At 36.2% G+C, this 288,358-nt stretch overlaps 14 protein-coding genes and 2 long non-coding RNA genes across 27 annotated transcripts; 9 read left to right on the top strand and 7 right to left on the bottom strand.

The window, feature by feature from the left end:
* The first annotated feature begins 943 nt into the window (after positions 1–943).
* On the top strand, positions 944–6,747 carry LOC105830879. The gene is made up of 3 exons (XM_012670539.3): positions 944–2,050; positions 2,357–2,802; positions 4,768–6,747. Exons 1-3 carry the CDS (start codon positions 1,855–1,857, stop codon positions 4,930–4,932), a joined length of 807 nt encoding a protein of 268 aa, XP_012525993.1. The 5' UTR covers positions 944–1,854; the 3' UTR covers positions 4,933–6,747.
* A 151-nt stretch (positions 6,748–6,898) lies between these two features.
* LOC105840553 (ras-related protein Rab-8A) lies at positions 6,899–13,566 on the top strand. The gene is made up of 5 exons (XM_012687511.3): positions 6,899–8,225; positions 9,265–9,325; positions 9,800–9,938; positions 10,659–10,862; positions 11,285–13,566. The coding sequence occupies exons 1-5, from the start codon at positions 8,102–8,104 to the stop codon at positions 11,381–11,383; spliced, it is 627 nt and encodes a 208-aa protein (XP_012542965.1). The 5' UTR covers positions 6,899–8,101; the 3' UTR covers positions 11,384–13,566.
* A 6,026-nt stretch (positions 13,567–19,592) lies between these two features.
* Positions 19,593–30,279, top strand: LOC105827843 (SH3 domain-containing kinase-binding protein 1). 4 transcript variants are annotated; one of them, XM_012666012.3, is made up of 9 exons: positions 19,593–19,698; positions 23,769–23,968; positions 24,057–24,470; positions 24,577–24,802; positions 24,888–25,276; positions 25,646–25,747; positions 25,853–25,947; positions 26,034–26,223; positions 26,324–30,279. In XM_012666012.3, the coding sequence occupies exons 2-9, from the start codon at positions 23,810–23,812 to the stop codon at positions 26,429–26,431; spliced, it is 1,683 nt and encodes a 560-aa protein (XP_012521466.1). In that variant the 5' UTR covers positions 19,593–19,698; positions 23,769–23,809; the 3' UTR covers positions 26,432–30,279. The 4 variants fall into 4 exon arrangements, with proteins under 4 accessions (XP_012521466.1, XP_012521470.1, XP_012521469.1 ...); XM_012666015.3 differs by lacking the exon at positions 19,593–19,698 and adding an exon at positions 22,935–23,573; XM_012666016.3 differs by lacking the exon at positions 19,593–19,698 and having other exon boundaries at positions 22,932–23,968; positions 24,906–25,276.
* Positions 20,655–22,212, top strand: LOC118647281. Its single transcript, XM_036291864.1, has 2 exons — positions 20,655–21,696; positions 22,117–22,212. Exons 1-2 carry the CDS (start codon positions 21,113–21,115, stop codon positions 22,145–22,147), a joined length of 615 nt encoding a protein of 204 aa, XP_036147757.1. The 5' UTR covers positions 20,655–21,112; the 3' UTR covers positions 22,148–22,212.
* An 802-nt stretch (positions 30,280–31,081) lies between the features above and the next one.
* Positions 31,082–33,465, bottom strand: LOC105827845 (C-type lectin domain family 4 member E). 2 transcript variants are annotated; one of them, XM_036291863.1, is made up of 5 exons: positions 32,920–33,465; positions 32,355–32,845; positions 32,017–32,133; positions 31,510–31,746; positions 31,082–31,389 (listed from the first exon to the last, which is right to left on the bottom strand). In XM_036291863.1, exons 2-5 carry the CDS (start codon positions 32,596–32,598, stop codon positions 31,172–31,174), a joined length of 816 nt encoding a protein of 271 aa, XP_036147756.1. In that variant the 5' UTR covers positions 32,599–32,845; positions 32,920–33,465; the 3' UTR covers positions 31,082–31,171. The 2 variants fall into 2 exon arrangements, with proteins under 2 accessions (XP_036147756.1, XP_012521472.2); XM_012666018.3 differs by having other exon boundaries at positions 32,355–33,465.
* Positions 33,466–33,812: 347 nt separating this feature from the next.
* On the bottom strand, positions 33,813–34,830 carry LOC105827846 (CDGSH iron-sulfur domain-containing protein 3, mitochondrial). The gene is made up of 2 exons (XM_012666019.3): positions 34,543–34,830; positions 33,813–34,320 (listed from the first exon to the last, which is right to left on the bottom strand). The coding sequence occupies exons 1-2, from the start codon at positions 34,600–34,602 to the stop codon at positions 33,967–33,969; spliced, it is 414 nt and encodes a 137-aa protein (XP_012521473.2). The 5' UTR covers positions 34,603–34,830; the 3' UTR covers positions 33,813–33,966.
* Positions 34,831–42,396: 7,566 nt separating this feature from the next.
* On the top strand, positions 42,397–46,838 carry LOC105836561. Its single transcript, XR_004964647.1, has 3 exons — positions 42,397–42,483; positions 43,065–43,578; positions 43,698–46,838. It is a non-coding gene; the product is annotated as a pre-mRNA-processing-splicing factor 8 (long non-coding RNA).
* Positions 46,839–50,188: 3,350 nt separating this feature from the next.
* Positions 50,189–73,862, top strand: LOC105834431 (DDB1- and CUL4-associated factor 8). 3 transcript variants are annotated; one of them, XM_036292132.1, is made up of 10 exons: positions 50,189–52,329; positions 55,855–56,069; positions 56,208–56,351; positions 56,475–56,695; positions 57,318–57,489; positions 57,614–57,776; positions 58,133–58,257; positions 58,352–58,471; positions 73,213–73,254; positions 73,536–73,862. In XM_036292132.1, the coding sequence occupies exons 2-10, from the start codon at positions 55,863–55,865 to the stop codon at positions 73,608–73,610; spliced, it is 1,269 nt and encodes a 422-aa protein (XP_036148025.1). In that variant the 5' UTR covers positions 50,189–52,329; positions 55,855–55,862; the 3' UTR covers positions 73,611–73,862. The 3 variants fall into 3 exon arrangements, with proteins under 3 accessions (XP_036148025.1, XP_036148027.1, XP_036148026.1); XM_036292133.1 differs by lacking the exons at positions 73,213–73,254; positions 73,536–73,862 and adding an exon at positions 60,029–60,471 and having other exon boundaries at positions 50,190–52,329; XM_036292134.1 differs by lacking the exons at positions 58,352–58,471; positions 73,213–73,254; positions 73,536–73,862 and adding an exon at positions 60,029–60,473.
* Positions 66,783–67,438, top strand: LOC105841065 (alpha/beta-gliadin A-II). 2 transcript variants are annotated; one of them, XM_028189576.2, is made up of 3 exons: positions 66,783–66,878; positions 66,954–67,231; positions 67,304–67,438. In XM_028189576.2, exons 1-3 carry the CDS (start codon positions 66,856–66,858, stop codon positions 67,417–67,419), a joined length of 417 nt encoding a protein of 138 aa, XP_028045377.1. In that variant the 5' UTR covers positions 66,783–66,855; the 3' UTR covers positions 67,420–67,438. The 2 variants fall into 2 exon arrangements, with proteins under 2 accessions (XP_028045377.1, XP_028045376.1); XM_028189575.2 differs by having other exon boundaries at positions 66,841–66,878; positions 66,942–67,231.
* A 13,445-nt stretch (positions 73,863–87,307) lies between the features above and the next one.
* LOC105839881 (serine proteinase stubble) lies at positions 87,308–112,857 on the top strand. Of its 2 annotated transcripts, XM_036292347.1 has the most exons (10): positions 87,308–90,918; positions 99,054–99,538; positions 102,406–102,450; positions 104,089–104,340; positions 107,043–107,131; positions 107,217–107,302; positions 109,808–109,945; positions 110,069–110,205; positions 111,923–112,080; positions 112,194–112,857. In XM_036292347.1, exons 2-10 carry the CDS (start codon positions 99,061–99,063, stop codon positions 112,350–112,352), a joined length of 1,542 nt encoding a protein of 513 aa, XP_036148240.1. In that variant the 5' UTR covers positions 87,308–90,918; positions 99,054–99,060; the 3' UTR covers positions 112,353–112,857. The 2 variants fall into 2 exon arrangements, with proteins under 2 accessions (XP_036148240.1, XP_028050459.1); XM_028194658.2 differs by lacking the exons at positions 87,308–90,918; positions 104,089–104,340 and having other exon boundaries at positions 98,638–99,538.
* Positions 112,858–113,111: 254 nt separating this feature from the next.
* LOC105839882 (probable cation-transporting ATPase 13A3) lies at positions 113,112–130,640 on the bottom strand. Of its 2 annotated transcripts, none has more exons than XM_012686495.3 (11): positions 130,027–130,640; positions 122,431–122,515; positions 122,109–122,336; positions 121,906–122,030; positions 120,100–120,256; positions 119,787–119,991; positions 119,363–119,701; positions 118,313–119,270; positions 116,705–117,224; positions 116,436–116,617; positions 113,112–116,315 (listed from the first exon to the last, which is right to left on the bottom strand). In XM_012686495.3, exons 1-11 carry the CDS (start codon positions 130,046–130,048, stop codon positions 114,898–114,900), a joined length of 4,239 nt encoding a protein of 1,412 aa, XP_012541949.1. In that variant the 5' UTR covers positions 130,049–130,640; the 3' UTR covers positions 113,112–114,897. The 2 variants fall into 2 exon arrangements, with proteins under 2 accessions (XP_012541949.1, XP_012541948.1); XM_012686494.3 differs by lacking the exon at positions 130,027–130,640 and adding an exon at positions 123,105–123,262.
* Positions 130,641–131,005: 365 nt separating this feature from the next.
* Positions 131,006–148,338, bottom strand: LOC105839885 (cyclin-dependent kinase 8). Of its 2 annotated transcripts, XM_036292349.1 has the most exons (4): positions 147,988–148,338; positions 136,924–137,012; positions 136,571–136,795; positions 132,346–132,978 (listed from the first exon to the last, which is right to left on the bottom strand). In XM_036292349.1, exons 2-4 carry the CDS (start codon positions 137,005–137,007, stop codon positions 132,346–132,348), a joined length of 942 nt encoding a protein of 313 aa, XP_036148242.1. In that variant the 5' UTR covers positions 137,008–137,012; positions 147,988–148,338. The 2 variants fall into 2 exon arrangements, with proteins under 2 accessions (XP_028050458.2, XP_036148242.1); XM_028194657.2 differs by lacking the exon at positions 147,988–148,338 and having other exon boundaries at positions 131,006–132,978; positions 136,924–137,007.
* Positions 148,339–149,178: 840 nt separating this feature from the next.
* LOC105831859 (hyaluronidase) lies at positions 149,179–155,001 on the bottom strand. Its single transcript, XM_012672298.3, has 5 exons — positions 151,718–155,001; positions 150,792–151,003; positions 150,180–150,606; positions 149,553–149,757; positions 149,179–149,474 (listed from the first exon to the last, which is right to left on the bottom strand). Exons 1-5 carry the CDS (start codon positions 151,780–151,782, stop codon positions 149,310–149,312), a joined length of 1,074 nt encoding a protein of 357 aa, XP_012527752.2. The 5' UTR covers positions 151,783–155,001; the 3' UTR covers positions 149,179–149,309.
* Positions 155,002–156,478: 1,477 nt separating this feature from the next.
* On the bottom strand, positions 156,479–161,243 carry LOC105831858 (glycylpeptide N-tetradecanoyltransferase 1). The gene is made up of 7 exons (XM_012672297.3): positions 161,088–161,243; positions 158,815–159,047; positions 158,393–158,720; positions 158,153–158,323; positions 157,665–157,845; positions 157,324–157,587; positions 156,479–157,243 (listed from the first exon to the last, which is right to left on the bottom strand). The coding sequence occupies exons 1-7, from the start codon at positions 161,162–161,164 to the stop codon at positions 157,085–157,087; spliced, it is 1,413 nt and encodes a 470-aa protein (XP_012527751.1). The 5' UTR covers positions 161,165–161,243; the 3' UTR covers positions 156,479–157,084.
* An 8,592-nt stretch (positions 161,244–169,835) lies between these two features.
* LOC118647437 lies at positions 169,836–211,847 on the top strand. Its single transcript, XR_004964712.1, has 3 exons — positions 169,836–170,909; positions 209,657–209,763; positions 210,062–211,847. It is a non-coding gene; the product is annotated as an uncharacterized LOC118647437 (long non-coding RNA).
* Positions 172,554–200,511, bottom strand: LOC105831857. Of its 2 annotated transcripts, none has more exons than XM_036292350.1 (6): positions 179,237–179,310; positions 178,825–178,986; positions 178,086–178,126; positions 176,065–176,163; positions 173,121–173,195; positions 172,554–172,910 (listed from the first exon to the last, which is right to left on the bottom strand). In XM_036292350.1, exons 2-6 carry the CDS (start codon positions 178,973–178,975, stop codon positions 172,704–172,706), a joined length of 573 nt encoding a protein of 190 aa, XP_036148243.1. In that variant the 5' UTR covers positions 178,976–178,986; positions 179,237–179,310; the 3' UTR covers positions 172,554–172,703. The 2 variants fall into 2 exon arrangements, with proteins under 2 accessions (XP_036148243.1, XP_012527749.1); XM_012672295.3 differs by lacking the exon at positions 179,237–179,310 and adding an exon at positions 199,313–200,511 and having other exon boundaries at positions 172,559–172,910.
* Positions 211,848–288,358: the final 76,511 nt, after the last annotated feature.

Below are 288,358 nucleotides of genomic sequence, written 5' to 3'. Positions count from 1 at the left end.
CTTACGCGGCCCAAGCTCGAGCCAGCTCGAGCTTTTCTTTCCTCTTTGTATTATTTATGAAGACTAGGGACGGGATTCATAGACCGATCTTAAGCTCAAGCATTGTCTTAAGTCTAGCTTCGAGCCGACTTGAGACTTACTTAACCAATGAAATAACAGCATTGACGTCTCAAGATCGTGCTTAAGCTGGAACTTGAATTAGATTCGACTATGAATTCCGGCCTAGAACCAGGAGACCGATCTCCGTGATTTTGACGTTTTGAGTAAGGCGAAAATCTGTTAGAAATGTAGTACCAAATGGTGGCGCTGACGATGCTGATACACCGGGATTACACCGGAATATTGGTATAAGAAAACTGGGATAAGTACTCTAAAATGTAAAATTGCTAAGATTTTTATTATAAATTTGTATTTATTGTCAAATATTTGAGTTCTTACAATTATTCGTCGTTATATTTTATATTTTTCCGGTAAATCATTGTCGCCAGCACTATCATTTGGTACTACATTTCTAACAGATTTTTGCCTCACTTTTGGAGGCAAAATCAGGCTTAGTTCGGTCTCCTGGTTCTAGTCTTCGGGTGCTTTCCATTTAGTAACACAAGTCGACACAAGCATCGTTCTATCTTTTTTTTATGTTCAATGAGTAACAAAGATAGAATGACACTTGTGTCGACTTGTGTCATTAAATGGAAAGCACCCTTCATAAGCTTCTCGATCACTTTGGCCAGTATTCATAGTCGGATCTTATATTTAAGATCATCTTAAGTACTGTCTTAAGATGCCATCAGCCAATCACAGAGCTGTATTAGCATCTTAAGATATTGCTTGAGACGATCTTGAAATAAGATTCGACTATGAATACCAGCCTTTGAGTATATATATATATATACTCAAAGGCTTCTCACTCTGGTATAGCTGTCGCTTCGTGCACATAGCACGAAACGCAACCAAAAAATTATGGACATAGCACGGAACACAACCGAGAAATTGTGGACATTGCCTGAAAAAATGGACATTCGCTAGGTAGTTCATGTCCAATTTCTCAGGAGGCGTTTTATAGCTGAGGATCACCGGGATCACCCAAAAGCGGGCCGTAACACCTCTCACTCTCATCTCTCATCTTGCATGCACGTGAAATCGTCGGATTCGTTGACATGTGAACTCAAAACGAAGTTATCCGCTCGGGGAGCACCGTCAGCTTCTGTGCAGCCTGCTACGACCTAAATAAACATATTTTCGCCATGACGTAATAGCTAAAAAATCCGGACGAGGAATCTTCAATGCCAATTTGTACCGTGTGATATTCACGACAACGATGCGCATTGTGTGAAATAAACACGTGTGTTGCAATAAACGTTGAACAGTTTTTTTATTTTCATTTTTATTTATTAACCCGCTGTTTTATAGTCGAGGACTCGTTACATATAGAGAGTTAAGCTATTACTTTATGTTGTGGAATTCGTTTATTTGTTTCACTGTACATTAATTTTGAAATAAAAAAAAACATCCAGAAATGTCAAGACGCAGGAGTTTTCGTGAGATGCACAGACAGTTTACAATAGATTTTGTTTATTTAAAGTGAAGACGATAATGGCATTTCTAAAATAAAAGTCAGATTTATTTATAAAATAATAAACTATAGCTAAATATTTCCACGAATATGTTTTTACGTTATTTTTGGTTATGTAAGCAAAGTGACCACAAGTGCCAATGCACAACGCTAGGTATCATTTTTATCTACGATATGATAACAGCATATGTGATAAAGGAAATCTTTCCAATTTATGAAATGCAAAAAAATTCCAAATTGCCAAAATCTGTTTACTCGTAATACATCACAAATCGGAACAAATGGGTCTACTAAAGATGCTGAAGCGTGTTCTGTGCAAAAACATCGCAACAAGCGGCGCGAGATTTGTGGGCATCATAGGACCCTTAACAATTCCACCGTTACAGATTGTAACTTTATATTACTTCTGGCAGGATTATGCAAGGGTTGTGGATAAACGGTACTGCTCCTGCTCGTGCTGGGACACTGTCTTTAAAGGTAAAAAGATTAACAAAGTTTTACAAACATCTCTATAGGAAAAGAAGCTTTGCTGAAGTACCTACACTAAGATATAGACACAGATTTGAAAGTAATTTTGTTGGATTATCAAAATATGTAAAACACTGAAGCTTTTTACTCACCATGCTTGAACATTTTTCATAATTATTTTGCTACCTAACAAAATTAATTTTATATCTGTATCTAGCTATATTTTTAGATACTTTGGTAAAATCAGTTTTCATGTTTAAATGCTGCTAATTGACAATTGCATATCTAGCCATATAAATTGAAATCTTTTTACAGGCTCTTATGAATCTGGTATAGCTCCCTACAAACACATGTATTTTAATGCCACTACAAACATGTTGAAAATATGGATGCTTATTGTCGTTGGCGTGATTGTGTTTTACGAGACAATGAAGTACCTGGCAAGGTTGGCATTCAAGCAGAGACTCAGACAGTCCATGATGCTCCTCTTCTCTACTGCTCTGTTCTCGCATTATTACGCGTGGTGGGTCTACATTAATTACTTGAATGATGACTTTTACTCCCAGTGGTATCATCAGTTGTTCTTTACCATCACTGAGCTGATATCCACTGCCTGGGTAGTCCACCTCGCGGACAAGAAGAATCCTATAACTCACAAAAAAGCTTTTGGCATTGCTGCGATAGCTCTTCTGCATATCGTGGCTGGCGGGTGGGATCAGTTCTTTGCGAATGTTGTTAGAGGAGAGGGTCGAGCACACCAGGTAAGAATTCAAGCTGAGAAAAGTTATTGATCTAAATTTTACAACTTGATTAAACTTCTTTAATTCAAGTATTTATGTATTTAAATCAAATGTACACAAAGACAATTTTTTTCTTGGAATTTACCCTCAAGATTATAGTAATTGTGGAACAACATGGAGTTTGAAAAATTTTACTACGTTAGTAAAATTTAGTAAAGTAATTGGTATAATGGACCAATTTTAGCCTCTACAGTAACAAGTAAAATTGGTGTACTTTTTTGTAGTTTTTGAGCTACTAAATCTATTTCTGATTTTTAAAAAATTTTAATTCATCGAAAAAGTAATAAAATAAATATTTTCGACAAATGTGAAAGATATTGCTCATTCGTTCTGCAGTACATTTTAATACTAAATAATAATTTTTCTGTGAATTTAACGTTTTTAACTCATATGAATCGTGCAGCAACACTTCTCAGTCCTGAAACACAGTTGCTAGCTAGATATTGATGCTCAAAGGCATCTACAAGATCCTTTTACCCTCCTCCCCAAAAAACTAAATAATTTATTGCAAAAAATAATATCTTAGTCAGGAGTATTATTTTGAGTACCAATATCTGGCTAGTAATTGCGTTTCAAAACTGACAAAAATGTGCGCGCAATTATGAGTTAGAAATATTAAATATATAAATTGACAGGAAAATTATTATTTTGCACTAAGACCCGTTGCAGATGAACAGGCAATATTATCTTTATTAGAAAAGTATTAAAACACATCAGCATATAAAACTATTAAACATATAAGAAGATAAGGTAAAGATGATATGTTAAAGAAAGAATAAAATTATAGTAACATAAGTAATATTAAAAATGGATTGATATGTGAATAAGACAAATTAATAAATGAAGACCTTATTTAATCTTGCAGATCTTAATGTAAAAAGAAATTTATTATGCAAATCTTACAATTTTTATACTATATATAAAGTATTAAAATAAAATATAAAATACTTTAGGGAAAAAGTCCTTAAAAGAAATAATGAATGCTCTTGCCGTAGTTGAAATTTAAAATAGTTTTCATCAATTTAATATCTTTCAATTTCTACATTATTAATAGCTTTTAAAAATTTTTTATCATGCAGAACATGAACTTATTAGAGATGAGAACACTAACATATTTTACTAATAAAAAATAATATGTTCATAAAACTCAATAATAATAATTTATGAATAATTTATGAAAACTACATGTTTAATAGTATTATATCGTCTCAAGACTTTGCGTTCAAAACATCTCAAAGTTGTTTTATTCCTTTTTGAATAGCCTTACACTAATTTTAATATGTTTCCAATAAACTAAAATTTGCTTAAATTAAAAAATTGAAAAATAATTTTTTAATGTAAATTTTTTTTTAATTTACAATCTAAACTAATAGTAATGCATATACTTCTATTATTAAAAAGATTTTCAAATTTATAAAAGCAATAATATGAATTCTTATAACGAAAACTATTAATCAATAAAACAGACCTGTCTCTCCAGTATCTTTTTAAAAACTATAAAAAATAATTTTAATTGCCACTTGAGAGAAAGAGAGAGAGAGAGAGAGACAGAGAGCAAAAAGTAAAATTATTTTTCTCGTTCTTTTAGTAAAATTTAATCCTAAACTTTTATATTATATTATAATAATATTATAATCTATTTATATATCATGAAAAAATATATTTATAAATAATAAAAATTTTTATAATTTAATGAAGTTATACTTATTTTTTACTAAAAATATAATAAAATTCTTTAAAGTCTGTGTTGTCCATGATTACCATGATTTTAAAAAGATAAATTCTAAGAGAAAATTCTCCATGCACAAATACTTCTTAAAGAAATACAATTAAATTGAAAAATTAAATCAGTTTAATGACCTTTTTGGTAATGCATGAATAACAGTGAAAAAAACATTTTGTAACTTGTTTTTAATTTGCACGAAGGTCATACGTGATCTGGGTTTCATGATACCGGATGTTCTCCACCTCGTCGTTCCATTATTACTAATTAAATGGGAGAGTATTTACAATATCCATCTGCCTAACTCGTTAGTGTATATGTCAAGCATCGTGATGATTGGATTATGCATTTGGTCATTTTTATTGTAACATTACATCATGGAAAGCAACATATTGTACAGAATGGGCGATTCGATTCTATTCTTCCTTGGACGAGAAGAGCCTTCGTTAATTTAATTCTTCCTAAAAGCGGAAAAAATCCGCGATGCAAAAAATTCGGTCTAACACCAACGCCAAACGTTTATTAGTTCTTGTGACAGATCGATTATTACCGCGGAAACATGATATGAATTTTCATATCGTATAAGATGTCCCGTGATGGCACTACCGTTAACAAATGTGTTCATTTTCGAACATAATTCGACTGAACTTGAGTTGTATATATACTTCAGATAGCCTACATATTTTTTTTAGGTTTTAAGCTACCGTCCTTTATTACGTACTTTATTATTTATGTAAACTAAAATCTATTATTTATGAAAGATTATATTTTTATTGTATTTATAATTTTATATCATGATGTGAGATTTAAATTTCAAATCTTTATACAAGACTTACTAAGGATAGAAATTGTATTAACTTGAAGACTTTGTTAATGTTAAAACTTGAACCTTCGGCACATTTTTCATGCCTGATTGCATACAAGGCGTCTTGCTACGTATCCTCATTGGCTTACGATTGGTGACATAATCATCCGAGCCAATCAGGATACATATTAAGATGCCTCGTATGCGATCTAGCATGAAAAATCGTATCGTGTGCCGAAGGCTTTAATTAGGACATGTTATATAGACTGCGAACGATAGCATCTACAGTATTACTCTAAGTAAATTAAGTATTACATTAATTAAGAACATATCATGTAGATAGCCTACATAAAATGTTATCGCGACAGGTAAGATTGTACAACTTACAGGCAATGCTAACCAAAAATAGTATCCTAACTTCTTATACAGGTTACAATGCTTAAAGTGCCTACACATAATATATTATTTATATGATTATTGTTAACTAAGGCGATAAGCAATTGCGAACAAAAACAATTTTCATATATTTTAATGTCAAACAAAGAGATTGTTATTTCGAAAATACTAATTTAAGAATACAAAGAAAATTCTCAAACACGTTAATAATAACATCGATTTGCTAGTTTTTAATGTTGTATACAAGACACTAAAACGTTGATCTCTTACTTCTAATCTGGTAATTGGAAGTTCATTTATTTCAACTAATGAAACATCTGATGGTTAACATTTGCAATATTATCTGTGCAACAGAGGTACATATCCTGGTAGATAATGTAGCCTCATTAACGAAACATACATCACCAAAGTATCAAAACTAATTTTATCATTGTTATATATCTCTATACATATATTTATTGTAGGATATATACGTTGCGGTAAAGCCATTTTCAAAAAGTACTTGAGTAGTTACAAGCATCATTATCTGATTCTTAGGGATTCCCTGGTGAAAAAAATTTACATAATATTTCACATTATTCCAAGAACTTTTCATATTTCAGGTTTCTGAAAAAATACCTTAAACTTTTTTTCAGATTTTGTAAGTTTTCTTGGAAAAAATTGTAAACGTAATAGAAATTCTGAAAAATTCTAAAACAAATTTTCACCGGGGATATATTATAAACATAATTGTAGCAATTCTTGAGAAAAGGAAATAGATATTTCATCACGTAAACAAACTAGCGTATTGCGATATGTAGAGTAAATAGAGCGGTCAAACGTTCATAAATTTTCGAATTTAATTCTTATAATATTTTGTTATCAAACGGAGCGAAGTAATAGGTACGCATATTGTCGATACGATTATACATAGTCTGACGATTTCAGTCAGAAAGCTGTCTTGATTGGTAATGCAATTGAAATAAAACGGCCTAATTTCCAATAATTGCTTAATCATTCTCGATATCCCTATTACATCTCTATACACGCAGATCCTTCATGCGGATCGTCGAATCTTCGCGTCAGCGGATCGAATTATTCCGCAAGACGCGCAAAGTTTTATTATACTATTTACTTTTTATTATATCCCATTTTACTGTGCTTATTACATAATATGTGTGAGGAAGAGACTCGGGCGAGAATAAGAGAGAAAAATAGAAAACGTCTTGCATTCTCTAGTATGTCGCATGTATTATAAGTACATGCGGCCGTAGTGTTGCATATTGCTCCCGGTAGACACCGTCGTCGTTCCGTCAATCGGCCTTATCCTCGACACGCAGCAGACACTCGCGTGTCTGTTACATCCACAGACTTCTATAATATACTAGACTGCTAGGCTCGTTATATATTCTCCATTTAGTGTGTACCCGAAAAGTATGTACAAATAGGAGCTCATAGGCGGCAGACTGAATTACCGATTGGAATGTGGCTAATATTTTATAGTCCTACGACTATGGATTACTAGAGGAGTGAGTGAGATGTATGATACAATATATACATATATTATGTGATTATGAGAGCGTTCTCCTTGGACGCTTATGCGTACTTATGCGTTAAACGTATCATTCTTTTGCTCTTGTAATATAAAAGAAAAAGATAAAATGACAATAACCAAGGTATGTGATAAAAGGCTGCCCAAATATATATAAGAAAGCGGTATACATTTCTTTTCGTTTAAGTATTAAAACTAGAGGACAAATAATATAACCTCATTTTAAGAGCATTTTTGTATAAAATAACCTAATATTAATGATATTTATTAGTATTATTAAGTATCATTTTTTAAATATATATATATATATATATAAACATTTTAAAAATGTCAACAAATTACTCGTAGCAACTATATGTGACATTTATTGGCATATATATATATATGTACATATACATTCCACTTGACGAACAATGTACAACATACATAGTAGATGACACATTCCGATCGGTTATTCAGTCATGTACAACATGTACATGATATACTGGTACGCCTAGGGAATCAAGGTTAGCAGTCTAGTATATTATAGAAGTCTGTGGTTACATCACATACACATCTCCGCGGTATACGCTAGCTCTTTTAGCATCTAAAAGCCGCGCATGAGCGACGAAAAGTCAAAGACTATTGTGAGGACACCTTCAACCCTGTGTCGTACATGAGGGTCTAAAGCGCAAGCCTCGAATCGATCTTCCACCCCCGCAGCACCCCTCCTCCCCCGGGAGGCGTCCGCGAAGAACAACCCCCGGCCGACGACTCTGTTGTCGACCCAACAACAGTTCAAAACCGCCCGAGACCCACGACAAACATGGCGTTGGATTTCGCAGCCACGTACAAGGTCCTGGTGCTGGGCGACTCGAACGTCGGCAAGACTTGTATCGTGCATCGCTACTGCGACGAACGGTACTACGACACTTACATCTCGACGATAGGTGAGGAGACACGCGTATGCGTACGATCGTAATGAAAATATAACGCCGGGTTTCCCCCGTTTCACCCGCGTCGGTGAGTCATTTCAGCGACTTGTTGTTGGTTGATCGTTGACGTGACGTGTCTTGGCGCCAGTTGCGACTGGTTTACGACAGCTCATCTTCCCTGGTGACAATAAAGTCACGCGTCTTAATTTTACTTTAGATATACCACGAACGCTATATCTGCAGTTGACACAGGTAGTCGTTAATTAATTCTCGATTGTTATCGGGTCATGTCTTTGTCTTGAATAAAGATTTCTTACGTACTGTGTATCGGAAAGAAAGTAATTTTCAGCTCGATTTATTTTTATAACACGGTTTTAATTTTATAACGTGCGTTTAATTAACGCATTATCCTCATTTTCTCTGTTTCCTGTAAAATAATGAGAAACAAAACCGACTTTGTACCTTAAATTCAATATTGTTTATACATTAGTCGAAAATAAATAATGTAACAATCTATTCGCTAAATTTAGTTAAATGTGAATCGATGGCGAATGTGACTTACTTACATATTCCATAAAATGTACATTGAGTCAGCATCGATCAGCTGATTATCCGGTTGTTTCCGTCTCGACTTGGAAATTTAATTTAAATTTCCATAGCGAATTATTTGTTGCAATGTCCTAACAAATTGTAATCTTGTAATTATAAAAAATGCTTTAAAGTTGTATGCTCTCCTTATACATGAAATTATTCTATAGTCGTGTCTGTTCCGCGTTTGTTCCGCGTTTTCCATTACAACATGTAATTCAGTTCCCATATACGCAAGGTTTTAATCATCCTATGCACGCGAGGAATGTATGAAATTCTGGTATATAAACTGTTGCAATGGCCATCTAATTAATGATAGTTATCTAATTGTTTTATGCTACAAACATAATTGAAATATATCTCGAGTTTTGATTTTCTTTGAACATTGGAATTTTTTCAAATGTCTAAATATCCCAACAATATTTGCACGCGATGAAAGATGTAAAAGACGGATGTGTCTGCACAGGTATTGATTTCAAACAGAAGATCATTAACTTGGACGGAACGCCGATTAAATTGCAAATCTGGTAAGTATTAATTAGTCCTCTCTGCCGCGAGTTCTTACATTTAAAGAAGAAATATTTAAAGATGTGAGAATGTTTTGTTTCCTTGTTTTTTAAATACTAAAAAATGTTTTATTTTAAACAATGCTTTAGGCTTAAAACTGAATATTAAAACTAAAATTTTTAACAGTTGTAAACGTTGTTTTAAATCTAAACATTTAAAACTAAAACATTTTTAAATAGATATTTAAGAAATATTAAATAAAACATTTAATATTTTAAAAATTGAATATTTCATTTTTATTGTAATTGTTTTTATTGGAAATCCTCAAGTAACATTTGAAAATCAAATAAAGAACCCAGAGTTTTTTTTTTAGAAGGCTTTATTTTTAATTTTCTCGAGTTTTCGCAATCTGCTTGTAAAGTGACAAGTGTCGTGTATATAAACGAGATAAGAAAAATGGCAGAAAAGATTTGTAAATGCATCTTCTTTAAAAGGGATACCGCCGGCCAGGAAAGATTTCGAACTTTAACGACGGCATACTATCGTGGTGCCATGGGAATCCTTTTGATGTACGACGTTACTAGTTTGGAGAGTTTCAACCATCTGTCGTATTGGCTACGAAATATCCAAGAAGTAAGATTAAAACCGATTTTAAAAATAGAACATTGCGAACGAAAATAAACCTGCGCTTTTTTACTTTCAAAGTGACCGCGTTTAAAAAACGGACCTTAAAAAGCCCAGAAAAAATGGAATTTAAAGTACTATGAGATCGCTTGAATAAAATCACGACTCAAAAACTTCAAATGAAAAAAGTGTGAGAAACGTTGATAAAGATTGATAAAGTTTGAGGATTATACAAGTTACACGTACAGCGGCCAATTAAGCGCGTTAAGTCTAGAGTTTAATGAATTAAGGGGATGTGGCGTGTCGGAATTACCGACAGTGCAGGTTCTAATTTTTTTCAGAATCCGTTGTACAAAATTAAAAATTCTTTTACACATTTAAATTACACATAAAGATAAATATCAGGATATTCAACTTAAGCTTAAGAAATTAAAGGAAAAAAAAGTAAAAGAAACAAAAGAAATTAAAGAATTACTGACATATTATTTATAATGTTAGGACTTTTTATTCCATATATTTAGCCAATTTGAAAAAAATTTGAACCATAGTGTATAATATATCGATAATTCTGTCACAGTAGCCTTTTTTTTTAAGCTACTAGATTCATAAAGAAATTTATTTCACGAGGGAAGGTTTCCGTGATCGATTCGTAGTCATCTGCATGCAACAGAATTGTCGTATTCGAGATTTGCGATTCATAATCATGCTATTCTATCATTTACATCACAGAACGCGTCACCGGACGTGGTAAAAGTTTTGGCGGCGAATAAATGCGACGCGACCGCGCAGCGCGCAGTGGAGGCCGAGAGAGGTCAAAAGATCGCCGAAAATTTCGATATGCCTTTCTTCGAGGTGTCATGCAAGGAAAATATCAACATCGAGGAGGCCTTCCTCACTTTAGCCAGAAGAATACGGGAACAACGGGGCCGCCGGGTAAGACTCGTTTGCGTTAATCTCTACTTGTTTCTGCTACGGAATCGTCTCCCTAATATTTTCGTGCGATTAAAAAGCCACACCTTTAAATTGCATATTGGATAAAGAAAGTTAACCGTTTCTACTTTTTTAAATGATATCCTACTTCTTGCAAAAGGGAGGATTCTAAAAATTCTAAAATTCCCTATGCTTGGTAAATTCTTTGGTTCTTCATCGCTTTCTTTATTTCCATAATTTAGTCTTCTTTTAGCGCAAAAGAAAACTGAAATTGCTCTTGGCACTTCTAGCGTTAAACTTTTCGTCAAGTTTCCATAACGATAGGAATTTTAAAGAGAAACGCTTTTTCCTTCCGCTCTCATTCTTTGACTATAAACTCAACGGAACCGAATCTTCTCAAACGCGATGAACAATTGCCATTGCAGGCTAGCCTGTTTGAAGCTTCCGAGAGAGAAGGCGCGGACAGTATAATTAAGGCGCAGTCACCGTCTCAGCAAGGTGATGCTTGGAGATGCAGCTGTTAGTTCGGTGGATGGACCATCGGAGTAGGATCTATCCTATCGATTGGAAGTTTCGACGTCAGTCGAGAATTAAATCCAGGATTCGCCCAAAGGATATCGTCTGTTCATCACGCACGAGGAGAGGAGAGAGTTTCGACCGTTTCTACACCTGTAGTACATACGCAACGCGATCGCGAGTCAATCGTCGAACGGAGAACGATGCCTGAACGACGACGCTAGGTGTTCACGTATCACCCGGCGAGGATGGCCCGGGCAAGTATTCACGATACCACCACACCATCCGCAATAATTGCAACGGATATATTATCTCATGAATCCTGCACTCTATTACGCGCGAGCCTGAGTGACGACAGCGTAACGCGATGACGAAAGCGTGAGAAAACGAATACGCCAATCCCAAATTGTCGTCGCAGCCACAATAAACACCATAGGAAAGGTTTTGTCGGCGAGGAGCTATCGCTCTGAATAAAACACACGCACACGCACACATTCCCAGTGAGAAATAGTACATCGAATAGACATCATTTCGACGTCGAATTGATGTCGAATTCATTATCGTTTCTCGCTGGGATTACGATTAGAGGCCCGAGCTATGCTCGAGGTTGTCGCAAGTTTTTATCTATGATACGCGATTACACGTCGTATATGTCTATTTATAAACGTGACACGGCTCGCGTTTTTTTTTTTTGGCGCGCGCGAATGTAGAGACTTCGACAGAACTCTCTCGCTACGAGGTAATCGGAATGCCTGAGAACGCATCATCGAGAGACGCGTCGACAATTGATCTGATTAATCGTAGTAGGCCGGTTTTCACGAACGTCGGTTAGCTCTTCCGAGTATCCGATCGTCTTTATTCCGCGCGAGTTTGTAAATCCAAAGGTTTTTAACGAATTAGCTGGGAGGGAGAGAGAGAGAGGGAGAGAGAGAGAGAGAGAGAGAGAGAGAGAGAGAGAGAGAGAGAGAGAGAGAGAAGACTACAACTGACAGAGAAAGAGAAAGTTATGTGACAAAGATTTCGACGAGAGGCTCGCAAGATGCGTATTGGCTGCGAGCAATTTTCGGAGAATTTCGCGTTAACAATTCGTGTTAGACTTTCGCGGATCAGATACATTCATTGCGGTATATCATAAGCAGTTTAAGAGTTTAATTAGATTCGCTTGGTAAGGCCTAACTAAAAGGAAACATCCTCTCGATCTGCTATTAAGGTGACACACTTTCGCAGTAATCGACGTATTTACTATTCTAGTATGTCTATACAAGGAAGACATCATTAAGCGCATTGTGATTACCGTCTAAGAAACGATACTACTATGTAAGATTTGCGATTAGTACCGATGTCTCTCAACGACGAGGACCCGGGTTCTTCCTTTAACGAAGAGCCTGCGCGATTACTCGTCGAGATATATTTGATGCACAGATGCCAAAGTTTGCGTAAAACTATTCTCCTTTGATATCGAGTATTCGAACCAAACACCGACAACCAGATTACGAAGAATAGCATTCATTTTACTATCAAAGCGCGAAGAATTTTCTAATAAATACGTGACTTCGGAATTTAAAGGAATTTAACAAATTGGACGTAGTTAGCATAAATTCAATCTTGATTTAATTTTATAGCTACAAAAATGTTTCATGCTGAAAATAGCTGATAAACTGAATGTAAGAGGGACGATTGGTGAAAGAAATACTCAATAGTCTGGAGTAAAAAGTTCCGCTTAACCAAATATACCGAGGAGATCGCAATTTATTGCACCGCCGCACGCGAGATTTTCTTTAAAAGACGTAATATTGACTGTTTTCTATATACAACACTCATGTCGAACAAAAACTTTCCTTCTGCCTCGGCAGAGTAGTGTAGCGTAAGACTAAAGTAAATTTGTTTCTAAGGAAAGAATAACTGATATTCATGTGTTCATAAAAAAAAAGATATTCTCAGAGTCTGAAGTGAAGTTTCGAAATGAGGCCGAATCGATACGGCTGGCGCTTGACATCTGTATATCAAACCTTTTATATATCGGTGCACACACGTGATAATCCACGCTTAATTAATGCGCTTTGATAATCGTGATGAAACATTTTCGATGATTCCTGTTATATTCGACGAACGGAACATTTTCGTGGTAATGCGAAAAGCACATTCTACTGCAGAATGTCATAGCACCAATTTCGCATTGAAAAAAAAAAAATAGAGCACTTAACAGTCGCATGAAAAAGAAAGGATAATACTGTCCTTGCATTTTTCACGGGCCATATTTGCGGTTAGAGGAAAATTTAATAGCCGCAAGAGATTATGGCAGCTGCCATGTAACGCATTACGATATATACACATTTTAACATAGCGTAGCGTAAATAATTTGATTAATCTTAAAATTTGATAATTAAAGAAGATTAAAAACTTATATCATTTAATTAATCTTTCGGCAATCTGCTTGTTGTCCAATCTAAATTTTTGTACTATTTTAGCTTTAAAAAGAATTGCAAAAAATTCAGAATTACTTTTTAATACTTCTACTACATTACTGAACGGTTGTTTAACTCAAATATTAAACCTCGGTTTTTATATCGACATTTCAGTCAATACATTTATCTGGATGGCAAATTTATTGGTTGCGCCATAATATGAGATTGGAAAATAAATTGGATTAGAGAATTTGCATAAAATATAATAATTTCAAAGTATATTATGTATATACAAAGACATATAAATTATAAATTACGTGTAACGATTTTAACGCGCAACAAGAAAGTTTATTATAAAAATTGTATTCCTTGAGATTTGATTAAACTTTCAATTTTATTAAATTAGTTTCACGTTACGCAAAATATATCTTTCCTATTGTGTTTAAGGGTGTATCGGACATACAATCTTAGACAAAAGTGCATGAAATTTGAAATACTTAAATATCTACTAACGCATAGTAAATCTAGATGTAAGAAACTTGAACGATAGTTGGAGTCTTATTTTTACTCTTACAAAGGTATTTTTCACGTATTTGCGATTTTTTTCACTTATGAGTTTAAACTTTTGAACAGTGAAAATGCACAATTATCTCAAGTTATATTTTATTTCTTTAAAACGGTGTAGTGAAGACAATTGAAACTTGGCAGATATTTTCATCTATTCATATACTAGATGTACAAAAAAATTCAAAACACTGGTACTATATCTTCTATATTTTTTAGCTGTTTCATCCGTCAAGATCGTCTTTTTCCATAAGATAGAAAAGGATACCATGTAAAATCAGTGAAAATTAAAATAGTTATAATTCAGCAACCGTTTAGTGGATGCGTTTTTAATTTTTTGCAGTACATTAGGGAAACTAAAAGAACAATTTCACAAATTTTTAGCAACTTTGTACCATTTTGAACTTCAGTCCGATACATCCTTAAATAAGAATTATTCGTATTTACTATATCGGTAATCACATTACAATTAACAAAATGTATAATTAACGGCCTTTTCGTAAAACCATTTTCACTTTGTTTGTATTTCTTGTTTACGCTGGCAGAAACATAAAAGCCTTTATTGTGCCTGTCAATGATAAGAAAGAAAATAAAGAAAGGGAAAGATAAATAAGAGATACGTTGCGCGAGATATCGTAACGCTTTGTGATCGATCCGAAGGAAACAATGTAGAAAGTAATGCGATGACGATCGGTGCCCGATTGAAACTGCAATTGCAATCTTGCGCTTTATTTAAATATTAATCTCCGAGGGCATTGCACCCTTGGGATTATGCGAGAGAGAATCGATAGATACTCGCGACATTGTTTTCTCGTTCATAAGTATATATATGTATGTATACATCTTTAAAAACTACCGAGTATGTCTCTCTCGTCTTCTAGCGAATCGCGAAACGATTTTCATCGCTACGACCTTTTTATTTATATACACAACAATCGCAATTTTCCGCTTCAAGCTGCATTTACGTGCAGTTCGGACTGCATTGCGAGCGGCAATCCCGTAAGCTCTCGTACGATTTCTTAACGGTGCGACAGCGAGGGCGTCCGCGAAACATTACGAAGAGAAGCATGATTCGCGCTTTTTCGCATGCTTGCACGCATGATTGCAGGCCGCATCGCGCGAGAGACACAAGTCCCGAGTCCGAAGAGCGCATGCACTCCTTACACTCCTCAGACGGGAAGCGCACTATATTCGTCGCGATCGATCAACATCGTAGCGACGATGCCGACGAAACGAGATCACCTCGCGAATCGCGCACGTTAACGTGATCGTCACGGCACCGTGTTTGTTTGTTTGTTTGTTTGTTTCCTCCCCCCCTCCCCCCTGCCACAATTCTAAACCTAAATAGTTTTACGACATAGGCTTTGTACCATTTTTGTGCAAGATGATATTATATATACATATACATATATGTATTATATATAATATATACATACACACATATGTACACGATACGATGGTATATACTTGTTGCTTTTATATATTTATAAATCGCGGCGTATTTGTATAAAAAAAAAAAGAAGAAGAAACACCATGGAACACGATTGTTTCGCCCACTAAGTAACCTACATGTGCCCTTTAATTAGCAATCAAGATTTCCCAAACTTAAAATGCGGACGTGGGGCTGAACCCTTTCGATGTACTTTTTCTTAAAATCTAATCGAAACAACGAAACTAATGTATACTTCCGCCCGTTAACAAGATTTCGTTTAAATCTTTTGCTTTCAAATGACTGACTGTCGCAATTTTCTCCAAATTAATGATGCAAAATGGGGTAGACCGAGGCGAATTGGATTGAAATAAAGATTGAGAGCATATTCTGGTTGAAAGTGTTATTTTAGCGCGCAAAATACGTACATACTTCGCCTCTCCCACCTCGTACCTAAAACCTGAAACCGTATATCAATCAATCGATTCTCTTGATTCGATTTGCTCTGTGATCCGATTTGCCTTGATCAACCCTATAATTAGTAATCGTTTTTTAATTTGATGATAAAAATTTGGATCCGAGGACCAGTGTATATATCTCACAAGTTTGGGAAACCTTGGAAGATTAGATGCGATTAGAGAAATCAGGATGTCAAATGTGCTCTATTCTCAACACTTTTTTAGATACGCGTGTGGTTTGCCTGTTGTTAATTTCCGTTCCGCGGATTGTTTGTAACGCCTGAGTGAAGCACCTGCAAAACTTGACGTCATTCTCTTTTCAAATGTGAATTTCTTTAATCAAGAAAAGACAGCGCGAAGAGGTAAAAAGTAATGTAATAGAGACTTTTTCCACGAATATTCGTCATAAATACGGCGACGTAAAATCGGCATTCGATAGAATTTTTATTTGAAGTGCGAATGCTTGTTTCTCGCAAGAAATGCGAAGAAAAACAATAATTTTAAAGAAAAAGAAAAGGAATCAATTTGACAACGCGGCGTCGCTCATGGTGTACGGTAGAGTCATTTGTACGAATTTCTTTTGCGAAGGGACGCTGGACCGTTTGCTTTGATCAAAGCGCTAAATCTCTCGTCCGAAGCTGGTATTCGGTTGGAGAGGAGAGCTTTCTCTCGGAGAATTTTTTTATATTGGTTAGTTGGAGCCTGCCACGCATCATGTACACGCAAGTGCAGCGCTGTAACTAGCGTTTTTTTCACATATCACAAATTCAAAAATGTTTATTTTATCAATCGTTCCGCAATCTTGTTCTTGAGATTTCGTGAAAAATATGCGCAACGGAATTTCGGAATGAAACATCCCTTCATCTTGTACTTGTAAAGATCTTCGTAGCATCAGATTCGTAAAATTATGAAGATTCCACAGTTTCGTGTGTTGTTTAAACTCTAGGTAAGATTACACGAAATCTCTCAAATATCTTCAATACCATTTTGCTAGTTACGGCTCTGCAAATTCATAGCTCTTGATTTTCAACGACTTTTGCAATTTTAAACGATACGATGAAAGTTTAGGTATCAACTGTGTTTTTATGACGAATCTTGTAAAGATATAAAGAGATGAGATAGAATGACTGATCGGGCGAATAGTTTCGACTGTCAATTTTCTTCAGTTGATTGCGCCAAATCAAATCAATGTTCTCCGACAAAAATTTGTTTAAAACATCTCGTTTCGATGCTCAAAGTTAATTAAGAGTTTGACTTTGTTTTACGCGATACAATTGTCATTCTTTTGTAAAAGAAGAAGCCCGATCGTCGAAGAGATAAATGCGGGGATGTTAAACGTACGATATAACGATAGCTTTTACGTTTTTGTTCGTCCTTTTATCACCTCATCCCCAAAAATGGTCATCATGTTATTACATAATTTAATTCAATCTTTGCCATCGATTATCTAAATGTATAAGTATATAAGAGAAGTTTTTAAGTTTGTAGAGAAATAACTTGTTCAACTCGATGTCTGAATCAATAATAAATAAAAATACATACTTTTTACCTATGACACATTGCGTCTTCTTTTTATCGGAATAAGAGATAATTACCTTCACGGTAATCTGTCGAAGTATTAAAAGAAAAAACCCAAATTTTAATAATCAATCAACTATCAAATTAAAATTTTAAATGGAAAAAATTAAAAAAAAAAGACAGGTTTAAAAGAAAAATAACTTTTTTGATAGCAATTTTGAAATTTAATTATTAATAAAAATGTTTTAAATAAAAAATTAAAAATTGCTTGACGGTCGGTAAAAAATCTTATTGCAAAAAAAATTTTTATGTGATTTCGAGGGAAACGATTCTGCATTTCTAAAGAAAGTGAAAATGTGAAAAGTGAACAGCACTGTCTTTACTGATCGATGTATACTTTTAGAATTAACGATATACCCGATCAAAAATTTTTCATGTAAAAATATATAAAAATCTGTAGAATTATGTATCAAAAATGTTCATGCAAAATTTTATATTGTATATTTTTATATAATTTTACATAATTTTATATACTTTTATATAATTTTGATATAATTCTATAAATTTACACATACTTTTACATGAAACATTTTTTATTGAGAAAAAATTATTCACATGTAATTATATATAATTAAATATAATTATGTATAATTATATGTAATTATATATAATTGTAAATAAGCAATTTTTTTCCTGGCAAAAATTTTTTTATACAAGAGTACGTATAAATCTATAAAATTATATTAAAATTATATAAAAATATGTAAAATTAAATAAAAATATACAATGTAAAATTTTACATGGACATTTTTGATACATAATTCTACAGATTTTTACATACTTTTACATGAAAAATTTTTGATCGGGTACACCAATCACTGTTGCTCACTTTTCACATTTTTACTCATTCAGAAATACAGAATCGATCCCGAGATAAACGTATCTAAAGTTTAAAGAAAGAAACATTATGTAAATAACTTTTTTTCTATCAATTTACATTTATTCAGCAATTTCAGTTCCACATTATAGATTATAGATCTTTAAGTCTCTAATAAATATGTGTGCGAGTTTTTATTTCAACGTTATCATCGATTCTTTATCTTTGATCAAGATGTGATTCTCTGAACATATATACACGTTTATTGTTCACAACTTTGTTATTTTTGTGACTTTTACATTAATTCTTTTTGTCTTGTAACCTTAAAACAGTACAGAATAATTTTCAATAATAAACAAAATGGTTTTTTGAAAATTAAAAACACACGTAGTCCTTCCATGTTTAAAAATTTTAACAAGAAATCATATAAACAATAGAATTTTTTTCACACACACACACACACACACACACACACACACACACAATGTGCAGTATATTTAATCATAAATATTTTATTAACCGACACAAAAAATTTTTTTGAAGACTAAAAGTTCTAACATACTTAATTTTTATGTTAGCGAGTTCACATATCATATAGTTATAATACGACAAAATACGAAAGTCCTCTTTTGTCGTTTTAATTGCAAATCTATTAAATTTGTGACATGATAAATCAATTTAAAATCCGAATTGTATACAACACCCTAAAAAATTATAAGAAATAATTAACCTCATTCTGGTATTAAAAAAAAACATTTCTTTGACATGCGGATTACTCATACTCGACAAAAATAAAGAGGAAAGTGAGGCTTAATCGTAACGCAACGGTTCTTTTCAAAGTGCGTGACCCGAGTTTTTTAAACGAATTGCTGAAATGTACGTACACCTCCGGCATTCGCCGCGCGTCGTCGCCAATACGTGATAGTCTTCGGCGATAAGACGCGCTGCGATTATCGGCGTGAATCAGCGCATTGAAAATGGAGGACGACACGGCACCGTTTTCCAGCTGAGCGCTCGCGCTGAATCGCACGCACCAGGAAGCCGGAAAGAAGCGCGGGATCCTCGTTGACAGGTAGGTGTAGGTAGATACGCACAGCGTCTCCTCTGTTCCTCGAAGAACGGAGCTCGCGCCCGACGGAGCGCCGCGAGTTAATCGACGTTGGGATTCAGCGGATTGTCACGTTCGCAAATTGCGCGATTCCGTCCGCGATACGCGCGGGACGCAGACCGGCAGTCGCGTGTCACGTCATTCGACGTTCAAGATCGCAATTGTGCCGTGACGATGAGGATTAAACGATGAGAGACCGGGATCGATAACGAGAAGACAGATGCCCGATTCATCGAAAAATTTCTATACTCTACGTATAAGGGAAAAAAATCTTTCTTTGAGAATAAAGGTAATGTATTATCTTCGGTCAATATCCCTCTTGTCAATAGACGTTTAACGTCTTTCCTTGCCACGTGGGTCGTCGATACGCCATGCTTTCCTGCTGTTTGATATTTTAGCTGTAAAAAGAAAAATGGTATAATTAAATAAAAGAAAATTTAAATAAAATAATTTAACATTCACGCGTGGATGTATAATTGTGATGTGCGATGCAATATTGCTACATTGGTTGCAGAAGAAGCAGTTTTGCAACTCTTGTAAAATTCTTTTATGGATTGATTTATACGTTTAGATCTGACAAGAACTACAAGGGCAAAAAGCAATTGTGTTAAAGAATTTTACAACAGTTGCAAAGCTGCTTTTTCTCTTGAGCGTACACGGAGAGAATTTTCTCTTAAAATTTACCCTCAAAATCTGGTATCTGTGGGATGATGTGTGATCCCGAGAAATTTTATTATACTTTTTAGTAAATTTACTATACTTTCAGTAAATTTTACTAAAAGTATAGTAATTTTTACTATACTTTTAATAAATTTTACTAAAAAGTATAGTTAATAAAATTTCTCGAGTTCACACATTATCCCACAATTACCAAATTTTGAAGGTAAATTTTAAGAGAAAATTCTCTCCGTGTAACCATTATGTTTTCTTTCTCAAAATAATAATTCTTTTAACTATGGTATTTTATTTAAGAATGTTTAGACTATACAACATTGGTTAAAAGTTATCGCAATTAAAAATTACAATTAAGCTTAAGAGGTCATTCCAGTTTGATAACTTCAAAGAAGTAAATTTTTTTATTACTATTTTCGAAAGTATATGTATTTGAGAATATATTCCCAAAGTTTTATGGAGGACTTTCGATTATTTTCCTACTTTACAGCACTTTCAAGCACGTAACCCTCAGAGCGACGCTCCCCTCTAAGAATGCGACAGGTGCTACAACACCGAGTATACTTGCTTCTATTATTGAATGTATTAGTGTTAGGGTCTCCTTCTTAGTACATGTGCATACCGACGCTAAAAGGTCAGTCTTGCCTGAATTTCGGAGCGAGACGAGTGCACGCTGCTTTTCATTTTCAAAGTTTTTGACGCGAAAATGGATAAAAAATTTACAAAACAGCTTCATTACGGTCCAATAAAGCGAAAATTTCACGGGAACCAACATATTGTTGAAAAAGGAACAGATTTTGCGAGCAGTTCAGTAGCAAAGCTTCGAAATGATGGTGACGATAGTTTTGACGCGCACTGTGATCCATCGATAAGTTATTGTATAATTCAGTTTACTTTGATTTTTAATACTTTACAAACATTATTAAAATGTAAAACGTGCAACGGAGATGTTTCTTTTTTAAAATATGGACAACGATTCAAATTGTGTATAAAATGTTTATGTGATGAAAAGTATATTGATTCTTGTCCTATGATCGGCTATGAAATAAATCGTCGTTTTGTGTTTGCTATGAGATTGATTGGAGTTGGTATACACGGTATTAATTTATTTTGTGGAATGATGGATTTATGCAAAACGTACAACGAGCAGCGCATACGCACAGCGAGTCCCGCAGCTCTACAGCTTCTAAAGAGGCCAGAACAGCCCAGCGGAAGATCAGAGATTCTGAGAACTTGTTTGAAGAAGCCGAAGGCCTTTTGTATGGTGCAGGCATTGCCGATTAAAGCTGAGTAAGTTTTTTTTGCACAATTTTTTATTACCGAAAACTTTAAACGCTTTTTTCTCGAAACCACATTTTGTAATGTGGCGGGATAAAAATCTCAAAAACTATTTAACTGATCACTCTGAAATTTTAATAGCTTATTCTATACATTTGTAATAGTTATCGCCCGAACTAGAATTAGGCAAAAATTATTAATTTTATCATACTCTAAATATTAAAAATATTTTTTTAAAGCGATTTTTCGTTTGTCTCTCGAAAAATAACCGCTAATTTTGTATACATGAAGGCTACGAGAGTTTACGTCACATATACACTATAGATTTTCAGTACTGCCAGTGAATATCGGAACGCAGCCGAAATCAATTGATTGAATCGGGCGATAGCCATTGTCACACTAATTAAGAATTTTTTTGATTTTTTGTTTCAGATCCAAAGTAGAAATATTTGTCCCGCCATGAAGAAACTGTAATTTTGAGGTGCTATTTTCAATTATATATAAATACATAAAAATATATGTTTTATTAAAAAAATTTTATTATAAAGTTGAAAAATTAATTCAAAAAACAAAAAATCATTTAAATATCTGCAATGTTTCTTGAGAAAAAAATTTATAAAAATCGCCTTTCTTTAAGCTGTCAAAGTGGAATGACCCCTTAAAACAAATCTAAATTTTTTACAGATATTAAATTTAATAACAGAATAATCTAAGAAATTTATATACTTTTTATATTTTTTTTTAACTCACATAACAAAAATGCTGTGGGTTCAGAGAGGTCAGGTTGGAATTTATTGTTACCAGAAATTTTTGGGGAAGACAAAAAATATATTTTAGGAAAATTTTTTGAACAGGAAAATATTAAGATATATATATGGTATTCTTATTCCCTCCAAAAAAAACCCTCATGATAATAACAATTAATGCAAAATTCAAATTTTAAAATCCGCTATTCTGTGTGATGGATAAACTACTCGAAACGTATTAAAAGCCATTCCAGTGATCCTCCGGAAATTGCATCTTTCAAATGACGGATCTGTTTCGATTCTGGCGGAATAATAGTGCAGGGCTGCAGAATCGTGATACGTGCGCAGACTACAACCGCCGATCACGATGCAGCTTCTCGAGGATCTCGGGGCACGTGCGCGTCATGACTCACACATTACGACGAGCGACGCGGCGCGTCTATTCAAATAAGCGCGTCGCGTCGAGAGAGAGATGAATCACGCAGGCAGATGAGCGGCGCGAGTGCCTAGAGTCTCGAGAGAGACTCGGGCGAAAGAGTTCAGCTGCTCCGCCATATTTTTCCACGTTTAAATGTGCTCCGAAACTAATGCGGGCGACGCGAAGCTAATACCGCGTTAAAATTTTCGCCGATGACAAGTTCAAGATTGACCACCCGGGACCTCCAGGATTGAGAAGCGAATTTTCTCGAATCGGTAAAAATCAATTGCTCCGCAACGCGCGTCGCCCGTCGCGCCGTTCGACCGTACGGCATGGCGGCGGACCGTACGAACGTCCGGTGTCCGATAGCCTGAGCCTCTAGAGCAGGTGGCATGCGCGCACCGCCTTGCCCGGAGATCGCGCGGAGCTGCTGCTGGCCGAGGGAGAGAGCCGAGTAGTCTCCGGAGCGTAAGATGGCCGCGGTGACAGATACGACGGGGAGCGCTGTCAACTCCGCCCGGGAGCCTAAAGCCTAAAATTTCCGTGTCACGCGGCCGAGGCCCTTTCCGCGCCGCGTAAAACTGTCGCGCCGCGGATCGCCGCGTTGTGTCGGGGCCCGCGTGTTTACGATGCGCGAGTACGCGAGTACTGCACCACTGCGGACCGTCCGTCAGACGGAAACGCACCCAGGCAGCCTGAGAACGCACGTCACCTCGTCGTAACCCGTACGTATATTATACGCGCGTCACGTGAAACACGTTCGTCTCCTCGCGCGATCGCGTTTCTCTACTCTCTTCGCGAAAACCCTCAACGTTCCACGCGTCGGTCGATCGTACCGAGGCGTGTCGTCATCGCTGAGATAATCAAACGATCGAACTCTGCCGCCTCCACCGTCGCATTGTAAGGCCGCTTTTTCGCAGGGATAACTCTCGTCTCCGACCTCTCGAGACTGCTCTCGATCATGGAGGCGATAGTGGAGTATAACTATGTGGCGCAAGAGGATGACGAACTGACGCTGAAGAAGGGTGACATCATCACCGGGATCAAGATGATGCTCGGTGGATGGTGGGAAGGTACCCTAAGGGACAAGCGTGGCATGTTTCCAGACAACTTTGTTAAGGTATTGTGCATCGAATCGCGCGTTTCCCTCGTGACTTGTCATCTTTATTACATTCATAGATTCTCACATAGAAATGTTTCGAGTGCAGGTGTTGGATCCTTCCTCGGCTGCTAGTGGAAATAACGGCAGCGAGACCATAAGCAGCACGAAATCCGACGAGGGTATTACCTTAAGGAACGGCTCTAGTAGACGGTTCTGCAAAGTCCTATTCAGTTATGATCCTTGCAACGAGGACGAGTTGACTTTGGTACCGCAAGACTCTATAGAGTTCTTGGGGGAGGTGGAGGAAGGATGGTGGAGGGGTCGCCTCAGAGGTAGGGTTGGTGTGTTTCCCTCAAACTTTGTTGCTCCCCCTGCTCCCGAGGAACAAGAGAGGCACAAGGAGAAAGAAAAAATGGAAATGTGTAGGGTACTCTTCCCCTATGAGGCTGCTAATGAGGATGAGCTCACTCTGGTTGAGGGAGACATAATCATCCTTTTGTCAAAGGATGCACCAGACAAGGTTAATAATCCATCTGATTATATTAATGAACTAATAAACAAAATAATGGCTATAAATATATGATTGCTATGTTACCAACATATATGATAATTAATAATTTGTACAGGGCTGGTGGAAAGGAGAACTAAAGGGGCAAGTGGGTTTATTTCCTGACAATTTCGTCGAGGTGATTAATGTGAAAAACGAATCCCAGGAACAAGAATCCCCCTGGCATGAAACAATATCACTAAGTGCAAAGTCAAGTACTAGACATTCCCATCAAATAAAAAAGGTGGAGAAAGCGCACGTTAGAAGAAGTCTGGATACCAGGAATGTACATTCGAATATATCAGGTAAAATATGATTTTGTGTCACAGGATGATATTTCTGTTTTGTGTGAATGCATTGTGTGAGGCACAACTTCTTGTATTTCGCCAGATCATTTCCCCGCTATAGATACCACCAAGAAGGGCCTATCTACATTGTCATCCACCTCAACGTCGTCGTCGTCGTTGACAGCCGGAAGCGGAAGCGGCGATAAGAAGGTGGCCGGTGGCCACTCGATTATATCAAGCCTAAAACGTCTCGTCAGCGACGTAGGAAATAATAACGGTATCAGCGGTACGACGAGCAGTGCCGCCTCGGAGTGTCGCGAGGAACTGGACGGCGTGGAACGAGGGGAGGGCATGCCACTTTCACACTTGACGGCCTCTCGCGCGAAAGCACCTCGGCGACGTCTGCCTTCGTCGCAACATCTACGTCACCACGCCGCTGGATCTGGCATAAGCGCACCCACGACCCTACCAGCAGTTCCCAACACCTCTCTGGTACTGTGACTCGAAAAAAAGAATTAGCATCACATTTATTCAATTACAAATAACGCCTTTGCGACGAATAAAGTAAGTAGTGCAGCGCAAAACTGTTGCGAAATTGGAAAATTTTGTTAAAAAATTTTTATTAGTCTTGACTTCTTCAGAGGTGACTGATTTGATTCATACTTTGCCTCAATGGCACTGAAGTCTATTGGCAAACACAAAGTTTGAAAACGTCAAGTCGTTTTTGAGAAATCTTGTGTACGAACGGACGGTCAGATCAACACTATGAAATTATCAAGTCTACTATGCACTACTTAATAAAATATTCAATAAAAGTATTAATTAAAAAATTTATTAATTACAAAATTATATAATTTGTAGGATGATAATCTGTCCAATGGACGCACCGATACTACATTGGAACAGATACCTGACGAAGAGACGGACGGCCTTGCGGCAAAAGCGAGGAGAAAAGTGCCATGGGTAAAGCGCCACATTCTTAGAAATAAAATTAAAAAAAAAAACAAGGATTATAAGATCACATTTATTAATCTTATCATTATTGATACCATTATTGATCTCCTGCAGGTCGAGGAATTAAAGATGAATCAGATGGAGAGGAGAAAAACTGCGACGGTAGATCGAGTCGACAAAGTGGAGATAAAAAAGGAACGAAATTTCCGGTAAGCTTTGACTCTTTAATGACTTTCAAAATCCATCATCATGTATTCCGCTAATACGCGAATGTAATGAGAACATCGTTCATTAGATTAATGCCAGTGATGGCACAAGGAAACGCTACGGATTCTGTTATCAAACCGGATCCCGATAACGATGATAGCAAGCAAAAAGATAAAAGTCCGAGAGCCGAAACGAGCCCCTACGCCGATCACAGTCCCAGTGCATCCAGCCAACCGGCCTACGTCCCTTACACTCTCTACAGCAAATTATTGGAAAGGGTAAATATGAAAATAATCCATACGCTATCAAGTTTTCATTTCATGTAGGTCGCATGTGCACGCGAGGACACGCGATATTAATTTAAATTGCTTCAACAAGGTCGCCGCGTTAGAAGAGAAACAGACGGTATTGCAGACGACAATAGAACAGCTCTCCGAACAACTGGTACCTCTTCTCGCAAACGCGTCGACTAACAACAAAGTATAATACGTATTGGCGTTAAGAGAGGAAAATCAATAGTATATTTATCTCTGCCCATACTACTGCGTTGTTTTCTCATTATAACAATAATGAGAAAGAAAGAACTAATACTGCTGCTAGAATAAACGTTTACTGCTATTACTGTTGTTACATATATATATGCACATACGTATATATATATCTATATCTATATTTATTCATTTAGTAGTATTCATTTATTATTTGCTCCGTCGATGCAGTATTTATATGATCCGGTTAAAAACATAACATTCCACACGACATTCTTCTACGCCTGTAAAGGATTTCCCTTTCACTTGGTTTCCGACAATTTAACAGATCTCATTGTGACTGCCGGTGTTTGTCACTCTCTTTCTTTCGATAAGTGTGGCCGATTTACGTATGCCGAGACATTCGCACGACTCTATAACTTTTATTTGAAACTTACATAACACATACATATCAGAATTACGAGAGACGCAATTCTTCAATGTATATTTGCACATATTTTGGATTGTCATGACAAAACTTTCTCGTTATCAGAATGTGTAGCATGAAAAATCTTGCGACATAAAGAGTTCCAAAAAGAGGAAAGAAAGAAAGGAAGAAAATAGCGCAAGTGTCCTTCCAGATGGGTGCCTGTGCTTTTCTTGTACCAATTTGCATTTTATTCATTGTTTTATGTTACTTATTTACGTATATATTTTAATAGAATTTACGAAAGATCGCTAATTAACTTAATTTTATTGTAAGAATATGAAGGAGGTAGCAGAAGTACTTAACAATTCGTATATTGTGATAGGACGTAAGAATTATGTGATTTTTTTATCCAACGAACGTAGCTGCCTCGCGATAAACTGTGTGTGATGATTTGCTATAGATTTCTTCAGTAATCTGAGTGCCAATGTAAGCATTTTGTTTATTGCATATCCATAATGCCTCATTCAACGTAATAATAAATAAACGATCGTTGATTTTTCACGAGTAATATCACCAAACTGCGGACAAATACGATTCGTACAAGTCAATAATTCGACGCGTTCGTCGAGCCATTTATTTTCACCCGCTTGTCGAAGCATATTCCGTTCCTGACCGGAATGTCTTTGAAACGGTGCTAATAACGCGATATGTGATATATCGTAGCGTCACGTGATTATACTATACATATAGGAATGAGGCACAGCGAGAGAGAAACATGAATAATGAAACTTTTGTTCAGTCCTAAATGTGAAAGTATCGTAAGAGGACGATAAAGCTAAGAATGCATTGTAGGCCGCTTTGAACGACGGATTAGCAGCTTTATTCGATAAAATCGTGAATCGTGTTGAATGTAAAAGAAAGTTTTTATTTTTTTATAAAAATAAAATTTTAAGTAAAACCTAATGAAAAGATTATAGATATATGAGAGGAAATACGAGACGCTATTTAGTTTTTTATATCAGTATTCCATAAAATATATTTAATACTTTAACAATAGAACTGAAAGCTATTTCCTCTAATCAGGTTGATATAAAAGAGATTTTATTTTTATGCAGATATGCATTAAATAATATGTATATATACATATTTTAGTCTCTCTCGTCTCCATTAATTTTTAGCAACCAATAGTTCTGTACTGTAAAACCTAGCAGGTTTAAAGAGCAGTATAATTATCGTATTTAATTGATAATCGAATGTGTATATGTTGGTCGAGTTATCAATATAATGCACACAGTTAAAGTGCACAATTAAAATTGGTGCATAAAACGAAATATATTTTGGGACGGCTCAATCATTTAATAATGTCTCGCAAATATACTTTAACTGCATACGTCATTTATAAATAAATTTTACATAAAGAAATATTTATGTAATTTAAGTAAAATATCTTTCTTCAAATTAATTTCACTAATAATAATATATATTTATATAATAATATATAATTGTTATTAATAGTGTATAGAGAAAAAATTACAGTGCGAGAAAAAAAATTCCATTTCAAACGTAAGTTTTCATTTTACGTGTAATCCGTCCCCCGAAAATCAGAAAAATATACAATTTTATAAATTGATTTGATTATCATAAGGCTATAATATTCGAATGTATGCACTTTACATTCGTATAATTAAATTTGTATATTGAATAATTTACACATAATTTTCCTTCTTTCCCAGAGAAGATATTACCTCATAATTGATCTACACCGTTCATTATTTCAAATTATACTTTTATCGACACACATATGCTATTTCGAAAATATATTGCAAGGTATCGCAAGAATAGTTCCACGAAGTTGGAACGAGTTGTAATTAACGAAACAACAATTTTAATGACGGAGGTATCTCTTTAAATTTTTGTGGAGTATCGTAAATAAATTTTGAGGAGCTTCTTTTTGCAATTCCGTATGATATTTTATTAATTAATTTTATTAATTTACGTAATGTGTATGTAATGTCTTTAATATATAAAATAATGTAATTTATTTTAATACGAACTCAAGGGCAACTATTTCAATCGGCATCTAACACTGACCATGCTTACAAAAGAAAGCTCAAGATAAACGAGACCACGTTCAGATTTCGTACATTGCCGTAATCACGTCTTTTTATACTTTTATATTTCGCTGCAGATTAGGTCGTTTGTTCAACAAACAGGACAATTTTTACATGAATATATGTTCATCCACGTCGTATAAAAAAACTTCGGTTTACAAATGCGACACCATTATTGCACCTTCTTGCAAGTGTAACGCGTGACAATAATAGTTTTTAAGCGAGTTCGAAAGACTCTTTACTGGTTTTTTTCCACAGTTACGTTTAAAGTAATCACTTTTATAATCAAGATCAATGGGAACTCGATTAAAATATGTATTTAATTGCATTTTATGTCTTTTGGAGATACTTTTTAGAACAAAAAGTTGCTTATCAATTAGTCATAGTTTTGCACTCCTACAGGTAGCATCGTCTTCCCTCCTAATAATCTCTTGCGATCCAATCATTACAAACACAATCACTCGATACTTTAATCTTAACGTGACCACTTTAACAAACAATATACTATAAATGCGTTAACTAGATTAGGCCTCTGTACTTACGAATTTATGACGCCTTTCTATTCGCCACCAAACTTCCAGAATTTGTTCGAAACGAGTGTTTCCAGAACCATTAAAAAAAATGTTAAACTGTAAATATAATGATGTTGAGTATTAATTCTGCAAGTGCAATGAAAAGATGCGAGAACCCATCGTAACGAAATCTTTATTCTAAAGGTATCGCGTCCCAAATATTGTCCTAACGCCACAGTGGATCGACAAATTATAATCAATCGTGTATTAATCGCGATTTAATCATTTCTCACACGCTTTCCATCACTATGTACGGCGCTACGGCGAATAAATGTCGCCCCACGAGGTTGTAAGACTAATGTAATAGCAGACTTATTTCCGATTGTTGTTGTTCGACATCAAATCGAGATCATTTTTATATCACGCTATAGCGAGCTACACTCGATAAATATCCTGTCGAAAAGCGTCGAACGGATGCGGCAGCGTACGACTATCTGGCTGCATAGTTGCTAAGTTCCCTGTAGAAAGCATGCTCTAGAATATAAGGAGACTGGAGTTAATGACTCAAGCGAAACGATTTTTAATGTCATTAACGGTAGGCCTATAATGTACATATACATGTGTAAGCGCAGCGTGATCGAGTGAGAATTATACATATAAATATATATTTTCCCCTCCTTTGTCAACTGTGTCCAACCGTGCATACGTCGGATAACAATCGTACCTGTAAATAAAGCCATCGAAGAATAAGTCCACTCTACGTACGCAATGCTAAAGTCCTGTAATTCTACATTAAATCTCTATACATATTTAATCTGCCTGCATTTTGACTTTATTCTGTAAATGGAGAATGGAACATAAAAATGGAACAAAGATGATTATTGATGAAAATTTTTCTTAGACTTTTTTATATAAATTTCTTCAAAATATTTACATAAACTTAAAATTGTAAAATTTTTGTATAATTTTATAACCTTTAGAGAATTTCTCAAATTTTTACTTTTATTTATTTTATATGATTAGAATTTTTTTTGTGTGTATGTAAATTTTGAAACATTCTAAGATTTCTGAGATTTATTTTACAATTTTCAAAGAAAATTATTTGAAAAAATTTCAAGTATCTTATTAAAAAGAAATCTTTATAAATTTAAAATATAATTTCCTTTTTTATCTTAGAGATCAGAGAACTATCAGAATTTTGATCACCAGAGTTATTGTATGTGGAAATTAAAGATGATAATACTTGGGTGCCTAAGCTATAACTAATTACTAATTCTGTATAATACAATAAAAGTTACGTAATATAATAAGAGTTGTTTACGTTTCTTCAATGATCGTAGAGAATCGAAAGAAAAACGTAATTTTTAAAATAAAACTGCTCAATATGTGGATAACACAAATAACTACCCCTTTACACACAAATAAAATACTCTTTGCAATGATGCGGATATAAGTTAAGTGCGGTAAAAAACCTATGTAATTATAAAAACTTCGATAAACAATTTTTTTATGTTAACCTTTGATTCTTTTACAGTCAACTGATTTGATTCATACTTTGCTTCGATGGAGCTAAGGTCTTTACTAAGTATATTAAACCGTGAAGAATTAAAAAATTATTGATTTGCGTTCATAAGTTTTCATTCTGTTTATGTATATGTACAATTGTGACCTTTTGCGTAATTGCATTTAATACAATTGGAATTGTATTACGTACGACGATGACTTCCATAATGACGTCGCTTTGACGATTCTTGAAACAACGGTGATATTTCGCAGATAAACGGCAGCGATACATGGCAGGGCATCACTTTCCAGAAAGGCGGCGAGCTTTTGGCAGACGGATTTACAAGGGCGACACAGCCCCTCGAATGCGACGGCTCTCCTTCACCCCATGCTCGATAGTCGAAGCAAGACAAAGATTCGCCTAAATATCGAAAAACATAATTTTTTTGAGTTAAAAAAAAACTCAGAAACGTAAAAATTTTTTGATGTGCGACTCGAAGGATGCAAACAAGACAAACCGTAAACGGTGGTTGCAAATTACCGAATTCGTTCCTCCAAATTCTCTCTTTGCTTTCGCTGCTGAGACCTACGAATCTGGAAATATTCTGCGACACGAATTTGCCGAGCCCTTCCATGCGCTCCTCGCTTATCACATGCGCGAGCGACGAGTTTCGCTTCTGGCAAAATTTTCGTGCCTCCGTATAGTTCAGGCCCTCGGACGAGAACAAAAATATCCCCGCTTTAGGGACACACTCCACCGTAGTATTTGTAGTATTCGCTGAAAATAATCTTTATTAACACATCGAAAAAGCTTGGTTTTCAAATTCGCGAAACGAGTGCCTGGTGCGTTTAATATTAGGGCAGTTACTTTTAACAATTTTAAATATTTAGAGCTTCGAAAAAATTTGTTTCGAATCTTTAAACTTTGAAGCTTTGATTTTAACTTTGAAGCTTCAAAAGTAACCCAATTTAATGTTTTATGTGCTAATGTACAAGTGCCAAGTGGGTTTTCATGCGCTGATTTTGATGCTAGTAGCATCGCAATTACCGGGCGGAGATAAAACGGGATACATGCTGTAATATCTGCAATTTGCCTCCGGCACGAGGGTAGTCATATTGTAATCCTCGGGGCATTGAAGAGCTTGACATGAATTTTCTTGTCCACCTACGCGCCAGTGAAGAAACATACCATAAGAACACACACTGGGGAAATTACACGAAACATGCGCTAAATTAATTACGCTAATTGAACTGACTAATAATTACACCACAATTTTACAGCACGGTTGCGCTTCGCATTACATCTCGCTATAATTAAGAAGCGATCTATCAAAAATTATTACAAATTACACGTCGCAATTACATTTTAATCTGCTGTTCACATACCGGTGCGGTTTCTCGCGGAGATAAAATTGAAGGCGAGAGCTCTCTTCAACGCGGCGAATTTCTTGCACTCGTCCAAGCTGGGAACCACCTTCCGCGATATAATCGGTTGACTTGAACGCGATTTGGTTTTTATTAAATCGTATTGCGGCAACTCATGGCGACTAATTAGACAACAGCGATCGCATATAGCCAAGTACACTGCGAATAAAACGAAAAAGAATAATATTAAATTAAAATTTAGCATTTCATATATTTTTTTTAATTATACGAGAAGATATATTCAAGAGCACTATAGACGCACCGCGCGACTTATGTAGTACGCGTTTTGCTTTTTGTTTCCAGTTATGGAAACGCAAATGTTACGTATTTCCGACTTCGGAAGTATACATCAATCGGACAATATAATTGTGCGGGAGCATGGAAATTGCACGTACACAGTGAAAGACGAAACATAAATGATATCTTGATTTAACCTTAATGTTCTAATAATCCTGTGAAAAGGAATTCTTACAATATTTATTTTTCATATTTCAAATTTATAACAACTTCTAAACAATATACATACCTTATACTTTTCAAAATTTTATTTCAGATGTTATAAAATAAAAAATCTTAAAATATTATTAGATTACATTTCTGCAATACAAAAGCAATACAAGTCAAAAATAGTCCTTATTCAAAAGAGTAAAAATAAAATTGTATATTTTAAAGTTTATAGCTTAACATTAAACATAAATTTAAGTAACAGAATTAATCCCAAACTACTTGTTTCAAAATCTTTAAACAATATTTATGTAAATTTTAATTTTAATATTATAGGGCTGTATGATAGAACTGTAAAAAATATCTTTTTAATTTGTGCCGTTTTCCTACCTTTTCTTAATTTGAAATCAATTTCTTGTTAAAATAATTAAAAGCTAATGTATTTACACAATTCGAAGAAATATAAAATTCAAAATTGCAAGAATGTAATATAAAAAACTTCTAAAAAAAGGTATAGATTTTCTCAGCATTTTCAAAATGTTTTAATTTGTATAAACAATTTTAGAATTTTTCTAAGTTATAAAATTACTTAAAAAGTGTAAAACAAATCTAAAATTTATATAAAATTTTTTTAAATTATGTAAAGGGGATTTTAAGACCAATTTTTGCAAAAATTGCTTTTTTAAGTTTACATAATATATAGTTTTCATCAGTATATACATATATGTATTCATAAGTATATATATTTTCACGTATCGATTTATATTCTCTTATTAGTTTTATTATATAAAAGTTTCAAAACAAATCTGAAATTTATATAACAATCATATATAAATTTTGTAAATTATGCAAAGAATTTTAAGGAAAATATTTACTAATTCTTTAATTAACTTATATAGACATATTTATTATTTAATCAGTTTCATCAATCACGTATTAATTTTCTGAGAAATAGAGAGAATAAAAATACAATTATTTTTATTAATATTATGTCTGAGATATTTTTATTAATATGTATACTATATACACCACTTTAGAAATATACAAAAGGCGTGACACATAAAGCAATTATAATTTTTACTTTGAATTTATGATGCTCTATCAACAATGCAGTGTTTCATGTTCTCTTCTATACTCTTTTCTCTTGTATATCCGGCCTCTTGTGTGTGCCGTCGCAGAAGGGTCGGTTCGATGTTTGTTTACAGTTGCACAGCCAATAATCCTTAGTCTCCGTAACAACAAATCGTATAGGTTTGAGCTTTATCTTGAGGAAAATGTCCCTGTGCGTGCCATCGCAGAATGGCTGGTTCTTGCTCCGTCCACAGAGGCACCATGAATAATTTTTGCCAGCCTCAAGACGTATTCTGAACGGTTTCTTATCGTATATCACCCCGGTTCCAGTTTGTTTATTGGCACTGTATGTATCCTTCAGTGAATTCACAGGTATCGGTGGGCCGTCTGTTTCTGTGGAAAAGCGAGAAACCTGAAAAAATGTAGAAAAACATCGAGCTAAGATAGATTTTTTACATTACTTTCTCTAGAAAAAACTAAGAGAACTGGATTAGTAAGCAATCAATTTTAATAACGAGGTTATCATAATTTTACAATGTTATTATTTCATATATCGAAAAGAGTTAGTTTTCAGAGGTTAGGTAGAAATGAGGTTAGATGCGAACTAAAGCAGAAGTTCATATCGACGACATACATTTTTGTGACAGAGCACGCTCAAATTAGCGAGCCGCGGAAATCGATTTAGTACGCTCATTCCGTTGAATCACGTTAATTACGTTCGAGCAGACAATAAGTCACGCGACAAATCGAGAGTAGCAACTAGCGATAATCACACCACTACATGACTACAGTAAAGATACATGTCCATAGTGTATATTATCGTATATAGGCCGGTATTCATAGTCGATTCTTATATTTAAGATCATCTTAAGTACAGTCTTAAGATGCCATCAACCAATCACAGAGCCGTATTAGCATCTTAAGACATTACTTGAGACGATCTTAAAATAAGATTCGACTATGAATACCGACCATAGATTCAGCTTCAGCGATAAACGAGTCACGTGATTTTATATATCGCTAATTTTTAATATTGCTCGTATAAATAATTAAGCATGCAGCGATACATTTTTGAAGATTATAAAAAAAACAGAAAGAGTAGAAAGGAAAGGAAAGTCAAATTCTATTGAGGTCGATAATATAATCCCAATTTCATATGAAAAACGAAAAAAAATTAAAAAATTACAGTTTAGTTATCGACTCCTGCGGTCGACTCGTGACTCCCCACACGACATGTAATATTTCTGAAACATTATTGCAATATTCCATTTGAAATATTACTCTTTTCAACAATAATATAATTGCTAAAATATTTCCCCACCATTTCTGCAACATTTCTGAAATGTTTCAATGTCCGCGATCGTTTCAATTGCAATATTGCTGATAGATTTCAGCAATATATCAGCAATATTATTAAATATTTCTGAAAGGTATCTATGTAATATTTTGAAAATATTTCAGGTACATTTCATCCAAGAAATTGTACGTACATTTCAGAAATATTGCGATTTATATAATCAATGTTACTGTGTATTAGACATACCCGTAGGAAAAAGTTATACAAAAATTACTGCACAAAAAATTGCATATTTTTGTGCATGAATTTCTGCAGCTTTTACAGATTTTTGTACAAAGTTTTCGCTTTCAGAATTTTTCTGCAGAATATTTTGCAAAATTTTATGTAATTTTTTCTAAAGGCAAAAAACTTCAGAAAACATTACATAAAATTCTGCAAAATACTCTGCAGAAAAATTTTGAAGGCGAAAACTGTACAAAAATCTGTAAAAACTGCAGAAATTCATGCACAAAAATATGCAATTTTTTGTGCAGTAATTTTTGTATAATTTTTTCTTACGGGTATGTTTATCTATAAGAGCCAAATTACTAAAATTACCTGACGATAAAAAAGCGGATTCTGTTGTAGTTTATCCTATTCTTCATACTATAATTAATCACATATAAGATTTATCTTTTATAAATAAAACTTATATTTTTTATATTAAATATAAAATACAATAAAATATATATATTATAAAATATATATTTTTACAGTTTTATTCTGTATTTCAGCAACATTTTAATTTCATCATTTTTTACTAAATATGAAGAACCATATATGTTTTTATATTAATTTTATATGGTTAAAAAACGATAAAAGAATGATATGTATTTTTATACAACTTGAAGCAATTATGTACATACGTGTGTGCGTGTGTGTGTGTATGCGTGCGTGCGTATGTGCGTGCGTGCGTGTGTGCGTGCAATTCAATTTTTTATTACCTACGCAATCTTACAAAAATATTTCAAATGCAATATTGCGGTTAACATGTTGCAGAAATATTATTCTTGCATTGTTAATGTGATATTACTTTTATTATGTTTTGGAAATATTCTTGAAATATTGCATCTAAAACATTTTTTTGTAATATTGCAGAAACATACAAATATAAAATCAAATCTTTTCTTTTCTTTCTGAAAGATTTCAGAAATATAGCACATGCAATATTACAAAAAATATAAAACCGAACATTTCAAAAATATTTCACATGCAAGTTACAATTAAAATGTTGATGAAATATTTCTGTACCATTTCCGACCATTATAATATTTCAGTAATATTACATGCCGTGTGGGTCGTGAAAACCATTGGCTACGTTCAGAAAACAACAGTTAAGTAATTTGCTAATATAATTAGTCTAAATTTTGCACTGACCGCTCACTGAGCTGCTATTCCGTAACCATTTACCGACAACTATAATATATCGATGTCGTTGAGTGTCTTTGCGCACGTATTTTGTTGCGTATCATTCGTGCTATCACGCAATGGGTGCGTTCAACAAAACAAATTTGAGGCGTCTGGAAACTTTGCTGACACATTCTGTCTTTGTTATTTACTGAAATTGAACAAAGATAGAGTGAGATAAGAGAGTACCCTGATGAAAATGTAAAATCGGAGCGTAAGTCGAATATAAAGAAAGAGTAATAAAAGCGTTAACAAACCTTCTACGAAGCGTAAATTGAAACAATGAAATGTAAAAGCAGCGTTAACGCTTCTTTTACATTTCATTGTTTTAATTTACGTTTCGTAGAAGGTTTGTTAACGCTTCTATTACTCTCCCTTTACATTTGACTTACGCTCTTACTCTCCCTTGACATTCGACTTACGCTCCGATTTTACATTTTCACCTGGATTTTAACGTAGCTTGTATTAAAATATGATTTAGTACATATATACGTTTATTCTTAAAAAATATAAATTAGTATTACGTTCATTCTGAAAAAAAGTATATTACTCTAATCAGATGCAGACCATGGATATATCTACATTTTGTATACAAATATTAGAATTTCAATTATATAAATTATAATGTATTTGTGTACCACCCACGCGCACGCATATTATAATACATACTGTATAATTATACACTTATAGCATTTTAGGAAAATCATGTTTGTATGATAATTAATAGCATTTTTTTACAACAAATGTTTCTAATAATTTGTTATAACTAATAGCCAATTTATGCCTCTGACAGTAAATAAAAAATAGTCTATTATAATCAGCTCTAACACTTTTCTCGTAAATAGCCAGCTCACGATAAACGTCTCTGGCATTTTTTAAAAACTAGTTGGCTAACAATTTATGCTTCTGGCAACAAATTAAAAATTAGCTAACTCATGACAATTGCATCTAGCATTTTTCATGCAAATAGTCAGCTCACGATTTATGCTTCTGGCATTTTTTAAAAACTAGCTAACTCACGATTTATGCCTCTGATAATTTTTAAAAACTAACCAGTTCACAATCTCTGACATTTTTTAAAACTAGTCAGCTCACGATAAACGTCTCTGACATTTTCTTACTAGTAACCAGGGGCTCTATTCTTGAAGAGTCATTCGCGAGAGAAACGTATGCGCAAATACCCGCTCTAACAGAAAAGTTGCAAGTTTATTAATTAAAAGCTTTACGATAGCCAATAAATTTCCAACTTTTCTATAAAAACAGAATACGTTTCTTTTGCAAATAAATTCAAGAATCAAGCCCCAGCTCACGATGAACGCTTCTAGCACTACTACTACTACTATTACTACCACTATTATTTAAAAAAAAATAAAGAATAACAAATTTTACATGTAATTTCGTTGCAATAATCTTATATGCTTATTCCTTTTTACGAATACAAAATATACAGATTAGAAAAATAACGTGCAGCTACAAAATTTACAATTAAAACAAAATTACAGTTGCAAACTTACAAGTCTGTAACTCCCAACTCAGCGCGCAAAAGTGGTGAGTCGCGGCAAATGCACTTAGTTTTTAGCTCTCCGCCTGTCGTTGCTGTTTCGATAGAGTGAGTCAGAGAATAAACAAAATAGATAATGACAAAAGTATAGGCGTTTCGTCTATCTCTTTTTGTTTATTCTCTATCTCTATTGAAACGGTGCGCGGCGGAGAGATAAAAGTGCTCGAGCCCGAGCGCGCGCACGCATCACACACACACACACACACACACGCGCGCGCGCGCGCGCGCGCTCAGCTACATTTGGCATACAAAACGACAGTGTCATTCCGTTTTCTTCTCCTCTACCCTTCAGTTTCGACTTCGTGGCGATCGCGGCATTTAAATGTTTTTTAGCGTAAGTTTATCGCGCGGACACTACTGCGGCGAACACTACTTGCACAGTCTTTTGCATAACGTATAACATAAATGAATAAGAAATTTGATTGGTTAAATGCACTTTGCTTATGGACCAATCAATTTGCTTATGTACATACGTTATGCGTTATGCAAAAGTGCGTTATGCAAAAGTGTGTGAGAGGGCCTTAAGTCGTCGATCGATGATAGTACTGGGGCTCGATTCTTGAATTCATTCGCAAGAGAAACGTATTCGCAAATTCTGTTCTTACAGAAAAGTTGAAAATTTATTGGCTATCGTATGGCTTTCAACCAATAAACTTGCAACTTTTCTGTTAGAGCGGATATTTGCGCATACGTTTTCTTGCGAATAAATTCAAGAATCGAGCCCCTGGGTCTGTTCGCGTCACATGCCCCGACCTGTGATGCGATTTCAAGCCCGGGGCCCGGGCACGCTTACGCACATATCGCACTCCCCCTATCCGTGAGGCATATAACTTATATATAGTAATCATAATCAGTTATTTGCCACTGGATATATAGTCTTTAGGTTTTTCTTTTGAAATTCAATTCAATAAGTTTTTTAAAAGTGCTGTTTTATTTTATACAGTAATTTTTCATTATAAGAAAATAATCGCGTTTGATTGGTATAATTATAAAATAATTTATATTTACTTAATTTTTATATTTCTTCTGAAAAACTAATTTTATAAATGTTTGATATAAAAAAAAATGGAGAGCGACCTTTATTCTCTGAAAGGAAGAGTGAGAAGCTCCAAAGGGCTCTATCACCCCCATTTATGCTCTCATGTTTATATGTACTAATATATACCATCAGTACAAGTTCAGAACTCTCGATGCCTGTATATATAGTAAAGAATAAACAAACAGTACTTGTGAGAAATATATTAAAGTGTATTTCAAAGGTATCGTAACTGTCCATCTAGTGGTTAATAAATGATTTATTCAGAGTGGGTATAAAGGCCTAAACACAATGCAACAGGCAACAGGTAATAGGAACAGAAATAATGAAAGAGAGAAAAGATCTTCTCTCTTTTTCTCTTTCTTTATTTCTTGTTCCTATTGCCTGTTATTTGGTCTGTTCTTTCTAGCTGCACTGTTGCACTGATGCAATAAGTTAGAATGAGAAAAAATATACTTGTCTTACTTTAACTTATTGCACCAGTGTAATAGTGCAGCTAAAAAGAACAGGCCCATTGTGTTTAGGCTTTTAGACGCCGGCAATCGCCTCGGAGTCAAAACGTTAAATGGGGAAAGAGGCAGAAGAGACGCTCAGCCGCGAACGTAGCCGAATGCGCACAGCGCAACGGCTCACGCCGATCGCAGCCGAGCGCGCGTGCCTCACGGATAGGGGGAGTGCAATGTGTGCGTGAGCGTGCCCGGGCTTGAAATCACATCACAGGCCCCGACATGCTCCTATTCTATTCACCCCAACGCACTCCAATACGTTGGCGGATCATTCTGATAAGAACTCTTTTAAAGATTCCGTTGAAATGGTCCTGTGATTGGTGATCCGATCGGTGATTCCGCTTCCGCATAATCCGCTCCATGGGACTCCACCCTAAGTCACGTGGGTTGTTAATGGCTGAGTGGCTTGCTGAAGCTCGTTCGCGCCATGTGCTAGCTCGCATTGGCTCGCATTAACTCCATTAATTAACGTTGTTAACGTGCAGTATGAGATGTGAGGTTTTATATGAAGGTTTATGTCATGATAGTTCCGTGAAGTAATTATATATCGTCTGATGTGTCTCTGAAAAATAATTTTAGTTGTAATTTATTTATATGAGAAATCTAAATTGTGATAAATTTCGAGGGATATAATAGTGGTTCGCTGTAAATGACGCGCAACGTGCGATACAAACAGCGAAAAAAGCCGGGACGGGAAAGAGTGGAAAGTGGACAGTCATATGAGGTACTCAAGCTTTTACACAATTTTATATATTTTGTATAATGTAAAAATCGTGTAGGATAGTCCCGACGCTAATTATTTTATATTATGTTTATTAATTGCTGCTTTCCATGCTTACAAGTGAGATTCAACTGAGTTTTTTCCTACAATCTGAACAATTTCAAGACCGTGTGCTTTACTGAGACTCGCATACTCACTTTAGAAGTGAGATTATATATTGAGATAATTTTGTCATTAAAATAAGCGTGATCACTTGCATATTTCTTTAAATCACTGAGTAATGACGTCACTATCTGAGTATAAAGCGAGGTCTACAATACATGGATTAAGCATGGAGTAAGGCATAAGAGTAGGTTTAAGCAGGCGTAAGAACGTCACTTCTGGCATAAGAGAGCTGGCGTACGGCGTAAGCAAAATAAATTTATTTTATTTCCTACTCTTACTCTTATTCTTACGCTTACGCTGTTACACTCAGCCAATCAGAGTAGTGTGTTTCCTATTCTTGACATTGCTAATTGGCCGTATTTCTTACGCTTACTTTATCGTTCTAGACAAGACTATTGTAAGCAACTTACGACAAAATCGTTACTCCTACTCTTATGTGCCTTACTTCGTGTATTGTAGACTTTGCTTAAAATACTCACATTACTGAGTGACTCAGTCTCACTTTCAGATAAATGAAAAGCAGCAAATATGAGTGTAGTAATGTAGCAAAGAAAAAGAAGTTCTACATAATCAATTATTATGACTATTCATACAAATTTTTATTGATTGTTTTCAGATTGTCATAGATGTATTAAACAATTAATTGAGCTACGTTACCCTGATTCAACTTTACACTGGTGTCAATAAGATAGATGAGATGCTGCACGATGCGGAACATATAATACATTGGTTAAATGTTGCTGTAAGTTATTGTCAAGTAATTTTATTATATAAACTTACTATAGATGTATTAAACTAATTAAACATTTAATTGAGCTACATTACTCTCTGATTTTACTTTACACTGGTGTCGATGAGATGGTGTGATATAGAATTGTGCATCAGTTTATTGTTGCTGTAATTGTCAATTAATATTAACAACTATTAATTAGCTTAATAAAACTGTAAATAAATGTTTTTAATAATACTACTTTTTATTCTTTGGTTTACTAGTAACGTATATAATTATTGGTACCTTGGTGACAAAAGATAATCCTTATCCTTACAACATTATCAGTATTTAACCGATGCATAACTCTACATTATACCTCATATTTTTTAATCATTAACACCAATGTAAAATTAATTAAAAAGATAGTAACATAGCTCAGATTTTACAGTTGCTGTTGATGAGATAAATGTTATACTTTACAGAGTAGTAATTACAACATATCTTAAGAAAAACTTTAGTTTATTTTAAAAGTGAGAATTAATCATTAGAATAAATCTAAAAATTAAATATTATCCGAGATAAAATTAATATGACTTTTTATCATTTTGGGAATATTTCAGAAACATTGAACTTAAAATATCTTGATAGTAACTATTGTTACACAACAGATATTCTGACATATAGATATCAGATATTTCTGTGATATATTTTGCTGCATTAAAATGTTTTCTTTTTCTATTATAAAAGTTTATAAATATTATCCATATAGCAAAATACATTTGAAATATAATAATTAGATATCTTTGTGTTTACAGTTTAAAATCAATTTTAAAGTATCTTATTATTAAGTACTCATAATATTTTGCAGGACATTATTTGATATAATGTATTGTTTATCCTTTTTTTCCTCCTGAATAAAAAATATATTTGAGATATAATAACCAGATATCTTTGTATTTACAGTTTTAATCAATTTTGAAGCGATGATGACCCAGCAACAGGTTGCAGATAACAGTCCATGTGCAAGCTGTTCATCACGCTCATATGCAAGCTATAGCTGAACCACCGTTACCTCAACTCAAGTACCTGAACAGCTGGAGATCTTATCCGAAGACAAACTTCAGGAAAAATGTAATGATTGTTATCAACTATTTTTAGAATTCTAATCTCTCCAACCAGGGTTATTCGTGTCCTTTCCATTTCTAAGGCATGGTCTACAATACATGGAGTAAGCGTGGAGTAAGAAGTAACAATAGGCTTAAGGGCATAAGCGAAATAAATTAATTTTATTTCCTACTCCTATTTCATCTTTTACGCTTACGCTCGGCCAATTAGAGCGTAGGAATAGCTGCGAACAGTGCAAACAATGTTTAGTTTAATCAAATTGTGGAAAATTATATGGCAAATTATTACTCCTACACTTACTCCTTACTCTACGCTTACTCCATATATTGTAGACCACACTTTACAGTCGTTACTTCCGAGAAACCGAAGATTGTGAATAATCTTTCCTACTTCTAAAAAGATGTTAGGGTAAGGTGGTAAGGGACTTCAAGCAGGAACAACAGATTACTAGCTAGTCTTGAAAGTCGGCAAGACAACCAAAATTGTGTGTAGAACTGAAAGACCCTGGTTGGATGGATACGTTAGTATTTTGTGTAGGTAAGTGAAAATTCTTTTTGCTAAAAATGTATGTTTCTGCATAATTTAAGATTACCATCACCGAACCGTATCATACATGGCCATCACTGACGGATGACGAATGGATTAAGGTTGAAGTGCACCTGAAGGATCTAATTTTAGCGGAGTACGGCAAGAAGAACAACATTAATGTTTGCATCGCTCACGCAATCTGAAATCCACTTTATTCTGGGCATGAAAATAAGTGCTCCATCCGGGCAACGTCAGCAGATCGCTGAGAAGCTTGAGAAGCAGACTAAGGAACAGCCAGTTGACCGCTACCACTACGCGAACGGTGACGAGACTACATTACTAGACAATTACGAGACACAGACTTTCAGCTTGAAAACCAAATGGCGAGTATGTGCCATCTCCGTAACCAATCTCAGAACCAATCACATTTATGTTTTGTCTGATGATATTAAAGAGACTAGCTACACTTATATCTTACCTAAGAATGTATTGAAGAAATTTGTCACCATTTCCGATTTGCGAGCGCAAATAGCTGGCTATTTATATGGCATCAGTCCGCCTGACAATCCTCAGGTAATTATTTCTAAATTTTATCTCTATTCGAAATATTTAATATTTTTCATTATATGTTAAAATTTAAATCAATGTTAATTTAATACCGTATCTAATCTCATGTTCTATATATAATGCAGGTCAAAGAAATCAGATGTATTGTAATGACAATGTAATCGCAATGGAGAACTCACCAAACCGTTCATTTGCCAAATACGCTACCTAACCATTAGTAGTTGAAGGAGATGGAACTGCTAGGATGGATACACACGCAGTCAAACGAATTGCCGCAACTCTCGCCGTAGGACATATCCACTCATGATCAGATAATGGTGGAGAATTCTATCTGGGACGGCGAAACCATCGTTATTACTTGCAGTTTTACGCCCTGCTCCTGCTCTCTCATAGCGTACAAATTAACCCCGAGTGGTTTTGAATGGGGCCAGCAGAACACCGACAAGAGCAACAATCCAAAGGGTTATCTACTCAGTCACTACGAAAAAAAGTACAAATGCTTCTGTCCGATCGTTTCCTTGATTTCTTTATGGTGCCCCGACAAGTCTTATGGAACTACAACTTTATGGATGTGAGGCACATCTCAACATGAAGTACAAGTTGCAACTAGCGAATCCAAAGGAGTTTTATCACAAAGTGCACAAGCAGGTTCATTTCTTTGCAAGCTTAGAAGATGGTGATGGCGTCAGAGCTGATCGAGAAGATGTGTTTGCATAAAATAAACATGTGCTGTGTAGGATTTTGATTGAGTGATTAAAAGTGCCATGATGTGGATAAGTAGCGCGAAAGTACGTGCTCAGAACATATAGACAAGAGGAACAGAAGGCTGAATGTATCCGGAGGAAGTGAGAAAGAAAATTGTAGTTGTCTCTCTCTTGTAAGTTATTGCGCGAAAGTACGTATGCGCGTCATTCGCTGACGCATACAAGCATCGTGCGTGTATATTCATACCTCTACAAATCAATCGTGTATGTATCTTTTTTTCCAATTCTCCTTTTTTTATGGAGAAACTCTGGAAATAAATGAATAATGAGAGCAAGAAATAAATATACAAATCAGGGAGGAAATAAATAAATACTCTTTATATAATATAAAATTATTTTATAACATTTATTATTTTATTGGTTTTTAAATAATTATTTTAAAAAAATTAATTTTAAATATTTTTGTCGAATATATTCGTTTTTTTAAATATTTTGCCCATTTTCCTTCATGAAATAAACGAAGAACTACATATGTTTTAATAATAGCTTTGATCAATTGAGTCTTGTGATTATTAATAATTCCTTGATTCTGAACATGTTTTGTCATAATATTTTCGTTAAATACTAACTGTCTGAAATGATAACAAATCTGAAAACATAGAATTTTCCATATTAAGAGTTCTTTAATATTTTTATGTGTGAAAAAATCTCGTTATTTATGTGTATAATTCTCTAATTTTGTTTGGATGCATTTTGTAGTGTTGAGGATATATCTTATAGACAAAATGTGTATTGTACGATAACATCTGCTAAGATATTATTACAATCAATTTTTATTTGTATGTTATTGTTAGTAATATAATTACATATTTAAAATATGTATATTCCTTGTTATTAAATGTTAAATTAAATTTTTTAAGAAAAGGGTGAGCCAAAAATCAGCTTGAAATCCACTTGTTTGGGCGCCCCTGAATTTAGACTTTAATTTGATGGCAAAAGTTAGTTCATAATGAGACATAAACTCCCTGCAAGTTTTATGTTGATCCGACTTTTAATCGCTGAGATATATGAGAGAGGTTTAATTAATTTATGCTGACTCTAAGTAAACTGTTATTTATTTCAATATTTGACAATTTTTTAACTGTTTTTAATTTTTTAATTTTTAATTTTAAGTTATTTTTCAACCTGGCTGAGGTGTATACAATGTTATTCACAGGATCTGGAACACCTCATAAAATTTATGCCATTTATGACATAAATCATATTTTACTCCAGTTTATGCTTAGGACCCCCTGTAAGGGGGTCAACATGAAACTTTTAAGTCTTGTCTACAATGAATTGTTTGATCAATGTCTTATCATAAATTAACTGTTAAAGATTTATACTCGGAAAAAAAGAATTTTTTTTAATATCTTTATTTTTATTGAAATAGCATCAAATTTTTTTCTGATAATATAAATCAAACAACTTTAATATTCGTCACGGTCAAACATAGAATTGCATAGAATACAATTTTGGGGTGCCTTCAGATTCCTCACCCGAGTGCCCACAGGTGTCGTTTAATTCTTGTTTAACATTCAGTAAATAACAAGGATAAAATGATATCTGGAAACACTCAGGTGGGGAATCTGAACGCAGCCTTGTAGGCTTTAGTACTCCATTACGTCGACTTGTCGATAATCTAAGCAACCGGTCGATAACATGGTATATGTGTTTACCCCGAAAATTCTTGTAATTCAAACAAGGTACTAGCACCACCTGTCGTTAGAAAGCAATATTCGAAAGAAATGCGGAGCAACCAAATGTAAAAGAAATTCGGAGTACGTTTAACGTACCGAAGGCAGTTAATGAGGAACTGTCTAAAGCTTTCGGCACAGGATACGATTTTTTATGCTAGCATGCATACGAGGCGTTTTATGATTGGGTTACGATTGGTAATATAATTATTCGAGCTAATCGAGACACGTAATAAGATGTTTCGTATGCGATCTAGCATGAAAAATCGTATCGTGTGCCGAAGGCTTAACTCGTACTCCGATAGGAAAAGATTTATAAAATTATATGACAAAAGAATTGTAAAAGATTTATAATCCGTCATTATGAGGACATAGTTGAGAAAATAGATGTAGAAACATTAACCTTTTATAAAAATATTAATAAATGTTTGCGTAATTAAATTTTGAAATGATATGTTGGCATAACAATAGCGATACGGCGAATCATCTTAACAAAACGCATTTGCAAAATTAAATTTAGAAATAAATTGTGCAATAATTGAGAAAAATATTTCAGTCGTGACATGTTTAAAACATTTAGAAATATAATTGTGCACAAAAGACTCAAATTATTCCTCAATTATTCCTAAATTATGATGCACAAATATTGAAACATGGAATGTGTAATATTGCATGTTTCAATATTTGTGCATTATAATGTAGGAATAATTTAAGAGTTTCTGACCATTACTATCAATGAGATACTTAACTCTCCAACGGACGCAACTAATCTGTCAAACAAAGTCCCTCTTTTTTAAAATTTATTAAATGTCTAGTGAATAAGCGATATTTGTTAAATTCATTGTAATACCTTTTGATATTAATTTTGAATTAAATATTGAAGATTAAATGCTGTAAATATTGCACATTATTATTGCTACATTGTATTGTGAAAATATTGAAGATTATAATGTAATAATTTTAAATGCTGAAATAATTGCAAAATATTTATGTTTCAATTTTTGTCTAATCTTTAACAAATATTTAAGAAATATATTCTGACAAAACTGTTGCGTTATGGCGAATCATCTTAGCACAATCTTTAATGCCATTATTGTGCAATGTTTGCAAAATCTTCCTATCGGGGTACGTAGTATAAGCGTATGGAAATAAATCTTATAAAAATTTTTTAAGTACGCAATAATCATTATGGGAAAGTAAAGGCACATGTAAGTGTAATGAAACCTGTGAACTGATTAAAGGAACCTTTAATTGTTTAACGAATGAACTTTATTTGAGCATCGGAATCCTGGCCCTTCTCCGTTCTTTCCTCACAAAACATTTACATCATAGATCGCTCTCGATAAAAAAGGATATTACAGTTCAACAGTTGGATTCAAAGAATTCTGGTAAAGTTATATAAAGGATTCATATAATTGACCGAAAATTTCAGTAGGAACTAAAATCTGTCGCGAAAGTAACTTTGAATGAGCTTAGAGAAGTCGGGAAAGTGTGTAAGTCTGTTACGTGCGATTCAAACATAAGGATCATGCGCGGCCGTGTTTTCGATCATGTGAAGGACGAGTATCCGTATTCCTTGACGGTATTGAAGTCCGTGACTTTGCCGAATCTTAATGTTTGAATTTATAATTAAGTAAATATGGATCGCGATGAACTTGAAAAGTTTACAATTAATGCATTACGATCTCTCGCGGCCCGACTGAAACTTAATGCCAAGGGTGGGCGGAATGATATTCTTGTGGGACTGTAAAATTATTTCGACCAATGCGGTTGACCGGATATGGGATTTACGGAATGCTAGGCGGAAGCAGTGCGGAGGCGCCCACCAGTGAGGACGCGCGAGCAACTCCAAATTCAGAGCTTTCGATAAATATGCCGGAGTTAATTTTTCGGAACCACAGACTGACAGAGGATCAACGAGGAGTGTACCCGAAAATTTATAAGGAGTAAATCTGCAAAAGTTAGTGCAAACTGCATGTAGTGCAAGCGGTGTTGGAGAGGCAGCAATCCCCTGTAGTGAATGGAATTTTAAGATCGTCTGGATCGACATCATGTGAATGATAAGTAGCGACGTACCCTGCTTAAAATGACAGATAGAAAATGATAGAAAATTTTGATTATTATTTCTAATGGTAATTTTGCATCCCATATTTCGTATCGCATTCACGAAATTACATAGACCGAGTTACGAACGATGTTTCTTAACTTATAATCTTTTGCGTCTCATATACTTTATAACATTTAATAATAATAAAAGTTGTTTTTCTATATAAACTTAATAACAATATGTTATAATAAAACAAAAGTTCTTATCATAAATGACATTTATTGTCGATATGAATAAAAGCATCTCATACAGCACCGAAAGATTACAAAAACATTGCAGAAACCTTACATTGAAATATTGTAATATTGCATGGACGTTGCAAAATGTTTCTGCAATGTTACTGTAAGCTTGCCGCAACACTGAAATGTCCGCCCTGAGAAATATTACAATGTAAGACTATGCCATGTTACGGTGCGCAATGTATTTGATGCATTGAAACGCGTTGCTACACTGAGAAAAAAAAACTAGATTCAAATAAATATTTCTTTGAATAGTGCTAATAACATATTTTATAGAAAATCAATAATATTTATTTAAAACAAGTACTAGTTTTCTAAAATTTAGAAAATATTACTTGTTTGAAATATTATTGATTTTCTATAAAATATGTTATTAACACTATTAAAAGAAATATTTATTTGTATCTAGCAATTTTTTTCTCAGTGTATAAATATGCATAATGCTTCAAATTTAGTAGATAAATTTTCAGAATATATAAAGACAAGAGAGATAAAAAGAAATTCTTTGTAATTTGTGTAATTTTATAATTTTTTTGCATCCAAAATTCTGATAAAAAATTGTGAATTTAGGCAATTGCAATGAATTTTTTTCTTATTTCTCTTGAATATTTTTATATATTCTCAAAGTGTCCATTAAAATATAAAATATATTAGAAGCACAGTAGAAAATTACAAAATTATTATTATTACATTTTATATATTATAGAAATAAAAACTTACACAATATTCTATTATCTAAGTTGCATTATTTTTATTAAGTACTATTATTTTAGTTATTGTCAAAAGCAATAATATTAATGAAATACATATATGAATTTTTTAGCATTAATATTTATAGTCAATTGCACGTTTTGATATTTATAATAGAACAGTAAATTAAACATTTTTTTAAATAAAAAAATTAAATTATCGTATAAAAATTTTATTTTTTTATTTAAAAAATTGTTTAATTTATTGTTCTATTATAAATCTCAAAAAGATTATAATCTTTGGTATAAATATTGCACACAAATCTAAATATTTAAATCTCACAAAACTATTTAAAAGTGTCACAAATGTCACAAACGTCTTCTTACACGAAGTTGCACATATATTTTCATACTTTTGCTTCTAATAAATAAGTGTAAATAAGTTAATATTAAGCATTAAAATCCTGCTTTGACCAAATACGGCCTTCGTTCTATACATTTATTCTATTCACGATCTTGTAATTCGTTTATTGAATAATTTTATTTTTGTAGCATTGTCAAAAAACAACGTTCTTCATGAGTATCACACAACAAATAGAGGATTTAGTTTCATATATGGAAAAGCATAGCCGTTTTGCCGTTGGTCGATTTTCTGGAAATGATGACAAACTGCAATTACAGCAACGAATCAAAAAATATTATTATAAATATTATAATAAAAAATTTAGCAATAATACACATATAAAATGCTATATGTACAAATTTGTTTTTGTAACGTTTTACCTCGATAAGAAGATTTTACGAACGTTGCACAATAATGGCATTAAAGATTATGCTAAGATGATTCGCCATAATGCAATTTGTCAGAATCAATAATACAGTTTGTCAGAATATAATTCTTAAATAATATTTGTTAAAGATTAGACAAATACGGGGGCGTTACTGGGCAGTACGCAGTATATGTTCTAGCGTAGGGCGCAAAATTTGAAGGGGCACAAAATTTAGAGGGTGCTATGCAGCGATGTCGGTTCAGATGTTCACGCCAGCAGGGCTGCACGAATGGTGGAAGATCTCTGTTGTCTCTCTTCTTTTCTAGGTAACGCTAAAAGCAGGAATTTTTTAGTTTTTTGTCTTTTCAACTTTGTATTGGGGTGCACGATCTATTTCCAGCGTAGGGGCATCTAGTCAGTCGTAATGGCCCCGGACAAATATTGAAACATAAATATTTTGCAATTATTTCAGCATTTAAAATTATCACATTATAATCTTCAATATTTTCACAATATAATGTAGCAATAGCAATGCAATATTTATAGCATTTAATCTTCAATATTTAATTCAAAATTAATATCAAAAGGTATTACAACAAATTTAACAAATATTGCTTATTCACTAGACAGTCCAGTGCCGGTGCTGGCGGAGGGCAAACGCGTGCCTTGCACGCGGGCGGCCGGTTTAAGTAGGCCGCCAAAGGTTGCCCTCGAAGTCTTAATGTTTTATAAAAATTAAGAAACAAAATCTCCCAATTTGTAAAACAATAATAATGTGTAAAAATAATTACAACACACCTCACATAATGTGAAAAAATAATTAATAGAATATCAAGGAATAAATAATTCTAATAAAAAGTATAGATTAATTTTAATAAGAGCATTCTCTCTCACCAGTTTGTCCAGTGAATAATATAGATTAAAATCTCAAACAGAATCTATACTACAACTGGGCAAGCGATTATGTTTTTTATGCAGTTATACTGGGCCCCGATTCTTGAATTCATTCGCAAGAGAAACGTATTCGCAAATTCTGTTCTTACAGAAAAGTTGGAAATTTATTGGCTATCGTATGACTTTTAACCAATAAACTTGCAACTTTTCTGTTAGAGCGGGTATTTGCGCATACGTTTTCTTGCGAATGAATTCAAGAATCAAGCCCCTGGAGATTTTCTGGTAGCGGAGATTCAAACAGTAGAACAGCACTCTTGGCGACGCCAAATAGAATGCCTATAAGAAGAGTTAGGACAATTCGTCGCCATATACAGCCAAATTTACATTGGTTACTCTAATTTTATCATGTTTAGGTTGGCGACATGCCATGTGAAGTGCGAACACGTGTACAGTGCACAGTGTTTTGTTATGGTGAATTAAATTATATATCAATATCATGATTATTAATTAAATTATTTATTTAATAATAACTTAATAATTTATATAATAAATTATTAATAATAATTTTAAAAAATTAAAAATAATAATAGTAAAATAATAAATTAATAGCTTTATATATACATATATATAATAATATTGTTAAATTATATGTACAAAATATATAAAACACGAGTATTTTTGTATTTTCTACAATTTTAACGCGGGGCGGCAAAAAATAGGTTTGCACACGGACGGTCAAGTGTCCAGAACCGGTCCTGATTAGCCATTTAATAAAGATTAAAAAAGAGGCACTTTGTCTGACAGATTAGTTGTGTCTGTTGGAGAGTTAAGTATCTCATTGATAGTAATAGCGGTCAGAAACTCTTAAATCATTTTTACATTATAATGCACAAATATTAAAACACAGCACACTGCGAGAAAGCTTTTTGAAAGATGTACTGTATGGGACTGTACTCAGCTTACGTCAAAGCGAGAAAAAAAATTAATGCCAATAAAGCAAAAGTAGGAATGTTAATATTTTAGAAAGTTTTTTATATTTTACTTTAGAAATCAAATAATATATACATTTTATGTCTAAAATAAAATTCAATATCAAGTGAAAATGTCAAACAATTATCAATATTGGCATTATTTACAAGGGCGAATATTGTCTGTCTTAAGACATTGCTTGAAATTGAACTATGAATACCGGCCTTTGATGCTTTCTTAACAGAATTTTATTACGTGACTAAACCGCGATATTTTATTGGTTGCTGATTGCGATTGACGATTGTAAAATAAAGTATATAGTCTAAACAATAGTCACTAATCTCAATCGCTGTCTGCTTTATTCTAAATACTCTAGTAAAATTTAAACACATAAGAATATAATATATACATAACATTAACCCTTCGTCTGTAAACGAAGGTCGTTTTTGTCTGATCAATAATTTCTCCTTCTACTAGCTTAGAGATAGAAAAGGGGAGTGGATTTTAACCATGTCTCTAAAAATTGTACTAAGGTAAGGAACGAGTCCCCTAAGGGTCGCTGTCGCAGTCTCACAATAGCCGTTATAGCAGGCAGCTGGAATTTTATTTGGACGAAATCGATCCCCGTTTACAGACGTTTATCAAAACGGTAAATAAACAAAATTTTTTTTCTTATTATTTTTTAAGTTTTCGAAAGTTTTCGAAACATTTTGTAATTATTTATGAATTTTCGTAATAAAATTTTCATAAAAAGATTACTTTTTGTAGCGTTTGTGTTGTATAAACAATTATATACTTAGAGAAATTGTTTGGTGACTGAAACTAGACCCACATAGCACAAAAATTGCAATTACATTATAGCAATATTACTGCAATTTTGCAACCTTGTTGCAACATTGATGTAATGTAACTGCAATTTTTGTGTTACGTGGGGACTTATTTTATGACAAATAGTGTAGTAAAATATATGCGATATGTGGTTTACATATCCAATAGTTTGGCTATGCATGATGTCTTAAATTACCTAATAATCAATACCGAGACATTTAATTGTAGGCAGTTTAATTGGTACATTAAGGGCTGGTTGTTCCAACTTCTTGGTAAACTTATCTACCAGGTAAGCATATGTCTATCTTTATTTGTTTTCTTAAATAAATAAAGACAAACATACATTTATCTGATAGGTAAGTTTACCAAGAAGTTGGAACAACTATAAAAGAAATTACTTGGTGACTAAAACTAGACTTGTTTCATGATAAGTAGTGTAGTAAATTTATATATGATACGAGACAAAATACTTCAGAAAACATTACATAAAATTCTGCAAAATATTCTACAGAAAAATTCTGAAGGCGAAAACTTTGTACAAAAATCTGCACTGAAAAAAAAAGTAATATATTCAATAAGATATGTTATTGCGGGCTGCCAATTACAGATATACTCAATACAATAATATATGCTATTGCAGTATTAACATTGTACTTGCATTTATAGCAAATATTATATTGAGTATTTTATGTAATTGGCAGCCCGCAATCACATATGTTATTGGCTGTATTACATTTTTTTTCTGTGTGTAAAAATTGCAGAAATTCATGAATAAAAATATGTAACCTTTTGTGCAGTAATTTTTGCATAATTTTTTCCTACGGGTGGTGTCTTGATGCATCTAATAATCGATGTTACTTTTATTCGTAACTCTCATTAAATGAACCATACGCTTCCGTGTAGAAATTTGACTGTGGTAAACTAGTTTGGCTTTAGTCTGACCAATTTTTCCAGCTTATTTTTCTTAGCCAAGCTAGAAAGGATTTAGTTCGCGTATATTTAGTATTTAGTAGATACCGTAGGTACATTTTGTACTGGCCGTACTGACTGCAGCAGCCGCGAGTAGTTCCCAAGATCGCTGCTAGGCGAGCGGTGCTTCTTCTCATGAAAAAATTTACACAAAATAACCCACATACAAGATTATCCACAATGACAAATTATCTCCGCTGTGTTGTAATGAGCTCACTAGGCTTGCCTACCCAATTAGCAAAATAATATTAAAAAAATATTTTCTATAATATTTAAAAATCATTTGAAAAAACATTTTTAAAAACGCTAAAAATAATGAAACGAGTTCCCTTTTTTCATTTAAAAAACGTTGTTTTTAAATCTTTAGACAAATATTTTTTAAATGTTTAATATACATTTGCTTTAAAATTAAAAACAATGTTTTTTTAACATTTAATAAATGTTTTAACGTTTAAAAAATTATTTTTTAAACATTTATCTCGAATAATTCCGGTTTCTTGCTGTGACGCCTTGCTAATTTTATGCCGTGCCGCAACATTCGCGCCGCACATAAGGGTGCTCCCCCCTATTTCGACTCATCCAAATATTTTTATCAAGTTTATATTGAGTTCATTATTAAATTTTTATTGCAACAAAAGCAAAAAATTGATTGTATTATTAAATAATTTTGATAAATTCAACGTAATCTCACCAATCTAACATTGTTTAATTTCTACGATAATTTTGTAAAGGAGAAAAGACTACATGTTTCAGCCAAGCTACAGTTGTATCTGTTAGAACATGTTTAATTTCTGCGCCCGAAAAAACGGTCATCCATCCAATCATCAGCCACCGTTAACGTAGGATCGTACGCAACATAACATTTCGTGATGATCCATGAATACTTCGTGTTTACATGCATACATATTTGTTATAAATCATTTTAATAGATGTTGTCAGAAGGCTGACATGTATTGTTAACTTATATTTTTATAAATATAAAATATAAAGCTTTACAGTTTTTTACTCATTTTTACATATGCGAAATAGAATATATGTGGAATAACTTATGAAAAGATATTTTTGCTCTGTTAAACGCTTAATAAGTATTTAATAAACATTATTTGTATAATAAATCCTAATAATGTAAAAATAATTAAAAATAAATATTTAAAAAACGTTTAAAAGATATTGCTTGCTGATTGGGGTAGGGCCCTTAAGCTCTTTCTCGTATTCTCGATTTTCTGATGAAGCTTTCCAACCAGGATAATCAAATATTTATTTGAATATTATTTTAAATGACTTTTTAAATGCAAAATAATTATTACATAAACCTTAAATAAATGTTGCGTAAATATTATTTTAAACAATTCATTAAAATATTAATTAATATTAAATAAACATTAATTAAATGTTATATAAATCTTTGTCCTAAATTATTACTTTAAATAATTAATTATTGTAACTTAAATATATTAAATCAATATTAGATAAATAAATATAAAATATCATTTTAAATATTTTTTTAAAGATAAAAAAATATAACATAAATATAAAATAAATGTTATATAAATATTATTTTAAACGATTTATTAATTTGTTAAATTAATATTAAATAAATATAAATTAAGTATTATATAAATATTTGTCCTAAAGCATTAATTCAAATAATTAATTATTGTAACATGAATATTATATTAATATTTAAAAAATATTTTTTAATTTTTATTTTAAATAATATTTTAAAGATGAAATAAATATTACATAAACATTAAATAAATGTTATGTAAATAATTTTCTTAAATTATTTTAATAAAAAATTTATTATTTTTAAATATTAAATAAACGTTTTATAAATATTTTTTTCTGAATCGTTATTTAAAATAAATAATTAATATAAAATATATGTTTAATAAATATTAAATATTTATTATTTGATCAATAATGTAAAAATAATGTAAAAGTAATTAAAAATAAATATTTAAGAAACATTTAAAAAATATTGCCTGCTGATTGGGTAGCAGCAAAGAGTAGTATCATTTTTGTCAGTTGAAGAGAGTGATTCTTGGGCCTTTGCAATTTGGAGAAAGCTTCCAAGAATTGAGAAAATATAAAAATAAAATTTTAAGCCTCGATCCTTTATTTTGGTATTATTGGTTAGATGTCTTGTTACACGATTCTTCACCATACAGTTTAGTAAGCTGAATCTGAATTCTGGATAATCACACTAGATATTTCTCTTAGTGCTCCTTTTGTATTTGTTTTTTTTACTAATTGAACTAAGTGTACGTGTAGGTTTTGAAACATTATCTGTTAATGTTAATGATTCGGAAAAATTTCTTTTAAATCTTTTTGATGAAACATCACTATTTTTTGTTGATGTTATTCTTGATTGCAGGAGAAGAAATGAAAACTACCGATAAGAATGAATGGGACAAGGAAAGAGAAAATGAAGAAAAAAGTTCTTACTCTCTAAAAATTAAGCAATCACACATCGTACAAAAAGTGATAAATCGGCAAATATATAACAATAAATTATTTCAAAGGATATTCTGCAATTCTCTATTTGCAGTAGAGCGACTTACGCCTATATATAAGCTGGAGATAGGTGAAGTAAGTTATTTAACTTACGTAAATGTTTTACATATATAGTTTTATATATAGAACTACACGAGATTTATATACTATATTCTGATTATTACAGCTTTGTATTATTATTTGTCTTTTCTTACATTTAATTATTATTTACAGTTAAATACTATACATAGTTTAAACTTTAATCAAAAAGGAAATTTATTAGCGGCTTGTAACAACGAAATTATTATTTGGGACTGGGCTACAAGGAAAAAACTTCATTGCTTCCGGATGATTCATAGTTACCAAACTACACATGATGTATGTATAATATACTTATGATTAAAAAATTAAAAAATTACATTTATAAAATATTGTTTTATAGTTATAGTTTTTAATATGGTATTTTATTGGATAATCAATCTTCTAAATTTTATGTGTTAGGTCAAGTGGTTAGACAAGGAATATTGTTTGGTCACTTGTACTTCTGAAGGTCAAATACTTTTACGGGATTTTGAACACAATATATCAAAGATTTTAGCAGTTCATGACAATGCAGCGGAGAAATTGGCTGTGCCAAATTTTGAATCATCTAATACAATCTTTTCTGCTGGAATAGATGGAAAAGTGATTTTAACAGATATCCGAGAGAGCGAACCAAATGTGTGAGTCATCCTGATTGAAAACTTAAATATATATTATGTTTACGACCCAGAGCATATTTATGGGAGCGTCCTAGATGCGCACAGTATAAAACGGACACCACCAATCGGATTGCTGAATTAGTTACGGTTAGGATAAATTTATAGAATTTAATTGGTGATGTCTGTTTTACACTCATTTCACTCATATTTATGAATAAAAGAGAGGAGGCGGTTATAGACTAGATGTAGAGTTACGTAATTCGTGATATCTCGCGTATTTAAATAAATTCCACAAGTAACTGTACAAATTACTTCTTTACATACTGTTTAGACGTTATAACATGGTTCTTGGTCATTTATTGTTTGTTGTACTGTCATAAATGTTGCATTTTAGTATTGTAGGTAGTTGAAAATTTTAGGGATATGTATTCTTTATGTCATTTTGTGAAATATGTTGGGTATTAATCTTTTAACTTTAATGCAATTTGAAGGGTTTAAATATGGCTTTCAAATGACGTAATTGAATTTAAAGTTAAAAAAAGAGGTAGTTTATAACCTCCTTTTCTCCTCTAATTTATATTTTGTATTGCATATATAATAACATTAATTTTGTGTAATAGATATATATAATTTTTTTCCATAGATTACTTACTGTTTTTAAAGAAGGTTCTTTGTCAAAAGTAGCACTAAATGATATACGTTTTAATCCGTTAAATAATAATGAATTTTGCGTAAGCGGTAATTATAATTACATAAACATATACGATCAACGGAAAGTTTTGACACCACTTTATTCATTGTGTCCGGATCATCTGGTATGTCACATTCCTACTAATAAAAAAAGTTTACCGATACTTAAAGCAATAGAACAGTATTATTCGTTCTTTTTATATGTGTTTATATGTATTTAATTTTGTGTGCATAATTTAAATGTCGTAGACAGAGGATACGGACACGAACGTAACGTGTGTTGTATATAATGACAATGGAACCGAAATTCTTGCATCGTATAGATACAAGGACATATACCTGTTTGATAGATTAATGTCGTCACCTGTAAGCTATACTCATAAATATCAGGGCCATTTGAATAAAACGTTTGGTATGTTATTCATGAAATCGCATTATTGCATGACATTCTCAAGAACTTTTAATTTTTAGTCCTTTGCTTGAGGCGTTTTAATAGAAAGAAGATTCAATAACAAAATACGGTGATATACTTATAATTAATTCTTATTTTGAAAAAGGTTTTCTCTTAGTGATTTTTCCAATTCTTTTGTAAATTGCTAGTATAGTTAAAAACAGTATCTTTAAAAGACTGTAATTTATTAATATATTAATAAATTACTTATTAATTTATTAATATGTATATTAATATATAAATAAATATATTAATTTATACATAAATCTATATAAATAAATTATTTATTAATAATTTATTTTGTTGTCGCTTGATAGATTCAATGGAAGCTATTTTTTTTGGAAACGAATATGTCATATCTGGATCTGAATGTGGTAATATATTTATTTGGGACAAAAATACTGAAACAATTGTACAGTGGATAAAAGCAGATAATAAAGCTGTAAGTTTCATAAATCTAATAAATAAATTTTGCTTTTTTACAATAGATATAGTAGAAGAAATAGAATGGTCTTTCTTTTATATCTAATTTATAGGTGATTCACTTAAAAGGACATCCGCATCTTCCCATTCTTGCGACAGAGGGAATGGATATTGGTGTTAAGATATGGATGCCTTTGGGTGGAGAACCTCCGGATAAGGAAGCACTCGCTAATGTATGTATACGTAGACAGAGATCATCTTTTTATATAAGGTACCTGTACCCAATATGACTCAACTAATATTTGGGAATTTTTCTAATTTTTTGATACGTGATTATAATATATCGTTTTGGTTTATTTTTAATAAAATATATGCATCAGTTATATTCATACAACTATTAATATAAACATACATCTTTTAAGGTAGTCTCATTTCAAAATAAAATTTTTGAATTCGACTCTGTACAACTGAGACCTTACATATACATACAACGATACTCTGAATTAGTGCAGTTAATAGGCTTTAATGACGCCGCGTGCCGTGTGTAATTCATCCGTATTATCTAATTTTTGTCCGTATTGTCTAATTCTTGTCAAGTTGGCCCATCAGGTATCTGGGAGTATTTTTGTTAACAAATTGCTTGTTGTGAACATTTTTCGGCTATTACCTTTTACTATTACTTATATGACATATTCATTACTCACACAGCACCGTAAGATTTCAGAAAGTTGTCAATGAAATATGAAATATTTCAAAAATATATTTCAGACATATTTTAGATGTTTTAGATACATGAAATATCCGCTTTCATGTAATGTCAGAAATGTATTTAAAATATTTCATATCTCATTGACAGCTTTCTGAAAACTTTCTGAAATCTTTCGGTGCTGTGTAAAAACAGTTATCCATTCAAGTGTCAGTTATCATCGACGTTGCTTTACCTCGAAGTTCGTACCGTAACTTAACATGTGATGATCCATGAATACTTCATGTTTATGCATACATATATTTGTTATAGATCATTATATTTTTATAAATAAATATAAAGTTTTATAGTTTTTTTACTGATTTCTCACACAGCACACTGCTAGATATCTTTTAGAAAGGTTTTTGAAAGATGTGCTGTATGGGGTGCACTCACCTCACGCCAACGCGCGAAAAAATTAATGTCAATAAAGCAAAAGTAATAACGTTAATAATATTTTAGAAACTTTTTTATATTTTATTTTAAAAATTAAATAAGAAATATTTGTATTAAATATTTTAATAATTTAACATTCAGAATTATTTCAATTTTGGCTGTCAGATTAATCCTTCGGTTGTCATACTGAGTCTAGGAAACTCGGTCTTTTTATTCTCCGTTCGGTAACTCCAATGTAGATTTTTTTTGATACTTGTAATGCTATCTCTTGTTAGTTTGGTGTATTAACTACGACGCCTAGTAGTAGTAGTGTCGGGAAAGCGTCAGTTTGTTTTGGCAACTGTGCGATGTGAAGTATGGATCCATAGGACTTATATGTGACAAAGTAGTACAATGAAGTTACTGAAAAAAGACTTCGCTTTTAAAACATTACTTTGATTCAGAATACGTAAGAATATGTGTGATATATTCTGAATTTTTTTTCTCAAGAAATATTGTGTGCGTCATAAATAAAACGTGCACAATTGTGTAGCATCATGTTATACGACATGCAAAGCAGCACTTTCCGACAAGCTTTGCTAGTCAAAAATGAGAAGGAAGATCATTTTGGAGAAAATCCGTCATGAAGATCATTTATCTGAACTTTCAGAAGGTAGCGAATACATAGTTTCAGACTCGGATGAGGAAGAAGATGAATATCAGAATGATCCACAAAATCACTCCCTCTTTGATAAGAAGAAGAGATGCAGAATCGTCGAGGATTGAAAGACAATGCCCTTTTTGCTTAATGTCCATGTATGACGAACACAGAGCATACATCTGTACTGCATAATTCTGGGGAGGATTAGAAAATCTTATAGGTTTTTAATTAATTAATTTTTGATGTTTTTCTGAATTTTTTACTCATTTATGTGATTTTTCCAAAAGAAATTTTTTTCAATAAAAATTGCGTTTACTTCAATACAAAAATAACTTGTTTTTGTCTGTCTAAATAAATATCTTTTTTGGAACGCTTATTATACTATCCTACTACTTTTTCTCATAAAGTGTCATATCTTGATCTTAATCAGTTAAATTTTCAGCCCAAAATATTAAAAATGTTTTAAATTATATTTTTAAAATAAAAATTACGTTTACTTTAATATAAAAATAGCTTGTTTTCGTCTGTCTAAACAAATATTTTTTTTTAAACACTCACTACCTTACTATTTTTTTTTATAAAGTGCCATTTTTTATAAAGTGCTTAACCTCATTCAATTTAATTTTTAGCTTAAAATATTAAAAATTAAAGAAGTTATGAAATTTTATCATGAAACAAAAAATCGCAGAAACTAATAACTTCACGAATTTTTTAAATATGAAGGTATATATATTTTGACTTTTTAATACAAGTAATATATTCCACAAATATTAAAATTTTTTTCATATTTTTTTAATGCCATTATGTAGATTTATTTGAGAGTTATTACATTTAGAAATTTAGTAATTGGGTCCATTGGACGAGTGAAAAAATACTATTGGACTCGCACAATATTGTTACAGGGCGGATATGTGACAATCGAGAGTTAAATATAACATTTTTGAAAACTGAATGATATTTTAGACATTACATGCAAAATGTTTCTAAAATATTTCAAAATCTTTCTGAAATATTTCATTGAAAAAGTTGGAAATGATTTTGATAAAATGTTTCACAAATATTTTTGAAAGATTACAATGTTATATTTCAATATTAATTTTCAAGATATCTTTCAAAAAGTTTACTGAAAGTTGTGTGCTGTGTGAGTATTTATTACTATTTTTCTCTAATATTTAATGATCTTTTATATAATACGTTTTTAACTTATTTTAAATCTTAAATAATCTTTATTGGTGGAAATAATTATTGTAGAGCATTATAATGGTTGTGTTTCAAAATTACTGTCAGTACTGAAAATTTATAGTTTCTGTTACGTACAATATAGATTTTCAGTACTCACAGCAATTTTGAAACACAGCCAATAAATATATTATTGTTAAAAATTAATTTCCAAGTTATTTTAAGACATATTTAAAATAATTTTTTATTTTTAAAAACAGATTTAATTAAATTGCAATTGTAATACTCTACACTACATTTACTTTATTTACTTAAAAAATTTAAACGTAATCATTTTCAAGTACGAATAACATTCAAATAATTTTTGAGAATAACTTAATCTTAAGAATAATACTCGAAAGTTTACACTTCACCTATCTATTATTGAGACTTGAACATACGTTTATCTATATTCTTTATCTTTAAATAAAAAAGACATACATATTTAATAGTGTTTTTGACCGGCCTGGATTAATCGCTCTGGGAGCAATGACGTCATAAAACTAATCACAGCCATTCTTCTGAAAAAATGGAATAACTCTGATTGGCCAGTTTTAGAAAAAAAGAACCTGAGAAGTAACTTACAATTAGTTCCGGTCAAAAACGCTATAAGTCTCATTTAAGGTCAAAATAATGTTAGTGCCAAACCTAACTGGCATAAATATATCGTATCAACTTCCTGAGTGATATTAGCGGTATCTGTGAAATTTGTTGTTTAACCTTTAGTAATTATTCTGGAGTTTATTTGACCCCAATAATTTTTCACATTAATATTGCGAATACTAAACTCTCAAAAGCGTTATAAAATTATAAAAAATTGAAAGAGTTATGAATTTTTAAGTAAAAAAAGTATTTTTTTATTTCTTTCAAGAATTTTCTTAATACTTTAAACATGAAAATTAATTATTTAAATTATGAAAACATGTTCTTTAATGTCCAAATCATGTCTAGAAATTTTTAATTGTCGATATTTTGGCACAGTAAGGCGTAGTCTACAATGAAGACTTAAGCTTTAAACCATAAAAAATTGACTAATCACATTGAGTATTTTTATAAAAATTGACTGTGATTGGTTAATTTCTTATGGCTTAAAGCTTAAATCTTCATTGTATACTACGCCTTAGCGTTCAAAGTTGTTGAAGTCAAAATAATCGTATTATGAGTAAATTTTTCGAAGGTGTGATTACTGAGCCGAACATATCAAGATATCGAAAATTTGCGAGATGCATTAAGAATTGTTGCAATAAATATACAAATAATAATAATATAAATAATACTTTTTCTTTACTGCGTTGTCAATTTTTAAATAATAATGTACAAATACAACATACCCGAATGATCATATTCTGTATCTCAAAACATTTTGACATGTTTAGGCATTTGTGCCGATCGGTGTATATAAAATGTATAAAAAATTTACTTAAGGTACTAAATAAAATAATATATCAAATTATAATACCTTTTTATTAATGAAGATTATATACAAAATCTTACAAAACAAAGACTATATACAAAAGTCTTAACCAAAGATTTTTGTGTAACAAAACAATGCTAACCAAATCATTGACAATCATAGAGCTTATACTAATGGAAGGGTCATTGCTATATAATATGAGAGAGTCCGCGCGGGGAGAATCAACAGAGACATAAATATTTCTGACATATTTTGTCTCTTTTCGAGTCTCTGAATTAGTACATGAAATTATATATATGTAAAACATAGAAAATGTTCAAATTGATTTGTGAACAAAACACCTAACCACAAAATTGTATATTCTGTAATTTATGTTTGCTTCTTGCATGTATATATGTACGTATTAATAATATTGCTGGAAATACTCACAGGTGTTGTATTTTCTTTGTTCTCCATCCTTACAATATTAAATTTATTACAATATTATGTTTATGCTTAAGAACTTTTTTTATACGCATCACACGCATGTACGATTACATATGTGTAAGTGTACGATCCGCTCAAATGTGGATCTGCGGTTTGCGTAGCGTATCAAAAACGACGAATCGTCTTTGATTGGTCGTGCAGTTCGATACGCCCGATACGCGCGTATCGCAATACGGACCATGGGACATCACCTTCAGTGCCCTAGTTTACACCGAGCACTTGGTACGCGTATCAAGTAGTGGATTTAAGCTGATCAGCTAATGATTAAACACATTTACTAGTTATTTACTATTTGATACGCGTACCAAGTGCTCGGTGTAAACTAGGGCAGTGACGGATACCGCCACCATCGTTTTTTCACCTCGTAAGCAGTCTATTCTAGTAAATCTTTGGATTAACCTCGGCCGGTCAAAAACGCTAAGGGCCACCGCACAAACTCTTCCATAACGCGTTACGTTACGTTAAGTACTTCATACGAACCTAAGTTGTACTTAAAATTTAACTTAAATCAACGCACAAAGAAATCCTTAACGTAAGAACTTAAGAACTTACGTTAAAAGTTTCTTTGTGCGTTGATGTAAGTTTAATTTTAAGTACAAACTTAGGGCCACCGCACAAGCTTTTTCGTAACACGTTACGTTACGTTAAGTGCTCCATAAATCTAAGTTCGTACTTAAAATTAAACTTACATCAACGCACAAAGAAATCCTTAACGTAAGAACTTAAGAACTTACGTTAAGGATTTCTTTGTGCGTTGATTTAAGTTAAATTTTAAGTACAACTTAGGTTCGTATGGAGTACTTAACGTAACGTAACGCGTTATGGAAGAGTTTGTGCGGTGGCCCTTAGGTTTATGGAGCACTTAACGTAACGTAACGTGTTACGAAAAAGCTTGTGCGGTGGCTCTAAGGCCGGTATTCATAGTCAAATCTTATTTCAAGATCGTCTCAAGCAATGTCTTAAGATGCTAATACGGCTCTGTGATTGGTTGATGTCATCTTAAGACAGTACTTAAGATGATCTTAAATATAAGACCCGACTATGAATACCGGCCTAAGAGATTTATAGATATTATTCAAGATTCATCGAATACGATCTTAAGACGTCAATACTGTTATTTCATTAGTTAAGCAAGAATCGTCTTAAGTCTGCTCGTAGCTAGACTTAAGACGATTCTTAAACTTAAGATCGGTCTATGAATTCCGTCCTAAGGCTGGATCTACAATAGGTGTAGTAAACCTTAAGCCATAAGAAATTGATCAATCATAATTAAATGTGAGAAGAATAATCGAATATAATTGGTTAATTCTTTACGGCTTAAGGTTTACTATTATACAGGGTGTCCCAACGCACGTGGACCATTACTCGTAAAAAGGTAAAAGGGATCGGGATGAACATAAAAGTCCAATATTATCTTGGGTTAGGTCTGCAAATAATCGAGATATTAACGTATGGAATTCTCAAATAATCTAATTAATTTCTATCGTAATTGTGAACAGTAAATAATAAAAACTTATCAAACATTCATAATAGATTTTTTTCCGTGTTATGGCTCAAGCGGATCGAGCTTTTTTCTCGGCGCGTTCTCATTCGCATAATTTGAAAAATTAATACTTTGATTATTGGTGGACCTAACCCGAGACTTAACCCAAGATCTAACCCAAGACAATATTGGATTTTTATGTTTATCTTGATCCCTTTTACCTTTTTACGAGTAATGGTCCACGTGCGTTGGGACACCTTAGATCCGGCTTAATAGTCGGGTCTTAAGCCTTTGGCACATGATACAATTTTTCTTGCTAGATTGCATACAAGGTGTCTTACTACGTATCCTCATTGATTTACGATTGGTGACATAATCATCCAAGCCAATCAAGACACGTATTAAGATGCCTTGTATGCGATCTAGCATGAAAAATCGTATCGTGTGTCGAAGATCATCTTAAGTACTGTCTTAAGATGCCATCAGCCAATCACTTAAGCAATATCTTAAGTATTAGCATCTTAAGATATTGCTTGAGACGGTCCGTAAAGCCTTCGGCACACGATACGATTTTTCATGCTAGCGCGCATACGAGGCGTGTTACGATTGACTTACGATTAGTAACATAATCATCCGAGCCAATCAGGACACATAATAAGACGTCTTGTATGCGATCTAGCATAAAAAATCGTATTATGTGCCGAAGGCTTAAGATTCGACTATGAATACTGACCTATAATTACTTTCAGAAAACGCACTAGCAGCGCCGTGATACCACGCAACCCCTTGATTATCGACTTAAAAAGGCCCTATAATCAATAACATTTATAACAACCATAAACCATAAATCTTTAAGACTTAAAAAAATCATATAATCTATAATAAATCATCAAAAAGAAACTCTAGGGTCCATATTCATAGTCAAATCTTATTTCAGACAATATCTTAAAATACTAAGTACTAAGCCGATATTCATAGTCGAATTTTATTTTAAGATGGTAATACGGCCCTGTGATTGGTTGATGACATGTTAAGGCAGTACTTAAGACGATCTTAAATATAAGACTTGCTCAAAATTATAATACTGGCTAAAGGCGTAGTCTACAATAAAGATTTAAGTTTTAAGCTGTAAGAAATTGACTAATCACAATTGAGTATATTTATAAAAATCGACTGTGATTGGTCAATTTCTTATAGTTTAAAGCTTAAATCTTTATTGTAGACTACGCCTAAGCCCGGATCTACAATAGTGTAGTAAGCCTTATGTCATAAGGAATTAACCAATTATATTCGATTATTCTTCTCATATTTGATTATAATTGGTCAATTTCTTATGGCATAAGGCTTACTACACCTATTGTAGATCCGGCCTAATACTGGTTGTTTGATGGTATCTTAAGACAGTATTTAAGATGATCTTAAATATAAGATTCGACTGTAAATACCGGCCCAAAACAGTTTTTTCGACATTTTAAAAATAAATTAAACTTGATTGCATGACATTATTCTGGTTTTAAGTAAGACTTTCTATAACATATGTCTAGCTTTTTTGTTAAATAAATAAATGACATACATGTATTTAAACCTTACTTAAAGTTAAAGTAATGTTGATACAATCAGCCCTTAATTTTTTAATTGCAATTTTAGAATTGGACAAGAGATTTTTTTTTAATTATAAAAATACAAAAATAAAATACTTATGTTATAGTATCAAAATACCAACAATTTCGCCAATTATTAAGTATTTCTGCTACTTATAGCAGAATTAATCGATGAATTGTAAAGTTACACACTAAGGTCCGTTTCTATCAACATAGATTAATCTCGATTAATTTATTACTTGTTACCTTATTTTAGTTTTAAAAATTAGAAAAAAAGTTAATTAAACCAAGATTAAAGTTAACCTACGTTGAAAAAAACGAACCTAAAACGATTAAATTAATTGAAATTTTTGACGTCTAAGGATAGTATTTGTAGTCGAATCTTATTTTAAGATTGTCTCAAGTAATATCTTAAGATACTACCTATACGGCTTTGTAATTAGTTGATGACATCTTGAGACGATATTTAAGATAATCTTAAATATAAGATTTGATTATGAACACTGGCTATAGATCGATCCTTATCTCTATTAAATATTCATCACGACCATAAACTATATCATTAACTATCGTGCTGCTCATACGTGAATATTTCTATTGTTTTTTGACCCGTGATCTAACACTAAAAGAAAACATGGACGATACCAAAGACGACGTGTAAGTAAACTTAGCATTATACATATATTAAAATACTTAAAATATTATCAAAAATTATTAAAGTTCTTGTTTCAGTATAATGGCAGCCTCTGAACAAGAGAAGGATAGAAAAATTGCGGCTCTGGAAGCTCAGTTACGAAAATTACAACAGCAATTAACTGATGCTAATGTAGCTGGACAAACGGGGCTGCAACCAAGTCAATCGTGGTCACAACAGCCGAACTCGCAACTGGAATCGCAGCAGCCGAGTCCACACTGTCCACAGCCAAGTCCACAGCCGAGGCCACAGCAGCCGGGGCCGGAGCTACAGCTGCAATTGCAACAGCAGCAAAATGAACCTGCGATCAAGAGACGTAAGTAAAAAATGATTCACATTAAAACAAATTCAATCCATGACAATAGATAATAATTTAAAACTTTTACAGCACCACGGTGGCAGAGAGCTGGCCGGAACAGACGAGGCAGACGAGGCGGACCAAGCGGATCTGGCCAAAAAGAGCACTTTTTTAAATATTATTTTAATTTTGCACTAAGGAAATAAAAATGTAAAATTTAAATAAAAATGAAATATATATTTGCATAATATAATATGTACATCTTTTATGAAAAAATAACCTTTTCTGTGTAAATAGTCATTGTAAGTGAATACAAAGTAAATTTAAAAGCTATTTATAGTAATTTAATTAAATGAATTATTGAAAATTGTTGAACATTATATGTAATTTTATTTTTAAATTTTGATTTATGCAACATTAATAATATTTGATGCACGTTACCAGAACATACAGCTAGCATCTCTCAATAGTATAAAATATTGGTGAAATATTGAGAAATGATTTGAGTATGAATGTTTCCCAATATTGTAAAGTATTTTGAGTATGAATGTTTTCCAACATCGTAAAGTAGACGCTTAATTGTTTTTATTTAGTTAATATTGATTCAATAATATTGGACCAATATTAAGAAGTAATCTGTCAAAAGTTATTTAGTCAGTCTGAAACTTGTCTAATTTATTTCAGGACAGCAAATCTAGTAAATAAAAAATTAAAAAATTTGTACTATTTCCATGCAAATACCTAAATTCACAAATCTAATGTCACTTAATTTCTACGATAATTTTGTGGTGGTCACCCAAACATTTATTCATCCATTGTTTAATTTCTATAATCGGAGAAACAGTCACCCATTCAATTATCAGCCGTCAACATATCAGAGGATCACGATTTGAGATTATAGCTTGATTAATTTGATATTTCAATCTTTTAATTCTCACACGTTTATCATCCTTTTTAGGCATCTAATATTTAGGAGATAGGTTTTAATTCTCTATAGCCACACTTTGGGCAGAGACAGGATTCAAGCGATCTGTTGCCACGCTAACGTCAGCGACAGGACCCGAAAGATCTGTCTTCACACTCTCGACAGCGACAGAGTTTAGATTAGATCTGTTGCCACACGAATGGCAGCGACATCCAGATAGCCAAGCGAGATTTAGCATATCGAGCAAACTGATACAATGCCCATATTGTTGTAAACTTGTTGACAATTTGCTGTCATTGGAATCTAACGTGGAACTAAGTTTTTGCATCAGGAGGCCAAATAGACTTCGTGAGTTTATGAAATTGTAAGAGCATGCATTGAGGAATAAACTCGTCATATTGACAGTAAATTGACGACACGCCATTTTTGGCGACGGCAAGGGGTGCGTTCCGTTTCACGCATAATACGCATGATGCATCGTTCATCCTTGTTGTTTGTCAACGTTAAACAAGGATGAACAATGCATTATGCGCATCATGCGTTGAAACGGAACGCAGCCAAGTTCACACCCAGATAGCCAAATAAAGGCAACGTGTTGTTATTTTGCTGTCACTTATTCCCTATTAATTTTATCAAACTAAAGCCAAGATGTTTCCTCAAACTGTCTGTTGTTCTGACATCATATAAAATTCTACATTAGAATTCAACAAACTGACGGCAAGTTGTCAACATGCATGCACAATTGCTGTCAATGTGACAAATTTATTATTCCTCAATGCATGCACTTATAATTATATAAACTCATGAAGGTCATTTGCTTTCCTGATGTTAACTTCGTTCCACGTTAAATTATAATGACAGCAAATTGTGGGCAAGTTCATAACATACATGCAGTACATTAATTTGCCCGATATGCTTAATTTCGCTTGGCTATCTGGGCATTTCATATATAGAATCATGACAGCAACGTGACGGTAAAATGACGATGATATGAAACGTACACAAGAAGCATAATATCTATTGAATATTGATGAAGTTTCCAAACTACATCGATCTTGATGTCGACAACTTGTCGACATCATAAAAGTTTATTCTTTATGGGCGACAATTTGTCGGCAAGCATGGATCACTTCTTTTACTAAAATATATAAGATTTTATTGCCTAGTTATAATTATTATATTAGTGCGCGGTGTCGCCGATAGTAGGCGACTTAATTATCTCGGGAATAAAATGCAGCCGATGCGCTACATAATTTATTACCTAATTTTCTTCCTTCTTTAAAAACATTATACACATAAAGAAAAAGAGAAATACAAAATACACAACATACATAAATCTTCTTTAAAGCAATATGACATTGACACTGAAATGTTGTCAGCTTTGATGACTCTTCTTTTTCTTTTTTTTTTCTTTAATTAGCATTAGGGATTGACGACATATAGTTTGAAAAACAAATTATAATTGTTTTATACACATTACAATACATTATACATATTACAATTGTTAATAAATTATTAAATACTTTGACATTACATGATACCTTTCTATATAAAATGAGATCAACATTTTTTGCAACTTTATATACATTAATTAATTAACTATTATTGCTAGTTATAAAATGATGATGTAACACGTACACATATGCACGCGTACGTACGCGTGTCCATATAGAAATTAATAAATTAAAAAAATAACAAAATAAAAAAATCAATACAGAAAACTAACTTTCGAAAATCTTTCGTTCAAGTCATGGTGGAAGTAACAAGGTATGCTATTACCTCGAACGAATTTTCGTCACGTTCTGCGCAGCACCAAGTTTCCGCCATCTTGCATAATTATAGCAACCGATTGACAGGTTGGCGCGGTTGCGTTTAAAATTGACAGGTTGTCGCTTAAAATGCCGTCGTGTTCATTTTAAACATGTAAAAATACGTTACGAAAAAATAAAAATGTAAGATATTTTTCATTTCCAAAAAATACAGTAATGATTGAGAAATGGAAAATATTTTGTAAAGAAAACGTCAACCCAAAGAACGTAATCCTACTGAGATGTTGATTAATCAAGAAAATGACTGGATTAACTACATCTCTAGAGGAAAAATTATAAGGCCTTCTGCAGACTTATTTAAAGCGGCAATAATAATGAATAAAGAATTCCAAGCGTATCATGGATCCTTCTTGCGGAAAGATCCATGGATATTTCAAACAGTCGCAGATAGAACTGAAAAAAAATTAGACAAAAATATAATAATTCCGCGCGAAGTTTTATTATGTTTAATTAGAACACGAACATATATAAGACTTCGCATAATAAATAAAAAAATTTCGGCGGAAAATAACAAAATAAAACAAAAAAAAAAAGAAAAAATTTACTAATAAAAAGTAATTTTATATTTTATTATATAACATAAATGTAATAGAAAGAGGTAAAGATAAACATTTTCTGTTTTGTTTAAAAGATATATTTTATTATATTATATATTGTTTTTCTTTGTTTATCTGTGTTATATTTGTATTTATGTGTGTTTATTATATAACAAATGTGATAGATAAAGGCGAAGATAAATATTTTCTGTTTCGTTCAAAAGATATATATTTTATTCTATTATATATTGTTTCTCTGTGTTTATCAGTGTTATTGTTTCTCTGTGTTTATTATATATTGTTTCTCTGTGTTTATAAAAATCTTTTATTATAATAATAACTCTTTCTTGCTCGAATCTTCGTTTAATATCCATTCAAATTATACAAGATGGCGGAATCTTGGCACGCTCTCTTATTGATCAATAGAAATGCCTGCGCAATAGCACACCTTGTTACTTCCACCATGCGTTCGAGTAAGATACTTCACAGTGTACACACGCACTTCTCTCTCTCTATCCTCTAGGGTCCTTTCTTCTTTTATATGCATACACACATTAATTTATTACCTAATTTTCTTCCTTTTTTTCTTTTTTATTCGTTTCTCTCTTTTGTTTCTTTTTTCTTTTTTTGTTTCTTCTTTTCCAAAAAGAATCTTCCTCTCTTCTATAACGACAATCTTAACTTTTTTAACAAACTTTATTGACACGCCTTTTTAAGAAAGAGATTAATTAAATAATTAAAAATAATTGTTTTTTGTGAACGATATCTACAATCAAAATACAAAACTATACTATCATTACCTTAAATGTAAATATTTAATACTGAAATAAAACGTTTACAAATATTTAATAATTTTTTTGTATTTTAATAGATAAATTAACAAATACATTAATTATAGACAATAATATATTATTTAAAAAATGAAAAATTAATTTTCAATAAAGTTATTAAATTGTAGGTATTTATCTTATTTAATACTATTTTGCATACTCTGACTGCGTGATTGACGGATCGAATCGTGTATGTATATCCGTCAGACTTTGTTTTCCAAATTTAGGGAACACTACGGCCGGTATTCATAGTCGGATCTTATATTTAAGATCATCTTAAGTACTGTCTTAAGATGCCATCAACCAATCACAGAGCCGTATTAGCATCTTAAGACATTGCTTGAGACGATCTTGAAATAAGATTTGACTATGAATACCGGCCTACGTGTTGATGTCGAACCCTCGCAGTCAGTCGCTACGGATCAGCCGACGGAGAAACATATTTACACTTGAGTCTTCCTGACCTAGTATTGTATTATGCTTAAGATTTAGAATACAGCGACTGTAAAGAAGTAGAGAATTGTCCTCTTGCTTTCTTTTCTTTGCCCGCTCTTTTCGACCATTGAACCTATCCATTTATTTTCATTTGAGCTACATCCATTTTAATCAAATTTTCTATAAAATAAAAACTTGCATATACATATACATATACACATATAGGCTCTGACGGGCCAATTTGATAATGGGACAATATGGACAAATATTAGGTGTATTCCAGACAAATGTTTGATCAAATAGACTTAACTAGACAGAGTTTGTATGTACATCTAAACATTCAGATATAGTCCGGAATTAATATAAAATGCCCTCACATAGAAATTGGCATCTAGTGGATGTCCAATGGATGTCCTCCAGCTTTATGGGACGTCTATCTATATGGTGGAAGTTAGATAAACGTTCATTAAACTTCCATGGTTCCATTAGATGTTTACTTTTATGACGTATGGAACTTAGAGAGACGTCTATTGGAGATACGAATTAAATCTAGTTAGAACTTGATCGATTTAACCATTATTGAGATTTAATAAATCTCATTATTAATTAATAATCTCGCGTGCTTGCACATAAAAATACATATATGAGCGATCTCGCACTGCGCCTTCACTTGGCGCGAGACACTAACGTATGTCTTGATATATTACAGGTACCTTATATTTCTTTTTTTGTTTTTTTTGCTTTATCTTTTAATAATTTTTATAATTTTTTTATATCACATTCTTAAAATAAATAATACAAGTAATACAATATTGAGTAGAATACTATAATATGATATGTTTATTGATAAAGGTAGAAGAGAGAAGAGGGTTATAAACCATCATTTTCTTTTATTTATTTAAATGATTCGACTCTGTAAATATTTATGTGACATAGTTTTTACTGGTATAAGTTTGTTCTATCAATAGAACACTAACCGTAGTGTTCTATCAATCATGTTATAAGCAGAAGTTTTCGAATATAAGATCGAATATACATAAACAAACATAATTAACAATTTACTAAAGAAAAAAAATCGCGGTTATGGAATCTGCAGGGGGGAAATGGAACACTACCAACAAATATTCTCAAAACTATTTTTATTTTTAAACAGTATGTAAAGAAGTAATTTGTATAGTTATCTTTATAATTCAATACAAAGTATTTGAGATATATGAATTTTATAACCCCATATCTAGGGGTCGACTGTATCTTTGAAGAAATAAAAATATGAAAAGTGAACAGTGATTGGTGTAAATTGTTAATCCTAAAAGTATACACCAATTAGTGGAAATAGAGCTGTTCACTTTTCACATTTTTATTTTCTTCAGAAATAAAGAATCGACTCCCTAGTCTATAACCGCATTTTCTCCTCTATGATTTACATGTTTCTTTTTTTTGCAAGTGTGTCAAATCCAACATAAAAAACAGGGAACGTCAAGCATACGTGAGTAGTTACATAATGATAAATTATTTAGTTAGATCTTAAAGATATTTAGAGAAGTTAAAGAGAGAGAGAGGAAGAGAGAGAGAGAGAGAGACACAGAGAAAGAGAGAGAGAGAGAGAGAGAGAGAGAGAGAAAGAGAGAGAGAGAGAGAGAGAGAGAGAGAGAGAGAGAGAGAGAGAGAGAGAGAGAGAGAGAGAGAGAGAGAGAAAGAGGTGTAAGAAATTCATATTAAAATCATTTATCAATATCGCAAATTAAATATTCCACACATTCTCTTTAGGATGATACGTATTACGGATTAGATCAAGATAAAGACGACATCTTTAGTGATTATCTCTTTGAATGGTTTATCTGAGGACAGTGATAATTAATTCTTACAAAATGTGAAAAAACTCTACAAACTGGAAAACTTGCGTTTGAAATATCTTTATGTATGCAAAAATTGTTTTTTTCTGAAAATTTATGAACATACTTTTAAGTTTCTAGAATAAATGTGTGTTTTAAAAAAGGATACAACGGAATATAATTTAATCATTAAAGATTAATCGCAAATTGTGTATGTGCATCTAATACTTTGTAAGACATTAGTGTGTCTCTTTTGTTTTTATAATAAGCAAACGTTTTGCACACGAATTATAATAAAGTTGAAAAAAATCAAATTTCAAAAAATTTCAAAATACGTGCTGAAAAAGTTGTAAGTAAAAACATATCGGACAATAGTTCAAAAGAACATTTGGGTAAGCGACAGAAAAAAGAAACTACGTACTGTCTGTGAAGAAGATAAAGATAGGTGATTGTTTTGTCATGTATATACAATTTTTGAATATATAAAAAAATTAATGTTTCCAATAATAATAATATATACGGTGAATTTTTGGGTAAATTGTAATAGTGGCTCACTTAATGTGTCTTTACTATAGAAAATAAATTACCGACTAAAATTGTAACGAACCGAATGATCTATATAGATGACAGCACCTTGGGTTGATCGTGCATCTGAAATTCCGACACACAAGTTAAAAGTTGAATCAAATAATGTATATTTGTACGAATTATACATTATTACTTTAGTCCTTTTCTAATATATTCTCTTACGTACATTTCTTCATGGTTTTTTTCGATAATACGATTTCTTATTATTACGAAAAGTATAATATATACATAGAATACAAATATAAATTTTTAGATTTAATTAATTTTTAACTTATTACTTGTATGTACAATACATACATACATTACCTTAGACACATGGTGCATCGATTCAAGCTGCTGTTATCTATAGATCATTTAATTTATTACAATCATATATATGTTATATCTTATGGTAAAAGACTATGGTTATATACATAAATCAAAATAGTCGCATAGTCAAGTCTTATATTTAAGATCGTCTTAAGGGGATACTCCTCAAACTTGATCGGGATCGATAATGTAGTCATTCATGCACATCATTAATGAGATTTCTTTATATATATTTCTTTTATAGATTTGGATATTCTTTTCCAGAATTTTCGATCAAGTTTGAAGAGCAGTCCAGCATCCCCTTAAGACCAATTACGGAGCCATATTAGCATATATCTTATTAAGACATTGCTTGACAATCTTGAAATAAGATTCAACTATGAATATTGGTCTTTTCTGTTGGAATGAATGAAAAAGTGATTTCAATAAATATCCGAGAGAGCGAACTAAATGTGTAAGTTATCTGATTAAAAAATTAAAATATATATTTATATTTTTATTTCTTATGTCTACAGTTTACAGCATATTTATATGTAAGTAATTCATATTCCGTATTATAAAACATTAATAATTTTTGTAATAAATCATTCACAGGTATAATTATCCACAGGTTACTTCTTGTATTAAGAGGACTATTCTGATGAAAAAATATTATTGGACTTGTAAAAAAATTATTGAAATTAATAGCGAACGATGTTGGAGGCAAATGGTTTTCCAATCATTTTCAGCGGTTTTTTCGCAAGTCCAACAGTATTTTTTCATAAGAGTACACTGGAACCCCGCGTTAGCGTACTCCGCGTTAGCGGAAACTATCCCCTCCATATGCACTCGGTCCACATGAGTAGCGTGTGTGAGGATAGCAATGCAGTCACGTAGTATGTAAGCAGTTACGACGTATTCTTAAAGATTTGTGCAAGATTTTAATGTGTAATTAATTCATTTAAGACTAAGAAATGGCTAATATTTTTTTAAATTTAAGAATTTATTATTTTGTCTACATGGTCATTAAAAATTGTCTCAAAAAATTGTTTCAAAATATTATTCGTGTAATATAAATAAAAATATATTTTTATATAAATTTTTATTTGAAAAATTCACGCACATGTAAATAAAATAGCCAACACTAATTTAAAATAAATTGTTTAAATGTAATCACATAAAAAAGGAACACCGCAATCAAAGCTGGATTTCTAATTTGATAATATTTTATTTATAAATTATATGTTAGAAAATAATAATAAATTAGAAGTGTAGGGAATATAAAATATTCGGGAATATAATTTAGAGGTACGAGATGTGAGTTTTTCGGACGGCTATAGATACGATTGACTTAATCTGAGACGCTCTGCTTGCAATTTTATGATCGAATACATTTAGTCTTAAGCGTAAACATTAACTGGTTACATGGCAATACCGTTACGTCCCTGAATTTCACGGAGTGGGAGTGAAACCAAGCAATAGGAGATAACCCCGCGTTAGCGGACCAGAGCCCCGAACAGTCCGCTAACGCGGGGTTCCACTGTAGTAAAGTTTAAGATGCCCCAAAATTAGCTTTTGTTTAATTGTTAATAACAAAACCGCGGATTAATATACGGAGAAAATTTTCTCTTAAAAATTATCCTGAAAATTATGGTAATTGTGAGACAATATAAACCTCGAAAATTTTTACTATACTTTTAACAAAACTTACTAAAATTTTAATAAATTTTATTATATTTTTAACAAAATTTATTAAAACTTTGCCAGATTTTATTAAAATTTTAATAAATTTTGTTAAAAGTATAATAGATAAAATTCTTCGAGATTCACATTGTCTCACAATTACCACGATTTCCAATGTAATTTTTGAGACAAAATTCTCTCGTGTATAGAAGATTATATTTGAAGATATATAGAAGTTACACCTAAAAAATTGAAAATAAAAATAACAATAAAATGGCGTCTAAAAAACATTTTTTTATATTTCTTGTTTTTTAGACGCTATTTTGTTAAGTTTATTTTTATTTTTAATTTTTTAAGTATAATCTTTAGAAGAAAGCCAAAGGTAAGAAAATATTTTTGAGATTTCTTAAAATCCTTTTCTATTCGACCGGAATTGTGATAAAATTGCAAATACAACATATTTTATATTATTACATTGGAACATCAAAATTATTCACTCTGGAATGATTTTGAGTGGATTTTTTTTACTTTATAATGTTGTAGTTAAAACTGTAAAAAATAAAAAAATTTCATATTTATCCGCGGTTTTGTTATTGACAATTAAACGCAAGCTAATTTTCGACATCTTCAAACCTTACTAGTCCTCTTTAAAGAAAAGTTCTTTGTTTTGATTTGTCAACCTACTCCCCTTAATTTTCTTTACAGTTTTATAAATCCATGTGACGTTATTTTGCAGTTTCTAAAAAAGAATTAATTTTGCAAAAAAAATTAGGAACAGATCTCGATGTCATGCATTATGTTGAGACTTAAAATAATTAGATCTCATCTTGTTTACTAGGCAAGGCTCACTGTGTCAACGTCACGGTCTAATACTAATTGTCTACAAATTCTGCTTCATGCAATAAAATATAATGATGTCGTTCTCGTTACGCTTTACACATTTTTAGTACAAAATGAATAAACAAAATGTATAAACTCATATAATATACATTTATTTTATGTAAAAGTTACATTATAATTTGTTCAAAAGTTTACTTATTGACATCCGAATCATCAATCTTGCAAATATGAATTAAATAAACTATCATGTATTTTTTCTTATAAAGCAAAACTTATACATGAAACGCTGAAAATTTTTTAACTTTTCTTGAAAACGTATAAAAAATATGCTTTCTCTTTTTGCTTAAAAATTCATCTAAGCATTTACACAAATAATATTCATGAGAATCACGTTGCAAGATTTCTTTGTTAACTGTGATATATGCGTACTGTCGTACACATTTCTTTCTTCTTATCTATGCCTTTGTTCTTTTTAACTTGAAGATTATTACCAATATTATTTTTTCTTCTTTACATTTTTATCGTTAATCCTCAACTGTAGAGTGTGATAAAGTAAAATATAATATTACAATAATTTTACATCTTTTTACTGTATGTATGCTAAAATGTATGTTCATTAAATAAGTACGTACTGAAAAAAAAGTAATATATCCAATAAGGGGTGCGTTCCGAATAAGCTTTCGCTAACTATTTTTTTAGTTACAAAGTTGGCAATCAGCTGATTTAGTTGAATTCATTGTATTTATTAATAAGCAAAAATGAATATTGCTGTATTAAACGAAGCCTTATCAAAGTAGTTACCTATATGAATCTGATGTGCCTAAACATATAGGGCTATGTACAATTGCTTTTCTGCAGAAATGGGCATTCTGCCACAATTTTTTTCACCCTTTAAATGATCTCTTAATAACAATAAAGGTGCCTTTTCACGCTGACGCTTGACGCTCATTTTCAGCGTCAAAAGACCACACGTGACTAAAAATAAAAATATCCATTCGTCATTTTTAGTCACGTGATGTCTTTTGACACTGAAAATGAGCGTCAAGCGTCAGCGTGAAAAGGCACCTTAATAGGTAATTAAAAGTCGAACGTCTCATTCTAATAATAAAAATTACAATTTTTATTATTTATTAATTTTCAATTTTTTTGTAAAAATATTTTATATTCTATTACATATAATTATATACCTAAAAGATTCTCGAAATTCTTCATTGTTATACATATAAACAACAGTTTCAATAAAATTTGCAACTCTTGGTTTTTTATGTATGCAGCGGTTTTTATTGTCAACTATATTAATAAAATTCATTAATTCTTCATCACTTTCATCATTTGAACTTGAACTTGAAAAGGCTTCGTTTAATACAGCAATATTCATTTTTGCTTATTAATAAATACGATGAATTCAACTAAATCAGCTGATTCATAACGAAACAAAACAAAGTTAGTTAAAAAGTTAGCAACTTTGTAACTAAAAAAATAGTTAGTGAAAGATACGTAGTTGCAGGCTGCCAACTACAGATATACTCCATACAATAATATATGCTATTGCAGTATCAACATTGTACTTGCATTAATAGTAAATATTATTGTATTGAGTATTTGATGTAGTTGGCAGCCCGCAATTACATATGTTATTGGCTGTATTACTTTTTTTCTTGTGCGGTTATTAAATAAGAATTTTAATCTTGAAGAGAGAGAGAGAGAGAGAGTGTAGTACTATGGATGAATTTTCATCTAAGATAAATTCAAGTTTAGTACTAATTTTATTATTAAAATTTTAATAACTGAAACCCAGACAGTATGTGTATTAGGATATAAGACAACTTGAGATTATCTTAAAAGTGTTTTTTAGCATAACATAACTAAAAGACGTCTTTAGTTTTGCAAATTAAAGACATTGTGTTGCTTTTTTACTTCGAAAATCGTTCGCGATTCACATCTTGGAATTAATCTTGGTGCTTAGATTGGTTGAAAATCACGATTTAAGCTTACTTTGCTAGATCATATATCAGATTCAAATTTGTGTTACGTCCGGCAGACTTCACGATTTCCCTTCGTCAGAAAAACTAATAATTTACAAAAGAAATTCCGTTCCAACGGTCTCCGATAATTTTTTATGAATCTAGGATTAGTCTGTTAGAAACGTAATGACAAACATAGATGGACGAAACGACCAAGTAGATAATTCCGACTCCTTTTGAATATTGAGTCAACAAATAATAAATTCTGAAGATAGAAATTCAAAAAAACAAACATGGGATCTAAGCAAAGTTTCACGTTTTCTCACAAAAAAATGAGCAATAAAGTATCTAAACATAAGCAAAAAATAAATAACCGTTTCCTCCATCTGCAACCCATACCGTAGCACGTCTAGCACGATAGAAAAAAATTATTTATATCTTAAACCCAAAGGGAAGATAACCTACGCGATAGGTCGGATCCCTTCGATAAAATTGAAAGAATGTGGGAGGAAACAGAGAAACTTTTGACAGAGTACTCAACGTATGATTGGTCAAAGAGGAAAAACTATTTCTCCAATAAGAAAACTTAGAATTTACCCACCACACAATCCTGAGAAAGAATCCTACCAATTAGAATATTTGAACCACCTACATTTGGATCCTCCCCTTGTAAGACTCTATATATATATTACCAAATCTTGAAGACAGGGAAGAATAGTAATAGTCAGTATATATATAATGTCGTGAGTAATAAGAGTAGTAGTAATAGTCAGAATATATAATAGTCAGTATAGTCAGTAATGGTCAGTTGAGAGTAGTTAGTTGTGAGAGTTACGTTTTTAAAGTTAGTTAGTTAGTTAGTAATCATGTAGAATCAGTGCGCAAGTAAACTTTAGTGCCGTTCCATCCGGTCAAGAAATCTATTCGATTCCGACAAATTTGCTCGAGAACCAACAATGAGTAAGTCCCACAATTATAATCTCTTTTGTTTTTACGTTACTCATCTGCTCCCTTCCATTTTAATTCTTTAAATCACCCTCCTATTATTTATAAATAATTCCCTCACACTCACACGAACCTGAGGCTCCCGTGTGCGAATCTCAGGATATTCCGTCACCATACCACAACCCTGAGGAACCCTTGTGTGATCCTCAGAACGTTCCCGCTCCTCCTGTTTCTCTTATTTATTCCTAGATCAGTTCTCTAAAACCCGACGATGTTCCACCCCCACTCTCCCCTACGTTATTCTTTATCCTCTTACAATTTCAAGCATCTATGTTTTCTCCATGTAACCATTTAATAAATTCTTCGTCTATTTCTCTGCTTCGCGTTTACCGTTAATACTATAGAAATAAAAAAAAACAAAAATCTCTTGTTTCCCTTTTTCCGCCCACCACACACTTATTTAATATTTGTACAACTATATATATACTCACTATGCATTTTAACTTCGATTATACCGTTATTACAAATTGTCAAACCACGACTTCAGCGCTTATTTGTATTTCTTTTTATTTTCATTTTTATTTGTTATTAGAATAAATACTTTTGTTAATTTTATGTGAAACCTTATCATTTATTTTAATTAATAACGACCTCGTCTATCCCGAACAAAGACTGCATCTGGTCCGATCCCGAGTTAAAGCGATTCAATTCGTTGACTCGAAACTTGGACCGACGGACGTACGACTCGAAACGGGTTATAGCGGGCCTATCGGCACGTTGACCTATATTTTTGAGTCATAAAAAGTGCGTTCGACCCGAGGCACATACCCTCTCTTAAACTGTGTGCCTACGGGATTTCTACACGTTTTGTTACGTTCTTCCCTGCCTTACCTGTTCTCCCTGAGATATCCTTCCTACCGAATAAAGAGTAAAATCCCATAAGGCTGGACGTAACATTTGTAATGTTGAACGAATAATTTAAATCTAAGATTGAACGATTCTAAGTTCTAAATTTGATGTTCAGATTTTAAACATAGTGCTTTGGAAAATAAAATTTAATAAGATTTTTTTCTTAATTAAAATTGTATTATATTAAAATACTTCAATTGGTCTAATAATAATACACTTTGTAGTTCAGGTAGAAAAAAATGTAGAAAGATCCTTAAATATATATGAGTTAATTTTCTCAGAGTAGTATTAATATAATAAAATGTGAATATTGTTCCAAGGTTTAATGTACTTTTTTTAGAAACATTGTGACGTATTATGTGAGATAGAAAAACTTTCCATCAGTGATCCCATAAATTTTCAGCATTGACAATTAATATCGAAATACAGCTTGAGCGTGTCAACTTTATAACGTTAAACTAGACGAATAAGAAATCAATAGTTAATTGTTGTAATTAAAAAAATTAAACTAATAAAAATTTGCAATAATTTTTTGGTTGTACAATTTTTAATTAGAAATTTTTTAGTAGCCTTGTCATAAAAGTTGAATTTTATAAGAAGCTGAGAAACTCGTATTTAATTGCATTAATTTTACCTTGTATTTTACCTTATTGTACGTGCAGATGTATATTGTACATGAGTGAAGTTCATATACTGATCTGTCAATCTTCAACTTGTTTCGTGACACTTGCAATCTTTGTTGGAGGTATAACATCCGATTACGAGCATGCAAGTGGCTTTTGATGCAAATAGGCCGATTAGAAATGTCGTCGCGTCCCATTCACTTTCGCTGACGAAAGCGAAGAGGACAAGTGCATGTAAGAAGCGACAAGTAAAAGAAAAAGAACAGTATCTTTGAGTGCATTATAAAATCGTACACCGCGTAGCAGATCGCGTGTCGCACGTAAATGCAATTAGAGGCAAATACCTAATCCACCCAGACGGCAATAAAACTGATGCTGATTGCGATGTAGATTCTAACTTATTACTATCTTAAGCGGCACGAGTCAATAAACCAATGTTTATGCCCACGTAAAAGAACAAACGTAATGTAATAAAAATTAAATGAGTAACATGTAAAAAGTTGTACGTGAAGCTTAGAAACAACGGTCATTTATATAGATGAACAAAGATAGAAGCAGTAGCTTGCCTTTTATGAATGCACCGCCGTGAGATACATTTGCGAGGGTAATTGACGCTGTGAAGGCGTAAGTGGAGCGAACACCAAAGTTATCTCTCCGAGATTCATGCGCTCATCGATTAGAAAGCCAATAAATACGTGTAATAAGCGATGAGTATTGGAAAAACTCAATATTTATCCAATAAGAATTAATTGACATAATTATTAAAATATTCAAGTTTTAGAATTAACATACTTGTTCTGCTTAATTGAACAGGTTTTTGATAAAGTTTTTTTCTGAATATGGTTTTCAAATTAATCTTGAAGTGCTATGGTGCATTTTTATCCAAATGCTATAATATTTCAAATTTAATAGTTTTTATTTAAAAAAATGTTTTATAGGAAGCTTAAATTAACATTTAACAATATTTTGTTTACGTTAAAATAATGTTAGTTTAATTATTCTAACACCTTGCAATTACTTACAATAAAAAATGTAAAACAATTCGTAAATCTGTGAGTGAATCTTATACTCAAAGTAATGTTAATGAGAAAATAAATGATAATCCAAAATTAAATGTGTTCAAGAAAAAAATTTGTTAAAACCAATGTATTTTTTTTAATGTGTTCTTCTTAAGTAAAAGAAATATTTATTAGATTTTAGAAGATATTTATGCAAAGAAATGTTTATCAATATAAAATGTAATTTTTTAAATTTAAATTATTTTTAATTAAAAAAATTTGTGCCTGTAATATGAAAAAATAAACATATTTTGAAAACAGAGAAAAATTAATTTTTTAATAAAAAAGTAGAAATTAAATTGTATTTGTTAGAAATTAAATTGTAATTCTAAATTAAATTGTTTTTAAATGTAAATAAATTATTTATTTACCTGTGCTTAATAATTTTGTAATTAGATTATTATTATGTAAATATTTTAAATATTATGTTGATTTAAAACAGTCTGAAAGATATTTAAATTTTTTAAATAACATTTTAAATTTAAATAACAAGTCAAGCAAACATTTTTTTAAATTAAAATTATAGTTATAAAAAAATTCTTTTTTTCCAATCGCTGGAAAAAAACAAAAAAAAAACGGGTTTTTTTGGAAAAAAATTTTATTTGCTGTATTATGCGAACAGAAATGCTTGGCTATATTAACTACACTAATCCCGAGAGGTTTCTGTATCTTTCTCTTTTCACATGTTTTTGTATTGAAAAAAAGACACATTCTGAACTAGCGTAGTTAGTGTAGTCAGATGTTATTGTTTGCGAGTGTACGTTGCGTAAAGAATACGATAGCATTTCAAATATATCAGCAAATGGTTTATGTTGACTACAAATTAAAATTAATTTTAAAAATTTTTATATACATATATAAACATTTAATCATTCTCCTTACACACACACACACACACACACACACGCGCGCGCGCGCGTGTATCATTTTTATAATACTAGGTAAGTTTTTTAAAAAAATTATAATTTATTTTATTAAAAAAATTTTATAATTTGTTTTAATCTGCTTAAAACATGTAAATGCTTTTATTTTTATTTCATAAAGTTTATATATAATGCGCTTTTTGTTTAAATTATAAATTACAATTTAATTTAAAAATAAAATATGAATTATTTAAAAAAATATTTATTATGTGTTTAATTACTGTGATTTGATGTTTTTCTTGTAATTAATACTAAAAAGTACTTTAAAAACAGAAAATATATGAGAGACCAACTGTAAACTAACTCTAGTTATTTAAAAATACAAAAGTAAATATAAAATTTACAAAAAATATGTGCCAATTTTTCGACGAATTTTTCTACCCTTGTGAAAAAACCAAAAAAATCCGTGGAAAAAATGAAAAAAACCGGTTTTTCCAACCCTTTAAAACTATAATTAAAATCTTTTTTAATTTTAATTATAGTTTTATTAATTTATTTTAAATAAATATTTAGTTAAGAATATACAAATACTTTTCTTCAATTTAGTAGCTTTGTTTTATTTTAATAAGTAATTCTCTTGGGGTACAAAAGAAATCGATCATAAAAATTATTGCTGTTATTAAGCATGCTGCACATTTTTGGTATCAATCATAATTCTTATCAACGTTTATTATATGATATTTGTGTCTACGTGTTATTAGTTTCACGCCGCACGCAAAGTGTGCAACACAAGTAGCAGATCGAGTTGTAAGGCTCTTCAAAGATCGTTTAATCCTATTTGGGACCTACTTTTAAAACGTGCGGGAGAGAAAGTAAGAGGAGCTGCCGATGGAGTGACGGCGGTCGCGTGCTTGAGAAAGTAAAGTCCCTTTCGCGCATAGAGATGTACACTTGCGTATACACTTGCACCGATATACACAATTGTGTATATACCGCATATATTCGCCAAGCCGGTCTACATGGATCAGGAAAGGAAGTTCGTGTGACTAGCGATGCATAAGAAATTTATTTCGATCTCTTTCATCTTATATTAAAAATTATATTAATTTATATTTAAAAAAAAATGTTTACATTACACACTTGTAACTTATTATGGTATAGAAAAGAAAAATACAAATGTAATAATATGAAAATGAAAATGAAGTAGTTAAGAGATTAGTTATCTCTTTGATATATTAAATTGAAATTACTTAGGGCCGATTGTTCCAACTTCTTGGTAAACTTACCTACCAGGTAAGCATGTGTCTATCTTCATTTTTTTTCTTAAATAAATAAAAACAAATATATATTTATCTGATAGGTAAGTTTACCAAGAAGTTGGAACAACCGATCCTTAGAAAATTGGTAAGTGTGTGTAACAACCGATAACATTGAAAGGACAAATAAAGAGCATTATAATGTTAAAATGCTAAAGAATTAACATCTAGATTTTATCAAACTTTTGTTAAGTTTTTCTTAAAAGAAAGTCTTTAAATTAATTCTAGAGTGTCACTAAAATTGTTAATACTATATTGAATTTAATATCACATAATAAAAATTGCATCCAACGCATCGTACACAATATTTTATCGAGTTTCTAGCAGAGATAATACATTATTTATAAAGCAATAAGCCTTGCAAATTATTGGAGCAAATACGAGTTTTGCTCATAATAGCACATTTTCTTTTTACGAGGAAGATTACGAATCATACAGATTCCTTTTATATCGCTCTAATTAACGTCATTCTTGTGTGTTGTTTCACGTACAGTAATAACCGACTATTTAAGACGATTGCTTTACGATTTTCACGATAAAGAAGATTTTGATTTTATAAGTTTGATTCCTTGAATGTTGAATTCACTACCTAACGTATCTCGAGTATAAAGTAATGTTACGCTTTTTAACCTTACATAGTCTGATGTGTAATGAATTATCTCTGAGTTATTAACAAAGTGATATTATGTTATTATAATACTCTCCATAATAATAAGCGATGAATAATGGATTTAACATAAATAATAAATCAAGTTTTCAAAATAAGAATTCTCTTTCATTCTTTGTTTCTGAAATCAAGATACGACTTTAAATAGCCGGGTTATCACTTAACTTCCGGTTTAAAAAATAGCGCTTATATAGTTCTGCAACTTACGTAGATCTTAATGACGCGCAACAAAGTTGCTAACAAGCTTATCATATTATAGGTTTGTTAAATACACATTCTCGATTTCGACAGATAGAGGATGCACAACCGCACTTCATCGTTTGTCCTCCTCCCGCGGAAATAACTGTCCGTTAGATGAACCTGTGTTACTCAATATGCCCGTCAATACATCAATGTAATGACGCGATCGCTTTCGCACGACGTCAGTATAACTTCGTCCACGCTTTTTCTACGTCATTTTCGTAACGCAACCCTCCGGTTAATATTACTGGCATGCGGCAGCCAGCGCATTCCATCGGTATTTATCTATTCACGTCACAATAGTCGCGCGGGCACGTCTTGTATACGCAAAAGACTGTGCAACGCCGCGGCCGTACCGTCGGTCGTCTAATTGCATCCCGGCATCTTGGACTTCCTCAGCGTTGCGCAATAATACATAGTCCCCATTTCTCTCCCTTTTCTTCTTCGTTCTTTTACTTTTGCAAGGTTCCTGGTTTTTTTTTTGTACCCACGAATTTACATACGTCTGAAACAGCTGATAATAGGCGCATCGACTTTTTAGTAGGTTTAATTGTGAATTGCAGAATAACTTTAATTGCAAAAGAACATCTGAAACATTTTAAATTAAAGACATTTTACATTACTATTTTGCTTAAAAAAATAGAGTAAATGGCCCAATTTATTAGTGTCTCAAATACTAAAAATTTGAACTTAAAGATACTTTTGAACGTGTAAATTTTATTAAGTAAAATCTTTTGAAAGTAAATCTTCTAATTAAAAGGAATTTCTTTTTAGATTGGATTTCCATATTTGGGACATTGTCGATTGAGCCATTTACCTTACCACAATGACTTTTAGAGAAAGAATTTGAAAAGGAAAGGTAAACGAAACTTTAATCCCAGCTGTTTACTTATTACATATTGCAGTATGCAACTCTGAAAAGACATAAACTTCTCTCTTATCCGCGCGGAGTAATAACCGTTATAGAGAGTGATATCTAAAGAAGAGAAGAAGAAATTCCGCCACTTCCGGCGATGAGGAAACATAATTCCTCCGCGAGCCTGTCGCGGAGTCGCGATAAACGCGATGGATACGAGTCGGACTTTCGAAGTTCACGGAGAAAGTTACACTCGGTTGACTTTGTAGAGGCGGGTGCTAGGCGACTTCTCTAGACAAATAAAAGAAGGATCGATGATTTCGCGATCGCAGCTCTCCGGTTTCGACCCAGTTCTTACGCACCTTGCGCGGTATTCCCAGCCGCGACATTCTTGAGCCGCGAGTCGCTCTCTACAACAGGATCTGGTCGGGGAACACTTTCAATTTTAATTCAGCATGTTTTTTATATCAATTTTTCTTTCTAATAGTTGCAACTTCACTGGTGTTAACGAGCATCATTAATTATATCTATTTATTTACGTTATGTTAAAGCAGGTGCGTGAAAAGCATCGTATATTGGAACACATTTAACATTAAAAATTAATTAAATGCTAAAATGCTACAGTGAAAAAGAACGAAGTGGCTTTAAAATTTCTAATTACGAGCAGTAGGAATTTATCGCTTCGTTGGAACTCGATCTCGCACATTTAACGGTTCGTTTTGTCACTCTCACTGTTGTACGTAAACTTTGAGCTCGTTGTGGTTCAATTCTTCACGCAAAGTTCATGTAACCAGACACAAGTCGATGTCTTCTTAGTTGGAGGTGTCAAAAAAGAGAAAGGAGTCAATAGCGCGCCGCATATGACGTATGTGGCATCGCTTACTTTCGTTTTCAGTTAGAATATAATTTGCATAAATTTTCGACGTTTACACACATAAATTATACAAGATATTGTTTGTGTTTTTCACTTTTCTTTAACAGAATGTTTTTCTCAATATTGCGTTATTGCATCTTTCGCGACACTTTATAACCGGATGTCGCCATGTCTTTCATTTAGAAGAATTTCCTAAGATTCCAAAGTTACCTTATAGGTAAGATGAATCAACTGATGAATCATTGCGCACACGTTTTTATTATAAAATACCACTTTCACTTAACTCTTTTGAAAAAACGTCAACTACCGCGTTCTTCTCTTATGTCCTTGCAGTCGCAATATTACCGAAACGGATCCGCGAGTGCCATAAGTTACATGATCAGCGCGCAGGAATGTTATGGCAATTGATGGAGGCCGATCTCAGAAACGATCTCAGAACGGTTCGCCGATCGCGATAATGAAACTTGCGTGTGAGTATCGCGAAGTAATCGTAATTCGTCTGCGCGCGAATCCAAGCATGAAAGTAGTGCATTAGAGTTTTGCGTCGAAAAGTAATCTCATTACAATTGTCCCATCGTCTCTCTTCGACTTGTCACCGACTTTCACCGACGCGACGTTTAAATAATAATTCACGGCACAACGATTTCCTGATGTCCGTTGTAGATTCGAAGAGGAACGGGAATGTCCCGGCTAAAACGGCGTCTTCCTTTTTCTTAATGGACCGAATTGTTAGTCTTGACGAGTTAAGGACTTGCCGAAAAGAATCGTAATTTTACGAACAATTTAATTTGTGATTTAAGGTGATTAGATTAATTAATTTTTGACAATTTTTTTAACAAACTGAATAAATGTGCAAATATTAAGAAAGAAAGATTTTTTTCACGATAAAAACTTGTATAAATAGCTGAAGTATTCTTCAGTTCTTTTTCAAAGCTAATGTTTTGTAATAATATTTTAGGTCTCGATAATTTGATCATAGCGATTTTTAACTAGAAACTTTCTGGAGGCTTGCTGTTACAAGATAAATCTCTACAAAATAAATTAAATAAAAATTTATAAAATAGTAATTATTATTACTAAAGAACTCAATTTTTGACTTGAGTTTTTTAAATAATATCTGCCATTTTGTTATTTTTTATTTATAGCAATCAGATTCTTTTTCGTCCCCTTAAATTTATTCAAACATCACTAATATATTATTAAATCGCTTAATTACACTACTAACTTGAATAAATGCAGCAAATGTATTACATATTAAAAATGTACACACAACAAGAACAAAATATTTTTGTAAAAATTATAGAGTTCAAGTGTTTCTAAAATAAAATTTATTTTTTAAACACTTGATTGCAATTTATTGTCTCAAATTATTTTTTTTTTAATTTACAACTATCTAGCAAGTGTGAAGAAATATATTGCGCGAATTAGAGATGTACGTAAAATTCTTCTGCTGAGAGAGAGAGAGAGAGAGAGAGAGAGAGAGAGAAATACAAATCTGGAAATAATTTTGTTAAATTATTTAAAAAATTATATTAAATGTTTAAGTTAATTGCTAGATTGTCAAAACTTCTGCAGCAATATTGTCATACTTGAAGTTCTTACAAAATTATTTCGGTGGTCCAACATAAGATTATTTTTTAAATAGTATCTATATATAGCTAAACTTTTAAATGCTCTAGTAAAATTGTTTCTTCTTTATAACTTTAGTTCTTAGAGCAATTACATCAAACTGATTAATTTTAATTAAGAGGTTTTAATTTTATTTTACGTACAAGACATATTTGATCACTATTTGATGAATTTTTCAGTTTGTAGATATTTAATAAAGATAAAAATTTTTTTATTAGCGTAATAATTTCTACATAATTTGTGGCGTACTTTCAGCCATGCTTTTTGAAATATAAACTCTCACCTAAATTAATAAAACAGAAATGTCAGGTGTCTGTAACTTTCTAGATTCTAGCACGTCAGAAATTAGGCACCTGCACCTCATCTTGTGGAAGTCATTAACGAACAAAGGAACAATGCGGCGAGAGATTAGGTAGACCATGGATCATGGGTTTTAGTGACACTCAGATGTCGTTCACCTTTCGCATGTTCCAAAAGATGTCCTCTTAATCGCGCTTTTTCACGGTTATTAAGTAATATTATCTATTTATTTCCAATATACACACATATATATTTTTTTTTTCATGTATACTGAGAAAAATATGTGATATTTGTAATGTGCTATAATTGCGTAGTAAAATAATTATAGTCAGAAATATCATTTTTTTATAATAGTAACTACTACAATAATATTAAGTATAACCATATACTTATGGTGAACCAATTATGAAGAAATTGTACTATACATAAATATACGCCAGTATTATTACAGTTATCTATTACATCAGTCGTAAAAGTATATAAAATTTACAACATCTGAAGAAAAGTTAAAGTCACTCCAAACTACACATCCTTCCTGGAAATTTCTAGTTATATTGTCGGAAGATATTACGAAAGATCAACGAAACTAATGGGGAATAAAAAAAAACACAAAGAAAGAATAGGGGAAGAGAAGAGTCATTCTGGACCATTGAAGGACAATCTTCTCCGCGTACGCCAGCTGGTATTTTTTTTTCTTCCTCCTTTTTTATTAGGATGCCGAGGATTGGTGGCGGCGCCGCGCCGATGGCTGTCGCATAGTGGGGAGACACTGCGAGAGAGTTTTACGTACCGAAATGAAACTACTCGACGGAGAAAGTGAGAGCAGACATAGCGGTGCCGGCGCACGCCGACGACGAGGCAGGCGAGCAAGCGAGCAGGCGTTCCTCGGGGCCCCTCGACGTGAGAGGATAGACATGGTGCGAGCCCTCCACACGGCGTGGAGCTTCGCCACCGTGCGGTAACCGATACGCTCCATCAGTTCTTCCACGAAGTGTTGAATTTTCCATTAAAAAAAAAAAAAAAGAAATTCTTTCTTTTTTAATCGAGAGATCAAAGATTGGCAAATTTTCGGTGGAAGATCGTCGGTTATCGGGAGCAAGTGTAAGTGAAGAAAGGATGAGAAAGGCAACTCGTTCGCAGCGTCGGTAACTTGAAGACAAAGAAGAGAGGAATCTCGAAGCTTGATCGACATCTCTGCAGAAAGGTCGAAACAACACTTCCAAGAACTAGCGCGACCTCGTTTAGTCACCGGGTTGACAGGACCTTATCGTATCGCGAGATAACGCGTGAACGCGCGACGAGGACCTTCAGCAGCTTCTTGCAGCAGTCTCGACGGCACAACCGCAGGTACAAAATCCGTCTCCGGTCGGTCCTCGCTGCTCCGGATATGTAAATCGCGTGTGCGCGGCCGTTCCGTGGGATTGTGGGACAATCGACGACGAGGAACATCTCGCGGTGAAATAAAGAAAACCAACCACCACCCTCGTCGCGACGGTACCCTCAATTGTGTTATGGTGCTGAGGACTACCTCGGTCGTACGAGGCAGACGAAGAGGTCGCAAAAGAGAGGGCGAGGACGGGAATAACGGCAACCTGGCGGAAACCCCCTGAGAAATCGCTCGCATTGCTTCGATCGGCCGAGGAGAAATCCGGGGAAGGTCACGTCTGTTGAATCGGTGAGTGCAGTCTCACGCCGATTTGTCTCCCCCTTCTCGTAGACCGCGCGTCGGTCTATTTTATTCCTCGCGTTTTCTATTTTCTAATCTTGAAACTCCGATATATATATATATATATATAGAAAGAAAGAATATCGCGAGAGATCTGGGAACAGTTCGCACAAAATAAGGCACGAGCGGGGGACTAATGAACATTGTTGGTGTGAATATTATGAAACGCCTTCTTAAAATCGCAGCCGCGGGGAGAAATTATCTTATTTAGCAGGGAGAAAGCAATTCGAAAGAGAAAAGACCGCTGTGCGCTTCTTTCTGTAACAAGGTGCAATTTGAGGTTTATAATTTGAGGTCGTCACACGTGGTATTTTCATTATCACACGGGGAAACAATATCTTTAAGGCAGGTGTGTTTTTCTAAAAGCACACAGTGCCAGCAGCGCGTCGACAGATCTATCTCACGATCGGGAACGTCACGCGCACACACCTTTTTCTTCCTCTCCGTCCTCTCCCTTTTTCTCCCAACGATGCAAATTGGCAAAGCGTTGGATCAGCTCAGCTTCGAAAATGAAAACTTTCTCCCGTGGCGCGTTTCCTCGCGCGCTTGATTGTACGGACGATAAATCGCCTACACGGGCAACGCGTCCCGGAGCAGATCAAATTTATTCGATTTACAACCGTCGGATTCGGCGCCGAATCGGTGGAAGGCACGTAGAACGGAATGCCCGTTTGCTCCGTTTCGTTTCGTTTCGTTTCGTTAGACTTAATGTGATTAAATGGCAGTTACTATAAAAGCGGGGAGAAAGCAAGATCGGCTTCGTGCCGGAGAGCACCTATCTTTCCAAAGAGAGGCTATCAGCGGTTTCTTATGTATAAAAAGTGTGTTAAGCGAAAATCGCAAGTCGGTGCGGTGCGTGCGGTGATTTTGACGCATGGAGGCGATCGGTGCCAGATTCTCAACCTGGATTTCAGCATAATACGACATTAAGTTTAATAATCGCGTTACATTTTATACGATTTCTAGGCTTAATAGTACAGGACAGGACGGAATAATGGAAGTTCGTTAAGGAAAAGAGGGTTTGCTTCAATTGAATATCAAATTTTAGATAATTCGCAGTTATATTAAAATTGTGGTTTTAAAAGAGCACTTTCTTACGATAATTGATTTTGCGTGACTGGATTGTCTACTGGTAAATCTCCCGCGCGGAGATTTCACCACGCGTTTACTCCAGCCTTTACCGAGGAATTGTATTAATTAACACAATTTATACAGAAACCGCTTTGCCCCAGTACGACACGAAAATGGCGGTCGACAGAAAACAGTAAACGGTCGAGGTCAGCGTTACGCATTTCCGTCAATTCCCCGCGAAAGGAAAGTCCATCAACAAGTTAGAAGTTTCGGAAGAAGGAAGACACGGGTGATTTCGCAAGAGGCGCGTGATCGCGCCGAGTTAAAGCACGAATTTCGCGTCACGTGGCGCCTCGGAGGCGGATTTTTAAGCTGCCGTCGTAGGCAGTGAAAGTACTTCCGTTCTTTCTCAAAACGAAACGCTCGCGACGAGTCACATTGAGGATGCACGCTTCGGTACCGTCGTACCATCACAGCGTTGCCCAAACACTTCTCATGGTTTACGTAACGGAATTCGATAGAGGCCTGAAGAGAGAAGCGCGGACTTCCAAGAGTCCTTGTACGCAGCAGGCAGGCTTTTAAACTCACGTGTCATTTAAATCGCCGTGTGAACAAGTGCACAGTTGCAGTTCCGCGAACGACCAATCAAGAAAACGTTCCCGATTAACTTTTCCTTTGATCTCTTCGTTTTGCGGAACGCAATTTTTACATAATTGCCTGAAATCGCTGAAACGCATTCGTCTCGCGTTCATGATCTCCGAGGCTGAAAATGGCTTAGAAACGGCGGAGCGGCCGGTGAGAAAAAAAGATTTGTTACACAATGGAAAGTGTTCGTCACGAAAGATATCGGTGAATTAGACCGCGAAAATGCTCACTCTTTTCAAGGCCGGCGAATAAGATCGGCGGCTGCGACGTTAAGATTTCTTTCGGAGAAGAAACCGGTTTCTATCCTCCGAAAGGAAACGCGGATGCGTTTTCGAAACGCATTAAGGCACAAAGGCGAATTTCGAATATTATTTTTATATCGGGGCCCCGTCTGTGTTTTTACTGTGCGGCTCGCCGACAGGCTCGTCTTGCCCAAGTGGAGAAAAGACGAGGGAGAACAAAAGCTGTCACATACGCCATATCCGGTGCGATTACGGCAACGAAGGAGCGATCGGAAGATAAGCAAGTCCCTCCGCTGTACGTGAACTTGAACGGGCTTGGTCTACATATACAAGATAAAAGTCAGCGACATCGAGAGTTGGCTGTTATCTCTCTTTTCTGTCTATTTCAGCCCATGCGTGTTAACTTTAATCTCGGTTTAACTTACTTTTTATCTTGTTCTAAGAACTAGAAAAGAGTAAATTGAGCCGAGATCAAAGTTAAGTTATATCGAAAGAAATACATAGAAGAAATAATTTCGCTGAATTTACTAAAAATTTGGCTAGATTCAAATCTGAAAGTGATTTTATTAAACTATTTATGTAGGACGCTCAAGAACCCGTAAAGTAATGCCGCAAAAAGTTTTTATATTCTAGCAGTTAACTTGAGAATTTTTTCAAAGTCTAACAAAATTATTTTTAGACTTTCTTTAGTTAAATTTTCGGATTTTTTAAGCAAAACTATTTATTCCGTGTAGAAAAAGATAAACCAAGCAAAAAAGTTTTTTATGTAAAAACTGCATACTGTATAATTATATACAAAATAAGCTCTTATTCCTTAGGAAAATTTATTTTAAATGAAGTTAAAGTTTTCAAAATTACTTTACAAATCTAAAAGTTTACTAAAGAAATTTTTAGGTAATTTAACGTATTTAAAAGGTTAATCTAAAGTAATTTAAGTTTTTTTCTAAGGGATATGATTATACTATGTAGTATCTTTTTGTAAAATTTTTGTTTGGCATAAAAAAGTAATAGTTATGTTAAAAAAACAAAAACTAATTAAAACAATAACTTTTGCATTGCTTCTTTTACAAAAAGTTAATGAGTCTTAGATGCGCACAGTGTAAAACGGACACCACCAATCAAATTCTATAAGTTCATTCTAACTCTAACTCAGCAATCTGATTGGTGGTGTTTATTTTACACTGTGCGCATCTGGAATGCTTCCTAAAAAATAAAAAAAATTGTCTATATGCAATTATATATATTTTTTAATAAATATGATTGTGCATGGACATCTTTTTCATTTCTCTATACTTAATTTTTGTAAAAAAATATTGTGAAAACTATCTTTTGAATTAGTTTTTGTCTTTTCATTATAAGTATTTTTTTATACTAAACAGAAATTTTACAAAAGAACAAAGCTAATATAAACTTTTAATTACATATATTTAATATATGTTTTTATATAAAAAAAAATTTACCGAGAAAGTAAGTTAAACCGAGATTAAGGTTAATCTCGATTAGCAGAAGTGTATATTAACAGTTAAATAACAGAGTTAGAGCGACAAGTGGAATAAGAAATGGAATTAATCCTAGAAACTTACTTAAGTAAATTCCAACGCAATGAACATCATTATATATTATTTCATACCATTATAAGGAATCTCGGCAACGTGATCTTCATACAGATACGTGTAATGATAGAGTACTTACTAAAGTATACAATGAAGGCCATCTTGAAATATAATACTTACCGATATACATTAGATCCAGAATAATTCTCCTTTATGCGTTACATTATACGGAAAATTAATCCCGCGGCGGTAATAGATACAACTGTAGTATCGCTTAATAACGCGCGCACGATGCAATAGCGCGTTAATTTCCAGCGCGATATCATTTAGTTTTTATTATATAATTCCGGACGTGCTCGCGCGCACGCATTATCGTCTTGAGGCTCGCCGGCGCGTGCAGAGCTTTTCCCCCCGTGATGCTTGGCCGACTCCATTGTTATAGTGCCAGCCATTAGGATGTACATACGCGATGCGCCGAAGGAAAATCATAACCTATCCTAGCGCAGCGGAACGCGCACGAGAGAACGATTAACCTTCGATTTGGGCGAAAGTAATGCCGAGCTCCCGCGCACAACGCCGCGCCGCCGCGGGAGAAAGTGATGGGCCTTCACGTTCTTGATGTTGATTCACATACGGAATTCGATATGCCGCATCGCGCGCGCGCGCGCGCGCGCGAGCTGCACGTGGACCGTGAGAGAGGAAAAGAGATATTATACGATCGGAGATCCGATCTGCGTGGATCCGCTTGCGTGTGTGTGTGCTTTCACCGACAGCTGAAAACAGTTGCGTGCTACAACCGGTAAAGAACTAATTAATGTAGAATTTATTGATTTTATTGCCAATTGACAAAATTGCCGTCTTTCCAATGATAAAGTAACAATATTGTAATAATATAAAGAAGATAAGAAGAAAAACAACAGGTCGGTATAGTAAAAAAAAAATTTTAGTATCATTTCCTACGTTTGCATAAATATTAGCAAATATAAAATAATTTCCTTATAAGCTTAGAAATATAACATTTCTTTAAGACCCAGTTGCACTAAACACGTTCTAGCTTAAAGCACGGTTTTTCTAGTTTTCAAACTTAGAAAAAATAAAAAGTTAATTAAAACAAGTTTGAAGTTTAAGCCACGTTGGTGCAGCCGAGGAGAAATGACGCTAAAATGAATATACTTACTCAATTATAAACACTTTTTTCTTCTGTGTTCTAATTATTCTTAAAATATTAATATCTGGAAAAGAAGTATGTTGCATATAATACATCGGTATACGCAGAATCGCGTGAGCGGGCTCGATTACGGCTCGATTTCACAATTTAATGCGCACATAACTATCTTTTACGTCCATTGAGATACGCTTGAGGGAGTTGCAAAGTTAAAAAAAAAAAAATCACAGCGTTTCGCTGTTCGTTATTCGCGAAGGAAAGGAAAACAAAAACGTCCGGAATTGCGGTCGAAAATTATAAAGATCGGGGGTAGAAGGGATTGCCGCGCCGCGCTACAGCAATCGAACACTTTCACAGTGAAAATCGCCGTGCGCGACGGATTCGCGTGGCATTTTACGGCTGGACATGTTCGCAGGGGGGCGAAGGGGATAAATAAGAAGGGGGGGGGGGGCGAGAGGGGAACAAAAGGCGGCAGGCCTTTGGAGAACGACGCGAGCAGCGGTTCGTAATTTCCGACGTTCGGGGGCAGCGGGTGGCACTGCGTGAACGTGAACTTCACACTGTCGTGCACGCAAGGAGTGTACTTTCACTTCTGGTGGATCCATGTGACGTAGAGCCAATGACCTACTAACACATCGAACCGTTCATCATCCACTGCCGCGGTTAGCGGTGGCCCGGCAAGGCCGTCCACCGAGATTATTTAATGAACAATTATATCCTGCTCTTTTATTTTCCTTTCGGTATTTCTGACGCTTCGAAACTCGCCATTTCTCCCTAGGCCAAACGTGAAGTGACGATTAATTAATACCAGTCGTATAGAAACCTGCCTTTCGAAAGTATTTAATGGGAAAGAATCTATGCGTTATATTTCTTCTGCTTACGATAAGAATCTACTAATTATTTGAAGCGCTTATGTTCATATTATATTAACTTTGAAGCCTGAAAATGGTTTAAATGTCAAAATTTGATTTTTTATTTTAAAGCGTACGTTTCGTAAATTAATAATGTTTTAAAATAGAAAACCGAATTTTGGCAGTTAGATTGATTTTACAATTTAAGTGTCTTATTTAACTAATACAAAATTAATTTTTTTTTTTAATTGACATGTTACAATTACATAAGCGGTTGAAAACATAGATATACAAATTTCTTTTTATAGCCGCGGTATATGAGGAAGTCTCATTAAAGCTTCACTAGTGCATCGTTTTCTCTCGCTAATGCCGTTCGTGGGCGATAATCTCATTCGACAAAAGACGTTGCTGATTTGAGCATGTTTGATGAATCCTTCCCGCCACCTATAAATGCCATGATCTTTTGGTTCCGGGTGAACCTCTTTACTTTCACTCGTTACGAGGGAGCGTGACGCAAACTGGATTTCGTCCCGTCCTGTCGAGAAGAATTCACGGGCCACGCGGAAGTTATTTTCCACTTTGCTTCGTTTGCCTCCGAGCGTTGCCTCATACAAGGTCTCCAACGTACACTGCCATGCGATAATTCACTGGTCATAGATATCATAATCTATTTTTTAAATGTATTTAATGCTGTTCTAAGGTCATCAACCACTTACAAAGCCACATTGGTATCTTGAAACATTATTTAATCTGAAAACAAGAATCAACTATGAATATCGGCCATAGTATTCGGGCTGTTAGTATGATTCAGAAAATTAATGCACGACAGTGTACCTATAGCTGTGAATTGTGAATAAAAATCTAAATTTAAAACAAAAGATACCTAATTTCTCTTTTAAAATGATGTAGGCACTTTGTCATAAGGAATTGTAGATCACAATTTTAATAAGTTTAATTAAAAAAGTATCGTTAAATAAATTCTTTATAGATACTTTAAAAATAAACTATTCCTGGTGAAAGATTTTCTTATTCGTAATTCTTTGTATAATCTTTTAGAATCTAGACGATAAACCATGTTTTTTTTAAGTTTAGCAATTTTTTGATCCTGAATACTCACATGTACGTATACACATCAAATTTAAATAAAATATCTTAAAGAGTTTTCTAGATTATGAAAATTTTTATATTTTATTAAAGTTTGATGTCCTAAAATGTAAAAAGTAGTTTAGGACATGTATGTATTTATAAAATCATTTCTTCTTAAAATAAACCAAGTAATATCCTTTTAAACTTCTTTTTGTATTTACTTAAAAATCGTCCTGTACATAGATTAGATTTTAAAAACATTGTAAGATTTCACACATTCCATAATTTTTTAGGAAACTTTATAAGATTTAAAGAAATTTAAGATTTTTTAGAAATTTCTTCATAACTTTAAAATATAAAAAATTCTTAAAAATATTATGAGAATTTTCACCAGAGATATTATCTACCTATGCATCATTTTTATCGTTTCATGAACGAGAGCAATGCTCATGAACGGTTCAGTGCCAAAAGAAAGTTCTTCAATTCACCGCGAAACCGCTACCGATAATTGTGGGTACGAGTAGCGTGGCATTCCTCGACGTCGGCGTCGGACCAGAATCTCCGACGATTCCACCTGGCTGCGAGTCCGAACGATGCACATTTCCTTTCGCTAGGAATCAGGCGTTCTAATATGATGATTAACGACTCGTGAAACTCAAGGAGAAAATCAGTTTGAATTTAGTAATAACAGATTATCTAGAATCCAAGAGTATTATGGTACATGAAAGATCGCTTAGATGCGTTCCATCTTACATGCATAGTTAGAAATATATTTTACAAAAATCTTACATTAAAAAAAATTATGCCAGATGCATAACGAATATTTAAAAATATACGTTATTATATATAAATAGACGTGAAATTAATTTAATTATACACAAACTCAAATCTTGAAAAATAATAATTTTAAGATATTATATGTTTAATTAATAATATTTTATTCTATTTTAAAATATATACGATTTATAAAATTAAAATATGAAACAAAAACTTTTGGCACGCCTGGATTGCATATTTTAAAAAAATACAAAATATAAATGTACAAAATATATTTTGTTATAAAACTGTACTATACAAAAAGAATACTTGTTGTACAATGACTTCTATATATATATATTTTTTTTTTATAAATAATAAATTATGCTACACAGAAAAAGAATGCGACTAAAGTATTTCGAAATTTAACTAGATACAGATCTAAAAAAAATCTTTGTTAGACCATCAAAATATTGTATTTAATGTATAGGATACTCAAGTTGGTCACTAAAATATCAAACTTTATTGCAGCACTTATTATTATGCTTAAACATTCTCCATAATTTAGATGTTCCAACAAAACTATTTTCAGATCTGTATTTATAGCTAAATTTTTAGACTACTTGGGTAAGACCGTTTTCTACGTATATTATGTTTTAAATTTTTTATAGTTTAATAAACACTTGATCTTGAGCCCCGATTTCTAATCATTCAGTGAAACGATGGGTACATCGAGGCCGCGTCATTGGCTTCTCGCTGCAGTCGTCCTGAGTCTCTCCTCGAGCTTGATGGCGAGCGAAACACAGTGGCTCACGAGCTCAGATTCCTCGGCTATCGACGTGCGAAAAGCTGAGGCCAATCGTACCGGGGTGGTGGCGATCCGCCGGCGAAGATACGTGCGATTTCCGACGGGGTCTGCTACTTACGTCTTCGAGACCGGTTCGACGCCGCATGGCAGGAATTTCGGGCCGCATCTGACCGCGCGTCTCGTTCCGCAGACTCAATTCCCTGGTTCTTGGAGGCAGCACAAGTCCCTCTGGAGAAGTCCTGCAATCGCCGATTACAACAGACCGGTGATGTCCCATCGGACGCCGCGACTGATATTCCGCGACAACGACTTCCTGCCGCCGATCGGAGGCGGCGCGGCATCCTTCTTCCAGCAGTCCAATCAATTGCCAGATTTCGAGGACGACATCAGAGGTAAGACCTTCTCTTTTCGAGCTAGAGTGATACGTTAAAACTTTAGTCTTCATTTCCAGTTAAAATCTATATTTTTATAATTCAATAATAAAAATGTTTTTACTCGTTGGAAAGAACCAAAGAAATAAAAATTACTATAAAAATTAAAAAAGTAATGAAACCAAATGTTTCGACAAAATAAAGAAAATAATTTGTGAAAAATCAGAAAATTTCAGAATTCTTTAGGTACACAAAAGAAAATAGAATATTAACTTAAAAATTAAAATGATTAATAATAACCGCTTAATTACTAAAAGTGTTGATTTTTATCAATACTTTTTATTACTTTATCTGAAATCTTTAAAACACATTTTTTACTAACAAATAAGAAATCCGTTTACTGTAATGTCTATAATTTATTGGACTGTAAACTGTAAAATGCACATAACTTCTAGTATTTAAATAATTCAGGGTCGCGCTCGTTAAATACTCGTTCTTGATGGTTTAAATACAATCGTATCATAAATATCAGAAGTTATAGGTTAGATACCTATAATATTTGAACATATTACAACGTTTCACCCAGGCAGTTGTGTTTATCACTGCTCGTTATTCTTTGAATGCATAATAAATACTTTTCCCTTTTACTTTCTTTCTTTTCTTCACGCGCTCGCGTAATCCAGTCACTTCTGTAAATTGGTTTGCTGTGCAAACAGCGCTTCATCGGCGAGGTGCTTAGAGAAGCGTGCAAATGCAAATGGTGCATTATATGAGACTTTCGAAACATTTCAATTGTAAACGAACCGACGCTTATCTCCGCGATCGAATGCCGTAAACATAAGGTGTGTAATACTGGTGCAACTATATCTGTAGTAATTACTAATTTATCATTATAAATAATACATATAAAAATGTAGGACAGCGTTTAGTTTTAAACAGCTATAAGATTTAATTCTAATTAAATCTATAGATTTAAATCATATTAATACTTTTCTATTATAATTCTTTTTATTTTCTATTATATTAAATATAATCAATATCTTCTATTATAATTATAATTTTTTAATATTTAATTAATTCAATTTAGAAAGTTTTACGAATTTTTTATTACAATTGATCCGTTTATTCTTTTCGCGGGAAATAAAGAACTTTTCTTTTTTTGTTTTTCTATTGGCTTGTTTAAAATAAATAAGTGTTTAGAAAAATACTTTCTAATTTTTTTCTCAACTTATGAATGTTTTAAACATTCTATGACCATTCTAAATTATTCGTGATTATTTCTCTACAGTTCTATCGGACAATCGTATAGTCACAACCTGTTTAAATATAATCAATAATGATTATGTAAGAGTTACTATCAGCTGTTGCACAGAATGTTACTTTTATATTAAGTTTTAAGAAAATAAAATTAATTAAAATTTTTAAGAGCTTAAAATATCGTTTACAAATAATTGTCTTTCAAGGTTTCGAGTCTTCACGAATGATTTATTCAGACAAGGATGAACGAGTCGAAAGCGAACTCACTCTCGCCTGCGATCGCTGCTCACAATCAGTGTCAATAACATTTGTTGAAATTTTAAAAGCGTATTTTACGTCAATCTTTTTATTCAAATGGAAAGATGTAAATGAAAATTATAAGACTTTTTATTTTGAATAATAGAATTAAATCTGGTTATTAAAAAACAGAAAAGTAGTGAAAAAATATATATTCTGCAAAACTGTGTTTAACAATATACTGTTAAGAAAACGATGGAAATCATTATCAATTTGGGAATTACTTCCTCATTCTCTTTACAATCCCGATTTATCTCTTAGTATAATTACTTTGTTTTCGAAACCCTTAACTTCAATAAAATTCTTCATCAAAAAGGTATAAAGGTATAAAGAAACATTCAAAAATGTTTCGAGAAAAATGTTTCAAACTTCTGAAAATAGTAAAAAAAACGATGGGTGTAGGGAAAGATTGTTAAAATTGCACAGGTTATTAATCGTATCACCTTATTTAAAAATTCAACCGCCATACTTAAATAGTTTCTAAATTATTTAAAAACTATATGATACTGCCATGATATTTTATTACATTAGATACGTTATAGGTGCATAATAGGAATTTTGTTATTTATATTTATATATTATAATTATTGGTTTATACATTATAATTAAATTACACTAAAGATAAAATAAATAGCAAAAGTTTTGATAATATTTGTAACGATACTAATACCTGCTTAGAATAAATTAATAGGCTTAAAGTTAGAATAAATTAATAAGCTCAAAGTTTGCTCCTGTTTGTAGGTAAACAAGGTTAAAAGTGTCTCCTAAATCATATCACAATGTTATTTAGATCGTGATGTAAATGACTGTTTTTTTACAGGGAAATAATCAAAAAGAAATACAAAAATCCATTGTATTTCCAAAAGAGTATAGAGATTGTTAAATAAGATATGAATAAAGTAGGAAGAAAATATGATATTAAAAAGAACATTTTTGCGACATTATTAGAATAATGTTTAATGTAAAATAGAAAAAATTTGTATAAAGTCTATGAATAAGAGAATCAATACGTTTTTAGTAATCAATGGTGCGATTTAGGAAATCGTAATTTCTAAATTACATCATTTGCAGACTTATCAAAATTTTTTATTATAAAAAATGTAGTTTCAAAAATTATAAAAAGATTATATAAGAATCGAAAAATATAATATAATAAGTAATAATTTTACAAATATTTTTATAATTTTTGAACAATAAACATACGTCGATGAAAAGTAGTGTGATTTCGGCAATTTTTTAAAAATATTTCTAAATGTATTTATAAAGTAACTCTCGTTAATATTTGAACAACTGCGCGATGACTGCGCTTTTCTAGCATCTCGTCTTTATTTCAGATCTCCGGAAACAGACGCCGGATGATTATCCTAGATTGGAAACAGGTACGTGCAACTTACTCCTGTGGAATCACCAAATTCAACTAGTTGGGCGTAATATTACTTTAGGAAATTTCCAAGTTCGCGACTTTTGCTTAATTATCGACTTATTTGATCGCGGATGACTTTACCCTCTCGCGTAGCCTCATAAAAATCGGACGGTTAATCGTGCAACGTCCCACTTCTTAATGGCGCGCGAAACTTATTTCCATTACAGTCGATGACTTCTGTCGTAGTCCAAGACACGGAAATCATTGCGACATCGTCGACGTCGCGCTTTGCCGCCGGATGGTTGATCGCTGAACTGGTACGGAGTCCTTTAACAATTGCTCAAATGCTTCTCTGTAGAAAGTCTGCTGGAGAAACGGTTAATGTTATTATGCCGATATATTTCCTATCATTCGCACTTATTGAACAGTTGTGTCCTGATAGATTTCCGCAGGATCGATTTTATCTTGGAATAATCATCTGGAAGGGATTTTTACAACATAGCAGCAAAAAAATCAAGGCTTGGTCACAGTAATAGTCTGTAATCTACTGATCGAGAATCTGTACCTATCTTTTTATTTCTTTTTAATGTTTTTAGAGAATACTGAATAAATTTGTAAAGATAATAATCTGAAATACTAATAAAATGCAAAACGTAATACTAATAAATTGTAACATTATAAATCAATAATATGTCAATATATAATTGATAATAGTAATTTTTAATTAGAGTATAAAAATTATCTTAAATAATTATTTAACCAATGAAAAGTTAGGTGACTATTCTCGGAATAATCCTTTGGTATTCAATACTTTGTTTCCGATCAAATTTAAGTTAAGATTTGTATGATAATTATTTCACGTGATTTTACCTACAAATTATAAATAATATACATATATGATTATCATTAAATTACATATAAATTATTTACAAAAAGATGTGATAATTCTGTTAAAATAAAAGTACATGCATAGCCCTAAAATTTTCAAACTTGTATTCTTTAAATAATGTAAATGTAATTAAAAATATGATTTTCAGTTAGAGAAAAGTTCAAAGTAGATAAAATAATTACAATAGAATGTTCTTTTGTTTTGTTATATTATCGTACTATTGTTACATTATCGTATCCGACCGTAACCAATCTTAGATTTTAACTTGCGGCTCTTTAGACTTGGAGTAATCGGTGAGTAAGTCAGTGGCGACCTTCTGTTCTCTTCGATTATTGTGATTGATGTTGAATAAAAAAATTCGGGAAGATTTACATTCTGTAAATTACAAAGTCAATTAAGCTTTTGGCATTAAGGCTTCAATTTTTGGTATTAACGGTCGTGTAATTCAAATTATATTTATAACAGTCGCGATTATGTCTAGTTGATTGCTATTGTATTAATAATCTTCCAGTTTTTAATAATATCCGATTGTGAGAGCAGTCGCGTTCCATCGGAATCATTCCTATTTTAGCTAATATGGTCACTGTAGATTGAGATTAAATTAGCAACCGCAATAACGCCTTTCTACGAATCGGTTCGGGCATTTTCCTCTTCGAGTGGAACGGAAATGTGGCCGCGCCGCGCATAGATAGCTTGACAGGCGCTAAGGACGATTACGTACCTTGACAGTCTCGCGGAAGACAAGAGTTTCCATATTTTCTGCAGAGATGCGCCAAGAAAAAAGACCCCTGTGGAAAGGCGACGATACATTGTGCGCGGACGGACGGAGCTGCGAATTTTTTCTAATGTGCTGGATGACTGCTGGCCTATTGGACGGCAGCTGCGGCGGCATTATGTACGCGTGTTGTCAGCGGAAAGACCCTAAAGCTCTCACTGATTATAACCTGATCGAGTCGCCTAGAGATCAATCTCGGCCGCTTCCGCTGGATTTGTACACGGAGACCGCCAGCGACGACCGTAAGTCCTTCCTTCATGCATGCCATCCGTACTCTAGCACCGCACTTGGAAGCATGAGATTTACCCTTCCCCGATGGAAAATAATTCTCATAACTCAATAACATTAAACAAATTTTTTCTATATTTTCTGACGAGTCTGAAAAAAAAAATATTTGAAATTTCTCCACACTTTATAAGTCTTCTTCGATAATTTTAAGTGAAAGATTTAAGAAACATTTCTTAAAGTATTTCAGACAATTTGAATATAAAATTATTTGAGAAAAGACTTTCTTAGAACTTTTTTGAAAAATAGTTTACTTTTTATAAAAAAAAAAACTTGAGGAATTTTCTGAAAAAATTATAAAATTATAGAAGCTCTGAAAGAAGTATTACAAAGTATTCTAAGAAAAATGTTTATCATGGTCTTTATCCTTTCTTTTTCTTCTCTTGTTTTTTTCTCTCCTTCAGTTTCCTATCGATTGTTCTGCCCTTCAACTATTTCACAACTCGACACATTCGCGTGTATTCCAAGCATGCCCTCCACTTCATACACTTTTTTTGTCTCGATAAATTGCACAGTTCCTTGCTGAATGCTTCCATTTATCATCTCAAAGCCTTTCTTCCTTTTAATATCACGGTTTTTTTTTCTTTTTCAACACATCTTATGTTCCATTGGCCTTCCACATCTTTTTTGCATGTACGTGATGTACACTCCAAGCATGTTAAATAAAATATCGCATTAATTTCTACCTTCCCGTGCATGTTTGTCCGAAGATGATTTTTTATCGGTATTGTAATGTTTTTTTCCACACAATTATCCGCCTGAATTCCCGTAAATGCCTGTTACAATGGTTATGAACGGCCATCTCCTTGATCTCGGTCCCTTTACATTTTTCGCCGCGAGAGAAAAACGGTCTTGTTGTTAAAATCAAGCGTCCACTCTTGAATCATGAAATACAACGCCTTGCTAGATTAACGAATGAAATGCTACGATAGAAATCGTAGGTCAATTCTTACAAAGGGATAACATGAGCTCTTAGTAGAAAGCGCAGCAAACGAATGGACGTAGATATCATAACATCTGTCGTCGTTCGCGGATTAATCATATAAATGCGGTGAAACGCGTTTTTTTCTTACCTCGGCTCATAAAACTTTGGCGACTTACGCTCCGTCTTTTCTCTAATCTAGGCGATAAAATGCTTCGCTGCATTCGCTGCGACAGCCGTTTCTTTGCAAGAAATCACTTTATACGAAACGAGGTACTAATAAGCGCATGAATTTATTTGCGACTAATTGAAGGACATTTTTGTAATATCCTTTGCAGTTTTAAATAATTTAACGAATCTAAAAGAGACCTTTCAGTTCTCTTGTAATTCACACCGTAATATATGTCATGGAATGTACTTACATTAATAAAATTAACAGTTTTGACATTTTTTTTCTTTAAACATTATAATTCAAGAAGTAATGGGTATCGCATGTTTACATGTATAATTTTTATCAAGAAACATTATATTGAACTGTTGATGTAATTATTATGTGTTAGCCTTAGCTAAGAATATTTAGCATCTATATTTTTTTTATTTATCTGGAATTATTTTTTCTGTATTATTATTATTCTTACAATTAGTTATCAATACGCTGTTCCGTAACTGTTCCGATAGTATAATCGGGAAGTAGATAATTTTACATTAAAAAATAATAAGTTGAACATTATTTTTTAATATAATGCATTATTTTCGAAATAATCAAATTGAAAAATTGCTATACAAAAAAATTTATGCATTCTGACAATTTTTTAATTTGATTATCTCGAAAATGATACATTATATGAATAAAAAAAAAATTATTTTTTTTTATTTTTGTTACAAAACACCTTGTATCACTATATAAATTTAAAAAAATTTTGAAATAGGATAATTATCCATTAATAAGAAGTGCAAATAAGAATATTTTAAATAAGTAAAAAATATAGGTACCTAATATTTTTGATCAAAGCTGTATATCAATCTACACTTGTTCCTTTATCGAGATTTTTTTAGCAATAATTTTAATTTAAAGACTGATGCCCATACAAATAATTATGAATAATGTCTTTCTTTTATCTATCGCGGACGATATCCGAAAAAATAATATGATGCTGGGAGAGTTATTCGATTATCGAAAATATTTCGTTACGCGCAATGCAGGTCAGAATCCAACATCGAAATCGGACAGAAGAAGCTATTAAAAAATCATCGTATTACTCCAAGTCCAATTTCGGCAAGATAGAAACGGGATATTTTTGTCACTGTTAATTACCATATACTTTCGACAGTTTGCGGGATTCGAGGTCTGAAAACGTCGATTGCCATAGAATTACGTTTGAGCGTCCTTGTGCGTTATTGTAGTCACAAGCTACGGCACAATTAGGATTGCCAGACATTTTCTGCGCACAGTCTGGATTTCAGGATTCCCATTGTTTTACTCGTCACAAAAACGTAATAGCTATTCGCTTAACCACTTCATTTATATAAGTTATTATTTTAATTATTGTCTACACAAGAGTTCTGCCGTGTTCCTCCGGAATTAATTTTCTTGACACCTGCGTTCTATTTCAGAAAGGAAAAATTTGGCAACTCTAGCACAATTCGTCACGCCAAATAATTAGACTCGACAGCCACGCTATAATTATAACGACGACACTTTAATTGCACGCGAATCCAGGCAATTGCGTTTTGCAGGTTGCGGCATACCGGTCGTCTCGAAACAAATCGCGCAAAGGAGGATCGTCGGCGGCGACGACGCCGGTTTTGGCAGTTTCCCGTGGCAGGTTAGACACGATGATTATACGAGACATCTCGGTTCTCTTGGTTTTCGAACCTGTCAAAATCTTCTTTCATTTCTTATTTTGACAGGCTTACATACGAATCGGGTCCAGCAGATGCGGCGGCACTTTGGTCAATCGGTTTCACGTTGTCACCGCTGGACATTGCGTTGCAAAGTGAGTAAGGAATAAGCTGTTTACATATTTTTGCTTTACAGGTGCACAATTAAATTTTCATTACAATAATTAAGAAGGTATGACTGATACAAATTTTAACAAAAAATTACAGATATTGAGATTGTAACAATTATTGAAATTTTAGCATGTAATTGGATTCTAAAATCACTACTGATTTTAACTGCGCACAATTATTATACAATAAATAAATGAAATGTTTTTAATAATTGTTTAAAAAATTTTACTGTTTACATTGACCAATTTTTTTAATACAATGCCAATATTGGTCATAAAATAAATAAATGCAAATGTACTAATATTATGCATCATTTACTATATAATATTGGATTAATATTGAAATTTGCATTGGCCAAGATTTCTAAATATAATTTGAATATTGAATATAGAAAAAATGCTACTGTACTACTAATGTTATATAATGCCAATGATTACTCTGGTAAAAAATTTTTTATATATGATGAATTTGAATTATATAAAAAACTATATAAAAAGTATATATAATTATGTATAATTTTTTGTATAATTATATATAATTTTATATAAATTTATTATATACACACGTACACACTAACCTAAATTATATACGTACACGATTTTATAAGATCTTATTTCACACAATCATATAAGACCTCATATATAGTTTATACATAAGTTTATATAAATATAGATATTGATTCACACATAGTTTGATATACAGGATGTCCCAAAACATGTGGATCAACGCTCGTAAAGAGGTCGGAGGGATCGAGATGAACATAAAAGTCCAATATTGTCTTGGGTTAGGTCTTGGGTTAGGTCCACCAATAATCGAGGTATTAATTCTTCAAATTATGCGAATGACAGCGTGCCGAGGGAAGAGCTCAATCCGCTCGAGCCATAATACGGAAGAAAAATCTATCGTGAATGTATGATAAGCTTTCATTAATTTACCGTTCAAAATTACGATAGAAATTAATTAGATTATTTGCAGATTTTATACGTCAATATCTCGATTATTAGTGGACCTAACCCAAGACAATATTGGACTTTTATGTTCATCTTGATCCCTTCTACCTTTTTACAAGCGTTGACCCACATGTTTTGGGACATAGTTGTACATAGATCCTGTACATAGTTGTATACAAAAGGATTCAAAAACATTTTATTTTAACATACATATATTTACATTTCAAAAAATTATTAAAAATTGTTGTACTTTTTGTACTTTTTGTACACATTTTGAAAATATTCAAATTGCAATAGCCATCATAAACATTTTTTTGCCTTTAATATTTTTGTTATTATATATAGTATTTCTATAAAATGTTCTATATTTCTGTAAAAACATAAAGCATTATATTCTGAATTATTGATACATGTAGTGACTATTTTGCAAATAACTTTGACACGTTTTCCCGATTTAAACTTAATTTTTTATATATTACTATTATTTGATATAATTTTATCTATTTTTAACTTTATTGACTTTTTCGCTTTAAAAACTATGAGAAATAACATATTTTTTACTTTTTTCCAAATAGAACAAAAGCAAATTTTTTAATTAGTTATTTCACATATCATTTTGTAAAAATTAATAAAAAAACAGTAAATTTATGTTTAATTACAAATATATAATTTAACTGTACATACATGTTTCATTTTTTTTACAACATACATCTATTGAATTCACCTATAATAAGTATATATTTATAAACATCAAGTGTTCATGGATCATCGCAAAGTGTCAGTTCTTATATAATTTTCGGACTTAAACAACGTTGACGGTGCATCCCAAATGGATGCACGACTGCTTTTCTGTTACAGAAGTTTAAGCAATGCTATAATAGGTATAATTATTATGGTTTGGATGACCATGTTCACGGAGCTATCATGCACATAAATACTAAGCGATTAAGCAAAATTTTTTATTAGGATGTGACATAATAAGGAGAATTGGGCGAATGCTGTTGCTTAATATTGGTTCAATACTGTTAAACCATGTTAGAATTAGGAGACAAGAAGAGAAAGCAATGACTCACACGAGAAGAGACATCTGGCAGGACTGGCGCGATATTTTAGCGGATACACACATATACATATACACAGAAGCAGACCGACGGTTATACCACACAGAACGGTCAAAAACGTCCACACATTGTTCTCTCTAGCAACAAAGTTTATTATTATATACAATCCAATCCTCGTATCTAATAGTCATTTTGTTCCATATAACAAACCAATATCAGCTAAATAAGAAAAAGTCTCCACCTTACAATGCTGGACCAATGTTGGGAATTAATCCACATCCAAAATATAATGTTAAATTTATTTTCCAATATTGCGCCAATGTATATTGCTTTAAATATTATTCTATATAATTCTTTAGTAGTTTGAGGCATTTTGATTTTTTAAATCATATCTCCTTAAGTTTAAATTGTTTTAAACTTATTTAACATACAAAACTTTATATTAATTAGATTATTTAATTCATTTTTCAACTATTAGAGCGTCGGCGCGACAAGTCCAAGTCACCCTCGGCGATTATGTGGTGAATTCCGCTACTGAATCTCTACCAGCTTACACATTTGGGGTTCGGGAGATTAGGGTGCATCCTTACTTCAAATTCACGCCGCAGGCAGATAGGTGCGTTTACGTGTATTACTAATTTACCCCAAACGTTAATATCACGAATGTATAGTTGCAAGTGCCAAATAGAGTAAACTCTATCGATTTCTCACATCTTTTATATTCATTCTTGTTTATCAGGTTTGATGTGGCTGTGCTTCGATTGGATCGACCGGTTCATTACATGCCCCATATAGCACCCATATGCTTACCAGAGAAAAACGAAGATTTCTTAGGGCAATATGGCTGGGCTGCGGGATGGGGTGCTTTACAAGCAGGTAGTGCTTGTAAAAAAAATTGTATCTTATATTTATTTAATAATATAAATTTAAACTTGCTTCTTTTACAAAAATTTAATACTGGCAGTAAGTAATTATTATACTTATTTTGAATATTAGAAGCTGTTGTTAGAGGAGAAGACTGGAATTATTAGAGTTTTCAAAAGAAATATTTTTTGAAAAAACTAGATGAAAGATTTTTTAACGCATCTATATCCTTAGATATTAGAACAATAATTAATCTTGAATACATTATCGTACATAACAATTATTTAATTTTAAGTAAAGCTGTAAAAACGTGACAGTTGATCGATACTGATTATCACATGTGGAATTTTTGCAGTAATAATGGTAATTTGGAATATATTAAATTTTTAAGCAATTTGTTAAATAAATAAATTATATAATTTTACTGTTCTAACAATTTTTTAAATAACATTAGAGTTTTATTTTTATTCATATTTTTCTGTTTTTTCATCATAGCTTCTAAAAATAAAAAACAGATATTTATATAAAATACTATTTTCATAAACATAATTTCTAAGTAACTTCACGACGTATCAATCTAAAGAAACTAAAATTGATTATTATTAATCCCGGCTTAGGTCAATTTACCTACATGGCCATTTTTAGTGTTAAACAAAATATTATATTCACAAACTTTGTTACAATAATGATTAACTAACTGCAGCAAACATCAAATTGTGATTAATGATATCAAAAATTAATAAGAAAACAAAAAAGGAAGACAGGAAGAATAATATATACGATACTTTGCCGCAAGATATTTTACAAATAAATTAATATTGTATTAGTAATCTACAGTCTGAAGAAGAGATTGCCTTGCCAAATACAAATTGAGTTATAAGCTTTTGATAGCCTCATATAATCCTCTACTTTTAATACTCAAAAATAAGTAATTAACTGGTCATTTTAATAGTATCAGTATTAAGTTTGTGTAAGAATTTTTATTTTTCACCTTATAAATACTGTGCGATACGATATAAATACTGTTCCTCTAAATTCGCATTACTATTAACCTCTATCCAACCACCTGGTTAAAAAAAAAAAAGTATTTTTTATAAAAAAGTTTTTAAAATTTTTCTTTATGTTATTTTATTCTTAATTTCTTATTAAACTTTTATTTTAAACATTTTTCTCTTTTAGTTTAAAAGTTATAAAGACTAAAAAGTGTAAGTTTTTTTAGCTTTAAAGACGTATATACATTATGTTTTTAAAGTGATAGGGCGCGAAAGGCATAACTTCATGTATTGAATAATTGAATCATTCTATACATATCATTAGAAGTGCATTAAAATTGAAAAATTTGCGATGTTTCCTTATCAACGGTCGCATGATGGCGGTAGCTACGGTTGGCTCGCTCGTTTTGATACTATTAGAATAATTAGAAGATATATTGGCACAACGCACCGTTTCCTGCCCGACAGATAAATGGTCGGGCAGAGGCTGATCGATGATGGTCAGCGACGATGTGGGTTTCGAGGAACACCATTGCAATACTGAATTAAAATTTTTTAGATTCAGTTATCGGATCGTGATTTCTGCAATATTAATATAATAAGCAGTAAACTATACGCACACATTTATATTCGAAAAAAAGATGTAGGAGAAAATATTTTATTTTTGACTCTAATAAAAATAATTAAATTTATCCTTATCAGCTGTTTATCTTATTATTACAAATTACTTAATTTAGGTTCTAGATTGAGACCGAAGACGCTACAGGCGGTAGATGTGCCCGTGATCGATAATCGCCTCTGCGAGCGGTGGCATCGGTCCAATGGCATCAACGTCGTAATTTACGACGAGATGATGTGCGCCGGTTACCGCGGCGGCGGTAAGGATTCGTGTCAGGTAAGCGGTTTCGTCATCGTAGGTGCGTACTGTTTGAACGATGAATCGTCGCTTTGTCTCCTCCTGTCCCCTCTTCACCGATTTCTCAAGCGTACGAGCGATTTAATTTTCAGGGTGACAGCGGAGGTCCGTTGATGTTGGAGAAAACTGGTCGATGGTACCTCATCGGTATCGTCTCGGCAGGTTACTCCTGCGCGCAGCCGGGTCAACCGGGAATCTACCATCGCGTGGCCAAGACCGTCGACTGGATTACTTACGTTATAAACTCGTAGCGCGTCCTCGCAACCGTGGGAAAATTATTCTCTGGCGAATCCTGAGAATCCCCCGAGCCGCGAACTTTGCATGACACAAAGTTCGGACGTTCATCGCGTCGAGAATAATTTCTGGAATCTAGTTCAGATCCGAGAAATCATTGTGACACAGGAACACAGTGACGAATATGTTTAACAAGACAATCGATTTAAAGTGAGAGAGAGAGAGAGAGGACCGTGTTTAATTAAAATTAAAGCCATTTTACTTTATGAGAATGTAAAGTTAGAGCAAAATTCATACATCACAGAAGTTATTGTAATAAGTAATTTCGTGTTTCCGTCAATATTGTTTCAAAAAGCTTGACATTTTCCTTTAAGTGTAATACGGTGTTGTATAATTATCTCTATTGACACAAACGGGTGGCGTAAGTGCGTTGTAATTATAATGATGTGAATGTATTGTAAATTAAGCGTGTATGATATACGTGTGAATTTGCGCTTAATAAATACTTTGTTTTTGATTTTACTACTTGATTAATTGTTTTATCCAACCTTTATCATAGCACGTTACTTAATTACGTTATTTTTTTTTCCATGGGTATCAACATATATTTTCTAATGCATAAGTTTTGCAATAATTATACGATATTACAATTGCAATTACTAGACATCGTATAATCAAAGTAACGATTACATTATGGGTTAAATTAAATTTTAATGGGACTGGTGTTGTTTTATTATGCCATAAAAAAAGCAACGATGAAATAAATAAACAGTATCTACATTAAAAACATATTTTATTTGACAACCGCTACTTTTCAACACAAACTATAGCGTCGCAAGTAAACCAACGCGATTAAGTATCTATATATCCGTTGCGCATACTTCGTAAGTACATCCTTTTTTTTTCTTGTCGTAGTTATTTAACAGTACATAATCGGCTCCGAATGACGATAACACTTAAGTTATCGCTATCGGTTTGGGTTATTTTATAACATCGCATAGTATTCACGATTATTTAGTGTAGTACGTCTAAATATGCACAGTCACCAGATCCTTCGCAATGTCATCTCTAGTTTAAGTCAGAAATTCACCGTAGAACATAGACTTTCGAGATGTAGCGTTTAACAAGCAGCACAACGAATTAATTTGCTGTCGCGATCATCATTCGTAATCACTTTTCAAATCTCATCGTTCCGTAAAATGCAACGCGCATAATGTATACGCTATATTAATTATTTATGCTGTACAATTATGCTATTTGAATAAATACGAATAAAACTCGAGAATGTAAAAATGCATCGGGGAAACGAGTCGAGTGCTCGGGGAATAGTGACCAGTTTTAATTTCCGACCAAGCTAAACGTACTTTGAAGGATTAAGTCACGAATTAGCTTAAATATTTAATAAATTCGAATTGCAGTGAAAAAAGATATCACATTACTGAGTTGTTCTCGTAGTTCTCGCTTCGCTCTAAGATCCTGCAATAAATGGTACCGTAAATTTTACGGTCTTTAAAACGCAATACGTTCCAGCCAGAGCGGGTTTTCCTTTGCATAATATAATATATACAATTTACAATTTCTCGCTTTCGAAGATAAATAACAATAATACTTTTCCACTCTCGGCTATGAAGGAGGAAAAGAAAGAGTAGGACTAGGGGGTAAAGGAGGAACGGGTCAAAAGGGACCCTGGCCTTGAGTCGACAAATATAAATAATCCTGAGTTAGAAAGTGATATTTACGGAGAATTAAATAATAATCATATAAATTACAATAATAATTATATAAATTATATAATAATAAATGTAATAACATATGCATATATGCAACAAATTAGATATAAAATACTAACTGCCAGGCGAAAGAAGAATCTGCTCTACAAAAGAATAATCAGGTCTAATTAAATAGCTAGAGATCGCAAGTAATGACTAAACAGCGTCAATGCTGCTCTAACTTCCGATTTATTCCTATAACATGTAGCTTAAGTAACGTCATTAATCACCAAGCCGTAGCTATCGTTATCGTGTTAGCTAAATGCATCGGCTCAGAATTTGCCTGATCGAATGTAGAATTCTAGCCGGGCGCCGCGCCGTTTACTTTTTTGCATAAAACTAATCGTCATCATGATCAACATCAAACACGTATTCTGACTATCACAAATACCGAATGGAAGGAGAGTTTATCGAAAGTCGAGATTACAAGAGTATAAGACGTTCGAAAACGCGAAGTCGCCGTGTCGGGTCTTTCAGATTACGCTTCATATCAATCGCAACCCTTATGAAAAAGTACTATTGAGCTATTGGACTGTTCGCGAAAAAACTACTGAAAACTATTGGAACTAATAGTAATACTATTGGACACACTATCAGTTTCCTTAGTTTTCAGTAGTTTTTTGGCGAATAGTCCAATAGTCCAATAGTATTTTTTCATAAGGGAATTATCACTTCAATCGCCCTAAATGCGTCGATTAGAAACAGAGGTCAAATAATACACTACATTAATTTAGTCCGATTGATTTCCAGATGTTCAGCTACCTCTCGATCTATCTTTCGAGTGCTTCAGACCTCAGGATGGCAAGATATCTAATTCAAGCACATTCCGAGCGTTGGACGACACTCGATCGTCGCTCTTGTGCACTAGAACGTCCTTGAACTCCCTGAGCTTCTGCGGTTGAAGGGTCGCGTTCGGATTTCTGGGAAGCGTGGCAATGGGATTGGTATTGTGATTCATGTAGGGCTTCTCGTAACGATTGATGCCATTCGCCGATTCCGAATTGTGCCGTCGCTTCACCGCGGTTTCCGCATTCGATTGCTTCGGCGACGAGTCCTTGTCCTCGAAACACGGCACCGTCTGCATCGATACCGTGTTTCGGCAGTCATTGAAAAGCGATCTGGGATTCAAAGTGACCTCGCGAGCGGACCCGAAATGCTTGAATCCGGCGCAAATCGGCGAACTGTTCATGAAACTGGTATCGGGTTCGGTGATCCGTTTCTCGATCTTGATCTCGGTGACGTTCTGCCGGATCAATAAATTCGGCGCCACCTCCGGTAGCGGCTCCTGAGAGATCGGCGGCCACTTGAGGTCGCGCGCCATGTCACGTTCGATGGCCAGGAACTTCCGTCGGGATTTATCGACGTTGTGCCAGCGATAGCGCAGTTTGCCGAACACGAGGTACTCCACAAAGAGATACTCGGCCAGTAGCGCAATCACGAAATTCGTCACGCCATAACCAACCAGCATGAAGCGAAAGCCCAGATCGTTGGGCAGCACGAGCTCGAACCAATTGGCCAGCCAATCGAAGGGACATATTCCAAGGTAGATGGAGAAGAGACTAAGGAACACGAAAGAGGTGAGTAGGCCATAATTGGTGAAGAGGGACTTTCTGTATGGCGGCCCTTTAGAAAACGCGACCGCCAGAATGATGTACTGCATGGAACTGACGATGAAGACGGTGTAATTCTCCAAACAGCCGACGTCATCCTTATTCTCGGTTGCGGCCGCATTGAACGGCACAAACCACGGCATCTGCCGTAAATGCCAGAGGCTCAGATATTGGAAGGTAGCGACGATCAGAAGTTGGGTAACCAGACTGAGTATTGGCGATGTGCTGATGAGGCTATTGAGCGGTGCCATTTTCACTAACGGGCCCTCGTAGGCCTCGGTACGACCGAAAAAGAAAGCAAATATGGAAATGATAAAAAGATCAATGTACAGAAACTCGATGTCCGTCAGATTTGACTCGATGCTGTAGAGAAGCATCACCGAGATAAATTGCGTGAGCGAGTAACCAGCCATGTATTTAAAAATGCCGAAGGAGGTCACCAGTGCGGCACGACCCTCACGTATCACTGTCAGAACACAGGAGATGTTAGTCTCGCGGCTGGTAAAAGGTGAGGCAACGGAAGATTCCGTGTCCGATAAGGATATCCCAGTGTGCGCAGCTTTCAACGCGCCGCAATCGTTGGCGCCGTCTCCCACCATGGCTGCGGAAGAAAAAATCTTATTCAGATCATTAAGATCTATTGCGAGTCGCACTTATTTTGTCGTTCCTTTAAAGTTGCGTCATACCGTTAGACAACGTTTTCTTTAACATTCGCACTTACCAACGTAGTATCCTAAAGACTGCAGTTCTTGAACCAACTGTTGCTTCTGATCGGGCGACATTCTCGCGAAAATGGCACCGCGGGTGACCACCTTGGGTATCAGTTCAGGATAATACTGCTTTATTAACGCCCACGTTTTTCCCGTTAGCGCAAACACATACTTGTTCTTGGAATATTGTACACTGCAATTCGGATGAGACACAAGATTTGTATTACCCTTTTATTTTTACATAAATTTTGTCGCGATGTCAAGAGACAGAGATACTTACTTGTCCGATAGATAATTGACATCGTTCTCTAACTTAGTGTTGCCGAAGGAGCCGCTCTCAACGGTTTCCAAACTAACCACACTGTTCAGATCGGTCATTTCACTGAGATCAGGCTGACCGTTCGGTGAAGTCGGTGACGGTTGACTGTCACTTTTTGTGAAGTAGATCTGCGGTTTCGACTGATTCTGCTGATTCGTTGAGACGGCGATCACCGGCGTGCCTGGTTTTACAATATCGCAATCTCTAGCTACTGAGAGTGCAGTCAACATATTGTCGCCCGTCACCATTACTGTTTTGATGCAAGCGGTGTTCAGTTCGGCTATCACCGGGGAGGTTTCGGGCTTCAGTCGATTCTCCATAACTATAAGTCCCAAAAATGTCAAATCAGTCTCGGCAGCTTCACGATTTATACGCTGCACCTTGATGTACGGAAGACGGTTCAGAGATTTGTGTGCAAGAGCGATCACTCGGTACCCCTCGGATGTATATTCTTGTAAAACGGCCATAAAATCTGGAGGAACTACAAAAAGAACAACAGATATTGTTTATATAAATAATTTAATTAGTTGTACACGAAATAAACACATACTTGCTTTAAGTAATTATCTTTTCTTAAAATATTATTTTGTAAATTAAAACAAATTTGCTTTTAGCAATAATTTTTTTGCTAATAAAAATAATATTTTATCTTCAAAGTAAATAATTTGTTAATAAATTATAAATGTAATTATAGAAGAAAATTGTTTTTTTAAGTAAAAGAATTATTTTTTACCAGAACACGGTTTTAAAAATAACAGTCTATAATAGGTATATTGCATTTTTTAACTGTTAGTTATAATGTAAAAGTAATTATTTTTGTAAATATATATATAAATATATATACAGATTAATTATATTTCTAAATATATTATATAATTAAAATATTTTTTCAGTTATTAAATAATTTCTAAGTTTAATATAATTTTAAATATTTCAAGTTTTCAAGTTCAAGTTTTCAATTTTAAATATTTCATATTTCAAATAAGATATTTATATCTTACTAAGATATTTAAAGAATTGGCGTCATATTATTATAGTTTTCCCACAGTACTATTTTGAAATTAATTGCGCAAGCAGTTATCAATATTTTATAAAAGATCAATACTTTAACATCTATTTATGTACATATACCTATATTGCAAATTATGTATATGTATTTTTTTTTAATTTTATTATACAATTCAGTAAATGTTCTATCTTGGCAACTACGTTTAAATAAATAAGTCTAAAAATTATAGATAAATAAATATTTTTTTATGTCAAAAATAAAAATAATTTTTATAATGGCATATTCTTTTTTTTCTAAAAAATATGTAACAGTAACAAAAAGGTGTGATTTTATTAAATATCTTAAAAATTGTCTAGAAATTATTAAAGTAATTGTTTTTTTTAAGGCAATTTTATAAACAATTAGAATAAACTTTTTTCACGTAAAAATTGTATTAATCGTATTAATAGTTATTTGTAAATAAATATAATTTTGTAAAACTATTTGTTTAATTGAAATAAAACAATAAAATTTGATAACCAAAATTATGTTGAATATAATGGAATCGTGGGGATACTTACTGGATTCTGCTCTTGAGAGACTGAGGATCATTTCCGGACTGCCCTTGCAATATAGATCGTAGTGATTTGCGCCCAACGTTCTGGTGATCACGCTCATTCTCTGAAGACTCGATGTAAAGGGAAACTGCCGGACAATACCAACTTCTAGTCCTTGCTCGCCCAATTCTGTCGTAGAATCACCGAATGTAGCGTCCGAACGGAGGTTGTTAAGAGATATTCCGTCTATCACGTCGGAAGACATAGAGTTTTGTCGACTGAGCGTATCGCAAAAGTCGTTGGGCAGTCTCTTAAGAAGCTTGGAATCCTTCGCTGGCTTGACAATCGTCGGGAAAAGCATCGAGAATTTAGATGTATCGGATACGTCAGGTTCCTCCAATGTCCATCCAGTGGATTCAAACATTTTTAGATCAAGCGGATCTCCTACCAATTGGTTATCGATTATGGTGATTCCGTGGCATGTAACCATGCCAATAAGGACTTCGGATAGTGGTAGACTAGCGATATCTTTGACGGGCAACTGAAACTTCCCTTCTGATACGCTCACTACACCCCACATATCCAGACCGTCTTCGGTCAACGTTCCAGTCTTGTCGAAGCAAATGCAATCGATGGATCCCGACACATTAATTGTTCTTGGGCTTGTGCAATATATTTGGTTCTTTTTTAATCTACGCTGCGCCACGAGACGTCCGACTGTCATGGCGGCTGGCAATGCCGGCGGCACCACAATAGTGATAAGATCTAATGCTTCCAAAGCAATATGACTGCCATGAACGCCTCTCAGTATCTTCGTCACGATTGTATAAATGACGCCGATGCTGGCTATGCACGCTAACAGTATAACGAACTTGTACGAGTCCTGTTCAAACTTGAAATCCACGGGCGGGGGATACATGATTGATCGAACCAGGTCACCTTTGCTGGTGTTGAAACCTGTTCTGATGACTACCGCCAATACCTAATGTCGCAGCACAATCGTTTACATTAAAAAAGAATTGATGCAAAAAAGTAGAAAGTTGTACGAAGTATATAAATCAAGTGAAAGTTTACCTTCTCACTGCCATAGTATCTCGTCTGAATGATTCTGGTACCGCAGAAGAGCGTATGCCTAGCATGTTCTTTGGTATTATATATCACATCGTTGGAAGAAGGAACTGGCGTTTTCGTGACAGGTACAGATTCGCCCGTCAACATAGACTCATTGAGGATACAGTTGCCGGTCAGCAGCACAGCGTCGCACGGCATTAGGCATCCATGTGATGGAATGACCAAGACGTCGCCCGGCACCAAGCGTTCAGCCGGCACTACTGCAGTTTGACCGGTGGTACGATCTCGCATGACCGTGGCGACGTCGGATGAATGCACCGTCGAGCGTAAATTGTGCTGATTCTGAAGAAGAACGAAATTCGATCAGATTGACGCAAGGATAGTGGCTAGAAAAAAAGGAAAGAAAATCAAGGGGAGAATAACTCACACGTCGCGTCTGGAAGACTGCCATTATAATGCCAGCACTTGACATCGCCAGAATGACCATAGCGTAGTAATAATAGTCGTCCGCGACCCACAGACAAAAACTAAATAGTTGGAAGACGTAAAACGGGTTGAGTACCTCGAGGCAGAGCAACGTGAATATGCTCTTCACGGGAATTACGATCTCATTATTGCCGTAGACGTTCCGCCTATCGATGTAAATTGTCCAATTAATTAATTTAAATGTAAATTGCCATAATCGATGCGTCATGACGCAAAGTTCCCGCTAAGAGACATTGAAACGGTTCGACTTTTACCTCATGTATTGTTCTTGAGAACCGAGACCTTGTGCTTGATGCAACGTGGATATTAGAACGTCGGTATCGAGGCCACGCAGTTTCAGAAATTCCGATCTCTCCTGGTCCCAGACGTATGTCAATTTCTTGCAATTGAAGATGGTTATGGATGGCACCTCTAAAAATATTATACCTTATTTAGCTATTCCATATTTATAACGCAAGATTGCAAAAAAAAACACATTAATTATACAGTTCAACAAAAAAAGTAATAAAAAAACGAGACTAGTCATTTTCTGTAATTTATTAGACGTTAAATATTTAAATTATTCTACCACGTTATAATTTTGAGAAATTGGCATTTAAAGTTGTAAAAAAGGTGTATATGTAAAAATTTATATATATAATTTTTGGCTAAAATTTGAATATAATATAATTTTTTATAGTGTAATTTGTATTTAGTATTATAAAAGATTTCTATACATAAATTTTTGTAAAAATTCGGACATTTTTTAAATTTTGACATTTGGCATATTATATTTATTTATCAATTTTAATATCGAGGATTCGTTCAAATTAGCAACGTAAAAAGCAACCTTAAGTTTAAAAAAATTTATATTGCAGTAGAGAAACTGTTTAATAAATCATCAAAGATCTAATTCACAGCTTTTTTGGAAAAAATTCTATTTAACCATAAATGTCTTATTAACTATCGCTGATTAAAAGTCTTAACAAAATATAAGGTACCTGCACCCAATATGTCCCCTCTCCTTAAGTTTGGAGATTTTTGTAATTTTTTAATGAATAAAATTATAAAATTAAAAAATAAAAGTTAGATTTAAAATAAGAAACATTTCTGAAATTAAAAAAAAATATATGAAGTATTTTTAATTATTTAAATAAGTATAGTAAAGATTAAAAAAAAGACAGCACTTGGGCCATGTTGATTACATATGTACTCAATGTGCTCCAGCTACGTATTTTCCTTTTTTTCGTAAATATTTTTGAAAAAAATGCGAAATAACAAATCAACATGCTTAATTAAGCATTTATTAACATACTTATAAAAAAATTACATATATAACTAGTCATTAAATAATGAAACTGTGTTTATTTACTACAGGGGCGTTATTTTCTCTTTTACTTGTCAAAAATTTCAACTAACTAGAGAAAAACAAGAAATACTAATCAAAAATTAAACATTAAATAAAGAAATAGAATCTTAACTTTTTTGTATATTAATAAGATATATTGAGTTTTTAGAACTGTCTTTTAATTATAAACATGATGTTATAATAAAAATTTAAAATAAATATAATGTTCAAAGCATAAATAAAGAGCTACAATAATATAAATTGTAAATATTTATAATTGTTACATGATAGTTACACAAAATAAAAACTTACTTGAAGTTTTAAACTTGAATTTGAATAATTTGATAATATTGCATTATCGACAGTTCCATTTCAAATCAGTCTTCTAAATATTTATCAGCTTATCCGCATATTTCTTATCTGCACATTTCTTTAATGTTTACTATAAATTTTTTAGTACATTTTTTAAAGATAGATAGTACATTTCCTCAAAGTAGTAATTAATTTTCTTGTTAAAATAAAAATTTGTGAAGTTATTAGAAATACTTTATTATGTTCAAATTAATTTAAGTTTGGGAAGATTTGCTTCGAATTCGTTCCACGTTTAAATTAAAGAGATTAGATTTGATTTGACATAAAAATTTCAAATTCAATTTAGTTTGATTTCCAAGATTCAATTCTATTCGATTAGACCATGCAGATGTTAGATTTGACCTCTAGATGATGAACTTACGTTTGAATTGACCCCCGCAAAGATGCACGGATAACATCGGGTAGGTTTCCTTCTCTTCTTTGGTGGTTATTACACTGCCATCCCATGCTTCATCAATCAGAGATTCTTCGTGAAAGGACTTGTTACTGTGAAGTAAAATAATAATTATTAGAATTAATTTCGTTAATATTGTTTATAAAAATTGTATTAAAAACACTACTAACATAACTTCCTGAGCAGTCAAGTTCCTCAGCTTCTTCACGTAATAACTCGTGTGTTTGCCTTGAAATTTCTCAATCAGCAAAACGGTTTCTGCCTCTTCTAAAGGACATTTGGTGTGGGTAGCTAGGAGCATGAAATGCGGCACCCAATGAAATATCAGCCTCAGGAGACCCCCGGTGATAATGATCAGGAACCAGATAATAACAGTCCGCGTGCGGTTTCGTTTATAACTGTAATGGTAATGAGAGCGGAGATTAAGCGGATTGCACGAGATTCAAGGAGAATTTACCTACGATTACGTGACGCAACACGCGAGTAACCTACCCGTAAATTTCCATCTGGTCCTCTTCACCAGGATTGATATAATCCACTCCATTCTTCAAATATAGGAGACCATTGGCTCTGGTACCTGAAATAATGCCAGTGTTGTTACAACGAGGGGCCATTCGCACGCCGATTCGCGATCCTGAACGCTCGTTCACCGATCGCGCGAACTTTGTCCGATCAACGCTTTCTCCGACGTTTCGTAAGATTCTGTTTGTTGTTATTATAACGCAATGGTTAGGCGCGTGCAGAATGCGGCACGTTTCTGACGACCACGATGCCGCTAATGGCCTTTATAGCCCCGATCGCGTCAAATCACGAGGGGAATGAGAGAGAATGGAAATTGTGCGGTTATCGTCGAGGATAATCGCGGTAAAGTAGCGACGTGGAATGGGATACGGCCGGGTTCCCTTATAAAAATGTATTACCGGGTGGTATTAAATTGGTCAGTAATTATTACTTATTTTGAGCATTATAAGTACCGACAGCAGTGCTTTGAATACTTAAAACAAGTATATTAATTACCGGCCAATTTATTACTCTTCAGTATTATATTTGTGTTATTTAATGTCGATCGATATCAATGACCCCGAGATAAATTTGTAGAAAAATGACGGAATGTGTGATACAAATGTTCGGGGATAAGATAGAGACATTTCTTCCTTGCTTCTTACCCTCTAGCAGTTCCGTCTTCTGCTCGCGCTGATGCTCGTTTACGGTAGCCGCGTTACGACCACCGAAAACACTGTAAGCGTTTCTGGTGAAGCTCAGGTTCAGCTTATTTGGCGTCGGCGGCATGCTCGCGATTGAGAAAATGCAGCTCAACCGAAGCGTGATTCAAGGGAAAGTGATTAACTACTTGGAAAACTTTCGAACAAACGGAATTCTTCCTTCGATAAACTTTAACATCCAATGCGGTATTTGTTTCCCCCTTTCCTTTCCTTTCTCTTTCTTTCTCTTTCTCTCTCTCTCTCTCTCTCTCTCTCTCTCTCTCTCTCTCTCTCTCTCTCTTTCTACTGTCCGTCCGATTTATAATCTTCAAAGAATTTTCTTCCCTTCTCTTGACCTGTCTCCTCCGCTATCCGCTGTCACTTTACTACTACGTACTTTAATTTAACACTAGCCTTAGTATCTAACGAATTATTGTCCGTATACGGGCGTTTCTCGGATCGCTCGATATGAAACAGAGTTTCATTACTCGGTGTGACTAAAGATTCAGCTGGGACGTTGAAAAGACGCGAAGACGAGAGGGAGGAAGGAAAGGATAACGCGAAGACGAGGTCGGTCAGCTACGAGGTACGACGATGAGGCGAGGGTGCCGTTTAAACGGTCGCGCTCTTCGGGACGTTAACCCCGTCTGCTACCGACACCGATTGCCCGCCATTTCGGGATCCCTCTTCAAGGTCCTCGCAGCAGGTCTTGGCGTCGCGTTATCCGGCATCTGGTCGGCATCGAGCTGGCACGGGAGACACGACAATGACGACGACGATGACAATGGCGACGACGTCCTACAGAGTGTAAAGACCGTCTCGTGGCTGCACCAGAACCATGGACCGACGACGACGGTGGTCGAAAGAGTGGCAGGAGAACGAGGTTGCTGATGAGCGAATAGCGGTGGTTGGTGCTATCGCTTCGGACCTGCCCTCAACTTCCTGGATTCGTGTCAGTCGCCAGGGTCGGTGAGCTTTCGCCAGCCGATTCGTGGCATGATAGCCGCCCGTTCACCCTCGCTCATGCCGCGTTTCACCAGGTACACCAGGTCCGAAGCGCCCCTGCCTGCGGAACCGCCTCGTAGCGGCCGCGGTTGCGGCTGCCGTTGCGGTGCTAGCGCTAGATCGCGATAACGGCTCGCCGCTTTGCTCCGCGTACCACCTTTAGCTCGTGAGGACGACGGTCCGTGATCGCTGCGACCGCACGCGGCCGCTACACCAGCTTCTACCGCCTCGCTTATGTGCTCGTGCCTCCCTTGTGCTGCTCGTTGGCGCGATCGCAAATACATTACGGGTTATAGAAGTATCCGGGGTTGCCGTCGGGATGTCTCGATCGGCAGAGAGATTGGGTGACAGGTCACGTTTTTCCTCACGCACGCACCGTGCTGTGCTTGGGATTTTTTCCCCCTCGAGAAATGCGAGAGTCTCGAGTTTCTCTCTTTTTCTTCTTCTTCTTCTTCTTCTTCTTCTTCTTCTCCTTCTTCTTCTTCTTCTTCTTCTCTTTAAGTAAACGAGATTACCGGATCCAGACTCGGTATGAGCTCACTTGGCGCGCGAGCGAGTTCTCCTTCCGATCAAACCAATCAATACGGGGAAGAGGTTGCGCGACGTTACGCGGATCGGCGTACCCCAAGATACCCAGAAATCAACGGATCTATTAATAGATCACTGGTTACGTCAACGATGAGTCTCAATTCTCGACAGCAAGAAAATGTAACAAACAGAGAGAATAGGAATAAGTTCTCTACACAAAACACCAACGGATTTTGCACTCTTTTTTGCGAATACGATTGTCCTCGCGAAGAAACGCTGACGACGACGATGATGCCGACTTTTTCCACGGTCGCGCAATTTTTTCAGATGATACGCTTAAACTCTTGACACTTCTCGGGACTTCTAAGTACAGAGAACACAATGCGATAGTTTGTGTCTAGCATTTTACTCATAGTGCCGGTATACGCTGCCGCTGATGCGCAGTAGTAACAAGTCCCGGTCCCGATCGCTCGCAAATTAGGAAACGGAAAAGAAAACGCCACTCTCCTGCGCGAAATCACTTTGCGCGCGGGTGTTTCCACGTCGCGGCGCTCATTCGTGGTGTTGACGCCACTATTGCGGGATGCTGTGCCACGCAGATGGATCGTTCTGCGTCTCGGACCGCAAAATGTACGGCGTGCCGCGTGCTGCGGGTACAGAGCAATTTGCGAAAACGTGCTCGCACTAAAATGGCGGCGCAGCGCCGTCGTTTTGGAGTTCAGGCTTCGAAATTGCCAACTCCGGTCGGACTGGCTGGCTAGTCAGTTGGCAGACTGCGCAGCGACTCCTCGCTGATCACCGACGTCGCTCACTGATCGAACAAAAAACACCGGGAGGAGACCTCTTTCATCGTAGAACACACGCGGTCGAAACGTCGCGATGACGAAAGCCGGGGCTTTATCTGCTCCGAATTGCCTACCAGCCTCTGAACGTGAGCGAATCGAATAAATAGCCTGGCATGGAGACCGAGAGGAAGACTTGCGCCCTGAGTAGCGAACTCGGTTACAGGAACGTGTCTAAATGGGGCGCTTCGTCGAGCAACCGACGACGGATTGGACGCGGTTCAATGCTCCGGCAGGGACAACTAAGTATCTACTGGCTGCGCGGCGCCTTCTGTCCGCGCGCATCATGAGGAATGCGATCAATCATGGTCTACGAAAGCAAACACTAGATAAGTTTTATCTAGCATTTGTGCGCTTTATTTCCGTAAACGCTTTATTGCGCCTACAACTTACAGTAGATTAAAATTATCACACGAATTATCATATGGAATACCGTTTTGTACAAATAATACGCTGTCTGTAGCGCTTAACTACAATAATTAGCGTTTAACAAATATCGATTTTAGTTTAAAATATACGGCTTATATATTACAATATAATTATCGCTTGAAATGTCCTCTCTCCATCTTTCAAAATTATCTTTTTACCCATATGGAGTATTTGTTCTTATTTAAATTGCTTCCTATTTTTTACAACACTTATTTAGTAAAAATGTGAGTATATATATATAGATGTATGTTCCAAACAAACAGAGAAACGTATTTTTTTCTTACCATTACTAAATAAATTCTTAAATGCAATAATAACAGAGAAGCATGGTTAAGAATCAATAAACTATTTTATAAAAATAAGTAAATTATTTCGAATCGTGGTCCTTGATTTATCCGAAAACGACTCTTTGAAAGTTTAGACGTTAGTACACGCGTCGCGTTTCCTTCGGCTTCAGTTCTCGTATAGCCGCACCTGGGGTTCCCCTACCAACAGTAGTTGCTCAACTTACAACGATGACGAACGTCGACATCATCATCGATGCCGACCGTGACTCATTTTTCCGCTAGCGCCGGCGCGACCGAGTTTTCCTCGTCATCGTTCCCGTTAATTACGGTTCTGATTTAAGCTATTGGCTTTTCTTTCTGTTATTATTCAACTTCTGTTATTATGCAACTTCCAATTGCAGGTACAAATTCTTTCACCATATCCATATATCGTTCTAAACTCTACTGGCTGACAACACCGGTTGATCCTCTTCGATTCAACTTCATCGATTCGTCTTTTACTCTAGCTCGCGTCTGCTGTTTTTGTCTGATATTTCCCTTCTATCCCCTCGCGTCTCGTGAGATCCCATTGTTGGAATATTGAACGACCAGACCCTCGTGGTCTATACCTTGTTTCCACTAACTCGTCGCTGTTTTAACAACACGTGCTTCTCAAACGCGAGCATTTAAAAACCTTTACTCTGCCTTTAACTGAACCGCATATGCCATAAAATTTCAAAGTAACTTTCATCTATTATATGTCATTTAACGATACAAAATTAATATTTTTTATTTTTATATGATTAAAAAAAAATTTTTTATCTATTTTGATTTAAATATTTTCTTATTCTTTTACATCATTATTGTTGTTAATATTATCAATACTTATAATTAATATTAATATTAATAATAATGTTATTAGTATTTATAATTTTATTATCGATTCTAAATGTTTTTTACTTTCTAAATTTTTATTATCAAATTTTATCTTTAACACTTACTTACAAAAAAAAACATTTCATATTTACATTTAGAAAATTGTTCCATCAAATTATCCGTTCAAAATTAACAAACGGATTTAGGTCAAATAAAAATCCGATTATACTTTATTAGGAATGAAATCATCGGGATGATTGAAAAAACGAATTATCCTTTTTCCATTTATTTTTGGATATTCTGATGATTTCACTCTCATAGTCATACCATAGTCAAATTTCGATGTAATTTAAATATTTGTTACTTTTTAATATACTAATCCGATCATTATTCTTTGAAATTGTTCTCAGTGTATGTTAATAAAATCAATTTTTGATGCTTAAATGTTAATGTAACATAATGTAACATAATGAGATTACATTATTTGAAAATTTTGTGTTAAATTAGTATTTAATTCATATCTATCACAATATCTTGTCAGTGTTAAAATAACATAATTCATAAATTAACAAATAATCTAAAAATAATGAAATTTTGAAACATAAATTTTTATATAAATAAGTAAACTGTACGTGACAATATTATAAATGTTATATTATAATTGTTAACTTTACTGAAAAAAATATGTTTCCGCAATTTGTGTTTTCAATAAAATTATGTTTCCAAGTTATATTTCTTATATTAACTTTTTACGTAATATTTGTTTTATTTTTTCGTATTTTTATATTAAATTAATACAAAAAAAGGAAACGGACCGTATGGGAAGAAAATTTTTTTACTGTGTAATGCTAATGATTTTAACTTTTCATTAGTAATAATAAGTCGTACTCGCATCGATCGCAGATGTTACAAATAAAAAACAATAGGAGATTGTCAACCGCAAACGGAGTACACACTGCAAACGTGTTTTCGTTTGCTAATGAACGGTTTTACATAATAAACAAATAAGGCTGTATAAACACATATATATTTGCATAAACCTACACTTTGAGAAATTGTCACGTAAAAATACTGCTTTGTATTTTACCGCTTATCCATACGGAAAATCGCCCTTGTTTGCTAAATAACTCTTTCGCGCTAATTACTATCGTGGCATTCAGAATCCTTGATAAATCCGCGATTAATTGATAATTAAATATGTGAGAAAAATAAGTCTTTATCGCGAAATACAATGACTCACATATAAAGCAAGTGAAAACAGAAAGATACGTTCTTGCAATAAGAAATTTCGCCGAATGAATTAACTTTTTAGATGAAGATAACGATCAGCGTGCCTCTTTAATTAAAACGTTAAACAGAATTAAAGGCTCGTCAACGTCTCGAAGCGTCAGGCGAGACATCGTTAGCAATTGAGCAATATTACTTTTGTTTAAACGGTCACGACTTTAAATGGTGCAGAGGTCGAGGACAATGTTGCTAGCTAAATTTGTTGTTTCAACTCGAATCAATTTGACACAATTAAATATAAGCGCCTGCTATTTTAAAGCTTGCCATTGGTTCATGCGCAAATTTTTTTAACAATAATATCACTGATAAGATCACTAATATAATAATTTTAATTTGAAAAAGTATCATACATATGTAAAATCTTAATCATTTTAATTACTTTTTGATCATTGACAAACTTTTCCACTTATAAAGATACGTTCCCTGTTGTCGCGTAATAATTAACTCTAAAATGTAAAATACTATTGCCAGTTATGTAAGACTACAAGATTAATGTGTTGTCACGCGTACTGCGCACGAATCTTGCGCGACCAGTTAACTCTACGTTTTCTACAAGTCCGTCAAAAAAACATGGGAAGAGAGCATAGAGCAGAACTATTTATGTAATGCCTCACAATTTAATATCTAATAATAGTATAATTAAATAGTACATCTAGTATGATTATGTTAACAATAGATCATTACATTATTTCTTTGTAATAACCGTCCATCGGATTGTTATATCATTAACATGTATTTTTTATTTAAATGTCTTTAAAAAGCAATATACATCAAATTTTCTCATCATGTGCCATATTAGCAACAAATAAACCTTCAATTTCTTTAAACTATTGTATGAAGAATTTTATTTAAATAATTATATAGTTAAATGGATATATATATATATATATATATATATATATATATATATATATAGACTTTACCATGATATGTATATATGTGTCTGTATGTGTCTGTATATTTTACCTAAAATGATTTTAAACGAGATTAATCTCTCGTTACATGTATATTAATTTATGCTTGGGTAAGCAGATTCAAAGTCTTGTCTTACTTTGCAATTTCTTGCAAAAATACGACTCCAACGTAATTTGCCGCTGGGGAGAATTATCAGATTTCTTTTCTCAAAGTAATGTCTCTTTACAAAACTGTCTTTGAGCATAAACCATTATTTTTTACTTCAGATAGTTACTCCACTAGTCCACGGCATAGAATATTACACAGGAATGATGGAACATGCATGTGCACTGATATTATTGAAAATGTTACTAGCGAAAATATGCTTTTCTTTATCAGTATACTTCAGTCATAAATTTGCGATAATATTTTTTTATAAAAGACGACCGTCCGAGTTTTGCCCATCAATCGGAACATATAACTACCTTCGGGACTCATACAGGTGGTTGCGATACGGAGCTGTGCGATTTAAAAGCTTGGGGTGAAAGTGCTAAGTAACAATTAGCATAACTAAAACGAAAATTGCGTGTGATATTAGCGTGTTAAGGATTCCAGACACGGGGCCGATAATCGGACGCTTATTGACGAACGAAGCGAACGTTCGATACAGCGAGATACGGTTTGACAAGGATAACGAGACCAATCTTTCCCATAAATCATGCTTCGGTTTCATACTTGGATAAACGATCTCGGTCTTACCATTCGCTGATGACGTATCCATCTTGGTGTCGTGCGGCGATCAGCAGTGAGTATCGCTGCGAGTTCCCTCGTGGTGTTCTTTGCGATAATCTGTTTCCTCGCGGGATGAATGTATTACTTCACAGTACCGTGCTGCAATTCTTATACCGAGTTTGCGAAACCGTCTAGCCAATGGGACTCCAGGTAAAAAAAAAAAACAAATACCAATCCACGGGAGTAAGGGTACTCCACTCTTTTCCAACAACCAAACCGGACTTACCCGTTAAGACAACACAAAAGTAAATTTTAGTTACACTCTATATATTGAAATGCACAGAAAGATCACGCTCCGCTCGTGTGCCGCGTCAGTAAAGATTATCACGGGACGTTATTTCGAAATGACAATGAATAAACTTCCGCGGACCGCTACTTGAAATAGAAACGGGATGTAGAACCTTAGAAGTAGTCGAAAACCAAATGGTTTCCGCGCATCGCGTTGGTGAATATGATGAGGTCCACCGTCACCTCATCGGAAATGTGTCCCCGCGATGATGGATCACCGATACACGCGAGCGTCTCTCGATCGCGATCTCGCACGACGGTGCGCGACGGCGTATCGGACGACACTGCGCTCTCGATACAACACCACGCCGCCGATCGCTCTCTTTCCACCAGGCCAGACCAGTACGTGCTACCGCCATCGCTGGGCGAAAGTCTTCTCTTATCGTTATGAGGCATTTACTTGCGAGCCGATTCGTCAACAATCTAGATCCGTAGCGCGATAGCGCTCGGACGAACGTGTCGAAATCGTGCGAATTTTCGCTCGGAATTCTCGAAACTCCTTCGCATTACCAGAACAATCGTTACGCAAAGGTTGCGCGAGTATGTGAAGGTAGTTTATTCATAGTAATTACTCGAGTTGCAAAATTTAAAGAGATTACGCATTTGTGATCTCGGTCTAGATCGACATCGGAATCAAGATTATTATCATAAAATGTTGAGTTTATCATAAAACGTTATCTTTATTCCTTATTTATATCGATACAAATTAGACAATCTCTAAATCCAGCTATTCAGATATCCGTTTAAATATCGACAAATTCGATAAGGATATCGTCACGTAACGCAATTCTGTTATTTCTGAATGTTCCGTCAAGATTCGCTAATTCTTATCTATTACCTCACTTATATAATTGAGAAAATTCAAGTACAAAGAAAAGTTTCTGATCCATATACTAATGTGTGTGTGTGTGTGTGTGTGTGTGTGTGTTTAAATACACAATACAAATAATAAAGTTTTTTTAAAATAAATATTAAATTTATCTTTGCATACGATCTACAAATATCTCAAGTGAGATGAGTAAAACGGAAATTTAGTAAGATTATCTTTATTAGATGTATGAAGATAGACAATATAAAAGTTCTCACAGTGTAAAATAGTTAAGAAGAATAAATGCAAAGAAATAAGAAAGGAAAGTTATGTGTTAGAAAGATCTAAGAATGACGTCATGTAGCATATTATTCTTAACGATAAGTTACGCTTCCTGTAAATGAAGAATGTCCATGGAGATGAGGGAAGAACTTTTGCAAAATATCATCGAGAAGATGTGAATGTTGACCACGATGATCTTTATTCTCTAAGGAGAATAATACAATGCAAGCCGTAGAGGCCAGATGTCATATCGAGACGGATATTCAGAGTATCATTCATATACTTTTATCGATTGGGATATAAATCTCACTAAAGCGTCACTCCGTATGCTTAAAATCGAATAAACGCCCCGATTGTCATGCAACTATTTAAATAATTAATTAACATAATAACAATTAAATATATATTAGAATTTTTTCTCCCATTCCAATCTTTTCACTCTCTCACGCACGCTCTTCCGATTTTACCTTTTCATTTTCAATAGACAGAATTAATTTCAAAATACAGGGATTGCATTTATTTTTAACTTGCATGTCATTTTTAAAAGTTTTTTTTTTCACGATAAGCTATAAAATATAAAATATGAAGGAGATTTTTGTCTCTCTTTGTACAACAATTTTCATGTAAAAATGTACAACAATTATCATGTAAAAATGTATAATAAATCATTATTATGTAATTTTGTAAAAATAATTATCAATAAATATATCAACAAATAATATCTCACGACCCAATTATCGTTACGTAAATAAATACGTAGAATTAAAATCAGATAGTGGACTAGGTATCCTAATCGTTCGCTTATCAAAAATATCTATACGCGTTTCTCAACTAACTACTGCAAATTTTTTTCGAGCGTGGCGAACGAAGGCGACACTCGTGCAACGACGAATTCCGCTTCGACGAGTCTAGAAGTCCTTCTTCTTTTCTTTACCGACCAGGATGTTGTCGTGGTAACTGATCTCTTGTCCGGCGACGGCGGGATGCAGGTAATGCGGCTCCACGTCGATCTTTTCCTTCACGTCCGAGTCCAACACCAGAGAGTGATGCGGTCCGTGATGAAGATGCTGTTGCTGCTGCTGTTGATGTTGATGTTGATGCTGGTGCTCGTGTTGATGCTGATGATGATGCTCGTGCTCGTCCTCCTTGTCCTCTTGACTGTTCTTCTTCAACATCTCCTTCAGTTTTTCCAAATCAATCTTTTCATCGTACTTAGAGAACAATTTTTTCTCATTTTCATCCAGTTTCGAATCAACCTTGAATTTCTTGACGAGTTGAAGAAGCTCGTTGGTTTGCGCTCCATCTCTCGTCGTGTTCTTCGAGGCGTTTAAGTTCGGATCCAAAAGTAAGTCGGGTGTCTCGTGCGCCACGTTCACATTCTTGTCCAAGTTCTCCTCCGTCAGCGACTGCAGTAGGGTGTTGTAATCTGGCTTAATCTTCGAAGTTTCCATGCAAGAACTGCAGGAGCAATTTGTGATAATCTGAACCTTCTTCTGCATGGTCACTGGATTATTCTGCTCATCTTTGCAATCTAGCGTAACCTGAACATAAACGAAATAATTTTCAATAACTGTAAGGAAGTCGATGGGAGAAACCACTTTAATTAGTTTTCTTCATAAATTAGGAAAGTAATCCTAATTAAACATAAGCGTGCTAAACTTGAAAAGCTATACCTATAAAAGGAAATTCCAATACTAATAAGAGCCAAAATTTGGAAAAGTACAAAAAGATAAGTCTTGCCGTTTATAACATATTTGATAATGTAATTAGTGCTAAGTTGAGGCTTACTTTGAAACCAGATAACTTTCAGATAACAAATCTTGCGTGCCAGTTTTGCACACGCTACGCAAGTAAACTTTGTAAAAGATTTGTATGAGTTTTGCTCAGAGAAGGACGAGAGATCACGTTCCATACATGTTGCATACAAGGGGCAATCCAGAAAAATTTTTTGTGTAAATATCCAGCAAATTACACGCAAAAACATTTATGTAACTTTGTAAAACTTTGTATCAGTACGTCGTTGCACAAATAACAAATGCATGGTCAGTAAAATAATTTCTGAACTGTCATAAAATTGATTATTTTTTGTGAAATCACTGTAGGAGTACAGGTTGCAATAATATCTTTTTCTAAGAATTGTAGTCAGATGCCGATACAAAACATCATTTTTCGAACTCGATACTTTTACTAAAATAATTTTAGTAAATTAAAATTTTTGGTGCTTTTTAATAAACATTTTTGTAAAATTTCTGTTTAAATCTATAAAAATATAAAAGTCTACTGAATATATATGTATACATATATATATATAATGAGATTTTTAATATATACTATTATATGTATGTATGCATGCATATACAATATAAAAGAAAAAGGGAGAGAATATGATGCCGAAATGAATAACGAATTGCTAATTTCCCTACACTAATAACAGATGGCGAGCCAAAGCTGAATTCATTAAAGACTTTAAATAATAGTAAATCATCTGTCGTAATTTAATTTTAATCTGTCCGTGGAAAAGTGGATAATATAATAAAAAATTGGATGCATCCATATGTAACTTTTTGGTGTTTGTCTACAAGGAATAACAAAATTACAGTAAATATTTTCATTTTTTTCATAAAATTGCAGTTTAGTATAACAACGTATATAATAACGTATACAATAACGGACTCATATTTTATTTCTCTTATTGCAACATTTTTATCAAATAAATAAATAACACTGGAAATAAAATAACAGTTTATGTGATATAATTTTATTTCTAATTGTAATATTTAGTTTTATTTCTAATATTTTTTTCATAATTAATAATTTTTTAAATTTTATTTTTTCACATTACAGATAAATATTCTTTATTACTTTTTTATGTTTACATATTGGCCTCTATTAATTTCTCGCAATCAAAATAATAGAAGTTTAATATAATAAATTTTTATTTATATAAAATACATTTTTAATTTAATTTGATCTTTTTTTCTCATTTTTTCTCATTGCCCACAAAAAAATGACAATAAAATTAATATGTTCTTAGAAAACCTAAATTTTGGAAAATTTTACTCTATTTAATAAAAAAAAAATTTATTTTTACAATAGATACAAAAAGTTTTAATAAATATAAAAATATAAATTATTATTTTTACATCGTTATAGAAATTAGAAAAAAATCGACAAACTTAAGATCATGTTTACCTCCCTTTCCGTTTTATATTTTATAAATATATCTCTTTAAGTTAAAACAAATTCTTTCTCGTTTTCTCTCTTTCTTTCACGTCGACCATATTACACACAGAAACAGACTTTTTACTTTTACTTAATTTCAAATTTTTTTACAAAATTTAGTGAGTTTTACAAATGAAACAAATGACGGTAGAGAAGGCTGTAGATCGACAAGAGTCTTAAGATAAAGACTGAGATCATCTAGGTAAAGCGAGCCGATAAAGATGACCACCACCAGATAATTCGTCCCAAACATTTAAAACAACCAAGAAGGAGATTCCAGCACGAATCCCCCAAAGGATCGTGTTCTAAGTCACGATGCCGCTCAATAAATAGTGGGTTAAGCGACAGATCGTTGAAAGTGATACACATAGCAGGAATCATTAACGCAGACACAATTAAGGCGCGCGAATCAACTATAGATGCGATACTCAATATATGATCGGCAAAGTCCGTCATCATTAACATGGTACAAAGAATCTGTTCCATGATAATCTGGCCGAACTGGCACGCGGGGAGACGCCATCTTGTCGCAAAACGAAGATCGAAATTTTGTCGTTAAAGTTTTATCCTCAGAATTTTATTGTCAAATTCAAGTTTAAAAAAGTTTTATTTTCAGAGTTTTACTGTTGAAGTCAAGTTAAAACAATTTTTAAAAAATTACAAAAAGCTTTCAACTACATTTCACGTCATTAACTGAAAATAATGGATCGCTCATTGGTCTATCTTATTCGCTGAACGCACCTAATGACGAAAGCCGGGTATACAAGCTTCAGCAGACTTAAATCCTTAAATGTCACGAATAAAGCGATCTATATAAATTATATGTATAAATTAAATCTGTGACACACAAAGATATTTAACAAATACATAATTATACTAATTTCTACAAACTTATACACAAAATTATGAAGTAAAACACAACTATGAGATAAATGTGCATACCGGACTTCTCGAGACTAAAACATTGCTTTCTAAATTATCTTTGTATAATAATAATAAATAAAATTTTGATATGTGAATAACACAAGTAAGAGAAAGTAATGGTATTTTTGATTACAGTAGAATTTGATGCTAAATAATATTTCTATACACGCGCGCGCGTGCGCACGCACACACACATCAACTTTTTTAAATAGGTTTCAGTTTTATAAATTATGCGTACTAATATACATATATTAAAGAACTTAATACGCAATTACAAAAATAACATTTATGATAAAAATTGAAACATGTATTTGAAAGCATTAATATTGAAAATTTATTCAACATCAAGATCCATTATGACCATAAATAACATTTTATTCTTCTTATGTTTTACCTATTTATGTTTTATTATTTGTCTTTCTGTTTTTATAATTGAAACTTAATTGTTTGCTGTAAAGAAGTACGCATAAAAGTAGAAAACGCATAAAAGTTTCTGTTACAGCATAGTATTTAAAAATTTGTAGCATTTTTTCTCTTATAAAAGCTAACATCTTACTCATATAATTCAAGTACTGTAATATTTTAATTTAAACTTTAATTTGTTTAATTTTTATACTTACACATATTAACTTGTTATCACAAACTTCTTGTTGGAAAATTTATAATAAACGAAAGAGAGTGAAATTGTGGTATGAATCGCACATAAATACTTTTAAAAGTACGATTAGTAATAAAATACCAACTTTACCAGTTATAACTTAACTAATCAATCTTATCAAGTACATAAAGATAATTATTAAGATAATGAAGATAAGTACTAAATATTTTTTTAATCAATACGATGTTCGTACATATATGAGTTTTTTTTTTGCAAGAAAATATCAGAAAGAAAATATATTAAAAAATATATAATTTTTAAGAGATAAAACATTGATTATTATCCGAGATAGAGATTTAAAAATTCATAATCTTTATTGTTAGACTCACGGTATGCCAAACGCTGTCCAGGGGTTGACAGGAGTCGCAATAAGGTCTTATGAGATCACCGGGTGCGGAAGGTTCGCTGTGGGGTACCATGTATGAGAAACAAGCGCCGACGCATACGTTATTATCCAATTCCTGTGAAGAACACTGGGGCCATGTCACTACTTGCTTTATGGGCGTCGTCTTGCACCAACTGTGCTTATCAGGATACAACACGATGTTATGGACCTAACAAAAGTTTTTGAGTTTATTTTAATGAAAGATAATGTAATACTAAATAATTCCATGCAATAATTCCAATCGAGAAAAATATATCCCATAAATAAATTGAATTATGTTAATAAACGAAAACAAACCTTGTGTTCACGATGAGCACTGAGCAGAGCAGAATACGTCATTAACAAGAGCATTAATGTGGAGAGCCGCCATATCGTCCCCATGATTCCTAGAACAGCACAAAGAAATCGATAGTAACAGTCAATTTTTTTACTTTAGTCAAAAATCGTGTATAAAAATTAATTAAAATAATAATACTTCAAAGTTTGCTCAATATTGGTCAATATATATTTTTTTTCGACTAAAGCTGTGAGAGATTTAAATAATCACGGCTGATAAATTATTTTTAGCGATAGTAATAAAGCGACAAAGAAAAAAAAGATCAATCTTTTTGAATCTTTCCTAGAAATTGATAAGAGCACTGCAATTTGCAGCGAACATTAGATATCTAGAAGATTATTTTCTCAAAATGAATGACAGTCACGTGCGATGTCATCTGAAGCTATTGAGATAGCATGCTATTCAGCTGGAAGTTTTGGTTCAATGACATTGACTAGAATTGCATCGGAGATTTATCAGTATGATACTGCGCCTTGTTCATTTCTCTTAACTTTCGCACTCTCTTTATCTTGTATTATTCATAAACATCATAAATCAATGTACATAAAACAATATACTTAATATGTCGTGAGTAACGTAATTATATTGATCTTTAAGTCGTAAAGAGATGCTTAACTAAATTAAAGAAGAAAATTATATTATTAATATGTGTATTTTGTTTAGTAGCTTGCAATTGTGTAGTAGTGTTGATATATCAATATACAAACCTGATATTTGTTATAAGACATTTTTATCTTGAACATTTCAAAACTTTTTAAAGATATATACTTTAGTATTTAATTACAAATATTTTTAATTTTTTAACTTTTTTAACTGAGTATTTAATTACATATGAACATATGTTGATTAAATGCAATTTTTATTATTTAACTTTTATTCGGATGTACATATTTTGAATTATGCAAACTTAAACACTTAATAATTTGGAGTTTTGCTAATGTGATCTTTTATATGTGTTGAAGTCTCAGTAATTCGATTTTTTCTCTCATGCTTTCTCATATATTCAGCAATATTTTCTCTTCATTTTAAATAAATATATAAGTATATATAATTATTTGACAAAAATACTATGTTTTGTAAATAAAATCAATTTTTATATTTATTTTTGTGGGAGATTCACATTATTGATTCAATTTTCGATTGTACGTACTACCACATTTTCATAAATAATATTCTAGGTAATAAATATTTTCTAATTACCTTTTAAACTTAAAGATTTATAAAATATTATAATACATAATTTTTTATAAGACTTCAAGTCCAGAATCGGTTGAAGAACATTAATGAATGCAATCGTTAAGATTTCAATTTAAAATATTGATTATATTAATAAAGTTACTGTACAACATGTAAATTGGTAATTGTGATACCACCTATTAACTTTTAAAATTAACTGTGAAGCTTATAAGTATGACGGAAACATCATCCAAATAAATGACTTTTGCTACTGAAACGTTAATTAGATGGCTCGCGTGCGATACCTCCAAAAGTATCCGTAAAAAGACGCATCGAAAGTTATGGTCCGCTCGTTTCGGCGCCAAACGAAGAAACGGGTTCTCATTATTGGGTGATGGCGCGACGCGTTTCATTCATAGATCGTTAAAGCTGATCCCTCGATCTCAATGTGGCATGCTCGAATTTTAGCTTTCTGAGATTTCGAGATAAAGAAAGTTCGTGTTTCCTCGGAGGTTGGCGCTTAGGCGAGGGAATCCGTCGTGGATATCCTCGCCATAAATAGCGGCGGATTCAAGGCACTAGCCATGGGAACGCAATGCACTCCTTCCGGCGATGCATATTTTTTAAAGTCAAGGGATATGGCGCCTGAAAGATAGAAGATAGAAGAACGTGTTCTCTATTTAAATACAACAAAGCAAAAATAATAAAGATTAAAGTAATAAATAAAAAACGTAAATAAAAGAAGTTTGCTAATATAAAAAAAAGTGGAAGACAATTTATATGATATTTTGAGTTAACTATAAAACTCACTTTATTATATTTATTCTTTTATTATTATATCTTAATTTTTATTGTATCTTTATTATATCTTAATTTATAATATATATACATATTTTGTGTGTGTATGTGTGTGTGAAATACATTGTATTGAAATACAAACTATTTCAAAATCCACATAAATAAAATTTTTAAAAAGTAAAATTAAATACGTGAACTTTATTCATCTTATATCATGTTCATGTCTCTTTTACGCGACTAAACATAAGAAAAATTACATAAATAATGATATAGAATTAAGACAGAGTAAAAAAATAACACTGTAATAAACATATCCTGCATGTTTGAATGTGTTTATCTAATATCACAAAGTCAAGCTTTAAATACACTTGTTATGAAAGATATCGATTTATTAAGGATTAAATCTTCCGCGAACTAACCACGACGTTGATACGAATGTCGAATGAGGAGAACGCGATTCCAATTACGCGGACCGCGCGCCGCTTTTTTGGCTGCGCCGAAAAAAAAAAGTATCGAAATCGAGAAATCCCGCGATGTTGCATAGGTACTCGTACCCGTTCTCTGAAGGATTCACGTTCTCATCGGGGTCGGGACTCGGGACTCGCGAGCTGAATTCCTGACAACAGCAAGAATCTTGTCCCTCGTCGGACAATTGGTCGCCGGCATTTCCAGAGAGAGGATCGATTTTTCGTCTCCCGCCGCCTTGCCCATGATGCATTTTGATTTCGATCCTATCCCTCCTTCTGTCTTCCTTCGTCGCTTCATTTTCTGCTCGTTCTACTCCATCTCCTTTTCCTTCTATTCCACTATACCCATCCAGTCCTATGAACGCATTCAGTTCACAGGAAAGATCTTTTTCTTCGTTCCGCAATGCAACCCTTCGTCCTCCTTTATTTTCACGTAGAATCGCTTCGATCTTCCGTTTTTTATTTCACGTTCTAAGAACCACGGTGCAGTCAGGGCTGCAGGCCAATTTCGTGAATTTGAAAGAAGTCGACCGATTGGAATATTCAGAAACAATCAGGAGGAAAGTATGTTAAGTAACGAATAGCTTCTTCAACAGCTTCTTATATTATAGTTAACGACGTACAGTAATTGTTAAACAAGACAACCGATTGATTTCCCTCTTTCTCAAGATAGTACCGTCGAATTAATTATGTCCCAAAAATAAATGTCATTCTTGCTCGGGATCTTGTTTACAGGATGCAACTTGAGAAATCCGAAGAAACGTATCACGTTTCAAAAATTAGGCCTCTCGAGTAATTCTTGTTGAATCACCCTGTATCTCCAAAGCCGCAGAGGTGTGGGGCAACACGGCGCGGCCGCCCGTCTCATTTCTACGAGCGGAGATTTGAATGACCGAATAGGATGCAGCAGGGACGTACTCGAGGAAGACAACGACCAACAACAATCGCCGACATTTTCGAAAGACAACATTTTCGAAACTAAGAAAAACCATTATCTTTAGATTTATAAGCAAATTATTAGTTTTGAAAATATATATACATAAAAAGTACGAATGAGATAAAATCGACGTATACGCCAGAATAAAGTTATCCTTTCTAACGTCCCTAATAAAATCGAATTTTACGTCATTCTGTATTTAACTTTGTTAAAACTCGATTATTCTCACCCTTCGAATATTCTCCCGTAGTGAGGTTCCTTTCATAGATTAACATTTTTTTAAACAGTTAATAATATTACCGGTAAATTAAATGTTTCTTTATATTTATATAATTAGATCAATATTTAAAAAAAAACTTGTATTACAAATCCAATCGTATAAATTATTTATATATTTAATCAATGTTGCTCTATAACTTACAATTAAAAATGACCTTCTAATTGTAATCCTTTCCTTCTTATAAATCTGCATATTACAACGCTTTGCATTGTATACAGTGCATTATATTGTTTTAATGAAATACAGATACACGCGGAATGGCTACGGCCCTGTAATGGCCACAGCCAGAAGTCCAAAGCTCTTTGTTGCTGCGCCACCTTCTCTTCTCGCCTCTGGGCCGTGTCGGTGGCACGGAGGACCTCCGGCCCACCTCCTTCCTCGCCTCTATCTCGGTCCCGTGGTTTCGATTTGCTCGTGTCCTCGAGATACCGAGAGAGGCTGAAGAGAGCAAGAGAAAGAAAGAAACATAGAAAGAGAGCGCGCGCGTGCGAGAGAGAGAGAGAGAGAGAGAGAGAGAAGAAAGGGAATGAGAGAGATACGTGACGTGAGGAAGGGGCAGGTTGTAGGATAGAAGCGAAGAAAGAAGCGAGAGAAAGGGTCTTGCGCCCAGCCGCGAGATTAATTTGATTTTCAAGCAAATTTGACGCGCCCCCGAGCCTAGGCGGTGCCGGCACAAAGAGTGCCGCGCCTGTCCGCCCATGTGTGTGCCCCATCGAAATCTCCGACGGTTTTCCATCGATCCTCCTGATCGTTGATTCTTCTTCATCTATCCTCCATCGACAGCGCGACGCTCGACGAGATGGCGTGTTCATTATAAAAGCGCGATGCGTATCACAAGTGTTTTAATGTTAGATATTAAGACCATTCTACAATAGCGGAAACGTAGTTGGAAGGTATTTGTGGCACTGTTGTATTTTGTCCATTTCTATCAATGTAAATTAATTTTAATCTCGATTTTTCTTCGTAGAAAGATATCCAAAGAAAATCAGGATTAAAGCAAATCTGCATTAATAGAAATAAACATTTGAACAATCCTTTACGAGTACATTTATTATTGTAAAACGTTCCCTAGTAGCAAAAAACATTGGCGAAAGTAATATGAAAACAATATTCCCAATATTGGTCCAATATTGTAAAGTGGACGCTTCATCTTATTTAGCCAATTTGTCTAAGAAGGAATATTGGTTCAATATTGGTTCAGCATTGGGCCAATATTAAACCAATCGATTTTTCATATTGAACATTAATTGCATTTTAATTTGGAGCCAATATTTTATAACCAATATTGGCGTTACATTGTAAAACATTGGGGAAACATTGGCCAATGCATTCTCAATATAACCAATATTTAACCAATATTAGCCAATATACTGCCAATGTATTTTGCTACTAGAGTTCCTTACATCGTAGAAAAATGCGCATTAAGACAGTCTGATAATTAGTATGGCTGATAATTAGTATTATATATAGGGGAAGTTAGGGTATGATAACCATACGGAAAAGATGACCAATGATGACTATAATTTCTCCAATAATTGCTAAATAATGTGTTCTCGTAATTATTTTTAAAGATAATCAATATTTACTGTAGTTTATGTGCTATACTATTCAAAATAATGATATTGTGGATGTCATATCACGTTTTTACTTTTGACTGCCTGCAAAGTTTTTCACGTGTTCATTAGCAATTGCCACAACGTCGAATAAATTACAGTTGTGCTGTCGCAATGAATGTTACCCACGTAACAAAAGTATGTAAATTGTAATGTGTAATTAATTTTTTTATTTCCTTTTCTATTTTTTAAATAAATACTATGATTATCTTTCTCTCACAGTTTGGGCAAGATAGTCCATCACATTTCGGGGTAAGTGTTTATTATGTATATATTTTATTAACAAAGACGAAAATTAAGTTGTGCACCTAATATTTTAATTTTACATATTATATGTTTCTTTTAGTAATGACAATGAGTTAAAATGATCTTAAACTTGTGTGAACATTTAATATTAAAAATGTTTAAAAATAAAATTAAATATGTGATAATATGTGACAATAAAATTAATATATAAAATTATAAGTTTTTTATTATTCTACAAATTTTAAGTACATAAAAAATGTATAGCCAACTGTTCTATAATACTATGACGATCTTTTCCCTAAAAGTTGTGAAAGATGGCCAATGTTCATGTTTTAACATTTTAATAATAAAAAATTTTTATTAAGTATTTCTCTTTAATGTTGATAGTTTTACATACTTAAAGTTTTTCAGTGAAGTAATATACCAAACGCTATTAAAAAATAATAAAAATAAAAGTATGTTTTTGCATTAAAAAAAACTATGGCCATCGTACCCGAGTTTACCCTATACATATATCGATAATATTAGCAGCAAAAAGATCAAAGTAATTCTTTTCTTTACGCAACAAAAGATTTAAAATAAAAATAACATTATATAAAAACATAAAAACATAATCTGCTTTGATGATTACAGAAATAAAAACTATAGTTCATATATCCGTGTATTATTTCTATATAAAAACAAAATTCTTTAAATATGAAAATAATATTCTTATAACTTTCTTGTAAATTTCTACAAATGCAGAAGATTACTAATACTCACGTAGACCTCCTAAAGAGATCTTGAACTTATTCTTTATTTCTCGAAAACTAAACGTTATGTTAAATTAATAATGATAATAATCTGCTTAGATGATTAAAAAAATAAAATCCATACATATTCATAGCTTCTTTCTATCTACTGAAAACGGATCTAATCTAATCGTTTTATATAGTTGTGTTACATGTTCTGCTCCATCTTGCGGAACACCATAAGGTATTTGTATAATCGATAAAAAAAGTTTTACATCAAAATGAAAAGAAAAACTCATATTACAGAAAAAGAAAAGAAAAATGTAGCTTACTATGCAAGTTTTGAAGGACAAACTCTCAAACGTTTACTTTTGATTATATTGCAAAAACATTGTAATTATTACAAAATACGAACAGTATTATAAAAACTGCTATGCCATCTGAATAGAAGACGATTTCTACATTTATATTTTACATTTATATTTTTAGAGTTTTATATTTAGCTTTTGTTTCCAAACGAAGTAGTATGTGTCGATGATTATTTAATTTCAATAAATACATTAAAAATTAGACCATTTTACATGCTTGTAACATCCTAAAATAATTTTTTTTCTTATTTTTCCTAATAATGTTAAACATAAAATCGCAACGCAGCGTAAACTGGCATACTTGTCGATAAGACAGACTATAAAACAGTAAAAACCAAGGTTGAACATTTATGAGTAAAATATAAATAATGTACATTTCTGAGAAAAAATAATTATTTTTAATTTTTAATTTTTAATTTTTAATTATTTATTTTTAAAAATATTATATATTTTTTACTTTATCAACACTAGAATTAGATATATTAATAATTTTATAATTAATTACAAATTTTTATTTTATCAATTGACTGTCAGATATCAATGATCAGATTATTACTGAATAATTTTTTTCTGTATTGTATTATTCAACTTATAATAATTTACAACGCTTCTCTAGTAGCACAATACATTAATTGGCAGTATATTGGTTAACATTGGTTAAACATTGGTTATGTTGATAATGCATTGTCCAATGTTTTTTCAATGTAACGCCAATATTGATCACAAAATATTGGTTTTAAATTAGAATGCAATATATGTCTAATATAAAAAATTGATTAATTCAGCATCTAATATTGCTCCTTCTCTATTTTTCAAATTGGCTAAATAAAGTAATTAAGCGTCTACTTTATGATATTAGAGGTATTTAATTTATATTACTTCCCAATATTGCTAATGCTAATGTTTTGTGTTAGCAGAGTTATATTACCTAAGTATCCCACTTTGAAAAATAGTGTAAAAAATTCTATAAATTCTCATACATTAATTTCTAAGTATTTTGTAGGTAACTTGTGTTAAAAAATAGAAGAATACAACATTATTACCTACTTTGTGGATTATTTTGGTTTTGAGATCTATTTTATCAATACTTTTGGTTTTTGTTTAAGAAATATAATCTACGACCAAAATGACGTGACAGTATTTACGATTTTTCTCTACAGAAAGTAAGTTAAAACGATATGAACACTATTATAAAAATGCACACAATTCGTTAGATATGTTTTACCGCAAAATACAACGGGAGATTGAAGAAAGAAAGAAGAAAGATTTCATCTGTCATCAGCGAAAAATATTTTGCGAACGTATCGATGCTCTCGCATATCGATTGGAAGCATAATAGTTTCCTTTATAAACAATTTTCTCTCTGCACACTCATCTCTGCCATCACTCTCTCGTCAAACAATTGTAAATTCTATACATAATCCTGTATATGGAATCACATTGTTTTCCTCGTAATGGAATTGTTTAGAGAAAAAGAAAATTATAATATCTTTTCTAGTACCAAACTGCGTGCGCGTCGATCAACCCATGGCTCGTATATAATACTTCGCCGGGACAGAAGGATCCGGTCGTCCTGAGGTTCAATCTCCTGGAACTTAATGATCCAGTGCCGAGCGATCCGGAGATGACGACGAGTGATATATCTATAATTAGGTGTCTCGGGCTTTAATCTCCCATTGGTTTTAATGAAAATCTCCACCCCCCGTTTTGACATACCCTAATTTCACATTTCGTTGGGACGCCGGCGTGGTCCAGCGTTTCCTTCTTCTTTTCTTCTATTTTTACTTCTTTTTTTTACCCTTTGAGATATTGGGGTACCGTGTGCGAACTAATAGATGGCCCGGGGGTACAGAGTGAACTTGAAGAATAGAGAAGGAGTAAGGAAATAAAAAGAGAGTCGGTTGCGCGAGGGTGCGGATCGCGCGATAGTACTCGGGGGGGGGGGGAAAGAAAGAGAAGGCGAGGATCTGCAGGGTACGAGAGGGAGAACCAGGAACGGGCGGGTACGAGGGGGACCGGCGCCGAAAAAAGGAGTTTGCCAACAGCACTGGGGGATGCCCCGAAAACACGCTGAACGTGTGGCGCCATTTCGGCTCCTTTTTTTTCTCTATCTTCTTCGTCGTCGCTGATCCCTCCGCGATTCCTTATGCTTTTGTTTCTTCGCCCATACTAATTCTTCGCGGGCTGCACAGCGTGCCCGGAACGCGCGTGGGGAACGAACCGGAGTCCGTGAGAGGGGGACAGGGGGGTGGGAACGAGCCAGGCGGAAGAGGACTTACACGAGCTTTGCTTCCATTCCGTCGTGATAAAGTAGCTCGCATTTTAAATGTATGTCGATCTTTTTCTTTCGCTGCACTCCTCTTTCGTGGAAAAAAAATTGCACAGACAAAATACTTGTTACAAAAAGTGTTTTGAAGAAAATCTGTTGCTCCAATTGTTGACATTGTAATAATCGTCGGATTCTTTTTTTTTTCAACAAATTAAATTCTGCGTGCAGTACCGTCGAGAAATACACGTGTGAAACACTTGGCGGGCACGTGTCTATTTCGCACGGGGCTCTAGCTTTGCGTCGAATTGTGGAAGGAGGAAACGAAGGTGTGGAGGTGGCAGGCAACGAGGTGGCCCCGCGTACGCCGCAGCACACGCGACTCGTGTGTGCGATACTATAAGGGGGCTACCTTGGCACGGTGTAGTGGCCCCCGTGAGCGCGGACCACATACCTGCAAACGAATGCTCTTAAAAGGGAGGGCAGAGCCAAAGAACAGGTCGTTAAAATGTAATGACATTGTTGTTTTTAATGCTCGCTTCTTTAAAACGGTCCCTTTCGTCTTCCTCGAGCCTGCCAGCTACTTCTGGCGCTACCAGCCCCCCCTCCCCCACCCTAGACCCGTGTGCCCGCCCGGCCAAAACCCCTTTAGCACTCTTCCTCCTTTCCTCGTTTTGCGAGAAAGACAAGGAGGAACTGCGAATTACCCATCCTTTTTCTATCGATGCCGTTGCTCAAAAGTTATACGTTTCATTGATTCTTCTGCGAAAACGCTCTTTATGCTTCTCACGGTCAAAAAAATATCGTAAAATGTATAAGAATGTATGAATCTCGCAATATTATGTAATAATAATATAATGATAATTTCAGTAAAGGTACAAATACATATAATTAAGACAACTGCGACAACATAAAAAAAAAGAAAGAGCTAGATAAAATAATATTTTCTATTAAAAGGTTTAATCACATAGTTACAGCAAAAAGTTCTACGTTGCGAAACAGTTGTTCAAGGCAGAAAAACATTTTATTCGTAAGAGATGTTACATCACTCGCGACAATCGAGAAAGACGTATCGGAATCCCGGAACGTTATAATATTCCTTTACCTTGTCGAACCTATAAGACCGATCAATTAAGTTGGACGGTAGCTGCGCGCTGTGGACCAATCGTGGACAGTCTCCGTTAGAAAGGAACCGATTATAGGTCCGCTACCGCGCGCAACAGTTTAGCTTGGAACTTAACTGTTGCGTCTAAGAAGAACTATCATTAAGTCCGGAATAGGGGTCCGGGGCATTAGGATTAGTGGCCGAAACGTTTTGGATAGGCTTCTGTATCGCTCGAGTTCGTCCCCGGATCTCTCGCCCACGAAGGAGGAGGGCCGCGATCATCGTAATTCGATCAGCTGGTGGTGGGTTCTCCGTTCCTCGAAGTGGAGGTTTCAGAGATAGTACTGCACTGCGTAGAGAATGCGTACCAACGCGAAGAAAAAGGCACGAACTTACGGGAATCTCGTGCCATATTTAACTCGCCTCGTATCTAGAGATTCTTTTCTCAAAATCATTAATAACGAAAGAGTGCGCGATTCCTTTATCAAGCATCTCTGTAAAGTTCTCACAATCCTCCATCGATGTATACGAAATTCCGGAGCGATGAGAGTGCGTCTATTGTCGCATGCACGCGAGTACGGGCGTCGGCGCGAGAGCATTCGTATATATATGTATATATATATATGCATACACATGTGCACACGCACGCGGACGTACACGCGTTCACGCACATACACGTAGATGCACATGCACACACACACACACACACACACACACACAAATGCATATACACGCGCGCGAAATGCGCTTCGAATTTCGCAAGGGACAGACGAGCTTTCTCGTTGAATGCGGACTCGCTTTCTGAGAGTCAGCGATTTTCGGAGAGCAGTTGGAGAGCAAGCGAGCGAGCGAGTGAGCGAGCCAAGTCGCGCAGCAGCCGAAAGGAATAGCTATCTCGGAATACATAACGAGCGAGTGGTTGTGGCTCATTCACTCGTCTACGGTCGCTCGCGGAGACTCGCGTCGCAATCTGGCTTCAGGTGCGCCAGCGATTTCCAGGAAGCCTTGGCTTCCCCTCAGGGGGAACTGTCACTCACCTCGGTGTACACGTCACCTGTACGTTGTCGCTGTTTCGCCCGCGAACTGCGCACCAACACGCCGCTGTCTCCTCGCGCGAGCAACGCAGAGAGCAACAGGTATTCTAGTCGCCGCTCGGGCGACTAAGAATCTCGCGTCTCTCGCGGAGCGGACGGAGAAAGGTGGAGAGAAATCGCAATCTCCGCACTAACGAAGTGCGCGGAACCGTTCGAGGGAGTACGGGGCGTACAAGAACCTCGACCTTTTTCGAGTACTTTGAGTACTTTCCGATACTACGAAGCTGAGAGAGCCGAACCGAGCTAAGCTGAACACGAAACTGTGCTGCCGATCTCTCGTGTTCCGCTCTCCTCCTCCTCCTCCTCCTCCCTCCCTCCCTCCCTCTCTTCTTCTTCCTCCACCTCCACCACCGGGTTCTCTCCTTCAGCTCCTCCTTCTACTCGCGGTACGCGTTCGGTTCCCGTTCCGCGCCGCGTTCCCGTTCCGTCCTCCCTCTTCGTCGATCTCGCGCCTCGGCATCGACGTTCTCCGCAGGTGCGACAGAGCGGAGAGAAAGGACGACGACGGGGCCAGAGCAGCGAGGCGAACGCCGAGGAGGGGAAGAGATCAACCGTGAGCGAGGGAAAGAGATCTCTCGGCTACCACCTCTCTACAAAACGCGTCGCACGTACCGTAAAAAGCATATCGCCCGAGGCGTTACATCGCGAACCAGTAAAACTTGTCGTGCGTACGCCGGGCATCGCGCGCTCATCGATCGACGTAGCCGTGAGAGAGAAAGAGAGGAAGACCGGAGCCGCGCTGCGTGCGACTGCCGGTCGCGGGGCGACGCGACGACGCGCGACGCGACGCGCGGCACGAAGGTGAGATGAAGAGGAGGATTCAAGGATGGCGAGCCGGACGCCGCGCCGTGACGCGCGCCTCCGTCGTCGTTAACGAGATCACTAGGACTGCCGCGCTGGTCCACGGCTGATTTCGGAGCCGGACAGGCTCTGGGGCTCTCCCCCCTCCCCCTCTCCCTCTCCCTCTCCACCCTCTCAGTCACACTTGATTTTTTTAGCCCTCGGTTCTCCCGATGTCCCATCCCCACGGCTCCTCCTCGAAGTTTACAATATTTCAGCGTTCTACCACTTATTTACATTCTATCGCTTATTTAAAATTACAAATGTGTCATATCTAGCCAGGTACGCACAAGGTTCCTACAAATCTGTCTATTTAAATAGTACTAGAAACTAAATCGCTAGAAATTAAATTAACGATCGAGTAAACAAAAAGAATTTCTGTTTGTACTGGAGACAGTGCCAGGCTCTACTTCCAAGCTTTGCGCTTAGAGCCCTTTGATCCGCTTTATCGCCGGTCCCAGAGTCTCTCTCACGTATCGCTGCAGGTCTTTGCACTTCTGTTCCGTGTTCGTGTCTTCGGAACTACCCCAGATGATCAGACCGTCGGCGCCGAGGCTGGCGATCATGCTGAACGCGTTCTCCGTGTCTTTCTGCACGCAGATAAATCCTCGGGATAGATAACCGACGTCGCGGTTAACATAACGAGAGAAGCTCGAGAGCTAACTCACCTTGCTCAGGAAATTATTCCTACGATCCTGATACTTGAACCAGTAATAGGGAAGAACTTGTTGCTTCTGCGGACTTTTCTTTGCCACACGTAACGCCTCCGAAACTCTGCCTTTTACAAAGCCCACCCGATCCTCTTCCCTTATCTCCTGCCTCAAGTAGACGGAAGGCAAGTGCGTGTCCTCGAGCGTGAAGAGCCAAGACATTCTAAAATTAACGCCCGCGATTAACGACGTTATAACGGACGCTCGGTCGCTCCTTTATCGCGCTGCGCGCGATTAGATAACGCACCGGTAACAAAACTGCAAGTTGCTTTTTTACACTCTACTGTCCTCGACATTGACCTATTTTGATATAAACATCATACATCTTAATACGCGATCCATAATCGTCCTGTATCCGGGGTGATGTCATTAACGTTAAACAGCTCGTGAATTAAACATCATGCTCATAAATTCTTTCACCCCACGGTGAACCGATAACGCGACCCTGATGTCAAAGCCGCGAGATCATCTCGAGATTAATATGTTCCGTGTAATGACGCATTTGCGCTAATATATGCTATTAAATTATACGCGTGCTGTCAGATGCGTTGGATTATTGATCCTCGACAAACTCGTATCACTCACCCATCATTCTCTGCCATAGTTTGACGATTGCAATGTGCGGTGGGCTGGCCAGGGGTCTGATTGAAGCAATGCGGATAGCCGTAGTAACCCCATGTGGCCTTAGGCCGAAGCTTCTTTGCCATCTTCAGAGTCTCCTCCATGAACACTCTGCCGTATTTTTCGAAGCGACGTTTTGCCTCCTTCTTGGCGGCTTCGTCGCTCCAATTGGGATGTCTCTCACGTTCCAGTTTTATGGATAGGGTTTTGTAGGGCTCGAGAGAGGCCCAATTTTGTCGAAAGATCGGCCGCCAGCTCTCAAAGTCTATCACGGCAATGCCGCTAAATGACCCGTCAGGGATTTGCTTGATCAAGTGCTTCTGAAACATCTCGAGATGCTTCTTCAGATCACCCTCTTGAGGAACACCGCCGTTTCTTTTTGTCACGATTCCTAAAAATACAAAGGCTAATCAAACCAAAAATCAAAACGACGTAAAAATGTCAGAAAGAAAAAGTCGAAGAATATTTAAAAAGTATCCGATTAGAATTATTAACGGATATCTAAAAACAAATAGTAAAATTATTTTTATAGATACCTTTGAACAATTTTAGTGATAAAATGCATTTTTATCTTACCATTTTTATTGGTTAACAATGCTGGAAACATTCCAGGATCATAAAGAATCGCAATCTCTTCACCGCGAAATTTATCCATAGTATTTTGACGAATTCCAAAATCCTGGAGATTCTTAAATATCACGCCGTACTGCTCGCACATGAAACTGGGCACGTTCCAATAAACATCGAATTGCTGCGGGTTGCCTGCCTTGGGGGTCGTTGTACGAAAGCTGGACAGAAACACGAAGTGACTCGTAAGCGTGTGGACAATGACACCCATTAGATAAGATATTTTCGGTCTACCGGATCCTCTCAGACGCCTCGCGTTTACAGGATCTCGAGGATTAGATTAATAACTTTCATATTAATAATTATTTAGTGTAGGAAATGCAGCAAAAAATGCAATAAATTAAAAAATTTATATAATTTATTTGCAAAAATGCAATTAATTTAATAGAAAGTTTAATAAAATCGTGAGATATTTAACCATACTGTTTTGTTCGAATTCTCCATTCGAACTTATCATATCATTTAGGGATTAATACAATCAACAAGCTTTAAAAATTTTTTAATATTTCATAAAAAAGAAATCTTATATTGGCAGATGAAATCATTAAATGTCAAAGAAAAAAGTTTTTAAATAAAATATTAATAAAAAATAAAATGTGTGTGTGTGTGTGTGTGTGTGTGTGTGTGTGTGTGTGTGTGTGTGTTTTGGATCGAAGAGACCCGAAAAGAACAGCAGGATTAAAAAATGTCTTTAAGATGTCAAAGAAGGATGACAAATTGCTTGAAAATCGATAAAACTAAAGTACACTCAATTATATATGACGGATATGTAAGAAGGTCGACGAATTTATTATCTAGAAATAAACAAAAGCTAAACGGTTTCCGTGTGTAAAATGAATTTTGCAGAGGGGTATTATGTTTTTCAAATCAGATACCCGAAAAAAGTGGCAGCCGCGACGGACGCGAAGGTAAAGATCGAAGAATATTGGACTGGTAGCATTGTGGTGGTCTGGTCCGCGTTTGGATGACGGAGTTTCGCAGCAGAGTACTATAGACTTCGATGGTAACGAGCCTCTCTCGCTGGTTAATTGCAAACTGACGTTCGCACGTCTCTGGAGTCTTGCGGTACCGAGGCGCCACTAATTAATCAATTGGCAAAGTGGTGCCAAACAATGAAGGTCTGCGCGAGAATAGGGACCGTCCCACAGTGATCAGACGTTTACGTTGTTAGTACACTAAGTGTGCGACTGAATTCCGCTCGATTTCAGGCCAGTATTTATTCCGCATCGTGTGTCTCGTGTCTCTTCCCCACCTACTCCTACTCGTACACGCCTTGTAGTGTTATCTGGCTCTGGGTATTGTTCGATGATTCGACGTTTCCGCTTTTTTGCACATATATCCCTCCCTCTCATTCTTTTTCCCTTGCATATTTATTATACTGCAAGTACGAAAGACGCGTGAGCGCCCGCGAGTGACTATTGCGCGCGATTAGCATCTATCGACATTACCATTAACACGTTCCGAGATCAATACGGACGTGTCTGGTTAGGAGCTTCCTGGATGATGAAACCCGATGTGCACATTCTCTCGCGAAAAAAACATGCTCCGTCTCTTTCTCTCTTTCCACGACGAAAAACTTTACACTTTAAAGCAATCAGAGTTAACAAGTAGTTAACAAGTCATCAAATCATAATCGGACGGTCACAAAAGGAATTTCTTGCAAGGAATTTGCAAGAAATATTTTGCTGTAAGAGCACTGGCGATGAAGAAAGGTATAATTGTAATAAATGATATGAATCGAGATATATTTTTGTATTCACTATCATCTGTATAAATATTTGATCTACATATATATAAAAGTATCGTGATTATCTTTATCATTACCAGAAATAATTTATATGAAATTTTAATATAGGAACGACTTTCTTTACTTTAAGTTGTTCTTTTTTTTTAAGATTTACAGCATTAATTGAAAGATTAATAGGTAAAACTCTAATGCATAAAAATATTCCTTAGATTAACAAGTGACTTTCAATTGATAAATATCTATACGAAACGTTATTGTACTTAAATAGTATAATATTATTTAATTTGTAGATATTATTTAAGCAACACACCCACCATAAAAAAGTATCGATAAAATATAACAATTTCGTTAGATTACGTATATTATTATTGGCTTCCTCATAAGAAAACCACGTCACGTTTGCAGATATTACAGCAAGCCCCCATTTATTGTATCCCTGACTCCGTTTTTCTGGTGTTGTTTAGCCCCGTTGCATTAACTAAGGGAACCATTTGTATTAGTTATAGTTTCACTCGGAATTTGAATATATTTAGATTAGCAAATTTTACGCTGCTAGAAAACACAGTTGTAAACAAGTGATAGTTATACTACAGCCCGTATCGTTAGCGGTATCGTTCGATCGACCATTTGTGTAATATGTTCGTCCAAGGTGGAACGGCATCCGTGTCCTCCTCCTGTCTGCTCTGCGTCATTGATCGATCTTTCTACATACCCGATAGGTTTACAAACTTATCGAAGGTCCGTCGTCACTCGGACGTCGCCTCCCTATCTAAAACCGAAATGTAAATTTTAACCGCTTAATCGCTACGGGTACATCACCAGGTTTTCTCTCTTATCTTCGCAAAGACCTTGCGCGTGCCAGCCTGTAACGGGATGGTATACTCGCGATGCTCACGATAATGATAAAAAAAAATACTATTCTGATCTTTGTACCTTGAGACACATAAAATACAAAAGTTATTTTTTATTAACTCTTTTGTATTACAAAAAATAAAAACAAAAACGGAGAATTTATATAGTTAGAAAACGTAATTATTCTGTAAATCCGTACAAACTTCGCGAGATAAAATTTGATCCTTTCATCGGGATTGCACTTCGTAATTTTTTGAAAGGACAATTATATATACTACGGAAATGCTTGCAATTTTTTGACATCTTATCAAAATTTAAATATTTAAAAAGTCATTATAAAATTTATGCAAATTAAAAACATTGTAATTAATATTTCTTATCTCAGATCTTTTATCTGTAAACTTTTTAGTTTTAAAGTAAAAAAAAAATTTATAAGAAATAAAGTTTCTACATAAGGAGTTCTTTAACTCTAATCCTACACACTATTAAATAATTCGGTATTCTACACAGAGGGTGTAATACATTCCATCCTTTTTAAGTGGTTATTATTTGTATATTATCAAACATTTTTGGTCAAAACATTTTTTTAACATCATTTAAACTTCTAAAATTAATGTCCAAAAGTTATTTTGAGGCAATTTAAATTACAATACAGTGAAACAATTCATGAATCTAAGCAAAAAACCAAGTCTGAAACTAAAGCCAAAAATCGGTAGGGTTTATTCTACCTTACAGTGTAGGATTAAGATTAAAAAAGAACATTTTTAAAGCTTAGAAAGCTTATTTCAGAATTATTTTTTTGTTCATTCTTGTGTTTGATAATGCTTCATCAAACTACGCCCTAATAGGAAAATACATTGGCAGTATATTGGCTAATATTGGTTATATTGGGAATGCATTGGCCAATATTTTTCCAATATTTCCCAATGTAACGCCAATATTGTTTATAAAATATTGGCTCCAAATTAAAATGCAATTAATGTCCAATATGAAAAATCGATTGATTCAATATTGGCCCAATGCTGAACCAATATTGAACCAATATTTTTGCTTAGACAAATTGGCTAAATAAGATGAAGGGTCCACTTTACAATATTGGACCAATATTGGAAATATTGTCTTTATACTACTTTCCAATATTGCCCCAATGTTTTTTGCTACTAGGGACAATGCTTCGAAGTAAAATATAATAATAATAAAGTTATGCTTCAGAGTAAAATATTATAGCATTATAATAAGTAAATTGTAATAATATAAAAATATCAGTTTGCAATTTTATATAATTTAAGAACACACACACATACACACACACACACACAATATATCATAGAGCAAAACTAAGACAAATTTTGAATAATCTATCTTTCTTCTTTATAATTATAATTTTTTTTGAAAGCTTTTGTATTTTTGTTTTGCCAAAATATTTAACTTCAGAAATGAAAAGTAACCCAATACTTGTCATTAATTCAAAGCCATCAAAGTTAAGGCCATCATACGTATATATACAATTAGTCGTAATCGTAAGGCCGTAAGAATTAACCAATCACCAATCATTGAACATTCCAGGGCCCCTATTCTTGAATTCATTCGCAAGAAAACGTATGCGCAAATACCCGCTCTAACAGAAAAGTTGCAAGTTTATTGGTTGAAAGCCATACGATAGCCAATAAATTTTTAACTTTTCTGTAAGAACAGAATTTGCGAATACGTTTCTCTTGCGAATGAATTCAAGAATAGGGGCCCAGATCGTAAGATTGCAATTTTGATTGTAATAGATCGATCTGCATAAGGTCTTGTCTACAATAAGAGTTTACAATAAAAAGATTTAAGCTTTAAGTTATAAGAAACTGATCAATCACAGTCGATTTTTATAAGAATACTCAATTGTGATCGATTAATTTCTTACGGCTTAAAGCTTTATTGTAGACAAGGCCTAAGGCCTTACGATTAAAACTACAACTTTTTTACGTGTGATGTACCTTAACAGTAGCTTTTCTCCAGTAACTTTGTTCCCCTTTTGCCATTTATAACTGTGAAATTAACTTAATTATATCTTTCATAATTAATAATTAATTTAATAATTATTTTTATAGTTACTTTATAAGTTTTATTCAACATTTGGTCTTCAAATTCTGCAAATTAAGTGATAAATTATTTTTGAGAATAGTTACCATATAAACATTAAAGTTAGACCATAAAACAAGTTCTGGAATTATTTATGATTTTATCACAAAGTTTTAATTTCTTGAGATTTTTTTAATTAAAAAAATATTAATCCCAAAATTTTTATTCATATATATATTCCAAGCATAAATAATTTATTATTAATTATTTACATTCAGTTATATTAATATATTTTGATTTTGTTTTTCAAATAATTGTAACTCATTATATGTAAAATAATACAACACATAATTGAGTGTTTAGAATATATAAAATAATTTAATAATAATTGACATGTAAAATTCTTATATTTAAAATAACAATCCATAATTACAAAAAATTAACACAAATGAGTCGTTACTTTTTAAGTAATTATAACTGTGATGTATTTTATTTCAGTGTTAGTAACTTGTAACTTTTAAGAGAGATTGTAATTGTGTAATTACTTTTATAAAGTAACTTTTTCAATTCTATTTAAAACAAGCAAATTTAAGGAAATATTTATTAATTTCACTAGTTAACTAGTAAATTTGTTCACTTTCACAAAAGTGTAATACACTACCCTCACTGATTTCTTTACATGTTTCGCATATCTAATTGGAGCTAGAAAACAAATCCTAAGTTATGTAACTCCCCGTTCAGTCGTTATATAGGTTGTTAATAATTAACACTGTGAAAAGAAAGAGAAAAAAAGAGGGAAGGAGAAAGAGGGGAGCGCGCGCACGCGAGAGAGAGAGAGAGAGAGAGAGAGAGAGAGAGAGAGAGAGAGAGAGAGAGAGAGAGAGAGAGAGAGAGAGAATAACTTATTTATTCATATAGTTACGAATGCATGAAATTAATGGGGACGAGATAAAAATTAGAAAGTAAAAAGCAATTACTTTCAATAAATGATTTTTTATTTTTAACTCGCCTGTCACTCACATTTCGACATATCTAATTAGCTGAGAAGGTGTAAAGAAAAAACGGAGTTTAAAGAGTTATCTGGCATCTAAAGACTTACATGATTAAAAATCGAAAATTCTCAGATAATTACAGGATGGCTTCCCATATAATTGCTATTAATTGCATGTTTATCTACATTTGAATTATGCAAATACGTATATACACGTGCGCTGTACAATGCACAATTTTCATAATAGTTTAATCCCGATTGTATATAATTCAATCTAGAATTCAAAGACGCGTCAACAAAATGATGAAAACAAGAACAATTTTTCGAGGGATTTAGTTGTCCATTTGATCGCCGATCCTACAGGAAAATTCAGATTCCTTTCGATCGCCACAAACATTTACATACTTCTATTGGTAGGAAAGATTAAGGTTACCCTCATCCTCATCTAATAACAGCGTTTTTATCGCATTGTATATCCCTTGTTCATTCATACTTAATCGCTATTTTTTAAGCTTTCGCGAGATCACACATGCGAAAAGATGTCTTTCCTTTTTCTTTCTCTAAACAGCGATTTTCTGGGCTAAAAGTCTACTGGAGCACAAGACCGATCTTGCCAGGTGTCATACTGGGACAACGCCAATTATATAGATAGTACTGAAGATTGCCATCACCAATTCCGAATTTGAGAGGTTCTAGAAATTCCTTGTTATCCATGAGGTCGAGTGCATTAAACACATCAAAACCCAACTGCAAATAAAAGACCATGTATTACATTTTTATTTAAGATTCTTATTTAAGGGTCTCTGGCAGAAATACAAAAAACTTACGTCACGCGCTGATATTAAGGCATCCATCATTAGTTCGAGCCATGGCGTTGTGGTAGACACATTGTAGAAACTATACGCGGCCTTGAGGGTCTTGTGTGTCTGATGATGCATAATGGAGCTTGGTAATGTATAATAACTCACCATATCGGTGATTTTCCCCTCCTTCTCTACAACAAAGCTGTTAATAATGCCAGTCTGCGGCAAAAACCAGTGTTCAAACTCTTCGACTGAGAATACTGGAGCAAGATCAAACTTCTCCAAATACTGCAAGATAAATATGAATATTAATAATGGATATTACGACGATCACATGTGTCGAACAATTCTAGCTTTATACGTACTTCCGTTAATATTTTATGCGCTTGTGGTATATCCGTGTAAACCAATTTTCTGAAACCTGGTACTTTTGTACTCTCTGGCAGTTTGTATAGCTTTAAAGTCCTCTGCATCGTCATGTTGCGAGTGAGATGTGAGAATTTAATGTCAATTAACTTCTTTGGATTTAACGATCGATGCCAGTACCTAATACATACATGTTGATCAATTTATAATTAATCGAGTAAAAAAAAATTGAGATTTTATTTAGAACTTTGTATCAGTTAATAAAGAATAAGTAAAAAATTAGTCAACAAACAATTAAAAACATTATAATTACAATTTAATTTTCTTAAATAAAATGTAATATTTCAATCCAGTATGTATAAAAAAAATTTGATCTAAAATATCAATTAATGTCAAATTTATTATCTTAAAAGCTTATTATTTTTATACTCTTTGAAGTTATTTACTTGATTGTTTAGCGACTGGTATAATTCTTTTTCATACGAACCTGCATGTTGCAATAGGTTTTGGTAAAACGACTCCGGCAGTGTACACAGCTTGAAAGATGCTTTTCAGATTTACTCTCCTCGTAATTTCGCGTATCAATACTGGTGCTACTCTCTTTGATCTTAACTTCTTGTGCACACATAGAAAATTGATTTCTACCATTTTCTGAGTACTGAAAACATTTAAAACATTAATCAAACATTGCGAAATAAGGAAATTATTTAAGTACACTGAGACTTACTGATTGTAGACGCGTAAGGTAGCTGGGATAGCGGAAATAAAACCGACTAGACGTCCGCTCTTGCTTACTCGTACACCACAATGCCATTCCTTGCACCAACCAGGAGGCTGTAGTGCCCATTTCAAAAAGTTGGGAGGATAATCAAATCTGAACATTGCGTCATCGTCCTCGACATAATTCTCTGAGAGTAATGTGTACAATTCTGACAAAACCAAAGGATCATCCAAATTCAATGTGTCCCATTGAAAATCGGCAGGAAGCGAATAGGGCTCTGCCCTAATAGATGTCTTATCGGGCTCAATTGGCTCATTGCGTACAATTTTTTCATCTGTAAAATTAATATAAGTTTAAAATCTGTAAAATCAACACAAGTTTAAAAAAATTAATAACATAAAATTCTCTTTTGTGATTTGATAGCTTACCCATTTTTGGTACGGGTTGCGTACTCCAAAATTGATAAGGCTTTTGCAATGCTTCCTCCTGAGTTTTGGCAGGTTTTTGTTGTATATTAAATACTTCCATTGCCATTTGGATATCCTTTATAGAGATATTGCACGCGCTAGACATCTCTTTCTCCTCCTTATTATTGTTATGATTTTCACTAGCTGCTTGTGCCGCCTCTTTCTTTTTCTTCCGAGCTTCTCTCTTCTTCGAACTAAAATAACAAGTTTTTTTTAACGTAATGCAAGTAACTTCCCATGCTAAACATATTCAATTAATACGTTAATTATTAATTATATTCAAGTTTCACTTATATTCATATTTAATTATATTCAAGATTCAATTATGTTATTTGTAAACGTAAATACAAAAATGTAAAATTTACATAATAATGAATAAAAATATATTTTAAAAGACATAAAATTTAAAATAACAAGAAAATATAGGCCAATATATAAAAACAACTATTAAGAATAAGTTTTAATGTATTATTGATAATTAAATACACACACACACACACACACACACACACACACACACACACACACACACACACACACACACACACACACACACACACACACACACACACACACACACACACACACACACACACACACACACACACACACACATATACACATACATATATCTCTCTATCTCAGGTCCAATGTTATATTTTAGAGAAATAGCTTTTGACTGGCCAAATATTATCTGCTTAATCAAATATTGTTTATTTGTGTTCAAATGCTATTTTCCTAGACAAATAGCATTAGTCTGAATGCTTTTTAGGAAAATGGAAATGAATTTTATTTTATAAAGCAGAAATACAATCTGAAAAATTTTAAGTACTTCGATTTATAAAAATATTTTTTCTTTTCAAATTGTAGCAAAACTGAATATTTTTATTCTGTACCTTTTTTAGCTATAATTCCCAAAATTATGCTATTTGAACAAACAATGATGTAACAAATAGGTACTCTAAAGTTGAAATTATGAAATAAAAATAATCTATTACGGAATTTTAATAAAATAATTAACTAAAAACTAAAAATTTCAAATTTAAAGAAACACTATAAATGTTATTATTATGCATGTAAACTTGTAGAAACCAAATCATATATGAATCTAATCAAACCAGTTGCTAGTAAAAAGTAGATTGTTTTTACTGTTCTTAAACACTTTTTTTTTAAGTAACAAAAATTTTTTTCCAATAACATTATTATGAGCACTCAGTGATTCTATACTGGGTTTCTAGATCTGAAGAATCAATCAAAGCAAAAATCATATTAGAGAATCAATGAGCACTTGCTGATTTGTTCCATCTACTCGGAACGTACCTAATGTCTGCTTCGCTGAAAACTATCTGCCTAACAGCAGTTTAATCAAATAGCATTTAAACACAAAAAATCTAAGAAAGTCATTTGACCAGGCAGATAGTATTTGATAATCTAGTCAAAAGCTTTTTTTAAAATAATTATTTGCCTAGAACATATATAAAAAGACAAGAAATATTACCATAAGACTCATCCTTAATTAGTTTCATTTTCATATATCAATCTATAAGGTGTTATTATTATTTATTACATGCCTTAATATGTGTATTTTTAAACTGGTTGTTACGATAAATATTACCATTTTCGCAACAAATTCTTTGCAGTATTTGGAGGATAAAAGCAAATGTTATATTAAATTATTAATTAATACTGTAGTATTAATATTTTTGTTCAACTTAAATCTGTGTATTTCAGACTAAAAATTTACTCGGTGCGATATTTGAAGAAATGCAAAATCACGCAAAAAAATATTGGCAAACAAAGATTCAGCTACAATCGACTGAAATTCATTTTACGTGTAGAAGCAGCGATAATTAAAAAGCGCAAGACTACCAGCTCCCTGTTGTATTGATTAGGTATTTGTCGATAAAATAAATTACATCGTAATGACACAATTATTGCGAGCCAGTGACGAAAGCCTGCGGCGCGAAGTGAGGAGATCGCGCCGGAAATGCAAATCATGATCGACCCGATCGAGAAGGCTCCGCGACGTTCCACGGGGACTCGCAATCGGAAAATCGCCGAGGAAAAACGCCGCGAGGTATCACCGCAGCATAGACCATCCCGGTTTCCAGTATCAAAACGAATATATAGGTTAAGACGGGACGGCGAAGTGCGGGGCGAGTCCCGTCGCAATCGCGCCGCAAACGGAGGCCGCGATCCGCCGGCGCGAGAAGGCGCGTTCGCCCGCGGCGTACCTCTTGTTCCGCGCGTCCTTCTCATGGGCCTCATCCTTCTTGGTTTCGCGCTCCGCGGCCTGGCTCTTCTCCTCCATTTTAATATAGATTTTTGTCGCGCGTACTACAGTGACGACGCTGCTGCTGGAAAACGTAGCCAGATGGAGGGACCATTTCCGCGCACGCGTGATCACGCACGCATTAGCAGACGCGCCGCGGAGCGTCACGTCGCGCCATCTGTGCGATCGTACATGAAGTTTAGTTAGCTAACTGTAAGAATTATTCATGTGGTCGGCGAGCAAGAGGATTTGTCGCGCGCTCTCTTCTGCTCTTCGTCTCTCGTGTTTCTCTTGCAAGAAAAATCGAGTTAACGTCAAATTCTGCGCGTTTATTCTCAGAAGCATTTTGCACATAAGTTATGATTATTAGCGTACGTATCCAATCTCCTCTATTATTTATTCAACTAAAACGCATACAGTTCAGCGAATATGTCAGAGTTGAGTAATAATTAACTATAAATTAAAAAGTTAAATAATAAAATTAGAAGCTAGAGGTTAATGATTTAACTTAATAAATTAAGTTTAAAGTTTAATTAATTAAAATAAACCACACAAAGTTTAGAAACTGTAAAATTATTGTTTTTTATTTAAAAATGTTTTCTTTTTATACAAATAATATTTTTAACCTAAGAAAAAAGTTTTTATGTGTTTTAAAAATAAAACTTTATAATTTATCTCGAGGTCTCATATAATCTTAACGTGATGGTTTGTGTTGGTAATATAGCGTCCACTATATCACACGTCGGTTAGGTGTCAAAGTTTTTATCGTGCAAGTACAAATCGTCTACAAATGCGATGGCAATTTCTATCTTAAATTTACATTGTAATTCGTCGTGCTGTAATGCCAACGTTCTCGATGCCTGCAAGGCACATTAAGACGGACATATTTGTAATTACTTTTGCCGTTAAGTAAGTTTTAACAATAAATAATATTTTTTAAAATAATATAATATATTTTTAAATATATGTGTGTGCATTGAAATATTGGTCGCTCGAAACTAATTGCCATAGTGAATCACTACTAAAGGCCGAGTACAAAAGACCATTGCACGTACATTTTCCTAACCGTAAGAAATTGAGCAATACAATTAGTTAATTCGGTCGGTTACGGCTAATTTGAGCAATATGATTGGTCGAAATTTTATTTAAGATTAAGGAAATGTACGTGCAATGGCCTTAACCTTAACGCACATGCGCATTATATTACACGCGGGCTTCGTCACGGAGTCGTTTTGCGTTATTCACGATTTTTGCTCAGGAAAATGTGTTTTGCGTGCTAGCCGGCAACTTGGAAGTGTCGCGTACGACAGCGAAAGTGGTAATGTATATAATAGATCGAATAATCGCAATTGACCATGCTTCTATGCACAAACCTGTCGTCTGTTTTAAGCGCACGCGCGCGTTTGTGTGTGTGTGTTTGAAATTATATAGATATTAATATTTATATGTATAGAGTAATTCTCATAGCTTGACCAAAGGCTTCATCGCTTTCGCGAACTTAACTTTGACTAAATTGACAGGTTAGGTCCCGAACACAGATTTTTGCATAATGTATAACGCATAAAAGAATTAATCAATCAATCTTTATTTCTATTCTAGAGAGGGAAATAGACGATTGACTGATTCTCTTATGCGTTATGCATTATGCGTTATGCAAAAGTCTGTGCCCTAACCCATCAATTTGAGAGAACTCAAGATCAAGGAACAAAAAATAACAAGTAACAAAAAATATAATATGTAACACGGGCATAACGACCTTTTGTACTCGTGCTTAACACCCTTGTATTATTATAAATTATAATTATATATAACATAAGTGTTATTTATAATATTTATTTTCAACATATTAAAAAGATTCTATAAAAATTTCTATATGCATATATGTATATATATAAACAAATTTGATTAGCATATTTAATTTTTTAGTGACATCTGAATTTATTACATACACGGAGAAAATTTAATTTCAAAAATTATTATATACGATAGTAGCTGTCTAGAAGAATTTCAGAGAATTATATCACAAGTAGTGTAAATATTATTACAATTTGATGAAACACATAGTAAAAATTTTCATAATTTCTTCCTTGGTCTGTGCTTACTATTTACTATAGTAATTTTTATTATGAAATTTTTCCGTATATATTTATATGCTACTAACACATTGTCAAGCACATTGTATTGTATTTAACACAATTTGTTTCACAGTCTAAAAAAAAATTTATTTATCTATCTAAAGAATGCATACAATATTATCAAGCTTTAAAACTGTAATTATTAAAGAAATAATAAAATTAAAATTTAATGTGAAAATGTCAGAAATACTCCACATGAATAATTACGTTAAAAAAATTGAGTAATGTAAGTGGAGGTAATGTAAAATTAATTAAAAAGCGTTGTTGCATGGTGTATCGCATCATTTCGGCGATAAATGAAGTTTTCTTTCTCTTTTAAAAGTAAATCGCACTAACACTAAATTGTGAACGAAAATAAAAATAAATCACACAGTACATCTTATCTAAGGGACGCTTTTGGATAAAATGTTCTCTGGACGTCTTCTGAACGTCTCTTGAAACGTTGAATGTCTCTGTATTGTAAGAGAAGTATGAGGTATCGACAGTGTCAAGAAAAGCATTGAGGCTATTGAGCAGGGATCGTATTATATGTTATATATGAATATAATATATCGTTGTTAATGCAACATTTCCGTCAAGTATAAACTTCCATGTGATGATAGTATCAAGTATCAAGTATCGGGCAAAAATCATATTCGGTTAACTTAAATCAGAGTTGGTAGTCACTATTTATAAAAAAATTTTAAAGTTAAATAATAAAGCTAAAAGGTTAATGACTTTTTAACTAATATTAAATGAGTTAATTTTTAAGTATGAGTAATTATTTTTTAAAGCACATAAACTTTAACTTGTTATTTTTTTTTAATTAAATATGTATGTATGTAAAAGAAAAAAAATTGCAAAAAAAGAAAAGGTACTCCTAGATTAATTATTCTTGTATAAAAAAACACTAATTTTTTGTTATTTTATATAAATTTTACATTTAAAAATAAAATATTAAATTTATTTGATCCATATTGTAATTGTTTCATTATGTTGGGTAAGTCAATTTTTAAAACAATTATGATATTCTTTTTTAATAACAATAAATAATAATTTTTTGGAATGAACTTTTAATTTAATCTTAATGCAACTTTTAACTGATTTTTTTACTTTTACAACTTTTAACATAATTAAATTAATTTAATAAGTCATTAATTGAAACTTATTTTAATTTAAAAAAATATTAATATCCTCATACAGTATATTGATAATGCGTTGATAATGCGTCAAGAATTCAAATAATTTCCATGCGATCGTATTATTATGTGTTGAATTTCTATAAATTTATTATATGCATGAGTTAACCGAAATGTTTAACTTGCAGTGATTGCAATAATCTACCTTTGTCGCGATTACTGCTTAATTGTTTCGATTGGAAATGCGAAATAATTGTTGTTACTTTTATAAAATTACGTGCATCAGTTAATTGTGACATGTGCTAGTAATCGATAGCAGTAATATTACGTCGATTTAATATGTATATTATACATATATGCAGTTAATAACTGTAATTAGTGTGTGATCATTACGTTATAAAATTATATGTGCATAAATTAATCGAATTAGATATTTGTAATTGGTACCGTTTCTGATATTTTGTGTTGGCTAGGATATCATTGTTTGTTGTTTTGCAGATTAAAAGCATGAGAGATAAATAGATATAATTAGTAGTCATTATGTGTAGAAGATATAGTTGTAGTCATTATGTTACAAAATTTATGCATAAGTTAAGGAGAGTAGAAAGATTTGGACGAAAAGTTTTTTTCTTTCTCTCAACAAATTTTGATTCATTAATATAAGCAATATAGAAATATTTTAAATATAAAATATTTTGCGGGCTGTTTAGACATTAATAAAAAAACGTTAAAAAGTTATAAAAATTAAAGTATTTATTCAAATTTTGTATAATAATTCTTATTTTATTAATTTTATTCAAAATTCCTGGTAAGAGTGGAGAATTTTCTAATATAACAATTTTGAAATAAATTAATTTTATTTTATCTTTTAATATTACGTGATCACACATACAATTACAAAAAAGACACCTGAGTTTTAAACATTAAATTTAAAATTAAAAAATTAATCAAAGGATATATTCAACAGACATAGATCCACATTGCATGAATGGTTCACTATACGTATAGAATTCAAAAGGTAATTCAATACGCAATGCCTCTTTTTAATTATTATTTACCACGATTACCACTAATGTTTTTATAAACACTTGTGAATTACACTAGAATGGATGTGTATGCCATACTTATCGTCAATTGATTTTGTTTGACTAATTTTGTTTGATAATTAGTTGATACTTAAAAAAAATGATTAAAGAAACAATTTTTTTAGAAAAAGAGAAATAAATTTTAAATTAAAAAAAATAAAATTAAAAAAATTTTTCTATGTACATATATCAATAAAATAAAAGTCTATAATTTTTAAGAAAAAAGGATTTTCTGAAAATTACCCAGTTTTATCGGTAGTAAACATTATGTATTAAATATGAAGCTACTGCAGTCCATCGTATGGTGTAAATTGATGGTTTTGCAGGAATTAAGTACTTGAGAACGAACGAAGATGTTTTTTCGAGATTTATTTTTAAATTGAGGAATATTGAATTTTCTACAGAACTTATAGTCAACTATTATATAATGTTATTTATTTATATTTTAAAAGCAAAAAAACATTTACTTGGTTTTTTTATATTTTTGTTTTTATTTTATTTATAATTTTTATTGAACTTTTTTTTATTCTAGTTTATTGTATAGTAGAAAACTTTTGAAACATAATATCGGTTTAGTTTAATATGTTCACTCAACTTCACTCGCAAGCAAAATCACCCGTAATTTTTGTAGAACAATGATTTATATCACGTGATAAATCATGTTGCAATAACTTTATATTTTAATATTTCATAATTTTGAAAATAGTTTTTTATTGTTAATATATAGAATAAATAATCTACACAAAAGGATTTCATATTTAATTCATTTTTATGCTTTTATTAAGGAAAACTATCGTAACTAGGCAAAAAGGATAACAAGAACGCGATGAGATAAAAGGGAACCTTGTAAAAAATTGACCAAAAAAATGATCAAATACGTTGTTTTTAACTTTTTATTTTCATTGTCGTGCTCTTAAGAGTTTGAAGTCTCGACACGATTTACATCTAACAAAATTTTAAAATTACAACTTCTCTTAATATTTTACAGATTCTTCATAATTTTGGATTAATTGATTTATAATGGAATATTGATGTTGTTTTCCAAATATATTTCTCACTATTTTTATTTTGCTTTGTGTGAAAGAAATTTTAACAATTTGAAATTAATTAAAAATTATTTAAGATCAACTCTTTTACAAAAAAACACTTATTTAATCTTTTAATAATTTCTATTAAATAAAAATAATATCAAAAAAATATTAATTCTAAAATATCGAATAATATATTAAATTTGTTAGAGTGACAATTAATATAATAATGTAATTAAAATAATTATTTTTATTTATGTACAATCGATTACTAAAAGGTTACAACTTTGTTTTTATGAATTTTGAACTTGTTTACCGAGCGGTTGATTCTTATTTATGAATCTAACCAATTATAACCGCTCGACAAGCAGTGCTGCATTTTGAAACTTATTAAAATAAAAGTGTTGCAACCTTTTAATAACCAACTGTAAATTATTAATATACATGCAAATAATATTCTATATTTTTTATGATTGCGCGCGCGCGCGCGCGCGCATGCACACACACACACACACACACACAAATTATTTATGAATTCTTAAAATAATTATGAAACTATATTTATTTTATTATCATTTTTTCAAAAATTAAGAAGTTCAAAAATAAAATTTTGTTTAGGAGGACACATGAAAAACTTACAGCTTTAACAAATAAAATTTTATTTAAATTTTATCATTTTTATCTCACTTAATCCAGGTACGCAACTATAACAACGATATTCTGTAAATGCAATTGTCATTCTGTTTTTGTAAATTAAAAGTACAAAATAGTTGTGATTAAATTTTTTTTTTAATCAAATGTATTTATCAAATTATACGATAAATAGTTCAATATATCGAGCCAAGACAAACCTAATACATTATAATTTATTAAATAACCATTATATAATTATAAATTATAATGTATTAGGATAATTTGTCTTGGCTCGATATATTAACCTATTTATCGTATTATTTTTGCTTATTATTAACGAGCCCTTTATATTTGTTTGTACTGTTGTTATCAAATTATGTATGCATGAATTAACCTTGGATTGCTATTTATATTTTTCCACATTATTTTGAGTAAATATTATTTACAAAATTATAAGGAATTTTGTAAAACTTTTTATTTTAGATTATAAGATTGAAATAACTAATTTATAGTTTACTATACTATATTATTATTATACTCACTGTACAACAATAAATAATGCATAAAAATTTTATTTTGATCTTGTTTTAATCTATTAAAATTTTAATGTTTTTGTTATTAATATTTTAGTAACAAGAAATGTACTAAAGTTAAATTAGCATTTGGGTGAAAATTCACCCGTAGTTCACAGTAACACTCCAGGATTAATCAAGGTACAAGGCAGTAATTAACAATGATCGCAATTTTCTGTGTTCTGTGTTAGCTACAGCTAGAGTTTATTGTTGTACAGTTATTCTGAAGAATAAAAGTACATAAAAACAGAGGTAATTAATATTACACAGTTATGAACTATTTAAAAAATCATGTGTACATGAGTTGATGAGATATGTAATAGTAATTAACTCTCCGTGGTCACAGTGAGGTGTACAGCACCCCGAGCAATTTTCGATCCTGATTTAGGCGTCCCAAAATTCTAGATTCAATGCTAAATTTGACTATTATATTTGCTTATTCTCATTATTTTAATTATCAGGACATATTTTTAAACTCTTTAATAATGTATTAATACCAGTCAAAAGTTTAAAAATGCAAAATGGTTGTAATAAAACCCTAAAAATGTCAGTGGGATATGACATACTCTCCCTATGGTGATCAATTTGTTACAAATCCGAAGTGTAACCACGGAAGGTTACTAGCAATATTCTTTAACACATATGTTGGCCACGATCACTATGTATTTCTTGTAGCTCAATAGTGCAAAGTATAATTAATATTACTATCATTATTTCTATAATATTACATACATGAATTAATTAAAAGTCACAGTAGTAGTTTTAATATTATATAGTATTAATACATACACATTTTATTATGTAGTCATTTAATTATCTCGTAATCGTATTTATGTAATAACATGCGTGAATTAACTGATAGAAACGCAATAGTAATTAGTAATCTTAATATTGCGCAGTGTTAATACACACATATTACATGTATAGTCAACAACTAATACTGCGGTCGTTATTGCGTCTATATGTGCACGAATTAATCGAAATACGCGGTAATAATTGACAGCCATCACAATATTCTCTACTAATCACGATCACTAATAGTTCTATTCAAAAGTACGAAAAAGTTTAGAGTTGTAATTGTAGGTAAAATAAATTGCAGAATTGTTATAAGAGAATAAATCAAATTAAATATTTGATAGTAATACTATACAGTTAACACTATATAGTAACGCTCAATGTGCGTTTATTGTGTTCTTACATATTTCTTATATGTTTCTTAAACAAAGGATAAAAATAAAACTAAAAACATAAATATATAGGATGTATTTTATTAGAAGATAGTTATAGTAGTTGCCATAATGCTGTTTCATATTTTGCAGAAATTAATATTTTTGCAATATAATTCAAAAGGACATCTGAGAAATTTGATTTCAAAATTGACACAGTAGGCCGAGTGGTCTGAATTTACAGCCTTGTGAATTCAGACGTAGCTCCGAAGCAGTCCATTAATTGATATTCCATTTTTTTTAATAGCTACGATCCGTATTCAGAATGCACTTTTAAAGATATTAATGCGCTTTTTGTTTTTTTTTTTTTTTTGGTTTTGTCATTTTATCCGTGTTTTCTGTCTAATAAATGATAAAACGATAAAAAAGTGCGCTAACATCTCTTTATAAACGAGTTCTAAATAAAGACTTCTGTTTATAGAACATTAAGTTTCTTCTATATCTTTTTTTTTAAGAAAAAAAAATAACGAAAAAATATATAACAGGCATTTTAACTGTTATAAGTAGATATTACTTTGTGCCGAATATTTCAAGTCCACATATCCGACAGAATAAAAGAGTTAATGTTATTGTTTGTCAATTTATACTTACCTTGATGTTATTCTGCAGGCTTTAGCTACTAACATGCAGGGAAGCTTTTTTCGGATTGTCAACTCGAATACGTATTCGAATATAACAGGTTATACAGCGCAATATTGAAGCTTAAGGTTATCATAGGTGAGATTCTACACCAGATTTACGGCTTATTCTTACGGGGAAGTATATCGATTTATGTTGCATAGCGATTTTATGTTTTAAATCGCACTATGAGGAAAATATGAAAGAAAAGAACATAAATGAAAAAATTTTAGGAAGTTATAAACATGTAAAATGTATTGTTATCAATAATCATTATTTTTTAAGTATACAATAAAAACTCATACAAATTTTATTCTTGTTTTTAACAAATGTTTTCAGCAAATTTTATACAGAAAAAAGCCATAAATAAACTATGGATTTTTATTTCTTTAATTAGCAATCTGTTTTTATGAATATTAATGCAGTACAATGTTCAATTTTCGAGAAATAAGAGGATGCTTTAGAAAATCTATGTCAGTATTGGCATTTATCTCACGCGATTTTGTGTTGCTAAATTCCTTTGCATCGTTCGCGTTTTCTGCATGATATAAAAGTATTTTATGTGCAAATTAGTATTTTGAGTGTAATGCATTGATTAGCGCGTTGTTTTCACACAATTCACGCCACGCGAGGCACGCCAGGTAGTAGTGAATGGGTAAACAGCTGACCCGCTATAGGGAATCAATTAAGTTGAGTAACACTAATTAATTATAACACAAGTTGCTACGCGACATTCAGGTAAATTTGAGAAATTCAGTCAAAATTGAACCGTTCAGCATTATTAGTCGAAAATGAACAACGGTGTAATAACGAGCGACTGTCATGGCGTGCTAATTGGCGCGCGCATAATTAACCGCATTTTCTCGGTCACGTAATGGTGTATAGTTCACTTTCAGTTTATATCGAGGTCAGCGATATCAATGGGAGTAATGTTTAAATTAATGTCTGTTTACATATTATGTCGGAACTTTTTTAAAACAATATATAACAATTAATTTTATACGTATATAATTTTACATGTGTATTTATGCATAACTTATAAGTACTACAATAATAAAATGTTTTTATTATGTAAAAATTGTATATAAAATAAAATAAAAAAAATTTTGTGCGTGTTTGAATTAAAGAGAGATGTATCTATAATCTCCGAATAATTACGAATATGGAATATTGTTACAGGTCATCAAACTCGAACATATCGAAGATGATTCGCCGTATACGAAAGGGTTCATCGATGTGCGCGTTTGCAATTAAATGCGGTTTTCATTCTCGCATCCACGTGACTTGATGGACTTGAGGGTCGAACGAGCAGAAATTAACACTGATGGAACAGCTGATGGTGGGAGTCGTTGCGGTGGCTACGTTTTCGGTGAGTAAATTTATTCAATTTATTTTATTATTTGCGGACAGTTGGTATTGTTCGACGAAATTGCGATATTTCGCAACCCGGAATTTAATCCGCTTTTACAAAGCCGCAAAACCTGTAAATCAAAATTAATGGGATGAGTAAAATAAAAGTCTCTCACATTTATTTAAATTTACCCGAATGAATCGGGCGAATAAAGTAGATGGTGATGTATTAAAAGAGCGGGTAATTTAATCTTTGACAGAGACAATGAAAGGACGTGACAAGTATAATTTTCTTTATTTCATTACCAACAGTATTCTTACATGCCGAAACAATGTATAGTATCTATATCATAATATATTATTTAATTGTTAATAATCATAGCATTAAAGAGTTTGTAGTAGGCGAGTTTTGTAGACGTGTGAGTAATTTTTTTTTTTTTAATCGACAATTCGAATTCGCTTCTGGTGCATCACTTACAAACTGCAGTGCTACGAGTTTTATCGCAGCTTTGATATAATTTACGAAAGTTTCGGCGCATTTCAAATTTTAACGGATACTTCGATCAATTATCCCCTTAATTGCAATAAACATTCCAGGTTTGATATGTATAAACCTAGTCACATATGATATAAAGTAATTTTATCAAATTTTCCACTTTATTAAATTAAATGTATGCACGCCAAATATTTGATATGACGAGGGAAACCAGTTTAATTAACTTTTTTTCATATCTTGATCTATACTTTGTTATTATATTCTCTAAATTAATTATTTTTAATCACACAGTTTATTTAGCTTTTGATTTACGGAAAGAGAGAAAGAGAGAGAGAGAGAGAGAGAAGAGAGAGAGAGAGAGAGAGAGAGAGAGAGAGAGAGAGAGAGAGAGAGAGAGAGAGAGAGAGAGAGAGAGAGAGAGAAAGAATGAGCGTCAGGTAAGCGGGACATAGATGGTCGTGATAAACTACGTGTTCGTGATAAGTAGTCGACTTTATTGCGTAGTGTCTAGATTGTCGTTTAGCCGGAAACGAATTCGTATCTATCGATTTCCTTCGAGTCTCCTTTGACCTTCGTGTACTCTTTGTGCCTTAAGTTCCTTCTACTTCGAGGCATAGCGATACTACCGTTACTACGACGAGAAAACAATTCCTTTTGCCATCACGGGGGACCCCGATTAGTTCGGAGAGTCCCCGATTAATAACGTTTCGGACAGCACGGAACGGCGCCAAGTTTTTCGACCGCTCTCTTTCCACGGATCTCGCGTTCCTCCTGGATCTCCTCTGGAATTACTGCCAGACGATGCCTTACGAGCGCTTTATCCCCGAGCTCGAACCTCGTTTTCTCCGGCGCTCGTATTACGGCGCAGAACGCACGCGTGTCCAATCGACGTATACAACGTATGTCAAAATTTACGATTCCCATTAAAAATGTTAACGGCGACAGAGACGTCAAACGAGAGTACGAAAAATAGAGGGGTGGCGTTCTGTTTCCAAATAATTGGACGATAATCGGCTCGGCGGGCGCGAAAAATTGGAACACATGCGGAAGAGTTCTTGTACAATTTCACCAGGAAGAGAGAAAGAGAGAGAGAGAGAGAAAGAGAGAGAGAGAGAGTGAGAGAGAGAGAGCTTGGTCGGAATTAGACGGCGACGTCGCCGGTTCACGAGATATCGCGGAAGAAATCACAGAGAGGAACGTTCGATCGGTGTGAAGTCAGTCGCGCGCCGTCTGTTCGCCGCGGCGATAACCGCGGCGCGCGTGCGATTTCCGCGCTGTCCGCTTCGCGTGCGTGGTTTTAGCAGTGTTACTGCTTCCTCAGCAATGATATGCATAGAAGAGCGAGGCGGGGAGCCAGAGCAGGCTGGATCCGTAGAGTCGCGTCGCCGCGTCGACCCCGTTTCTCCCGGGCCGTTTGCGCTTCGATTTCGACTTGGCGCGCCGTTTGCGGGAATAGATCGCGTTGGTGGCGTTGCTGGGCGACTCGATATTGCAGTAGCTCAGGTCGCAGCAACTTATGCAAATCTGAAACGAAATAACCGAATTTATTTCACCCGGTTCCGTCGGTATTTCTCTCTTATGTGTGTCTATTGTTTCTTTTTTTTTTCTCTCTCGTTTTTTTTTTCAGGGGGAGGGGGCGCTTTCGCTTCTCCTGGCCCTTTTGTCTCTTTTGCCTCGTTTGAATTGTTTGAGAAACCTCCCTCCGGGTACACGGCAAAATTCGCTATTTCGCACCTGCTGCGTGTCCACGGGAATGCAACCGACCGACGCTGGCCCGCATTCCTCGCTGCTGGCGCAACTCTTGCTTACCTGGAAGCGGAGGTAACGCGTGAATAAACGCGATGACAAAGATTCTGCAAATGCTGGAATTTTTTTAACCTTGTTACCGTAAGCGTGGTGACTAATCCATTCTACGATACACAGTACCGTTGCATTATTTCAAAAAATGGGCGGGGGTCATTATTATTTTAAAGAGAAGTGACATATATAGATATTACGCAAATTTATTTTGATATTTTTATCTTATGCTGTTTTTGAGGAAAAGCGAAGAACCTGATGATTTACTTGCGTTTTCTGTAATTTTGAAAGTCTACACTTTTGACCGGTACTTTCGAAATAGTTAACAAAATGTAAAGTAAGTAAATGAACAAAATACCGCGGCGCCAAAATTTTTTATTTACTTTTTATTTTTCAGTATTCCGTCATGAAGTTTAGCACTTACTCTCTCATTATATTTTAATTGGAAAGTTGGAAATAACTTATTAACTAGATAATTATTTTTGTCGCCGGTAATGCGCGACATTAGATTATCGCGCATTATCATCGTCAAGCGTCGAAGCGTGGAAAGTTCCATCAAAGTTCATCCGCTGGTACATCGACTGGACTCGAGAAGCGCTTAAACTCGAGAGGGCTATCCATCTCGACCGTCTAGGCCCGAATCCGTTCTCGTAACTTCATTCATTAATAGCCCGAAAATCGATTAGCCCTCTAATGTAAGTCAATTAGCCACATACGATAACCTTTAATTGATTTTATTTGACCGTGCGTGTACTACAATTCGACGGTAACGAAATTTACCTGGATTGTGCGAGTCAATTTGTTATTGTCGGTTTCTGTTTTTCCTCCAATGTTTTTGTTACCTTTCCGTTTCGTGTCCGAGAGTGCAATTGTCTGTGACAAGGCGGCGCTCGTAACTGACACTTTCCGATATTCACTTAGATTATGGGTAGTAAAATATATATAAGAAAATGCAGTATATTTTGCAGAACGCATTAAAAGTTTTTAAGCAATTTTATGTTTTAAAAATTTGTTTGCCTAAGAAAGTTTTTTGACATTGTACAATTTAATTAAAAACATTTTTCATTATTTTATAGCTCCTGCGATATATTCGTACTTTCCGATATTCACTAAAATTGTAAATAAGAAAACACATAAAAAATATTTTTGTATTATATGATGCATTGAAATTTACAAGATTAAAAATTCGTTATATACAAATAATTTTTTTTACATTTTATAACTTTATTTAAAATACTTTTCATATATTTTCATAGTCTCTGACATATTCTCTGCGAGTTTTGGACTAAAAATATGTCGAATTAAGGGCGAAAGGTTGTTCCTTATAGTTCACGTCAAAAATGGAACAGAAAATGGCATTTAGTCCGTGTAGATATTTTGATACTCCTAATCTTTGTTAGTAGGTGAACAATTCTAGTGATTATTTATCAAATTATTTCTTCTACTAGCCTGCAGTTATGCAATGAAACTAATATGTCAGTACACAACCAACATTTGTTATAACTTTTTACTTTTGAGTATTTTGGAATTTTTTCAAGAAACTTTTTTATAGCGTTGAATATAATTTCTCATTCCCCTTTTAAACTTGAACGTATTATTGTACGATATACACTTGAATGTTTTGTTATTTAACATTTTATTCAGCTACAATTTCTCGAGTTATACAAGGTTAAACAATAACAATGAAATTTTGATAATGTAGCCCTTTAAGAGGATGCTAAACTGCTTGTCAAACTTGATCGAGGTCGATAATGTAGAGTCATTTGGGTACGTTATTAACAAAATTTTGTATGTATTTCTTTTATAGATTTAGAAATCCTTTTCCAGAATTAATTGTGGAGAATTTTTAATTCTGTAAATGCAATAAAAAGTTGTACATTGGAACAAATTGTACAATTCTGACGATAAAACAGATAGGATCCTCTTAAACACCGAAAACTTTTTTTCTAAGGTTTCTAGGCTCATTCTGAAAGCACAGTATTGTTCTTTGCTGAAATGCCAAGTGCGCTCCATGCTTATTTTATACGTACAAAGTCTAAAACTTTTATACGCAGCCAATGTTTTCACGAGTCGACTACAGAAGTCGATAACAAAATTATAATTTTCTAACTTTCTTTCGTTTTTCGTATGAAATCGATCGCAGCGCACCGCGTTATTATCTGTACTTTAATTTTGGAGAAGGATTTTCAATTCCATGCAATCAATAAAAAGATTTCGGTGTCCGAAAATTAATGATAAAACAGCAGTTTAGTATCCCCTTAAGTGACATTTTAAATTTAACGGCTCTTTTTCAATGTTTTCATATTGAAATAGTTATTCGACAAGTTAATTGTAATTCTATTGTTAATCTATAGTTTATTGTATTACAGATTTTTAATATTGCACTTTATATACTAAAGGTATCATATATTTGTGATATTTTACACATGTTTCGATATATTCTGCATAATATTTTCTCCTTATTTTGACTAAGTATATAATTTTATGACAAAACACAATATTTTTTTACACAAAATTAATTTTTGAAATCTATTTTAGTGAAAAGGTAATACCATCCGTTTCTCTTTGGTTTAATGTGTTATTATATTTTTATAAATATCATTCTTTGTGTTATAAATTTTATAATTTTGAGTTGAGAATCGATTAAAGACACATACACACAACACAATAAAAATTTTTAATTTTAAATATTGGTCACAGACAAAGTTATTTTATAAAATCTAAACGGAAGACCATAATACCATCGTCTCCGCTATATATATTTTTTGTGTGTATGTGTGTAGATATTCAATGATATACTCAAAATTTTTATGAACATCGAGATAAAGTTATAAAGAGGCACGTATGTACATAAACAGAACAGATGAAAAGATATGCTTACCAGGACACTGTTTCCGCGGCTGTCCAGAATGTGCAGCGATCGACAAAAATCACGGCTGCCCACCGGACACGGTGTGTCTATCGCCCATTCGTTGCACATCTGTAAAAATAAAAATAGCAGCATTTGCTATGCGAGATTTCCATATACAAAAATAGGAATCCTTATATTGCCAATATCAACCACGTATTTCTCGATACATGAGAAAGTCGAGGAATGAATAGAAAGTATGAGATTTGTTTTCGTGACATTACGTAGAAAAAAGTATATATAAAAGTATATATAAAATATATATAAAGATAATGTATATATAAATAATGAGTGAATATAATTAAGAAAGATGAAATTATTTTTTTGATTTAAATATGTTTAACTATATATTACATATCAGTATTCTGTCTAATTTAAAAAATAGTATTTTATATAAAAACTAATTTACAGGGGAAGTTTACAATATTGACATACCATTTTGTTTTTAGATAATATTTCTTAAATAAAAGTATAAGTAAAACTTTTTGAAAACAAATGTAAACTAGAAATTGTCTTCTAGCAAATAGTGCTTATAGCAGTTTTTATAATACTGTTTTATATTTATAATCAATTTTTTGCAATATAAACAAAAATAAACATCGGAGAAATCGGCTCCCAAAACTGACATAAGTTATATTTTTTATTTCTTTTCTTTTAACATAAATTATTTGTATATACAAAATATTTCTTAAAATATAAGTAGATCATGTTTTATCAGTATTAATACAATGCAACATTTATTTGTTCGAGAAATAAAGAATGTCGCTTTAATAAACTTATGCCAAGATTAGCAACCTTTAATATATATAATGTGCGCGCGCGCGCGCGCGTGTGTGTGTGTGTGTAAAACTGTTTAAAGAGCAAAAGAAAAGTTTTAAATTTGTGTTTTAATTTTATCTTTACAACATTTTGTTTTTAAACTATATAATATAAAAAATTGTTATCTCTTTTTTAATATTTTAGTTTTATTTTGAAGCGCTGTAGCTTGATGAAGCACCATCAGATAAAATTTATCGTAAAAGTATGAAAATATTAAAATATAAAAGTATACAATTATAAAGGTATGAAAGTACGAGAAATATTAAAATAGGATTTTTAAGCTTAAAAATGCATATTTTTTAAATTGGTACAATTATTTTTTGTAATAATATCGAATTTTTTGTGCAAACTCATTTTTATAAAATGTTTTTTAACTTGGAAACATTTTTGCGGAAAAATAAGAAAAGAAAAACATGTTTGTTATAAAATGCTCGATTTGTTATAGATTTTATCAAAATATTTGAAGACTTTTGTCAATCGTTTTATTGAAAAATCATTAACATTTTGTTTACTTTTTACAATTTTTTAAAAAATTCCAGAATTAAATTATCAAAAAAATTGTTGTATTAATAAAAAAAACATTTTAAAGCTTAATTACGTTAAAAAGCCTTAATTACACATTAAAACACTTTTACGTTACATTTTATATGATGTTTTATCAAGCTATAAATTTATCAAGCTTCCAATTAAAACAAAAACACTGAAAAAAAATTTTTTTTCGATTTTATATAATTTAAGAACAAAATGTCATAAAAATAAAATTCAAACACTGATTTAAAGTTTTAACTTTGCTCTTTAAAATTTATTTTTAAAAATGTTTTTATGATTTTTGTTTCATCGAGATATTTAATTTTTTATGGAATGCGACAAAATTGCAAGCATTTCCAAACGTTTTTGCAGTGTACATGGTATTATTTTCTCAATTTGCGAATTAATAGTTGATACGATAAGCGGCTGCACATTTCCGCGAAAAAAAAAGAGACCGAAACTGAAAGGGAAATGGAGATAAGACTGTTACCGCGAAAGGAATGAAGCGCAATGCAATAAGGGGTTTAGAATAAACCGAAATCGATGGCGGAACGATCCACAGAGTTCTACAAAGTTGCGGTTGGACCAGACACGATAGAGTCATTACGGGACTCTTAAGGGTATACGTTTAATGGAGTCGTCGATACCTGGTTATCGCTGACGTTGACGCAAGTGTAGCACGTTAGACCTGCAACAGAGAGAGCATTGAGCTGAATAAGTGCGTCACTGGGACAATCGGGATCGGAGGGGGTAAGAAGACGTGAGCGTTAACTCTTAATTACATCGTAGCAATACGGAATTTCTCCCTGGGAGGGGAAGGGAAAATTAAAGAGAACGTATACATTCAGGAATTAAACGAGTTTAGCCGTTCTAGACGTCCAAAAGTTAACAAGCCCGAGCTACTAAGTTTAAACAAGTTGTCTCTGCCAAAAAAGGACTCCGCGACGACTTTGCCGGAACAATGCGTCTTATGGCAAAAGCTAAATTCGTTAATGCGAAGTTACGGCGGTGATTTTACCGTAGCGAGAGAGGAAGAGCATTCGCGACGATGAACACGGGCGCGTTGTATACGGGGGTGTCATTGACAGGAGAAGGGTTGCGGTACATGTGCGAGGAGAGAGTTTGAGGTAGAAAGGATAAGCGATAGTTCAGAGATTAGTGGCATTCGATTGCAGGATCGGCAAACTGGGATAAACTCGAGTTTGCCAAGTAAATCATGGTTTTCGTTTCACTCTTTTCTTCTATCCCCTCCCACCCCACTCTCTCTTTCTCTCTCTCTCTCTCTCTCTCTCCCCCTCTCGCACTTCTCTTCTTCGTACTGGCTCTCTATCTATTCTCTATCAAACGTTTCCGTTCATTTTTTGACGGTCCAGCGCCGATACCCACGATAGATATCTTCTTCGTCCGCGGTGACACCCTTCAGGCCCTCCCGCCGCTTCGTCTCCTCCTTTCCGTTTCCGTTTCCGTTTCCGGAGAGGACGTTTCTGCCGCAAGTTTCCGCAGCCAGAAGCAGCCCGACCATCATCCACGTGATCATTCCTTACATCTCTGGAATGACAGAAATGGGGTCGCGCGTTACTTACATAAGTGACCTCGGAGGGACATTAGAGAACGCCAATTACTCGGAGGACGAGAAGCATTAGGACGATAGTCGTCGGCAGGAGAAAAGCGACTGGACGCGAATTTTAATTCTGATCGATCGTGCCGCGACGCGACCGCGGGTATCGCGTCCCTCGGGAGAGAGGTGGCAAAGTGGCTCTACAGTCGCGAAATGTTCGCATTTTCGCCGCACATTTACCGTGAAATGTGGTTGTCTGATTCCTCTCCTCCTCTTCCTCCCTCCTTCTCTCACACTGACACTGGAGATGTGATCTTTATGTCAGACAAACAATATAAAATTGGAATAATTGGGTGGTTTAGAGGCGAGAATGTGGAGTACATGCAAATTTAAATAATAGGGCAAATTAGGGTATGATGGCCATGCGGAGAAGATGGCCAATAGCTATTATTTCTCCATTAATTGGTAAACAATATGTTCTTGTAATTATTTTCAAAGGTAATCGATATTTACGGTAGTTAATGTGCGTATACCATTCGATATAATATTGTGGATATTAAATAACGTTTTTTTTTTTGACTACCTGCAAAGTTTTTCATGTGTTCATTAAAAATTGCGACAACGTCAAATAAATTACAGAGCTGTCACAATTAACGTTAGACACTTGACAAAGATATATAAATTATAATATGTGATTATATCTCTTTATTTTCATTCACATTTTTTAAATAAATACTACGACTTTCTCTCATAGTTTGGGTAAAATGGCAAATGACTGTTTTTGGGGTAAATGTTTATGTATATATTTTATAAAAAAGACGGGAATTTAATATTTTTAATTTAATAGTTTTTTTTATTACTAACAATGAGTTAAATAGAGGCTAAACTTGTATGAATATTTATTATTAAAAATATTTAAAAATGAAATTAAATATGTGATAATATGTGATAATGAAATTAATATGCAAAATTTTAAGTTTTTTATTATGTTAAGTACATAACATATGTACGACCAACTGTCGTATAATATAATGGCCATTTTTTCCCTAAAAATTGTGAAAGATGGTCAACGTTTATGCTTCAATATTTTGATAATATAAAACTTTTATGAAGTTTTTTCTCTTTAATGTCAACATTGATTGTGCTTTAAGCTTCAATAAAGTAATATATCAAAGGTTATTAAAAAATAATAAAAATAAAAGTATGTGTTTCGCATTTTCAAAAACTATGGCCATCATATACGAGTTAATCCTATATTACTAAATAATAATTTTATTTTTTTCCTGTAATGCTAACGGTTCTAAAATTGCGATCTAATTTGTAATTTAAACGCGTTCTGAATAAACATACAAACGTGAAGATCGTCTTTCGACGAGGAAGTCCGACGGAATGCTCGATATTCAGATTAGAAATTGGAAGGAAGAGAGATTGCGAGACGTAACGTCGACAATGAATGTGGCCGATTTAAAGCGCCGCGCCGTCTCGTCGACACGGGGTGCCTGTCGTTTACGTATGTGCCGTCTACCAACGGATAGTCTGTCCCAGGTGGATGTATATACCGGCACTGGGATGTCGATCAGAGCCCGATTCTAGGACACGGGCGACCTATCGGCCGACGTCAGTTCCGTGCGTCGTATTAGGGTCTCGACGAGTCAATGGTTCGAACGTTGGACCTTTCGAGGTAGATAAGGTCGTGTCGTGGCCTCCCTCCCGGGGGCGAACCCGCCGCAAGAAATGCCCTCGCGATGACAAGCACCCTCTAATCGAAGTAATTAATTCTGGACTGCATGATCAGAGTCTGACAACCACTTTCCAAATTCAACGTAATCAGCGAACTTCGCGAAACCATTATTATTTTTTGCTTACTATGGCCCTCAATATGAACTGTGAGTTAGGTTTCCATGACGAAGCTTTAAGTTTATAGCTATAGTTTATAATTTCTTTATATAAAGCTATTGTATCAATTGGTGAACAATAACCAGTAAATGATTGTTAAAAAATGTTAAAATATTAAAATACGAAATATTTTAATATTAATATATTTTAATATTAATAAATATTATATAAAATAATAAAATAATGAACAATAGATTTGAAAATAATAAGTTGCAAGGTTAATTGTTATTTTATAATTACCATATAAATTTGATTATTAAAATATTATTTTTACTTGAAAATATAATTATATTAAAATAAAGGTTAAAATATAATTATATTAAAATAAAAGTTACCATAAGAGCTATACGTGTTTGTTAACGAGTTTACTAGATTAAATTACTCAATTAATAAAGTTGTGAATGTTGTTGGAAACAAATAAAATTAAAATCGAATAGTTTTTCGATCCTCGGTTTTGATGAGATGTAGAAAGTTTATCTTTTTTACCTTTATTTTAATTTATTATCTCAGAATCTAGACTTTTCCAAATTTAATGTAGTTACAGGAAATTGTTTTTATTTACCCATTATTTGGGGCAGTGACCCTACAATAGCGAGCAAGAAATGTACGACTTTAATTTTTTGTTATATTTCATTTTCTAGTAAAAATATGCGATGTTTGAATACATTTGAATGTGTTATTCAAAAACGCAAAATCTACGGAAACGAAACTTTAATTGCAAGACACAATTTTTTAAAATTGTATTTTATAAATCCTTTTTTATATATATTTTACGATTTTTTAAATGTAAATACAGAACTTTTAATTAATAAAGGAATTATAAAAATACATTATTAATATTTAATCGGGCTGCGTGAATTTTGATTGAAGTGTTACATATCTATTTTGCATATCAATCAATCTGTTCATCACAGGGTGAAAAATTACTAATTTGTAAAATCTCGTTAGATATGACCAACCTTGCAATATAAAAGTTGTTTCAAAAAAATTTCGATATATTATAAAATACTTTATAAAAATTGTATTATACCGTCGAATAATATGTGGACAATAATTTATAGGCGAAATAAAGTCGTACTTTCTTTCACTCGCTACTGTATATTACATCTATAACAAAGTATACGTTATACTATTTCAACAAGTATAATAATAATATAAGATTTATGTATTACCGCGTAGAGATTAAATTTGAATAAGGCGATTAACGAGCAGAGCATGTAGCTTTTGGTTAACGTAAACTCTTTAGGAGCGATAGTAATTACGGTCTGCAGGAAATATCATGAAACGCGAAACCGCTATTGACACGTATAATTATTTCTATTTTATGCCGTCTTGAGTTTTGATAGCGCGTTTTATCGCTCGAGTTTAAATTCATTCTTGTAAGGGGGCTTATGTCTCACGCTCTCTTGGCCTGCTGATGTTCCCATATCCTTGCTACTCCCACTTCTGAATACTCTTGAGTTTGAACTCTCTTAACGGAGTTGTTAATTATACACTTACTAACTTTGCTTTTATCCGTGCTCCACTTATTCGTAAAGTTTTGGTGCTCGGCGATGTATATAATGCACTGTATTTTTCTTCGTTCTTCCTTCTTCGTTTCGCGACATCACGAAGGAATATAACTTTGTGGCAAAATGGCGTTTTTATGTGTATCGTTCCGAGAGAGCGCGGCAGAGTTTACCTTTTCGACGTTGCTTCGTTTTAATTAGTTCAAGTAGCTGATGGAAAATTGTGCAAAGTGTATGCAAGATAGACTTCGTGCGATATGCAATACACTTGATTCGTTTAAGCGGTACACTTTAATTAGGAATCATAAACTATTCCAACATCTCGTTTGCTGAAAGTAATACCGTTAAAATAATGAGAGATTTACGTTTGCATTAAACGGCGTATTTCAAGCCGACTGCTCGATCTTCTACTTGCTCAAATCTCACAAGTTTAATTATTCAAAATAGACGGAAGTGAGTGACTTTACGGAAATCCTTTGATACTATAATTTGGATACAGCTTTGCAAATATGTACAGACTCGTCGGGACTGATGTGTTTCTGCGTATCGAATTCTTGCGCAAGTTTCCCCGCCGGTTTATGCAAAATAACCATGCATCAAAATAAGAAAAGCGCTTTATGTAAAATGGCTCGCGCGGAAATACACGTCACGAAACACCTGTCGCGCGTAAAACTTTTTCGCGTGCTTGGCACAACACCGGGTGACAAAGCCCTGCCATTTATTGGCCACGTCTGACAATGCGAATACCTTTCCTCCCTTATATCGACATACAATGCTATTGTGCCGCCTGATATATATCGGCCATATTTTCACAACTGTGATTCGCGCTTTATATAGGAAAAACGGGATATTGTTTAGGAATCGAGTAATTAGCTTCAATCGGAATAAATTGCCTGTAGAGTTTCGATATCGATCAAATTGCTGATTATCGTGCGCTAATCATTTCAGTTGGACCCATAAACGGGACGTTGATGGAGTAGTTATGTATATTGCCGTGCGCGATGCGTGTCTGGCTTTTGATCGAGTATAAACGCATTTGGCGTATCGGATTACGAAGGAAGCCCTATCAATTCTAGAAAGCGCAGCTTCCGTTCTACGGTTAAAACTCATAATGCCCGGCATTATGATCCACCAAATTATCGGGGAGTAAATAAATCAGGGAAGCAGAAATAAATAAAAGCGATCGTGTTAATCGCGTTATATCGTTACGCCCTTCCTAGCTGTCGAACAAATCCTCATTGAACAATCATCACATGTATTTAATTACCAGTGAAACCAATTAAAATAGATCAATCGACGAAAATGACGTTTCAGCTCATCTCTCGCGCGAAAGCTCTCGACGGGGAATACTCTTCTTTTTTTCTTTTTTTTTTTTTCGCAAAAACAAATGCCAATTTAATTCCGCATCAATCATGGCGACTCCCCACATCCTCCAGCTCCGATTAGCTTAAAGGGGAACTATTTTCCAAGAGACCATTTTTGAAGGAGGAGCAGTTGAACATTCTGTTTCATGAATAAACAATTGAAAAGTCCACACAAAGTTAATTTACAAGTTTAACCATAATTGACATCCTAAAAGCGATATGTAACAGATTCGACGGTTGGAAGCGTTATATATATCCTGCAGCATTACAATTTTCAACGATTTCCATATTAAAATTTCTAGGTAATCTATATCAAAATGGATTCGCATGCGGGGGCTTTTCATTCTGGAAAATATGCAGAATGTAGCCGGGGGAGATTATTTTAGTGAAATGTGTTTAATTTTTATCAAAATTATCTCGATATAATACTTTTTTTTTTACCCGAGACGGACATTTCCGGCGTAGCAGCGTAATATGCGCGAAACGAGTGGGCGGTTTCAATTTATCGCTGAATAAATGTAACGGCCGTGGATAAAGTTTTGCGTGCAAGAAACACGAAAGGACGGAATCAGGGGTACGGGGGGGAGGGCGAAAACGTAATTACCACGTCGATATATGCGCACAAGAACGGTATTTAAATTATTCACCGATTTAAGCGCGACAAGCAAAGCCGGTTGGATACGATCGGATTTTCTGATTACCAGACCCGCGTCGGCTAAAGTTATATCCGCCCTTTCTCTATTAACGGGAGAGTAATAGACGTCACACATTTTCGGTGTGTTTTCTAAACATTCGTAGCAAAGCGGACCAGGATAATTGTAAACTCACGCCACATCCCCAAATCCTCGCCGCGGCAGCAGCAGCAGCAGCAGCACCGAATGTGTAGCGACGGATAGGCTCAACGGATGAATAGATTTACACGCAGCGCCGCTCAAACGTCCCGCAAATTGAAGAAAAACAGATCGATAATAATCCAGCATTAAGTTTCGCGCTCTTCTAACGCGCGTTATGACAATATTGTCTTAGGCGTGCAGGCGGGCGTGCGTTTTCCGCCAAACAACCGTACGGCATACAAGCGCTAATCGCGAGTGCGTGACATCCGGGAGAGAGAGAGAGAGAGAGAGAGGTCCTCTTTAATCCGAAAGTGTCACACAGAACCGAGTGAATTTCCATACGTAGTTTCGATGTCGAGCGCCAGCCCTTGACACATTTTATACATATACACCTGACACGGGGCAGATAGCGCGATACTTTATTACACGTACGCGTCACTGTGCAATTTTTCTTTCGTCAATGTTCATTTATCTTTATCATTGTGCATTCATTTAAAGTAGCAACTGATGTCAAATGACCCTCCGGGATGCCCGCGACGCGGACAAAGGAGGTAAATCATGAAGTATAACGTGTTTGCGTGTCGGTGCTCTGCGGCGAGTTTCGTACGCATCGCCGCGAATTCGTCAAAGCGCTCGCAACAGCCGTGCTGTTTATTCGCGCGTTCGATCGTGGCTTTTCCATCTTCCTGCGAAAACGATCCGCCGACTTTTCGAGAGAACACGACGTCGACCGGATTTCTCCTGTTATTTATTCGATGAGAGTTGGAGACGTACGTTTCACCGAGTTTCGCGGTAATCCTGGGCTGTATCGCGCAACGGAGACGCGCTCGGGACAACGGCAACACGAAGGGTGGAGCGAGGGTTAAAACGCGGGAAAGGGACTCGGACCATGGTACGCCACGGTACAGCGGTACGATAAACATAATATATATCCGACCGCGCGCGGTGAGAGATACACACTAGAGAAATATATGCTTAGTGCGCGAAAACATACGAATTGTGTAACTTATCCCTTATGAAGGAGAAACGAATTTTCCCATTTGCGTTTCCGTTTAGTAATTTTTCCTTTGAAAGTCCGAGTATCCCTCTTTTTTTATATATTTCTATTAATATTTTATTATTACATTACTTTGTGATGCGGTAAATTAATTTATTCATTGCAATTAAAATTTCTGTGTCGGGAAAGGCCGGTAGTATACATTGAGAGAAATGTATATTTAGTATTTATGAAGTGCTGGAGAAAATAATTAATAAAAATAGAAAATAGTAAAAAAATATTTATAGAACAAATGTGTATTATGCGGCTACTTGGAATAAATGTTTTACGTAGCAAATTTAAAAAAACAGATAGTATTTAATATTTACGTTTACATTTAATTGAAATAAGACATACATTTTATATTTATATGAAGTGAAACAAAATAATAAAACAGCTACATACTTCCACAGAAACATATCTCATATAGATGTTTAATTCAGTTTTTATAAATACGTTTTAAAATACATTTACTTGTTATATCAAAGCAAAATGTAAATAAACCATAATTAAACAACAATAAGAAAATTGTAAATAAACAATAGAACACGGAAATTTATTTAACCGTGACATATCGAAATATAATATATCTTATTTCAAATGGATATACAATACTATTTACTCTTTCATATTATATTTATATTTGCATTATAAAATATTTATATCAAATAGTACTTTTATGAATTAATACATCTTTAAAATAAATGTTTCTATTGAGTCCATATTAACTTTTCTCCAGCACTGCTTGTGACGATAATTCAATGTTAAAATAATTAGAGCTGTGATTAGAAGCTCTTTTATACTTATGAATAAATGAAAATGTTATAAACTCTCAGAATAAAATTCAAATAAATCAATAAGAGAGACTGAGCCAGATGTTAGTGCCGCATGTATGATTATTACCTTAGTCATTACAATGACGTTTCTATCCAGTGGTCACAACAACCGCCTGATACATGAAACCCTGAGAATACCGATTATCCATTTTGGAATGTATGTTACAATTACAAATGTGGATATTGATCCGCAATACACAACGAATCAATTATGTATGTATTCTTCGATAATGGCATCAATATCTGATAAACCTATGTAACATTGAAGATGGCCGTTTAGAAGTGATTACAATGTATGTTATATTATTTAAACTATATTTAATATTAAATGTTTTTATCAATGTAACAATCATATATGCAGCATTAACAACAAGCTCAATAGTTCCGTTTATGTATCTATTCTCATTTTATAATTATTACTGCAACAACGTTAGTAATAGAATACACTAATAAAAAAATTGTTGCAATTAATATTATTTAAATATAATTGTCAAAAATGATTGCAAATTAATCATTTTAAATGCTAGCTAATTAATCCTCTAATGCTTGGTAGTACATTTATAAATACGTACCAATACTTCAAAAATCTTATCTTTTACAAAAATAAAAATAGCGATTTTTTCTTGATCTCATTTTAAAGAGGAAGGCTGAAACTCTTCAAAAAAATCAATACTCTTGTGAGAATATTCACCCTTTGATCTGCATATCTCTCAAATATTTATAAAATGAGATTAAAGTATATCTTTCATATCTTTCACTAAGATTAAAATAACAAATTCTTTCTAGGTTTACTTTAAAGGTTAACGTAAGGGCTGTTTGAAAAAAAATTATTACTTAATTTAAAAATGACAAATTCAATATAGCGTGATATCAAAGTGCTCAATTTTGTTGTATTCACATATCAGTTGGTACATATATGTTTTTCAGATTGAATTGCTAAAATGATGAATCAACAATAAGAATACTAAAATTACAAATGGTGAAACAAAGTTATATTTTGGCTATATAAACAAAATTAAATTTTGTTTGATTTCAGTAAAACTCATTTTCCACAAGTTTTTCGAGTTGTTGACTGCGAACCTAAAATCGAAAGTCCTAAAATTCAAGATGTTAGATCTGATGTAGTTAATAAAATGTATATAAAAGTTTTAATCAAACGTCACACTACCAACTCTTATTGCCAGACCGGCATGGCGCACACGGCACTGCTCTATTAGACGCTTTATGGCGACCGAACGTTTGAAAAGATTAGACGCAAGCGATATAAAAATTCGAAGTAAAAGTATAGCCGATAAAAGTATTTATGCGATCCCAAAAACTTTTATATGAGTGTCATTCAAATTCAAGAAAATTTTACACTTTAATCCGCCATATTAGATTAGTCATTTTAAATTTAAAAATTTTGACTATAGATTTATAACTAGCTTGAGTTAGATGCAAATTGTTCCCAGAAAAAAGTCAGGCACGAAAGGGTTAAGTTACGTAATCGTCAGTAATAACTATAAAAATGGAATTCTTAGCCTTACACGTGAAAAACAAGTAATTGATTGAACAAAATGTCTCGTTGCTGGCTGCCAACAAAAGATAACTCAATACAATAATCTATGCTATCGCGATAACAACATCATAATGAAATCGAGACCGTTGTACTTGCATTTACACCAAATATTATTACACCAAGTACATCTTTTGTTGGCAGACCGCAACGAGACATTTCGTTGATTCAATTACTTTTTTTCTCAGTATAATTATAACTTTAATATTTAATTGTAGTTGGTACAACAATACTAACAATTTCGGACTTTTTTTCCAAAATCGCAAAATGTGCGATGTTAGTTGAAAATAATTCTTCCCGGAACTTTTCTACTCTAATTGGTGATTGGCTCCTATAAAAACTTAACGAACGTTAAGAGCTCCCCCCCTCCCCCCGGCAATTAACCTAACGAGATCCTTTTCTGCAAAATGTTGGATTTGGAAGATTTCGCAAATGACCGTAGGATGTTGGGGAAACCGCGATTCTCTTTTAATCCGGTCTGAAAACGTGCGAAAGTGAAGGCAGAGAGGGCGCGCGGACGGACAGAGCGCGGACCAGCAGGGGTTTAAAGTAAAAGCCGAAAGTGCGAGGTCGCGCCGGCATATCACGTGGAAACGCTCATGCTAGATGGAAAAAGGCATTACTCGTGGGCGGAAAAGTATGCGGTTGGCGGGTGAGGACGCGTTGCTTTATTAAATATGGACGCTCACGACCCGTGCAGGTTACCCTTCTCCCCCCCTTCGCCCCCTTCGGGCTTCCGCGCACGTGTGCGTCCTCCTATACGTGCGCACACGTTGCGAGTGCGAGGGTGAAACGTGACGGAACGTATCCTTCCTTCCTTCCGAATCCCGTAATTCGCACGGCGGAGAAATTTGTACGTTGCCTCCCACGGTTTTATCGTGTTTCTTACACGGCCACTCATCTCCGTAAGTGCTCGGCGGTGGTGGCTCGAGGGATGACGGGGACGAGGACGTCCGGAACGGGTCGATGATAAAGCTACCTCTCTTCCCCCTCCCACCCCCTTCTCCTCCGCCTCCTCCTCCTCCTGCTTCTTCTTCTCCTTCTCTTCTTGCTCTTTTCCCCATGCCGTCCCTTCGATTCTCGCCGAAGCCCGCGATAGTTCCGAAAGAACCGCTTTCCGAGTAACCGCTCGAGTAACTACAGCGAAATCACTTTACAACGCGAACTCTCCGTCGAACCTTAAAATTAAATTTGTCATACCTGATTTTCGTTATATCGAATTTTCCGACTATGCCGGTACGGGCGGTGACCGGGGATTCAAGCGAATCTCTCGCGGCGAGAAGAATTTTCACCCCCCTCCCTCCCTCCGATGCTTCTTAAGCTTCCTTCCGATCGCGCAGCACGCAGCAGCACGCGAGTACCGCCCGACGGGGGAGGGGAGGGGGGGGGGCTGTGTAAACCGTTGTGTATCGTTAGCCGAACGTTCCGTAGGATTCTTTTTCTATTCCCTCATTACGCGAATTGCCCTCGGGCATTCCAAGTACGCCGCCCGTTCTTTTGCGAGCATCTACACTAAACAATCGTTCAAGAATTCGAAAGCGGAGCGCATGGAACGCGCGTGCTGATTGCCCGATGCGATCACGGGGCGCGCGCGCGTGGGCTGGGAAATGGAGCGCCGTAAATTGTGTGTGAACAGCAATTCAGGTTCTAAAATGCCGGAAATGCAGTCGATTTATTTGTGAAAAATACGCGCGCGTCGCGCCGAGTCGCTGCTTGCCTAACCAATGCTTTAACTGGCAGAAATATTCTTTGTCAACATGCATCGCTAGTAAATTGACATCAGCTTGCAACAATACCTTTAATCTAATCACAATAATTTCTCGGATTGCGCGTAAATGTTGTGCTCTTAGTAAAAATAACGGAAAACTAAAATCTCAGCGTTCACGCCTTTTATAAAAATCCATAAAACTTTGTTGCGCCGTAAACTGAAGTCATGATGAAGTTTATCTTCAAGTTTGATAGAGTGTGCGTGTGTGGATCGGAAATTAACTTTGTTCCTTGTACTTGGCGCAAAAGTATCCCCTTGAGAAGAATATTCCCCTGGCCTTCGGTCGATCGAAGCCACGTGAATCGGTTGGTGAATTGAAATAAATGCGGAGAGATTATTTGTCTGCCTTTATCTTTGCTACTTTCGTTGTATCCTGCTTTTTTTCACCCTTTTGTTACATATTTTACAAACGAACGAGAGGCGAAAAACTAAACGCGCTAAGGACTACAAACGAGACGTCGCATCGATTCTCAATGCTGTCACTCTTTTGAACAGGACCGCACAAAAGGCGAAAGAATCAAAATGCTAAAGTGCTCCTCGCTTCGATCGACCGAGAATACCTCGGCTCGAAGAATAAGGAAACTTACGGTAAAATAAATAGCTCCTCTCGGAAAATAGAGGATACAGAAGCACCATAGTACAAAATATAAATTGTGTAATATATTTATATTACTTCGAATAATCTTGTTATATTTATACAACGAATTATCATTTAAATAATAGTTAGTGATACAATGTCAGTTAAAATTGATCGAATTAGAAAATTGCATCCTAACAAACGACAACAAATTTAATTATTTTTTATAAATATATTCTGAAACTAGTTATAAAAAACAAAACGAATAATTTAGCTTGTGTAATGAAACATTAAATACTCACATTTTTCGATAGTTTTAGATAACTTTTAATCGAGTAAATGGATTTAAATAAATTCTTGTACGCATATTTATTAGTTTTATTAGTATACATAAAAATTTTTTTTTTAAGTTGTAATGCCGATTTTTCATTAAACTTGCATATAAATATGCCCTAATGATCAAATATATCTTTATATCTTGACGCTCATTATTATTAATTTTATGTGTTTTCTATGACATTAAAATTTAATTTAATTATCAAAATATTAATATAGCTTGATGTGTCGTCAGTAATTATAACCAAGGAAATAGTAAAATGTTAGCCGACGAACTGACAGTATTTATTGTATATTAAAGTCTCATAACGTTTTGCCCTTTCTCAGGAGCATTAATTGCTCATAAAGATAAAATATGCGCAAGACAGCAACAGTTCATAAGCTCGTGCCCACGAATTTATAAAGGTTGTGTCTCGTTGTCAGAAAGCCGAGTAAATGTAGTAACGCATACAAGTTAGTAAAATAATTTGAAAAAATGTTACAGACATAGAAACATGATTTAAAAAAGTGTCAGGCACAGTCAAAGGCAATAGAAGGACGTATATTTTATATTTGTAAGCAATTAATGCACTTGAGATCAAATCTTATGGTCGAATCGTTATGAGACTTCAATGTACAATAAATATTGCCAGTTCGTCGCCACAACTAACATTTTACTATTTCCTTGGTTAATTTATTTGTAATCTTTAAATATTTAAATATATTTATAAGATAGATTATTTCAAATATTTTGAAAATTAATGTTCAAAAACGTTACAGAACTAGATTACATTTTATGATACTCGATAAATTATATAATATTGTAACATTCATGGACTAGGCGCGGATAATCTCTAAAACCCTTGTGAAAAGTTCTTTCACACGAGTATTGAAACATAACAATTGACAAATTCATAAAATACTTATATGCTTGGTAATGCTTAGAGATGTGACACATACATTCTTAATAAATGCACTTTGAGCAATCTTATTAACGTTATACTACGAATAGTTATGTACATCGAATCCGTAATAAAATTCCAGGTCGATTCTCGACTTGGCTTGCGACAGCTCTGAAAGAACGAGGCGATAAATTATATTTTATGGCTAGTCAAATGAAATGAATAAAGATCTACGTCCCGCGCACAGGTTAATTTACTACCGGCGAGTATTTCGAGTGTAGCTTTTCAGCTTGGCCCTTATATTTTTATGGAAATAACGGCCGAGTGTCATGGCATCGCTAACGACAGTAATTATCGATCACTACTGGGCGCGCGCGATTCCACGCCAACTGAAAGAATAAAGGGCGACCGCGGGCGAAACTCGCGCGTCCGTTTTGTGCCTTTTGTTAGAGCGGAGCAACCTGCAAAAAGCGCGATATCGGCGATGAAAGATTAATGCTCGCAATTATGGACTCGGGGGTACTGTAAATTAAACAAAAAACCGGACGTCGAGGGAGGGGGGGGAGGAGGGAATGGTGGAAGGTACCGGCAGATATCTGTTATGCCAAAGGTAATTTACAGAGTGCGCAGGTTTGCCATTATTTGCCGCGTTAGTTATTCGCACGATACTCCGGCCGCGGTAACTGCCGTCGTAACACGACGCTTATGACAGTATCAACGCGTCGCGGCGACACGGCAGCGTCGCTGCAGCAGTTGCCGCGTAGCGAAACGACGATCATTATCGGAAAAAGTTGGTATCGTCTGGATTTGGTGGAAAAAAGGGGACGAGTGATAATGGGCGCAACGTTGCAGCCATCCGACGGTTACCGGAGGAGAAGGAGGAGGAGGAGGAGGATATCGCACGTGGCGGTCGATGGCGGTGGCGGTGCCTGAAACCCACTTTCAGTTTAACGCGATTGTGCAAAATCAATTACCGCGCAGTTCGCGTAATATACGAGCGAAGTTTACCGCCGAAAGTGTCCTCCTCGGCCCGGCCACGACGGCGACGGCGGCGGCGGCGGCGTCGGCTGAACTTGTCGTCGTCCCCGGCACCGGATCCCAAACCTCCCCCCCCCCCGGTCCTTGAGACCTTTAACTTACGAAATTATAACCGCTCCGGTCACACAGATTCTGTGGCCCGCCGCGAAACAGCCGTGGAAACGGTCCGTCGAAATGGCACGGTCAGGCAAACGCGATTTCGCGTAGTTAAACTCTCTCTCTCTCTCTCTCTCTCCCTATCATTAATGCTTGGCGCACCCGCAAATTCCCTTTATCGTGGCACTTGGCCGATACGCGCCATCGGACTACGGGAACGCAGAAACAGGAGGAACGACCACGGTAGTTTGCATACCTAACGTCCCACCACCGATCTCTAAAGGGAATCGGGTCTAACGCGACAATCGCCGCTTTCCAACCCGCCGCCGTTTTTCTGACTAATCCGAAAAAAAAAAAAAAAAAAGAAATTGGATAAACGTTAACACCCGGGTTACGCTGCCCGCGCAGTTATCGGGAATATAATAGAGATCTTCTCGCGCGCGCCTATGCCCTCCGGATATCGCGGGACTCGTGTAACGCGAATGTAAAAGCTCGAACAGGGAGATGAGTGGAGAGCACGGAGTACAAAACGGCCGTAACATCACCGACCGAGGGGATGGTCGGCAATCCATTTCGTAATTTAATTACGAGGCTGTTACAAATTTGCTCTCCCTTCAGCGGATTTTTTTTTTCGAAAGACCGAGCATATTGCGCGAATAGAGGGAGAGAGGGAGGGAGAAAGAGAGAAAGAAAGAAAGATCCTTTTTACCAATCAAGATTTGAACTTTCACACATGGCAGCGAAATTTATAGAATTATGAAAGTGATACTCTGGGGTAAAAAGTGATTTTTAGTCAGCGGAATGAAAATCTACTCTTTGTCGAACAAACGTCCGCAATTGTACCCGTCTCAATTTTAAACCTTCTGGAGCTTATAAAAAGACTGGAGATGTGCTATGCCGGGGAAGTGGACCGTAATCCACTTCGGCTTTTCATTACAAGCCTGTTAAAACCTCGCTTTCGCACTCATTCTCCGGATTCTTTTGTAACTTGCCATATATTATACCGACATGCCGCATTTGAATGTAAAATTTGAATTTTTCACCGTAATTAACAATGGTTTAATTACGACGATTGCAAAAAATGCAATTTTTTCATCAATTTTGTCTTTGTTATTAAATTTAAATCACTGTTTGAATACACGAACGGGTTTTTATTTCCGGATTTCTCTTTTCGGACTCGCAAATGTCTAGTTGGAGAGAGAAGGAGGGGGAAACAGAGAGAGAGAAAGAGAGAGAGAGAGAGGGAGGAGGGGGAGAAAAGTTCGGTTCTCGATTTTAGAATTAAATTATGGATCTGATGCTGGTTCGCATTCATTCGCATTCGTTTCCCGCGTGGTTTTTTTCTTTCTTTAAAAACTCGATATGTTGGACAATAGGACCGATCTATTTTTGTAAACAAAGTGTTTGCTTTTTTTTAAGCGACGAACTTATGTAACAATAACAAACCGTGCTCGTGAGGAGTAATTAACTTATCTATAACGTCATTATTTTGTTGAGTTAAAATCATTTGCTCATTCAACGACGCGATACGGTACTAAATCATTGTCAGTCTCGCATTTCAAATTATCTTCTTCTCATAAAAGATTGGAAATGTCATTCTGTCCCGATAAAACGCAATCTGTTTTGAAATTTAATTACGAATCTGTTACAACATCGCTTTCCCTGGCACGGGCGTTTATCGAAAGCTCGGTGTATCGTATCTATTTTTACAAACAACGTATGAATTTCAGCACAACACGAATTACGTATTACAACGTGTAATAGCAATATAACCGAAGAAATAAGGCTTTAATGTCAATAATGTGTTCGTGTACGTCGCGTATGTGGATGTTCCCGCGCGCGCCATACAGCATAAAAATCTTTTCTCGTTGAACAAACGCATTAGATTTTACATCATTTTCAATATTAAATTTTTCATTATTTATAGAAGCTTGCAGCTACCGTTTTACACAAGAGAGAGTTGACGACCCATTACGTAATTTAATTATGAGTTACTGGCTTGCCTTAAAAGGCTTTTGTTTTCGCCGTGTGATGGAACCTGTAAATAAATGAGCTAAGTTTCCCCATGCTATTTCGTTACACGCGCAAGCCCTCGGTTCTCTTGCCGACCGAAATTCTTCATGGCTCGTCGTCTAGCGTACGTAGTCGTTAAATTATCACTATTCTTCTTTTTTTTGTCACTTTTCTGTTACTTATATATAAAGGATTGAAAATACCGGTTCTGCGGCAGCGCGCGGCACCGTTAAAGCCGAGGGAAATTTATCGCGACTACAAGTCGCAGGTCGCAGTACAGCCATTCCCAGCCACTGTGCCAGGAGGGTGTTACTTTATTTCACGTAGGCGCGCGTGTAGGTACACGTTGCACACGTGTAGACACGAACGGCGAACGTCGTGGCCACGAAGTCCCCATAAATTCGGCGGTGGGATTTCGCCGGGCCCGTGGAAAAGGGGATCGGTCCTCTTACCGCCGCGGTAGCCTTAGCGAAATTATGTTATTTGATTTAGAGGACTGATAGTCGACCGGGGAGATCGGTTGCGCCACCGCCGCGCCCGCCCGCCACCCGGAAGTCGATGAAGTAAATTAAACTGGCGGCAAGAGAAGAAAGAGGGTAAACGCGCGCGATAACCGTGCTTGTTTCGGGGAGTCCTTCCGCTCTGTCATCCCCTCCCTCTTCGCCCCTCTTCTCTCTCGCCTCGATAATTCTGTCGGAGGAAATGGGGAAAGAAAAGGGACGAGTTCCGAGCCGATAATTCGAGCACGGCAGTAGATCTCGAGGCAGAGAGAAAGAGAGAGAGCCGAGAACGATTCCGTAGAAGAGGCCACAGGAGGAGAAGACGCTGATATCATCTCTCGAGAACGACGGTTTTAATTGATTGCGGAAATGGAGTCCCGCCCTTCTTTCATGTTTCCTCGCGCCTGTATTTACGTATAGAGCCCGAGAAGGCAAAGTACAGATTGCTTTTCCAGTTTTGGAAGTTCGTTGACGGCGCGCGATATATTTTTTTTTCCCCTCGTGCGCGCATCTCTCTTCTTTTGCAACTTTCATAATTGTCGAGAACTTGGTTTACACGCGCTAGATCACGCGACCAAAAGAAAGAGAAGGGGGGAGAGGGGAGAGAGAGAGAGAGAGAGAGAGAGAGAGAGAGAGAGAGAGAGAGAGAGAGACGTGGAGTACGGATTTGTCTTTTGCGATTTATTCTCGAAGGATAAAACTTGCCGGACGAACTTTCGAATAACTTACGGTCGTCTCTGATAAAATATGCTTTCTGGAGATGAAATATGCGTTGGAAATCCCGCCGCTTACCCTCTCCTCGGCAACGGAAACTTTTTTATTTCCTTATGAGCTTCTTACGAATGCTACAACATTGGCCAGATCGGCGACGTTGTTTCCCGGAATAACGACGTCGTTGCCTCCAGCCTGTCTGATCAGATGGAAAAAGAACGCGCGCGGATAGAAAAAGCGGAGGAGCGTCTCGCGGGAAAAGCGACGCTTTACGAGCGTGCCGGCAATTTCGCGATCGACGTGAAGCCGCGAAAATGCATTTGTGGGCCGCGCGACGCGACCGTGTTCGCGATCGTCAAAGTACCGCGTTAGGAAAACGGGGTTGAGCACGAGGGAAGAGGAAGAGGATACGAAGAGGGCAGATTGCCTTTGACGCGAGCAATAAAGTAACACTGTACGTGGCGCGGTGAATCCCGTTCCCTCCTCATCTTCCTCTCTCTCCCCCCCCCCCTCCTCCGCCCTCCTTTCTACAACTTGTGTCTAGATCTCGTCACCACTTACACGTGAGGGCGGATGAAACGGAGCTAATCGCGTCTGTGTGCGCGCACGTTAATATAATGCACCGTACAGGGTGCAACTTATCGCGCCTAAAACACACGCGCGTGTACGCTCGGCTCCCTCACCCGTTCCGTTCTCTTGTTCTCCGCGGCTCTGTGTGCGTGTGTGTGTTTGTGTGTTAACTGTCTAGTTCAGCCAAACTAGTCAGCCAACCCACCTGGACTCTCTACTAGCTCGGGGATAACTTAACGGGGGCAAAGGAGAGGAGAGATGCGCGCGCGCGGCTGTAATTTTAGGAATGCGCTTTTTGGAAACTGATAATTAGCCGGTAATCTCTTTCCGGGGAGAACTTCGGTCACGGTCTGACGGTCCAACTTAATTGTGTGCTCCGCTATTTGTAATCCGCCGCGTTTCCAAAACCCCGCTTTACATCCCCGTAGCTCGCACGTACCCCTACCATCGGCTCTTTTCACTGCCCTAGCCCCGCTCTATTCACAACTAACCTTTGTTTCTGACTCGCCGACCAAGTTGGTACGAGTCCGTGGGAGTTATTGCCGCGCCGTTACTTGAATAAATATTCCTAATTTCGCATTTGTAAACCCGACGTCTTGTATGTAAAATACCCCCAAGTTTATGCATCCCTCACGTTAGAGCGTTAGAGCAATGTATAACTGTGAACCTCCGGTTTGTTTAATTCTCTGCGAAACGCTTCGGCACGAATCGCGCGAGCCGCGGGAGGCGGAAGGAGTGTACTTATCTTACGCGGCGTGGATATTTTTCGCTAGTTCTTTTTTGCGCCGAGCACGTAGAGGCCCGTGGAAGGAGCGTAGTTACTCTACCCTTATATAAATGCTAATATAAATGCTGTATACAGCCTCCCCTCCTGGACGCGGACGCGATGTATCTTTGGGTAAAATTACAACCCCCGAGAGGGGAAGGCGGGGGGGGGGGAGGATGGGTGGCCTTTCTTGCTCGCGGAAACTCGGCGGTATAGAAAAATTTCCGCGGAGGATTTGCGTGCGAGGAATTTGTTACTGCGACGATAAGTCGATGACACAGTCCGGGTGGAATCAAATTTTCAAGCAACCCTCTGGTATACGTGCTTCGAGAAATGTCGGTGTCGCATATCCGCGAGCGTTCAAGCCGCGATATGCCGCGTGTGTCGACGCCACGACGACGACGACGTTGATTCCGGGACGACGTCGAAAAATATGTTGACTTGTCCCCGACGCGGCGCTACGCTGGAATTTGCCTTCGTCCTCTCTGTCGCCTCCTCCCCCCTTCGTCCGTTAACCCCGATTCGCTTCTGCTCGCGACACCTCTCTTCCGTCGGGTCTCCGCTCCGTCGTCGTTTGGATTTCGCTTCCGAGGCGCGCGCGCGCGCGCGCGCGGATTCTTGCCCCGGCGCGCCCATATAAATGCTAATGTTATACATCGACGTGGTATACGACCCGACTCGAAGAAGTTCTACAAATTTTGAGTCGGATGTAATCCATCTCACGCGGTATTGCACGCGGCAGTGTGATCCGCGAAGATTGATCGGTCCCGACACATTCCGGGATGGCTCCATCTGGCTTTAATTAACGGGGAGAGATAGAAGAATGCGATCTCGGATCTCTGACTCGGCTTAAATAAAGACTTGAACACGGCGAAAATGAGAAATCAAAATATATTACTTTGTAATTTTTTTATGGAATTAAATGTTGAAAGAGGAAAGACATTAAAAGCTTTTCCTCGCTTCGCTTAAGGTACCATTAAGGAGAATTAAAGATTTAGAAACGAATAGTCCGATAGTTTTTTATTCAAACAACAGAAAGCGGTCGCTTTGGAAAATCCTGAAAAACGGGTCGGGCGAACCTCGGGGTCATACCCTTCAAGTATATCGACAGCGCTCTGCCAACGTCGCCGCCAAACGCAATTTCAAAGTGAAATAGAAAAACTTTCTTTGAATTATACGAGACAATTGGTATCGGAGCAATTAAATGCGTCCCGGGTTTAAACTCTTATCGAATAAATTAAATCGGATTCAGTTCCCCGGTCATTAATATACCGCTAATACACTGGCCCGGGAATTTTGTACCTTTTTCCCCTTTCTCGTTTTTATTTTTTTTTTTTTTTAGTCGCGGTTGGTCGAACTTTCCGGGAGTTTTCGCGTGAAAGCTATCGTTAAGCGCACGATCCCGCGCACGATGTATACGCGATGTGCCGCATGATCGGTCGATTCGATGCTAACCGCGTGTTGGATTTCGCACCAAATGCGCTGGCTTAGGCGTTACGCATGCATCCATTACCAGTATCCATGATCCCCATCGATGGTCCAGGCTTGAAAAATGACCGGCGATAAAATTTCCCGAGCGTAAAGCGATAGTGCCAGAAAATAAAAAAAAAAGAAGAAAGAAGAAAAGGGAGGAGAGGAGAGAAAGAGAAAAAAGAAGAAAGGAACGCGCATCACAAGTAGTCGTCGCACAGTGTGACGGTTCAGTTAAAAATCTCGTTCGGAAAATTCCTACCCTCGAAAGTTTTCTCCCACCTACTCTAACTTTCCTCGACGGTGTTTGGTATGCTAGATAGACGAGACGTATCGATCTCTCTATTTTTGATACGGTTGAAAAGATTCGTCGAGGTCGAACTTGGAAATCCTTACGCCTCACGTAGCCCCATTTTCTTTATTCTGTAGCGTCGTTTGCTCCTGCCTTCGGGGAAACTAATTTCCCTCGCCCAAAATAGTAGTACTTAAAACTACGCGTATATATCAAAGCAAGCGTTTCCGCGGCATAATACAACGCACGGCGTTGCGCATTGCTACTTACTTGGAATATCCCAAACGCTGTGCCGAGGTGTTCATTTGTCCGCACGACCGTCGTCACGATCATTACTCTCTAGCTCTTCTCTCTCTCTCTCTCTCTCTCTCTCCCCCCCTCCCCCTTTCTCCCTCTACCCCTCTCTCTCCCTCTTTCCCCTCCGCTTCTCTCACGAGCAATTTCTCTCCCCCGTCTTTCCTCCTATTCTCGTTTCCCGTCTCCGTCGCTCTTCTCCTTGGCAGTCCCTCTCTCCTTTCCGCAGTCTCGAGTAGTAGTCCGCTTTTATCGCCACAAATACCGTGTATTACCCGCTTTTAGCTATCGAGAGCAAAGAACCGCATCATACCGTAGGTGGTAGGGTCTCTATGCTGTGCATCGCTAGAGACGCGTGTACTCCGGTGCACGCGTGTGACACGCTCGTGCGCGCGCGTACCTATGCTCGGCTTGCCGCAAATCTCCCGCGGATCCTATCCACGGTGAAATGGTACGGCTCTCTCCTCTCCGCATGCAGCGAGAGTAAGCGTGTCGCAGGTTCGAACCACTTTGGCAGGCACAATTCCTCGCGGTTCGACCACCGCCGTCGTTTTGCCCGCTCGCTCGCTCGCTCGATCGATCGATAATCCCCGATCCCCGTCGATCGGACCGATATCGCCTAATACATTCTGCTACGACTTCCCCGCCGGGGACCTCCGCGACACGTCACGTGCTGGCCGTCGCGATATCGGGTCTTCCTTGGTTCCGCCGCGGTTCCTCTGGTTCCCCGACATCGTGCTCGACCTTGGAGTGGTTTTTCAGTCAGCTAATGACGGCGTGTCGCGCGCGGACCTCGAAACCGATCATGACACAAGGACACGGGTGGCCCGCTTCCCCGCGCCACCGCTGGACCCCTTCCCCTGCTCCTTACTGCGTGCGCTGGCTGTCGCGCTCGTGCCACGCTCGCGCTACTGATCGAATCACCCCGTGCGGAGAGCTGACCTCGACGTACGCGATCGGGGATGCCTGCCCGTCGGGAGGGCACCACGGGAGGACCATGTGCCGCGCGCGCTGGTGGTTGCTGCACAGGCAGATGCTGTGCGTGCGTTCCAAAACACGCAGAGGGACGCGCGCTCGCACGAGCGAGCGGGCGCGTTTTCGTGTGCGTTCTCGAAAGCACGCAAGCACCGCGCGCTGACGCGTTCCATGCGCCGTCGGCCGGAGGCTGCGGAGGCCACCCGCGGTCCAGGCTGCCACGCAGTACACTGAGCGGCGGCACCGAGTGCCCGGGAGAACCCGCGGGAGCCTGTTCGTGGGTGAACGAAGCTCTCCGAAAATCTGCGAAGATCCTCGATTCGATACACTCGGGGTCGCGCCACCAGCGCGCCGAAGGACACGGATGGACCACCGGGACTACCTGTCGGACCAACGGCATCGCCGCCGCCACCACCGCCGAGAGAGAGACAGAGAGAGAGAGAGAGAGAGAGAGAAGAGCACGCGGAATCTCTCGCTTCTCTTGAATGGACTCGTTCGCCCCCTCGCGTCGATAAGATTGGCGCAAGATCGCTCCTTCTTTTCTTCTCCCCCCCCCCTCTCCCTTCTCTTCTCTTTTTTTTACATTCTTTATCTTCACTCGTTGCCGGGCGCAACAAGATTACGTGTTTTAAAGAGAAATCAAAGGCAGAAATCACGCTTGCCTTTCGATGCGACTGATCGGATATATACGAGCGAGAACGTACCAAATTGACGATCCCTCTAAATTCGGAATCACGAGGATTACGCTGTCCGATGTCATCGTAACACCACGGTCACGGGGCGTTAAACTCGCATTGAAACAGCGGTGCATCGATTTTGGATTATGGATGTTGCACACGGCGGATACTTCGCAATGGGCGACACGCCGCGAAAAAGCTCTCGTAAAAAGGAGAGCAACGTCCGTAAATAAAATATTTTATAAGCCGCGCTTATCAGCCGCGTATACTCGCGAACAGTTCGCGTAACATCCGCGCCGGACGTACGTTATTGTATTTATTCTACGACGGGGAAGGATGATCCTTATATATGGAATGTTATCCATACCGTTGCATCCCAGATTATTCTACGTCTTTCCTACGATATTCCGTACTATGCCAACAGAATCAACACCGAACCATCAATGTCTCACATAAATATTTATGACGAATCTTATATTTACAATTCTTCCTATAAATTACGTGCGAGTGCATAAAAGTATTTTTTTTTTTTTACCTTTTTTGCACTTTTCGAATGAAAAACCGTCCGTATGTCTTTACAACCAGTTTTTGACTGTCAAAAACGTATAGTTGAATTTTTCTAAATGTCAAATCAATGTCAACGTCAATTCTACGTTGATTAGATGTTGAAACAACGTCGAGGTCAGTTTTTTTTTTACGCTATCAAACTATACGTTTCTAACGGAGGGTGTTCCTTTTATTCCATTATTTTTTAATACCGCAAAGAGCAATACGTTTAGACGAGTCAAGTTATGGGATTAAATTCGATGGGTACGACCACACATTCGTAACCTGAGAGCCCTTTACTTTTATGATTTCGATTTCGCGTCTCTATCGCGAACTAGATCTTCTCGTCGAACGGCGTGACTTCCAGCAATTTCAGTAGCAATCGAAGCAACCCTCGTTGTTACGGAACACAATCTGGAAATATGGATGCTGACTCGTATACCAGCTCTCTCCGAGGTGGGAAGCATTACCCAGAATGAGGTGAATCGATCAGAAAATTGGACGGAATTGTTGCTCGATAAATGTTGAGAATTATTCTGTGCTCACTGAATTGTGAAAATTCAACGGAAATGTATTGATGTGCTCTAATGTACCGAAGAGCCCTCAATTCTTTTGTTTCATCGATATTAGTATTAATTTTAAAACGCCTTACTGATTTCGCAATGTCCCCTTCCTCTGGTAAGATTTTTCTATAGATTTTTCGTATTAATGCTGTGTATTTTAAAAATTTAATCATGCGAATCGAGTATTGAATAATGTAATTGTGTTACCGTAAAATTTAAAGGCGTAAGACATTAAGATAGAGTCGACGGAAGGTTAGTTTTAATAAAATTCAGAATAATAAAATTCTTTTCGCTTTACGCGCCCTGACAGTTTGTACTCAATAAGGAGGAATTCTTCGCGGAACCGATGTAAATCTTCCTCCGGAATTCATTGAACGCGAACGTGTCTGAGATTTGTACGAGAGGTTGACGGGGATTTAATGTTACTCATTTTGATTGGATTCTCTTAGGATATTCCTCGCGGTATCTTTCATTTGTCTTCTTTTTTTTATTCCGAGCTTTCCGTAAGAATGCAACGGGTTGGCTCCAACTATTTTGGTTGTGCGATGAACCTGTCCGAACAGTCTTTTACTTCGCATAATGAACCTTATTCCAGGAATGAAAATTGTTAAAGATGTTTTATCTCCTTTATTTTCTACCAGTGGTACGAGTACTTGTCATCTGCGAGCATTTTCTTAGCATAATTGCTGAGATGAGGTAGAATTTTTAATGACGAAAAGAGGGAACTTTATAAAGAAGAATTTGCTATTCTTCTGAAAAATGCATTTTAACGATAAAAAAGTTATAAAGCGACGGTGAAGGAACGAGAGAGAGTGATGGAGGGAGGGGGAAGAGAGAAGTGAGAATATAATTTTTGAAAATTTATGTACCGGGAAACTTTTAACATTTTTACATTACACGTCTTTGACGACGCTGACGCGGAGGAAACGCAGTATTGATCGAGGGATCCAAATTTCTTGATAGGCGCAACGCCACCCCTCGCGCATCTCTGACCGCGTTTATACGCGGAAGGGTCGATCTTGCGGAAAGGGAGAGTGAAAGAAGGGGAGAAAGAAGGAGCCCCGCGGTATTTATCGCGCGATATGGCCGATGTGGTTACTTTGCGAATCGAACAGTTTTGAATCGCCGATGCGAGCCGAATTAGCCCGAGCACCCTCGAACGTGCCTGGCGATCGATTCGAAATAAACCAGAGGTTTCGGCTCTGTCGACCTTCCACCAACCTTCTTCCCCCTCTCTCCTTTCTCCTCTCTCTCTCTCTCTTTCTCTCTCTCTCTCTCTCTCTCTCTCTCTCTCTCTCTCTCTCTCTCTCTCTCTCTATCTATCTATCTATCTATCTATCTATCTATCTATCTATCTAACTCTCTATCTCTATCTCTATCTCTGTCTTGTCTGAAAGATCCGTAGCTCCCTCCCATGAGATTGGCGCATCGTCCCATATTTAATCAAGAACATCGCACCAACTTGATACGAAGTCCAAGCTCGTGTCTAATTCGGAAGCTGACATTACGCGTGAACTGCTTCGGGATTTCCAAAATTAGCCATATGGGAACTAGAATAGAGATACAAATTCGAGCGAGAGATTATGCATAAGGAAAGTTTTGCGAACTGTCCGCTTGAGAGTCTCTCTCTCGTATGACTAAAAGAATTAATTATTTCTATTGTTTGAAACTTTTCAAGCAAATTTTTATTTATTTTTGCGAAATCTTAAAAATTATCTTTATATTGGTTAAGATATATACGATTAAGGGTTTCGCTCTTTTTATCGAGATTCTCTGTCCACTTCTCCGCGTGGGTTTCACGTCCAACGGACTTTTGATGGCTTCCTGATTGTTGAAAGAGAGTTCATGTGGAGATCCTCGACCTATCTCTTGGAGAATCGGGTGGAGAGATCGACACAGGACTATTGTTGTTTTTTCTTCTTCTTACTCCTTTGTACAATCTTCCTCGTTGAGTGAGTAGATGTACTCTTTGACCTCTTGGAGGTTACAAGTCGTCTCGTTTGTTCAAGGGCTGCTTCTTATTGTCGGTTCACCGCACCGGGGCAAACTTTCTCTTGAGACGTCGAAACTGCTGTATGAATCGTGTCGTCTGTAATTACGGTGCTGAAAGTATTAGTTGGATTCTTTCGACAAAGTTTCTCGAGCAACAGACGTGTTGCTCTCTCCCACGGGACTATAAGTGCAAACGTTTGTTCCCATCTCACGATTTGCTAGATATATACGTTACAGAACAACGACAGCGTATTGCGATACTTTATAACGCCCGTTACATGCTGCTTCTTTGCAGCAAAAATTTTTAGACTAGACGAGAGTGGTGATCATTCTTACTTGACATTTTCAAGGCGTGCAATAAAATATCTTGACGTATTATTGCAATAAAAATGGAAATTATGAAGATTACTGCAAATAAAATTGATAAAGTTGAAATTATTTTTTACTCTACTTATGTACGTATGTACATATACATATATACATATTTAATACGTCATACATACATAAATACATATATGTATGTAATGTACACATGTATGAGGGTGTGTGTAAAAGATGTATAATTTATATCAAAGTTTGTTAATTTATATGATAGATTTGTCAGTTTCTTATTAATTTTAGTAGCGTGTAAATCGTTGCAAATATGTATAATAATTAATATTATCGTGATATGGAAATCTTAAAGGATCAGTTATCTCTTGTCGATATTTTTGTAATAAGTGTAAATTCCTAGTAAAAAAATTAAAATAGTTTAGGCTGTATTAAAATTTTTTTATTACATATCTTTATTTATAAAAATTCGACTGTAGCCGATTGTAATTAAAACAAAGTTCAAATTTCTGTCATTTGTCGCGTGGTAAGCTATTCCTGCAGCGTGCCGTTAACGTGGAGCTCTACGCGATGGTAAAAGGTGGTACTATATCGGATGCTGGTAGTGCCAAATCTTAAAGTAGAATCATATAAACGCCGATTGTAGGCCCATTCAAGCGGTAGAGTTGCAGATTATAGTAGATAATTTAGTAGATGGCGTTCCTAATCTTTCCACGGCTCGATCTTTGACTGTGCAAAGTGAAATGTGAAAGCATGTCTCATCGCAATTAGTTTGTCAAATAAAATTCCAGATCAAGATTAGAAACAATACCGCACTTCAAAAGATTACACACACACACACACACACACACACACACACACACACACACACACACACACACACACACACACACACACACACACACACACACACACACACACACACACACACACACACACACACACATATATACACTGAGAAAAATGATATCAATTTGACTAAATTTTTTAACTTGATTAAATTTCTTTGATTCAAGTATTTATGCATTTAACTTAAATACATAAAATACTTCATTTACACCTTCAATTTAATTGTTTATATATTTGACTGAAATACATAAGTAGTTGAATTGAAGAAATTTAATCAAGTTGAAAAATTTAATCAAGTTCACAACTTTTTTTGGCACTGATTATATTCTATATAAAATAATTGTACACGATCAGAATATTCTACACAAATATATATTGTACACAAACAATTGTACGTGGAAAAACTGTGCACAAGAATTATCTTCGAAAAAACTGTCCACTACACAGTTTTTCTACGCACAATATATCCGGCTGCAATTTTTAATTCAAGGATAATTCTTGTGCACAGTTTTCCATGTATAATTTTTTTGTGTACAATATATTTGTGTAGAATATTCTGATCGTGTACAATTATTTTGTGTAGAATATGATCAGTACCTTTTTTATCAGTGTACGCTATCAGTGTACGCGTGTTATCTATCGCTGAAGCATCCCTCTTTTTATTAAAACTTAAAAAGATCTGTTTTACAACAATACAAGATTTGTTTTAACTACTAATATATGTTAAGCGCCGAATAAAAGTGGTCATTGAGTGAGAAATTTTTTTGTCAGCATTTGCTCAAACAGTTACATGGTGTAAATGCGGTGTACACACATAGCGAGAATTTATGATCACGGTGGAAACGATCAATCATTACGCGATGATTATATATAATGATAAGTTGCCAGTATATCCTAAGACTATGCCAAGATTCTTAAATTAGGCGGTTCCATTTGATGTAAATTTATATGTCTACTTCTTGTTGCAATAAATAACGTTCCGCGCTTCCTAATTACGCTAAAATTCATGAAATAAAACTTTCGTACGCATGACATATTAAACTAATTTGTTTGACATATTTAAACATTTATTAAACAGTCTAATCATCAATATGTATAAATATATATATTAAATAAAATAAATAAAATAAAATAAATTAAAAATGTCAAAGCCTTACAAATTTTTTGAAAGTCAAAAATTTGCAATTTTTTTAATGCAGCTTTATCGATGTTAAACTCAAAAGTCAAGTAAACCGAACCGACGGCGACATTTGCCTTCGCAGTGGACCGTAAGTCGCGATCTGGCATCCATAAATCAATTAATTTTAGCTTTTAGTTTGATATGCGCGGGGACTAATTTAAATTCTTTCGGGAGTCTCTGGGATCGTCACGACGGACAAACGGAGTGGGAGGATGAAAGCTCATCCACTCGATGTCGAGCGGCGCGCTTAACCGATTGGCGAAGGAGACCGATCGGTGACTTACGGAGCCCCGGGCGTGTGGTGTGCCCGCGAAAGAAACGGATGCGGAGGGTGGCGGCGGGCCGGGGGATGGAGGAAAGCAGCAGACGCGCCAACTTAAGTATTTCTGATCGAATTCCAAATGGCCGGTTCGTCGTCCGGTCGATCGGTCGGGAAGAATTCAAGCCATGACGAGCAAATGGACGAATCGCGCGTCGGTCGATTGCAGAGTGAAATGGGGAGGACGAGGTGGAGGAGGAAGAGAATAGGAGAGAAGAGGCGAAATAACCGACGGTGAAAACCGCAACGCAAAAAGTCCGCCGACTGCGCGACTCGCGCTGGCGCTAGTCAAACCGTCCGGGCGCTAATCGATCCGCGATCGGGATCGATCGGGATCGAACCCTTTAGATTCGAGCCGTCGCTTTTCTTCTTTTCGGTGACCCACGTGACCGAATAATCCGCGGCGTGCTGCGATTCAGACTTAGCGGGAAAACGCGAGTCTTACACTTTCTTTAACTTTGATGGAATGCCCTGCAGATTATTTAGATTCACTGCTGCGATTCAAACGGCTGCGGCTTGCTTTGATGTCTCGTTATAAAAGGTCGCGTTTCTGGCGCGTTTCTTCACCTCGTCACTTGATTCGTGTATTAAACACTTCGTCGTTGTTTGAATTTGACGTAAATATTCGTTCTGGCTTCGTGGTCCGCTATCGTGTTTGCGAGAGTTAAGTAGAGGCAATTCGTTTATCGTCGCGTCTCGACCGCGAACAGCGCTATTTAAATCCAATATAAATTCAGATACACACACACACACACACACACACACACACACATTAAGGCTACGTCGATACTTGCAATCGATAATAATATTAATGACGTGCATTTGAGCGATAATGCACACGATATTGACACCCTTTTGTAACGGGGCTAGAAGGGATTTTCCTTTGTTCGTTGCAACTTCCATCGTACCATCTGAGGCCAGCCATTTGCATAGGATGCAGCTTAGGGATAAAAAAGCGCAATGGATATTTTAATGCGAGAAAAATGTCACAAAACGTGGCTGCATTCGTTATTAATGAAACGTGCATTGTTCGCGCTAATTAGATTAATATTTTTTTCTTTTATTGTTATAATTGTTCAATAAAAATTCAATCGCTGTCGTGCATTTAACACGAAGACAAATATGATATTTCGTATCGGAACGGAGGAGGAGAATGGCCATTTTGTGTCCCATCGGCTTGTAATGACCGCTACAAAGCGCATCGCGTGCAAGCTAATGAGAGTAATCACTTAATAAAGGCGGTCCCGCATCGCGTGACGCTCTACGCGGCATAACTGAGAATCAATATTTGATTTGGAGGTTTCTCCGGCACACGTTTCTCCTTTTGTCCTTCTTTTTTTCTTCTTTGCGCGCTATTGGACGAACGGGAGGGGAGAGGAACCGGTATCCTAATACGAATAGACGGTATTTTATAGGAATAACAATTATTTCGCTGTTCGCCAAGCAATCGAGCGATTTTTCTTTTCTCCGAAACGCAAGTAATTATGTGAATGCACAGAAAGCGAAGAAAGAATTATCAACAATTGTTTTTACAAACTTCTGGAATAAAAATGTTCTAACAGATTTTAATAATTACATTCTTCTTATATTATTACTGCAATGAGTTATTTACTTATTCCGTTTTATTCTGCTGTTTTCTTTGAGTATATTTAATTAAATAATTTTCACGAAAAGGAGAGAATGTCAGTAAGAAATAAAACCTACTAAAATTTTAATTAGAAATCTGTTTCTCTGGCATTTGATAATTTCAGCTGTTAATGGAAAATCTCCTTTCCGTGAAAATTATTTTTTTATTTTTACAGCTGTTTAATTATATTGTCCAAAACTATATGACAGTATAAAAAATTCGAACATAGTAGCGGGGTTAAAGCTTGATATTATAATCTCAAATCAAACTTGATTGGTAGAGGCAAAGTCGAAATTAGACTTGTCTCTTTCGTTCTACTTTGACATATAACATAACGTTGAATATCAATGCTGTCCATTAATACACGGCAGTGTCGCTGAAACGTTTGACAACCCGTTGTCCCAGTTGTTCCAAGAAATCGGACGCGCATCGTCGCCCCGGCTTTTTCCAATTCTGCGTCCCGGCTCTTTTATTCGTACACGCGGTTTTTATTATTCCACGACGATGAGATCTGGTAACGATCAGTTCCCACATGGTGGAATTAGCATCGTGGCGTCATCAGTCACTCGTTTTGACACACACCGAAAATAAATAGTCCGGCCGATCCGTAACGCGGGGCCAAGAGAGGTAAGAGGGAGGGAGAAGGGTAAAAAAAGGAGGTAACAGGATTCGCAGTTTTCGCTCGCCGATCTCTCGTCGCAATCGTGAATTTCTGCCTAGCTCCGTGATACGTACGACGAATGCACGTGAAAGCCCCGGAATGGTTCACGACGCGCGCGGTGCGAATTTTCCACGCGTGATCGCGCCTCTCCATCGATCAAATTCGGCGACGCTCAAGGAAACGGTAAGTGCAGCGTTGACCGAGTTGGCTTCGAGTGGTTGCGATCGAGTCCAGAAATCCATTTGTCATCTCGCGCGTCAGGGGCCCCGAGGCACGATCGTTCGCCGCCGAGAGGAGACGGGTATATTTTTTTACGGGAAAGGTCGCGAACCCTCGCTGCGACGAATCCTACGTTTTCTCCGGGGAAAACGGGTTTTAATCGATGATTTTTTCCGCCGTAGAATCGATGAGAACGGGGGATATAGCATAGAGAGCGTTTATCGTCGATAGAGCATTTGATCGACGACTTGTCGAGATGTTTCAGCGTTTACTTGAAAACCGCGAGACGCCTGAAAATGAAATAAAATTCCGCTAGGATTAAATGTAATTCGAATATAGGATATAATAGCTCTTTATCGGTTTTTTTTATCTTTACTTCCAGGGTGGATTCGCTTATGCGAAGAAGGGAAATTATATAATATCAACGGAAATATGCGCATCGTTGCGCGGCTGCTAAGAAGAAAGGCATAAACGTGGCCGCAAACAATGGTAAGAAAGGGGTAGTATAGGAAAAAAGGGATTCGGAGGGGGAATGGGTACCAGGTGAAAATCAAATTTTCATCCAACCGGTCCGTACAAAATTCTAATTTGACGTCTGAAACTGACGACTGAAGGGGTAAAAGTGCGAGAAGGGGTGATTATTTCACCCCTTGGGAAAAGATTTTTACGTATAATGTGCGCGTACCCGAGGTAACGTGTGTCGCGGGCGAAAGGGTGAGGCCTTTACCGCGGCGCACAGGGGTGAAATCGTAGAAAATGATAAACAGGATGAATCTTATTCAAATAGAGAGACAAGATCCTGGATTTAAGCGGGGAACCCCCTGGGTATCCGCCGGGTGCCTGCCTAGAACCGCGGACATATACCTGAGTCCTGGGAAAAAGGTACGGGACTTTCAACTTTTCTAGCGTTTTTTTTTTTTTTTTTTTACGAAGCATCAAGGGCTCAAATAAAGTGGCGGGATTTAAATAAAGAAGAGAATTCTATCGTCGCGCGCTAAAAGGCCCACCCGTTGTCTCCCTCGCGCGGCAAAAAGATACGTAAATAAAACGCGAGGACTTTAATGCAGCAGATGAATATTTGTTATTTCCTAATTTAAAATCTTTCTTTAATATGTCATCATATTTTACGCGAAATGATGTAAATATAAGTTTTTAATATGCTGATAAAACGAAAACAAGATTTATTTTATACTTCTTTCGACATTTATTATTTTTCGTAAGTATTTTAAATTAAACGTTTAATTGACAAATTCTAGTGATTGTAGAATTATTTGTTTAGTAACTCACTTTTAAGTTAGTTGGCTATAAAATATTTTTACTTTTGAACATTTCAAAACTTTTCCAGAGTACACTTTAGCATTTAATGTGACACATACTTCCTCATTCATTGTAAACTTGAACATGTCATCGTACAAATATATGCACATCTGAGTATTATTTTATTATCTAACATATTATTCAGCTCTATACCTTTTGAATTATACAAAATTAAAAATGGCATGGAATTTTGTTAATGCACTTCTTTAAACATCCTGACGCTTGGAGAATTGCTTTTTTGAAATTTTAAGTAGTTATTTAAGTAGTTATTTGATGAATTGAATATATTGAATTGACTATAGTAATCCATAATTTAAATTATATGCTTTATCGATTTTTATATTGCAATTTATAAACGAAAGGATTATGCATACATACAAACATTTAAATATAGATTAGCAATAAATTTTTATTTTAAACCAAAAAATTTAATTTTATAATAAAATTTTGTTTTCTTCAATAATGTTTATATCTTGTAAATATAAAAGAATTATAAAACGAATTATTTTATTCGTGAAGTATAAGATAAATTAGAATTCAGAACATATACAATGATATAAACAAAAATTATATCTTTGATTTTATTATTCCGATTTCAATATTTATATTATTCAGTCGAGAGATATAGTTTATTTATAGTAATCAAATAATCTATTATGTTAAAGTATAGATTACATATTTATGCTATATATTATGTGTTTAATACATGTTTAAAAGAAACACGATTTAAATAATAAAAATTATAATTTTTTAAAAAAGTTTGATTCTGACTAATTTTGGCAAATTACCTTCACTTCTATTATACTTGTTTAAATTTAAAAAAAAAATCGAAATATTGAAGCATATGTATTATTTGGCATAATCATTGCAATTTCGGTATTTTTCGTCGTTGGTATATGTAAACTCGATTAACAATACCAGCTCGAAACCGACACTGATGCAGGATCAGCGACTGCTCGCAGACAGTATCAAGATCTAGCGTCAAACTCGATCAAAAGCCCTGTGAGCTCGTAAACCAGACTCTGTCCCGAGATAGCGCTCGCCGAAAGCAAGAGAGAGCGAGTAGAAGATTAGTTAAAGAGAGAGAGACAGCGGTATCGCGTCAGCCGCGAAGGAGGGAGAGACGGGGAGCGGTGACGCGATCCGAAAATCTCTAAAGAAAATACAGCTGGTATTTTCTGGTAGTCAGGTAACGGCGGGGTTCCGTCATTCTGGAAGAAGTTGGCATCGCGGGAGGAAGAAAAGGGGATAGGATACCGGGGAGGGGGTGGGGAATAAAAAAAGGGGGGGGAGAGGGAGAGCACGAGATGTCATCTTGCACAATTTTTTTTTTTTTTGTTGTAATCGCAGAGATCGCTCGCCATTCAAGGGTTGCAACGCCGCTTCAAAGGGTTCTCGCTCTGGAAGGGTACGATATCCCTTCTTCTCTCGCCGTTGGCTCGCTCGTTTTCGTTCCTCTTCGACGGCTACCTGCCCAACTGTTTTCGGTTCTCGGGTTACTAAAGACGCGGAAATCCAGAAATCGCGAAGGGCTTGGAACCAGAAGAGCGAGACGAGAGACCCTTTTCGTGGGGTTGCGCAGGGCTCGTGAATGGTCCCGCGGAGAGAAACCACCTCCTCGCTCTTCCTCGCGACCGACGGTCCTTCTCCGTCAAGATCCCTTCCTCCGCGTGTTGCGGCTCCTCTCTTCTCTTCTCTTCCACGGATGTACACGGGGTCCTTAACCCCTTTCTTCTGTCAGCTGCCGCGCGTAACCAACAGCTGTACACCCTGCCGCGGTCTTAAAAACCTGTGTTTCTAAGCACGATCGTGCGTGGGTATGTAACCGTTGTCGTTCTCGTAGCGTATCGCGTCATTGATACCCGGTGCTTACGCTGATAATATATATTCTGTTCAAAACATCCTTTACATGGTAATTTTGATCTTCAAAATAAGAAATATTCATCAATACCATTATTTCTTTTTTTTTCACTAAAATTTTTTTTTATTTGTACCTTGGTTTTACTTTTTGTTGAAACAAATAGGAGTTAGTGTTTTTACATATTCTACATTTATCGATTAATTTTTTTTTCAAAATTGGTACGTTTTAAACATTTACTTGTTTAAAACGTACCAATTTGAGTAATTAATCTGATAACAAAAATTTGTGTTCAAATCGATCTTCATGAATGTAATTATTATTTAATGAATGAATATTTATTAAGCTTCGAAGAGTTCATAAATAATCTTTAAATTCAACGAAAATGAAACATTTATTATGTTTTAATACAAATAGATCAAATATAATTTAATATTCTCTATTATATATATTAGAACACGATAAATTAAAATTTTTCTTAATTTTATTGTTAGTATTTTTTCCGTTTAGGTAACATTTAGCAATTCTTATAAATTTTATAGTGACTAAGAGAAAATAAAAGTGGTTAAGTGAAAAAGTTACATAAGTGTATTATAAAAAAAATATCTTGTGTCTAATTCAGATTTCACAACTTATTCATAAAAGTGTGTTGTTAATAGTTTTACACATTTCATACAATATCAGTTGCTTGTATCATATTCTTGGTGGTTGGTCTTGTTGGTGGGGGAAGAGTAACAAAAGTAATACACGGCTGTAACGGCTGTTCATTCCGATTCAGTCATTCAGTCAGGCATGCGGGTAGGATGCACGTCGCTGAGGCGCGTCGCAAGCGCGCGGTCAAAGTCACGCGTAGGTCGAGCAAGCCGTGCCTAAGCTCACTCTCACATTGAACGAGCGCAACAAACAACAATAACAAATAAAATATTTGTATGAACGCAATACTAGTGCAATGCTATTGTAACGCGTGCTGATTTATTAAATTTTTTTTTACTAGGGTATCGAGATTTAAATGTAACATTTCTGCATTAGATCTCTTTACAATGGTATGCTCTCTACATTTTCTATAATCTATATGATTTAATTATAACAAAGTAATAATATTATCTGCTTACCTTTTATTACAATATGTTACAAGGTACATTGTATGTAATTATGATATTTGATTGTAACAGATTGGAATAACTTTAAGCGATATGATTCATATTACATCATTACATTTTCAATAGATTAAGTTTTTTTCTGATATCTTTTTTAATTTAGCAAAAATGTTTACGAATTTTATAGTACATTGAAATTGTATCTTATTTTTTATTTCTTATAAGTTCTAAGCAATGTTTAATAAAGTTTTTAATTTTGTAATTATAGAATTTCCACTTTTTATGACATTTAGTGCAACAAATGTTTTGTGGAAACAGAATGTTTAACATTGCATTTATGAAAAATATTAAATTTATAATATAATATAATTAATTTTTAATATTACTCTGAATATTAAAAAATTAACAATAATATGCTGACTATACTCAGACTTGCGACCAGATTGTAGCCTAGAAACTATACGATATGAAAGGAGTGGAGATTGGCTGATTGTCGCAGAAATCAGCCGAAAAGTGCAATCCAACCACACGCCGACTTTACTTATTAGTTTTCTACTAATTATCTTTTGTTAAATTAAATATAATAATCAAATGTAATGATTTCTATGTAAAATAAAGATACTTGACAATTGAGGTATTACAATTATATAATATTAATGTTAATTAAGCTGACATTAATTTATGTATTATCTTATATATTAATCAACTAAATTAAAATATTAATAAATATATAATTCACTAAAATATACTTTTTTCTTTTAATATTTCAATAATGTAAAATTACAATTAATATTTCTAACATATGCTTTAATGTAATTAATGGTAAATACCGAAGTGATATATGTATAACATAAATTGTATAAAATATAAAATGTGATTTGTGAAACTGAATGTTGATATAGTATTTCGCCTTAGAGGCTATCGAAGCATAAATATTTATGACATCTACGTTACACACTTCTAAATATACTAGAATAATTGAATAATTGTAACAAGATTAATAAATGCTATCACACATATCAATTTTTTTAAATAGAAGAGCTTTTATTTTTAAATTATCTTAAATTTGCTTTGCGATTAGAAGATTATTAAGAGCTTTAAGTTTTTTACAATTATATTGTCCCAAAGTCTTTAAAAATTTGAATTTGGGAAAACTAATTTAAATTATATTACTCTTAATTAAATCATATGTTTTAAACGTAAAAAATTGTATAATAAATACTTTTTTATATAATTTTATAATAAAATATTTAATTATCCAACAAGTTTGTGTTATAACATTTAATTTAATTGATTGATATTTTATTATGTTCTTATTCACTGTGTAACATAGTATACTCATGGTTTTCAATTATGACACAATCAATAGATACAATCGTACAGAGCTAAAATGCTGTGTTCGACTTGTCGTCGTTTTATGTCTCCTAGATAGAACATAGTCATAATAACATCATAAGAAATTTATCAATGACTTTATTTCTCACTTATAAATACACATATAAGATACCGTTATGATATCATTATGATATCATTGAGTGACAAATGATATCCTTATTATATTATTATAATTTCTACCTGAATCCATATAAACGTCAACATTATATTTTTGACGGTAAAATCTTATGTGAAAAGAAAAAAGGGAAATAGAAAGATTAAGTAGCATTTCCATTATATGCAAATACTGTGTACCACATTGTAATTATATTCCATTACTAAAAAATATTTTATTTTTTAAATATAGTTATAAATTAAATTGCGATTTTTATATCAGAAATTGATTGCGTAAGGGTATATAAAGACAAAATAGTATAAAGTAAAAGAGATGAAATGTAGAATTCTTTAAAACAAATACACACACACACACACACACACACACACACACACATACACGTATAAATTTTATTTTACGATAATTACTCCTTAATTACACAGTATAACACGAAATTTGCTTTGAGACAATAAGTTATTTCTTATACATTTTTTTATTTTTAAATATAAACTTGGAAATAGTTTCTATCATGTTACATTTTAAGAAATTTACTGTGAAAATTGCTAAAGATTACAGTTTTGATATTTTTCTATAATTAGTAGCTTTAGACAAAATTTTTCAAGAGTTGAAAGAATTTTTGACAACTTTTATAGCAGATTTTTCCAAAATTTTGCTGTTTATGAGACATTTTATGTCCTTTGTATTTATAGCAGCTAAAAATCTACAGAAAATTCTTTACAAAATCTGAAGGCAAAAAAAGTTATTTTTATATTATTTATTGTTATTAGTAAATTCAAGAATTACTAAATTAGTAAATTTTTTGAATTTATAATTCCTTGAATTTCATATCGTAAATACGTTATGTGAAGTAAATATTTTAAAGTATTATCGATATGCAAGAGAGAGAGAGAGAGAGAAAAGAGAGCGAATTTCAGAATTTCGGATATTATGAATATATATATTATATGGAATAATTGCAAAGATCTGTCAATGGCATCGAGAAATATCACATAATGAGTGTGGAATTTTACCCTTAATCTGTATTTTTAGCTATACTTTTTTGGCGATTTTTCTATTTAAATATTATTATAATTATTATTTTAAGTGCATATATAAAATATTTTAAAATTTTGTAAATTTATAAAATGTTAAAAATTCTATATTTTGTTTAATAGCATATATATGTATATATATGTATATTTACATATATATATTATTATATTAAACTTATAATTCTATATTTTATCTAAGGTGTTGCGAATTTCTATTTGCTGATAAATTTTTTTTGTATTCTATTTTGAAAGTAAATATGCAAAACGTTATATGTTTTATCTAATTCATATTTAATCAATATCTTTTATGATATTATTTTAGTACGTGACATTTATGAATGCATATTTAACATTCATGTAATATTTACGTATATTAAGTTGTATGATGGGAATGAAGGATATGTGATTTCGCATTTTGTAAGAAATACCTTATGATATTATCTGTTCTACAGATATATTGGTATCAGATACTTGGCGTGTAAACATTTCGCGTCTTCTCTTCCATTGCGTCTAAAAAATCTGAAGTCACGGTTCTACGCCTCCACGACCTCTACGCCTCCCGTCCAAAACGTGACTCGCGTGAAATTCTTAAGATCTTACGACGCGCGACAAAAAAATCCTGTTTCGGGGATCGTCGATCGGCTTAGCGTCGTCTATGGAGCGAGCGAGCGTGAAAGGAACTGCTTTCAAAGGAGGAGTCATCGTAAAAATAGATTCAGATAATAGAAAGTACCGAATGCGTACGCGTGTCAGACTGAAGGGGGGAATAAAGTACGAATCACGTAAGAATTCATAAGCGATACGAGTCGTACACGAAAGTGTACCGTGAGGTGGGCTAAGATTACATCAGCATGTGTAGCTCCGAGTTAAAGAAAAAGGAGGCTTTTGAAATAAAAAGAAATGGCTGAGTTTGACGAGAAACGGGAGGGATTATCTTTTGCGATATTGTAAAACTGTTCCCGACGCAAAACCGATTCTCCGATTCCATTTTGTTGCGCGTGTTAATCCCGGGAGGGTTTTTTTACCTTATTTTTTTCAACGATGAAGTCATTCTCGCGTGATTTGTCATTATTGTATTAGTGAACAGGCAGTGTACGCTAAAAACACTTTTATCCTCATAATTCCCGGATGCTTTTGAAGAGCAAAACTCGCTCGATGAGATAGCGTCTCCTTGAGAAACAGCAGACTTCGAAGATCCCGCGTGCCCTCTATTAGATCTCTTCGACCATTCTCGAGACACAAACGCGCACATGGCCCCTCATTCGGGTGATTCGGCCCAACTTATCGGGCATCCCGTAATTTTAGAATTACAAATATGTCGATTACAGTTCACTGAACTCAATCGGCAATTTCTAGAAAGATTTTTTGCACAGAAAAAAGAGTCTTGGTTGAATTAACTGAAATTGAACTAACGGTTCAGATTTCTAGTTGATTTTACAAGATTTCCAATTAATTCAACAAGAATTTTTGTTAAATTAATTGGAAATTTGGTAGGTTCAACTAGAATCCGAACCGTTAGTTCACATTCCAGTTAATTCAACCAAATTTTTTTTTAGTGCAAGAAAACATGTATATTCTTTTCTACACGCACGGATAAAAATAAAATAACGGTAATTTTAGTATTTAATAAATTTCCGTTTCGAAGCACAAAATTGACAAAATCTCTTTTCGAGTTGATTACTTTCGTACATTTTACCTTTTATTTAAATCATTTATTTTATAATTTGTAATTACTGATCATTGAGTCGAGAAATATTATTTCTCGACGAGCACAAGACAAATTAACTCAAAAGTGGAGACACATAATTTTTCCGGCTTTCACACGAACTGACAAACGTGAGGGGTACCTTTTCTTGTCGACTTTTTTCCGCGTTGTCTCTCGCCCCCCCCCTCCCCCCTCCTCTTGAAAACATGCGATCGAGCGCGTTACAGGTTGTGGGAAGTAGGGTAATTTTGGAGAGTGGGTTTGAAGGCGACGACCCTCGTAATTTAATGCACAAGTTGCGCACACACACTCGGAACCCTCAAGTAACTCTCGCTTCCGCTTGTCTCGGGCGAGGAGATTCGGTTTCGGTAATTTGCGCCGGAACTTCCGCGATCCGGGCAAATGTGACCCCCGCCCCCCTCCCCTGCCCCTCCAAAACGATTGAGTGAGAGAAAAAAAGATGGAAAAAAAATGCCGAGGGGTAAATCCTCGACTCTCCAGTAAATCTCGGGACGCCTTAACGATCTGCGCGACGATTAATCATTCTCGCCTTTATACGTCACCGTGCGCTGATATATATCAACCGATTTCTCTTTCAAGATTTCTCCATTTTTCGTATTCCTTGATAATTTTTTCATTCCTCCTCACACCCTCCCTCCCTCCGTCGCAATAGCATTTTGCCAGCCAGCATTGGGAAGGGGTTTCTCTCGGTCGGATCCATCGATCAGTCGATGCCTGGTAAAAAGAGTTCCACGACGGCGTGAAAATCTTAATGATCGAACGGTACGAGAGAATCTTTTTAATAGCTCCTTTTTTTCCGTACGTTCCTCCGAAAGACTTCGGCATGGACCAATACAATTTTTCCAAAGCAACAGACGTTAGAGCAGGTGCTATGCGAGGAGTCAGTTGCAGTTGCTCGAAAAGAAATGAGCTTCCAATCTTGAAATTAATCATTGTTATAAATTATCGAAAAGTTATTTACAAGTTACATAATTTGAGTGAAATTATAATTAAAGTGTTTCCCAAGAAATTAAAGATTAAGGCATTAAATCATCTATCAGTAGCATCACAGTTTATTATGAACAATTATGTTTCAGTAAGAATCAAACAAATGCACACAATGGTGAAAAATATCAATATAAATTTAAAATTACATAAATGTAAATCTTTCGCAAAAATCAAACAAATCCAAATATTAATTTTTTAAATAGATCCTCAAAAAATATTAATATTAAAACCTATAAAATTATTTTCATGTGTCCAAAAAGTTATCGTATTTATACAGCGAAAAATATATTGTTAAAGGACGTTTTTGTTAACAATTTGTAAAATTTTATTAATAAAAAATGAAAAAAATTGTCTTGTACTTTAAATAATATTTTCTTCTTTACTTTCATCAGTATTAATATTATAGAAAAGATAAATAAAATATTATAAGTTAATAAACTGTAAAATAAAATGCAAAAACCAAACAAGACCAAAGATTTTTTATTTGTTTCTTTTAAAGATTTTCAAAATATAAGTAAAAGCCTGCAATTATGTTCCTATAGCTATTATATGTCCGGAGAAAAATTACTATATTTATAGAGTATGCGGTTCGAAGAGGAAAAGTTGTTATTTTCTAAAAATTTTACTTTTTTGTAATTAGACTTGTAGGAAGTCCTTTAATTATATTTCACGTAAGAGTACATTACTTTGTCCTCTTATTGAGATATCACAATTATTTGATTTTCATAGTGAAATTATTTGAATTTTGTTTCCTAAGAGTAGGCACATATGACGTTAATCGATTCTTTATAAAACGTTACCTGATGTCGCGCTAAATGACACGCCTGTCTCATATTTCTCCTACGCGCGCACCCTCCAAAAAGCGGCGGAAAAAGTACACCGGGGTTAGAACGCAACTAGGAAAGAAGACTTTTTATCGCGCCGGAAGTCCTCCTGATCCATCTAACTCTCGAAGGACGACAATCCGTCCGTAACCCTTCTTAGATCTTTTTTCTTTTCTCAAATACGTCCCACATTGTCGTGGGAACATTGGGGAAAGACGCGAGTGCGAGCGTTTTAGGCGAGGGCCACGCACAGCGCAGCAAACCGCTATATTTAAATTTCATCTCTGACGAGGAAAGCTAAAAATGATAAAAGTAGATGCTTTATGGTACAGGATGGAAGGCAGGACGTCTCCCTGCCGCTTCTCTCTCGCGTAGGCGCGCTTTCCCGGGATGAGAAATATTATAGTTTCAATTTGGGTTACTCGAACAATAATAATCACACAAACACACAGTCGATAAATTGAAGGCTGATAACAAATATATTTCGGACGAAAAGAACCAACGACGATTTTTATCAAATAAGTACTTACTTAATCAAACGCAAATTAGATGATCGCACTTTTTCGAGAACGGATTCTAAATAAAGGTGGGGAGGGATATTTGCGCTGATCGCATAGAACGATAAAGAAAGACGCTGGTATTTTTCTGAGCAGATTTCATGATTAGAGAAAGCTTTGAATCCGATAAGATAAAAAAATCTGTGAAAAGTAACAGAAACTCCAGTATTTCGTGTTGTCACCAGTTCTCAGACGGTCGAGAATCACTATTTTTGCCTTTCCATTTTATCGAATAATCCGATTTATAAATTAGAAAAAAATTCGTTTTCAAATCATCTTGTTCCCTACTTTGTATACAAATCGGGAATGGAAAAATGTAGAAAGTGAAAATTTTTATATAAATACAAATCGTTAGACGGAATTGCGATAAGGATCCCGCGAAAGAAATCGATCGCTCGATGGCGCGACGAGGATAATCGAAGTACCGATCTATTCGTTGTCCGCGCGTATCCTGCGAGAGAACCTTGGGGAAAGCCACAGCTGCATCCTTGCACCGCCCCGTAGAGAAGGTAAGGGACAAACGTATAATATGATCTAACAAGTCGTGTACCACCGTAGCTTCGTGCGAATCGCGCGCATCTTGATCCACGGATATTCGCATAGCATTCTCTTTGCACATTGGCGAACTGCCCGCCGATAAAAGCTTGTCATGTTACCGTTTTATTTTTGAGCTCTTTCTTTTTCGTGTCATTTCTCTATTCCAGTTACATTGAAATGGAAACTTTCTCGAGTTTGAAACTATTTCTAGCTTTATTAAATTTAACACATGATTTTCAAGTTGTCTTCAAATTTACAATACAATTATATTATTTGGGTCAATATTATAAAAAAAATCTCTAAAAAAAAATGAAGCTTTTTCTTGGAAAAGAAATCTTATTTTTTAAAAGTTTTTAAATCGAGCATTAAGAAATAAAAAATATATTTTTTAGGTCAAACAAACCTGAACAGCAGGCTTAAATACAAACACACTTCGACAAATATATGACGAAAATTTGCGCCTAGCCATTCGCGTATGTTTTATTGCTTACCACGTGTTTTGTGCCGGAGGAATGCATTATAATATTTATGTGGGAGTTAAAGCCAAATGATTGCGTTGAGTAATCGCATCTATACTAAAGTAATCAATAATAATGAACTTTATCGGTTATTTGTGCGTTCCGATCGCGCCGCGTCGTTGCGAATTCACGATCGATCCGGTGAAGGCCGTACGACCGAGGTTGACCACCACTGCGGGCATTCAGCGATTCAGGGTCTGTTGGGCCCTTCTACGATAATTACACGGTACGAGCTGCGAGTCGGCCCAGGAATATATGTTCGATCGGCCGGTTTTTGAATTATTTGAAAAGAGACAGACCCTGGTATAACCGCGATATTATGGTATCGCGATTCCTCCTCCTCAGACCTTCGATCCCTTTTCTTCTTTCTTCCTTTATTTTTTCTCATTTTTGCGGATCGCCCGCCTCTCCTTTCTTTCCTTCCTCCTGTCTCGTTGGGCGGGTTAGAAAATCGCAAAATAAATTGCAAATAAACACAATTCACAGAAAAATCGAGAACCTAATACATCGTTCCCTTTCGATTGAAAAGTCGTTAAGCGACTCTTAGCACGAATCTGATAAATTTGTTCAGCTAAGATTGGACAATAAGATTTTGGTTAAAATATTACAACAAACATCCGAACATGTACACTATTATATTCTCAGTACCAGAATTTAACCAATTTGATTGAGTTATTTTTAATCATTCTTATAATTCGTTTACTCAATTGCTTCTACTCATTATGTTATTAATTGGACTAAAACAATGGGGTTGAACTAAACTCAATGCTAAATTTGATTCAAATTTAGTTTATTATTTAGGTACATGTGTTGCTTGGTTGAAACTAAATAATTCAAGCAATGAAATGAATTGATTAGATGAGATCGATCTTTTAATAACACGATTAAAATAATATTTATATTGAAATTTTAAATTTTGACTTATATAGAAGTTACAATTGACAAATGTTATTTAACTCGAGAGATTGGCTTATATCTGACTCTTTAATATTTAGCGGAGCACTACTCGTGAAATAATTCATTAATTTCAGGGAAGATGTAACAGATATTAAAAATACATCTAGGCATCGATTTATAGAGCGGCTGATTAGATTAGATAGCAAGATATACACTGATATCAAATGAAAATAAAATTTCGTAAGTGACTATCTTCTAGCTGATACTTCGTAATGTTTATTACGTGAAAACGACAGAAAATGATAACGCGATTATGAAGTACAAATTAGTTACGTACAAGCGTATGATATTATCACGATCGTCACCAGCTTTCCATTTTTGCTATCGTTCATAACACTTTGCCGTTAAAGACATGACAATGATTTCATATTCTATTTACAGACATTGTAGTTATCTGATTGTGCCATAGCGATATCATATTTCAAGATTTTATGAATTATGTCAAGTTATTTGCGTGTTTTTTTTTTGTTTTTTTTTAATATAATACGTAGAATAATTCTAAAACAATTATCTCAATTTTATACCAATTAGGCAAAAAAGTATAGCCGTGCTGTAATTCTTGTCGTTGCAATCCTATATAACTCGAAATAAACGTGTGGTCGTTTGGCTTGCAATTAGCTAATCTCCGATCTCGATCACGAAGAAGACTGAAATACGATTTCGGGACCGCGATCGATTTTAACCCGCCGTGCGTTATTACGTGCCCCAGAAAAACAATAGCTGCGAAACGAAACTACATCCGCTCGCGGTGTGCGTGTATGTGTGTGTTGCGGATGTTATAATTTTGAATTGGCATAATTTTCTGCCGCTAAAGGGAGGCCGGTGCACGGCTTTTCGAATGCGTATTTCTAATGATGCGAAAAAAGGGTAGAAAGAGATGATATCGGATATATATAAAATCGAGTAATGTGTATTGAATAAATATTTAATATAGGGAAAATTATATTAATTATTTGTTAATTTATCAGATTCTTATAATTATGATACTTTTTTCATGTTAAATTTTAGTCTTGTTTAGTTTTCAAATATTTATAATTTTTACACTAAGAAAAAAATGTTGATTTGACTAAATTTTTCAACTTGATTAAATTTCTTCAGTTCAGGCATTTAATTTAAATACATAAAATACTTGAACTTTAATTTAACTACTTATATATTTGAGTAAAATACATAAATAGCTAAATTGACGAAATTTATCTAGTTGAAAAATTTAATCAAATTAACAACTTTTTTTCTCAGTGTACTCTTTTTTGTATTTTTTACACAAATAATCCATACAATTAATTATGTACACGGAAAAAAAAATTTGCTAAAATATCTAAAAATTTATTTAAATAGAGATTTAAATATAATTTTTGTTATTCCGTTAAAATAATCATATACATTACGCTCAAACTGGTTGTTACAATGTCTAAAATTTTTTAAACCCTGTTCATCGTGCAACCTGTATAATTACTTTAATAGTATTTAACTTAATTACACGAACACATAAAGAACTTTAATCAAGTTTAAAAATCTAGTAAAGTCAACAACTGTTTTCTTAGTAATAAATTTTTAGATGCATCCGTTCGTGCATCTTTTCGTTAGTTAGACAATGACATTCACGTTGTATGCAGAAAACACTATGTGAATGTATTAATCAATTTGCTTGCTCGTTTTGCAAATTCTTTATCGAAACGTGGGCGCGCTCGTGCTTTCATTGTGCTGCAGCACAAAAAATCGTCGAAGTATAGACGCGCGCATATGGATAATGAAACGAAGGAAGGGAGGTAATAAACGAGTGATAGAGTAAGAGGGAAGGACGTGAGACAGGGAGAGAAAGAATGGTCCGCGAGAGGGAAGGCACGAGATATCGGCATTGGCAAAAGGCATATAGGCGCTGGGGCGGCGGAGAGATCGCAACAAATGACTGTGTTTAAACTTGAACGTGACAAAATTTAAAAATCTCGCCTGCGAGATGCGCGGGGTGAGGCCCGGCGTGCCTCCAGGATCGGATTTACCGGAGGGGGAGGGGGAGAAAGCGGAAAGGGGACATCGGCCGGGGTGGCGGAGGATAAAGGTCCGTCTTGATCTCTCGCTCTCTCGCTCTCCTCCGCAACCCGCGTGCTGTGTGTTCCTGCGCTCGCGCGTTTTACTCCGCTCCTCCTCCGCGTTCTCCTTTTCGTTCTCGTTCCCGCGCACGTGTTTGCACCGCGATACGAATTGTTTTGCTCTCGTTTTTACGCGAAATTGGCTGTAATTGCGTGCGCGCGAGAGGCGGCCGGCGCGACGGAACCGGAGGGGACCGGCCCCAAAGCGCGTTTTACAAATGTCGAGGCGGCGTTTAAAGCTATCCTCTTCCCATTCCTGGTCCCGCGTTTCACGGTCGTGTTGTTGCGCGAGGACGAACCTCCGGGAATATTTCGACCGTGTCGATGCGTGGCTAATGCCCCGCCGCGACGTACGAATCACTCTAGCGCCATGTAGCGAGATTTTAAGGGAACGTAACGAGACTTTCTCATTGACACTCTAAATGCTGGAGTTGCTCATGTTAATTGGACAACCTACGTGCGTCTAAATTAACTCGAATTTCAATGTCTGCTACTCGTACTTTCAAAGGGAATATTACTCGTTCACTTAAGGGGGTCATTCCCTGTAAAAACGGTCAAAAGAATAGACCATTTTTTACAGTATTATCATTTGATACATTTATAATGTATTAACAAAATTTTTTTCTTCTGCAATAATCGATAAATATACTAATACATATTATAGAAATTTTTTTCATTTATTCAAAACGGTACGCCGCTTAGCGTCCCTCAAAGTGGTCTGAAACAAATAAACAAAATTCTTTTTTTGCATCTACATGACCATAGTTTCTAGATAAATATAAAAGTTTTACACAAAAATTAATTTTACGTCCTTTTTCTTAAACAAATAAGGCGAAACTTTTCAGCAAAAATTGAAAAAAAATTTTTTAAGTGTAATACTTTTATTTTTTTAAATTCCTAAAAAAACTGCCTAAAAGATTTTTTGGCCGTTTACAGGGAACGAGCCCTTTAAGCGTAAGAAGAAATTTTCTTCCCTTCGTGTATTTATGTGTACTCGGGCAAAGTGTAAAGCAACGGAAATCAGGAATGAACTTCCTCGAGTTGCAAGGCGCATATACCGCAAACGACTTACAGCGGCAGAAAAATGTCCATAGTTCGTTTGGAGGCCTCTCCGCGCCGACGAAATGCCACGGCCGGGCAATTAATCATATTTCGAAAATCATTCCGGCCGCGCGCGCGCGGGGCTGGAGATCTGGCCGGAAAGATAGAGAACGTCTCGAAACTCCAAAGTCATAGGGAGCCACTATACGAGCGCGGGGTGCTTGACCGAACGAAACTCTTTCTCTTCGACAACTTTTTTTTCCCGTCAATACATTCCGCTCCTACGGCGTGAGGGGAAGAAAAATTCGAATCGTACCCTTTCGTTAAAGTCGACGGCTCATCGGTCGGCAGTTGTAACTTTCCTATATCGTTCAAACGATAAATCTCTTTATCAGAGAGGGAATCACGATCAGGCTTTGCCATGTTTCTAACGAATATCTGCCTGTCCAATTATTTTGAAGAAACGACGTCAAACTTGGTTATATCCATAGTACGTAAATAAATATGATCCAAAAGTTTAGCTGGACAGATTTGAAGACAATTTTTTGTTAGGTCACGAAATAATTGGGACGTTCAAGTTGGCTGCTAGAATATTAATTCTTCACGTATGAATATTTCTGATATAGCATCGAGAAATATTCCACAATTCGCGAATGAAGTCCATTACTTTTGGTGCAGACCGGACGCGAAACTCGAGAAGATGATACGAGTAATAAGAGCGACGATCGGAAGAGAGAAAAGGGGAGCATTGGGAAGAAGAGGCCTGGGAAGCGAGGAGGGGGGGGGAGCAAGGGGGGGACGGGAGACGGGAGGGCAGAAAGAAAGAGGGACTTTCTGTTGTGCGTGATGTATTAGTTTTAAGGCATATGGAGAGCCGCGCGCTCTCGGCCATTACAATGCGTCTCGAGCTCTCGAGTTCGAGATATCTCGAATCGGAGCGCGTTCGATTCATTTAAGAGATAACATCTTTCGTTCGAAATATGAATATTATATTATAAGCGCGGCCGACGCTGGTCTCTCTCCTTTCCTCCTCCCTTCCCGCGAGCCCCTCACCCCCCACCCCCTCCTCTACCCCTCGTTCCCCTCTCCCCTCTCCCTCGCGAGTCTTTATAAGTCTTTTGCTCCAGTCTTCTGCTCCAACCGCTGCCATCTTCATCTTACTTTTTCTTTCTTTTCATCTTTCACGCTGCCAAAGCGAATGCCTGCATTATAAGAAGAACTGGGCTCTTCTCGCTGTTCCCTCCGAATCTAACGATCTTTGCGAACGGCCGAGTAATCGATCGACAGGAGAAAAGAGTGCGGGAGCAATCCGACATTTAACCCTCCCGTTCCTTCGCAAATGTAGTTGTGCATTGCGAAACGAGACCTGATTCTCTGATGTTTGCCGAGCTCTTTTCGTTTTAATATTGAAGTTCCTCTCGGCGTGGCCACGGAGAAAACGTACATATAGTACATATAGTAATACGCAGTAATAAATTAAGGACTTATAAAATATAAAGGAACGAGCAAATATGGTAGGTAATTTAAGAGTAAGATTCTCCACTGGCGGCGTTCAGTGACGATCGCGAAAAATTTGCCGACGTCCACCACTCGGCGACGGTTGTCGAAGAAAATTATGACAAGGATAAACGTTATGATATAACGAGATAATGGATACAAGTTTGCGGGTATATCGGCGGCGCGGCCGGGCGAAAAGCGCAAGAAGCGCATCGCGCTCAAGGCGCAAAGTACCTAGAGAGAGAGAAAGAGACAGACAGAGAGAGAGAGAGAGAGAGAGAGAGAGAGAGAGAGAGAGAGAGTCACAGGATGTAGACGAGATAATAATAATAGACGATCCTGTATTACAAACTATAAACGTCAGGCCGAGTGCGTCTCGATATTTTATTTTCCGCGGGGGTCGCGCGTGTGCGAGCGGCAAGAAGAGCCCCGGCTCACGGTTCTGACTTTATTTTAAACGTAATGACTTTACCGCAGGCCTTTAAACGACATTCTGATCGTGCACGTATTCCTTCTTATTGTTGCAAGAAGAAGCAGGGGCAGGGGGGAGAGAGAGGGAGGTAGGAAGAAAGACAGAGGGAATGTTCCGCCGTAACTTCAACAGTCGAGTCGGGCCGCGCGCGTTGGGGAGGAGGACGCGGAGGGGGAGACTTGAAAGTAGGCGGACGAGTTATTAGAATTTAGATTGAAAATTAGAGATTCTATATTTTCGAACACCCGCCTCGCACCGTGTCCGATACGCGATTGTAACCGTACAACCGTTCCTCCTTATTGCGCTTTAAATATCATTCACGGATTTTCGCGTGGATTTCCTGTCGTTCTTCAAGTCGCGTGAATTTTTTCATATCTCACATACATCTATGAGTTTTATTTAAAAAAATACTGTACACATACGTGTTGTAATATACGTGAAAAAAGTCGAAGCAGTCAGCCAAGGTTCAAATCACATTTGAATTGAATATTTCTTTCAACGATATTCTTGATTAAGTTGATAATGCAATTTAAAGGCCACATATATAAGTCTGGATCTCGATAAATTCGCATTTATTTATTTATTTGTTATTAATGCGTTCCGCGGGTACGATAATTACTTTCCCTTCACATCCTAGAAAATATACGTTGCCTGAAGCGGACTACCAACGGACCCCGCGCGCTCTCGATCTTCCCGCGCGCGAGACAGTCGGAACGGGCCGAGGGATCGGCGTATATATAGGCATATATAGGCACGGGATAAATTGCTCTCGGGGGTAAATTCTACGGTCGAGAAAATTTCGCTGGTCAAATCAAATACGCGGCCCGGTAATCATTGAAGCTTTATGGCGGCGCGCACTTGATCGGGTTGCGCGCGCGTACCGCTCTCGCATACATTCCCTTCTGTTTCTCCCTCTCATTTCCTTTTTCCTTCATTAACCTATTAGTAGGAACGGGACTCGGAACCCTACGATCTTTCGCACAGTATGGTTTTACGTGTCCGTACAAAGCGCGCGGTCGCGCGCTTGTGTCGGTGGGACTGAGCCCGAATCTCGTATGCGCGTTATTTAGCACACACACGCACGCATACGCGGCGCGGGTGCGCACGACCGACGGCAGGGTTCGTATTGTCCTCGTGTACGCGTGAGCATCGTGTATTGGTGGAAGCGAGGGAGATGTGGAGTGATGTGGAGGGAAACGGGACCGAAAAAGGGTCCGAGACCGGGAGATCGGGCCCTCTCTTTCTCTGTCTCTCTCTCTCTCTCTCTCTCTCTCTCTCTCTCTCTCTCTCTCTCTCTCTCTCTCTCTCTCTCTCTCTCTCTCTCTCTCTCTCTCTCTCTCTCTCTCTCTCTCTTTCCTCCTGCCCCTCTTGCACCCGCGGCACTCGTTCATTTTTTACTTTCAAAAATCATGACGATGCTCATTTTTCTGACTCGTGAAGAATTCTTCAAACTGACGTGTAACCAAACGTAGCTTTGGGTTTTAGGTGGGCGGGTGATGCAGGGGAGCGCGAGGCATGGGGAAAGGGGACGCGGGGCCCTTCGGGGCCGGAGGCTCGAAATCCTCCACCTATGAGCACGATTACGAGATGTTACTTTTCTCATCTCTTTCAACATCCCTCTTTGCTTCATTCTTTGAAATGACGAGCTTCTTGTGGAGTTTCGCAGCCTCTTTCGTATACGTCAATGTTACCTATTTCTAGGTTTCATATATAATATTATCAAACTATTACAATTCATCAAACTATTAACAATTAACAATTGGTTAATGGTATTAATAGATTCGAAGATAGAAATTGGACTTCACTTTTATTATCTCATTAGTTTAGTGATGGGAACCTTAAGACAGGTGGTATCATCAGCATCTTTCTCCTTCTCTCTTTCTCTCTTTCTTTCGCTCTTTTCTCTCCTCTCTGGTAATTCTTGCGGCATTACCGTAGTTATGATTATTTAGATTTGTTCCTTTTGTTGCGGCTGTAGAATTGAGAGCGGCGGACGCGGGGCCCATTGTCCGATTATTTGAATATCGAACGTACGCGGACGGATGGGAATCGATTCGTGGGGCCTAATGGGGATTACACGGGCAATCTGCCTTTGGGAAGGCTCCCTTCGTCTCCCTTCCTCTCTCTTTCTCCGCAGGTATCTTCCACCCTGCCTATCGTTTCTTTGAATCCCTACGAGACATCCCGCCTATCTGATGACGCGAGTGAAAGTTAACAAGCAATTTATGAAATTATCCTTCTACTCGCCATCACTGTGAAAATGTCCTTAAATATTAATATTCGTACAATCTAATTCTAAATCGTCCGCTTTGGAATGACGCTATGAATATTATTTAAATGTTTTATTTCAGCTAACGTTCACCGAATGAATTTTATGAACACATCATTAAAATCCTTGTCCACTCTACTTCTCTCGTCTCCTCCGCTGGGGGAATCGTTAAGTTACTTGGCGAAATTTCTCATACGAGATGCCTGGACGTCGACAAGCGAGCACGAAATATCACTCTAATGTGATTAATATAAATTCGCGAGTTAACCTTGGATTTCGGGCACGACGAGATTCCGTCCGTTCGCGAGTATGAGAAATCACCCTTCGCATTCTCTCCTTTAGAAAAAGCGAGCCTCGTCGAAGCCACCTGACCGTGATGAATCACTTACGTGTCCGGTCTCTGTCCGTGCCTCTTCCCCTAAGCTTCCCGCTCGCGCGCTCACGCGCGCGCGATATTAAGCGGCGCTATATTTTGCGAGGGAAACCGTCGCAAACTCCTCGTTCGCATATAAATAAAGTATCTTCCCCCGATAACTCTCGCATAGAACGCCCGAAGATTAATTATTCCGTGGAAAAGCACGACGGGCGCGTGCGAATCGGCCTGATAAATAAATAAAACCAGCCGGTACGCGGGCTGAATGCCTCGTTATCGCGTTTAAACAATACTCGCCGGGATGATAAATAACCTGGAACAATGCCGGCCGCGCAGAAGTAGCTCGCAATTACGAGTCAATCAATGCATATTCATATTCGAACGAGCGTTCCTGGAATAGAAAAAACCCTCCCTCGTCTTTTTCTTCATCTTGCACATTCTCTCCCGTATTCTCCCCGTTCGTACCCGCGCCGAGTCCGTCTGCCCACGCACACTCGCGTATGTTGGGGGAAACACGTGGTGGTAGAACGGGTGGAGGTACGGGGCCTGCAGCCGGTGGCCCCGCGGGAGCAGAAGGAAAGAGGAAAGGTGAGGAAGATGGGGGATGGAAGGATTGAGAATCGACGAGCGATTCGAGAAACGCAGCGGAAAGATTCCATAACGTCTCACAAAAGAGAGCAAGCCATCGGGAGAAATTAATAAGCGGTCACCATACGCGGTACTGGCTAACCATGAAGGCGCAGAGGGAGGAAGGGAGAAAAGACGCGGGAACGAATAAGCGGAGGACGGGCAACTCTTGGACGAAGAGGACGAGAAGGAGGAGAAAGCGAGAGAAAACAAGCTCCGCGATGACTTGTGTAATTGAAATTCCGAGTGTTCGCTCTATTTTATGAAGTATGTTGACAAACATCCTCGGCTTTCCTTCTCTCTCTCTCTCTCTCTCTCTCTCTCTCTCTCTCTTTCTTGACTTTTCCAAATTTACTTTACACGGATATAAATATGAATAGGCATGCTTGATTTAACGTGCCTCTGAAGAGGGGAAAAAAAACTATTCTCTACCTATTGAAATTGGGGTAACGCGTTGCTCCGCGTGAAAGATAAAAGGAGTCGCGTCGATAAGCCCGTCAATCGTCGTATTTGGAATTTAAGTGGACGGAGTATCGGGCGGCCGAGCGGGATGCGCTGACGAGGGAGATCGGAGGCCGAAGGGGGTGCCAAGATGGAAGCGAGAGATCCATCGGAACGGACTCGACTCCGAGAGCGGAGAGTCCGAGGCCTGCGGGGTCCGAGGCATCCTTTAAAATTGGAATAATAATGTTCTTTCATCTCTCTGAACTCGAAACGATGACTCGACGGCTTTCAATATTGTGGGAACAAAAATCGGTTAGGAAGACGTCGGCCGGTTTCTCCTCCCTATTCGTCTTCTTCTTCTTCTTCTTCTTCCACCTCCTCCTCCTCCTCCTCCTCCTTCTCCTGCTCTTCTTCTCCTTCATCCTCACCTCTCGACGAATAACGAAACGACAGATAGAGTAGGAAGGATCTCATCGCGCGAAGGACGACGTCGCGGAGACCGCGTCAAAGCTGAAAGATAACCGGATAAAAGTCGCTTTTGTTCGAGTTTACAAAGATCGGTTACACGCTTGTATATACGTGCGCGCGACGGAGAGAGAGAGAGAGAGAGAGAGAGAGACGAGTGAAGGAAAAGGAAAAGAAACAAGAAAACCGAGACCGCGCGGGGTTGAATAAACCTGAGAGATTCCTCCGGACGAGAAATGAACTTGTACCGCATTCGAAATTGGAGAACGGCATCTCGAATAAAGATCTGTTTATTTTGAAAGCGACACACACGTGAGCTCAGTTTTGAAACATCACAAACTTCAATAAAATCTCTCGCCCGCTGCCCGTCATTCACTGCCAAATTTAAATTCCGAGTATCCCCGGAACATTATTGCAAACGCGCCTTGTCACCGTCGCGGGCGTACATTGGAATAATCTGAATTAGAATCTGATTTGGACTTAATGAGCTGAATTACGATGACGTCCCGATAAACGTCGCGATATGATAAATTATAATAAAGACGAATCGTATGATTCATTATCGGCTCGTCGTTCAGCACCGCATAACAGTAATTACACCGGCGAGCACGGGACACAATTAAAAAGCAAAACGCGATGGAGTCGCGGACTGGCGGAGGAAGGACGCGATTTATAATTAATAGGAGTGTATGGTTGAGCGATGAAGTAAGAGACAGAGGGCGGAAAGGGGAGGGGGGAGGGCGGATAGAGATATAAAGAAAGAGAGAGAGAGAGAGAGAGAGAAGTGACCTCCCCGCATACACGCACACACACGTATGCACACACAAGTGCAGCAGAGGAGGAGGAAAAAATGACGCGAGTCATCCTACGGAGCATTAGATTGAGCTTGATTACGAGTAATTATTCCTGCGGTTCGGTTTCGTACGTCCTTATAACGTCTCGTAACGAGGCCGGCGATCTTTGATCACCGCCACGAGATCGAGATGTATATATATATATCGTCGGTATATCGCGACTACGTGCCGACCTTAGGGATCGATTATCGTATATCCGCACACCGTTTCGGTCTTCGCTCCTTTTGGGAAAAGGAAGCCGCCTCTTCTCGCCTTCCTTTTTTTTTTCCACGACCGATTCTCCTTCCCGATCACCGCTTGTCCGCGTGATCGAATCATGTACCCGCCGAGATCACACGAGGTGGCCTCTCTTTCCGCGACCGACACTTGGTATATACCCAATGGCACGAATGCGGATTTGTAAGAAGTGAATGTTTACGGAAAAAAGATCGGCAATCGCCTTCGGTGATTTCGACATTCTCTCCCCCCCCCCCCCCTTTCCCCTCTCCTCACCGACTGGTCCACTCTTCGTTCGCATGTCCCGGGGCGACGCGCGATGAATAACGAACTTCTTTTCCACGCCTCCGAAATGCTGGTGATTAGCCATGAAATATCGATTTTCGGATACGAAGAAATTACCAGGCTAGGTCCACGGCGGCATAAATGGAGCGCGCGAGACGATTGTGCGCGATACCGTGCACATCTCGGAGGCGCGACGAAACATCGACTCGAGTATTAATTATATATCGCGGTATAAATGGTAGTTATCAAAGGTACCGTAATGAGAAGCGTTCGCTGTTGACGTGTACACTGATATATTTCACTGCGATCCTCACCAGATGGCTTAATGTTTGTGTCACTCGGTAGGGATTCCTTGAAGCCACCTCTCGGTGGCTGTCGATGAAACGATTTGATACGTAGCTATAACGTTAGGAAAAACAAGTGTGTGATTTCACTAAATGTAGATAGACAAACAGACACATTACATTCTTTTGCCATTAATCTTCATTATTTTAGGTAGTACACTGTTTAATAGAAAGTTAATTAGGAGAAGTAATTTAAAATACAGAAAGATAAGTAGGTGCACAAGAAAGTAAAAGTATATAAAAAGTATAAATAGAAACAAAATACATATCGATTGCTGATACGTAACAATTAATGTGATATAAAGTTTGTTGAGAAATGTGAAAGAGAGAATGAATTTTTTTCAGTACTAAAAAAATGTTTTTTTAATTGTTTGTCTTTTCTTGTGCAAGTTTATATTCTTACATTCTTTTAATAGTTGTTACACTAAATGTCGTCTTTATGGTCATCGAACGATCGATGAGAGATCTCGAAAGGCGATATCTACTGACGGGGTCGGCGGTTAGTCGGCGAAAAACGACGCGGTGAGAAACCGATTTGAGAACCAGTCGCGAACAATTAAACGTCGCGAAAGGAGCAAAACGGGAGTAAGGAACACAGAGGAGGAAGAGGAAGAAAAGTGGTGGAGTGGAGAGAAGTCGCGTTTTGTAGGAGAAGTGAAGGAGGAAGAGGAGCCGAGAGCGTAGAGTAGGGGGAGAGAAAGGAGTCGAAGGGCGGCCAGTCGAAAGTCCGGGAGAGAAAGAGAGAGAAAGAGAGAGGGAGAAAAAAAGGATGAAAATCGCGCGGTTGTAAAATCCACGCGGGTTGCACCAAACGCAATTAACCGCTAAACCCGAATCCCCATAGGAGCCCGGGATATGGCGTATATAGGTGGAGAAGTTGGGAACGAGGTGGCGGGAGGAGGATAGCGGTGGAAAGAACTGCGGACGTGGAAGAAAGAAGCGAGGAAAGAAGGGAAACGGAGAAGAAAGAGGGAAGCGAGATGACGACGGTCGAGGAGAAAGAGAGGAGGAGGTAGGAATGGGCGAGAGAGGGCGAAAAAGAGAAAGAGGGAATCTGGCCCTCTCCCGACGACTGCTTTCGGTTTGGCCAGCCTTGCCAGCCCTTAGGGCTCCAGACGGAACGCTTTTAAAATTTATTGACAATCATAAATTTCGAAAATAAAACCTTATATTCCCGCGCGCGCGTTTCGCCGGTGCCGCACACCATCGCGGATTTTACACGCACGCGGGCCCCAGTTGCATAGGTGTGCCGGGTTTGCGACTCTCGCGGAGGCTGCATACATGGCTGCAGAAAAGGTTTCGCAGACGCGAACCTGGCCCTCTCTTTGCTCTCTTTCCCCGTCTCTCCGCGGCTCACCGTGGCTCTCTCCGCGGCTCACCACCGTCGGGTAGCAGTCTGGAATCGTTTTCTCTCGAGTTGCTCCTTTTGCGGGGTGCTCGAAACAAAAGAATTCGTTACGAATTTGCCTCACCCCGATCCTTCTCTCTTTTTCTCCCGTCTCGAGAGCCGGTCGGACTCGCGCGTACCGTAATTTCCGAACGCTCTCGGTAGCCATTCGTAATTTACGCATTTTTGCCGAAAATGTACCGGGCGGGAGGGAGGGGGGAGGGAGGAGAAAAAAAAACAAGACGTATGGATATCCCATCAAATCGACAATCTCTTCTTTTTACAAATAATTATACGCCATTATGTATTATTATCATCATCTTTGCCTTCTCTCACATTCGCATTTGATACGTCTTTACAAAAATATTATTCCGTCGTTACTCATTTTCCGTCTCTTTTTTTTTTTTTAAATCTCTGAATTGCGATTTTCGAGCTACACGCTCGACTCTATGCATCTCCGCATTTTACGCGTGTATGTCGTTCGCGTGGTCCGTCGATCGTCGCGTCAATGCCATGCAAGCTTGAATACGCGGCCCGCGAGTCCGGCGTATCGACAAAGAAGAAAAGAGAGAGAAAGAGAGAGAGAGACGCGCGTCTCTGATGTTTGAGAATCGTCCCACGGATTGTTACTCTCGCGCGGGCGTCGCTACGTGCCGGCCTTAGATTTTTAAACAAATCGAATTCCAGGCCTGGCGGGACCCGGCTTGTAAATACCGCCGTTTCTCTTCGTAAGCAGAAGGCAGGCACAGGCAGCAGGCCAGGCGGGGTGAGTCGCGGCGCGGTGGTGCGGGACGAGGGGGTGAGCGACGGGAGCGACGAGACGCGCGGCGAGACGAGACGCGAGGAGACAGTCCCGGAGATTGACGGAGGATGCAGGGGGGTACGCGGAGGTTTATTATGCTAGCAAGCAAATTACGATCGAAATGACTCGCGCAGCCAAGCGAAGTGACTAATTGATTAGGTCCGTCGACGATACGCGCGCGCGCGCGCGCGCTCGGTCGCGTCGATCGAAACTGGTTCTGGTTTCTCTCTTTGTGTACTTCTGAAATGAGATTATACTTTCGTATGGTAGTTATTGTGTCGTATCGCGAATTACGACGGTAATGCCGGAGAGAATGCCAGAAAGAGAGAAAGAGAGAGAGAGAGAGAGAGAGAGAGAGAGACTGGGAGATCAAGGCCGTAAAGCGTACGGCCACGAAAACAACGAGGAAAATGAGTACTGGAGTTGCCTCGCTTATATTGGTTCCTGCTTAACGATCGCGAGAACTGCCTGCCCGCGTACGATATTGGGGATCGGTCGTAGGAAACATCGGTCGCAACAAATTTTTTACGCCCGTAATGTACAGCGCCGATTAGTTTCCGCTGTAATTGATCCCGCGCGTATTCCGCCGTATTCCACGTTCCGATTCGTCGATGCGTCTCTTAAAACTAGCGTATAAATGCGCCTGCTAGCCGCTCGAACGAACGACTCTCTGTTGGGGAACGCGAGGCGCTCTAATAAGGTAGCACTAATGCGTTTCATTGCATTAAAAAGGAAAAAAAAAAGGACACGGGTATCCCACTGCGAGAGTCGCCGTCGATCTTTTATCGTTCCCCATCGAGTCGTGCGTTCCGCGATACGCAATTTCTGCGGTCATGTCGGAAATTACGTTAATCCATGAAAGATCTTAGAGCCGAGGGAGATGGGGGGGGGGGGGGTCGGCGTTGGTGCCGAGAGCCAAAGTAGGAGCGCGGGACGATGGCACGAAAAGAGGGGGGGAGGGCGAATTCATCATCGGTCCAAGTCGGGAATTATAACGGAGCGATTCATCACGAGAGGCCACCGATCCGTCATGCCGATCCGCGCGTGCGAGGCGGTTTTTGAATATCCTACGGACGTATATCTGTATATCTTGGTTAACCCGTGTAATATCCAGGGAGGTTTTTCAGCCGCGACCTTGAGCGTCTCTCTAAAGTAGTCACGACGTTGTTGGATATCTCGAAACGAGAATTCACTCCTTCGCGAAATGTATGCGAGATGCATATCGTTTCTCCGACTTTTTCACGTTGTACATACATACATAATATAATTGAATTTCGTGAAAATTTAATTTGATAAATTTTGTCCTTAAGTTTTTATTGTAAATAAATTTAAGTATTTAGATTTCTAGAAATATTTAGAATCTATTTATCCCGATAAAACATTTATTAAACTATGTGGAAATCTTGCATAAATATTATAGTCTGTAACTATCTCAAAATAACTGTGCAATTAATATTTCGACGAAACTATAACGATATGGCCAGTCATCTTAGCGGTACAATTGTAAAATTAAATTTGGAAATTGTTTGATAAATGAAAAGAATATTTTAACAGTATTATACACGAGAGATTGTGTTTAGAAACATAATTAATCTATGCTCACAAAAATGCACGATTGTTCGTAAATTATGATACAGAATTATGAATTAAATATTTAGGATAACACAATTTTAAGTAAAGAAAATCAAACAATTTTGACAATAAAATATTTACATCTTAAATTCGAATTTGTCTAATTTTTGAGAAATATTGTTTTAAATATTGTTTTAATAATTGCGTCCATTTTCGTCAAAATATGATGCTATTATTGAGCAATATTTGCAAAATACAGGTAAAATTTTGAAAATTTTAATACACAAATTTTACAGATCGGAGATTTTCGCGCGAAGCTCTTGTGCGAGCACAACTTCCAATCGAATTTTGAAAGCGTGAAGCAATAAAATTGAAAGATTAATTAGGTATAATATACACGGCGATGCGACACGGAGTTAACGCTCATGACAGTATATAAATTAAACCATTACGATCGCCGAGGCGTTGCGGTGGACATCGATAACGAGTAAATAACGTCAAATATACTTCGGGTACAACGTTTAATTCGAAATCGCGGCAGCGGAGTAATTGCGCGATCGGCTCTCGGCCATAAAAGAGCCGAGTGATATTTATCGCGCCCTCCTCGTCGAATCGTCGTCGGTTCTCTCGTACGTTTTCACACCACGGCGACCGATTAAAACGGGCGACGTTATCCATCGGCGAGGAAGGCGTATACCGTGCGCCGCGTACAGCTCGAATACGCGTTTCGCGTCCGTACCAGGAAACGGAAGTGACGTCACGCACGTTTGTTGGAAGTGTTTATTTGCCCCGAGTGTATATAACCGAGATCTGTCGTATTCTATGAACGACTCGCTGAAATCTCGCCGAGTCGATCTACCGGCGACGAGTGACGGCCGCTCCGAGAGATCATCGGCCCTTCGTTTTAAATGTCTTAACGTTCGTTCCCTAGTCCCGTCTACTTTAAACACACGGATCGCCGTTGCGATTAGAAAAATACGATATCTTATAACACATGAATTCCCCTTTAATTTCAAAGAGCGCAGATGTCTCGGTTATATCTCATATTTAACATTGTACACTGAAAAAGAAATTTACTAAATTGAAATAAATATGTATTGTACATTTTCTAAATTATGAAAAATATTATCTTATTTGAAATATTATTTATTTTTTACAAAACCTCTGCACGATACTACTTGAAAAAAGATTTATTTCAGTTTAGTAATTTTTTTTTTTTGGGGGGGGGGTATTTTACGTATTCTTACACTGAATGTATATAGAATAATATGTAAAATATAAAAAATTAACTGTACTACCCAATTTGGTAATACGAAATGGTTCGACACGTCGCAATTTTTCAAATGCTAAATAGATTTATCAGATTGCCGAATGGGTTCTCCGCCCGTAATATAAATTGATCTCGCGGATATAATCGTCATTTCGTATGCAGGGGAATGAACGCGGGTTACGGTGTCTCTCGTCTGTTGAATACTTTGAGAGGAGTCGAGTGACGTTTCAAACTAACGGAGATCCGTTCACGGAACGTACGTGATGCTTTTCTGGACAGCGTTAAGCGAAGCAGATCAATGTGGAAAAGAGTTCGCGTTATCGCTGGAGCAGTTTTGCAAAACTTTTGAAAATTACGCGCCACGGCCGAATCCGCAATGTACGATAAGTGCCCTTTGTCGAGCCCTTTCTCGGTATATTACTCTCGATAAACGTCGCGTTGAATAATCTAATATCGCATAATGATTTACTAATACCGCGTGGCAATAGCATATCATTGAATTTCCTATTCCGAGAAGACACGTGATGATTCCCGAGAAGACAATCTGATATTCTATCGTCTCATCCCAAGCTAAACTGATTGAGATAGTCTATCAGTTCTTTTTTTTTTTTTTCAAGCGGACAACAAAAGCTCATTGTGCTTTCTTTAGTACATTTGTAAATTTATAATTTTTATGTTTTTGGAGAAAATTTAGAGAAAATAAAAAGTTTTCTATCTCAGTAAACGTTTGCCCGATAAACTTTCTTCTTTTCCTCGTCCTCCCTAGAACAACCGACGTCTCTCGTATCACCGATGCCTCTCTTCCACCCTCTCTAATTGACCACGATTCGCGATCTTACACTCGCGCGGGGAAGAAGATCGGGGGACGGAGGGGGGGGTGGAAGGAAACGGAAGGAAGGGAGCGATCTTTAGGCAGGGCGGGCGCGATTTTTGAAATTTCAAATCCGGATTTGCGTTGCAGATGCGGAGGGCCCGGGCAATGTCGCGGTCGCGGAGTATAATGTTTTCCTCTCAATTAAGCCTTAATTAAGTTAAAATTAACATCGTGGAGCTTCCCCGCCTTCCCCCACGTGCCCTCCGAGAGCACCCACCTCGACTCTTCTCTCCAGCTTTGGGTGGCCTGAACGACGGTACAGCCGCCGCTAAAATTCTCCGATCGAACTTGTTGAACTGTGACTCCCTACAGTTCGAGATAATCGTGAATCTAACTACGCGATATAATCCAATTTTTTCAAGAGAATATTTATTGTATTCTTACGAAAATAGAGCTGTTTGTTTGAATAAATAACTATATTCATTTGTGCAGACTAAATCTCGATCTCATTCGGAAAAATTGGTCTATAATTACGTTTCGCAATGGTACCGTCGATTGAATTTATAGCTAGCAGCTATAATATAATTTTCATTCATTTCTTCAATGGTATTCTGCGGGTGTTTTTTTTATAAATTTATTATCATGTCGTTAATATATTACAACTATCATATAGTTATAACGAAAATAGATATCCCTTTTCTCTCATCCTTGCTCTTTCCCTTCCTCTCCCCGTCGCCGTTCGCGAAATTGGAACTCTTGTGCAAGGATGTACGAGCCGGTGGCTAGCACCACCGCGAAGGTGTCCACCATCACCGGGCGCGTACGTGTGGTATGGGTTATACTGGGAATCGAAAGCCTTTCAGATAAACCAGCCTTCATTAGGGCGAGGATGATCGGACAACCCGATGCCCGGGCGTTGCTGCTGCTGCTGCTGCTGCTGCTGCCGTTGGTACTTCTGCCGTTGCTGATGCTTGCAGGGTCTGCCTATCGGTGGTGTGACCACGACGACGACGACGACGACGACGACGACAACGACGTAGACGAGAATTGACTGTGGCATGAAGCCACGTTGGAGGGAGCGAGAGAGCAACGATGAGAGACTCACGCGTGTCCCCGTGTGTGTCCTGATTCCGTGCCCCTGTGCGTTGGTACCTTATATCGTGGGTCCCCGTGTCGCCGGGGGATTATGCTAAAGGGACACACGTACAACCACCCTACGTGCTTCTCGAATTGGGAGGAGTTGTGGGTATCGCTGGATCTCGCGGCATGAGGGACACCCGTCAGGTGTCACCCGCGAATCGTCCGATCAGATAATATACCCTGAAATTTTGGAAAACCGCTCTTTGCGGCTCTAAAATGGATTTATCGACGCAGTGAAACGCGTCAAGACGCGCAGTACAATGTGATATGAAATCGATACTATCGCAACAAGTGTACAATACGCGCGGCGCGGCAGCTGCCGACGACGACGACGACGACGACGACGACGCCGCCCGTATGCAAAATCGTAGATGACGGATCGCTCATCATCCATCATTCGAACAACGCGGAATGTAATACCCGTTAATCCTAATTTACTCTAATGAAATACAAATCGGAGGTACATTACAATGCGGTTTACACACTCGGAAGGCGTGTCATTTACATTAGCCAGTCCCTGTAACCTGTGTTAAATAATCAAGAATAATCGGTCGAAGTTGATTTTGATATCGAGCGTCGTCGTGCCGCGTATATTTCAGCACGAAGCGTCGGGTCCTCCTTTGGCGACTCGTTGATATTATTTTTCCGACAATCGACGTGCACATGTGTTGGAACAGGGAGAGGCCGGGGTCCCTCCCGGTCACGTGCGGTTGGACGTAGTACGGTGAGGTAATGGCGCGTACAACGAGTGGCGGCGGAGAGGAGAGGCCGAGGAAAGAGGGGCAGGTCGGTGAGTGACTAGGGCAACCGATTTTCCCGCGAACGTCTCCGTTCTCCTTAACGACGGCAGCAAGGTAGATTTCCAGAACGATTATACGGGGCACGGCGTACCGTGCGCGAGGCAATTTCCTCCCGCGCCACGTTGTCCTCGTCGTCCTCGCCGCCGCCGCCGCCGCCGCCGCCGTTGTCGTCGTCGCCGTCGCAAAAAGGCAGCTTCGCCTCTCCGATTTTTATTCGATCCGCGCGCGTAATTCTATTGTTTTCACGGACTATTAAGTTTCCGGTAATGGCCCGCTTCCGGTTAAGCCGAGGAGGCGGCGAGCGGAGAGTCCTCCGCTGGCCGAGCGAAAGAACGGTCTCCTCGAATGCAGGAAAGGGCGCGCCCGAGCCTAATTCGGGCTTTAAAAGATTAAGGCGAGGCGCATGCTCCCGTTGCGACTTCTTCAACCTCCATTTCTATCGGTGGCCTCCCGCCCTTCCACCTTTGCCCCCGTGCGCGCGGCTGGCCGGCTCGTTTATTCGGCAACAAACGCTTGTTTCGCTTCCTTTCTCACGTCGTTTGTCGCGGCCACGTGAATTCATCCCAATAAAGGTACGCGTTTCCTTTTTTCCGGACGGTTAAGATTTTTAATTTCGCATTTCTTCGTTCCCGACAGGATAAAAGCGTCAATGAACGACTGGCGTAACTGGTACAAGTGCAATTATTCCTATAATATTTATCAAATCGTATTAATTAATCACAAACTTGTAAATTAAATTTTTAACATCCTTTCTTCTACGAATTATTATTTTTCAATTGTACATGCTAGATGTATCTCCATTAATGTTATCTTTACAATATTACAATGTTATTGTATTATTTGTATGACAATGACGTTGTAGAGAATTTATTGAAACCATTCCTCACCGCGCTCCTCGTTGAGAGACATCGATCCGTGCGTTAGTTAATTCATCTACAATTTTCCAGCGCGCGAGCACACACACACGCATAATCGGATTTGAACTATCTTCTTATTGGCTCTGAGCACATCAAGTTTAACTGTGTGAAACGTCATTTGCGTAATCAACCACTTTATGCATTACTCTTCCTCGATGATTTTAAGTTTTCTATTACCGTTCTTGCGAGATGACAGTCATTAATTCAATTAATGATATTTATTACAAGCTTGCTTTCGCTTATTCAATATTCTTAAAAATATCAAATGGGAAAAGATTTACCATTGGTGATGATTAATAACCAACATCGATGTATCGATTACAGAAATCTAGTAATGCAATGTTTCCGTATGTAAAATGTGATTTTTTTTTCCGACGCCAAGATCGCCGATACATTTACATGCGGAATAACGTCAAATTCAAAAGGCAGAGGAACGTGCTCTAACGCACCCGTTGTCTTCGCATCGAAGCGTGCACGTCGCGCTTTGTATACGTAAAAGCGCGAGCCGCAGAGAAGAAGCGGGGGAGACAGAAACGGAGAAAGAGGAGAGATCTACCGAGACGGCCGAGCGAGAGGGAGAAATTTGGTAGAGGAGAGGCACGCGGGAGGAGAAGAGGAGAGAGAAAGAGAGAGAGAGAGAGAGAGAGAGAGAGAAGTCCAGAGAGGGAGCGAGCGTCCTCGCGAGGCCCTCGAGGTTGGTCGGAGGTGACTCCGCCTCGCGTCCGCCTCCAGTGCCCGATTGGATGGCAAATTCTCCCGCCTCGAGGCTCATTTGTTTATTAATGTTGTAATCACCCGCGTGATCCTCTTTTGTCCCGCCGTTCCTCCGTCTCCGCCGTCCGCGCCGTCTCTTGTCCCGCGGAATGCGACCAGTTTCGTCTCGCTTCTTGCAAAGCTCCTCGTCCTTCGGGCGCGCCTCTCCCTCTCCCCCCCTCCCCCCCTTCGCGTAACATACGTGCGCGAGAGAGAACGGGTGAGAAGGAGAGGAAAGCGTTCTCCCTCACGAGAGAGATCGTTCTTCTCTCGTCGTTTCTCCGGCCCCTTGGTTTCTTTCACCCTTTCTTTCCTTCTTTCTCCTCCTTTCTCTCTTTCCTTTATCGAGAGATTGCTCCCTCTCGTTGTTCCCCTTCGTTCCTCACGCAGCCATCTCTTTCTCCTTCCTTCCTTCTCTCGATCTCTCGCTCTCTCGCGTTCTCCGCAGTGTTATCGCTCACGGGTTTCTCTCCTCGGTCTCCCTCATTTTCCTCCTCTCCCTTGGCGGAGGAGAGCTTCTTCTTTCTCGGTGGTTCTCGTATTCTCCGCGTCGTCCTTTTTCTCTTCTTCCTTCCGTCCTCTTATTCTCCCGCGGGTGGCTCCTTTCCCATCTGAATTCACACCAGAGAGAGAGTATTTCTTCCCTTCAGCCACCGTCTCCAACTGTACCCTCCCGTCCCCTCCTCCCGCCCGTCCCTCCTTCCTCCTTTCCTCTCATCCTTTTTTGTCCCTGTCGATCGCGGTGTTCTGCACTCTTCGAATTTAAACGCACCGGGTCGCACCGGTGTCTTGTATCGCCTTCGTAAATGAACGAGAGGCATGCCTTCGTTTTATTGCTGCGCAGCGGATTGCTATTAAAAGCCTCGTTTTATTCATTTTCGTCAGTACGTTCGCGTTTTGGTCGCCGTGTTTTTGTCACGGGGATTAATAGCCCTTGTGTGACGTGGCGTCGCTCGCGGGTGCAAAATGCGTCTCGGGCGCAGATCGGTATCCGCATTCGAGGCGACGAACGGAGAAGAAGTGTAAAAAAAAGGGAGAGAGAGGGAAAGAGAGAGAGACACGCGTCTCGACTAAAATCGTCAGTGGGTCAGAGTCGAGCTCCTTCGATTTTCTTCTCATTTTTTTTCAAGCTTTCCACCGCGAGAACGTGCGCGCGCTTTCCGAAATGCGACGCGATGTTTGTTTGAACTGTCGCGATGCGTGACGGGACAGGAAATGTTTCGGAAATCGACGTTCGTCCGCATTTACTCGCCAGCCTGACATTTGAAATCCAAGACGCATCGTCCAGGACGATATCTCGCTTCTCGCAACGCGAGACCAGCCTTTACCCCGTGCTTAGATATCCAGTGGATATTCTTGGATGTCCATCGTCAAATGTGTCCCGTAATATTGAGATATCCGATTGTTTGCTAATTTATTTATCACGAAAAGGATATGTAATAATTTTAAAATTCTTTTCTTCGGTATTTACAAGAAAAGATACTGACCGTGAATTATTTAGTTAAATTATAGCAATCGTTCTTTTGTTTTTCAGCGTCATCATTATTTCCGTGTAAAGAAAGAGTGATTTTCTAAAATACCCTGACTGAGCTTTATCATGTCATCAATGTGAATTAGGCTGCAGGATTGTGAGGAAAGAGTTGCGTTTTTTGTCTTTCGACGAGGATACCCCCCCGACTTTCGCGACGACGCTCCTTTTGGCCTCGATCAATTAGTCAATCGGAGATTAATGGACGTGCGTGAAATCGGATTTCACGTGAAGATGCCTCTACTTTGGATCAAAGAAACGACGAGGCAGGCGTCCCGCGTCTCATGACGATGCGGAAAACGTTGCGGAAAACACGGATTCGAGCGCTTCCGCTAAAATTTCGAGACGCGAATTCAAGTGTCTTGGCGCGCCGCGATTGGCTGTCTCTCGTCGCTCGTCCTTCGGCCGCGTGTCGATCGACGACCGTTTTTTGCGATTCTACGATGCGATTAACGTTGTGGTTCGCGAATTCATAGTCGTCCGAGCCTATTATCGCCGTGTCAGCGCCGTGGCGAGATCCCAGTGCCGCCGGTTATTACCCGGCGTGTAACCCATTGTGTTCTTTCTTTTTTCATCGAAAGTAATGAGCCACCGAGGCACGTGGTCATTAACACATTGGAATTGTAATTAACTGAAAGTGCGCGGCGCGACCGTACGGATTATTCCGCGATCTCCTACCGAGTTAATGAATCTACGATTTTATTCAAACCTCGTGCTCTTTTGACACCGGGAATAATATTACAAGAACGCTGCTTGTAGGTTCTAGAAACCTAAACGGAAGGAATTTGAGCGCTTTCGAGTTCGAAAATGGACAGAGTTGAGATTGCTTCACCTGGCCGATAGAGAGATTGCTTGCTTTTCATAATTAACAGACAATTAACACTTTGCGGTTCACTGACAGTATCGTTGCACGAATTTTACATTATAGCCCGAGCAATGGCACAATTTTGCAAGTGTAATAGGAGCCTTGCATAGTGACTAATACTGTCAGTGCCAACAAATACAATGTTATTAATCGTGTGTGTTTACTATTGATGGAATTTAAAATATAAATGAATTAGGAATATTGATGAATGTAAAATTGATGAATTTAAATATTCTATTCTCAAGCATCGCTGTATAAAGATATTGACAACTAACTACCTCGATAAGCAAATATTGCACAATAATAGCATCATAAATTGACGAAAATTGATGAAATTTTCGCAATAATTGCTAAAATAAATACGTTATAAGGTAACAATTTTATCGAAATAAAATGTTTAAATGATATTTGTTAAAATTGTATAAAAATTATATAAATTTCAAGGTATAAATATTTTACAATTACTTAAAGAATTGATTCTTTATTTAAAATTTTGTCATGCTGAATGCATAATATTTCACGTTGTAACATTTAGAAATAATTATTCTAAACATATGTATGTGATTAATTACATTTCTAAATGTTTTATACAGATGGAATATTTACTCAATTGTTGAACAATTTTATTTCCGATTTAATTTTATAAATATAAGATCAACACTAAGATGATTTGTCACATTGTTATCGCTTTATAAAATTAATTGCGTAAACAATTATTGAGTAAACAACTTAGAATTGCAAACTGTAATCTTTATGCAAGATTTAGTATGTATAGTTTAATAAATGTTATCAGAGAATGGTCGTATAAAGAGGAAGTTCTCTCTCTTATTCAGTACTTCCGTCATTATACAATTTAACAATCATGGATGACAGTTAATTGCTACGATTAAACTATACTGATACATTACGATGGGCAGAACATGTTTGTTCCAGGAATAATTTCTATATAATATAGTTCTTTGGAATGAATAAAATATAAACATGCTGTTTTGTAGCAACCTTGCCCTGATAGCGTGATAAATTTGCACATATCACGTTCTACGTTATTTGTACGACAAACTTTACCTTAAATTTATAGCAATAAAAAACAGATCGCAGATATGTACTTCTCGTGAAAATTGTATCTTTTATTCTGTAATGATTAAATGGTAAAATGGTACGGAAAAACAAATATAAACTATTTTAAATATAGGTTCAATATAAAAATTAAATTCAAAGCGTTTGTTAGAGTTAAGTTGTAATTGAATGTTTACTTCTCACTCGCGCGTGAGCTAACCTTGTTTCAAATATGAGTCAGTGTCCCATCTCTACACATACATTGATTTAAATCATTTTATTCAAATCAAATTATTATTGATCAAAATAACATGCTTTACAGTAATGAAAATTTTGATTTTACTTAATAAATAAGTGATTTAAATTTATTCTCTCAAACTGAAAAACATTAATAAAAAATTTCGGAACGCTCATAAATTTACTTACCTTCTCTTAAAACAAATTTTTTCCTTTCTTTATAATAATACTTGTTTGATTTGAATACAATAAAATTTTAAGGACAGTACCTGTGTTACAGAAGAAATAATTTGCGATAACTTTTTCATTGTTATTTTTGTCATAAAAATATAAACGAAACATATTACCAACTTAACTCTTACGTCGGGGGTCTCAAGCCTCGGTCTCCCCTATTATTAATTCAATATTACTGATCAGTATTATTAGTCGTATGAGGTCCTTATAAGAGTATTAAACTTTAATAAAAACAAAACACACAAAGTACTTTAACTTTAAGTGTTTTCATATTATTGACACGTATTTACGATAAAAAAATGCGGCTCAGTCCATATTATAGTCGTAGTTTATTTTAGTTGGATGATGCAACAGAGTACACACGGACCGCAAAGTGTTAATTGTTTTGTCTAGATTATTACATTTCTCACAAGCTGTAATTTTTAAATGGCATTCAAGGTAAATTAGTGAGGAGTTACCATTATAATAATATATACACTGAAAGAAAAATGTTTATGACTATACTTATATAGTAAAATAGTTATAGTTTAAAGTTTTATTTGTATAGTTATTACTGTTAATAATAGTAAGCGTATATTTATAGTTTTACTACCTATAAAAAGTTTTTATAAATCATATTCTACAATTGCCATGATAATTTTGAATGTTAATATAATAAAATACCGAAATGGATGATAAACATAAAATAAATATATCAATGCAGTAAATGCAATAATTATAATGTAACCATTTCTTTATTTTCACATTCTTACTTTTTTTACATAATTTACTATTTATAAGTAATAATAACAAATTAATAGCCTGCCTAGTTAAAACAATTATAAATATATAGCCGACACCGGAAATGACTACGGATTACAATGCATATCATAGTGATTGCAATTTTTTTTTCTCTCAGCGCAATAATAACGACGGCGATACGGAGTACTCGGTTCCAACATCATCGATCGTTCGTACTCTATTATACATTCTTTAAGCGCACGGGCATTACAGAGTGTCGCAGCTACTGCATATCACACAGAAATGCATATATTCGTCGTTGAGATTTCCGTCTCTTTGCGCGTTGACGACGTGTCCCAAATGTAGAATTCCACGGCGCGAAGGCGAAGGCGTGGTCGCGCCGCGCGCTTCGTTGTTATTCCGAAATGACGAATCATAATGTATAATGCCCGTGCCTTTTTCGCCGTGGACGTGTTGGTGCACGTAGGTGCACCTGTCCATGAAGTCGCGCTTCATGGTAAGCGATATACGCTCCCTGTCACCCTCTCCCCCCCCCCTCCTTCGCCTCCTGCGAACCTTCCCCGCGTGCATTTCCATCCTCGGTCGTCTTCTCCCGGCTTCTTCGCCTTCTCTCCTCTCTCTCTCTCTCTCTCTCTCTCTCTCTCTCTCTCTCTCTCTCTCTCTCTCTCTCTCGTCCCGTCCTCTCGTCACTCTGCCGTTCCTTCCGCCCGCGCGGACGGACCTTCGCCATCGGTCCCTGGGTATCGGCCGACTAGTACGTACACGGCTTATTCAAATGAGCCCGAGGATTGTCCGATGTATCTCGCTCGGGAGGCTAACTGGATTCTCAAAATTAAAAAGAGGCGACACACCGAGGTGCCCGCGCGCGTCGCGTATTCACCGAAACCCACGGGATCCACGGACACGGTACGATCGCGCTCGGATGCTCTTGTTTCTCATCGGCGCTCCCGCCCGTCTCTCCTTCGTCTTCGTTAATGCTCGGCTTCGTCATCGTACATCCGCTCGCGCTCGTGTCTCTCTCTCTATAGCTCCGGTCCCGCTTCGACGGCTCGCCTCGTTCTCGTTTCTTCTGGCCGACTACACGAAAATTGTAAAGGTGCGGCGCATCGACAGGCACAATGGAAAGAGACGGACGTGTTGGTCCGCCTGTAATCAAATGAAATATCACTCCTAAGTTATCGTACACACAAGTATCGCGCTTTAAACTATCAGGAAAACAGTCGATCTGTAATTTTCTGTAATTTTCAACATATTTCACGATACATCGAACACCTCCCGTCTTGATTCTTTTTTTTTTTTCTGTACCGTCGGAAACCGGAAAACGGATTCAATCCTGTCTGCAGTGGATAAAGGTAAAGTCAACGAAGGAGAAATTGCGTAACCGCAGGCCACCAGAGAATGCAGCCGCGACATTAAGGGCGTATTTAGTGAGCCTTTGGCCCCTATATGATCTACGTTTGGTGAGGGTCGAGCGTGGAAATCTCGTTCTCTCCGCACCCCGAGGATCCCGCTCGATTTTCGCAAAAAGGGACATTCTTCCTCTTTCAATTCGTGGCGCCCGTTGTACGCGTCGCCGCTCGCACCCGTTACGAATTTCGGTGTCACCTGACACTTGCCGTTGACTCCGTGCACGCTTCGTCCCCCGATCCTGGAAATTCGGGAGGAAACGTGGGCCGGGTCCTTTTACGCGAGGCGATCGTTCTCGAATCGGGGTCGCTTTTTTTTTCTCCCTCTCATCACCATTGTGCCTTCTGTAGATTTTTGAAAATTGATCACAATGGCGACGGTAGGTGACGACAAATTGCGTGACTCGTCACGTCCGTTCAGCTGCTCCGATTTCTTACTCGAAGCAAATAGATATAAATTAGCCGATATTTACGACAGTTAAGGATGCAATTTTTTAATATAATTTATCCTTAATTTATTTTTGAAAAAAATTGTATACATTGATATATCTCCCGTATTGTTAAATATTAAAGTATCTTTACATCAATTTCTTGAGTTAAATAAAGTTTTTGTCGCTTTTGTATAACTGTTGTATAACTGTATATGTCGAAATTTATTATTTTAATACAAAATACATGTGAAAAAATACTGTTCAATTAATCTTCGAGTATTTAACTTTCTTCTGTGATTGAATTGCTTAAAGTATAAAGTAGTTTCAAAGTATAAAGTACCGTTTATGTAGTAAATAATAAATTAAATTTTAATCAAGTTTATTACACCTTTCAGTTAAATTGTTTAACTTTACTATTTTAATTAAATTAACGACATATTGAGTAACAGCAAAACGACCTACAATAATTAAAAACGAATTGGGTATTTAACATTATAGATTTAACAGCCTGAAGTATTTTATAATACGTGAATAAAGAAAATGATGGATAAATAAGCCAATTTTACTTCACAAAGTAACAAATAAAAATGATATATTTCTTGTAGTTTTTAAGCCGCCGAATTTGATTATGATCTTTAAAAAAAAAGTAAAATTTGTCGGAAAAGTATTTAAAAAAGCTATCATATAAAGCCACTAAACATCTACTAACTATAAGTTATAACTTTTTTTGAGCTCTACGAACGTATTAATTTATGTTTTCCTATTAGTAAAACATAATACTCTCATTGCAATATTGATTCATGTTCTACATTTGGTTAAAAAAATAAAAGAAATTATGAACGTAGCAAAGGCACTATCGATGAGAACTGGTTTAAATCTTAATTGTAATACTTGAGAGCATTGTTGTTTATTATATATTTGAAGGACTCTTTCCGAGTATTTTGCATTCTTTTGTAGTAATCTACTACTGAAAATTATAAAATTCGCATAAGAAATAGTGTTTTTCAATTATCTTTTGTTTAATATTCTTTATTTTACTATAGATTTACACTTTGATTAATAAATTATTCTTATAATAGCTTTTTGCATATTTAATAACTTTATGCACTAATTTTTAAAATTGTAATATTTTCCTGAAAATATTAACAGAAGAGTATAAAAATCAGATTTAGCAGCTCATCAAAAATTATAAAAAAGGAACTGTTTTATTTGTTACTGCGAGGATAAAAATTGGTCCATTTTATGACAGTCTCTTGTTCATCAGAATCCTCCCTCATTGTTTTAAAACCGTATTAGCAACATTGATTGTAACGGTATTTGGAATTTTATCGAAAAATAGGATCTACAATCGGAGAACGAAGAGCTAAGTCGGACTCTCGTAAAGAATGCGAGATACGAGTTATTAATAAGAACGAGATGCGAGTAGGGGAGGCCACGCGATTCCAATCGAATAAGAAATACCGCACGATGAGGTAACGATCGGATGACTTGTAAATTCGCGAAACTGATCGCAATTTAAATTCGAAAGTCTCGTCCGCTCCCGGAACTCCTACGTGGTAAATGACATTTCGTATCGATCGATCGGCGGTCGGTCGCCTGATTCGATACATATACAACGTATACCTACGCGCGGCTCGCCGAGGCGTTTCGATGTTAGAACGAAACCCGACGGCCGTGTCGACAATGGAAACGTCCGCGATTCGAGTCGTTAAGCAACACCGGTACGACGAAACGATATTGTCGCTGGCATTCGCTTAGGCTGTAAAAATCGCGACAAGAGCTGCTAGTCCGCTACTAAAATTCTTAAAGTCCGAGCCAATTAAGTTACAAGAAAATTATCAATGTTGCACACACATTTATTTTTACAAAATGCGAACAAGGACTCTACATTCGATGAACGTAAAAGTCAGTCTTTCTCATTTGAAATGATTAATATGAATTTTAAATTATATAAACAGCGAGAATTTTTTCTCAACGGACTTTTAATTTTCACTGGAAATAATCACGTATACAGCATACTTTAATCTGCGATATCGACTAGAAGCTTTGTTCGATCCCTCGGACAATGCTCGCTCGTTTGACATCTTCGTCGTTGACGGTATCCAGTCTCTGCTGCTGCAGACGCAACAGTTTCTCCTGGTGGGGCACGTTTTACCAAGAAACGACTAAGCATAATATTGATATAGCTGGTGCATGATGGGACGGCGTTGATATCGTTCATGCGTTGATACCGTCCGGCACAGGAGAGGCGATCCCTCACGCGTTCGTTCGATCCCTGGAAACTCGCCAAGGTTCCAGGGTCAAGCCACGCTTCGATACCGCGATTCAGACAGACCCTTTTTCCGTCCGGCCCTCGAGAGATCGGGATAACGCGAGCGTGGGTGGTCGCTTTGAATTTCTCCGATTGCATCGTTTATCGGTTTTTATCACGGCTTCTTCGTCTATTTGCTTTCTTTTTAGCAAACTCTATCGACCGATAGTAATCTTCAGTACTCGCGTACGATATTAAATTGCAAAGAAGAGATTAATAAGCGTGACTGTTATAATATTTATTTTACTAAAAAGGTCACCGCGCTGAAACATACCATAAGAAATATTCCGAGAATAAGATGAAATAATTTTTAAGAACTTTACGGATGTGTTGGTTAAACCAACATCGTAACAAGAGTTCCTACGAATGTGGAAATGTTTCCTTCCCGAGGTATATCATCGTTACGATGTCACGTATGCATCTGGCGACTCAGTAGAATAGATAACAGGTTCTGAGTGTTGTGATGACATCGCCATTTTATGCCAGTTTAAATTACTCACTTCTCAAGATAGCTACGAAACGGAAAATTCACATTCCAGAGATATACATTATTTACTATAAATAGTGTTTATAGAAAGTTGTGCCGTTTTCGACATTTTAAGCGTATCTGACAAAGAACACTTTGATATCGATCGCTTTTAGAAATCTTTGATCATCTATCTTCAGAATTAGAGCTATTTGTCTGGCTCAATAGACTCCGTAATCTTTTACTTTTTAATTTTGAATCTTTTATATTTTTTTTAACATTTTGCCTTGAAATATTAAAAGTGGAAATAAATAATGCACTATTTTGTAATTAAAATTTTTAATTTATTGTCGATACCAACACATTTGATCTTAAAAATAATTCCATTACTTTCTTCTACAGCTTTCAGATAATTAAATTATTGATTCCGTTATGAAAAATTGATTTTTTTCTTGTAATAAGTTTATCAATTTATGTTCTTATATTTTCGTTTTATTATAATTATGTTTATCATTAATTATATCTTTATACTTTTTTCTCGGACAAAGAGCATCGAAAGGAACAAATAATGATTTGAAAATGTTATGTCCAATAATTGGGAGCATTAAAATATCCTAGCCAAGTTGCAATAGTGTATCATGGATCAATTTCGCCATGTGAGACCAAGCATCGTCATGCAGCAATTTGATCGACGACCATCTTTTTCCATCAGCGGTTACAGAAACATTGTTTGGCTGAAAGAGAAAGTACTGAAGAAATGGGAATTACCTTCCAAATTGATTCATATCGATATGTTTCGACAATAAATATTAAATTTTATCAAAAAAATAATGGATTATTTAATTGTACACTTAATAATATTGTACGCGGCATAGCTTATCAATCTCCACGGTAAATTTAATTTGCCTTAAGCTTTTTTTTAGAGCATAGTAACGAACTCACGCAAATTGCCTGCGCTCGATCGAGCGCTAACTAACTTTAGATATTATCGAGCACCCACCGGCGGGCCTAATTACGATCGGATCAATACAAATCGATAAACGAATCCGATACAATCTTTACTAGGATGCGCGACCGCGCGCGCCATTTGCATTTATATTGTTTTATATCGCTGGTAATAATCGGGAAATTTTGCGAGTCTGCAAGCGGTATATCCATAGCATCGTGATTGGTTCGTCAATCGATGCAATAATACCCTATCGGTTATCCGCACCGTTAGATGCACAAACCTAATGGAGTTCTAGCCTGCCCCATGAAGAGATTCAGTGCAATCCCCCGTAGTCCATCCCCGACATAGTTCATCCTGGGAATAATGAGGCGGTTGACCTGACGAAAGCACCTGGACAGGCGTAAAGATATCGGCATTGACGTGACTCTTGCGGTTGCCAGCACCAGCTGTGACCGTCGGGTCACTCGTCAGGTCACCATTCGCGATCAGTTCACCTGTCGGAAAGATCGGCGCTCGCTCACACCGACGATAAGTCAAGCCCTATTCCACCTGCGACCGAACACCGTTCATAATGCACGACGACGAGTCCTGCCTTTCGCCATTCGCCTTACGGTGCATGCGAACGTCTCGCGAAGGAGAGATACTTGGAATTCTTCGGAAAGTTAAATTATTACCGTAAATAAATTATCCTCCGTACAACCGTAGGCCAGTAGGACAAGTAGAAATGATTATTAATTTAATAAACGCTACGGTGTTTGGTAAAGGTGGCTCGCTATTGAATAACCAGGTGTGATAAAATGGTTCTTTATTTATTACCTTCTTGCCAAATTCTACTTATTGGAATAATTCGTTTGTTAAATTTTTTAGATTAAATTTGGTTGGTTATTCGATGCAACTAGTCAAACCTGACCTTTTTCGTAAATGATAATTTCCGAAGATAATACACTTATATGCCTTATATTAGAGACATATTTTCGGTGACAGACGTCACGCGTGAAATGCGTAACACGGTTGATCGCTTAACTAAGTCGCGTAAGTGGTGTCGCCATGACGATCGTTTCGCCGGTAAAATCCGGGCTATTAATAACGCAGGCGGGTCGTAAGTCAACCTGATCTCTCTACCTGCGGTGCGACATTTCGCGCACCCTGTTCTTGGGCAGGTACAATGCAAGGAGGCGGTTGCCCACACAAAATTCCGGCTTACATCTTGAGAGAGACGCATGTCCAGCCGGTTCTGGTACGGAGTGCACGCGATAAGGACAGTATTTCCATTCGAAAGGTAACGAATTCGAGCCGCGGCGGATATCAATTGTGGTCGACAACGGAATCAGCGGAATTATTTGAGTCGCTGACAATGACGGAAACTGTGTTTCGCTTTATTAAATGTCTCAGTAACTAGACATATAACCAGATGCAGAGCCACGATTGTTGTATTTTTGCAAGGATTTGCGATATAAAGTAATCGAATTATATCTAATTATATATAGATATGATAACGTATTACGTAACGTTATTAACACAGGAAAAAGTATAAAAATAATAAAATATATTGCAAAGAATCTGAATAAAGTAATATTTGAACAATTTAAAATACTTGTTTTAATATATTGTTTACCTTATAAATATCTTTGAGTATTTAAAGATTACAAGATTGGGCGATTAAATTTTAATATTCTAAAAGAAATATATTTGAGATTTATAATAATAAGTTTCGGTGTGTTTAGAAACAGGAACATATTTAGTCATTTATTCTATTCAATACATCTGTCCAACAAAATTAAATCTTATAAATTAAGAAAAATCTCAAGAATTTTAACATAACAAAAAATCGAGTACTTTATGCGCTAATCTTATAATTTCAATGTTATTTAAATACATCGTTGGAGTTATGTTTTTTCACAAACTGCCCTCGATAAAGTCGACGTCGTGGTTGAACTAGATTCGACGATACAAACGGGGGCAAACGAATGCATGCAACCCCACAGATTTTGTCCGGTATGCTAATCAGTCGATAAATCAGCGAGGACATCTCAGCTTGCCGATTCATTACCGAAATGGCAGCTGCCAATTGGCGCGTGTGCCGATTATAACGGCTTGTCGTTGCAGGCGGGGTGACTCTCGGAAAAGAATGAAATGAGCACGAGTGGAACTAGAGTGATGTTTGACGATCGACGCCTGCTTTCGTAGGATTAAAAGAGCAATGGAAATTGGATGAGATTTATGATAGCGATGCACGCACAATGCCCGGTCCTGTTTCAGTCGCCAACTAATACCGTCGTACTATATTTTAATGTCTACATAGAATTTTAAATTTATCTTGAAAATCATGAGTCATAGGACAATGTTTCAAAAACCTTATATATGCTTCTTTTTCCTCTGAATTATTAATGCCAATTACACATATTTTACATTTTAACACAATAAAGCGTAGAATGTTTGATTATTTTTATTAAATCAGAAATTTCTATCGTTATACTTATAACACTTGATAGGTTATCAAGAGAAAGTTGTCCTAAGCTTATTGACACACACCATAAAATTTGTAGCAAATTTTATGATGTAATATAAAAAAGCTGTCCGACAACTTTTTCTCTTAGACTTTCAAATCGCTAATTACAGGAACAATTTGCGTCGATTATAAATTTTTGTCCTCCTTCTCGGTGCAACATCCTCCGTCATTCTTTCACATACGTAAACGAGGTTGAAATTTATATTACGTCTCCGGGAATTATGTCGCAATCAACTATTACTTATCACTATTTAACGGGACATAGACCGCGGCGTGGACTGGAAATTTTCGTCGCCACGAGACTTTTAATTCCAGTCATGCTCTCCGTGGCGGAGATATTAACGTTACAGTGAACGGTTGAGAGAACATCGTAATGCATCTCTCGTCCAAGTCTCTCTCTCTCTCTCTCTCTCTCTCTCCGCGGCACGCGCGACAAAATGCCAAACAGATGTCTGATAGGCCAGAACGACGTATCGGGCTTTGCTATCTAACGATGCGTTCACAGAACCATCCATCCAAATCTGCCCGAGGCGCGCGCGCCAACTTTCCGTCTAACTTTCTTTCGCGTTGCCATTTATCAACCCGCGCATTAATATATTCCCGAAGCGGTGCAGCTGTCGGGGACGAGCGTATCCCGGCCCACAATGGGCAAGGATGGGAATGATTTTCCGCGGCCGAGAGTACGGATCTACGCGGCCAGATAGAACGCGAGGTTGAGGCTAGGCGCGATAGCGCCTAGAGAGAAAAAAAAAATAGGATGCGAAAGGTGGGAGATGACGAGGGGAGAGGGGGGGGGAGAGGTGTGGTGGCGGTTAGGTGGCGGTTTTCAATCGACAATCAATGAAGCGCGTCCGCGCTGGATTAAAGGTCCAACGAAGAGAGATAGATCTAGATTCGCGGTACTGACTGAGCCAATCGGATCTGGTTCAAGGAACCCCGGGGACCGCGACGGTATATTTGCAATGCAAAACAGGGAACCGCCGGGGCTACCGGCGGACGAGACGGGCGCGCACACGCCGTACGTCCTTTTCCATCCGCAGGACTCGCCCTCCTTGTCGCGCCACGACACATGGCTACGTTCGATTATTTAGATATGCAGATGATCCGTCGAGAGAGAGAGAGAGAGAGAGAGAGAGAAAGAGCGGGCGAGCGAGCGAGAGGGAGAAAGGGAGGAGAGAAGATGGAGAGGGATGCCTCATCTCGGTCTTTTTACTCGAGAAACGAGTCAACGTGAGTCGCGTGTATGTGCACCCGGGAAAGGGTGTTTGCTGCCCCTCTCATTCTCCCTCCCCTCTCTTTGTCTCTCTTTCTCTCTTTTTCTCTCGCTTCCCCCCCTCTCCCCTCTTTCCGAAATCCCCAAAATCACACTACGCGTCGCGGAGGGTGCTTATTGTTGGCCACTGTCAGGAATTTGCATGTCGACACATTTTTCGAGGCGAATAGGGGACGAGTAGAGCGCCTAGGATTCGGATAACGAAGTTGTCCCCACCTCGCGGAACTTTTGAATGCTCATTTTTTTGATACACATTCGCTTCGTGCGTCTGATCAACACTCGTTGTAACCCTGTGATATAAAAAATTATATTATATTAGACACGAGAGATATAATACAAATATTAATATGTAATATATAAATAATATATTGGCCAAAATGTGATATATTAGACGGTCATTATCCATAATAACCCTCATCATTCTAAAACAAATGAGCCAGCAACAGATTTTGAAAATCTTACACTTTTTGTTTGTAATTTAACCATTCGCTAAATAAGTTATGAACCTTTTAAATCCGTTTTTCCTTTTGTTGTGCATAATTTGGTATTACATATTTTATCTTAAATTTTTTACCAACTTGACACTCTTTTTGACATCGTATTCAGTCTTTTATTAACACTCTGATTCAACCCATTCTCGCCATTAAATGACGAATAGAATTTCGCATCTCTTATATTTTGATCAGGTTGAAGCTTTGTTATTTGGTATTTTATGACTGTCTTATTTTATATTAAATTGATCAAATTTATTATATCTTGTTTTAAATTATATGTAATATAATTTTAATTAATTTGATTTTTGTTTTTTGTTTCTAAATTTTCTAAAGTATTTTACAATATTACTTTCTCAACGTCATATTTGCTTTAATATTTATTAAGCTATTATGAAGTGTGGGTATTAATTATTGTTATATCGCTTAAACTATCGTAATGCTAAGTTTGTTCTGCACATAAGTTACGTATTAATTTAAATTTGGTCAATTATCACTAAAGAAAATCGTACTTTTGAAACTTTGATAATTCAATTCAATTTTGGTATTATTTGATTTCTATTGATTGTTATAAATAAAGATCATGACTTCTTTTATTTACGTATGTTTGTTATTAGTTATTAACATTTCCACGATTACGTTTATATTGAGCTATCGTAATGTATTATTAACGTTTAGAATAAATTCACAAGTAACAATAGTTTTTCCTATATTATGCAGTGGAGTTGATTACTAAATAGTGTTAAACCAGCATATATAATAAATTATTTAATAATTTTACAATTTGTAAACTGGTCTGGTTGTCCGTCAGTCTGCAAAATTTTTCAAGAACCGGTTAACTTTTTCAAATGAATATCTAAGGCTTATTAATTTCAAAAATGTAGATATAAATCAGTTGTAATGATATTAAAGACTAAGATTAATAATTTTTTCCAATCAAATTTGTTTAATTACGGTTTTTCTGTAAACTGCTTATTTACATTTGTTGCAAAAAATTTATTTAAAATTACATCACAGGGTGATTATATCGTTTTTTATGACGTTTACAGTAATGTATTTTTTAAGCCACATTTTTAATTATGCAACTAATTAATTACGTAGGAAAAATTGTTGCTGATTTATAACTGTTGTATCGAACAAGTTTGATTCATCCGACCGTCCGCCGCGACATCCGGTGGCTTCAGTCAAACGCGACGATTCCTTTCTTTGCCAGTGACAAAAACGCGTCAAGATGCAAGAGATAAAAGCTGCGAGATAGAGTTGTAAAGTATGAAGTCAAAAACTATTAGCTTTTTCATATACATAGCTCTCCCGATCGATTAAAATGATATGGGGTTTACGTGGAAACTTGCATAAGTCACGTTTACGGTGTCTTATTCCTCCGTTACGCTTCTGGAAAGCTAATTGTCCGTATAATTGAGAATCTCTTACCGTCCACCTCGATATTCTTAGACCCCGATTGCATCGACTTTAGTTAGTAATCTCGATCAATTTAAATTTTTTTTTTTGTCAAATAAAATACTAGAGCGACCTTAAAAGTACCGGCAAGACTTGGATAACACCGATTTTATACCTTTGCTACCGAGGTTCACATTAAAATTATTGAAAATGTGAAGAATAGGGAGGAAGCAGAAGAGGAGAAATATAAAATACAAAAATAGGAATTGGCTTCGTAATATCTGTAACTCATTTATTTACAGGGCGACGAGTGTGAACGCTCGTCCATAAAAATAAATAAATTCGTATTTCTCGAATTCTCGCAGTGAAGGCACTAACTTAATGGATGTGAAAGCGGGGAGACACGCGCTAAGGCTAGAACGCCGCGTGCATACAAGATCGGCCTGGCATGTACGCGTCTACGCGCTTTTACCCGCGCTCGTGCGCGCGTACACGCGACCAATGTCTTTTTCCTTCCTCTTTTTCTTTTCGCTCCTTGCGATATACTTCATTTCGCGCGGGCTTATCTTCCTTACGGAACTGGAAACTTGTGTAATCGGTCACGTACACACGCTCGGGCGATCGATTGGCTACGTATGTCGTCGGAAAATCGCTCGCGACGCGGGCACGACTATGACACGCAACGCTGTTAAGCCTAAAGTACGACACGAGTGTATAAATAGAGAGGGCAATATGCGTGGCCGGTTAGCGCGTGCTCGCATTTAATACAGCGAGATGCATGCCGACGAGAGCGGTCACTCGTGCGGAACGCGCGTTCTTCCGATTTCCGCGGTGGTTTTCTCGCCGCGCGCGCGCGCGCGGAGCGAATCGCGCGTGGGTTGCCTCTTACGGTCGGTCGGGACGCCTAGTGAAACGGGGGCACGGATCGGGATCTAATGCGCTCTAACGCCGGAGCGAAATCTCCCCGAACTTGTTTACCGCGCTTATTTATAACCGCGCGCATATTAAACGCGAAAGAATTATGTAAGTGTGTCGAATGAGCGTAAAGGAAATAAGTATACGTATGTACGCGCGCGCGCGCGTTTCACATAAATGTTGAATTCGTTAAAAGTCGGCCGTGGAATGAAAATTGTTTTGACACTAGGGCAGCCGGCGTTTACGACCGCGACGGTAGAAACTTGCCCGTCGTAATTTTTGGAGGGAAAGATATCGAAGGAAATGCCTCTCCGTAAGCGCGCGTTAAACGCAGAAAACGATCGCGTCTCGATTGGATAACTTTTATTTATGTGGCCTTACGAGTTAATGACCATGTTCCTCTAATTTTTATTATATTCCTGTACCGGTGTACAATGCCGCGCGGACTTTCTCTAACAGCAGGAACACCGCGCGCCGCAGAAAGTGAAACTATTTTGTCCACACATCTCGATTACGCTATACTCTCGGTCTTTGATAAAATTCAATTTCAATAATCTCGCGTTCCGCGCCACTTCCGTAACGTATCTCGTACAGGTTTGACGAACGGCCGCGATGATATCGCGGGGGAAAACAATTGATGCCCCGGCAACAGCGTCGATTAATAAGATCGTCAACTGAGCTTAGCACCGCTGATAGAGATCGGACTCGCGAATTGTATTTCTCGTGCCAACTCGGTAGCCGAGCTGGCAGCCGGCGCGAATACCGCCCAGAGTTGCGGGAGCCAGAATCGCGTGGGCGAGAACCGTCGGAGTCTTAGCTCTCTATCGCGGCTCGATCGAGCGTCTCGCTTTGTTGCTGCTGCTGCTGCTGCTGCTGCTGCTTCGCTCCGCGGTCATTTCGATCTATACGCGGAGTTAAAACCGCGCTATCCCCAATCTACGCCATTGTTGTCGGTATACACTGTGATTACGATATCACGCGCGTGCGATGTAACTCGCGCTCGCGCGAAATGCCCCGCTTGAGGGGGGGGAGGGGGGAAGATCAGTCGTCGAAACGACGACGACGACGACGACGAGATAGAGCCATCGACAACAAGCCTTCGCGGCATTTCCTCGTATATCTTGCGCGCGTCGTCGAGGGACGCGAAGCCGAGCGCACGAAGGAGGCGGACGGCGCGGCGGCAAAGCGCGATGATCAATGCGCCACTAAAGTGTCAACCAACCGGTAACGATCCCTCCGATTTCTGCGATTTCTCTAAACCGTCAATCAGCGGGTATACCGCGTTGGAGGCCCCGCGCGCATACCAGCTTCATTACGGGCCTCTCGCGAAAGTTGAAACTTTCTCAGGACATATGTACACATGTCCGTTTTTTCGTGTGATCTATGATCTTCGAGTAAAGAGATTTTTTTTTCGTAATATGATATAACAAAGTTGCTCGTACAGTTTGTTGTTGAGAAAAGACATTTCTGCAACAATCACACGAAGAGAATTTTCTCTTAAAAGTTACCCTGGAAATCGTGGTAATTGTAAGACAATGTAAACCTTGAACAATTTTACTATTTTTTAAACAAAATTTACTAAAATTTACTAAAATTTTAATAAAATTTGGCAGTTTTAGTAAATTTTAAAAGTATACTAAATTCTTTGAGGTTTTACCTTGTCCCACAATTATCACGATTTACAGGGTAATTTTTAAAAGAAAATTCTTTCTGTGCATCTTGTACATAAGCAGGAATATATATTGAAAAAAATCGTTAATTTGACTTAATTTTTCAACTGTGGATTTAATTTCTTTGGTTGAAGTATTTTTGTATTTAACTTAACGTGAACATTAATTCAAGTATCTATATATTTAACTAAAATGCATAAATATTTAAATTAAAGAAATTTAATTAAGTTGAAAAATTTAATCAAATTAACTACTTTTTTCTCAATGTAAAATCTTTTTTAAAGAGTTTGGAAACATTGTTATAACTGCAGAACACAATATGACTGTCTTAATAATAATAGTATTTAGAAAAATTTATTTTTTATGATATTGTGATTAAATAAAGATGAATATATTCTTCTGAAAAAAATTTCTTTGTAACTTTATGTCTGTTTAAATTTATCAAATTCTTTAAAGAAAATTTTTTATTCTATGTAGGAGACAATAATTGTTGATTTAATACTAATTTTTTGTGTGATTTCTTCTAATCTGATATAAAAAAATTATTTGTACAATTATTCCTACAATAATTATTGTCTCATATACACTGAGAAAAAAAGTTATTAATTTGACAAAATTTTTCTCCTTGATTAAATTTCTTCAATTTAAGCATCTATGTATTTCAGTCAAATATATAAATACTTGAATAAAAATTTAAGTCATTTATGAATTTAAGTTAAATAAATAAATTTAATTAAGTTAAAAAATTTAATCAAATTAACTTTTTTTTCAGTCTATAAATGGGAGTAACATTTTTAAAGAGTTTGATAATTTTTAATTTCAGTGAAATATTTTTCTTTTATTTTATAACAGTCATCTAAATACATAATTATTTTTAGCATTTTTAAAAAATCTCATTCTTGATTTGAATATTAATTATTTGATTTTGAAAATTTCTTCATGTGAATCATATCAGTTCAAGTTAATCAGATCCTTTAATAATTTTACATTCGCGCTTACACGTGAGACAGTGATTGTTGATTTAATACCAGTTTTTTTTCCCGTGTGGGTCGTTTTAGGTATCTGATAGAGACATCGGCCATAGATACGTGTATAATTTATCGATGACAGTCGGCGTTTCTCTGACGATTTCCACAAAAGACATGTCGATGCCGCGGTGAAGCATAATACCTGCATTCCATTGGTTGCAACATGTGTGTCATACGAAACGTGCTTTGATTTTCTATCGGTTTCGATCGGGCCGGCCACCCTCCCTCCCCCCTCCCCCCTCCTCGCCGCGGCTTATTTACGTGGCACGAGTCGGGCGACGCTCCGGTTAGTCGTACCGCAAAAGGAAAAACAATCAACTATTCGTGTTTCGAACTGGTCACGAGTATCAAATCGCTATCGACACATTTTGCAATCGGCGATACCGATAATGATTCATACCCCCGACTTGTACATTCTGCGACACTTGGTCCGCGGGACGGTTAGGCACGTTGCAAAAATGCGCGCGCGTCGCTCATCGCGATTTATCGGACGTCGATTATTATTAATCACGCCCCGCGGGTTAGGACGTCTGAAATTGATATTCGCGGATGTACGTTACTTTCCGTGACGCGCGGCCGGTTAAAAGTTATTATAAATTACGAGCGTTTGTTCGAGAGGCGAGCGACAATGTCCTTATTTTCGAAGCATCTGTGCGCGCGTTGCAGACCTCCGCGTGTATATATCCGCGTGGACTAGTCGTCGTCGTCGTCCACCGCGTGTAGTCGGTTGGCGCGGCCACGGTCGGACGTCGGGGGAGGATGAGGGGGCGCGGGGGAGGTAGGGTTGAGACCTCGGAGCGGGCACGATTAACACGTGTCACGCGTCACACACGTATACGCGCGCTCATCTATCTTTCCACACTCGCGCGGATCGCGGATCGCGCGCGCGCGCGCGCGGAAAGCCCGAGACAGTCTATATATCTAAAAGCGACCCGCCGCCAGTCACCCATGTAGGACAATAAAGGACGGAGGTGGTAACGTAACGTTTCCATATACACATTCCTGGGCGGCAGCAGCGCTGCCTGGGCTGCCCGTTTAAGAATTTCTCGTCGTGTACTGGAACCGCGGTGCGACACCGTGCATTTCAATCGGCCGACACGCGTCGACGCTCGCCACGCAAAATTTGCCATTCCCTGTGCAACGAGTAATGGCAGGACAAGGGTCTTACGGACATGATCGATCTTAGATCCGCGGGCGTGTCCGCGGGGGAGAAATATTACCGGTGGCGTATCTTGAAAGAGACGAAGTGCACGCCGAATACTGATTTACCGACGTTTACAAAATCAAGCTACGGTTTAGGGAAAAAGTATTGAGAGGTTGATATAGTTTCTAATTTAAGAAGTTAGTTATCTCCCATTTAATTTCGAATTTCGGAAATTTAGTTGTTACGACTAGTTTGGGGTAACGAGATGAAAAATTATTATTAAACGGCGGAATTATTAATCATGGAATTGAAAACACGGCGACAGTGAAGGCGATTTCTGAGCTACATTTGCGTACTCCCAATTGCAGCACGATTAATAACGCGCTAACCTTTGTACGTATCTATTCGTATAGATAGGAGAAGGTATCCCTCACAGAACTGATGGATGGAAGTCTTTCATAGAAAAAAAATGAATGGAGTTACAACCGTAGGCGAACAACGTTCGTTGAACGCACCTCCCATTCACGAAGAAATTGTGTACGGCCGCGGAAACGAGCCGGCCATCTCTATATTTAACTTGTCGACCAGCGACAGGAAGAAGGCACGACGTGCTCGTCACATCATCTCCGAACGAAGACATTTTAAGATACCACCGTCTTTTTTCTTCTTCGAGTCCCGTCACATTTACCATTCTGAAAGACCAACGTCTCTTCTCGCGGACAGGCATTATGCCGAGAGATATTTTTCTCCCCCGTGCATTTTAATCGCTGCGCGCTTATTGTGACAATATTGTTTCTTCGGAAACTCACTATTATTATTTCGAACGTTGTTAAAAATACTTTGGCTTACGTTTATTTTAATTGTATTACATTAAAGGATACTTTAATGTGTTATAGATAGATAGAAAAATTGGCCGATGACGAAACGTTGACCCGCGTGTCAAAAGTGTCTTTAATCATTCCATTGTGCTGTTTCTTCTTTGTTTTCTTTCGTCGCCTCAAGTGAAAGCTTCGTTAAAATCGATCATTAATGCTTGCAACTTCTCACAGCATGCGCGCATATTGTTGAACGAAATTCCAATTAACTGTACGGAGCTAAAAAGCGCGTGTTTTATTTTAGCAAAAAGAAAGATAGCATCTGAACGATTGCTTGTATCAGACCACCCATAATGATGCTTGACACTGACAAAAGCGCATTAAAGAAAAATGCGAGCATAAAGTATGGAAAATTTTTTCATTTCTATACGATACTTTGCTCAATCTAACATTTTCTTCCTTTTTTTTTTTTCGAAAACTAATAAAAAATGTTTAAGCAAAGTTGTTCATTTTTAAAAGAACTATCTAACAATATTCTACTCGACTTATGTATATTTAAAATTTCATTTAATCTAGATTTTTCCTACTTTCAATAGTTTTTGGAAAACATCATCATTCAGACCCGCTTTGGTAATAAAAATTTTTTTTTTCAATTTGCGACAGCTAAGAAAGGAAAACACACAAAAAGATCTGCTAATAGTTATCAATTTTATTTACGTTACGTATCAGTGCAATATTGTTAGTAAATAATTAAATTTGGTAATAATTAGAAAAATAAAATTAGCATTTAGCTGATTTCGACTATATTAAACGAATATTTAATTGAAATTATTTCTAAAATTCTTTAATAGTTTTAATTATTCTTTACCAAAATGTTTTTTTTTTAGTTATAATTATTTTGTATCTCTTATGAAGCGAGTAAATCTTAGATTGGTTAGTTGCATTTAACATAAAATTAATATATGTTACATACTTTAATTAACTAAAAGTTGTGAAATTTCCAGAATATACATTTGCGCTAATACAACCGTTTCGTTGTTAAAACAAAAGGAGAATCGAGTAGAGAAAAATTGCGGACCGTTATAACGATACGATGGAAAAATCGATTGGTTGCAAATTCCTTGCAGTTTCTCTCCCTATCGGAACCGGTATTCGTGTATCCGCTCTTAATCCAGAAACGATTAAATATTCCGAGAATATGCGAAACTACTTGCTCGCATAATTCCCGAACGAATCGCCGCGCCGCGAGAAACCGGACGCTTCTTTTTCTAATTACCGTCGTCGTTTTCGCGGGGCTCAACGAGGCTGATCGAGGAAAAAGGGCCGCTACCAAAGACCGTTTCCCACGTGCATCTCGTACAGGTAAATCAGAGCCGCGAGTCGTCGTGTACACTTAATTAGGTGCCGTCGTTAGCCAACCAACGCCGAACGCGTTCGTTTCGCGATGAGCACTGCCACGTTACTCGTCTTCATTATGATCGCTATCGTGGCGAAATCAGAAGGCGAAACGATACTTCTGGTGGCCGATTATCTCGACAGATCGCCGATAAACGGCTGTTTTCCGTTTTGCGCGAAACGCGCGCAAGTCGCCTCTGAAAAAAAACGTATATCCACGTGTATCGCTAAACCTCGACGTTCAAACTCCGATCATATAATTACAATACCCGGGGATGGGTTTCCCCGGGCGAAATTATCGGCGCATGCATCTAACTTTATATAGGACGGAGAACCGGCCTAATACTCGGTGTATTAGGTGTATTAGGTTCTTGACTCGGTTCGCCGGACTCGCCCGAGGTAGCCCTGGGGCTGGCGAAACCAGAGCTCTCGACCTCGCTCGCTCGCTCGCTCGCTCGCTCGTTCGCTCGCTCCCCTTTGTCCCCTTCCCCCTCGCCCCTCCCCCGCTGCAGAAAGTATCCCTCTCTCCGTCAGCAAGACCCCGAGAGAGAGAGAGAGATACGAGTGCTCGTTCGCGCAGCGGCGTGTCGCCCGCGCACCTCGTCCTCGAGTTTGCACGTCTGAATCGCAGGAATGCACGCGCGGACTTCCTCCTGCGGAGGACGTTTCCTCGTCCCTCACCACGGAACCCCTCGGAACTCCCTTTCCCCTCTTGGGGCTGGCAGTCGAATCGATATCAATTTAAATACCCACCTCGTCTTGACTATGTGTTTAATAGTAAAAAATTATAATCAAAATACTGGTAATAAATTCTTAATTTGTCGCGATGGATTTTCCACTAGCGACTGGCCGAAGTGAAATCCTTTGCTCTTCGAAAAATTAAGCGACAACCAAATGGTCGCGCTAAATTAAATATTCATTCACGAGCGATGGAGTTAATTGTTTCGCCGGCGGTTTTACCGTCGCGCCTGCTCGCCGAGCGCGGCGAAAAGGAGGAAAAAGAGCACGAGAGGCAGGATTAGAGTCTCGAAAGCGTGGGGAACCAAGAAATACTGGAAACTGGATATCCAGCTTGTCAGAGCGATAGCTCCACGAACGAGATATCGCACCGCGCGCGCGCGCGCTCCACTTTACACATCTGATCTGCCTCTCCCGGGAATCGAAGAGCGAGGGATAAATCGACGGATAAAACTCGCGTGAGCGCGAGATAACGCGTCTGGAATCGATCGTCGCCGCGCCGACCGATCGGCGTCTCGTGGCTCTCGAAGGATTATTTTACGACCGTTAAGTGGGACGCACGGAGTGCGAACAGATTGCGCGAATACGCGCCGAGTATCGCGCGCGCTGTCTGTCTTCCTCGCTTGGGAATCCCGGCGTTCTATTCCGCTCGCACTTCCGATTTTCCATTTAAATCTCAAGTTACGGCTCAGAAGGAAATCTCAAATAGGAAACTGTATTCGCCAATACCGTTACCGGCTATCGACGTGCGCTGTAAATAAACGCGCTTCTATAAGCTTTGTAGCCGCAGCGACACATTAAGTAGAAACGGCACGTTTGATTCAGATATGTACAACTATTCGGCGAAGTGTGACATAGCTTAAGATAGGCGTCATGCTCGCAGTAAGGAAACGCTAATCCGATAAAGCGGATAAAGTTACAAAAACTTGCAAAATACAGGGCGTTTCATAATACGTGGGCATAATTTCAGGAATTAATTCAGGACGTAACGTAAAACGTTCGTATACATTACATGTTAATTCGACTCAGCTTTCGAGATATAGATAACTTTATTAATATTTTGGAACACGTAGAAAATGTCAAACGTTTGTAACTTTTTTACTTTTTAATAAATTAGAATATTTTATGATTTTATTTATAAATATTCCTTTAATTATACTATTTGTTCAAAATGCTCTTCTGTTTATAAACCACAATACTGCATTTTGTATTACAAAAATAGCCGGCAATTAATTTAACTAAGTTCAATGAAATTTTGAATAAGTAATACAATTAGTAGAGTTGTAAATCAAGCATTTGTGAAATCTAATCAAATTTTTGACAGTATATTCGAAATCGAATCTAAAAAATTTTCGTGTTAAATCGAAAATCTTTAATTTGAATACAAATCAAAGAATAAAATTTGAATAGATTTACATTACGTACTAATTTATGCAAAGTAAAATATTTTCATTAACGTTGAAAACTTTTCTTAATAGTCCATAGAATTCATCATAAGAATTTTAGAAAATAATTATAAAAGTAAAATGTGTTAAAAAATATTTCAAATAAATCTCAGACAATAAATGTAGAAGTATTATATCAATAATAAATACACATTATATATATTTAACTTTTAATATTACTATCAATATGCCATTACTTTAATGCACTTGTAAAAATATATAATGTTAAAAATATATAATGGAGTAATTTTTTTAAGACTGTTCTAAATTTAAAAATAAAATGATACAAACCTATATGAAATATAAAAACAAATTTAGGAAGATGATTATGTATTATGTGTATACAACTTTTTTAATTGTTTATAAGATTTAGAATCAAATAAAAATTGATACGCGATGATACAAGATTAATCATACGAAAGACTTAAATAAAACACTCAAATGGGCGATTAGTTAAAAATCAAATTATTGATTATTTGAAATTCTCAAACTATTCAAATTCAAATCTTTCAGTTTGGAAAATAAATTAAATACACTGTGTTTCAATTTGATTTGAATTTGAAATATTTACCTCTAATATAAAAAGAGAAGAATAATAACCTGATACAATTATAAATATTTAGAGTTGGATAAGTTAACATATTTTTTAAACTAAATTAAATTAAAGTTAATGGATTAAAAAATTAATTATTTAGTTAAATTAAAAGTTACATAAATGAAAAACTAACTCAGTTAAAGTTACGTTAAGATTAATTTAACTCAAATTAAAGTAAAAGTTAATTTTGAGAAGCTATATTTATATTAAATTTAAAAGCCTTCTAATTTATTTAAATGGGATTACCAACCTAATTACGGTATTAATCATCAAATATATTTAATATTTTATTTGTATATTAAATTATAATATTAATTAAATGTACGAAATAACAAAAAAATATTGGTTTCATGTAGGAATGTATTTTTATAATTTTTTTTCTTTTGCTCGGATAAAATTTTTAATTTAGGAAAAAAGTTAATAAGTTAAAGTTAAAATTTGAGTCATTTAAAATTAATTAAATTAAATTAAAAGTTATTAACTTTTTAACTTTATTATTAACTTTCAACTTGTTAACTAGTTACTATATACCCAATCCTGTAAATACTTATATAAATTTACTAACAAAAGCTTTAAATATCTAGTATATTCTTTGCTTGTTACATAGTATTATTAAAATTATCCGTCTACATTTTGATAACTGAGCCGAATTGACTTATAGCGTGCTAACCTTTTGTATCAGTTTTGTGCCTTGAAGTAACTTTTCAAGCTGTCCACACGTTATGAAACGGCCTGCACACATACAGAACATATGTACATACACAGGTATATGCAAATAGTTATACGTATCATTTTATATGCGTTGAACTCCGGTCGATGGATTCCTAGCTCGATTGCGAAAGAATGTCAAGGGCCAGTATCGCGTATCCTATTGCTCCCGATATTTAGCAGCCGTGGCGGTCGTGGCGATCCTAGAGCCGATCGTGGCCGATACCGGCGAATACTTGGAGTCGTGTCCAGTCACGATAGCCTCGAAATTCGCGGTAGTCATCATAAATCTACGGATCTGAACGCTCCCCCAATGGTACGATCCGATGACCGATACAACGAGTTGCGCGTACAGCGTATAGCTTTAAAAGCCCATTAACGTCGATAAGAAAAATCTGGGAGATCGATACCGCCGCCCGGTGCTGAAACGTGACAATGGGGTCTGTACGGCATACGAGAGCAGTTGCGAGACCGTTCCAACGTTGCGTTGTTAACGCGTTAATAACACCACGTGCGGTTAATGGGGCTGAGTATATGGAGGGCCGCGATTTTGCACATATTAAAATGTGCGATATTGTCGATTGAATTCTCTTCTCTTTCTAAGAAGCTGTTCAAAAATATATGTAGATCGATATAGAAATAGAAAAAATTAACATTATTTCTGGATCGTGATTGGTTTCGTCTCACCGTTGTTTTTGCGCGTAAGATTAGAAAATATCGATGATTAATAGTCGCGATCGTCGATTATTTTAATTTCCGTCCACGACGTGATGAATATCGATATCGCTCGTTGTGCGCTCCAGTTTCGAACTAACCGGTGTATACCGTTCGCGGATCTCGATCCCGAGAGTAGACAAACAAGCTTGATTCGCAATCACCGCGGAGAGAAACATAAATTCTGCTTCTCTACGAGGTTTCTAGATTATCGAAATACCGATACTGAAAGAAGTCGGAGAGAAAGAGAGCGAAAGAGAGGTTCGATGTTCTGGATTAATGCTGCGCAAGTATGAAGCTATCGATTGCCCCGATCATTTCTAAACTGTTAAATCCTGGTCGCCGTTTCTCAATTTAGCTAGCTCAATTTAACATAGCAAACTAATCTAAAAGGTGAACACAGAATTAAACCTTGAAAGACTTTTTTTTTTTAATTTACTACCAAAATCGTTGTAATTATAGAACAATATGGTATTTCGAAAATTTAACTGTAATAATTTTAAGTAAAACTTTATAAAACTATTTTATACTTTATTGTAATAGATATTACTAAATTTTTAAAAATCGTAAATTCTTTGAAGTAACGTGTTATCCTATAATTTTGAAGGAAAATTCTAAAAAAGATTCCACTTGTGTACGATCAAAATTTGACAGTTTTTGAAAAAAAAATGGCACTGATCAAATCCTACGCAAAACAATTGTATACGATCAGAATATTCTACACAAATATATATATAATAATATATTGTACACGAAAAAATTGTACGTGGAAAAACTGTGCACAAGCATTATCTTTAATTAAAAAATTGCACACGGATATATTGTCCGTAAAAAACTGTCCACTAACAGTTTTTACAATACAATTTTTTCGTGTACAATATATTTGTATAGAATATTCCGATCGTGTACAATTATTTCGTGTAGAATATGATCAGTGCCAAAAAACTGCACTAGACTATAAAAAGATATTGGGTATTGATGAACTTATTCACCGACACTCGTAACATAAAAGTTATACATTTGTAAAAACAATATTTTAACATTTACGAATTAGAGGAGCGATAATATCTGCCTGGAAACAGAGGGAGAAGAAGAAACATTTACATTCTACCGCGGGAGAACGATATAAATATTCTTTTACCTTCGCAGCGAAATCCATGGTAATTACGGTTAACGATTAATTTCTTCGGTATCGGTAGTTTACAAGCACCGTCCGTGCCGCGGTTTAATGAAGAAGCGCTGGACGGGGCTGGACGTATATGCCGAGCTAGGAGGTATGCGTTTTATGCACAAAAGCCTGCGAGCGTTGAGGAAGGGGGGAGGGAGGAGGAGGAGGAGGAGGAGGAGGAGGAGGAGGACCGGTGCGGAATGGAGGACCGACGAAGCAGAGCGGAGCGGCGCGGCGGTTCGTTATGCCGGCTCCGCGAGGACAATTAATTATCTCCTGATTCCTTCTAAGAAACCAGTCCAAGTACGCCCGAGCGGACACACCGAGACGCGAGACCACGGCCGGCCAGATGCACACGCACGCACCCACACGGCCGCCCGCGTGGACGGTGTTTTATAGACACATATGATGGAACACTCTCAGGCCGATCGTGTTTCAAACCGCAGAGAGACTTAACTGAGAAACGACACACGCTGTGTCCGCTGTATCCGCGCCCGTTGCCCATCGCGGGGACTTTCGTCTGTCCCGAGGCTGCTGCACATCTTCCCTCTCCCACGTCAATCTTGCAGTTTTCGCAAAACACGCGATATCGCAAAGGATCTGTCGATTAATTTTTGAACATAAATTCTTCTTGTTTTAAAGGAGTATTAATATGGGCGATCCTTCCGCGCCGGTTAGGATCATCAACGGGATTGTATTCGTTTCGTGCAATCGTTCAATTAAATTACCACGCGCCTCGGTGGAGATTTTATCTCGCGGCGTTTACAAAGCGCCAGGCGCTATACACAGTCAAATACGCGACCAAAGCAACAGGTTGTTAAAGCGATATAGACGCTGTGGATCATCAAATTCCAATTCAACGTTCCATTTTGATCTGAAAACGTCTACTTCGGTTTCCACTTAGGCGACTCGTTTACGGACCCGTAATCGCGCGATCTCACGGCCCGTTGAACGAACCAACAAGCAAGCTTCCATCCAACGAACTTCGGTATTCCGTCGCGCGGCACGGTTGCGGGTCATTAACTCGTCTAATCGCGAGCCAGGGCTCCAAAGGATAAAGACATTCATCATCATTAGAATGGATAATTATCACGAGCGCTGAACTTCGGGATACACGCGGTATACCTACTTCTGCCTCGCTGTCCGTTCATTAGACGCTCGGGAGGAAGCTAACGGCTCGACAGCACCGCGCCAACCCACTCGGAAGGGGGCTCGGGTGCCCGGGCTGGGTAGCCCGTCGTGGGCCTACGTGGACACGTGTACGGGTACGTGCCGTACACGATCTGTCGATCGGTTCCTCGCGGTTTGACCCGTCGAATCGTGGAATCGAAGTTCTCCTCTCTTTCTCTTTCCTTTCGCTCTCCTCCTTCTTACCCGCGTGCTTTTTTTATTATTCCGCGTAGTCGCGTACGAAGCGCGTGACACGTCCGCGGCATCCGGCCGCGTACGTGACGTCATACCCTCGTGCTATATTATAGCCGGTAGGCCGATGCTGCCCATATGGTCCCGTATATTGGCGCGTAGTCGACGTTAGAAGTCAACGGTCGGTCCGAACGTCAGAATTTAACCCTCGTAATCTCGGGGGTCAATGGGCGATCAAGCGTTCACGTTTGTGGATTAAAGTAACGCCACTTCCATGCTCACACTCGTCCGTCGCGCGGCTCGTCGCTGTTGATGCTTTTAGCTGTTTCGAATCGCAAGCGCGCAAATATGAAAATTACACATAATGATATCTCAAACACCTAGAAATACGAATACACGTAATACGATTAAGCCTGTTTCAAAGGAATTTTTCTTTCTTCGGGATCTCCATGTGTCTCCCGTCTTCTATCCATTTTTCGCAACAAGTTACGCAGAGTCGCGCATGCTCCCCTGCAGTTGCAAGCCCCTCGATCACGTCGCAGAGGGTGGAATTCCGCGAATAGGAAAAGCGGGCTTGGAACTTGCGCGTTAGCTTTTCGTGACCGCCCCCTTGAACCGGGAAAGCGGAGAGTCACCACCACTGACGAGTCGGTGGTTCGTCGAGAGGGCGGCCGAGGGGGTGACGGAGGGAGTGGGTGGAGGGATTATCCGACGCGGTCGCAAATCGCCGCGAGGTGGGCGTAACCGGCGATTCCTTTTTCTGCGAGGTGGCGAACTCCGCGGCAACTTCCGCCGGCTGTTTTGCGACAGGAAATTAGAATAATTCGATGATACGTAACTGTTGCGGCCAGAGCCAGAGGGACGGCCTTCATTTGAATATCTGTATAATCGGAACGTCGTTGGGGCGGAACCAGAAAACGGCGGAGCCTGCCGTCGACACCTTCGCACCCTCGTTTCTCTAAGGGATGCGTAAAAAGCGTTCCTTGCGACTTCTTTCAGCCCTTCGTCCTCGGTATTCAGACGTGATAACATTTCTCCATTACGAAAACGGTTTATCTTCTAACTGCTCGACGCGTTATTGAAATTAAAAGCATGTCATTCCGCCAAATTGGCGATTACGAAGATTAACAAGCTGTTTGCGAGAACTAAAAGACAATCAATTCTTTTTAATTTGAGAAGGTAGTAATACGGCTCCTATTTATAGTAACTTTGTTAATAATCTATATTAAATTGAAAACTTAACACATTTAATGCATTGTTCACTCAATGCTAGACTGAATGTCATAAAGTATTTATGAGATGTTATTTATAAAAATGTGACGACAATGCATAATGGATCGAAAAGAAAAACAGAAATGGTAACGTAGTCCTTCTCTTTCTACAAAAATATATTAAAGAAAATTAATTTTATTTAAAACAGTGTGCTATTATAAAATTATATTTATGCAAAATTTAAAAAAATTTTGCGGAATATATGCAAATGCGTGTACGTACATATCATTCTTTCATATATAAACTACAGTACTGAAAACAATAATTGTAATGCAAATAGCTGTAAAACTATAAACAATAGGCTTTAATGATAAAACTATAATGAATTGATTAAATAACTATTTCAATAAAAAAATTTCGAAAAAGAAATATTTAACTGTGTGCAACTTAAAATATGTATATCCAAATAAAATATTAAACAATAAAAGAGACATCAAATGTATATTATATATCAAGTGACAATACCTCCAACTTTGAAAGAAGCATGTGTAAATGCTAAAATACTTAAAAAATTTTAAGTTTCAAAATGCTCAAAAGTAAAAGTGCCTTTTAACAGACGCTATTTTGTGTATTGCCACATTACCGACACCGCATAATGCAAGCTATTATAAACAAATGATATAAGAATCCTTATTAGATTCCTTACCCAATAACTCGAAGATATTACGAGTGACTATAACACGTACAAGCCATAATATCACATTCTCCATCTGCACTTAAAAATCAAGTGTAAGGTTATAAGCGAGAGGATGAAAGATCGTTTTCGATTTTAATCTAGACACAATCCTTTGAGCATCGCCGTTCTTTTCCGCGAAGAACGAGATGGAAGCCCCGTTCTTTCGAATTCAGCGTTATACGTATTTCGCCTTGTGCATGGGCACGGGTCTGCCCAGCGAGTAAGGAATTCATCAGCTAAAGGTTGGCAAACGCGCACCACCATAAAATCGAGTGATTTACGCCCGACACTTTATGGGCTACGGCCAGACGTCCCGACTTTGCGAATTTTTCGTCGATTTTCGGCCGGTGTTGCCCGGTGCAAAAGTCGCGCCCGTTTGTTAGTCGATTCTCGTGAAATCGATATACATATTATTCAGTTCTATCCACCAAGAAATTATGCAAATATCAATGGAATCGATTTATTTTCCCGATATGTTCGGCATTGAACAAAGACGGTGAAAAGCTTTGTTTTATATAAAACTTAATTATTACTTTCAATTGTTTATAATAAAAGTTATTGCTATTTTAATATTGCTGTTAAAAAGACTTGAGATTTACATTGGTTAGAAAGTGGTGCGTTTATTTTCCCTCGTATTTCTAAGTATTTTTTTCATTTCCAATATATATAATGTCAGGTATCCAGCGGCGCCAATTATTAACCAATTAAGTCAACGTCCGTTGTTTTAGATTAATTAAATTTACGTTGATCCCAGGAGCGCACGCCAGTTTCGTTGAATCATAAGGCTTCCAGAATATCGATAAATTGCGCCCTCCCTCTGCTCTTTCGTTCCCCTCTCCCCCCTCCCCTTCGTCCACCACTTTCGTAGGACGACGTATGTTTCCGTACGTGTATATGTATGTCCGCACACGCTTACACGCCTCCGCACTCTGGGAGCCGGGTAACCGGAGATCCCGAAGAGACGAGCGCGGTCGTCGATCGAAGTCCCGTCCTCCTCCCTGCTGCGCTCTCCGCTGCGTATCTTTATTTGCGTCGTATAAAAAGGCGAACTCCCATGGAACGACACAATCGCGTTAAAAACGTACTCCACACCAGGAATAACTCGAGGAGGAGAGAAAGAAAAAAGAGAAAAGAGCCTTAAATACCCCGCGCAGATTCGAGATCTCGCGGAAACGAGAAAGGGCCACTTTCGCACGCTATCGACATCTTATAAATCTCAAAAGTGTGTGATATCCATTTCCCCGCTCCTCCCCCCCCTTCCTCTCTCGTCTACCGTCATTATTATCTTTGCTCGCTCGCTGAAATGAAACTTTCACACGCGCGAAACTCCCGATCTCGCTCCTTTTTTGTGGCCATTAATTGACCGGTTTAGGGATTTTTTGTCCCACCGAGCTTTTTTTTTCCCCCCCGGAACGGACCCTCGATGGTCGATAGAGACCGAGAGGATGTACGGACGAATCTGTCAAAATATTGTCGGCAGTTCTATGCATTGTCGGGCGATTTTCCGCAGGTTACAGCATCGACAGGAAGGATGGGGGGGGGAGGGGCTGTCGCAGGAAGGGGGTCCTGCCTGTGGGTCAATATTTCGGTCGCTGGTTCGGGATCGGGACGGTCCGGAGGCAGGCCGATAGGTCAAGCGTTAACCGCTCAATTTCACAGTCGGACCCCCAAGGAATTTCCCCGTTTCTTCGGCGGCAGGTGCCATTGTGAGCCCGTTTTTCCTCTCGGCTTCCTTTCATCGGCTCGCTTTTCATGGAGAGAGCGCGTAATGGCAAAAAAAAGTCGAACGTTTCAACTTCGACCGAATCGTCTTTAGATCTCTTTTTTTTTAATTCGTATCGATTTAAAAAACTCAACGAAAAAATTTCCTCCGATCAAAATGATTTGTCGACAGCTTCCCCTTTTGGCGTATCCTTACAATAAATTTAGATCATAGAATTAGATCGTCGAAAAACTTTTGGTATCGTCTTTCATTATGTGTGAATAATTGTAAAAAGTTTCGGGTTTAACTTTGGAAACGCAATAAGCAATAATTCAATACTGAGAGAGTTGAAACATTTTTGAGCTCGGCTCCATTGATCCAACTTCGTACTCCGTTTGAGTCTCCAGTTACCAATACACAACGAATGGCGCATAAACGTAAGGGAAATTACGAGGGATTAAAATGATAAGAGCATAGAGGCAGTACCGACCAATAAAAGGTCATTGACGTCTCACTGGCGAATACGTACACATTCACACGCGCATCTCTTCGTCAATAAACATGCGCTTTACGTGACACACACACACAATAAAAAGCATTTTGTATTTGTCATAATTTTTATGTGTAAAATGTTTTAAATGTTTAATACAGATATGTGTTAATTTAACATGTCGCCGTTATTATTTTAATTTTTGGACGTTAAATTAATATTACCTATTTTTAAGAGTTAAAATAACACAATTTATATGTAAATGCATAAATGCTTGATGCCATATTTTAAATGTTGAAGTATGCAGATAAATTAGGTTACTTTTCTCTTTATAATAGTTACCATCATGTATTAAATGGACGTATTCCTTACGTTATTAATCATCAAGAGATTGCTATCTTCTTTTGTTTAATTTTCCCCAAAGTTTTTAATACATAGATTATATTTAACACTTTAATTTTATTAAAACCATAAATATTTTTTTCAAATGTTAAAATAACGTTTTATTTTAGTTATATGTCAATTTAACATATACTTTGTTTCTTGATATCGTCCAAATTGTTAATTTTTTGTGTTAATTTCTTATATTATATGTATTACTTTTTAAAACATTTAGTTTATGTTAAATTGATGCAAAAAATTGGATAAACTGGAACATGTAAAATTTTACTCGAAATTTTTTATACATGCATCGGATATTATGTGATAATAAGTGTGTGTGTGTATGTGTGTGTGTGTGTTTATTAACTATTAATACATAGAATCGCCGCTTCTAAAAAACCACTAAGAAACAAATTTTGTCCATTCAAGTATTTATATACTTCAATTAACTATATAAATTCTTGAACTGACAACATTTTAATTAGTTGGAAAATTTTGTCAAATCAACAATATCTTTTTCTCAGTGTAGAGGCAGGAACCATAGCGTGCATGTGAGCGAAGTTATATATTCGTTAGTAAGCGACTCCGTTGACGTTATTCTTTAACCGCTGAATATACTTAAACATCTCCCTCGTTGCGCGATCGCGAGACCTTCTAAATGAATCTGTTTTTACGAGGACGCTCGTGAAAATATCTTTTAAGCTTTTTAGCCCGCTGCGCCAAGTGGATTCGATGGAAACGGAAATATACAAGTATCTCGGGGGGACTATATACTTTCGAGTTCAGCGTACAAATATGGTCGAGAATAAACGACGCAACTCGAGAAAAGGGTTTATTTTCGTTGTAGTCTAAAGAGACGTTTTTCTCTAAATCTCAGATTATACTTAATTATACTCCAAAAGCTGAGTTCTGTTAAGGGTAAAGGGTTTCATGAAAATCTTATAAATTTCATTTCTTGCATTCGTTTTATTACGCTCTTTTGCTTTCGCTCGGAAATGCGATTCCTTGTACATATTATATAATACAATATTACAGCGGTGCTGGAAATTAAAATGCTTTCACGAGGATGTAACGCGTTAATATCTAACACGCGTTTTTTTCAAGCACACCGCACAGTACATGCCACGTGTATATCTCCCTTCTCACTCTCTTCCACGTGAATGACTGCCTATTGTTTCGTTAAACTTCTCAATTAAATGCCTTGTGCACTCGCGTCGAGTCCCTCCCTCCCGCACCCTATCTCCCGTGCCTCTTCCTCTTTCCTCTTTTCATCTCTCTTTCTCCTCCAGGCTTCTCTCGGCGCGAATCTCGGCGTGAATAAACTGCCACTTGATTCCGGGAATTTTAAAACAGAAAGGAATTTCCAAAGACAAACGAAAGGGGGAGAAAGGGGAGAAAGAAGAGACGAACGCGCGGCGAGGAATAAAGAGGGGAAAAAGAAAGACGGAATACAGGAAGGTTGCATATATACGTATGTAAGTGACGTAGGCAGAAAGACACGTGGTGGGTGTGAGCTACTGGTATTTTATTGTTCGCCCGGCCGTGATTTGTGATGTTGTCGTATTGTCGTTTGTACGAACGGTGCCTGCTCTCTCGCTCGTTACTCGGGGTGTACGTAGCCGCGTGTCGGGGGGTCAGAGGGCTCATAGACCATTCCTGAATAACGTGTACCGGCGATTCCGTAACTAAGTACTCGCGGCGGCGGCGGCGGCGGCTGCGGATAACCACGCGCGAGTGATACCGTAAATATAAATCACGCGCGGTCGTTGAATAGTTTTATTCCGCGTTGGCCAATTTCCAAGCCCGCCCCCGGCGGTTTTATCGCCGTCGTCCGGCCGACCGGATGGCCACGGCGACACGCCGTGATAACATTAAACACCTGCGAAACATCCAGTCGCGATTGTAATCGTTAATACCTCTTGCAAAATGCTCCTCGGTGCGTTCCATTGGAACGGCGCTGGAACACGCGCGATACAACGCGGCGTGTCCTTAATATAATAAGAACGGCCGGATAGACGCGATTGACTGAGAACCAGTTTGCCAGTCCCGTAAAGTTTGTCACAGTGCACAATGATGGGGGCTGTGGGTGCAGGCGGAGAGAGGAAGTAATCGCGAAATTCGAGGCGGCTCCGTGCCGGGCGAGCGAGCGGGAGAAAATAATTCTAGAGGCGCGCGCGCATAAATAGAGGAACCCCGCGAGATAAATTACGTTCCCGCAATAGGACGGCAGAGCCGGCGGACGGATAATCGGGATTTTTGAAATTAATTGCCTCGTAACGTCCGTTTCCCGAAAGGCACATAAAATCCCCGTCGGGGCACCGGCGGGGCCTCGAATATAAATTACGCGTTCCTTGAAACACTCGCGCTCTTGCTGTCCCTCCAATTGCGCGCGCCTCCGATGCAGGGATGCAACCGATACACATATGGTAGGTACATTGAAAGCGAAACTGTCTGAGATACTTCGGCATTGACACTTGACACGAGATCTTTCATGCTACTCACATGGACGATAAGTATATGGCTATCAAATAGAAAATATCTTTAACATTTTATCTTTACAATTAATACATAATTGGTTTATATGATTTATAAATGTTAATGCTGGAGTGTTAAATGTAAGTAAATTTTTACCAATTTATTAATTCAAATTTAATATAGTTTTTGTTATTAAAATTTTTGTAAACAATCTTCAATAAAATTTAATAAAACTTTATTTATTTTTAATATTAGTTTCGCTATATTCAATATTATTGCAACCTATAAAGTAGAAAAAAAGTGTACAATATTTCTTAAAAAAATTTTAAGTTAAATTTTAGCAAAGCGAAATACAAAGATATATTGAAATGGAATAAAATAAAAATTTATTTGTGCATGTACTAATAATAAATACGGGACATTTCGATTTTAGTTAATCATCAGCAATTGAATATAAAAAATGTATAGAAATAAATAACTTAATAAATTAGTTCAAATAAATTCAGTAAGATAGATGGCATATTATTTCTCGAAAATTAAACATTGTATTGTATTAATATTAAAAATATTATTTGCTTAGATAATTAAAGAATTAAACTTACAAGTCATAGGTTATAACTTTTTTTATGTAAAATCTGTCAGAAACAAATTCTTCAAATACAAGAATAAAATTTAAATAATTTTTTTCTACAAAGTATTTACATATTAGTTAAACACTGTATAACGATATAAAATGTTAAGCTATTTAATTCTGATCTTTTTATTTTATAAATTTTATCGTTTATGCACATAAGTATATTTTGTTACAAAATTATTTTAGTTGATTAATTTATTCTATAGTTAGTTTCTTCACTACTTTGTTTGAATTCTGCCATTATTGCTATTTTGCCAAATTTCTCAGACGTTTATTTCTGGTTACGTTGCGAAAACATTAATTATTACAAAATATGAAACAATGTATAAAAATTTCAAAAAGGTACACCATCTGATAGAAGACGTTTGCTATTTTACATTTATATTTTCAAAATTTTATTTTACTTTTGTTTAAAAAGCATTAAAAAACAAAGTAATATGCCAAAATATTGGTTACTTTTTAAAATCACTTAATAAATTTGATTCGTTCTTTATAGCTCTACTGTCCTAATAAATGAGAAAAATATACTTATCTTACTTTAACTTATTGCAATAATTCAATAGTGCAACTATAAAGAACTAAGACTAATTCTGTCGATAATTGAATAAAATTCTTTAAAGTGTAAAAAGATTCTTAATGTGTGAATGTGAATTATTCGTCCAAACTATTAATATTAATATATAGCCCAGGATTATAATAATATTTAGGTAAAAAGAAATTTTGCCATATATTTTCAGAATTTGTTGATATTTTATCATAAAATATCGGATATTTGAAGGTTATTGGATATTCCGCTTTGTCCGAGCATGCCCGTCGCTATAACGATGTGAAGAGTACCGATAGTTACGCAGCTCGTTGAGAAGGAAAATGTACGGAGTAACCCTCTTGCTTCATCGTTACTCTCCCACATGATTTACAGAGACGAATTTATAGTCTTATTGGCGAGGTACAACGTCGTTACGGTCGGCCTTTAAATTCTATGTGCTTCGATACCTTTCTTTCTCCCTCATACTATAACTTTCCATCCATACCGTTTTGACTTGAGGCATCGTGTCTTTGTCAAGCAATTTTAACCTACACTTTTACCTCTTTAACCTATGAAAATTTGTGATCACATCTCTACATAATTAATTTATATTAAGTTTTACATTATGCAGGTTCAAGATATTTTACTTTAATCGGATTTTTCAGAAACACAGTTTTGAAATTTCTTCTTCTAAATTTCGCCAATGATATGTATCTGTGACTTTATCACACTAGATGTACAACATTCTTCTCGCCTCACCGATCAAGAGTTAATTGCCGGAACGCGACAGCTACGCGTGTATTTTCTGCAGATACATGGTTCACCGAGGCGATGCGCACTTGCGGAAATAACAGAGAGAGAGAGAGAGAGATGAAGTGCACACGCAGCTTTACGGTTAATCGTAAAATAACCGCTCGTTTCCCCGCGACATAAACTTTATCGGCCGTCATACCGCGAAATCGAGTCTCGCGTGATACGAGAGAGAAAGAGAGAGAGGCAAGCGACGCGGTGCAGCGCGGCTTGCGCGATACCTCTCTCACACTTCCGCGACGTTTCCACTTTCTCGCGGGACGCGACCAGGCAATTCCGCCGATAAGACCTTGATTCCGGCACGGCCGTGGGAATCGATTTGACGCTCGTTATACGCGACGACATGGTCGCACATACCTGAGCGCATTGCCCGCGTGCGTGTGAGTTTTACGTATCGCGACTCCTCTTGGCTCTGGTATCGATTGTTCGACCGAGAGCCAGGTCGAGAGGGATATCCCGTTTCCACGGGACACATAATACTCGCATTCCCGCGGACCTCCGTTTATTTCTTCGTATCGCGCCTCGGTATTCCGCGCGCGAACCACTTACGTCCGCGATGACGGATAAGAGGACGCGTGGACGGTCTAATCGATGAGTTATGCTACAACGTCCTGCGACTCGGCAAACGCATTCGGTAAACAATAAATGCCTTTATTAGAGATAAGATAATGTAATTGCTTTCGTCTCTATAAAGTGCAAAAAGATCGACGCACCTCAAAACGTAAGCCATCAGTGGTGCTTTGAAACCTAAGCCTATAATGCAATATGTTGTATTATGGGCTGAGGTTTCAAAGCACCACTGATGGCTTATGTTTCGAGGTGCATCTTCCTGCACTTTATTTCATTTCTTTATCAACTCACATTTCTTTTCCTATTTGTTTCCAATTAAGTTATTATTATTATTAATTCCTTAAGTTTTTATAGACAAAGTAAATCAGGGTATGAGGGCTGTCATTGTTTAAATAATGTGTTCTTGTAATTTGTGTATTTTTAATGATAATCGATATTTATTGTCGTTTGTGCGTATATTATTTGCGTATATCACGTTTGTATTTTTACAAAGTTTTTCATGTGTTTGTTAAAAATTGCCATAATGTCGAATGAATTACAGTTAAGCTGTCAGAATTAACGTCGGACGCATAACGAAGCCATGTAAATTGTAATGTGTGATTATATCTTTCTATTTCTTTTTCTATTTTTTAAACAAATACTATGGCTATCTTTCTCTCATAGTTTGAATAAGAGATTTTTTTCGAGATAAGTGTTTATGTATGTATTATATATATAAGTGTTTGTGTGTATATTTTATTAAAAAGACGAGAATTAAGTTACGCACCTAATATTTTAAGTATGATGTATTATTGATATATTTTTTTAGTACCGACAATGAGTTAAATAGACATTAAACTTATATGAATATTTATAATTAAAAATGTTTAAAAATAAAATTAAATATATATGATAATATGGCAGTAAAACTAAATGCATAAAATTATAAATTTGCATTACTTTATAAATGTTAAATATAAAATATGTATGGTTAACTGTTCTACAATATGACCATCTTTTTCCTGAAAGTTTTGAAAGATGACCCATGGTTTATGTTTCAACATTTCAATAACATAAATTTCCATTAAGTATTTAATCTTTAATGTCGATAGCGTTACGTGTTTTAAGCTTCAGTAAAGTAATATGGTATACCAAACGCTATTAAAAAATAATAAAGATAAAGGTATGTTTTTTGCATTGCAAAAACTATGGCCATCGAACCCGAGTTTACCCGACATATCGGCGACTGAAACAAAATATTTAAATCCCGATCGGCCTGGTCATAATTATTACTCCACCGTGCTTAACGGTAACGTAGATCGCTTTTAATTACCGTTTGCTAATCGCGGAGTCACTTCTTTCGTTTGGTTAGCTTACGGGGTAATTATTTTATCGTATTTATCTCACGGAGCCGCTTCCCGGTTGGACCCGGCGGGCGAATCGATGGGACCGCGTTGGCCGATTAGAATCTCCCGCATTCGCGATAAAGCGGAATCAAGCGTTGCTGATTATTCCAGCGAAATTAAGGCGAGAAAAAAAGAGAGAGAGAGAGAGAGAGATTCGTGAGAAACGGTATACCGATCGGAATTAAAATTTTCGCCGGCAGCCACGACGACCGTTAGAGGGGCCGTTTTCAGATTGCGAATTTGGATCTTCCACTTTTTACGGTCATTATCGGTAATGATCGTCATTAAGGCGTTCTACGAGCGGTCGATTATTACACAGGAAATAATAATGCTGAAGAAACGCGATTATCGCGATTTAGTTTCCCTAACGCCTCGCGCACGGCGCGGCGACCGGGAATGTCCCGGTGTTCGGGAATCGTGACGGCTTTTTATTGACAAGTGCCGGTCGCGGCCGATGTCGTCGAGCCGGCTATAATGAATCTCATTGATTCAACAAACGAGCGTATTATCGCCGTAGTAGCGACGGTGCTAATGGGATTTTAACCCCGCACCGCGCACGATTTGTTGTTTTGGCCTGTGTGGTCTTATTTCCGCTTAGATCGAAAATAGACGCCCACTTGGGCGCTTCCCTTGCCGCGTGTCCCGTTCCCACAATAAATAAAATGCGAAAATAAATGTCTATCAGCGAAACAAAATGCTCCCGGCAATTTGTACGAATAACAAATAAAAAAATATTCCGAGCTCCGTCTTCCGTCATCGGTCGAACGAGCTCGCTCGCTCGCTCGCTCGCTCGCTCGCGCGCTGGAGAAGAGAAAAAGATCGGAAGCGGGCGGCGGCGGGCGACGGAACGGCCACGTGTAGCGCCGGCGAACAAAACATTAGCAGCCCGAGTGCCGACGACGACGTGCCGGAGGTGAGGAGGCGAGCCGCGCGTAGCGAGGCGAGGCGGATGTGGTGCGTGAAAGACAGCGCGCGGGGTCGTTACTTAATTCCATGCGTTCGCTTAAATAGAACGACTTAGACTTAAGATAGTCTGCAAAAATGAGGGAACACGCCGTTGTAGGAGAGCCGGCGACTTGTTCGCGCGTATGCGCGTACACGCGTCCGTTCTCCGCAGCAGGATGGCTGAGGGGGGGGGGGGGGGAGGAGCGCGAAGGTGCGCGCGCGAATCCCGCGCGATGTCGGGGGTGCCTACTGGTTTTGATATACGAGCACACTAATACAGGCATCGAACGGCGTTACACGCGTGAGTCATATCGAAAACCAGTCTCGCCGAGAGAGAGAGAGAGAGAGACGCACACGCGGCGAAAGAGCGGGCGGCGCGGAGCGGGAACGGAGAGCGAGAGAGGAGCCTTTGAATATTTCAGGCGTGCTCGCGGGGCGCGTGCGTGTGTGCCGTTTACGAGGGCGTGTGAGTAATCCCGCCAGAGTGTGCTCCTCGATCCGGGGACACGCACGTGAGATTAAAGCCCGGACGGACGCGCGTGTGCGTGCGCGCGCGCCCGCGCGGTGCCGGTTATTAACGCGCGTCGGTGTGCGTTGCGCGCCCGATTGGATTTGTTACCCGGTTTCGCGAAATTGTTTTCTGGATCCAGGTGACGACCGATGATCGCGGGGGATCCTGGCTCGTGGTGGTTCGATTCGTAAGAGCATACCTGCGCGCAGAAAAGTACGTAGTGCACCGTCAATCATGTCGAATCCTGAGTTTACCGTAAGCATCAAATTCGAAATATTCTGAATCCTAATATACGTTAATCGAGAGCAAAATTTTAATTTGCTTACTCTGACTTTTGCTCGACGAAAAGTTTCACAATATAAATTTTATAATATTCTTTGAAAGAGTATGAATTCTTGTTTTGTACGACAATGAGTATCGTTATCACATGTACCCACAAAAAAAGCATTTGTACTCTTTTGAAAAATATGATACTATGGCATTTTTCTAAAATTTGTGACGAGTACACTTTAAGACCATCCTCAAGAAAATATTATATTTTTTGTCAGTTAGTTAAAAGAAGAAAACGTAAATTGAATAATTGTTTTTCTTAACAGTAGTCTTGACATCTTTTTGTAAGTTTTCCACAATTTTGAACTAAGGTCGTGCCAAACGAGAGCCAAAGATGACCGTGACATTTCGAAAGAGCGCTTGGTACCCCGAACTTTAATAGCAGCATAACCGCAAGAGTTAAGGAGAAAGGGAATAGCACGATCATACTGTATCGGGTCAGTTCTTTTTTCCTCCCATGTGATATATTATATTTTAATTTAAGCACTGACGGATCGTTTGCGAAAGCATATTTCCATGTTATAACATCGGGCCGACGTCGAGCGTCGTAGAGAAAGTTATTTGGCTCTCTATGCTCCCCCGTACGAGAGACGAAGCCGGTAAATAATAACGCTACCGTGGGATGCGATTTTCGCAGGCGTGATTATTGATCGATGCGATCGTGATCGCCGATGCGGATTTCTCCATTTGTTTAAGGAGAATAGCGAGCGTGATTGCTTTGACGAATGATGGAAGGTAATACGCGAGTAATGGTTTTACTGCGAGAGCGGACGAAATTGCATGCGCGGGGATATATAAGATCGCGATGCACCAAATACGAGAGACATACTAAATGTACGAAACCCTGCACAAACAAATGAAGTTTCCAGATCGTGCCAAGGAGATATTGTTCTTTGCGCAACATTTCATTCGGTTACACTACAAGAATAATTCTATTTGCGACATCTAAAGATTTAGTCGGATACACCGATCTGAGAATAATAATTTTAATTTTTTATTTTGAAAAACATTAAGTATACCTCTTTTCTTTTATTTTCCTAATTTACGCTACAACAACGGGGAGGCTCGTATGGCATTTAATGATTATTTTAATATTGATTTATTCTACAGTGAGAAAAAAAGTTGTTAATCCGATTACGTTTTTCAACTTGATTAAATTTCTTCAATTCAACTATTTATGTATTTCAGTCAAATATATAAATAATTAAATTAAAGTTCAAGTATTTTATGTATTTAGGTTAAATGCATAAATACTTGAACTAAAGAAATTTAATCAAGTTGAAAAATTTAGTCAGATCAACATTTTTTTCTTAGTGTAGGAGCCATAAATTTGTAACATAGTTTGAACCATCGAGTTTTTGCAGAACGTTGAAACATAATAATTTTTCTGCAAAAAGTTTCGGCATTTTAGCAACTAGCATAATTATTTTTAAATCTCTGTATCTCCCACATGTCTGAGTCTCAATGGACCGCGGACTTGTCGCAAATTCCTGGGAGAGGGTCTGCAAAAATCCTCGGCGAATCGATGCGCCCGCGGAGATTGACAACGCGGAGCGAGACAACAGCCCGGCGGAGCGAACGAGCGCGCGCACGGCCGAGCCGTGAGACGAAGACGAGCAGCGTATCCACCCACGACGTGGCGCACTGTAACGAGGGCTACAGTCCATTAAGTGCGTGCGGCTATTATGGCTAATGCATTACGAAGCGATAAAAAACGGGAACTATAGCGCGCAGCGCGCTCTCTGCCGCCGCTCACCCGCGCCCGCGCCCGCGCCCGCGCGCACACTCTCGAGAGAACCGGACCACATTCCATGTCGGACGAGTACGAACCACCGCCGTCGCCGCCGCCCGTGCCCGATGCATTGCTCGGAGTACAACGCTCGTAGATACGGCACTCCGACGACACGCGCACCACTTGCAAAATCCGCATCCCAGATCCGCCGTACTCGCGACGCTCGCGGCGCCGGCGGTGGCGGCGTCGCGTCGTCGTCCCCGGGACGTCGTTCCGCGTCCGATTTACACGGCGTTCTAAGCCCGGAACACCAAGCCTCCTCTATTGTCCGTCGTGGGATAATCTGTTACTAATGGAAAACAAGCCGTTGCGAGGAACAGCAACTTTGAGAGGCGAATGTTGCCCGTTTTAATCCTCGCGCGTTGTATCTTTGGACTTCTTTTGGACCTCAATTTTTTTTTCACCTTTTTAGACATAGGATATGAGAAATTAACGATAGAGAACAGACTGCTGAGAGAGATTTGTCAAGATGACATCTGGTTCATCTAGGAATCCCGTAAACGTGAAAGGGGTGGACAAGGGGAAAACGTTGAGCGAAGAATGTAGACGCGGAAAGGATACGGTAAAAAAAAAACACAACCCTTTTCCCTTTCCTGTTCCCCGCACGGAACCACGGAAACTACCTTGGAGAAATTCGACTCTAAAAATATTCGTCTTATGGAGTTTCTCCGGTTTTTTTCACCGCGCTACTCCCTACTCCCCGACTCTCTTTTTTGTCCTCCTACCCTCGGGAGACGCTCGCATCAGCCATATGGCCCGCGAGGGAGAGATAAAAAATTCATATTTTCACTGGAAGGGCTGAGACTGAGCGGTATTTTTAAACTTTGGGGAGTGCTCCGAGTGAGAGAGAGCATTCAACTTTGGTTTGTCTGCCGGATTCTTCAGGTTTCCGTAAATCCTTCCCTCACCGATTATCAAGGCGTAGAGATTCTTTTAATTCCTTTAATAGAATTACTGGAATATAATCTAAATTGTAGTTTAAAGATAAATTGCGTCATCGTACATCTGCCGTTTATAATTTAAACAGATTTTACGTGTTTCCGTCTCTCTATAATTACTCCCATTGTCTTATCCATATGGTGTCATCTATTGGAACAGTAATACGAAGCAAATGGAGCCAGACGCTGGTTATACCTGAAATCAGAAATAGGTTTTCCATTCATCCCTGGGCGGTCGGCGCCGTCTTCCGTTATTTCCTTCGGGGTTTCTTTACGCTAATAGTTTTCTCACACGATCCTCGAAACGGTAAAACCCCTTTTGACGGAAATCGAAACCCTTTTGGAAGCCGCATGCAGCTCCGGACGGGTTAAATCATTGGCACATTACGCAAAATCACGCGGTCCCGCAGTATTTTTGATACCTGGGGAAACACGATATTTTATTGGTGGATTAAGGCCCTTTAAGAAAACGCCAGGAGAGAAGGGGAAAGAGAGCCAGCGAGAGAACGCGTCAGCACTCTGACCCATTTTCGAAGGGTCCCACTTCAACCCTTTCGAGACCTAACGGGACGCCGTGACATTTTTCCCACATTCTATTTTTTCCGAAAATCGACTACCTGATCATCAACTGGTTATTGCGAGACGAAATAGGGTCGTTTCGTAATAGGGAAACGGGAAAGGGATTAAACGGTCTTCCTGTTTCG

The sequence above is a fragment of the Monomorium pharaonis genome, chromosome 9 (assembly GCF_013373865.1).
Source record: "Monomorium pharaonis isolate MP-MQ-018 chromosome 9, ASM1337386v2, whole genome shotgun sequence".
Classification (NCBI taxonomy): domain Eukaryota; kingdom Metazoa; phylum Arthropoda; class Insecta; order Hymenoptera; family Formicidae; genus Monomorium; species Monomorium pharaonis.
This window is presented reverse-complemented; position numbering and strand designations above follow the sequence as displayed.

Bases quoted from the DNA above. Each gene is read 5' to 3' on its own strand.
- LOC105830879 (XM_012670539.3), top strand. From the start codon at position 1,855: ATGGGTCTACTAAAGATGCTGAAGCGTGTTCTGTGCAAAAACATCGCA. The intron at 2,051-2,356 runs GTAAAAAGATTA...ATCTTTTTACAG, and splicing joins CTGGGACACTGTCTTTAAAG to GCTCTTATGAATCTGGTATA. The intron at 2,803-4,767 runs GTAAGAATTCAA...ATTTGCACGAAG, and splicing joins GAGAGGGTCGAGCACACCAG to GTCATACGTGATCTGGGTTT.
- LOC105840553 (XM_012687511.3), top strand. From the start codon at position 8,102: ATGGCGTTGGATTTCGCAGCCACGTACAAGGTCCTGGTGCTGGGCGAC. The intron at 8,226-9,264 runs GTGAGGAGACAC...GTGTCTGCACAG, and splicing joins CACTTACATCTCGACGATAG to GTATTGATTTCAAACAGAAG. The intron at 10,863-11,284 runs GTAAGACTCGTT...TTGCCATTGCAG, and splicing joins GGGAACAACGGGGCCGCCGG to GCTAGCCTGTTTGAAGCTTC.
- LOC118647281 (XM_036291864.1), top strand. From the start codon at position 21,113: ATGGATAAAAAATTTACAAAACAGCTTCATTACGGTCCAATAAAGCGA. The intron at 21,697-22,116 runs GTAAGTTTTTTT...TTTTTGTTTCAG, and splicing joins GCATTGCCGATTAAAGCTGA to ATCCAAAGTAGAAATATTTG.
- LOC105827843 (XM_012666012.3), top strand. From the start codon at position 23,810: ATGGAGGCGATAGTGGAGTATAACTATGTGGCGCAAGAGGATGACGAA. The intron at 24,471-24,576 runs GTTAATAATCCA...TAATTTGTACAG, and splicing joins CAAAGGATGCACCAGACAAG to GGCTGGTGGAAAGGAGAACT. The intron at 26,224-26,323 runs GTAAATATGAAA...TGCTTCAACAAG, and splicing joins ACAGCAAATTATTGGAAAGG to GTCGCCGCGTTAGAAGAGAA.
- LOC105827845 (XM_012666018.3), bottom strand. From the start codon at position 32,598: ATGCTAAATTTTAATTTAATATTATTCTTTTTCGTTTTATTCGCAGTG. The intron at 32,134-32,354 runs GTATGTGAACAG...ACTGGCGCGTAG, and splicing joins CTCCGCGAGAAACCGCACCG to GTGGACAAGAAAATTCATGT. The intron at 31,390-31,509 runs GTAATTTGCAAC...TTCGATATTTAG, and splicing joins AATTTGGAGGAACGAATTCG to GCGAATCTTTGTCTTGCTTC.
- LOC105827846 (XM_012666019.3), bottom strand. From the start codon at position 34,602: ATGAGCGTACTAAATCGATTTCCGCGGCTCGCTAATTTGAGCGTGCTC. The intron at 34,321-34,542 runs GTATGTCGTCGA...ACATTTTTTCAG, and splicing joins GCGTGCTCTGTCACAAAAAT to GTTTCTCGCTTTTCCACAGA.
- LOC105834431 (XM_036292132.1), top strand. From the start codon at position 55,863: ATGAAAACTACCGATAAGAATGAATGGGACAAGGAAAGAGAAAATGAA. The intron at 56,070-56,207 runs GTAAGTTATTTA...TATTATTTACAG, and splicing joins ATAAGCTGGAGATAGGTGAA to TTAAATACTATACATAGTTT. The intron at 57,490-57,613 runs GTATGTCACATT...TAAATGTCGTAG, and splicing joins CATTGTGTCCGGATCATCTG to ACAGAGGATACGGACACGAA.
- LOC105841065 (XM_028189575.2), top strand. From the start codon at position 66,856: ATGGACGATACCAAAGACGACGT. The intron at 66,879-66,941 runs GTAAGTAAACTT...AAATTATTAAAG, and splicing joins GACGATACCAAAGACGACGT to TTCTTGTTTCAGTATAATGG. The intron at 67,232-67,303 runs GTAAGTAAAAAA...AAACTTTTACAG, and splicing joins TGAACCTGCGATCAAGAGAC to CACCACGGTGGCAGAGAGCT.
- LOC105839881 (XM_036292347.1), top strand. From the start codon at position 99,061: ATGGGTACATCGAGGCCGCGTCATTGGCTTCTCGCTGCAGTCGTCCTG. The intron at 107,303-109,807 runs GTGAGTAAGGAA...TTCAACTATTAG, and splicing joins GCTGGACATTGCGTTGCAAA to AGCGTCGGCGCGACAAGTCC. The intron at 109,946-110,068 runs GTGCGTTTACGT...CTTGTTTATCAG, and splicing joins TTCACGCCGCAGGCAGATAG to GTTTGATGTGGCTGTGCTTC.
- LOC105839882 (XM_012686494.3), bottom strand. From the start codon at position 123,228: ATGCCGCCGACGCCAAATAAGCTGAACCTGAGCTTCACCAGAAACGCT. The intron at 122,516-123,104 runs GTAAGAAGCAAG...GCATTATTTCAG, and splicing joins GAAGACGGAACTGCTAGAGG to GTACCAGAGCCAATGGTCTC. The intron at 119,702-119,786 runs GTGAGTTATTCT...GTTCTTCTTCAG, and splicing joins CAGTCTTCCAGACGCGACGT to AATCAGCACAATTTACGCTC.
- LOC105839885 (XM_036292349.1), bottom strand. From the start codon at position 137,007: ATGGGGACGATATGGCGGCTCTCCACATTAATGCTCTTGTTAATGACG. The intron at 136,796-136,923 runs GTTTGTTTTCGT...AACTTTTGTTAG, and splicing joins GTGCTCATCGTGAACACAAG to GTCCATAACATCGTGTTGTA. The intron at 132,979-136,570 runs GTGAGTCTAACA...GTTTATGTTCAG, and splicing joins TGGACAGCGTTTGGCATACC to GTTACGCTAGATTGCAAAGA.
- LOC105831859 (XM_012672298.3), bottom strand. From the start codon at position 151,782: ATGCTACCAGTCCAATATTCTTCGATCTTTACCTTCGCGTCCGTCGCG. The intron at 150,607-150,791 runs GTAAGATAAAAA...TTGTATTTTTAG, and splicing joins ATTGTTAACCAATAAAAATG to GAATCGTGACAAAAAGAAAC. The intron at 149,758-150,179 runs GTGAGTGATACG...CGTTAATTTTAG, and splicing joins ACTATGGCAGAGAATGATGG to AATGTCTTGGCTCTTCACGC.
- LOC105831858 (XM_012672297.3), bottom strand. From the start codon at position 161,164: ATGGAGGAGAAGAGCCAGGCCGCGGAGCGCGAAACCAAGAAGGATGAG. The intron at 158,721-158,814 runs GTAAGCTATCAA...TTAATTTTACAG, and splicing joins GCAACCCGTACCAAAAATGG to ATGAAAAAATTGTACGCAAT. The intron at 157,588-157,664 runs GTACGTATAAAG...TTTATCTTGCAG, and splicing joins CGCATAAAATATTAACGGAA to TATTTGGAGAAGTTTGATCT.
- LOC105831857 (XM_012672295.3), bottom strand. From the start codon at position 178,975: ATGATCACGTGGATGATGGTCGGGCTGCTTCTGGCTGCGGAAACTTGC. The intron at 176,164-178,085 runs GTATCGACGACT...TTATTTTTACAG, and splicing joins TCAACGTCAGCGATAACCAG to ATGTGCAACGAATGGGCGAT. The intron at 172,911-173,120 runs GTGCGAAATAGC...ATTTCGTTTCAG, and splicing joins TTCCCGTGGACACGCAGCAG to ATTTGCATAAGTTGCTGCGA.